We start from the raw sequence: 288358 nt of genomic DNA, 5'->3' as shown, positions 1-288358 counted from the left end.
ATGTGCTTAGAGACATATATTTTCAGTGGTCACATGGCAAATGTCAGCATGATCAGGAAAAACTTGTCAGCAATATCCACACCTAAAACAGAAGCGTGGAAGACAACATCACTGACACGAGGTGAGACTCAACAACTGCAGCCATCAAAACCAATGTCTGGATGTAAGCTGACACACTGGGTGATGGGAGGGGACGTGTGGACTAAGCCCAGTGCAGTCTGCAAATATTTAAGCATACCTAAGGAAGTAAAATGCAACCTATATTTAGATGTTTATGTAAAACATATTTTTAAAATGTTACCATTTTATGGTGTATAACATTCACTTTGGCAATTTAGCAAATCTGTTGGGTTTTTAGGGAGGAAGACAGATCTTTGCAGTCAATACAGAATGCATTGTCCTACCACACATCATTTTCTCATCCTGATTTGCTGCTCTTTTATTAGAAAAAAACCCATCTTTATATTAACTATTATTTATAGACCTATAAGGGACAGGAAATGACCTCTTCTATAAATGTCCTACTACTAATAATTCTAGATTTAGTTTTAAGATTTGCTTCCCTGGCAGATATGGCTCAATGCAGTTGAAAAAAGAGGGAAATTGAAAATCAGTCCTAAATAAGGAGTGACAAAGCAGAGTTGTAAGAAATACAGACTGAACATGAACCTGGAAATGACACTGGCAAATGAAACGGGTTTGCCAGGTCTCCTCACTGAAATATCACCTTTGTTAAGGACTAGTTATGACAAATTCATGTTTGCTGAAACCCTCCTTTACAACATAAAGCCAAGAAGGACAATTTAGTCAGACACAGCAATCTGTAGTACATTCAATGCTGGAATATTTCTGTATTCTGAATTTACTTTATTCTGCCATATGTAAATCTTGGCTCATGCAAATTAACAAATAGAAGATTTTTCATTTGATTTATATGATAAACAAGTGATTTCTTATATTAAGCAGTTGTGCTTTTTTATTTTTTTCCCCTTGTCTTTAAGAAACAAACTCTACTCTACTTTTTCTATTTTTAAATCTTTCCACAAAAGAAAGGGGATTTTTGAGAAACTTTGCTTGGAGATTATAACAATCTAGGAAGTATTTCTGTCTGTGCTGAAAAGAAGAGCTACATGTATCAGTCCTTCTTCCTTCTGTGGTTGCACATAGGATAAAGTAATATTAGTCTAGCCTTTTGAACACAGGTTTTTATTACTTATTCCTGATGCTTTACATCACCACACCTTCTTCAGTGCTGCTCCATCTCACTGGCCCAGGAGGGGATTAAACAGATTCCACCAGGGATGAAAAGCAAAAGGAAAAAATCTGCCCCAGATGATGTTAATGGCAAAATCCCTGCAATCTTCCAGAGGGAGCCAAAATCTCACTGGCATTATTTTTCCAAGCTCCCCTGAGTTGTCCAGTGGAATTCATCTGTTTTGAGTTGGTCTAAACCAACACACAGGTTGGTCTAAACTCTCACAGTCCTCAGGAAAATAAAGAGTTACCACCTCAAGGCATAATATGTAACCATAAATCAGGCCAAAATTTTCCCCTGATTTCTGCAAATTTAATTCAGATTTAAAACCACAAGAGTGCTGCTTGTTATTAACTGTGCTGGGAAGCCCAGCAACATTGGTCTGCTCTGCATTTGAGCTGATTGAACTAATATTGTATTTTTCTACCTAGAAAAGTATGCTGGCAATTCAAAGCAAACATTAAAAAGTGCACCAGGATTTCCAGCAAGACATATTAGTAATTCTTTTTCCACCATGAAAGGATAGTAATTGGTAGAACTTTTAAGTTAAGCCAAGATTTAAAAAAATAGACACTTCTGCTATTTTGTTTAGAGTCTGGTAACAGGCAAAGTGATGTTATACCTGAGTTATGAACCCATATAAAATTGCTAGCATGAAACAGTCTCTGTCTACCTTTGAAAAATTGCTCGTGATATTGTGGTCTTTCCTGATGCAAGTCACAGGAAATTCAGGGCTATTTTTATTTTAAGTCGACATTGTTACCTAAAATGTGCCACCAGATATTTCAGGAACTCCATACTGATGGCAGAAACAGGTCAGATTATTTGTTGGCAGTAATGCTCATTGAGTTCTATCTCCCTATAATCCAGGCTTTCAACAGCTTTGACTTGTGCATATCTGATTGTTTTATGTAACACTTGGCAAACCTAATTTAAAACCACAGACTTTTCGTAAACCCAGCATTGTTCAGATGTCACTGAGTAACCAAATGACCAAGTCTTGTATTTAACACTCTATTCTGAGGCCTGAAAAAATGTTATTGTAAAAATCAGATGAAAAATATCTGTAATTTCATTTGCATTAAAAATGAAAACATTAATGCTGCAATGCTGCCATCATTTCTCATAGTAGTTTCATCTGTGAATTGCATTTGTGTTTTCTTCCATGTGGCTCCCTTGGAAAAACCACACCACAGATTCTTGCTTAGCCTGGTTCAAGATTGTTTTTACTCCTGTAGATGCACTTAAGTCTTTGTAACTTCTGGACCAAGTGAATGCTTGGACATAGTAATGCCCACATTCATCTCTCAGTCTCATCAGATTTTGGGCAAAAGCATTTGAGTAACTCTCCTTTAAAACACCCACAATGGGAAAAAAAAAATCAAAACAAACAAAAAAAACCCTTCCAGTAGTCCAAGTTCAGAGGGTAGAAAACCATCACAACTTCCTAAATCGAAGTTGTTTGTAGTGCTGCACTGCCTGTGTACTCTGTAGCATCCCAAGCTTTGGAATGGAAGCACGTCAGGCACCTCGAGGGCAGCCAAAGGGCCACTGCCTGGGCAGTTAGAAATCAATGTCAGGTTTTCATTCCTTTTTAAACTTAATTTAGCGCGATTTTGGTCACTCAAATTACTTTTTTCCCTCATTTTTACTAAGAAATTTATATTACTTACATGTAAGTGTACATTCTATCTTTTTATGTTAATTGTGAAACAGGTACAGAAAATACTAAGACTTCATTCACGTCACTTTTCTGAGGACAACGGTAGGCACTCTACAGTCTTAGAACATCTATGTTTATGTAGGTTATAATCCAGCTGTCCTTTTTACCTTCAAATTTTGCAAAGATGTAGCCTGTTGAAAGCAATTTTCTATTGCTAGACTGTTCTGAATTAAAGTTCCCCCAAGATTTAAAAGCTTATTTTCATACTGCTTTCACATGTTCTGATTCATTAAAATACAAATTCAGGCCTCAAAATGGAAACTTGAGGTTTCCAAAGAAAATGTGTGAAGAGCCTTAAATTATGAATGTAAAAACTTATTCATAGTGCCACTGGCGTGATTCATTTTCTGTTCCCAAATGCTTTCTTTAATCCAGAACTTCGAGTTGAAAAAGTTCTGTTAGTATGAAACAAAATCTCTCCAAAACAGTATATTCCATGACTAAAACTATGAAACATCATATTTATGGAGAGCACGGGTCAAAATACACCCCCTTGTTTATTCAGTGTAACTTCTTCAATATTTAAATGAAAATGGGGAACAGGAGTGGACGTGGTCCATTGCTGTGCTGTGACCTGCTGGGAGGTTTCAGACCACACCTGGGCAGTGCATGAGGACAGTGTCAGTGCCTCAGGCTCACTCACAGCATCCTGGGAGGGTTCCTGCATCCTGCTTACATGGCACAGACATCCCTCCTCCCCACAGCACAGCTGCAAACTGCTCCGACTCACAGAGAACAAGTCGTGGTCTGCTCCAGGTGAAGCCTAAGCCTTGTGTCCTTGTTACTTTCCTAAAAACACCAAACATGATAAGAAAATGCCATCTATCCTGAACATTGCAAAGCCATCAGTTATGAAGAGTGAAATCCCTTTTTAAAAATAAAGATATTTCTTTGTTTTAGGCAGCCTTGCAGAACCCAGCATAAAAAGAAAACACACACAGAATGCAGCCATTCTCTGAGGACGCAATTAAGTGCAAATAAATTCCCGTTTGTGTTTGTGTTTACAAACATTGAGAGCCAACTTTTCAGTATGAACTTCCAGTTCTGTCTGTTGTAAATTAAAAGAGCAACAAAACCTTGCAGCCATATTTTATAATCTGTATTACTAATGTCAGTAAGAAATAGTTAAGAACAAGCTCAACTAACTGAGTATCTCAGTATGAAACTCAGGTTTACAATTCACTGAAAAAGAAAAGAACCAGACTGCCACAATAATAAATTCTTCTTATAACCCCTACCATCTTCCTGTGGATCCATAACATTTTCCTACACGTACTTTACTGCAGTAGCTAGTAGTCCATTTTACCATGTAAATCTTGACTCACAACAGGCATTAAGGCTTTTTTCCAGGGAGTTGATGCATTGTTTCCTTCCAGGGCCAGTGCTGCCTCGTAGCTGTTGCTGAATTAACTTGTCCCCAGGAGATGCTGCTTCGTGCTCTGAGCTGAACCACAGATCCTCGAGTGCTGGCATCACCAAATCTGAAACAAGAACTTTGTTCCAGACAGAGAGAGAAAGGTATCGTGTATTAGCAAAGTGCTTTGGCAGACAGATTTTGAGCCCAACCACACAAGTGACAAACCAGTGTGCTGCACCTCACAGTCCCAAAGCACAAACCATGGAGCAGTTTCCTAAAGCAGCACTGGTGCTGGAGGCAGCAGCTCCCAGACAGTGCCTGGGAAGGGGCACGGGGCTGTGAGATGGGCATTAGCCATTAGCCACTCTTGGTCTGGCACATTTATCACAGGGTAGGGAGGGAGAGACTTCACAAAGTTCAGTGCACAGTCGAAGGCAGCTCTCATAGGCTGACAGGATGATTAATGCCTGTGCTGGCCACAATAGATTCACACTTAATTTACGTCTGTGTAAACAACTGGAGACACGGCCCGAAGGATCTGATCCTACTGGAGCAAAACTTTGGCAGGTTTGCACTGATGTCAGTGGGAGCATGCAGCAGTCAGGTCCTGCCTGTTTTAATAGGTATCTCTAAGCCCCTGGAAAGTTTGCTCAAAAAAAAAAAAAAAATAATGCCCCACTCTCTATCATTTATTAACACTGTGAGGTTCTCTTAGCCATCCATACAGAGGCTAAAACTATATTTCAGCTTGGAGAGAGAGACTGCTTTTCCAAAATCCTTGCCATTTTATTCAGCATGATATAAATAGATAATCTACAGGATTCTGTTGTAATCTCACTGTTTTTAAAACAAATCCAAGGACCCAAACTTGAAGAGCATGTGGCTTGATTGACACACCCTCCAAGGTACCTGATAACCTTTGCTTCAGACCCCTCTCCTTGGTCTCTCTGGGCAATAGGAGCTCTCAGCCCTGCCCCATCCCCCTGGCTGAATTCACACCTATCATCCACCTTCAGCCTCTCACCACCAGCAATGGCAAAAGAAGTAGAAAACTTTGTGCCTCTGACTTTCAAATATTCACCTCTGTGTTTTTCCTTGAAGCTGTGGTACTGCTTTTGTGCTGCTTCTTCCCTGGCCCTCGTCTGTCAGATTGGAGCATTCATTAAGAAAAGCTTCACTGCCCAGATGATGAACAGACATCATAAAATCGTTATATTTGACAATTCTTATTACAGGTTTTATATGGTGGCTACATTTCTGCCACAAAAAAGACTCAGAAGACTTTTCCTGATGTATAACCTTTCCAAACAGAGGAGGAATGTAATTAAAATCTATTTTCTAGAAGCCTCTGCATTGTTCAAAGACGAATCCAGACCTCATTCCTCACATTCCCTTAGTTTTATGGTAATTGTGAATAAAGTGAAGGGAGCTGCAAATATCTTTACAATTGTTTTATATTACTTGGATAGATAATTATTTGGTTGTGCCAACAAATGCATACCTAGGCTTCAACCAGTGAAAGAAATTATATACATTTCTAGACAGAATTGTGTGCAGATGAAAGAGCAAGAATAAATTTTAAGAGCCAAACTGAGGTGCCTTTGAGAAATCAAGAACTTAACTCTTCTCACACCCAAAAGTTAAGATTAAATTTTAGGAGAGAAAAGCTTTATCTTTTCATTTTCAGTGTGATTCAAGGAAATTTTGAGGCTGAGAATTCTGCAGTTAGTGGGGAGGGAAAAATTTCCCCTTTCTAATGAATAACACACAGGACTGTAGCTTAGCCCCTTGGAAACACCATAGTTTGCCCTTGGCACAGTACAAAGAATATTTTGAACACAGAATATTCTGTGTTCTTCTCCACAAGGACAGGTGGGATAGTTTCTGTCTATCTCCCAGTAATCACTGACGTATTTTGGAATAAGAATTCAACACACAGTTAAATCCAAGTATTCTCATCTTGGTTTTCCATACTTTCCAACACTCATCTCTCAGGAATTCAGGGAGGGTGAAAGAGGTAAAAAATCCAGTCTCTGATGCATGAAATGCCACTATATAGTTAAAGTATTTCCCCAGGTGCTCCTAGTTTACGGATTTGGAAATATCCCCTATCCACCACAGTGGCATCTCCACAGGACAATTCTCAGTGCTGTTCATCACTGAGCTAGGGTATCAACAAATTACATCTCCCTGATTTATCTGTGAAAAACTGCTCCTCCAAGTATAAGGGACTTAAAACCGCAATTAAGTCACTAAAAAACATGTGACCCAGATGCCTTTATCATTGCAGCAAAATGCACCAAATGTCTTGAAATATCAGTGGCCAAGGGTATGCTCTCGTTTTTCTGTTTGAATAATAATCTCATATCCACATGCTCATCTATGGTATTAACCATCAATAAAAGGCAGGTTTTAGGGAGTTTCTTGCAATTTTTTTTTGTATTTCATTTCTAATGAGAAAGAAAATCATCTCCTGCATTGTCTTGACGCACCCTTGTTCTGAAAAGACAACTAAGTGAAGCAACAAAAAACAAAACTTGGCTTAAAATGTTTTCAGTGACCAAAGCAAACCTTATTGAAAAGTTCTTCTGTGTAGTGACATATGGAGTTCCCCTCAAGTGCTACTGATATTTCAATGAGCTAGGTGATATATGAACAGACAAATTAATACTAAAATCCTATTTCTTGATCTGTTGCCCCAAGAAAAAAGGTGCAATGCAAAACTTTCATTATACTCAAAATACAGTCTCCTAGGTGGAGAGAAGGATGAAAAAAAAATCCAACCCATGGCTTGTTTATGACAGTCCCCGAGCAGTGTTGGGTATTGAGTTATTCTGTGTGACTCAGCAGGGTGAGAAAAGCCAGAGCTCACTGCAAGGCAGGGCTGCTGAATTATCTCCTCTCACTGTCACAGTCACCACCTGGAGATTTGACATCCCCAAACTCATTTGCACACAATCCTCTCCCATGGCCCCTTCCAGCAGCCACGGAGCACCTGTTTCCCTGCCACCTCGGGTAAAGAGCAGATTTTCTGTGTCATTCAGTCATTTCTCCTCCCCCAAGGCCAGTGGTACATGCTTTGAAGAGAAGTGTTCCTGCTAGATACAGGGAGGATTTATGACAAAAATTGGGCTGCTGTGCTCCCAAATGGGGAAAACAACCCACCTAAGCTACAGAGCAGCAAAGACAGGTTCTAGGCAGAAGGGTAGAGATAAGAATTACATGTAGGAACACCTTTTCCAGTTTATTAAGGTCTTGCAGGATCTCTTCCCATCTTTACCTTTACCACAGAAATTATCATATACCTGTTGTTAATTTGAAGTAAAATTACTTAACACATAATTTAAGAATATCTATTTCAACCCAATATTTGTGGGTTGGGTGGGTTTTTTTGCAATGAACATCCAAAAAGCACAATCACCCAAACAGAAGGTTTCTTGCCCATCACTGTCTGCCTTCAGTTTAAACAGGATGAGATTACAGCAAACCACCAGATATTGCTCAATCCAGATGGTTCTGCTCACTCCCAAGAGTTTCACAACGTGCTAAGGCTGCAGACTGGCACATGTGTACATCCTTCACACTGCTCCAGTCACACCAGTGAATTTATGGCATGGACAAATTTAGGCTGATATGTTTAATGCAAGACAAAATCCAAAGCAGTGGAAAAAAAGAAGAATGTCCATTTTAGGAACAGTATTGTTTTACTTATTAAATTATCTCTGTTAAAGCAATATCACTGTCATAGTAAAATGTTAGAGGTCAGGAACCTCGCGAGATCTTCTAATTCCTAATCATTACCCTCAGCAACTGTGTATAATATTTCAATTTTAGCCCATGTGGAGAATCATTACCCTTTGACTCTGAATTTGCAGAAGAGAATTTAAGAGCTGCAGTCTGTTTCCCACATGATAGAAGACTAAATATTTCCATTAAGTTTGCCTAGTCTGAGTGATATTTTTTGTCACTACATTATATAAATACTAAAATATTGGGAATTTTTAATGTTTCACAGTGCTAAAACCAATCCTTCTGGGTTTACTGAGGCATCCCAGAACCTTTCATAGTCTTCCAGTCACACAACACAGAATAGCTGGTCTTCCTGTGCATATCTTGAAACATTACTCACAGCTGTGTTTGGACACACATTCTAAGACTGCTATAGACAGGGCTGGCTGTAGCTGCCTGTGGCTGCGATGTGGGTGGGAGACTGTGCAGAGAAATTTATCTCAAGAGGAAATTCTCCCCCCTTTTTTTTTTACCTCATTCCACTATTTTTCCTTAAATGTATATAGGATGCATGAAAGGTGCTGTATTTGAAGCATTTCTAGTGCTCAAAATCCCAGCAGTTACCAAGCATGTCCTACCACCTGAGAGGCTCAGAAACAGCCCCAGCTCCCCTGCTCAGGCTGTATTGTGAGGCACAACCAGTAGCAGTTCCCTTGTCCCCATGTCCTTGGGCTCTGGGGCCCAGACACCCTCCTAAATATGTAGGAAAAATAAAAAATAACAAGAGTAACAAAGTGTAAAAGATCTAACAGCAAACTAGTTTACTACTAGAGCTTTGTATTGCGAATTTTTGAAGTCTTCATGTGCTCAGTACTAAAACTTTGGAGGATGTTCTATACACCCTCTGGGAGACCCCTGTGACAAAATTTGTGTAGCATCCTGTATCTCTTTATAAAGCAAGTAAATCATAATCCAGGCTAGAATGAATTTCAAGAGAACAATTTCAAGATATCAGTCACAGCACCTTATCAAGTCCTTTCCTGTTCTACTGAGCTTCACACAGCAGTGAATTGCCTCAATTATTGTTTAGCATTTGTTCACACTGGGCATAGTTTCCCAATAGTTGTAACTTAGTTGCTGGAAGTAAACAGCTGTGTTTTTTGGATATCTTTTACAAGCACACTAAAATCATCCTTCCTCAAGAGAGATTTAGGCCATAGGTGCACTCTTGATGGCTAAATCAGAAATTCCATCTCTGACATCTCAGATGTAACTATCACACCACTTGTAACAACGGCTGAAAAAATCTCAACAAATCAAGCACCTGCAAAGAGCAGCTTTTTGTCATATACACATCATTAGAAAATAAAATATGGAGGCTGTTTGGTATCAGTTATGGCTGGCCAACCTGCTAGAATTCTTGCCTGTTTTGCTTCTATGGAGACAACTGGGAAAATACACTGTGTTCCTGGGGAACAGCTGGGTACTCTCCAGACAGGTCTGCTTATACATTTCAACCTTGATCTACAGAGAAAAAGAGCACCTGAAAATCGAGATGTTAACCAGACATTCACTGTGAGGACCTTTTCTCTACTTTTTTGTTAAATAGCTCTGGAAAAGCCCAAGCAAAGGCAGAGGAAGCAGCCCTTGCTCTCTCTGCCTGCCTGCCCAGCAGCAAATCCTTGGGGCTCTGCACCAGGAAGGTGTCCCCAGCTGCAGTGTGGCTGCTCCTGCTGACACCCTCCATCTCCCACAGCCTGTTTGCTCTCAAATACCTAGTGAAGTGATTCACAGAGTGCTAAACCTCCCTTTCCCATTAGGAAAAGCTGTGAGATGCAAAATGACCTGGAACTTGCTTGACAAAAAGGAATCAATGGCTAATTGTGCTTGCACTGAAAAGGAAGCAATTAATCGACTCCAGCATGCACATTTACTTACAGTAGTAGATTATGAAGGCAAAGCAATCTGTCAGGCTGTGCTTCCTGACTGTCTGCTGGGATTTGCCTTCAGACTTACCTGTGTGTGTTTCAAAACACTGCAGCTGTGATAATGAAAATAGCAAGTAAGCAACGGGAGAAAATGGTGTCACAGGAGCATTCTTTATGAAAGAAGCACATGGGTGAAGTTATAGTTCATCCAGCACCTAGCACGTGAGCTTTTTGTGCAAGAATTCTTCCTCTCACATTACTTCCAGCCTCCCTTGGACTCAGCACATGCTGGGCTGCAGGACCTGAGCCAAAGCAGAGGCTTGGCTCCGTGCAGAGAGCCTGGGGTCCCCAGCCCCTCACCCATTGGGCTGTGTGAGATAATCAGCATGAAGGGGTTTAAAGCCCAGAGCAGATGTGCTTTTCCACTGAAAGGCATAACTTTGTTGAGAAAGTATTTTGGGTTTTGCATAAATGCAGGCTGGTGACAAGATTCCAACGAAATGAAAGGTTATGAAATTCACATAATTTTTGTGAGTGACTTTTGTGAGTCATTACTATTAAGTAAGCAAAAAGTATTCAGTGTCTATCCAACTGACTTTCAATAGCTATGGAAAATTGTTTATCACAATTAAGGTTATCTGTGAACTTCTTCTTTCTGACAGAAGTAGACCATGCAGAGTTCAGACTTCCCAGAATTCAGATCAGCACAGAAGCTCCTTGCCAAATCCACATCTGAGACAATGAAAGATGATCTGTTCCAAAGCATCCAGATATAGCTGTGTGAAAATACAAGATACAATACAACATGAAGGCATTTTTTGATTTAAGGACAAAAATGTAGGCTATGTACAATTCTAACTGCTCTTTACATTGATTTTATGCTCTTGTAACCTCTCTCTTTCAAAGGGTAAATGCCTTTAAAACACAAAACATGTACTTGTAAGAGCAATGATTTTTTAAAGGGTAACATGACATTAACCTAATCTTTCCTGTTTAATCAGCAGACAGAGCAAATGGGATATAACATGACTGTCCACATCCTCTGTGGCTTGAGCTCAGAGAGAAAACTGATATGGAACACATTGATGGAGGGGGAAAAAAGGGAAACAGGACTTTCTATGCATAAAGCACAGCTCTGTTATCAGATGATTAAAGCCATTTACTGTAAAACAACAGCCTTCCAGATCCTCCCAACATCCTGAACTCATTCTGCTGTTCTGGGGTAATTAGATGGGTTTCAAATGTTGTAAAAGAGAAGCTTGTTTATGGAAAAAATGTTCTGCTGATCAAGATATCTCGGTAGATTTGGTACAAGTTTTCATTTCTGTTCTTTCTAACATCTGTAATATAAAGGAGCCAATAGGGTTATGCAAAAACATAACCAAAAACCTTTGCAACTCAAACTTGCTACAGCTTAAACCAAAACATCAAAGAAGAGAAAATTCTGTAAGAAACACAAAGATAGGGTGGCTGCCAGGGGTGCAAAGAAAATAAGAGTTTTGTTTGAATTCTCATTTTAGGGAGTGGGAACATTGCTCTCTGTGTGCACACGTCTGGGGTCAGGTCTTCTAGGACAAGTTTGAGGAGGAAGCAAAAACTCCTGGAGCCCTGAAAAGAGTTCTGACATTTATTAAAAAAAAGTTTGAAAAAGAGGGGATATCAGAGCTTCAAGCAGCGCTGTTTTTAGATCTCTCCATTTATTTTGTTTTCCTTACAAGTCGGAGTCTCCAAGTGAAATTTTCTGGTGGCCGTCCAGTTTCTCTTACCAGTTTTTTTTATTCAGGTTTTCCTTGTACTTTGAGGCACCGAATTGTTGGCCAATGGCTATTGATTACAGTCTAATTTTGCCTATTCCATCACTCATTTTGTTGTCACAAACCTCTTTGCAAATGCAGTCTGTGCTTCCTGTGGCACAATAAGGAGACAAGAGCTTCCCTCCACAGCCCCTGTGTGAAAGCATGGCAAGGTCATGCATCATGGAAATAATTCACCAATGGAGAAGATTTAGGAACTAGAATATATCTTTTGAAGTAGGCAAGACTTGATTAGCAGGGCTTAGAGGCAGAAACTTTGCCAGAGGGATTTTAATGACACAATTCAGATGCACCCGCGTCTGTGTACACAAGTGGAAGGAAGCGTGGATTTCTCTAAACCCAGTTAAGGGATCAATCTTTTCTCTGGTAATAACATAGTATTTTCTGCAACCCAGTAGCATGATATAACCTTCCAGGATTAAGTGACTGCCACCTGCTCTCTAAGCAAGCCTGGGTGTAGTCAGCTTCCAGGCAAAATTGAATTACTTGAATCACTAGAGCCCAATGAAACTCAAACTCGGTGCCTGCAGCAAACACAGTGCAGGCAGCTCAAACCACATCAGCTCATCACATCTCTCTCCACACCCAGCCCCTGACTGATCAGGGTAGCATCCCATCACAGACAGCTCAAGGAAGGCAGCAGGCCAATGTCACTGGAAGCTTTGAGTCCAGTTAAACTGGATATTTTATGAGTGGACATGACAGTTCAAATATCCACACTTCATCCCAGAGCTTAAAAAGTAGAATCGTTCACTGTGACCATTTCTCTCCAGACTGAGCAAATAACAGCTGCACTGTTGTAATTCCTGCCTCCTCAGAATGCTTCTAATAAATAAAATGACACAAGGGAAATAATGGGTGCAGAAGCAGCAAGAGAACTAATCAAACAACATTTTTCACACTCTAAATCAGACATACCAATAGAAGATGTTCTACATTTAGTAAATTTAGATCACAGTCTCAGGTTTTTGATTCATATGGAATTTGCTTTTAAAGTCGATTCAGTGCATATTATTAATAATTGACAATAATCATATAGGGGCTCTAGCGCCTTTTCCTACCATTATAAAAGCAAATCTTGACTGCATCTGAACATTAGAATTTTTTGGAATAGATATGCCTACCCTTAGCTATTTTCTTTTGGTAATACTGAAAATGCTGTTTCTCATTAAAAAAAAGTGAGCTAAATTCTGCAGTCTTCTAGTTTTGGTACATCTACTGGGCACTAACATGAACAAAATTTTTGTTTGCTATAATTTCAGGAAGTTACCAGCCATATTTTCAAGGCTGAAGGCTTGGTATGCTTATCTCTCTCTGCCTCCCTTATTCTTACACCTTCCTTTAAGTAATAGTTGCCATTTGCATCAAAGACTACAGGATTAGATGGACCTTTGCAGGACACATCTACTCTAGGGTTTGAGTAATTGAAGGAAACCTGAAATAGATTCATTATTCATTCAGAAGCACAGAGTTTCAAACATAATTCTGTTCAAGTAGAAAGCTCAGTTTTTTCCCACTCATCTTTCATTGACAAGATTACTTACCTTGATGCTTTTACTAGAACAAGTAGTATTAACATTTCTGCATCAATTCTTGTAAAACTTTGACTTGACACTACTTACTTTAGACTAAGTCTGAATATATTTGTCAGTCTATTAAAAGGAGCAATCTTAATAGTCATTTATCTGAGATGGAATTAAGTGGACCAGAAAAGAACATTGTAGAGGAGTGTAACAAATGTTTACCAAAAGGAAAAAAAAAAGGGGAGTGGGGGAACTGAGCTACATTACCAGGATCAACAACACTGATATTGGCAATGATTTCCCTGTATGTTCCATTGTGGAGGGAATGTCATAGGTTAAACTAACTTACAAATGGTTCCTGTTGATCTAGATAGAGAGGTTTGTTAGACTCTTGGCAAAAGCAAGAATAATTTACACCAATATTTGGTCATTAACAGAAGTTCAGTGGATGCACAGTTTGGAGTTTCAGCAGGTACACACAGGTGATATTTCACCGAGAGGGAATTCAAGCACAAGGAACAATCAGAGGGCCAGTGACATAAGGAAACAGCTCACAGCAATGCTTGCTGAATTTTGGTACCAAGACACTCTCTAACTTCACTGTGGCTCATCATTTCCTCTTTGCAATCAAAATCAGTTCAAAATGAAGGGAGACAGCCGAATCCAGGTAACACACATTAGGTCTGCACCAAGAGCATCAATAGATCCATGCCATTTACAAGTGACACAAAAGACCCTGTCTTATTTATACAAGAAGAGTCTGTCAGTTAAAAAAATCTATTTATATTTAAATGAAATTACTTCTTTATCTACAATGTTTACAAGAGATGAGCAGTGATCAGAACACTTTCTGTCTGCACAGAAATCATGAAAACTCTTCACTGTTTTGTAGATGCTCTGGTGACACCAAATGGTTAATGGAAAAGATATTAAGTTACTTTGACCTTTTGTCAGACTGATTTAGAACATCCGTAAGTCTTTTTATTTGATTAAAAAGTTTCCTTCTTTTTTTTTTTTTTTTCTTTTTCTCTTTTACCTGGTATATTGAGGTTCTGGAATGAGGAGCCTTTTATTTGTTCTATCACATCTCTCAGCTCTCTGTTCTTATATTACTTTAATTCACGCATCAGCAAAAAATGTTTGATTAAAATAGACATGGGTGGGTGTGTGGCATAAATTGCACCTAAAACAGCAATCTGAAATCAGGTTAAGGAAAATTATGTCCTTATGATTAATTGCAGTACTTTTTTCTTTGATGTGAGGTACATGCTAATGACTGCTTTTAACATATTCCTGTTGCTGCTTCTTTATTTATCTGTCCACAAAGGCATTTGATTAACTGCTGTGAGTGGGGTTTTATATAAACATGCTTTATAAAACAGAGGAATAGGATTACAATAAGTTTCTTAAAGTGGCAGATTCTGTTATTGTCAATCCAGCAAAAGAATGAAATTGGGTACATCAGCCTTTAATTGTTCTGCCCTTTCATTCAGCTGAAATTGGCACAGAACCTCCATTCTGCAGATAGTGGGAGTTTAAATTATGGAAGAAGAGGATTCAGTCCATACTGTACATGAAAATGTTGAAGCAAGCCATTAACAAGATCTTCCAACACCTCTTTCCATCCCCTGACACTTCAAACTCTTCACTCCTCTGACTGATTTGGTCACTCCCATCAATTGAAAGGCTGCCAAAACCTTCTAGGGATGCCAGGATTGTCTGCTGTTGGAAGCAAAGATCACCTACCCTCCATTGCTCCCACATGCACAAAGAAGAAAAAAACATAATTAAAACAATATGTTTTGACCCTGAAGAAAAACAAAAGTCATAGGAATAATATGTAGACAAATGAAGTTGACCCAAGTGGTTCATATGAGTAAGTCTGCAGCCTGTTTGAGCTCAGTTCAGTCCAATATCATATGGCTATATTATAAAGTTTCTGTCATCATCTGCCCTTCTGAGCAATGCCATTGTCTTTCGGGGACTCCATTGTTCAGCATCTCCTGCCACACAGAAATCACACACTTCACAAACCTTCTTGTAAGCATCTCATGGAGAGAAGTACAAGGATATCTATCCACAGTTTTAAAATCAATAAAAGCTCTTGGCCATAATCAGTCATATTATGATTCCATCTCCTCGTCTTCGTTGATTGTTAACATTGTGAAAAATATATTTACCACTCATCAGCTTTCAGGAAAATTTCCTTAGTAAAAATTTGCCATTACAATCCTCAGCTCTTGTGATCTCAACGTCACAATTATTTGCTAAAATCTGCCCTTTGCCAGCATTTTAAGCCACATTCATTATTAAATCACCTAAAAAATATCAGCAGCAAAAATTAATCTTTAGGAAACAGGAGAAATAGCTGCAAGACTCCATATGTTATCAGTCTTAATTTTATTCCCTCCCAGTCTCATAATCCTCCTTCCATTTGTTCCAGGAGTTTACTTATCAGCTCCCTGAGAGTACTTCAGACAAGTCACTTCTTATCTGTTGACCACAAATGTGACTTTACTTAAAGTACAGGTTGAACAATGATATCAGTCTCTGTGTTTTCCTCTCCCTTTCTTTGTTGGAGCATGAAACTAATGCAGCCCACTCTCTTGCACTTGATATTCACAGAATTAAACACTTAACAAATACAAGCTGTTTTCTGGTTTTTTTAATAATCGTGAGTGTATCTCAATAGATCACAATGAATTTGAAGTCATTTGACTGTGTAAGATAAGTTAATTTAAACATCTGTTTAGTGTGTTTCATGGTGAAAATGGCATTTTACCAGTAAGCTTAAGAGCAAAGGATGACAGCTGGGCTATGGAAGAGTAACTTCTTATCCTATGGGATTATTGCCAAGGCTGCTGACAAAAAAGTTAGAAAACCCTCCCACACTGAATATTTACCCCAGGATTCTAAATCAGAATACTTACTCCTGAAGATAATGCTTTCTGCTTAGATTAGACAAGATGGATTCAGCTTGCAGGGTCGGCTTTGTAAGGCATAAGCAGCAAAGGACTACAGCAGCATGACTTCAAGGACCACATGGCAAACTAGAGAAAAATATGGAATACCAGGATTATTCAACATCAAAAATTATGCATAAGCATTTATATAATGCATGCCTTTTGAAAAAAACATTTTTTCTCCATCTAGCAAGTAAAAGGAGAGGGTGGTTTGCTAAGGGCAATTGTGAATGAAGAGAAAAAAAGCCACACATCAGAGAAGGCACAAGAAAAGGTGAGGTTATCCAAGAGAAGAGTAGACCAAGAAGCACCAATGTATGATGGCTGAAAGAAAAACTGGTGAGGAACAGGAAGGAAGTTAGGAAAACTTGGATCTTTTCGCAGGCAGGAGCAGAGGAACAGGAAAATACTGGTATGGTCAAACTGCAGGGTTGGAAATTGGTTTTGCCAGCAGAGCACAGATTCCATTTATCGATTGTAATGTAATGCACCCAAAATGGAATAGCTCAGTGGGAGTGGCTTGTTGGTCGTTTTCCCCTCTCCATCCCACATAAAATGTCTTTCAGAAAATCCAAAATAATATAAATTTTAACATCTTTCTCATCCTTTGCCAGCAGTTCTCTTTACAAGTCTCATGTGTTTTGGTGGCCAGGAACTAGCAAAATTAATTTCTCTTTGCTACCAGTTCAATACTCAGCTGCTTTATCTGCAGTTCTCTAGGAAATTTAATTTGCCCAGTCTAAGTACTTTGAGTCATATGTTGAGAAGGCTAGTATAAACAGTTAATTCTTTATAAATTAGGTCTTTTCGACCTGTGACTTCACCAATGTTTGCAGAGCACCTGCAGAAAAATAATTACATTTCTTCAGAGCTCCTGGTGAAACAAGTCCCAAGTTTCTGGGAGTCAGTTTAAGTGCACTCCTGCAGCAAAGACTGGAAAACATGTGGAAATAAAGACTTTACAATTCTGTTTGCACAAGAGTACATCGCAGTTTATTGGGAATAGCAAATGTTATGTTGACACTTTGGATCCTTAGCTCCATGTGTCAGGGACAGCACCTCCTCTCTCTGTGGGTGTAGCCAGCAACAAGCAAGGTAGCTGCCATCCAAATCGGCTTTGAGAGTACTAAGGTAAATAAATACTGCCTATTATTGAGAAGCTTGGAAAATACAGCCACAAAAAAAATGCAATTACTAGGAGAACGAGGGCGAAATTGCCTGCCTGCAATCACTTCTATTACACTTCAGAAATGTTGTCCAATTTTTATTCCATTTTTAAATGCCACTTGAAAATAGTAGTGGTCAGCTCAGACCAAGGTTTCAGCGTGCCCTGGAGGTCCTTGTCCAAGGCTGGTGACCCCAGAGGTGCTGGCTGCACTCTGCTCTTACAAAGCACAGAGGAAAAAGGAAGAGGTGAGCCCAATGGTGAAAATGAAGGCCAATGACAAACCTGGGGAGGTTCTAATATTTAGAGCTGCCTAAATTGGTCTAGGAACTCTTCCAGCTCTGAATGCAACTAGAAATTAGGATATAAAACACATGGGCTGTGTTTTCCAGCATATACCTGTGGGAGGCTGAGCACAGCACTTGACCCTGGATTTAATATCTGAATGCCCTTTTCCACATTTTCCTGAGTTCCACCAGGGATTTGTGTTCCCTGTCAATGCCACGCACCTCCTTACAGCACACACTGCTTCTGACAGCTTGGTTCATGATCTGGAATGATTTCATTCCCACTGTGGAAAGCAAGAGAAGGTCTTCTCTGGCTCAGCATGTCCTGTGTGCCTCTCTCTCAAACCATGATTAGCTGTTTCAGCTCTTATTGAGACATTTTCTGCCAAATCTGTACATTAGATAACCTTAGTTCATGCCACAAAATCTCTCCAGCTGAATGAACTCTGTATTTCAGTCTAACACTTTGGGTATATTATGTAGGCTATTTAAACTTAGGTCTGTTTTGTGAATGTATGGAGCAGTATTTAGAATTTTCTTTTAATATCAATGCTAATAATTGTTAAATACAACTTTAATTTAGAGTTTAAAATTAAAGGTACACACTAAATATTATACTGAAATATTTCAAAGTATTAACTCTAAGGGGGTTTAGAATGATGCAAATTACGGGCAGCTTAGTGATTACAGAGCAAGTTACAGTTACAGAACAAGTAACTACCTAAGTTTGCTGTTTAAATTTAGTCACTAGGATTATACTGGCTCGGCTAAGCCCCACTACAATTCTCATGTGATCAAGTGAGGCGTGCATGTCACTGCAGTTTAGTGAGCTGCCTACACTTAAACCTGATTGAAGCTTAAGCAGATCAGAAAGATGGTCAGCCTGTGACATATACTCAAAGGCTAAATCTCCACAGGAGGAAGAGAATCCTTCCGATTTTAATAATTTCCTTTTAAAAATTACTTGGTTATTCAGTCCAAACCAAAGAAATAATATGTTCTAATTAAACAGTCAAAAATGCTTTCAAACTATCATCTGATAACTCAGATAAAATCACATCCTTATGTTTCTTTAGGATGGTTTAATGCCTTTAATCCTTGATTATATGGCAGTGCTTTAAGATAAATTGCAAAAGAGCAATAAGGGCCTCCAGAGTTTTGATTTTCAGATTCACTTTGGCCCAAAGGCACGTTATGCTCTTAGAATACCCCAGCAGAAAGCTTTAGATCCCAGTAGAAGCCGTGGTTGTTTTGGGATTGTTTCAGGTCCAGAAGAGATACTGGGTTTTAACTTTTATGCTCTGCACAGTTACGAAGTTTAACCAGTCTTTGCTGTGCATGCATGAGTGCTGTGAGCACAGTTCAATGTATTTTTGTTCATCAGTGGGAAATTTTTTAATCCTCTCCTGTGTCTGTAGTGTCTGCTGTCTCTTCAGAGTAGAATTCTACTCTATTTACACGGCCAAACAAAATTCTACTCTATTTACACAGCTTTTGTCAGTCAATTCTTAATTATTCATACTTCAAATACCAAATATCCCAGATGTAGTTACTCTGACTCCTACAGCTGAGATAAATAATACTTAAAACCCCAAAATCCATATCTTTAGAAAAGGGCAGAAAATATAGCTGCAGAATACTCAGTGTTTCTTTTGAAAAGTTAGTTGGATAAGGATAATTGCTGTCATGTTACAGATATAAAAACAATATAATTAAGATATATTTTATTTCCTTGATAATTTTTATGCCAGAGGGGAGAAATTACTTATTCAAATTCACAAAAATAACAATATTTGCTAAGGTTAGTGCTCTACCTAGCAGTGAGGTTTAGGCTCAAGAAAATCAAAAGTTTAAAAGCCAAAGACCTAGAGGTACCTCTGGGGCACCAGACATGCAAGTCTTGGTTGGAGGTGTCCCAGATTTGATGCATTTCCCTCAAACTGGGCCTGAAAGACAACCTCAGAAACAGAGAAAATAACTCCTTGCAATTCAGTTTCCCTCAGCTGAGAGTGCAGAAAAAATGACAAGAAAGTGTCACACATAGCAGTGTTTTTTGTCATTGCTCCTATTCAGAATAAAATGGGAGCCATCACACTCCTGCTTTGTAATGAGACCTCCAATCAATCATTTTTATGATGACAAATGTAAGGTACCATTCACCTGAGCTGAACATAAATTAGAGACTTCACATAATAAATCCTGGCTAAAATATTAAACTCAATGAAATTACATTCATTAATTAAAAAAAAAAAGATCCCCTGACATGTGAAAAGCTCTATACTGTTATGTGAGAGCAACTGAAGTCTTTGGGGATGTTTAAGGAAGAACAATAGAATTTCATTGTGGAAAGCCTGCCAAATATTTTAGAGAACATTCTTCTCTTGATACACTTAAAAATATGAATAAAAACTTTTATATTCATAATTTACTGGAAGGTCTTAAATAAAAATAGATTTTCTGAAGTTCTATCTCCCCATAAAGAGGAGAGAGGCATTTAGAGAAAAAGCATGTTGACTCCCAGGGGATATTGATGCTGTTCCCAATAAAGACCACGATCCACTGGGAGCACATCTTCAGCACAGGTTCTTCTACACAACCTCCTCCCATCTGAGAAACGGAAAAGAGATTTCTTCCGGCTTCCCATCACTTTTTGGCCTTGCAAACACTCAAGAAATGTCACACTGTTGGAACCCAGAAGCCTGGGAGTTTTGAACTTTCTGTGCTTTCTGACACTGACCCCCAGGAGAACACTGCTTTTGATCTGAGGGCTTGGAGAAGGCTTCCAAATTTGAGTGATGGAGTTAGAATCGCTGGTGTGCAGTTAGAATAGAAGTGTGTAATGTCACATGATGAAGGGTTTGGAATTTGGGGTTTTAGAATATAGTAATAGGTATGGGACAAGATGGAAATTTTGCGGCATTGTCTCTCTTCCTTTTTGTTCCTTCTTCTTTATGATTTCAGGCAGTAGTTTTTGGTTGGATCAAAAATCCCATAGTGAGGGTCACAGGGGTTTGGTTATTGCATCAAAAGTATAAATGAAATAGATGTTAACTTTTAATTGGATAGATAGGCTTCAAAAGACCTTGTAACTACCTAGATACACCTCCATTTTATCACTTTTGGCTTGATAGCTAGAAGTGCTGAAGAACTCTCTATACTTTAGATAAGATTTAATAAACAACCAAGTCTGAACAAGAAATCTGTCTCTTGAGCATTCAATCTTGACTCTGAGTGAAGGCAGAAGAAAAAAGCTAACCACTATCATCACACTAGATGAAAAACTGGTAAGCAATTCCCCTCTCCTTTGCTTAGTCTCCAGTTCCTCCCTGCAGCCCCAGGATTTGTGTCAGCTGGGCATTCCAGCAGATTATTTCAATAAACGTCTGGAGGCTACAGGGCTGCTTGCAGAAACACATCTGCTTTCCAGCTGCTGAGGTTACACATGGCAGGGTGTCCAGCTTTGATTTCCACTCCTGAAACTCACCTGTGTTTTCCATAAGGAGGCACAGACAGTGTTACATGGATGGGAATCCAGATTTACTGCTCCTCAGCAAAAGCCACTGGGCTGCTGAGCCAGGTTCAAACTTACACTCTTGAGCTCTTCTGTGCTTGAGAAGGAGACAGAGGATGGGTCTTCCACCTACCTTGCACTGGCCATTTTCTACAACCTAAGAAAAAAAATGGAAAAAAATAGGTGTGTGTGGATTCATTCCAGTCTTAATGCTTAGTGTGTGAGAACACTGCCCACACGGTTATTACTTGCCAAATTTCTTTGGATAGGTTTTTCCTACTGACCTGACCACCTGACCTGATTGCAGAGAGCCAAGAAGAATTGTGGTAAAATAAAAGAGCAGCACGACCAGCTGATAAAAGTCAAGGCAGAGGCAATAATGACATTTTGTCATTAGTTGCCATTTAGAAGGCTGTTATCAAAAGAGACAAAATAAAACCAAAAACTTGTCAGAGAGGTAGCAAGTTGAATATTAGGAAATCATTCTAATAATACAGGTGGAGAAACACAGGCACAGGTTACAAAAATGTTATTTTCACTGGGACCTTAAGCACAGCATGACTGAGCACAGAGCAGAAAAAGAGTGGCTGTAACAATCACATGCTACCACATCTTGTTTTTTCATAAAATGGTACAGTCAAGCAGCTGAATGTAACACATGTATTAAAAACATTCCAAGTTAAGGTCACTGCACCCAATTTGGCAGGTTTTAAGTACTGCATGCCCAATATTTACTACAGAGAGTGGAGCCTCTAAACATTGTGCTGCCCCCTTAAAGCTCCAGCACAAAACCTTCTTTTGCCTGTGACCCTGCCCGTCTCCAGAGCTCAGGAAGGTGTCCCAGGTGCCTCACACAGCAACCTGTAGTACACATCTCATGGAACAGATGATTTACCAGAAACCCAGAGCCGTGGGTTTCTGTGGATTTTCATTTCCTAACACTGCTAGTTATCCACACTGGAATGAATGATGAAGACATCTATACAAGCCTAGTGGAAAAAACGTACTGGGTATTATCCATTTTATACTTTTCAAAGGCTCAGAAAGTTGGCCAAATCAAAACCAATTTCCACTGAAACTCTCCAAAGTCCTTCCCAATGAAATCTGTAATCCTGGCCAAATGTCAGTTCTCAAATGAGCTATTCAAATATTAATTTTCAAATGTTTTCACAAAGGGAAAAAATATTGGATTTTTTTCTTATTTTTACATTTACAAACAGATCACAGGCATCTCATCAACATTTATTAAACAAGGGAAAAGGGCTGCCTTTCTCAAGCAATATTTTAGCCTCAGAAGAGAAAGATCGTGCCAGATTGAAAAAAGGTAAATTTGACGGCTACCTCCATCATGCAGTGTCTCTTTTTGCAAGATTGCTGCAGTAAGTTTAAAATCAATTATATTAATATAGGTTCCTTGCCAGAATGAGGACACACTGCCACATCATACCCTGTCCGGGGCATCTCCCTGGGTGGGAGAAGCAGCAGCACTGACATCCCACCTGCTCATCCCACACCTGCCCTCACACCTACCCAGCTCAAAAGGTTTTACAACTTAAAGCAATAAATTTTCAAGTCACATTAAAAAAAATTAGCATTAAATCATTCAGAAAGGAAAGTAAACCAGCAAGTACATCATTACTCATGCTCATTTATATGTTTGTTTTTGCAGACTCCCGAAAGCCTACCAATAGTTTGCTGCTTATAGAAGTGCAATAAGCTACCCCCAAAAAATATGCTCACACCAAAATATAAATAATATTTTTCAATGGTATGCTGACAAAACCTTTATTAAGGCAGCAAAATGAACTTTTCACTACATAATTTCATTTTTAAAAATTACAAGTATTTGGTATGTTTATGTTGATTTTGTTGCAGTGAGGTACAAGTGTCATGTTATCCATTTTAAATAAGCTCAGGTTTTGGATCAAAAGAGAATACACAGCTGACTAAATTTTACTTAGTAAAAGTTTATGACTATCTCAGAATAGATTTTCTTTAATATTCTGGTTCATCTCTAGCTTTCACCTGTTTTTTGAAACATCTCGTATCATTAGCCTGTGGGAGGAACAAGATTAACATCTGCTATTCTGGGGGAGGAAAGGAAAAATGATCATAATTTTGTAACTTCTTTTAAAATGCCCTGTTATTATTTGCTATTTTTACAGGCTTCATTAGAGCATACAACGAGGGAACTTCCATTCCAACTTGTTTCATGGTTTAGTGTTTTGTGCACAAGAGCAAATCCAACAAAAGGAGAGAGACAGGAGCCCCAGCAGAGAACTTGAGTCACCCCTTCCTTGGTGAGCAAGCTCCCAGCTGACCTGCTGCATTGCTGGGAGCAGCTGATTCTCTGGGATGCTGGCATCCCCAGGAGCCAAAGGCACACCATAAACCTGGCTTTGCCAGCCCTCTTCTCAGACTGGAATACCATGGGCTGGAAGGTGAAACTTCAGCCTCAGAAAGCAGTGTGGGGAAGATGAAAGCACCATGAAAGCAAGTATAGATAATTCTATTCTCAACCCCTTCAGCCTTTCCTAATTTTTTTTTCACATTATGAGTAGACAATATATTAGTGGTCAGACTCCATTGTCATCTTGTGACTGAGTTTGAAATGTGTCTGACAAAAACCCTTATATCTGTATTTTACATGGTTTCCACCCTGACATTACATTTCCAACTTTGTCCACCCTAAAAGCCAGGGAAAACTTATGCTCTATCTCAAGTACAACTATAGTCAGGAAAGTCTAACACAGCTAGCTATTTAATTATGGGATCATGGCCAATCCTTAAAATATATTTGTGTAGCTTGGGCTGGAAAGGATTAGAGCTGGCATCTGACATAGCTCACAGGTGATGCTCTCCAAAGCTGCCACAGCACTGACATCTCAGTTGGTCCATGGTCTCTGAAAGAGCTGACAAACTTGCTGGGGATGGAAGCAGCAGCTGCTGAAAGGCATCTTATAGAAGATAGATTTTATTTTTTAATTAATTCACTCCTTACAACAACGGAAAGCAAAAGCTAGGGAAGCTAGTAAATAATATCTGTACTAAGTAAACTTCCCACCAGGAGGAAGTGCCTTTAAAGAAAGCACATCCTCCTCAAATGCCTTAATACCATCCCCTTTCCTCATTCTGCTCAGCAATCTGACACCCTGGATATGAAATCCTTTAAGCTTGGACAGACAATTCTCCTTACCTGGGCCTCCAACACCCTGCAATATGTATTCCCAGCATATTAGAAATACCTCTAGCCTAGGAATTGCAGGACTAACTAGTGCTCAGTGCAGAATTTTAAAATAGTCTGTACTGTAAAGCAACAGTTGTTCTGCATTGCTCCTCTCCCAAAACCTCAGTAGATTCAGCTGTCATCCTGCTTCAAGGTATTGCCCTCCTCTATCCTTTTCACAGCAGACCAAAATCCAAGGGTTCACACTGGTCACAAAAAGCAGAGCTCTAAGACTGAATTACCATCTCGTAATAAAGATTCCTCTTTTGAACAAAAGTTTCTGCTGTTTACTGAGGCATCGGGCAGAATTCAGTTCTAATCTAATCAAGATTATTTTTGGCTACTGCAGAAAGCATCTAAATAAATCTAGAATCAATTTTAATGCTAATTTATTTAAATTAATTGGATAGACATGCATATTAATTGTATTTTCATATTCCTTCCAGATATTTTTTGGGGAACAGTTAAAGCGGGAGGGAAAACATCTGTTCCAGGTGAATGACATACATAAAAGCCATCAACTGGAATATGACACCAAGGGTAGATGAGTCACTAACATTTCTCTGCAAGCAGTGTCTTAAGCATCTCAATAGCCTGAGCCTAAAAATCGTAAGAGAGCCTTTGTTTCTGAACAGTTATGCTAGTCAGGTTTAAATATACATAATTACATATGGAAGATAGACTGAGCTAACTGAAAACCAAATGGATTAAAGATCTGAAATTCTAATATTGTACTTAAAAAAATAAAGGACAAGTTCAACGTCCAGCTCTGCTGGTGTTTCAGTGGTATCACTCCAGATTTACATAGCAAAGACCTGAACCTCCGTATAAGCTGAGAATTAAATGATATCCCAGCAAAGAAATCATGTTGCATTTGTATCTTACTTTCATGAAGGCTACCATTTTTTTTCTTCACCAGGTTGAGAATTATTACAGTCCTGTCAAAAACTTGATGTAATTAGTAAGATAATTAAATACAGAGTCAATACTATTTTTCAGAAGCATGCATGTTAGAAAGCAAAAGGAAGAAAGACAAGTATATTACTTAAAAAGCAGAGTATATTTTTAGGTATATTACTTAGAAAGCTGTTCTAGTTAGCCAGGATGACAAGATAAATGTTAAATGACTTATTAAATTAAAAAAGTTTTGTTACCCACATAAAGGTTCATTCGACCCACTCACAAGTGACATGTTCACCATCATGCTTAAAAAATTAAAGGATGCCCAAGCATCTCTTGCACACTGAAAGTCACATGATCCTTTCAAAAGGCTGCTTTATACATGCAGAGCTTTCCTAGCAGTGAAATCTTGTTAAAAGGAGAGCGTGCACAGTAAACACTTAAAGACTTATCAGCAAGCAAAGCACTTTCTTTGATTTTTTTCCATAAAGCTTTGCTTTCTATTCCAGCTTTCCCTGTTCCTATTAGGTCAGATCTAAAGGCCTGTGACAGATAGAGGAATATATGTGGAGTTAATTACAGGCCCTGGAGAGCAGCCAAGAAGATACACGGCTATGAAGCATTTACTCACATTCCATAGGTCATATGAACAATGCTAATGGGATTCCCAGTTCCAACGCTGCATGGAAATGAAAGTGGGGAGCCTCCCGCAGGAATAGGAAAAAAAAAAATGTAAGCTGAAATGGAAATTCAGACAATAGGGAAGGCAGTTTTAGGGCTTACTAATACAGGGACCTTTGCCTGTGATGAAGTGAAACACACAGGTTCTTAATGATATTAAAAAAAGCAGATTTTTAAGACCTTGCATGGGTGTTTTCAGCATTAAAATATAGGGACTAACATGCTGCCAGCAGGTGAGCCTTCCCTCTCCAGGCTTTGAGAGGAATGCTTGAGCAGTAAATAGCAAACATCAATCGGATTTGTTCTGATCTTCCTTTCTGACTCCCTTTGTGCTGATTTGATACTTAAAACTGAGCAGCCAAGACCCAGAAGGTCCTGCTTGGGATTGCCTGGGATGGAATCCTACTTGGAGAAGTCCCTCACTTCTGTACAATTGAGCTGCAGACAGCAGAGGTGCTTGGCCATGCTTCCCAAAGCTCCTGCAGGACAGACTGAGCCATGAGCCGGCATGAGGAGGCACAGCTCTCCCAAAAGAGGGAGAGAGGATAAATTGTGTGATCTGGAGTGACCTGTGCTCGTTTGAGATGTTTCTGGGATTCAAACCGAAAACGAAGTGAGTGGGATCAACCAAAAGATTTTTGTCAGGATTGTGCTCCTGACCCAGAGGGCACAATTAATTCCTTAGGTGTTAAATTCAACAGGGTGATGGGCTCCAGGAGGGCACACATTGTGCTAGTGGGCAGCAAGTCAACAGGATCAGAGTAGAGCTACCCAAAAATAGATTTCCCCTCGGCATTTGCTGCAGACATCAGACTCCCCAGAACTGTTTAACCATACAGGTCTCTCTCCGCAGAGCATTTTTTGTTAACATCAGCATTAGAGGAATAATTAGCTCATCCAAATCCATCTGAAAAGGAATCAAGTGAGAGGTGAAAAGATGTGTTCTACCTTGTTTTGTCTATTCACAGACACATTTCATTCCTAATTCACCTTCTTTTGACTATTTTTTCATGTGCAACATCCCAGCTACAAATACACCTCTCTCAAAATAAACCTCCTTTGCACCTATGAATATCTGCTGTGGTCACAGCCAGCCCCACAATTGCTGCTGGAAGAGGTGGGTCTGTCAGTCTCTGTAGGTGTACAAACTTCATCTCAGGAAATCCTTTCTATCACATGTCCTCATAAAGTTGCTGTCAAAGGCATGGGTGTGCTGCAGAATTCCCTACCAAGGCTAGTAAGGATGAAGTCACACACCTTCTTATGCTCAACACTTGTTTTGCCAAAAAACAATCAGCATATAACCAATACAGACAACTCAAAGGCTTGAGTTGTCAGCACTCTGAAAAGCCTCAGGTTTGTTGAGACAACCACAATGCACATTCCTCACAGCAACTAATAGAGAAATTGCAAATCAAAAAAGAAAAAGTCACATCCACAGCACCGACCAGCCTATGATTCCTTAATTCTTTATGGAGGTCTTGGAGAAGGATTTAGGTGCCACAAAATATTAAGTTGCTATAAAAGTTCCCATTTGAAGAGTATGTTTGGATACACATCACCTAACTTAAGCAGACTCATGCTTTTTCTAATTGTCCAGAGAAAAAGGAGGCATCATGAAGTGATGCACTATTTACACACCAAGTAAAATATGCATTCCTCTGCTCAGCAAAATTCTGATGCACAGGATCACAGTTTGCACATTCCCTTTTCCAGTTGTTTTTGCTTTATCTCTGCTTTCCAGGAAATTGTTATTTCTGCTCAAGGCATAATTGACTCTCTGCTCATTTCGCTCATGCTTCCGCTTCTACACAATAATTAAAAAAAAAATAATAAAGATAAGGAGATCCTTTATTTTTATCTCTTCTTGAAGTCCTATCAATAGCCTCTGGATAGTGGTGTTATCTTCGTTGGTATTTTCCTCAAGCCTCTTTAGGAATTAGCAGCTTTTGGAAAGATTCTCTCTTTCATCTCTGGGTTACATTTTTGCTTGTCTCTTAAAATCAGTTTTGAATTCTAGTAGTCATTATTGTGCAATCCAAGAGCATAATTTCATTTTGTGGGGCAGAAAAATTAAAATAAAATAAAATTTAAAAAAAGCCAAAGTATTTAATATAAAAATAAATTCTTCTCACTGTAGTTAAACTGGGGAAGGGAGGCAGGGAGAGAAGAGACTAATGTTTAAGCTGTGAATACTTTTGGCTGACAACCCTTTCATGCATCCCACATGCAGACATGGCCCCATTAGAGTATTTGCAAACTTCTGAGGCTTTGTACATGCAAACCACAGAGCTCTTTCTAACTGCAAATAACTCTGAAGGCAACCAGGTATCTTTTCAACAACCCCCAAAACCTGAGTGGAGGTGTATGGAAGCCTCCTCCCTTTTCCAACACCACAGACTGCAGAGCAACAATGCATTTGTCATCAGCTGCTGCAAGAATTCTGGATCAGGTGAATTCTCCTGCATGAAAACTAACAGCAGCTGGCAAGTGCCCCCTTAGGAGGTTCACAGCTCCATGTACCAAATACCAAAGTGACATAAAAGCACGGATGTGCTTCCGTTCAGATAATGAATAATGCACAATCTCTTCACGTGCATTAGAGAACAGTATCACCACTGCCTCCAGCAAAGCTGCTGCTGCTTTCCTATATGAAAAACGTGAATCTGGCCTCTGATCTTGAAAGGTCTGCATACTTCTTCTGTCATTCCAACAGCAGTACTTTAAATCTGTCCTGCTGACATCCCGTGGCCACAGTGCACATCCATGCCATATCACACTTTCCAATCAGACTTGTGCGTGCGTGGGAGACAACTACATCCCCAATGCAGGCCTCCAGGAGAAATGCAGACTATTAAAAGCATTCCTTCCAATGTTAAACAGGATTCTGCCAAAATACTTGAACGTAGCAGCTCAGCAGAGCCTGCAGGGTGGTTTCTGTGATGAAGCGAGACCCCGGCTCAAGCCCTGCCTGCACCGCGGGTGGAACGGAGCTGGGAGCAGCTTAGAGACACAGTCCCTGGGTCTGGGCTCATCTCTGGGTGCAAGGAAAACTCAGCCAGATTTGCTGCCATTGACAGAGTACCCAAACCTGTCTGTGGCCCTAGGAAGGCATTGAGTGGGTGTGCACTATTGAGAAACGAAGGAGAAGAAATTGTCTAGAGTCATTTCTCCCTTTATTGAAGGCCAAGGTTCTAAAGGTGAAAAAATGAAAAGCTGACTCCCAGCATGACTTTGCAAACTGAGACGAGGTGAGCTTTTCTTCACAGAGTTGGATGGTTTACTTTACTATCCCTGGTTACCAACCTCTCCTTTTCCTCACCGTGCTGACGCAAAAATATCACTGAAACAGCACAGAGCCAAACAACAATTAAAACTTTCCATCACATTGCACTGACATTATCAAGCTGTGGGTGGATTCACTGACACAGTAGTGGAAGCATTGGTTCCATTCTTTAGAGATGCAGTGCTGCTGGCACCCATACAGAAACGCCTACAAGTCTTGAGAGAATATGATAGTTGACCTAAAATATTTGTATACACTAGGTTATTCAAACAGTTTTCAAAATATTTCTCAGAGTGAGCCTTATTTCGGTTTGATCTCTGGCTCCGTGCTCAAGAAACATCTTGCACTTAATTGAGAATTTGCTGGGAATCTAGATTTTATCCCAGCACTGAATGCTTGGCCAAGGAGATGCAGGGTCTCTGCCAGCAGAAATATACACTGCAAGACAGGCTGCCTAGTGTGTTTTACCAGTGCTCCACCACACGTTGGACTGATTTGAAACCACCAACTGCAGTTGTATTCCTCCACAAAAAAAAACAGTTCAATGGGGCACATTTCACCATGAACCACCTCAGAAGGATTTGAATTTATAAGGAAAATTTTATCAGGTAATCTTTACGAGGAGGGAAGCAATAGCTCCCAAAAAGACTAGAGAAAAACCCTCAGCCTGCACACAAGTGTGCATGGATAGCCATTTGCTCTCATTTGGCTTTATCTTTCTTTGCACACATGCCTCTAGATAGAAACACAGAAGTCTTGATCTTTTTTATCCCTCAGAAAATAAGAAATCTACAAAATATGTCCTTTTTTGCTATTACAACAACCAAGGATGTGCTGTGGAACAAAAACGTAAGTTAGTTATTTGTAAATATTTGAAAGGGAACAAATAATAAAGGCATTCCAAAATATCAGAGCTGCCTTACAGGACAAAACAAGGGCTGGGCTAAAATTCAGGGAAAAAGAAAACAATCCAGTAAACTGACTGTTGGAAGAAAAGTTTAAGCTGATGATATGCCCAGATAGCCAAGGAAAATGGCACCAGTCACCTGGGGTGATAAGAATTGGTCTACACAGAGAGCAAGAAGAGGTATTTGGGGAGGGAGCCTTTGATTTTAGGGACAGAACCCAAACCACAAAGGTCACAGAGTAGCATTAAAAAGTCAGCGTTCACCAGCAAGAAACAGACACACAGAGAGACACACACACTTCATATCAAACACATCTGATGTTTTTGCAAAACCTGGCATTTAGAGGCACCTGAAGCCTACTCCCCCCTCCCAGGGAAATACCCAAAGCACAGAGCTGGGCCAGGCTCTCTCCCTCTTCACTCGGCCTCCCTGCAATCCTGAGCTCCTGCAGGAGTGGAAGCCCTGCAATTCCCCCAGCCAGGTGCTGCAGGTGCCCTGGAGCTCTCTGCTGGCAAACAGCAAATCCCCACATGCACCCTCACATGCCAAGGAAGAAAGACAGCCCAGGGTCCCCAGGATACCAGGCAAAGATGTCTAATACCTAAATTACTTCTGAAAAACCCCTTCTCTCCCTCTGCCAGCCTCATTTTCTAGGACAACAGGGAGTTCAGGTCAGCTTTCCCAGAAAATGCCTTCAGCTGCCTCCCTGCAGGCACGTCCTCAGTCTCTGGCTCCCAAGGGGACAGGTGCCTGCAGCAGCCTCAGACATGCTTTTAAGCTCTGCTGAGCACACAGAATTCCCCCACACACCTCAGCTTTACCAACAACTCTCTTTTCTCTGGTCAGCAGCAGAGATGCTTAGCTTAATTCTCATCACACACCAGCTGCAGAGTCTCAGGCCCCCATCTCTGCCAGCTGGAGGATGAATGAGGCTGTAGCTCATGATCCTTTGATTGAATCCATCCTTTGCATTGACAGTCACATAGGAAGTCTGGATTGTCAGACTTCGATCACCATAGCAGCAATCCCAGGGCTGGGTTTGTGTCCCAAGCCATAGATCCCCCTTCCTCAGAAGCAACCCAAAATCAGCACAAACATACCAGTGGTTGACAGTCACTTTCCAAGTCATATATTTTTCTTAACAGCATTGAGAAGCTGAGTTTTTCTAAGACTATCAATTTCTTCTGGATGAGAAAAAAATCATCATATAAGCATACATATGTATACAAATTCAATACTTTCACATACAAATATACATATGCATCCAGTACACAGCTTGGATGAACTGCAGTGCAACTCCGAGGTTTCTGGGTTATTGTTCACTCCTAGAAACTGGGTTCCAGCCCCACACCCCTTAATTCCATTTCCTCCCCTAAGGATTCACTCTGCAAACTTGTCCACATCAGTACCCAGCTCCAGAATCCTATCCTCCCCTTGGACCAAGAGCTGGTCCTACACCCCCTCAGGCAATATTTGACCCAGAAACCACCTCTCTATTAATTCTTCACACACCCCATGAATTCAGTCCATTAAAATAAATTTAAAAACCTCAGCAATCCAAACCAGTGAAAATCATGAAGAGTGCAGCTTTCCCTCTCCTGGCCTGCATGATACAAAATGTACCAAGAACAAGTGGAGCAGAACAGCTGTTCTTTTAGGAGGTGTTCCACAACACCCACGCTATTCTCTACTGACAAGGCCATGAATTATGCACCTCCACATCACTTCCTCAGAGGGAACCCCATTATTAACCCCACAAAACACTATATTGGTTCCTCAATAGCAAGTGCAGTGACTGGCACTATTAGAAGTACGTGGATCTCATTTCCACCCTGCCCTCTCATCCAGTGGACATTAGAGAGGCTTTACCATCTAGTTAAAACTCCCCTCGTTTCACAGCATGGGTGCCTATGCTGGCAACTTGCTGATTAATTTAATCTCTTTTTGTTGTTGTCATTGCTAAAATGTTTACCAGACTTCAAAGCTAAAGCAAACTAATTTAGATTATAGCAGAGTGCCACCTAGTGCTAAGCAGGTTTGATTTCAAAAGGCCTGCTCTTATCTATAAGAAAATATCGACCAGAAGTTCGTTCTTCAGTTGTACTGGCAGTTAGGACACCCTTTATTAGATTACAATGAATTATAAAACAGTCTGTACTAATTATGTTCTTTGTAAAGTTGACAAGGCTCTGCCACTAGCAACACTTTGCAGTTTCAAGTGAGTGCATTTTGTGCTCTCAATTGATTCACTTTTTGTCCCACCAAGAGAAAACCTAAACCCCCTGGCTGAAGTGAGCACATCACACAAGCCAGGAATATTTTCTGAATTGCAGATGAAAGGCATTTACTGACCCCAACAAACATCAGCCAAAATATTTATATGTCCCACAACTCCCTGAAGAGATAAGAGGTGAAAACTCTGCTTGTGGGATCTGAAAAGGGTAAAGGACATGAACAGAGATGAGAGAGACAAAGGTTTTTACTCCTCAGGTGCAATTACTGGTGTTCCAAAGGGAGATATTAGACTGGCAGAGTGTGAGAGCAGAAAGAAATTCCCTGATAACTCCAAGAGAGATTAAGCATTTCCTACTGTTAAGCTACAGAAAACATTTCCCTGGCTAGGATGATGTTCCCGTGCTGTAGATTTTCTTCTCTGAGACCAAAAAAGGAAAAATAAAAAAAAAAAATAAAAAGAACACTTATTTCCTAAACCTACAACACACCCAACAACAGGTGTTTTGTAAAATGAGATTTCCCAGAAAACGATACCCAGAGTGCAAAAACTGCAGTCCCTTCTCTGGTGAGTGCTACATGTGGTAATGAACAACTGGCTCAGACTACTGGGGTGGAGCACAGATATTCTTAGGAAAACACAGTCTGAGGTAAAGACTATTTGCTGCTCAGTTCTGCCTTCTTCCTTGGGTGTGTTTGAGAAAAAGTTGAAATTAACTCACATTTATTACCAAAAGCACAGCCTATATTTAGCTAATAGAAACGGGCAGAATGGAGCAAGAAATAATTCAATTAATTAATCTGAATTACTATTCCAGCTCTTGTCTCATCCTGTTCAGTGCTTCCCAGCTCCAGCAAAGTCACAAACACCACTGTCACTGCTGGCCTTTGGGAGCCCGTTGTCATTTACAAGTATGGACCATGGCATAAAAGTTACCAAATCCTTCTGTTTTACAGGACAAACAAGACTTGATGGATGCTTAGCAAATATTTCTAAATATGAAAAATACACCCTTGTAGAACACGACTTGACGAGGGCTTTTTGGATTTTTTTTATTTGGTTCTTTTTTGCTTTAAAGCAGTTGAGTTCATGGGGAATGAAACAACAGTGGCAATTTGAACCTTTTGTTTGCTGTGCAACTACCCTAGGAACCAGCTGAACTACTTTCCTTGTGTGGCAGCCAGAAGCCATCTGCTCTGACCCGAAAGCCTCAAAAGATGAGAGAGGTGCCACTGTGCTGAGACAATGCCCCTTTTTAACCTGTGCAAGAACTGGGTGCAAGCCCAGCAGCACATTAGCAGGGTGTGGGGATGCCTTGTGGCCAGTGGCCTTGGGCAGACTTGCTCATCAGCACATTTTTGAAGCTTTGAGCTGGTCCCACTGCCACTTTCCCACCACACAAAGCTCGGGACAGGTGGCTCCAGCCAGCAAAACTGCTGTGCACTCTCTTCCATACTGCAGTCTGTGTGGCAGAGCTCCCACCCCGTGGATAAATCAAAGTGCCCCATCTTTTACCTCTTAAAAATCACAGGTCCCCTCACTCAAAACCTAAAACAATAACTAAGACAAAAAATGAACTGTGGCTGATTCTAATTATCTAAAAAAAAATATATATATATATGTATAAAGGCAAGGATGCACTCCTCCGCAGCTTTTCAGGACTATCCCAGCATCCCATGGAGAGCCTGAATCTGCCACTAACCTCAGCAGTCCATAATCTCCAGCAGGCTGCAAGAAATGAAATCTCCACAGCTGGTTCAGCTCTCAGGTCCTGCAAACCTTGCTTGAGGCAGAGAGAGGATTAACTCCATCCTCGTTTGAGTAAAATACAAAAAGCTCCTTTTCCTCTTTTACAGAGCGCCCAGACAGAGGCAAAGTTAAGTGCTGCTGTTCCCATATTCCCAGTTTTAGTGAGAATGAACCCACATCAGCCCAAGAGCAACAGGTGCCACATGCTCTTTCACTGTCTGAGATTCTGTCCCGTGTGCTGGTTGCCATGGAGAAGTGTCTGCATCTTTGCAAGTATGCAAAGTTCACCACAAAACCTATTTTTATATGTTTTAAAACATATCAAGTAACATTTACCTTTATACCCACACACACATACATGTGCCTGGCAAGGCAGCACAGCTGTTTTACAGATGTGAGATGCCCTCATGCTGCACAGAGGGAAACACACATGGGTGAAGACTTCTGGGGAAACTTCCCCACTGAGGGAAGCTCCCCCTGGGAGCAGCACTCTGGCATCTCCAGCCTCCATCCAAGCTGCCTCCCCCCAGCCACAGAGGTGCCATTTGCACAGGGGCAGCCACCTTGTCTGAGCTGTGACTCCAGATTAACACAAGCTCAGCTGCCTACCCTGGGCTCTGGTTTAAGAAACCACCCTCCATTTGGAAGCTTCTGTTCTAACCAAGGACCTTTAAAACCAATCCAGCGATCAGCAAAGAGTCCCATATTACAAAACTGTGCAGACAAAACAAAGGGACTGAGCCCAAATTCCCTGCCTGATACCCGCCAATGGAATCCTCCTCCTTGGGATATTACATTTGAACTGCTCCGAGTGAAACGCAATGCTCAGCTGTAAAATATTTTCTTTTTGGCAGCTCACAATCTTGTTCCAAAGGCACATGTGAAATACATTCCTGGGTAATCTTGGAGTGAAGTGGGCCAGATGGTAGCAGTCAGATGTGACCCAATTCTTCTTAAGCTCTCATTTTTTCATAAATGTGTGCTTAAAACCCTCGTGCTTCTCTCCCACAACATATATGTATTTCAGACCTTTTTTTGAGACAGCTGCAGGCACCCACAGAACTGTCATCTTCTGGCAGCCTGTGCCTTGGGGGTGAAGGAGCTGTGCACATCTGTAATGGAACAAACCATCCCACTGCAGCTTTCATCCCACTTCCCATGGATCCAGGGGATATCAGGCAGCCTCCTGGTTTAAGGAGGGTGAGGGAGCGGAAATGCTTTCTTCAGACTTTACTGAAAGGAAACAGATAAAAGAGGGATGGGGGTGGGAAATGGTTCCATTTGTTATATCAGCTGGAGGGGAGGGAATGGCTGTCAAAATGGCTGAGGGAATGGCTGTAGAGCATTTTAGCTCAAGGCTTAGGCTTGTTTTTCTCAGGCTTTGAAATGCCTGATTTTTGTCCAATTAAATATGAATGCAGGCCCGACCCTCCTTCCGGAGGGCTTCCTTTTGGTTCTTATTTCATTTTCGCTTATCTAGCACAGGCATCTGAGTCATATCCCTGGTGTCCAAATGTTTCAACACTGGCTGCAGTGTGACAGAGCTCAGGGTGAGCCCACGTGGCTCTCACTAAAATCCATTGTCACGGGAGGATCACCTCCGAGGGCAGGGCAGGGAAAAGCCCCACCAGCCCAGATGGCAGCTGTCAAACAGGGCTAAGATGGTCCTGGCCCTGCTCTGTCCCCACTCACCCAACAGCAGTTTTAGCATGGCAGGTCTGATTTCACACGTCCATGCAGACAAAAAACATTTTTCCACAAAATTACAGTTTTTCAGGGCTGTTCTCCCTGACAAGAAGCTTGTTAGTACTCAGTCATTACTACCTCACATAATCATGGTCCCTAGAGAAAAATAAACCAGATAATTCACTAACAAGTCTGCCTTTCCCAGCTGAGGAGAAGCAGAGTGAGAGTTGTCTGTTAAAATGGCTTTTCTGCCCATCAGAAGAGTTCAGCAAAGGAATTAATACAAGTCTCCCTCCAAGGGCCTTGGCTAAAAGTTTTATAGAGGAGGTATATTAAGAAGAAAACAAGCTATGTTCAGCAGGTATCCATAGCCTGCCCTGGCAAGCAGGCCTGTGGAAGGTCTGTGCCTGGATTTCACATTTGATAGGAAATGGGATGGCAGCCAACAGAGCCCACACACCCTGTCCTGTGCCCTGCAGCCTCTCACCAGCACACTCCTCTCTCCTGGGACAGCCCTGCACAGCCAGCAGCACCAGCCACGCTCAGATATGGGCACATCTCACCCAATTTAGAAGGTCCAGCCTTCCTCCTTCGGTGCAAAAGCTGAATGGAGGCAACTTGCTCAGTCAAAGCATATTGCAAAAAGAAAATTCCAAAGTGACACAAGCATTTTGTCCCATATGGTGGAGGATCAGCCTGAGCAGCTGAATTTAACTTCCAAGGCAGAGCTCAGCCTCCCTGGTGGTGGCTGGGAGCAGCTGCTCGCTGTGGAAGGGCTCACACTGCACACACAGGAGCCAACTTTGGCAGTGAGAAGGACGAGCTGAGGATCCCACACCTGCATCTCACCAGTGTCAGGGGTTGCATTGTCTGCTAGGAAAAGGCAGCTGGAGTTGTTAGCTCGGAGAAAAGAAAGCTCAGTGAGGACCTTACCACCCTGTACAATCACTCTCCCCTGCCCTAAAGGAGGTTGTGGTGAGGTGGGGTTTGAGCTCTTCTCCCAGGCAAACAGTGACAGGACAAGAGGAGAAGGCCTGGAGTTGGGCCAGGGAAGGTTTAGATTGGATATTAGGAACAATTCCATCGCTGAAAGAAGTGTCAGGCACTGGAACAGGCTGCCCAGGGAATTGGGGAGTGACCATCCCTCCAGTAAACACCACTAAGGGTATGTAAAAGATGTGTAGATGAGGCTCTCAGGGACATGGTTTAGTGGTGGACTTGCAGTACTGGGTTGATGGTTGGACTCAATGATCTTAGAGGTCTTCTCCAACCTAAATGATTCCATAATTCTAGTATTTAATATATTGCTGAAGGTATTTTCTGAAATTTCTCTTGTCCTTTGCAGTTTCTTGGCAAAGCTTGTTGCAATGCAGAGATTGAGCTGGAGAGAAGTGTTTGCTCAGAAGCCAATGTGGCAAGAAAACATTGTCAGTGCTAGCAGGGTACCCATGGCATTCCTTCCCAGAAAATGAGCCGCTTAAGCCTAAGAGGCCAGCTACATCAAAACACAATTTGCTAACTTAAAAAAATCCAACAACAAAAACCCAAGCCACCACCACCACCAGCACTGCCAAAACTCCATCTCTAAATGTTCTTGAGAAGCAAAATCCTTTTTCCACACCCTCTCTGTTTACTCTGGTGAAAAAGAGAAAGAAACCTCTTTTCGGCCACTGCCCAAATTAGAGATCCTGATAACTGATACCATTCCCCACAGGGTCAAAGTTCTGGCAGGGAGATTATATAATCAGTTTCTACCTGCAGCAAGTTAAAATACCAGATGTTCTGCAAGCAAACATGAAATAGAAAATACAAAAAATACATGCAGAATACGATATATTTTTGGAACATATTTCCCAAGCTAAAAGGTAACTGTGCAGCACTGCTTAGTTTCAGTGTTAGTACAAGCCTACAGAGCCAACTTAGGTAATCACAGGTGTAACAAAGGCACTGTAAATTAATCCAAGTATTTCACCAAGAATGGGGGAAAATCTGATTTTAAAAATTTCTGAAATGTCTTTGTATAGATTTCTACAAAGCTGTAGCATTTTCCAAGCTATCCACTAGCTCCAACATGAGGAAGAAAACAGTCTTACTGCATATCCTGCTGTCATCAGCGGGCACAGGTGCTTCCCAGGTCTAAGTTGGGAGGTGTGAGCATATTTCCACCCAGGGAGATTTTCACCTTCTGGTAAACACACACAGCAACACAGCCAGTCATCAACTCAGCTCCAGCGTGTCCTGAGCTGGTGGTCAGAGATGAATTGGGGACACTGTAACACAGCTGGAAAACCAGGAGTGGCCACTGCTACAGTACAGAACGTCCAGGATCTCATGGGTGAAGGTAACGTGCATAACCTGTGTCACAGATGGGATGTTCAGGGGAACACTGGATGAACAAGTTCAGAGGCTTGAATATGTGTTTCCTTTAGGGGCAGCAGTCAAATCAAGCATTATTAGTTTCTGTGTGTTAAGGAAAGTGCTATTGCAGAGCCACAGAACACGTGAGGGAGGGAAGATATTTGAAACCTGCATGAATAGAAAAGGAAAATAATGAAATCCAAGCCTCCCACAAGGTGCAGGGAAGGCTGAGGTTATAATTTCTGAGGAACAGGCGGCTTGTCTCCACAGAATGACCACAAAGCTTTTTTTTTTTTTTAATATAACATATTCCTGGATGGATATAAGGATAATCCTTTAGGAAAGTCTGCCTTGTAACAGGTTTTGACAAAACAGTGCCCAACATTCTTCTTATTTCCTCTTCTCTACTAGAAAAGACCGTTTTGAAAGGTCGGATTCTTGTAGTTTAGAGGATGAGAATCACAAACCCTCCATGTAGCCTGCAATGCACTGTACTGGTGAGCACACTCCTTTGCCAAGAGGTGTAGGATGGCCCATCCATGCAAATCCCTCCCTTTTTACAGCTTTCTCTCTCCTTACAGTTTTCAAATTACTCAAGAAACATAAAATTATTTCCTAGAACATATTCACTGTTGAACCAACCCAACTCCCCATGCCAGTGTTTGGAAACCACTTGTCTGTTATGATTAAGAAAACCAGTGGTGCAATCCCCTCTTTCTTTGTGTCAGGCCAACTTCCTTCCCATAATCAACTCTCAATGTCTCAACTCTCAAACTTAGGTTTGTACCCATGACTACTTTTAGTGCTAGAATAGAGTTTGCCAGGTGAGAAATTTCCATATTCATGATAAGAAGGGGAGGCTCTTTTCCCAAATGAATGCCACAAAAAAGCTGCAAGTTCCCATGCAGCACTACAGGTCAGGGGGCAAGGACTGTAATTATATTAATTTATATATATGTATATATATATACATGGGCAGTGGTTGGTGCATGTGAATCAAAGAAAAACAAGCATCAACATTACTCAGCCAAAGCAAGTACTAAAGACAAATAAGTCCAATCATCACAGCTGAATACCTGCAGCAGAAATGATGTGCCTGTACCACACTGGGCTTCTAGCTGGCACTACTGTTTTGATGGGCTTTCCCTCACAACCATATCCAGTAACTGTGGAGCCTCACTCCAGCAAATCAATCCATCACCTGTAGCTGGACTGATTCTGGATCACAGGACAAAACAAGCATGTGTTTTGCTGCTGTTTAGATGGGGCTCTGCCCTGGAAATCACTCTGAACTGAAACTCCTTGAGAACTACCAGGAACAAACTTCATGAAGGGCCTTTGGAAATGTGAAAGAAGGCAAAACAAATCAGGATAAGGCTGACAAAAGGGTCGCATGTTGGGCTGATCAAAACCTTGCTTATTCCTTTGCACACATGATACTCATTCCCTCTGTTCCATGCACATTCCATTCGATTTTACATATTTTACAGCAACGTGGCACATCAGATGTGCAGCAAGGCCACGTGCACAGAGCACAGCACCCCCAGGCCAAGCTCTCTGCACACACAACTCCATGCAGATGCATCCAGCCTGAAACTCATAAGCTAATTCCCATGATTTCCAGCGAGACAAGTTTTCAATTCAGCAAAAAGCTGGACTGTCAGCTAAGCCATTTATGGCAGCTCTCCCCATCTGCTGCCCTTCCCCCTGTGCACAAACCCTCTTTTCTTTCTGCTCTTTGCTGCAGAGTTATGATCAGTTCCCACAGGGTGATTCTGGGGAGACAGTGCTTGCAGTGGGAGATATTATAATTGGCAGTAATTCAGGACCCAAAAATGGGACACAGACCATAGTTCCCCATGGTCTTTTCTTACAGCACAGCTAAGCCAGAATTTCTTTCACGCTATCTGTGACATTAAAATCTCTGACATTGGTCAGGCTCCAAAGTGATGGGGGGAACTTAAGAATTAACTTTCCAGTCAAACCTGCGTCAGTCTTTGTGTCAATGTGCTCCTTCACTCATTTCCAGTCAAGCAGATTTAAATCCGTGGAAGAATGAAGGAAAAAAAATAAAATCAAAGCAGTAAATGAGAAGGCTGCATACCAAATCCTCTCCCTTCCCTTTCTGAGAAATTTATGGATTGCAATAGCCTGCATGCTTGCGGCTAAACTGCAAATACTCCAGGGGAAAGCCATCCAAGGAAGTGGAACTGCTGCAGGAACACCACCTGGGCTGGCAATGATGATGTACCACTTGGCAAGGCTCACCAAAACACCGCGACCTTCTCAGCATTCCTGAAGTGGTGGGTGGAAGAGTCTGCACAGCCACCTCCTGCAACTCCCAAAGGGGTACGGGGAGCCCATGGACACAGCCAGTCCTTGGAGCCTCCATAAGGATACACAGCAGCCATGGACACAGCCAAGTGCAGCATCAGCACACAGAAACATCATCTGGACAGCTGAAGAAGCCTTAGTCAAAAGTTTCCAAAGATACGAGTCCTAGGAAAGCTGAAGGCATTCTTCTCTTTGCTGTTAGGGAGAATGACTCTGACTTAATTGCTAGAAATAACCTGGGAGGTTGTCCTGTTCTTAAGGGAGAAAAAACATCCTGAAACATGTATAATTGAATGAAAATCTATCGAAGCAAGAGAGATGAGAATACTCAGAGAAAGATGTTTCAGAGGTACAATCCTAAGAAGGCCACTGAGAGAGCAATTTGGAAGATAGCTATTCAAACATTTTGTGTGTTTTTGTTTTTGTCTTTTCCCCTGGAGAATTACTGAGTCTAATACAAAGTACTCCAACATAAGCAGAACTTCTATGAACACCCCCACAAAATATAATGTAAGCAGATCCATATGGTCCTGGAATGGACATCTGTCCTGAAAAATCCCTCATAGGTATGCTTTTTTGAAAGTTTAAAATGCTCCACATCTGTTTCCTTCCCAGCTGGCAGAAAACCCATGGAACTGCAAATCTCCTGATTTGTGAATCAATCTAAAAATGCATTACAACTTTTGACATAAGAAACCCAGCTTTACACGCTCAATTGACATTTTATTTTCCCTTTGCCAAACTTGGGGCAAATGGGATCCTTTCAGAAGCCCTGTCTATATAACAGCCATTTCACATTAGACAGTCATGAAAATCTCTCTTTAGCAATAGCAATGGAGGACACCTGTGTCTGGACAAGATGTTGACTCTCCCTCTGCTCTCAATTCTGTATTATCTGGTTCTTCAAGCAAAAATTCTAATCAACACAATGCTGAAAACAAGATTTTCCACAGAAATTCTACCCAGAGTAGAGTCTGTAGCAGCAGAGAGTGCCAACCCATAGAGGCATGCTGCTCATGCCCACCTCTGGATCACAGGAAATGCAGCAAGAGCAGCTTTGGCACACAGTGAGCTGCTCTTTGCACACAATTCGAAGCTCTGTTTGCTCCCTCTGCTTTTGCTGTCAGATGGAAATATTTTTGCCTGTTATGCTAAAGCCAAAAGATTTGGTTATAAATTTGTTTGTGGGGTTTTTTGGCTTGTTTTCCTGAGCTATGAGGTGAGCCCCCAGGCCTCCCTGATGCAGCAATAACACCATGTTTGTTCCAAGTTCCTTTTACTTAGGAAATACAGAGTTTTATAAGTTCCCAGTTTCATTGTCAGTGTCCCCCCAACACCAGAGACATTCATTTTCAGAGCACAAAATTCCAGGGATTTTTATACTTACATCCTAGATAGCATTTGAAGCTGTATCTGTTGTCACACAGCTTATGACTTTCCTCTTCTGTGATCTTCCTGTATGCAGCTATAGGTGCATAGCAGGGTGTGAATAGACTTAAAAAGGAAATTATTGCCAGTGCAAGGACTGATCACTGATAGAGCTGTGGAGGAGGAAGAAAAGGGGACACACACACACACACAGATGCTAAGTGGATTGACAAGAGTGCATTTAAAGGAAGCTGAGAGAACTCTAAAGCAGCACTAAAAGCAAATGCCACTTCTTGCTTGCAGCCTGGGAGAGCAGTGACGTGGGCAGGGTGAGGAGCCTTGTGTTGTATGATAGAGGATCCAGAGCAAGGTCAACTGGCAACACAAGCAATGCACAACAGAAACGTGGCACTGCTGGAACATCCACAGAGGGCAACAGAGCAGACCAAGAAATCTCTGGAGCACTTGGCTCACCAGACAAAAGCATGTTCTAGAAATAATAACCTAAAGGCACTTCTCAAAAAATAAAGCTGGGACAAGGTAACTATGATTCAGAGAGTCTCCCAGAACTTAAAGAAACCAACAAATATGTTTTTACAAGGAACCAACAAATGTGGTGGTTACCTGAGAGTAAAAATAGTATGACCCACACAGAGCTACACAGAGAGGCTGCTGACAAGGCACAGCTCTGATGGAGATCACTTGGTTGGTGAGAGCTGGGAAATGTCCAGAGGTCTCCTTCTGAAAAGGATACTGGGCTGTAAAAATCACGAGGACATACATCCCTTAAAGATGTAGGCTGGTTGTAGGTTTTGGTTCCTTAGAAGAACTTTTTGGAAGGAAGTTGTTTTCTAGAATCATTTTTTGAGAGTAAAACCCAGCCAAAATCTCCATAAACTTGCTTTCTCAAAATCACCTTTTAACCAGCCAGTACATCCAACAGAAGTGAAAGTTTTTATATGCTTTAGCACACAGACAAAAAACTAGACGAGGGAAATTTGGAGTGTGTGGTGAGGAACCAGTATAGGAAACAGCTCTGATAAAACCAGTTCCACCACAGCCCCTCCTCTCCCAATCCTCTTGCCTTGCCTTTCTGTTGGGAAGGATTAAAAAAAAAAAAAAAAAAGAAAAAGGCCTAGAGCAGCCATAGCCATTTGATGCTTGCATACGTGTATATGCACACAAAGCTACTCCATGCACGTTAAATACATTAAAATATGTACACTGGCAGGGGTTCTAAAGGGTATAATCCTACTGTAAGCAGTTTTTCATTCTCAGTTGATTAAAGTATTAGTACATAAAACATCTGTCAGAAATAAAGATTAGGCAATGGGCTTGGACTTGTTCAGGAGGAAAGCAAACATGCAGCACAAATATCACTCAAGTTAAATCCACCTCATGTAATAGTAACCCTTCCACTGCCAGGAGCCCATGTTTTATTAGCATGAGACTGTGGAAATGAGAATGTTTTGCTTGGTTGGTTTGGCCAAGCCTAAATTTCACAAGGACATTCTACTTACTTCATCCTGATTCAACTGAAGTACTGTACTGAACTGAAGGAAACCTAAGGGGATGTGACACCTTATGCAGTGAAGCACCAAGTAGAAAATACAGCATATTGTTCAATGCAGACTAATCAACATATCAAAATATATTTTTTATTCATTTTCATAGACAAAATCAGAATCACTGCTTTCTAGGGATGATTTTAAAAAAAGTAAGAAGCTAGATCTTGGCATGCCATCATATGCAAAAACTAGTACATGTTTATTCATATAAGAAATAATATATGTATATATGAGAATTCCAGCAAGATCAAACCCAAGAAACTCATTGCTCATCATTACCCATCCATATCCCCAGCCTGTTCCTCACCTATCCTGAAACTGCCACGGAAAAAAACCCCTATATGTGGTCATACCCACAAACCCCAGTATCACTTTATCTGATTCACCCATATGGATGCAGACTGCAGAACCCAAAGCATGGCACTCCATAACTTTTCAGTGCTTTACTATGAAACTATACAGACATTTTAATGCAGATTTAAGTTTACCATCATGTAAAAGGGGATGTAGTTACAGTTTTATGTCTTCAGTGGTGCTTCTGCCCTGAACTTCATCTCCACAGAACAAATGCCATCACTGCAGCTTCCTGAGCTGACAGCAGCTGCTGTCAGGTGATGAGAGTGGGCACTTGGCAGCCCTGTCCCACCTGCATCACCAAGGAGGACTCAAAGACCAACTTACCTACCCTTCAGGAAGAGTCCTGCCTTACTGAGAATCCCAGGAGAAGAGTAGCAAAAGCCTTGAGCTGGAGAGAAAGGGAGCAGAGCATAGAAAAGCACAGCACTGCACAAGTGCAGGTGTGCTGGGAACAGCACAGCATGACCTTGGCACATCTGCCTGTTGCCCATGGTAGAACATTCTCCTGGTGTCAGCATTCTCCTGACAATTTGGTGGAAGAGTTGAGGTTTCCAGTTCAACTCGGGGTGGCAATGCTGATTTTTGTTTGCTTTTCCTTCAAGCGAGGATAAACATGAGGTATTTGTCTACCTTGCAGGTTTCTTCCTTCTGTACCTCACCCTCCCCTTTTGTGAAGGCCAGAAACCAGATGCAAGAAATGAGAATGATTCAAAGCCTTCAAAAAGATGTAATCTCTCACAAGGAATATATTGAGCATATTGTGACATTCTGCACCTGCAGCTGGACAGAGACTATGAGGAACGGGGAAACATTGTGGTATTTAATACATTATAGCCAAAATAGGCTTGTACTTGTCTCATGACTTCCAGAAGAAAGCTTCTGGGCAGAACGCTGGAAGGCAGATTGCATTTTGCAACAGTACAAAAACCTATTTGCAACACTCTGCCACTAATCAATTAGCTACAGAAGGATTATGCCAGCTGTTCATGAAAAATGGAGAAGTCATAGAACTTTTGAGACGTAAACAAGAGCAATAATTACATCTGACAACAGTATACACGATGCTGAATTAACTTACTTTTAGACAGTCTGGAAGGTTATCAAAAAAGCACACATTGAGAAAGTTTTTTCAAAATCACAGACCCAGACATTGCAACTGTGATGAGAGCATCCACTCTGTACAGAAGGAACCAGAACAGATATGGAGAAAGACACTGCAATATTTTATATTGATTATTTTATTTTTTTTTAATCTTCAAAGTTTTCTGCCTCAAGACAGGAATGCATGATAGATAGAAATGGCTCAAACATCTTCACATGAAACACTCTTAACCATAATTCATTCACAATTATTTTTCTAAAACATCTACAGTTACATAATCCCATTTCCATCCATTATCACAGATTTAATTATTTGTTAAACAGTAGTTGCCAGCAATTGAAAGCTGTAAGGCTTTTTGCATATTAGTAGAGTCTTCTGAACTACACAAGAATATCACAACTCTAACTCTCACTTACATGGCAACCCCAGGTGACAGATGTTCCAAAGAGAAATATGTTGCTTATGTGGAGTTCATAAAAATGACAGAGAGCTCTCTGTGCCTCGTTAGCTCTACTATTCTTTCTCCTTTACTAAGATTATTTTCTAAACCTACAGCATATTCCTCCTTTGTAACCAAGAACTTTGATGAGCTTATGAACCTTATCTTCCACTGCTGCTATTTGGCAAATTTGCAAGTCAGGCATACTAGAGCTCTCCAGTAAAACTCTATGTACAGAGCACAGTTTAAACAGATGGGTTGCTTGGAATCCATATCTCCCTCCATCTGAAGGGAACTACTTTGAGGTTCTCTGGAACTGTTGTAAACAAGAGGATTTTTTTTCTATATATATATATGTGTGTATATATATATTTATATATTTTATATATAAATGTTCTAAATGTCCTTTGGGAGTCCATTTGTTTTTATCTTTCCAAATGATGACTAAATACCTGATCTGTAGCATTTCTCCTGAGAAGATACTAGTAAGGGAATGACAGTTTTGATGCACTTTGGAATGGCACAATCACGTAAACGTTTGCACAATTAAGACTTATGAACTCATCCAAAGTTTCTAAACATGATATTCTAACTAAGAACTAAAATACCAGCACAATGCAGCAAGTTAAAAAAGAAAGTTCTATGTAATCAAAATATAAACAAGTACATAGGAAATGGATATCTGCCAGTAAATCTATATCTCTTTTAAAGTAGGAAATGTATGCACTTAAGAAAAAACTGTAGCTATCTGACAGGCTTTGTAAAAAAAGTACTTTCCAAATGCATAACAAATGCCAAGATATCCCGTAACTGGCCAGGTATAGCCACATGAGAGCTGCATGGCTTACAGCAACCCAGGGAGGGGTGGGGTAGAAATAAAATCACAAAAACAATAGATCAGCAAGTCTAGGGAAAACAACAACAAAAAAAATCACATCATCATCATCTAAATTACTGTATGCTTATATCACAACTGCTAAAGGAGCCAGGGGAAAAAAACAGAAAGTAGAGAATGCAGTTTAATGATTTTTAAGAATTACCTCTAAAAATTCAGAAGAAAAAAATTATCAACCTACTAATTCTAAGCACCAATTTAATAATTTAAGTTAACTGTATTTATATTTTTCATACTAGGGATGGAGCAAGTTCTGCTTGAAGGCTTAAAGTTTAACTCTGGAGCCCATCTGACTTCTGTGTTCTTGTCATGCTTCCTCTGCTGTTCACATCAGCCACTGTAAAAGATTCTCCCAAGCTTCCAACTCTCTTGGCAAGCAATTCTTTGAAGAGACAATTATGTCCTATAGTTTAAGTCAACTTTCAGGTCATGAAAAGTGAAACACACCAGTATTTGGTTAGTCTGCTAGTTAAGAGTCCGTGAAAATGGAACAGCCAACACCAGTCCTTGACAGGATTTGCCTTAGAACTAGCAGCACCCAGGGCAGACCAACTTTGAGCACATCCAGACTCCACAAGGAATTAGTAGTGTTAGAAAATTGCATATGTGTTAGATCAAGAAGGCATCGCCATACATGTGGCATTGTTACATTATTTTTCCTCTATTTTTCTCAAGAAAAAACAAAGGAAAACAGCCCTACAAAGAGCTTTTTGGTTGCTTTTTTTCATTCTGTTTGTCTTTGCATCTGGAAAAAGCAGCACAGTGCTTCCCAGCTGGAACAGCTCAGCGCTTCCCATCAGCTCAGTTCTTCTAGAAAGCACTTTCACATAGTTAAGGTGGTCTACTTCAGCTAATTCTCAGAGCTAACCTTTTTTTCCAGTATGTATCTCATGCCACTTCCTGACAGCAATTTCAGAACTGAAATGGATCTATGGTAATGTCCACTACTAACTGCGACCAGATCTTGCTACAGACCATCAAGCCAGGCCCTTGGGATGGTTCCACACGTTGAACTGAAGCTCAGACTAAAAAATCTCACTGAAACTCAAAATCTGGAGAGGTCATGAATCTCAGCTACTCTTCCCTATTTGAACCCTCACCCTTGTAATGAAAGCACGCACACCACAGGGAAACAACAGCCACGTGAGCTGGGAGCATTAAGACACCGGTGAGTTATCCTGCTGCTCTTCCGTGACCGTGGACTCGCTGTGCTCCTCGCTCAGCTCGTTGGAGGGCTCCTCGTAGCTGGGCTCAGCAGGGTCCAGGCTGCTCCCCTCGCTCTGCTCCTCGCTCTGCTCCTCGCTGTGCTCCGCTGACTGCTCCAGGTTGCTCTCCAAGGAAGCGGGAGAGCTGCCAGTTACGCTTTCGTTTTGGTTCATTTCGTTAAAAGGCTGGGGGAGATGTGCAGGAGACTGCACAGCGTTCTCACTGGCAGGGACGGGCACTTTGGTGGCACCAATATCCAGGACAATGTCATTTGGTGGCAGAGTTACCTTCTCCACAAGTTTCCACTGAATAATACTCGTGTCTTTCCCTCCAGTTGAAATCAAGTGACCGTCACTGTGAGTGAAGCTGACGTTTGTCACATGACTACTGTGAGCACTGTATTTGTGACTCGGGGCCTATTGAAAACAAGCAGAAAGACAAATCACATGTTGACTTGAAGGGCACATGATATGGAAATTTAAAACTACTAGCCCTGCAAGAGAGATCTTAGTTCACGAAAGAGTAAAGAATTATATTTATATTCGATTTCCCACCACAATACTTCCTCTCCTCTTTGCAAATTGGAACAGATTTAGATCTTTATAGAAAAAATAATGGACCTAACACTAAGGCCAGCAAACACAAAGCATCAAGACTTGTCTCCAGAATTTAAGAATACCTATTGACACTTCCCTTTTAGGTACACTGTTTTATATTTATATTGTTTTACATTTTCTATTTTATATGTAAAATTAATGGGGATTCTTGAATATAAAAGAAGTATTTGCTTGCCAGGCTCCAAAACAACTATGCTGGAAGCAAGGAAAGCTTCGGGCAATGTAAACAAGAACATGGATTAGACTGGTCTAGACTTACCTTAGGCTTGGAACAGGGATACTGAAAGAGATGGACCTTACAAAAGTCATCAGCCACTGCTATCACTTTTCGGTTATGAGATCTGACAAGGGCATTTATGTCTGTCCCATCTGATCCTTCGGGCCAAACTCCTAGGAAAGAGTAGAGCAGATATTCAGCAATGGTGGTTTTGGACACAAATCAACAGACAGTACACGAACATAAATCTATAAACCTGTGAGAAAAGGCAAGATGAACAAAAGGTAAGACAAATTCAGCTGGAAAATGGAATGTGCATTGCATTAAATGCCATTAATATTTTGCTAGTCTAATGCTGCTCCCCTCACCCTGTTCTCCCAAAATCCTCAGTTTCAGTCAGGATGATATCTTGGGCTTAACATTTGTTTCCTGTTCAAAATTTCAGGCTTGTTTAAACCTTATCTTTAGATTAAGTTTGCTGCTAAAACTGGTAGCTCTTATTACTGTCATTCACGCACAGGCGTTTCAAAAGCAACACTGATGCTGAGGCACAGGGCAAACCCAGGTACTGTACATTGTGATCCCTTCTCTGGTTTAATTTGTTTGAATTCTTGTATTTTAAATCTTAGTATTTGTGTAACTCAAAGAAGACAACTGAGTGATGATACACTGCACAGAAACCCAGCCTGTGCAAGTTTCATAGATGTAAGTGCTGTCAAGTGCTTAAGTACAATTCAATATGGTTTTAAGTCAAAAGAGTGACACAGATATGTCTAGACAAAAGAAAAACAACTTTTCCTAGATGAAAAACACTGATCAAATTTGGGGTGGGGTAGACTCTAAACAAAATTATTTTAACAAAACATAAAGACATTAGAGATTCCTGTAATAAAAACAGAATTCACATCTGCATGGAAAGCTGAACAAAGGTAAGCAAGGGATTATAAGATACTAATATATGCCAAAGGTACCATGTTTTTAAGATCAGACTTAGGTTTCTGATTAGGTCTAGGAGTTAGGAGGAATTTTTCCTCCTCAAATTTCACCCACACCCCAAAAAACTGTGTCCAATTAACCAAGAGGGCTGTTGATTATCAGATATATTCTTCCTCCCTAACGGTTGCTGACTTCAATAAAATAAAAACCATGTGCTGTCTACTGTTTTATATAGCACAAAAAGCCAAATCGGAATTGCTTTATCATCTTGTTTTTAAGCAAAATGGCAAAGAGGATTTAACTTTAAAGCTGTTTTTTCCTATTCTTCAGTGGGTGGAGTAAGAACTTTATTTTCTTTGAAGAATAACAAAGGCAGCTTGTCAAACTTGTTACAATGCCAATAAGCTACATTGTAGGTAATTTACTAAATAAAGACATGAAGTGCTAAGGAAAGTATTCAGAAACATTTTAGTGTTCTCACATCGATGAAATCAAAGTGAAAAATATATACTATTTAAGAATTTTCAAGTAGTTCAACATGAATGGATTTTACCTTTCCTCATTCATTCTATATATGAAATACTGTCATCATGTGGGAGCAATAAATGCCTGAAGTTTCAGCTACCACCTTAGGCAGGCTTTGACAAAGAACTATGCAATTTCCTCTTCTTTTTAATTTCCTCTTCTTTTTAATTTAAGATTAAAAGGACTAATATCCAAAATTGAAGCTTTTATTAAACATCTTTTATGTTCGCAAAATCCTTTAGCAGTTCCAAAGGTAAGGCAACCCTTTGTCATACATAAGACAGCAGGATTTGCTCTCAATGCATCAGGCAAACATGAAAAAATCCAAGACGTTAATACAACTGAGTCTTGAATTCTTAAGATAACTGTAAAAATTCTTAACCGTAAAAATAACAAAACCCCCAAAATAATGGGACTTTATTACAAGGCATGACAGCAGCACTTTAATTATAACAAATTCAGCAACACAGCAGTAAGCCTCTCAAAAGAATCTGTTCAGACAAAACTGTGGGAAATGTGCAGCAAACCCAAGAGTGATTTCAAATGTTTGGGGTGCAGAGTGATGATACTGCTGAGCCAGTAGTAATAACAACTGCCAAAAGGAGCAATGCTATTCTCATCCAAAACACACATTTCCATCCCTTTCCTTCTGCTGACAACAGTGCCATGCCTGATCCCATGGCACACTACCCACATAGCTGAATTATAAAACACATACTCCCAATAGCCTAGACCCCATTAACTTAACCCTCTCTCCTGAACATCAGTGAGCAGCCCCTGGCTTGCTTGGATCCCCGAGACAGTTAACCCCTGGGTCAAAGCCAGATTAGCAAGTATCTGATAGGTTGGCTTAGCTGCACTGTCTGATTTAATGGGAAAATACTTGCCTTTGTTTGAGGTCAAACCATAATTTTAAGATCCTGCAATGGGTGTCAAACTAGCAGACAATATAAAATTTGGGTGTGATGAATCTTGGCTAGGAAGTTTAAATATCTTCTGTTCTGCCCTGGAATACCATCCCATTATCTGCTTTATCTACTTCATTCCCAGTTCTCTGGCACACTGAAGGTTTTGAGAGCAGTTGAAACTAATTAAACTTAATTCAGAGTGGTTGAAGTTTCTATTAATCCAAAAGAAAATGCAGACAGTATCAGGAGACTTATCCACTTCTAAAAGCACTAAGTAAAATGGTTTCTCAAAACAATGGTTATGGGAGCTGCTCATGTGCAGCCTGTCCCCAGTCACTAACAACAGTTTCTATCTAACAGCTGTTAAAAAGACAAAGCCAGTGGTCTAGATGTGAAACCAAACTCCTTCTGCACTCCCACATCTCACCTCCTTAGGTCAGGAGTAAAGGACACTTCTGGGAAAGCCCTGGGATTCAGAGAGCTGCTGCCCTCATTCTGTCTGCTCTACCAAATGTAGTGGTTAAAGTTCAGTAGTTACAGAGCCTGCTACCTCAATGTTTCTGATAGATTTAAGTACTCTGCAAAAAAATGTAAAATGTTTCAGCTCCAAGCCTATTCCATAAGGAATATGCAGTCCTTACCAAGTGATTTCCTTGTTCCTGGTGGAAGGCATTATATTATTATCAGAGTTTTGCTTTTCACTTTCTGTGGCCTCTCCTGAATCTTCTGATACTCCATTTAAAAAAGGCTTTTGTGCTGCACTATTATTGCAGTCACAGTAGCAAAGCCAGTGAGGAAACAACTACTCTGGACCAATTCCTTTTTTGCCTAGGCTTACATGGACAGAGCATCAGGAGATGCTTCTACTTCACCCGGACAGATTGAATAAAAACACCTACAAATGCACAATATATTTCACAGCTCTCAAGCTAAAAATGGAAGCCAGTATTTTCATCAAACTAGCAATAAGCAACAGTATTCAGCTCCAGAAAGAGCATGCTCCTGTTTTATCTGCTACCTACCAAGCTCAAAAAAAAAATCAGAACTATTTATTCTGTCCATCAACTTCCTTCTCTAATCTCTGTATTTTTCCTATTCTGTGTCAGATCTTTGGTATCCAAAAAGGAAATCATGCCTGGTTATTAAGCACCAAATCCCTCCACCCAATCAGTATGCCACACAAGTGTGTCGGTGTTAGCCCTCACTCCAACCTCCATCCTTTGAGGTTACTTGCTCATTAAACACATGGCAGCCCTTAAATATGCACAAGAGGTGTCAGCAGCTACAGAAAGGACTCACACTTCACTGATTTTCTTCTATCTTGCATGTAAACTGGTATTCAAAGTTGAACTCTAGCAACTGTGAAGAGAAGATTTGTAGATCTAATTCTTACCTCTAAAGAATTTCCTGATTTGCTTGCTTTTAGTATTTCCACCAACAGAGGCAGGTGCCTGATCTCAGTGGTGGAAGGGAGATGTTCAGCACCCTGCTCACACAACTGTATTGGGAAGCTGAACCCTACTTTTAAACCCCTCACAGAGGGGTTCCTCCTTTATGGCCAACAGAGCTGACTACAGCAAAAGCAATTTGAAGTGTTTTGCCACAGCCTATGACAGTTCTATTAAATGCAGATTTGTCAGCTTTTTAAATTGTACATTTTAAAAATAAACTACTAAGTAAAAATCGGTCTATTTTTTAAAGCATTTTTATTACTCAAAAATATATTACTCACCTTGGACTACAGGTATCAAAGTGCTGTCATAATTTTATGAACTATAATCTACACTCCTAACACTCTTGTTCCTGTCCCAAAACAAGGTAAAAAAAGGAGAATGCACATGTGCCATATGAGCACTTTAAAATATAAGCCTTTTGCTTCAGTGCCTCCATAACTGGCAGCCCAAAATGACAGTGGGAGAGTCCACCCCCAAACTGCAAGAACTAAACAGAAATCAATTGTGCATTTTCCACAGAACACTTGGTGCACTGTAAGACAGGCAAATACTGTGGTCAGTCACTTTGGTCTGTGACCTCAGCACCATCCCTTAATAATCATTAACAGTGTACTTTTAATGAGAAATTGAAGCAAACAAAACCACAAAAGCACCGTGTCAGTAGCTTAGAAGTGAGTTAAACAGTGCTTACCAAACACCTGGAAGCCTAGCACACAAGTGTACGTTGTCCAATCTATATCCTTACAGTCAGAACGATTCCTGATTAGCTTACAGCCACTTGGAATGTCCCCTGTAAAAAAAAAAAAGTGAATGATGAGTTATGCAATGCAAATTTATATTTCCATAGGTGTTCTTTGGAGAGATGCAGTAAGTAAATGCATCTTAAATTTCATCTGGAATTAAACTGTAGAGGCAAAGACAGACTAGCAGCTTTATCAAATTCCAGATATTTGAAGCTTTACTTTTTTTTTATGAGTAATTTTTACTTCTCATTTCCCTCCTCTGATAGCATAACCTCAAAAACACTTCCCTGCAACTTGAGTACCCTGCTACTAACTCTATAAAATACTTTAATGAAGTCTGTAACGTAATAATTTCTTATTTCTACCAGCTCCACTGATGTGCTAAAATTCAATAAATCATTCAGGAAGCTGGACTTTTAAAACAGTGAGCAACTACTGCCAAAGAAGCCTTAGACTGCTTTACAGCTTTTAACTAGAAAAGATTGTCTTGCAATACACCAAGCCAGTAATAATGGGTCACGGTTCTTTTCTTCCCTATACATGAAATTATAAACAACAACATCTCCTTTTGATAGACTGCACTATCTAGATTTGAAATCTAAGCTGTGACAGGCAGAAAAAATATGTTAAGGTTACAGACATTTAAACTGTTGGATATTCTTGCCTGTAAAGGGAAGAAACTACAATCCTCTTGGAGCCAGTTAAAGCCATAAGAATAAAAAAAAAAATTAAAACAGACTGATATGCACTACTGACGTTGAACTTCTGGAATAACCACTATGTGTTATATTCATATTTTCACATATTTAAAAAAGACAAACAAAAACATTATTACCACTAACTCATTAAAGTAGCATTACTGTTTTTCTTAGTTTTCACCATCACCAGCCAAGATAAAGTTTCAAACAAGAAACACCAGGAGAGAACTGTGGCACAGGCTCACTGATTTTATTCCTCCAAAATAACTGGTATTGTTGACACTAATTAGACAACTGTATATATTATTTTCAATCTACAGAACTTTTGGCCAACATCAAGCTTAGAGCCACTTGTTCTGTAAATTCTATGCTGTTAAACTGATTTATGATCTTGTAAAGAAGTAAGCTATATTTGGCACTGCCATTAGGTAATACATGGCTCTGAATAACATCAAGATATCAGGTTACACAAGTTCAAATCAGTCCCTTTGTCAGTTAGCATTTTGTACAGTCCTGATCAAACACACTTTTCTAAATACTCTGACAGCTAATGCATATCTCTGTTTCCAGTGTATTTAATTTCATACTTACAGTATAGTATTTCATAGTCTCCTGAGTTTGACATTATATATTTGTTGTCCGGGGACCAGTCAAGGTGTGTAATATAGCTGGAATGTCCCTGGAGAAGAATGCAGTAACAGCAGTGTGAAACACTTGATTTCAATTGAAAGTGAAACAGAAGTTGCACCCACAGATGGGAGAGCTAACAGCAAAACAAACAAAAAAAAATCACCTTCCCACCTGCCCCAGGTCGGCTGAAATTCACTTGTGCTCCTTTAAAGGCTCCTTAGTCCCATTGCCACACTTGCTAACAGCTAAACAAATGCAGGCTGGGCATCGTGCCTCTGCCACTCTCCCTTGTAAAGCCTGGCCCTCATGGACTCCAGAGTGATTTACTCCTAGAAGGCATGATGCTAAAATATGGATGAATCCCAACTTACACTGGAATTAGGAACATACATATTGCTACTAAATGCAAAAAGCAAGTAACTTGCACAGGATTGGTTTTAGATCCTAACAGAAAAGTGACAGGAATTCTTTATTTCTCTATTCATTTAAAATAACTTCCATTAAATGCACATTCATGCAAATAACCCTTGCTCATCCTAAAAATTTAGGATACATACCTTGGTTAACAACCACCATGCAGAAGTACAAGATCATGGACTGCTGTTAAAAGAATAAGCTTCTAAGCTTGTTCAAAGTCTCTGCTATGCTTTTTTGCACTGCACCATGTTAGGACCAGCTTTGAAAGGTATCTACCCTACAGGCACTGGGTCATCTTTATTAAGACTCAAAACCCTTTTGCCAGGTTGCACACTGAAGGTTGAACACTTGGCTTTGCAAGACAAATACAGATAGAGTATTTTTTCTGTGCACAAACTTCCTTTGAGGGAAATAAGAGTAATAATAACAGTAACAATAAAGCTATGAAAGGCTCCAGAGAAGCCACACATTTACATAAGATAGGAATCATGGATAGCAAATTAATAAAAGTGACATCCATGTCACTCTTCCACCCTTCCATCTCTTTTTACTGCTCCTTTTTCTTTTGTAAGACCATCTATTTTCTTCCTTTTGTCGTCATTCTGCCAGGCAACAAACTGCCACATTCTTGACTGACAGATGTCAATCCACGTCCCTTCCTCAGTGGGCATTAAGAACAAGGTGTCCCTAAGCCCCCCCAAAGGGTCTCTTGGCACAGCCTGCAGCAGCCATGCCAGGGCCATGCAGAAGTTCTGCACTGGCTGCTGTGCCATCCACCATGCCAGCTTCTTCCACAGAGATCTCCAAGAGATCCTGATTGCTTCCAGAATAGAAATACACCCGTGTCCCATCTCCCCATTCCCAGGTCCTCTGTGAGATGCTGCAAAAACATTTTGGAGAAAAGCTGGCTGGCCTTTATGATTTGTTTACTTATGCAGTAGTCTCTGCCTCAAGCAGAGGAACTGTGTACTGACGTAACTGCTTTGCAGTCATGGGTGAGATATATGATACTGACATGCAAATCTGGTATTAAAAAAAAAAAGTGCACAATTGGCTAGGATTTTTTTCTCCCCCTCCTTATTTCCCAAGTCTTCCAATTTGCAATCAAACTCCAACATGGAAAAGAACTGGTCAGCCATTTACTAAATCCTGCCAGACATTTGGCAGCTGTTAAAATTCCTAGAGGCGGTGGGGTGAGGGAACAAAGCAATTGGCCAGGGGGCTCCAGGCTGCAAAATCCCTTCAGGCAAGTGATCACCAAATGATGAACTGGAACACAACATTGTTATCATATTTGCAAGAGGAGGATCCAGTTTCTATTAAAATCTTTCTTTGGTAGCTGCTCACCAATAAGACAACATTTTACTCTCTCCTTTTCTGTACCTTTATATACTATGAATGATTCATATTATCACCAGCTAAGAGAGCCATCTGACTAAATGGAAACTCCTTCCTCCTTATCTGTTTCAGACTTCAGTGGTGCAAGGTTCAAAATGCCCACAGCCTGTAGGACAGGCACACTAATCACTTCAGGTGAAGTCCAGTGTACCAAATACTTCAGAGTGGCTGTATGTGTGGCTTTCACCCCACAGCCTTCTTAGTGAATGCCCAACACTTTCTCCTCTTTTGCTAAGGTATCCCTGATGTAAGGCAAATGGAGACAGCAGCAGCTACCTGGGATCTGCTGACATGCTGGAAGTTCAGCCCCAGCCCACACCTTCACACTGCTGACTGCATAGCTGGAGCCCTCAAAAAACAGCTGCACTCGTCAAAATGGTTGTTTTGGCTCATCTGAAGTTCTGATCACAGTCAGCACTATCCCTCACTGTGGAAACAGGCCCATAGGTCACAGACTTGCCTCTCCAGCAGCAGCAGAATGCCTGGCTGTGACTGAGAGGGGATTTAAACCTAACAGCAGGCATACAGCCCTTATGCACCAGCTAATGCTGGTTCAGTAGATAAAATCCTTCTGAAAGAATTCAAATAATGTATTCAAGCTGGAAGAAAGAACCAGAAGTTGACTACCAGAAGGACTGAGTCATACTATTTGGAGGTCACCCGTGAGGCTACTGAATGACAGAATGCCAGAAGGATGCAGTGCCAGGAGAGTGCTCTGGGTCCTGAGCATGCCTGGGTGTCTCCCTGCTTAGCATCAAGCTGGTATGGACCCGCCAGGGTGCTGGCAGGGAGCACAGGGGAGGTGCAGGGCAAGTGAAATTGGATCTGCAGCCTCACAGTGAGCTCCAGGCAGCTCCACATCGCTGCCTTTGCACTGGCTGGAAGAGTCAGAGAGCTCAGCCCTGACACAGACCATGCTGCTGATTCTGTGTTCTACACACTATCACTCACACTGAAAGAAAAAGGATAACAGAAATCTGCTTTGAAGCCTTGACACTTCTGCCTGGGTGTAACAACGCTCAATTCTCCCACACCAATGTTTACAAATCCCTTTCCTGCCAAGCCAGTGGGTTAGAGGGACAGCCAGATGTTGGTTTAAATTGCAATATGTTCTCTCCAACATACATAATACATAGCAATAAATGATCTCATGCATCTTCAAAGAGCTCAAAAAGACCCTGAAATATATAGCAAACTAAATGTTATGTAGGTTAGGATTAGCCATCTCTGAGTGATTTTATATTTTATGGTTAAAATAGAAGTGTTGAGGTGAGATGCTGTACTGAGGTGCAGACATCCAGTGCCATCCCCACCAGCTCCACTGGGGCCCTGCTCTGAGCCCCCTGTGGGCTCTGCTCTTACCCCACCATTGAGTTCAGGCAGGGATGGGGCAAACCCAGTGCTGCTGCCTGCCCTGGCAGCCCTGTGCCCCCCACAACAGCCTCACACAGGCTGCTCTGAGCCCAATGCTCTAGCACGTGTCACATTTCAAAGGTGAACCTATTCTTACGACATCATTTGCAAATCTCATCAAGTTCCACTTGTTCTTAATGTAAATATTTTCACTAACCTTGAAAGATAGCTGAACTTGAGGCCAAGATGTTAGATAACTAAACACTTATGGAAAAATTGTCTTTTTAGCACTGGGACAATCTCATCCAATGTAACAATAACAACAAACTCCACTACCCATGCTACATTTAGATCTATTTAGCCTGGGCCACATCCCTCAAACACTTAAAACTGAAAACAATGTGTATTTGCAGCCTCCAAGACTACACATTCTAATGGAATTTCACCACCCTAATATTATGTTGATTCAAGAAGTACTTTACCAATAGGAGGAAAATACCCCCAAACAAATGTAATGTTTTCTTTGAATAAGTTTCAACATTAAGGTACAAGGCATTTCTCCATCTTACTGCTAATTTCCCATTTCAGAGAAAGAAGGCAATAGTCTGATAAATTAGTCCTATCTGATGCAAAAGTGATCACTGCCCACTAAGAGATGCAGTAGCTATCAGAGACTGAAGTTTAAAAAATCAATCAAATGCTGAATAAACCCTACAAAACATAACCAGAAGGGAAAAAACATCAATCCAGAGAGTTTCACTGCTTAACACCTAAATTTATGTACAAGATGTAATAATCATGTAATGATTAGACATGCTCCAAAACTTACAGTGCATTTTCCATATCTGCTATACTTTCTTCCATTTTCTGTTACTACGTAGAGGTAAATAAAGTTGTCGTGGGATCCAACTGCAAGTAAGGTGCCATCTACAACAAAGAATATTTGATATAAATAAATAGAGTGTTTGTTCTGTGAATTTAAATTATTTCAGGTTTATTTCTAAGACAACAGTCTCAGTTAAATTACTCTTTATGAATTGTACTGAAGGATTCGTAACACTTTACATTATGTTGCTTTTCAGCTGTATCTGTTTACTTTGTGGGTATGTTTTTTGGACAAGTTCTTTCACTCCTGCTTTTTTTTTTTAGAGTAAGTGTTCAATGGACAAGATATAAACCGTGAGACTGCACTGGATTTCCAAAAGCTGTTGACAGCAGGCAGACTTGAGTTTTATGCACCATAAAAATGCAGAAGAGTACTTTATCTATGGATAGCTTAACTTTGGAAGTGTGGACTGCAAATAAATCAACACTAAATATATAAAGACATGGAATTTTCAAACATAATAAGCATTTTTCTATTCTACCTTGTCTCCTTTTTCAAAAATGCATGTGGACAAGAGCTGCCACAAATCATAATCACACACTTCCAAGCATCAATGAACATTAGTGATTTATAATAAATTGCTGTGCTTGGCACATGTGGCAGCAGCAGAGGAGCATTTTGCTTGCTGACATGGCATGTGAGCCAAAAGCAAACAAGAAAAAGATTTGCAAGTGTGTTCTTCCATCCTGTTTTAACAGAGAGGAGTCAGCCTCTGACTATTTGTCATGTCACATCTGAAGAGGAGACTCAGCACCGGTTTGGACTCCATGTAATCCCAGAGCAAACACTTCACAAATAGCTCTGACTTCCAGACAGACAGGAGCTTAGTTCTATGAGTTTACATTAATGAACTTGAAAAATAACTAAGAAGGATACTAAAATATCACTGAAATATTAAGCTTTTTACAGACTCTTCTGTTAACCTGTCAACTATATGAGAACTTTTTTTGGAGGAGCAAAGCTGGCATTTATTGTAACAGCAGAGTTCAACGTGAAGAAAAGGCTGAGAAAGGTGATGGTGATGTTTGCAGTTACAAAATTCCAGGATTTAGTACACACAAACAAATCCATAAGCAAATCCAGTTACACATTAAGCATTTGAAACAATTTTTTCGAAGCTGTGCCTTTTCTAATGCCTGGGGAGTAGTTTAGTACCATGTAACAGAACATCCATCTAGTTTATCAGAATTATTCTGACTGTACAAATCTGCCTACCTACTGAGTAGCGCATCACTGAAAGCTGTTCGTTGCCATCAGTGTGTATTGAAACCAGATCCCTCGTTTCTGCATCCAAAACAAACCACCTAGAGGGAGGAGAATTGCAGTAAGTATCACTTCCACTAAACAAAAAACACAAGTAAAACAGCCATAACCACTGCCTGCCTTCATCATCTTGTGCTAGCCCCTCAAGGGCAGCTTAGACAACATCTGTTTTTAATGGAACACTTTTCTGGTTCACAAAGCAATACAAGTTTCAGTGAACAATATATGAAAGATTCTAAATACCATTCCATTTATTCCCCTTCCCTGAACACCATAATAATCACCAAAACGTCTAGTGGACAATAAACATGCCACCAAATATAACTGCAGCTTATCATCATTAAGCCTTAAGCTGAATTTCATTCTACTTCCCTATTTTGAAGATAAGCGTTGATATAAAACCTGATATTTCAATTTTTGTAAAGCAAAGTTAAAAAAAAAATAGAAGTAGTAGATCTGGGTAGAAAACATTTCTATAGTCTTTGTAAACATAAATTACATTCTAGTTTGGTATTTTTATCTCAATCCTTTTCACTTCTATGAAAATCATCAATCCTTTTCATTTCTTTTCTATGAATAATTTTATTACAGTAAGAAGGAATAACCAACCATTCGCTAGAATTTGATGGTTCATAAACTAGCATACTATATTTCTTGCTTGGATGATTTATAACTAAGGTAATTAATTCCATTTTTTATTCTTTAGCAACAACTTTTAATCTGCAGTTTATTATTTACGAGGCACATGTGAGATGCTTACAAAAACTCACTGGTACACAGACCAAAATGGCCCCTGACAGCAAGACCTGCAAGATCAACAGTCTGAGCATTCTGCAATGGGTCTGATGCCCTCCCAACTCCTAAATACACTGAACATTAGCAATACAGAGACAATGACAATTTAATAAAAATATGTATTCATACCCACAGATCATGAAAACAAGTGTCAATATGGCTGAATACATAGGAGCTGTACTCAGAATTGAATTTCTTTGCTCCAAACTTCTCCTCTCACAGCCACGCATATATGCCACAGGCAGGTTAATATCCTAATGGCAAATGGCAAGTTCAAACACTGTGGAAACAGGCAAGGGAATTCCACCCTCTGTCTCACAGTGAACTCAGTGGAACATGGCTAAACCTGGGACAATTTACTCCATAGCAAAGCTGTAAAATGAACTCCAGGAACAACATCACACATGGGTGAGGATGAGATTGCAGTTTGTGCCTATCTGCACTCACCAGTGTCCGACAGACAGGCATCTGGAGAGCAGCCTGGTCCCAGTGGCTTAAAATCACATTGTGGTTAGAGAACCACATGAAAGAAATGAAACAAAATACACATAGAAAACCCTCAACCCCACATGGCATGGACTGCTGAATAACCTGTGTGCAAGACAGACAGAACCAGTGGAAAACAGGTAATGTGTAGCTCTACTGCCTGATTTACTTTCTTGTGGCTCTGCCTTACACTAACCTTGCCCTTCAGCCTTCAGTGTCCTTACCAATGTTAGCACTTCTGTTAGAATCTTGTTAGTCTTTTTTCCACAGTGCCTTTGAATACTCATATGCTTAGTACACAAAATATTCTACATGATTAGTCATAGAAAGCTCTACTTCTTTGCCAATAGTACCACTGGAAGCATGGCAGAAGGATCTGAAAAGTGCCTTGAAAAAGCTTTTTCTAGTTTACCAGCTGTGCCTTTTCAGCATGCAGCAGGATCCACAAGGAGAACTAGTACTCCCAAACAACTGATGATCAGGTCCACAGCAGGTATTTAAGGAAGTGGTAACAAAACCTGCAGTAGACCCTTTGCAGACAGTCGAAAAGGGGAAATTATACTGAAATATTTATCATGGGAAGTGATATGTAAAAAAAAAAACACCAAAAGCATGATACTTGGCCTGATAAAAGACACACCACTGTAAAACAACAGACAAGAATGGGAAAACAGGTAGAAAAGTCAGATTTCGTTTGATGCCACAACCTTAACCACCAAACCCAACCTACTTAGTGCTCCATTATTTGCCCCTGTCTTACCTCTGTGCTAAAAGCTGAGCAGCACTAGAATGGTAACAGACACACACACACACACAAGGTTTGAGTTTACTGAGTTCTAAACAGATTAGACTCCTTTAATATTTGCTTTAAGATTTTTAGGCTGTGAATCAAATTATTAAAATATTTGTTATGATTTGAGATTATTTTTTCCTATCTTAACTAAGATACATCATGCAGCCCCCATTCCTTGGGAAATAACTCCTTTGGACCAGATTTTCTGGCACAGAAAGTACTGCATGATGCTGCTGGGTAGGCAATAATTTTAAAACCATTTTGTTTATCTTGACTCAACTCCATTTATTTCTCATCCACTTATACACTTACCAGGTCTCATTTCAACTCAGTTTCAACTCAGATTTGTATATCTCAAACCCATCACTGAACCATACAATCTCAGAACACACTAAAATATAATGGTGAAAATATAATTGCTTAAAAACTCTTTTTTAAGGGTAAAAAAAAAAACAAACAAAAAACTCCAAGGCCATCATCAAACTTCTTGAACATAATATAAACTTGCTGCCTCAAGTAAATTAAAAATAAGAATTTAAACTGAATGTGCCAAACTTAAAACATAACAATAAGTGCTCCAGGAGAGGGGGAAAAAAGTCAACCAATAGAAAGCAACAGACTGAACGCTTTGGCCATGCAATGTGCCTTGACTGTGCTTTAACATAAGTTCAAAAATGTCTATAAACTCTGAAGATACATAGCCTGACCTTCCTTCCCTTTTCCCTGTTTCAAGTACTCTTAAGCCTGTATGTTCTGCTCTGTTTAATGCAGATAGAAACATTTGTTCAATTTAATGTTTATAATTGTAAGATAGAAAGGTTCAATGGGGTAATCAAATACACAAGAGGTCAGCAACGTTTTTACTGGAAGGTAAACTTGGTTTTGTAGGCTGATATCATACCTAATGAATTTAGAGCAGACAATCTTCATCTTGGAGAAAATTCCCTAAAAATATTTAGCATTTCATTTTGCCAAGAAATTTTAAGGGTGTTTCACATGCTCACCAGTTTCTAAAAACCAAACTTCAAATGGTTTTTAGGCATGAGGTTAGGAATAAAAAAAAATTTTAGTTGTCAAATTAAACACATAAAAAACTTTCCCAATTTTCTTACATACACCAGGCATTATTTTATTATCAAATTATCAACCATGAGGTATAACTGAAAAACAGAACAAAAATGCTAGCAGATTTAATACGTGCTCCTCTCACCTTTCTAATGCAATGAACATCCTGTTTTTTCTTTTAATTGGTGCATTGGTACTCCCTTCGTGGGAGATGATATCAAACCAGAGTTTGACTATGAAATAATGTAACTTTTTTCCCCCCACTGTAAGAAGCCCAAGTTAAAAAGATTCAGTTTGTGCTTTGACAGCTTTCAAAAGCACAATGACTTCAGGAAGAACAGGAACAGTTCAGTATCACTTCAGTGAACTCAGTCTTACACAAAAATCAAAATACCAGTGTGTTCACTTGCCTCTCCACCTCAGTTTAAAAGGTTGCAAGTGTGTTTGATTTGGGAAAGACAAAGATCTGTACTGTACCTGTATTAAAAAGAAATGTAAGGTGCAAATAACATTGAAATATATGATACCTGGAACAGCAATAAGGAGTGCTCATGGAAACCCCTGCAAAAAAAAAGCTTAAAAAACTCAAAATAAAACAAATCCTAAGATCTGGGCTATCATTTAAAGACTTGTTGAAAAACCAAACCAGCCTAACAACAATCAGACAATTCTTCTTTCTCCATCTAACTCATATAAGATGCCCTGCCCCCTTTTGCCACGCTTTTTAGGCTCCATAACCTCAAGCAAAAAAGAATAAAAAGCAAATGATCTAAAGTGTCTGCTCTACACTTTCTGTCATCACACTCAGCTGGAAGGCGTTTACCTGCCCGAGTGGGTTCCTATGGCGACCACGGCTCCGCTGGGATGGAAATCCGCACAGTGCCCGGGCTCCTGCACGGAGAGGCACAGACACATTACTGCCCCAGCCACATCCTAAAGGACCAGCACCTCTCAAACAAAGCTATCCTGAAAGTCTGAGCTGAGCTGACACACAGAAAACCAATCACTTAGAAGCATGCTGATCCTCAGACAGCTCTGCTCTCAGTGTATCAGTGACATGCACTGCAAGACCTTGGGAGCCAAAGGCCTACGTTTTTGTGCTTGGATATTAGCAGAGAACTAGCCAAACTACGAAATGAGTGACAGTAAGGAAAGGACATCTAAAGCCAAACCTTCACAACTGTATGACACCCTCTTCAGATTGTTTGAATAGCAGGGAAAAAAATAAATTGTAGCACAAATAAAGAACTAAGATTTATTAAAGTTGGCTTGTCAAAATGACATCAAGCAATGGTAACCAGATTACATCTTACACAATGTCTGATGAACCTTGCTAAGTTTATCAAAGCTTCCAGATAGCTGTTTCTAAAAGCATAACTGTAGGATTTTGCTTGCTAGCAGGTGGGACAAGAGTGTTTCAGAAATTGAGTGCTTTTTCCTGTTTTCTAGCTTTGTTTTTAAATTAAAGGGTTGACATACATCTAGCAGCCTGGTCCATTCCAGTGTGTGATCCACAGAGTTCCACATACAAACTTGCCTATCTTGGGCACATGTTAAAAATAAGTCTTTGAAAGGATGAGATGCCAGTCCCCAGAGTTCATCTGTATGTCCCTAGAAAGAAACCACATGTGATTTAACTATGAACAGAATGAAGAGTCTTAAAATAACACACCAACAGAGAAAACCCTTACATTTTGGGGTTACAGTTAAAGAAAAACAAGTTATGCTTACCTGTACCTCTACTACAAAACCATCGTTAAACGTTCCCCTCAAAACAAAGTTTCGTGAAGTGCCCACTAAAAATTGATCAGCTTTTCCTTCTGCTACTGCTCTGATTGTTCCATACTGATCAGGAACCTGGGAAAAGAAACATCTGTCAAATCACATCAGGCATCTTGATAGGTGTCTCATTTTAGAGCACAGTGAAAGTATCAGAAGTGGAGTTCTCCTAGTAGAAAGGATCAATCCAATTATTATAATCTCGATCAGGGCTTGACCTGAAACCTCCCTCATCTATTTGTTCAGTAAGGCATACAAGATCTTATTCCAAGACAATCATAGTTATATAATTCCAATAACTTCAGTAGAAAAAATTTACAACTTAAATTACATAGCTTTTAAGTGGCAAATTCACTAAACAAATGCACTCCACAGCCTTACAACGCATCTTATAAGGAAAGGAATAATTCACTGTTACTATTTACCTTCCAAAACATGTTTTGAAAACCAAGAAAAATCTTGTAGCACACAGTAAATGCTTCCTGATTTTCTAAATATTTCCTGATTAGCCTAAAGTAAATGTTCATATGCCTTATGTTAGCAATGATTCTGAATCTTAGTGACTTTGTTTATTGCAGGCTTGAATTCTAATACACTGCTTTATTTTACAGTGTGCAATTGTTTGTTTTCTAAATTATTTTATTTGAGAACATACACTAATATTAAGTGATAACATAAGATAGAAAAATCAATCTGTCAGGATTCTGGTAACATAAAAATTAGCTTTAACAAAACATTATTAACAGAAGGAAAACAGAGATGCTGATACGAAGAGTGTGTTACTCTAGCCTAAGAATTGTACATGATAGTCAGTGGTTACCTTCTCTGCCATGTTTTCTAAATGTCAGTATTAGATTCAAGGCAGTAACAAATTCCAGATTGAACACGTAAGTGTTAAGGAAAAAATGCTGCTATAAATGGACAATAGGTAACTGGAGTAAACCAATGGGTAAATAACTGTTTAAGGAGACCACATTATTTCAAGATAAGGAAGAACCCAAATTTTTAAAATCCAAAATACACTACCTTTTCAAGTTCATCCCCACTGACCTAGCACTGCCACACTGCCAAATCACAAAGAACAGACATATTCACTGAACACCTGGTTTAGGACAAGTTTGAAAGGAGCTCCTCATCATAGCTTATTAATCATTAATTGTTACAGAATTCCAATATATACTCTACCACTTGTTTACCTTATGTCAAACATTCTACTAAAACCCTCAAATGCTGGTGACATTGTCTTTCTCTGGAGGGGCAAACTTATAAAAAACACAGGCAATATTAAATAATATCCTCAAACATCTTCTCAAACAGGATGAATTAAAAAAAAAAAAAAATCAAACAACTACAGAAGGGTTTTGAAGAAAGAAAACCCTTAAAATTTCTATTCAATTTATACACAGGAGAACTGAAGCCTTATATAGGCTCATTTAGAGGCTAAAATTTAAACACTTTTATAATAAAACATTGTAATCCACTTAAAAAACAGCAATCAGAAGGCATTCTTTCATCCTGACTTCCCCCACTAAGGGTGGAGAAGGCTCAGTCTTGCTAGCCAGTACCTTGTTCAAGGCAATTTCCTTGTCACTCTTGCTTTCTTACCTCAATTTCCCTTTCAGGATTCAAATCATGATCCCACAGGATGATCTTTCGGTCTTTCCCACCTCCAGTTAGCAGCATTCCATTCCTCATTTGACAGAGTGTGAACACACTGCCATCATGAGCTTTGATTTGTCTGCTTATCTGATATACTCCTATACACACAAAAAAGAAAATAAGAAAGATTACTACTCATTTTTTCACCTAGGGTTTATGAGAAGCTTTGCCTTTAGGCAAAAGAATAAAGGAAGTATATAATAATAATTACATTTGGACTGTCAGACTCTTAGTATTGCAAACACAAGGTGGTAGTGTTTTCTTACAGGATAAAAAAAATAAAACAAAGGGTCTGACTTTCTGAAGAAAAACTTGAGATTGATTGTCCTACAAAATGTGAAGGCAAAACCAACAATTGGTAAAATGATTCCATTTCTCTGCTTTCCAAAGGAACACAGTTTTTCCAGATTCAAGAGAAACTGTCTTTTAGAGTAAAATAATATTTAGTAAGTCATTATTAGAAAAAAAAATAAAGCTACTTTATTAAAAGAAACTAAAAAACTTGTTGTCTATAGTCTTTTGGGAATAAAGGGCCAATTATTTATAGAGAAGTTTCCAGGATGTATGAACCTAATATCTAATGCTGGGTGCTGCCATACATAAAAATAGTACAACCAGCATTTGGCATCTATCAAGACAGCAGTCTACCCAAAGGAAAATGCTTGGAAGAATGAAGGAGATGAGAAAATTAAACAACAAGGGTAGAAAAAGAAGCCTTTTGCACCCTCATTGGGTCTTCACATCAAAAGAACTGCTGTTGGAAAGTAATTTTTAAAACCCTAACAAAACAAGATTCTGGTGCTGCATATTTTCAAACACCAATCACAGACAAAGTGTAACATCACCCAGCTATGAGCTTAACTTTGCTGACTCTGCCTATGGCTCAAGTCAGTATGCTCTCACACTGTGAAAGAGAGCATGAGATCAAGTCCTGTGACCAATCTCATGTGATAAGCCAACTAAAAACCCCACCTTTAGTTAAGCCAGCGTAAATATTCTATTTGATAATGCTTAGGGTTATGCCGAAAAAAAAGTTATTTTTGCACAAGAAATCAAAAATTAAACATCAGATAATATGTTGAATTACTTTTCCATTGTAGTTAGCTTGAAAGATGAGAAAAAGATTTACCTACAAAGTCAGACTTACTGCTAAAAATGTACTTTTTACATGAATGTTTTTCTGGCATACCAATTTAAACCAGAGTGTTTGAAATAGCTGCCAAGTAAAATGAATTATCATTGAATTTATGAGGGCTCAACTGTGCCAGGTCTGCATATGTTGAGTAACAAATCATTTTCCTTTCTTTTTTACAAAAAGCTTTGGTCTAAAGAGTTAGTTCAATTTCAAATTTCAATTTTTTTAAGCATATCAGGACTTGAGGGTCTACTAAAGGAGAAACTATTATTCATATAACTGCTACAACTAAGCACTGTAATTGTACTTCATATGCAAGTCTTATTAATGTCAGCTCCACCACTTATTGGTATACCTCTGAGACTAAGCATGGTGCAACATATGCCTTAAGAGGCAAAGGCAGCCTGCAGAATCCCCAAACTGATCCTTCAGCTTTTTTCAAATCACCAGATCAAAGGAAATCTGATTAACCACACTGTTTAAAAATGCAAAACATTTAGATAAAGTAGTTTTCATTCATTTAATGAACAGTCTTGTTAATTATAAAGAAACTCCAGACTGCTCATAAGTCAGCAAACTCATAGGACTTGCAGGACTTGAGTACCACCTGTTATTGATATGAAGAGCCTGTTCTCAGTCAGGCTTGTTTCTCTATTCCTTCCCCAATGCCATTCTTAACGTTTGACTTCTACAGACTATGTAAAAATCTGTGATTAACTCCAAATGTATCCTACCTTTAGCTCCTTTTCCTGGAGTAGCTTCTACAGTAGTTTTGCTCCATATAAGTATTATCCCACCTGAGTCTCCAGTCAGCACATCACCATTTCCCAAGAAAGCCAAACACTGAACAAATTTGGGTTTCTCATATTTCTGAAACAAAATAAGCAAGAGAAAGGGATAATTGCTTGTACTTGTTACATAATTAGAATAATGCATCCACACTCTTACACCTTGCATCCACATAAGCAGAATTTAGCCTTTTTTTTGTTTACCTCTCTGATCAGACAGTACATGGTAACAACGAGGCAAATGTACAGAACACGTGATTTCCATTGATCTAAAACTGTCCTGGTATCAAGATATTATTACCCCAAATATGCCTTGCTTCCTTGATAATGAATTGCCGCTCCAGGTCCAGAAAAATATATGAGATTTGCCACACGTTATTATGGTATTTGCATCAGTGGGATGGAATTCTACAGCAAGAACAACTTCATTTGTAGTCTGAAATAATAAGAGAGATAATATTTATTCAGATAGGACATTAACTACTAGAAACACATGTAAACCCCCAAGTTTTAGAACAGAGATATGTAAAACTAGATAGCTCATCGCATGCTTGGAAGTATTTCTAAGTGTTCCGTGCTAAGTCTGCTGTCTGAACAACTGCACAAATGATTTTATATATATTGATTTTTCACATACATAAGAGATCTTTATTTAAAATTCAGTACACAAGTTCGGGGTTTGCATTCCCTTTTAAATAACAAAAGCTTCTGCTCTCTCAAATAGCTAAGACGTCTGCCAAGGAAAATGAATAATGCATAAAAGGCTCTTTTTTGGATTGAAAACTCTGCTTGGTTTTTACACAGACTGGTTTGCTATTATTGATAACAAAGCTGTGACAGAGGCAAGTAAGACAACAATAATATTGTAGAATTATATCCATTATTCTCTTTCTGAAATTCTGTAAAAATTATTTTGGCTTCTTTGTTTCCCTTTCCTCCTCACAAAGAAGAAAAAGAGAAGACTTCATAACTCAAAACTTTGAAACATAGGGTCCCACCTTTGTATTTTTCCTGGCTGCATGTACTTTTACTGAATTACCAACATCTTAAAGTATTTCATCCTTTACCAATAGATTTTATAAACATAACAAACTGATTGATCATTTACTTAACTTCTAATGTATATTCAACCAAACTGTCTTTGAAGACAAATTTCCTGCAGGCAGTGAGTGACTACAAAACAAGAAAGTAAATGCATTTATTTCTACACAATTTCAAAACAGGCTGCCCAGAGAGATTGTGGAGTCTCTTCTTCTTTTCTAGGTGAACCTGCTTTGGCTTGGGGATTGGACAGATCTCCATTGGTGCCTTCCAACCCCAGCTGTTCTGTGATCTATACATAAGAGTGTTGTTAGATCAAATCTTTGAGAGTAACTTCTCCTACTTCACCACTTTTGGCTTACTTTAAAAAAACAATCTTCTTAAGTTTGGTTTTTTTTTGTTCATGGCCATATTTATTGAATTATGTTTCTCACACAGTTTTCACATCAGAAAATCTCCTATGTCAAAAAAAACCATTTGGAATTTAAGGACTGAAAACCTTAATGGAGTTCAGCTTAGAAACAGTTTGTTTTGCATCCCAGCTCAAGGGATGCAACTCTGCTCACACCATCTTCTGTGGAAGCTGCTTAAGATACTGAAAGACCAAGTCCTAGATGTGAATAAGTTCTGAAGGGCAAGCTATCCCTGCTAAATAATTCTTAGCTAATTCTGAAACACCAAGGAACTCCCCTGAGTGCAAAAACAGTCAAAAGATAATGTCAGCGAATGGGAAATACAAGGCATATGCCAAATAGTTTCACATAAAATATCAAAAAGGAAATGAAAATACTGTCATAGTATTAAAACTTGTAGGATACAGTTAGTATTGGTCAACATAATCTAGAGAAAACAGGACAAACCAATCTGATTTTGTTACCTGAAATAGTAAGTTTGTAATGATATAGACATATATGCTTATGGACCATGATTTATAAAAATAGACAAACATTCAGTTACACAGGCATGAAATATTTGCTTGATACTGGATAACACGACAAATACTGAGAATCAATAACCAGAATTTGATTCAGACAAAATTGAAATAAGGAATGTTTAAAAAGATTTTATTTTTTTAAACAACTACAGACTGAATCATCAGTTTAGTTTCTTAAAGTTCCCAGGATTTTTTTTTTTAATTAAGTAACTAATCGACAATTGCTTTATTTGCATTGGCTCTGAAGGATGAGTAAAATTTAATTACAAACCCTTCAATATTCAAACCTCTTCCAGTAATCAAGTTAAGAATACGTTTCTGTGGAACCCTTAAACAAGAAAGCAGTATTACACAGTTGCAGTTTCCAAGTAAGATCAAAAGTGTGTCTCACAAACTTGTATTTATGGGAATAAAATCATTTGTATTTCAGAATATTTGTGTGCAAAAATTACCTTTATCTCTGCTATTTTTGATTTCCTCTGCCAATCCCACACAGTAAGCATATGCTCGTTAGAGTCATCAATTACACACAAATGAGTACCAGAATCCTAAAGGAAAAAGAAAAAAAAAGAAGTACTGACAAAGTACTATCATACTCAATTTAGAAACAGGGCAGGGGTATTTTGAAAAATCCGCAGAAGTACAAATATAAATAAACCAAGTTCTTTTAAAGTAATGACAACCTCAATATATATATGGAATTTTCCTTTTTTTCTTTCATAAAAACAGACATAGATTTTTGTATAATCTCATAAAAAATTACCACGCTTCAAGTAACAGTCTAGGAAAGCTTTAAAAGTATCTTACCAAGCCTTTATTCTAGTTTTGTTTGTTGGTTTTTATAGCTTTTTTTTTTTCAGTTTTGGCTTTGTTGGTTTTTTGTTTGTTTGTTTTTGTTTGCAATTTCATGCTAGCAGCAAAATGATTTAGTTTTCTATTCTATAAATATTTTGTTTTTCCTCAGGTCACAGAGGACAGACACACAGCTCCACCTGTGTTTTTTTCCTAAATAACACCATCATGTACACACAATTACATTATCAGATTCTGTAAGCATGTCTCATTTTTTCCTTATGGGTCATAAAGTACCAGCAGTTTCATCACATAGTTGGTAAAACTGCAGCAAAGGTAACACTTCCTGAATAAAACAATGCTTACAGAGGAGGTAGAGCAGCACCTACAGTATTAAATAACTGAGACCACTTATTTTGAATAACTTTACAACAACTATATGGCTACATGTAATTAAAGGAACAGAGAACAAAAATCTTAAAACCATAAAATAGAGGTGGCTAAATTATTACTATTCCCAAGCACTATTCTAAGCAGTAATATCCAAAATACATGTGAATGATTAGGTGGGAAGAAACCCTGAAGACAGCATTGGTGATGAACACAGTTCTTGTGAGGGTTAATAAATTCTGTGATAAAAACACAGTTCTAGCAATTGCACACCAACTGTTTCAGTCTAGTGAGCAATCACGTGAGACTGTAATAAGGTATCAAATTCAGTTTCAGCTCCAAAACAGAACCAATAAAAACTAAAATCTAGTCCTCAAAAATTCCCTGGGTTTTTCAGTTTTTAAAATGATGGAATGCATTCTTACTCACATTGAAAAAGATCTCTATCCTATATGTAAATTTCACTGGTTTGTTAGAGTGACAGGAATACCAGTACTCCTTTCACATTATTTACTGAAACACAAAGCGTACTATATCTAACATAGCAACATTTCAATGCTATGAAATTTCTTTCAATTGCTTTCTTTTCTTCAATTGCTAAGTGAAACTGCAGCAAGAGAGTGCAAGAATTTATTTTCAACAGGTCACCCAGAGGCACTGTTGAGTTTCCATTCTTGGAGATTCCCAGAAGCCAGCTGGACCACAGCCTGAGCAGCCTGCTCTGTCAGAACCTGCTGTAAGCAGGACAGTGGATGAGGTGATTTCCAGACATCCCTTCCCACCTCAGCTGTCCTGTAAATCTCTTCTTCTATTAGCAAAATACTGCAGACATTGTTTTTCTGCATTTTCTGTTTTTACAGATAGTAATTTTTCTTGATGGAATGCAAGAATCCAGCCTGGGTTTTCAGGAGGTCTGATATGTATCAGTCTTTTGGCAAAAATGCAGTGGCAGCTTAAAAATGAAAATATGTCCATATTTAACAAGAAAAAAAAAAACAAACAAAAAAAACCCCAACTCATTTCCAAATTTGAAATGAGAACTTTATGAATGCCAAGTAGTGCATCTCCATGTGCTACCAATTTTTCTGATATATTCCATGGGGCCAGTAACAAAGACCTATTTTTCTACGTAAAAGAGGCAAAAAGTGAACAAGCTATTCCTCCGGAAAAAGTAGTACAAGATAATGTGAGGGTTTTTTTGTTTCTGTTTATAAGTTTCCTGTTGGTGGACAAAAACCTACTCCAGCTGTGAAAGCAAAAAAGTTAACTCTCCTATCAGAACACACTAAATTTTGTCTTCACAAACCTCACTGACATATTTGTTTCTAACATCAAAATAAAAACAACCAAGCTCCTCACAAACAAAACCAAACCACCAAAGCCAGTGTGGACTTCGATTTCTAGTTAAGGTTTTTCTTGCCTGCTATTTATTTACCGTGCTGGTTTGTTACCACAATTTTACACGTGCCATTTCCTGTTTTTCCAGCTAGTTTGCTGTCAGCTGCTTTTATAAAGTATACAGAAACTTCAGTGACACGCTTTTAATACAGAAAGAGATCAGCTAGACAACATGCACAATCTCCAGGGATCTCCTTCCTGTTTCCATAGGATTGGCCACGCTGTATGTGACGTGCCAAGGCACGGCGCCCATCTTACCGCTTTGGAGAAATCCAAGCAGCCCACTCCGCGCTCAAACGTGCCGAGGCCGATGACCTGCAGGGTTGCCAGGCTCACCGAGTCCCACACTCTAACATGGGGCTGCAGGGGCTGTGTGGGAAAGCAATGGGACAAACAGGTCAGGCAGGGAAAGCACCCTGGGCCGGGGCCGCGCTTTGAGAAGCGGCTGCTGCCTGAATTACAAATTGCAGAGCAAAAGGAAGGATGACCTGTGCTGGTGATGCTGCTGGGTACCAGCCCCAAAGTCACAAGGGGAGAGTCAAGGCAATGCTGTTCCTTAGGGCTGGGCTACCAACGTGGAAGCGGGGCCATTGAGGCAGGAAAGTGGCATTTGGTAGTTGTGAAAATAACCGATTTGAGGAATTGAACAAATAATGGAAGAATCATCTTCCCTTTCAAACCCTAGACTAGTGATTATTATACAACTGAAAATAACGATCAAATCTGGGCTTATATATGTAAATTAAGAAAAAAAGGAAAGAAACAAATGCTGGTGCACTGAGCCTCTTAACCATCACCAACCAGTCAATGAAAATGTCCATGGTTATATTTCATACAACTATTATCCCAAACTAGCTTAGAAACAATCACAAATTAACTTGGCTTAAGGACACCATTCATCATTGAAAGTGACAAATCTTTCTACTGACGGAAAAACAAACCAAACAGATCTAACAAGAGTCAGAAAATGCTCAGCGGAAATCATGTATTCAAAATCCCCCACATAAATTTCTTACAAAATATAAAAAAATTCAGTTGAACATCTGAAAAAGAGTTATATTTAACATGCTTCTACACTTCATAGCATCTGTCTTTCCCCCCCTTCCGTTTATAACTTCATGAAAAGAACCCAATTATTCAAATTCTGACAGAATTATGCCAAGAGGTGGAGAGCAGCATTTAAATATACTTGCTCTCAAATGAGCAAGTCTATAGGAAAGCTTGGCATATCTTCCATATATTCTCAAAGTTGGTTTCCTCTTCCATGAAGTCTTTTGCCTATACTGACCCACAGAACTGGGGATTTTCTCTCCCTTGGGAGAAGACATATTGAAAGTAATATGACAGAAATTATGTGGCGTTATAAATCAATTACAAGCTTCAAGTTTGTTTGCAGATAAAGGACTTTATGAGTTTCTGCTCTTTTTAATGTATGATTGAGTGTTTCATTGTTACTGTCTTTTGCTAGAGATACAGGGTGTTACCTGAGAAACTCAAAATATCTCAGTAAATGCAGTACATAATATAACTGCAGACAGAAGGTGATTAAAAAAACCCCAAACCAATTTTTCCTGATTTTCAAAACAAGATACTACTGCTCAACAGCTCTATTACTTACCCTTCCATCTTTATCCACTCCAGCTAACTGTCCTGTTGCAATTCTAATTTTGTCTGGATGAACTGCAAGACTAAGACAGACAGAAATATGACTTGCTTTTGCTGTCATAGGTCTTCAAAACTGAGAGGTGTTTTGTAAATTTTTTCATTTGTTTCTCAACAAAAGCCCATGAAGACACTTATGATCCTAAATCCCACTTCTAAGGAGACAATTTGAATGTTTCTCATCAGATATTTCATTTCACACTGTATTGACTATTGGTTGACACACAACCAGGAGGGGCAGAAGAGTCACCTTCACATGTGCTCTGACACATCTCAGGTTTGCACTACACTGGGGCTCCACTGTAACAAAATCTACATTGTCCATAATGAACTTCCTACACATAGTTATGTGCCATATTTATAAACACTACAGTGCATTTTATGCCTAAACCTAGAGATGTCATGAACCTGGGAAAAAAAAGGCAGAAAAGCTGGCTGAGGGCTTGCCTGTGCACCCAGGAGTTGGGGATTACCACCACTTGAAATGAGTTACTGATGTGATTGTACTAATGAAGAGTGCTGCACTACTAGTGAAAGTAAAAATCTGCCCTTGCTTATCACAGTTTGCTTTGGAGCTGATGCAAAAAAAGAGATTTTAGAGAATACATCCTCCCAGTTCATGGGAGTTTTTGATCTACATTCTTAATTGCTTTCTCTGTAAAATTGCAACGGTGAAGAAAGCCATTGAAAGAATAAAGGGGGCCAGGGCAAACCTGAAGAGGTCATAATGACAGAAAAGAAATTTACAATTCAGTTCAATTTTCTGAATGAAAGTGAAGAAAACAAACTGGCAGCATTCCTCCCAAAGGAAGCAATTACAAAGACAAGAGAGAAAAGAGCTTTAGATGTCAAATTTTCTCCAGTCAGGTACTGCACAGTAGAGTTTATGTTCACCATTACATTTTGTGCATTACTCTTCAGACTAACATAGCAAATTCTGTAACTGCCTTTGCAACCACGATGACACTGGCTTCAATTTTCCTTCTCTAATTTTTTTTTTGGCAAACATCTTTCTGATTTCCCTGACTCTCTTTATACTTGAATGATCCATCTTTTACAAAATGAGAGTATGACTGTTCAGTTTTTAACATGGTTTTCTAGTTCTCCTTCAAGATTGCACTTTCACCATACTGCCTGTAAACAACTGATTTAGAGTCAGGCTAATAACAATTTTTAATTTCTGGGACAACTATTTGGAATAATTTATGCAAAGATCCTTTCCTGGCACTTTTAGACTGTATACACATCTCCCTGTTTTACATTTAAACCAGACATCCTAAGCTAGCATGGACTGCTCTAACACCATTTGTTTGTGCTGTATTTACTACACTGAAATCTACTGGGACTGATTAAACAGGAAATAACTACAACTACAATGACATTAATTAGTTTGTACATAAAGCAGGAGAGGAAAAGAAGTATTTCTGCATTATTACCCACACTCACATGCAAATGTTGTATACTAACCATTTAACACAGTCCGTGTGACCCAAGTAGTGCCGCTGGGTTCTCTCCTCATAGTTAAATAGTACCACCACTGAGGCAATGAAATACACAATTTCTCCGGTAGGAAGGAGGTAAACATTGGCTCGACAGTCTCTTCCACGATACCCATATCTATATTTTTTTTAAGTCAAGGTTTTCACAGTCACTGAATGCCAGAAAAAAAAAACAACCAACTTTTTTTTCCCTTCAAGGATTCCTGGGATAATTCTCATGTCAGCAAATGGTCTTCAAGTTTTTCCCTATGGAACTACAGCACGATTTCACTCACACAGTTTAAAAAGAAAACAAAAACCCCCATACAAGTGGACTTTGGGAACCCAAATCCCCCAAGAAATGATGATCACTGATGTTAAAAACAAGATATGGTAGAAGTAAAGCAAACACAGTATTGCAGTTTTGTAAAAATTCTCCTGCGAAATTTCACTAGGTAGCAGCAGGACTTGCTATTCTAATTTAACATTTTCTACAGCAGCAGAGCTGTGTACCAGTAGGCTGGGCAGTAGAGTATTGCTTTCATTTGGCCTTTTAAAACAATTCCTCATGCCCTACAGAAAAAGGCAAGCTTCTGCACAGCAGCTGCCAAGTTCAGGAAAGATTTCTTTAGACTGTTTTAAAAGTATTTTTTAAACAAACCAAACTTAAAAGGAATTTACACAGTGAAAAATATTCTATCCAAATCTACCCAAAATACATAAAAGGCATGTTTTCTGTAGGAATATGTACAGCTCCTAATGACATTCAGAAGTTTTACGCACTGTGAAGGAGCCTTGGTTGGCACTGATCAAACGTTATTACAACTCATTATTTCTTTGGAACAGGTGCAGTTTTCTTCCTCTAGACTATTAATGTGGCTGCCTGCCTATATTTCAGCTCCCTGGGTCACCAGGAACAATTAACATCATAACTCAGACTTTAACATCTAACTATGTAGCCCCAAAAAATATTATTTTCCCGTTATGTTGTGCACTTTAGAGAGCTTTCCACTTCACTGCCAACTAATACATCTGCAATAGCAAGAAAAAGATGGGAAACACATTAAGCAACTTTAGCTAAAGGATTCCAGCTTCAGGTCCTGGCAAATAAGGTAAATAAAAGGAAGTGAAAGGCCCATGTGGAGAAAGCTGGATGGATGAAGATGGCCCTTTCTCATAAATGAAGGCAGGTGCAGTAGTTCAAGGTTGGGAATATCTAAACTGGTATTCCCTAATCTGATAGCCTGACCTCTATTCTCCATGACAAAAGGGCCACCTTTCTATCAAAAATAGCACCACACCCCCAAAAATGCCCCACTACCCTTCCTCTTCTGCAGTGCCACCACACCAGAGGAACACTTGTGAAATTAAACACATGCTGTAACTAAACAACAGTTCAAAGAAGGACACTGTATTCAGTTGTCAATTAAACCCCTTTGGAGTGTGGAAAATAAAACACATTTATATCTTGCTGTCTTCCGTTTAGTAGGGAAGAATACAATGGCTCCTCTGAAGCAGAGATTATTCACTGGCCTGCTAAGCAAATGATATCAAGAGAAATGCTCATACAACACAATGCTCATGTCAGAAAAAAAGGATGCCTCTGTTTCTCCTCCATTACTATTTACTTCCCCACTCAATTTTCCTCTTTCTTCTTCTTTTAGAAGCTCTGAGGGAACTAAAAGAAACCCCAGAATGGCCTTTTATAAAAAAATAACGAACAATAAACCAAACAACTGAACTTTCAAAAGCAATGGGCTACAAAGCAGAGAAAATATTTTTTCTACCCTGAGGCTTTAAGAACACTAATTCAAATACCTTCTCAGAGGAGAGAGGAATATTTAGCTCATCTGCTGAACACAATAGGGAATGTATTGATAAGCATTTAGTAAGACTGACACCTTTGAACATTCATCCTAGAAAAGTATTAATGACTTGCAAAAACATGTCTTTCCACAGCAGAGGTCTTCCATGTTTAGCCAAGCTAGAGCTAAATACTTTGGCACTCACCATCAAGCCCTGACATTCGTGAAGCTGCGAGAAAAAAAAAATTACATTTTCTCAGTACCTTCCTTTATTTTACCCCTCCTACAAAATAAAGTACCAAAGAGTGGCTGCATTTTCTAGAAGAACTTTTTTTAAAAAACACATGAAAGAACCATCTGTTTTGTGGGACAATATTTTTTGCTTTCTTCATTCTCTATCCCAGATTATTCTGAGTGAAAAAAAGAGGGGTTGTTGCTCCACAGCATTTCTTTCCTTCTCCACACACGCAGAACAAAGCAGCACATACAGTCCAATAAAATTAATGAAATAATTGACTGTGTCTCTTCAGAACTTTGTGACACAACTTTGATGCTTGATTTCCACTGAATTTCAATGTTAATCTTTCAGTGACATGCATTATTAAATCAAGGAAATTGAGAGATAGTTGCCTTGATATCGTGACTACTCACCAATTACAAGGACTGTTTTTTCATAACATTCAGTATGTTTAAAAACGTTAAGTTTTGGGGGTTTTTTGTTTATTTGTTTGCTTTAACTGGCTAAAAATAGCTACAGCCCTCATGAAAAGTGATCTACCATACACGAGAAGCAGTAAATTTACCACTGTCTTCGATTATTCTTAGAAAGAAGAGCACTACTGCTAAAAATAATCTCATAAAACCGAGTCTGAAATACCGTCCTGAAATTGAGCTCCTATATACTGGGAAAAATAATCTACAAAGTCACTGTCAAAAGTTGCACTGACTGTGACCTCTGAAGCTACTAAATAAGCCAATTTTGCTATTACTAGGAATATCAGATATGCTTTAACCAGTTTTGAAGTCCAGTAGCAAAGACTGCACTACAAAGCAGGGATACTCAAACTAAATTATTCAATTTAAACGACACCACTCAGGAACCAGACACAGTCAAGAGCTCAGACTCCCCCATGAGCTGCTTTATCTTGCCAAGCAGCTTAGACATTTCTTCAAATGACAATAACCTGCAAGGCAGACAAAAGCTAAGTTTCCCTAGATGAATCTACAGTACAGGGTATCAGGAGTTGAATAAACCTACAGGAAACATCTAAAAATGAGAACCCCCCGCAACCAACCAATAAACCAACAAAATCTACCCCAATAATTTGGCCATTGTTTCTTTGCAATTGGTCATAGTTGACTAGCATTTTCCAAAAAAATAATAAAAAATGAAAACTCAGTTACAAAAAATCGTCTGGGAGGCAGGAGAATTAGAAGAATTAAAAACAAAGCCTATAAATGGAACTATTCAACACTCAGTTGAGCTTTCAGGTGCAAAACACTGACATTAGTAAAATACTCAGTGAATCATTGTCCCCATGCCTTTTTAATAAGGTGTACAGGGTTCAGTTTGCCATCATATTTGCAAGATACAGCTGCCTTGCAGATTTGTTCCCCTTGCTAAACCTAAGCAAAAAGCAGGTCTGCTGCTGCTGCATTTTCCAAACTGAAGAGTAATTTTGTTCAGAAGTAATATAGAGACCATTATTAGTTCTCATAAATTTTACTGCCTTTTCCTCATTTTCTTCACCTTTGCATCCAAAAGATATCCTACACTCATAAATATACTGGTCTGATTTGGGATGACATTTCCTTAAACAGATTCTAAAACATATGGACAGTCTCTTTCAACTAGATTTATTTCACTTTAATTAGACCTCAGCAGCCAACTGGTTTAACCCAACTTAAGGTTCTTGGACATTAAATGTGTCCACACTGGGATTTGCACCTACTTAACTGAGGGTGTGATTTCATGATCAGTTTTCATCAGTCCAAACTGCTCACTGATGCTGGAAAAGTGGAGCTGACGTTCCTCCAGTATGCCAGTTCCAGTCCTTGCATGTTTGTGAGGCGAATCAAAGTAATGTGTCGGTCCTGCTTGAAAATTAACTTCACAAAAAGAGATTACATTTCACCCAGATCACTGACTGACCCAATTCATTCCATAGTCATGAGTGCTAGCATCAGCAACCAAGAGCTGGGATGGTTGGAAAATTGGGTACCACAGTTTTACAAAGCATGAATAAGAGCTCTGTTTCCCTTCCAGTCAGACTTTAATCTGCAACTTTCTCCTCGACATACGACAGTGTTATCATCAACATTCCTAAAAAATCTTCCTGCTTTTAGCAACACCAGAGCATCAAACCTCAGATTATTACAACTCAAGTGCTGTGTAGTCATTTTACTGAAGTACTAAGAAACACAATCACAGCTTACTGCAAAAATCTGCAGAGATGGGGGACTGACAGGAAGTCTCAAACGTGTGCAAAACCACATCTCTTAAAATGACCTTAATGTCTGATCTAGTGAACTTGGAGAATTGTCATTAGCCACACACCTACTCAGTTTTTCAAATGATAAATTCAGTGCATTTAATACAAAGTAGTTTCCAAGAAATTAACCGCTTCACTTTGGAGCTGAAGTACAGAAGCAGTGCAAAGGATGGCTGCTTCTCCAATCCTTACTCCGTAGGAAAGGACAACAAACTCAACATCTTCCATAGTTCTAAGACTTCCTAAAAAGGATCAGAGATTGAAAACTAACTGTTACTGAAGCAAAGCCTACACTAATACAGTGGGAGGCAGAGGGGGACATTATTCAAACTCTCTAACTCTCCAAAGATGCTTTCTTTTGCACTAAAAATAAATCAGTTAATAAATTAGAATTAGTCAACAGCAAAACAAAGAAAAAGTACAGGATATCTGCACCTATGTAGTCTGCCATGTAAAGTTGTACTATACAGGAATTACAAACCATTTCCACTGTCATATTAATTTGAACATTTTCCCCTCACCTCTTAGTTTTTACATCTTAATAGACAAGAGGCAAGACTGGATTCTAAAAGACAAGACAAAAAGGGACCAGTGAATAGTTATTGATATTAAGGATACACCCACTCCAGTTTTAACTTTTCAGGAGGCAGCTCTGTCCTAATATCATCATAGTTTTCTACGTCAGAAGGAATGAACATTGTGATTGGTCGACCTCGCATGAACATCTTGATATATTCTCCCTCTGTTGAAACAAAAAGGCAAATTAATCATGTGGCAAGTTTACACAAGAAGTAAGTACAAAAGAAACCAGTAATAAGTACAGAGATGCAAATCACACTGGTTATATAAAAATTATTTTTGAGATGCGAGCTTGGTAAAAGCCGAGATTTGATTTTTTTTAAATAGAACATTAAACACACAGAACAAGCGTTAGTTGAATTTGTGATAGAATAGACTAAGCATGTAACATTTTAGACATGCAAGTTAAGTTATAAAGGCAAAATTCAAATTCAAATCTGAAACTGAATAAATAATTAGTCACAGAATTACAGGATAAGGTATTTCAGGTTGAAAGGATCTGGGAGGTGTCTAAATCCAACCTCTGCCTGGCCATGAGGCCAGACTAGGTTCCTCAGGCTTTTGCCTAATTCAGATTTGAAAAACTCCTATGTTGGAGATTGCACAACCTCTCCTGGCACCTGACAGCACCTCGGGGGCCTTTCCTACACAGCTTGCTTCCTGCAGCCCCTCTGTCCCTAGACTGTGCTCCTGCCAGAGACTCTTCTTTCCCATAGGTGCAGGACTTGGTTTTTGTCTCTGCTTAATTCTGTGAGGTTCCTGCAAGCCCATCTCTCCAGCACAGCCACTGAGCCCCCAATCTGCTGTCCCTGCAAACCTGAGAGGGCACAGTGTCACCTACCTCAGGCCATTGCTAGAGATGATGAGCAGGGCAGGGCCAGGCCAGCATCCTGCAGACTCCACGTGTCACCTACTGGCCACCAGGTACAGTATGACCCATTAACCACAGGCCCCCAAGGCCAACTAGCCAAGTGGTTCTTTCCCCCACCCAGCTGCCCACCTTTCCAAATCCTAGCAGCCAAGCTAAGACATGAGGACGCTGCAGGAAAAAGCATCAAGAGCTTTGCTGATTAATGTAATCAAGAATTATATATCATCACAACCTGAGTTATTAAGCATTGTATCCTGAAGAATGGAAAAAAGTAAGAGCTCAGAATGACTCCAGCTGTGACAAAACACGTGTCTAACATCTCTGTGGGAATCTGAGCACTTCACAAGCCTTTAGGAGTCCCTTTTCAAGGAAAGCGAGCTTACCTACCACCAGGGAAAATTACAGTCCCATTTCAAAAAGCACTGATGACAAAGAGCCAAATATTCACTAAGTTTGCATCAATGAAGAAACCTTTTATTGCTCTTCAACTTCATTAGTAATTAATATCTATTTTCAGTATAAATATTAACCAATGTAATAAAATATTCCGCTGTGAATTTGGAACACTGACACTTTTTTATGAGTGGAGATTTTGAAAATCGTAGCAGACACAGGGAACTCAGAGTTCAAGCCAAAATCTGGATAGCTGAGTAGATGTGGAGTAGAAGAATAGCTGTAAATTAGCAATAGGGTATTAAGAAATCTCTAATCACGTTTGATGCAACAAACACTGAGCTCTAAAATTAAGATTTTTAAACAATTACTTTAATACTTGTTTAAGAAACAAACATGAAACATACTTCCCTACAATCCTCAAGGAATACTTGGAAAGATTTCCCAATTAAGCATAAGATTAATACTCAGACTGCATGATTGTGCAATCTATGTTTGGCCTTCCCTAAAATATCTGAAGTCGAAATTATGAGAAACTCAAACTTATTTCCTCAGAATCATAGCTTAACAGCTCAAGTCAAACTTGGAGACCTAAAGATCTAAAAAGGCAAAAGAAACCAGGTCAATAATCGTAATAACTGAACAATTTAAAACTAACATATACATAAAGCTTTTTCTTATTTAGCATATTTGTACAAGAAAAGTTGAGCTCTGGAAGTCTAGTATGAAAGGAACAAATATAAGAAAAGGATGAAAAACAGTTGTCTTTCTTCTTTCCAAGAACAAACATGGATGCTTTGAACAAAAAGCCCATGAGTCTCTCCACTGTAGAAACAGTAGAAAACCTGTCTCAGATAAAATAAGAAAGAACAAAGAAAATCACTCCCTGGTAGCTAAACTGGACACGACAGGTATTTTACCATATGTGCATTGCTTAACTGCATTGCTAAGAAAACCTAAGGGTTGGAGCTGTCACTAGTTTGACATAAATGTTTAGATAATCATTCCAAACTAGTACCATGTCTCATTTATCCACCAATATATTTTTTATAGTATGTATATTCAGAGATAAAGTAACACTGGCCAAACCCAACAGTAATGTATTAACAATGACCTTTCTATTAAAATCTGGCACCCACAGTCTTATAAATTAAAGCCTGAGGGTATTTACAAAAGACAGACTATTGTTAAACCATAAATTCTTGATTTAACACCGAGCTTGACACTGCTGGTTCCACTAGATCCATGCAAAATGACACCACAAATTTAGGATCAAATTTCTCATTGTTGCTTAGAACAGTGGAGACAACCTGCAACTGAAATTCTTATGGATGGAGGCAGTTGCACCTGTTGGACTCTGCAGATGAGAGACATGAAGAGTCCAAGAGGAATTCAGTCAAGTCTCTGAGTCAAGAGCAGAAGAGGCTCTCCTGGAGCTCAGGGAAAAGAATATCTATAGGGCTTTCAGACACAACTTAGCTCTCTGAAGTTTCCCATTAAAGAAAGAACTTTTTTTTTACCTTTATTAACCAGCTATATTTACTCAAGATTACCTTTGAAGATACATACTTAAAACACTTAACAGTTTTACCTAGCCTGTTAGAAAGACATGGACTAGGTAAAACTTGATTAAGCCTCTCCCTAAAGAAGACGGATTAGAAAAAGAGACAACCCACTGAAAGTTTGATTTTTTTTTTGTCTAAGACTGTAAATTTCCTTTTGTTAGAATAACCAGTAGGGCAGATATAACATTAATGTAAAAATCTTTTGAAATACTAGAGGGGATGACAGCGTACCAACACCATTCCCAAACAGCAATTAATTGCCTGAGGCCAAATTCTTGTATTGCAACTTAAGAAAATCAGTGATTTAACTCTTTGATATCATACTTCTCAACTGAATGATCAAAAGCATGATCAAGAAGACTACATTCCTTTCCTGCATCCTCACTATTTTCTAATACAAAGGAGCATGTCTAAACTTTTATTTCCTTCTTTTGGGAATAAAGAACCTTGGTCACATTTTAACAGATATGTATGTAATGGATGATAAGGGAGAACAAGTCAAAACTTCTAAAGATAGTACATAAAAAACTCACCAAACCCAACCAACAAAAAATGCTTGATTTTTTGATTACAATTCTGGTATCTACCAGCCTGAAAACACAAGGTGTGAAAGTAAAAATCTTTTTTTCCATATAAAGAGATGTTCAGATCCCACTATCCACTGAGCAGAAGCATCTGGGGAAGGTGGGGCTGGGGCACGTGTGTGGAAAGGGCCAGGAAGGAATACCATAAGAACCCTTGGCACTTGCTAAATTAATTAATCTGCAACTGCAGACATCCTACAAATCCTTACAAATATGAATCAAACCAACTGAAAAGCACAGTTGAAGCTCTGCAGGAGCACACCCAGGTGCCATGGATTATCCACACCACACAAAAAGTAACAGTTCAGAGTTGCTACAAAAGGTAGCATCAAGTGGCTGTGGCACTCTGGGCTTCAAGGGCCAGCTCTTCACTGGGAACAGCTGTAGCTGCTTTTTTGTGCAGCTTTGAGCTCAAATTCACAGCCCTTGCCAAACTCTGCTTGGCTCTGTGATATTTCACCTCTGCAGCCTCAACAATCTCTTTACACAAGTGCCAGGGAACACAGGATCAGCACTCCCAATTTATGCTCCCAGGACTGGCTCAGGCTTATTAGCCTCACAAGGCAAACCCTCCGGGTGTGCTGGACCTAAGCAGACTCCGTGCAGGTCTTGGCTCTCCGTGGGTTCCCCAGAGGTTTGGTGAAATTGCTGACTTGGCCCCTAAGATGCAGAAACACTTAACTGGAGTAAAATGTGACCCCAGTCTGCTGAAGTGACAGGAAACACTGCTCAGAAGGAGAGACCAAGAGAGAAGCCAGGACATGGTGAGGGTGCATGTAAAGGTAGTCTTGAACACTGTTCAGGCATGTGGCTTTGCAAATTAATGCAAATTAACGTGATGAGCTGGTGCAACATCATGGCTTGGCTCAGCTCAGCCTAGTCCAGCCTGACAGATACCCAACATGTCCCCCCAGTGCCCTCTCACTGCTTGCATTGATGTTTTTTACTGTGCAGAGCACTGTAGCACCTGCATTGGAGAGCAGAGCCTTGGCTGTCACTGAGAGAGACACAAGCACACTCTGCTGATTTCAGAACAGCATCCAAAAGCCTCCTCCTGTTACTAGTTGTGAACTTCTCAACTTCCAGATGACACTAACACAAGGCCAGGTTGTTTTCTTTGTGTGTGTGTGACAGCATGGCTGCTCATTTCAGCACAGGTCTGCCCATCTGCTGTCAGAAAATGAACTGAGTGAGCATGAAAACAGCAAACCTCCCAGTGTTCATATTCTGAAAAAATAAAAATATCCAACTATTTAAATCTCTATTTACATAATAGGGGTTTAGTCTGTCTCTACAGCACAACAAAACTTACCCTTTATAGTTATGAGTGCATGTAGTATTACAGAGGAGAACCTACTAGGGTTTTGATGCATTAACACTTTCTGCAAGGCCTCTATCTCCATTAGAATTACTTCTGATACATCCTGGGACTGCATATGTGTTTTCAAAATGAGTGAGTGGTTCAATCTTCATACAATTAAATGCCATATTATAGCCTTTTCCCCTACCATTTAATTCTGGCAAACACCTGTTTATAGCTAGAATATTGCTAGCAACTCCTGAATGAATAATTTTTTTTTTTCATACTATTCCAGCCTCGGGAACACCTAGGTCTTACTGTATTAAAATCTCAGCTTCCAACTCTATCAGTTTGGCTTCCCAGCTTTGTGTCATCAGTGAAATTTCAGTGCTTCTACTTTCCTGTGTTAAGTTCATTAGTGTAAACACTAAGCCAAATAGGTCCCAGCAGGCTGGAGGCAACCACAGTATCTACAGCATGTTCTTTGGAAGTTTACAGCCTGAGAGAGAAGAAAGGAATAAATATGGTGGTGAAAACAAGGTGCTGCTAGTGAGAGGGAGCTCCAGAAACCTGGCTGACCAGCAAGGGAATGAGTGCATCTTCTCTGACAGTCACTGTAAGCCAGCACAATTACCTTGCATACAAGGAACCTGTTGACAAGGAATGGCAATCCAGGACTGACTAAAACTAGGGGCAAATACAATTTGTAGACAAATAGTGGACTGACAAAGTTTTCTACAAAGCCTCCTTGTGCCAAGAGCAGATTCCCATTAGTATGAATATGCTTCTAAACAGGCCTTGTTAAAAAAAAAATAAAAGTTGAAGAAATAAGAAAAAAGCAGCTCAGTAATATTAAAATTCAACTCGCAACAATTTCTATTAATTCACCTTTGGAAGAAAGTTTAAAACCCAGCAAATCAGGGAAAGTAAGCTGGAAGGTAAGGCCAATGAAAAACCCTGCAGGTGATAAGAGAGAACAAAGATATTGCAATACAAACCATCTGAAAGGCTGAAAATAGTGTTTCATGAAGCCAGCACAGAAAGACTCATGCAATGGCACTTATGCAATTTATTACTTTCCCTTAATCATATTCTTAGGGAAATATGAAAGGCTTGCAAAGGAAAATAAAAAAAAAAATAGGAAAGGAGGAGAAAAAAAGATCAAAGAACTCTTTGTAGATTAACTCAGAATTATCTAGAGAGAAAAGCAATTCAGAAGACATGAAAGCTACTATTCAGATACTTGAGAAGTTTGCAGACAGCGACACTACAAAATCCTCCTGTTTTCCAAAAAACATGCCACAAAAAGAAATCATCAAGTAGTTTTGCAGAAGCACGTGAGAAACCTTCACCCTCAATTAACGACTTCTTCAACAAAATTGGGCATAATATTAGAAGAGTGTATTTTATATTACACTAGTCCTCATTAGACAAGACACTGAGGTAGCCCTGCAAGTCTGTGCTGTAATTAACTGCCCTTCAGCTGGCAAGTGTGTACATAATGGGATGTCTAATGAGTAATTATATATATATATACACGCACCCACACAAGTTTAGTTCTAAAAGAAATTATTACAATAATTTTGCAAATTATCACTGACTATTTTTCAGCAGGTACCACCCCACTTAGTTTGAAAATTCATCATAAGCCAATGCATTAAAACCCCAGCTCAGTTTTACTTGTGTGTAGCAGCACCCTAAAGTGATTTACAAGCAAATGAAAAACCCCAAAGACTCCAACTAGCTTGGCCACGCAGAATAGTCTAGTAAGATACAATAAACTACCACATCCAGGGTACATTAATTAATCTGTCTTCACCTTCTAGTTGCTTGACCAGTGAAGTTATGGTTTTTAAATTTACAAATAGCTTCTTACCCACAAGCCTTCTGCTTTCAGGCCTGTGTCCAAGAACTCTGCAGGACCACTAACCTGAGGGACAAGAGCCTGTTTCTAATTTAAACCAGTGCTAACAGCAAAGAGATGAATGACCAAATTCAGCCACCAAGCCCAAATCGTTACACTCAACCTTACAGTGGAATTAAAATGTGGCTGCAGGTCTGTCATCTCTCACCCCAAGCTATTATGTGCCAATGTCTGCTGAACCTGACAGACAGACATGCACTGCTGTTACTGAGCCCTGGTGCAACGCCAGCCAAACAGTCAAACACAAGAGGTGAGACGAGAGACTTGCCCTGATTTGGAATGATTTTACAGCTTTGCCTTGAAATTTCTTAAAGACCTTTGCTTATTAATTTTACATAACCTGAAAAGTAAACTTTGCTCGTTCATTTATTGGGTGACATTATGAATCTAGGTATTAACAACAGTTACCATTAGCACTGAAATAATTGAAGTTTAACATTAAACTCTAGCTTTTTATTAAAAAAAAAAGAAAAAGACTGAAAAATGAATAGTGGACACAAAAAAGCTCAATAAGACTATCTAAATGCTTCCTACTTAAATAATAAAATCCTGACTTCACCAAGAATCAGTGATAAAAACTCCCAAGTACACGATTTGGTTTTGTGACAGTATTGACGGTTTTCAATGATATGCAATGTGCCTGAACAAGAGCAAGAAGCCCAGTAATGATACATAGGGTCTCCATTTGCTCTCAGGTCCTGGAGCACCTTCAACAACCATCTGATACAAAATCACTGTCTGATGAAAAAGCAATTAGGGTAGCCACTGAATTTTGCACTCTCAGCAGACAGCACACATTGTCAGCAGGGCACTTTTTCCTCCATTGTGTGCCTCATGACTGCTCTGTCCATGAAGAGAAAACTGTAGCACAGTTAAACTAACAGAAGAAAAAGTACTGGAAACTAAAAAAGCACAATTAAATAAAACAAACCAAAACCAAACCCAAAAAACTTAGGAATGCAGTGCATGTTTTTCATTAATTCTTTCACATATGTTTTTTATTGGCATCCAAAAAGTTTAAGTGTCTCCTATTACTTTATAATAAGTGAACAAGTGATTCATATATGGAGCTGCTATCACTGAAAGCCAGACTCAAACACACTACCTCAGAGAAATAAATTACCTTTTATCTTAAAATAAGACAGGTCTTTAACTTCTGGGTATAAAAATATGAATGTCTTATGATTAATACTTTAAAAATGTTTCTGCTGAAGTGAGAAGCAAGATGACTTTTCTAGGCAATTATAAACACCTGCTGGTAAAGAATTTAGAAGAATAGCTTTAGTTAGGGTCTTTTTAAGGCTGTAGTAAGCACCTGTTCATTTCATCCATAGCTGCATTGGATTTTCACAGAATTTTAGTACTGGATTTTACTGTCAAAAGACTGGTGTGGTTTACAAGCACAAACAAACAAACTGACCCTATGGCTCTGTTGCAGCACATACCCAGAAGCATAAAGCTCTGGACTAACCTTATGTGAAGTATGTACAATTCAACCTGAGTGGGAGAGATAAAGGCACCCAGGGAACAAGATTGGGTACTGAGAAGACACGAGATAACACTGCAACATTTGTGGCTTAGGCATGGAGATAAACAGAAGAAAATCAAGTGGCTGCCCACAAGGTAGCTGCAGGATGTGGCTCCCCATGCTGCTGGCTGCTCCTGGCAGGAGAAGAGAATTGCCTAGGTCTTGCTGACATTCACATGCAGCACTCTCTGGGGGACTCCACACCAAACCAAAGCCAATTCTGACACCACAGCTAATGCCTTTCACTGCTGAAGCTCATCTAAGACTCTCACTTGCTCCCCAAGTCTTTCACTTTAACAGCCAATACCAACACCAACAGAAACCACAATGAATCTACACAGAGTATCAGAAGACATGTAATTGCAGTAACTTCTGCTGCTAGAAAAATTAGATTCCAAGAACTAAGCATGCAAAAATGTATTCATCTATATTTTGTGGTACTATACTACACCAGCATTTTCAAAGCTGTTTTTTAATTAGCTGAATCAAAATAAGGAAACAAAGTGATTCCAGGATGTTCAAAGCAACATAAAACTGTCATCTTCCATCCCATTATCCTATGCAAACACCTTCTGCTATGAAAATCTGCAATTTCAGTGATTCCAAACTTATTTTATGTGTGTATAAAGACAGTGATGTATTTTTACCGTAGATTTGCTTTGAAGCTTGACAGTTTGCACATCAGCAGTCTTCCCAAGAGCCTCCTTCACAGAATTTCTAGGTCTAGGAAGGACATGGATGCAATCCTTATGGGAGATGAGTGCTGGGAGCATACACAGTGTTTTACACACAGCTCAGTGAAATGAGCAGCTCAGGGGAACTGCTGTAACTTAATTAACACTGTGTTAAAGACTGCTCACCCCCAGAGGCAAAGGCTGGCAAGCCACAAAGGAGCATTAAAACAGCTGTAACTTTTTGTGCTCTCGCATTCCAGAACAGGAAGGCTCTGTACAAACACCATGAGCAAGGGCAACTCTTCATCCCACCTTATCCAAGACAACATTGTCCAAGTCCACAGGATTTACCTCAGAAACATTATGCTAACTGTCTGTGCAACTCTTCAGCTTCCTGACCAGCTGGGTCCAGGTGTCAACTGGAAATTGGTTTACTTATGTGGTAATGGTCAAGTACAAAACAGGCTAAAGTCACCTGCCCCGACAGGGAAGTGACAGAGTGTTGCTAAGCTTATACTGGAAAGGATGGGAAAACCTGCTGCAACAATAATAACCCACAGAGGCTTTTTCCTTGGCAGTAACCACAACATAAAAGCTAACAAGACGCACTAAAATCTACCAAAAATACATTCTATGATCCATATTAAAAAAAAAACAAACAAAAAAAACCCTAAAAACCAAAACTTTAACTTCTCTAATTGCATCTACATCCATACTAGAGACAGAATTACATTTTGCCACTCCATGTGTTTAAAATGGAGCATTTTCTATGAGAAGACTTTCCTTCCACCTCCCATATGTGTGGGGCCCTGTTATCTGCCCCATGTTTCTCTTTAGATTCCTGTTAGGCTCAGGACAGACTAGGGCACGACACATTTGGAGGGCACCCATGCATCACATCCTCTGCACAGTAACACAGAAGATAGCAGGGAACACATCGAGGCCACTGAAGTTACAGCTATCAGAATGAGAGAACTTCAGGATGGTCCATCTTGGACAGAACATGCAGAGTTGTAGAAGCACATTGTAAGGAAATAATTAGTACTGAAAGTATTTAAGCTATACACAACTTGGTTTTGTGAAAAGCTGTTTTTACTAGGAAAGATATTTTTAATGTAATAATTTTATTCAAAAACTTGCAAAGATAAACAGCTGGTCTGATTAGCTTTCCTTTTACAGTAGCCAGTGCTGCACATATGCACTGTTCCACAGCTAGTGTTATGCATTGTGGCATAATGCAACATGTCTTCTTTGTTCTTGATACTTATTCAATTCTCTTTCACACATCTTGTCTCTGAAGATGCTTTTCATAAGCATCAATTCAGAATATTAATTTCTCTGTGAACTAGAAAAAGAAAGCTATTGGATCCAAGTTGATTTTTGCTTTCATTCCAACATTTTGTGTATTAACTTTCAAAAAATAAGAGGGTATTTTTTTTTCTTTTTTGAAGGAGACCAAAAGCAATCAAACTGTGAATAACGTAAACTTGTTGACAGCACAGAATCTGAGGACTACAGATTTGTTAATTAGCAGCAAAAAAGCACAAGACAAAACCCCTGTACATAGATCTGTTGTGTACAGCATGCACTTGGGTTACATGCTTTAGTTTTGAAACTGCATGCTTCAGTACAGTTTGCAGGACATCAAAGCAGAGTAATTTTGCAGCAGCAGAAGGGGAGTTCTTTTGTTGTCACATCCCACCATGTTCAGATAGATGGCTCCTTTTCTTGACTGAACAAGCCAGCAGCAGCAGGTAGCCACAGAATGCAAGATTCATTGGTGCAAACACATACACTTCAGAAGAGACTCATTTTTCATTTCAGGAGACTATTAAAACCTTCAGTCTCTGTTCTTGTCTAATCAGCATTTATATGTTGTAATATTGGCAAGACAGAAAGCTGAGATAAAACAAATCTTTTAGTTGGCAGTTCTTAATACTCTGATATCTTAGGCAACAATGCAAGACTTCTATTTGAACATGTATTCCTCTCCCATGAAATTATGTGTGATGTAATTTATTTTAACTATTCCCAAATAGACCCCATATAGATGGCAATGTGCATATGCATATAAATTTCCATAAGAAGAGAGTTGAAATATTAAGACAATAGGCACTGATGCTCTTTGATGGTGAAAAGCCAAATAAAAGATTTGTGAGAGTGCTAAATTAGAAGAAAGCGACCAAAGGGCGTAGCTTAATTCTTACCTTGGCTGTTTTTTTCACGAGTTGACATTTTGGCTAGTTATGGGACAGAAATAAAATATCTTAAAACTATTTCTAAAGTCTCACTCACACCTGCTTGGATGAAGACTGGCACATAGGTCAAAACTTTAGATTTTTGTTTTCATAACCTCTCTCTATGCACATATGCATAGAGAAAATAATTTTTAGAAAGGGTTGGTTTTTTTTCCACAAAAGTAAATCCTCCCACCACCCACCCACCAAAAACTTCTGTACTAAAAATCCAGTCTGATGAGGTATTTCTCCATAATTTCAAAGATTCATATAAATCTCTGGAGTAACTTTTTGCCAAATGAATTCTTGAAGTTGATTAATGCCATTTTACCTCTAAATCCCTGTTTCATAAGCATACGTCCCAATGTATTAATTTACAGGAAATACTATTCAGTCAAAAGCAAATATATTCAACTTAATCCAGTATTTAAAAATAAATGTTTTTATTTACCTTGGCTGACAATGACATCTTTGTGCCTGTGGAAAAATTCAAAATATTATCATTAATAACATGCAAAAATTGATTGCTTATCAAGGCAATACCATCTAGTTTTTATCCATTACTGCATTTGGCAATCTCATCAGATTCTGTATACAGTGTAACTGTAGTATACAATGCCCAATAGCTCATCTTGATCATTGTAGTGCATTTTTATTCATAAATTATTCTATGCAGTTCACTGTATCTTGCAAGTAACTTAGTCTTTGGCCCTATGGGAAGGGGTTCTAAGAATTACTCTGATAATTACAAAATACAAAAGGTTTTTAAAAATATAGAGGGCACGTTCCTTGTGCAGAGAAAACTCCATTTTGAGAGGGAGAACTTGTAATAACCAAACGTTTTAAGCTGCCAAACATCCTCAGGCCTGCATGCAAAGCATTTAACACCTGTCAAAATAAGCTGTCAGCACACAACAGCACAAATTTTTCTAGGAATTAACTCTATTGGACACATGGATTAAATGTAAGCAAGTCGCAGTTTCATTTAAACCAGATTCCTGCAGCATTATTGGATGTGCAACACGAAGTCTTCAACAGAGTGTAGTTGAGACATTTCTCCTTACCAGAGCCAGAAATGAGTTACTCATAAAAAAACTCAGGTTGTTTTGGTTTTTTTTTTGTGAAGAGGGAAGAAATACTAATTTCCAGCATAAAATCTACTTCTCAATAGAATAACACTCCTTGATAGGAGAATGTATTGCATACAACACCCTCTTGAATTCATTTGAAATTCAGCAGAAAGGTATGAGTGGCATCCAGTATTTTTAGCTGGATGGAGGTCAAATTTTTGTAACAGTGACAAAGGGTCAAGCATATGCATGAGCAAAGTCATCTCTGGCTGTTGGTGGAATCACCCTTTACCACACTGCCAAATGAAAAATTTGAAGTGGATTCCCAGTCTTGCCTGAAAATCACTGAATGATGGGCTGCTGTGGGAACCCTCTCACTTCTTAGGGCTTTATCAGACTGATTTACAGCTCAGTGCTGACTTAAAGACTGAGCTGCATAAACAAAGTTCATATCCTGGGCTGATAGTGCAAAGCATATGTAAAACATTTCTGTCCTGGGGCCCACATTAGGGGCTGAATTCTATTCCCTTGCACAAGACTCCCCTCGCTTCAAGCAGATGAGGCCAACGTTTCTAATTAGGAACAATAAATTAAATATAACAATACGTCTTTGCACAATACCAACCAGTTCTTATGGAAATGTGGCACAAAGAATGTAAGAAATTATAATTAATATGTGTCTTTGTATGCAAAGAGTGTCTCTATAACAAATCTGAGCATAAAAACAAGGGACACAACAATGCAACACCAACTCTTCAAAACAGGTGATGGTCGACAATTCATGTTTGAAGCTTTGTTTTTGCCAAATATAGCTAAGATACAACAGCTTCAACTTATGAACAGACAATTTTCTCTAACAATAATTAAAACTAATCTTTTCTTGCCCACGCTTTTGTTAGATACCTGACTTTTTTTCTACATTAGAGACTGCAGAAGGGCAATATTTAAGGTCTCTCAGAAATAAGTAGAATCATGGAAAAATACAATAAAATACCTCTATTTTAACCATGTCTGAACCAATATATAAATTTGTTTTTTACTTTTAGCAAATTTGAAACACGTATTACACTGCAAAAGGTATTTTAGCAGCATAGCAAAAAAATCAAGGCAGAGGGTTTTGTCATTCCAACATGCTATCCAGCAGTACCACGCTATAATCTAAATTGCCAAAGGGCTTTTAAATTCCAACAGTGAAAACCAATTATAAAAGGAAAGGAAATACTTGCAAAATATGCAATGCATAATCCCCTCACGCACAGCACTCCACTGCTCTGCAGAACTCTTCAGGCTAAGGATAAAGCTTTTACTAAATGTGCCGAGATCCACACCCAAGATTAGTTTGCTTTTGTTCTTCCCATTCCTAGGAATGCACTTGCACCACACTTGACTATGTATTTGACAGTCCTATGTGCAAGCTAAGGAGGGCACTACAGCCATAATCATAAAAAACTGGCAATTACTCTGAAAGGTCTGAAGTGCTTTATTTGTCAGCATGGGAGGAGTTTTCAGGTAGTTCTGCCTTGGGCCAGTTAAGGGCTATTTGAAGATTAATGAGCAGATCTAGGAGTCTGCAGATAACACCAGGCTGGAAGAAGCTGCTACCACACTGGGGGGATATTGGCAAATAGGAAAGGGGTCATTCAAAAAAATCAACACAACAATTTCCACAAAGTCAAAAAGAGAAAATAGGTATGTGAATACAAAGTGGTAAACCCACCTGGCAGAGAATAGTGAGGACAAGAGTGGGTCACAACAGGGGTCAGCAAGGTGGGGTTACAGTAAAAAGCAAATCCTTGCCCCTGTGCTGACAGGAGCAGGAGTAACTACTCGGTGCTTTTCACCCACAGAGGCCTTGACTGGAGACCACAAACCTGCTGCTGAGGAAGCAGGAGAGGAATGGCTGGCTACAGTACATCACCTGCTGAAGGTGACACTGGAAAGAGCCCTGCCTATAGTCTTGAATCTGCAACCAGGAACCTGCTAAACATTTAAATTGAGAAACCTATCTGAAATCATAAAAGTATATTCCTACTATTACAGTCTGCTTTGGAAAATATCCTATGTGAAATCAGGAAACTGACTCCAAGGAAATACACTTGCATTTTCAAATCATCTTTAAAAGTTTCACATCACTGGCATTAAACCCATAAAATGTCATAATCCTGCTAATCCAAACAGGCAATATTAAAACATATTTACACAATAATTACTTTATAATAATCTTAAAATTCCATGGCCACCTGGAGCACCAAACTGGCAGGTTATGCAAGTACTCACGGTAAAAACAAAGATGCAATAAAGGTCTTAGCATATACACCAGTAAGTTCACTAGAATTGTGTGATTTCATGATATTTTGACTCTCAAGTTCTCTTGCTTTTATGTACCAAACCAATACATACTTGTCTGCATTCTTTGCCACTTTTGATATTAATTTAGATGTTGATGCTACTCTCATCAGCTTGTTACGACTGTCATCTGAACTCTCCCAAGCACCGTGGGCTTTTTCAACAGTCAAGGATTTCTTTATGCTAGAAGAAACAAAAAAAATATTTTACATTTCCGGGATAATAATGTAACAATAACTGGAACTTGTATGCAAATGGACAGATCAAGCAGCAGGAGACAAAAGCAGAGCTAGATCTTCCTTCAAGCTGCAGCATGAAACAGGGAAAAAAGATTAGTCAAAAAGTTCTAACTGGATGAATGAAAACAATTGAGCAAGACAATTGCCACTTTTTATCTATTCTTTTCCATTTCCAAATGCACTTAAATAAAGACTTGAACAAAATAACTCTATACTTCGTTATTGCATCACTAACAAATTACAATAGTGGAAAAAATGAGGCTAAGTATATAAGCCTTAAAGAATAAACTATTTTTAAAAAATCAATTAAGTAGATAACAATGTAATTTTTTTCCATGATTAAGTGTTCACCAGCTTTAGCACATTGATTTCTGAGGCAGAACAGTTCTATCAGATTAGAGTTTCATATGGAAGCTTTGCAGTTAGCACATACTTAATCACATTAAAGGATTTAATCTTTTTGAAACAAATGTCTGAAAACCTCTTGCATGAGTAAGGCAAGCTAGGTTTGGCCAGATACTACAGACAATTAAATCCATGAATTCTGATGTCATTTTTCAGCAATCTTATTGCAGTCAATTTACACTAATGGGAACTTGCAAATTTTGCACTCACTAGTTCAAGAATTTCACATATGCCCTAATCAAAGAATAGATGTTCAAAAAGTAACCTAGCCCAAATTATCCTTCAACCAGCTGATTTAAAGTTTGCACATGTCCTGCTAATAGTATCACACTTCATCCCGTCAGAAATGCTTTTTGCAGGAGTTAAGTCCTGAAATGCAACCTTAGAAATGGCAAGCTCCTTCCACAGCACCTCAAGAGGCTCAAAGGTCCTGTGACAAACAAGTTAATCAAATCAAGTTAAACCCCTAGGAGACTAAAAAAGGCATTTATTTTTCCCCCACGCTGCAAAAGATTAGTAAGCAAGACTTCAGACATTTTTACAGGGAAATACCAGGCAAGAGAACAACAGGCTGCAAGTTCAGCTTCAGACAACTTACAGGTTTGTGCAAGACATGGAGACAGAGCCTTTATGGAGTGTTATAACATGCACCAGTCAAGTGGAAGTTTAAATATTTATAAGAGCTGTGAATTCAAGCAATGCAAGACAACAATCTTGTGAACCAAGGTAAATTTCAGCGTAATAAATTTAATTTTCATTTTGTTTCAGTCCCTTAGTGCCAGAGAGTAAAAAAAGAAATTTACACCTTCCAAAACACTAAGGTGACAATGAATTTAAAAAAAAAAAAAAAAGAAACCATGCGAAGTGATCTGCATAGTTTTGAAACTCTGAAACTACCATCCAAATCTTAAAATCCATTTTCTTGATGTCAAAAAGTAATCTAGTATCTTCAAAACGTACCTTTTTTTTCTGCCCCCCCATGCCTAATTCCCACAAAACTGAGTGGGAACTTCAGAGGCGATCTTAAATAAATTTCTGCATTTACTCAAGTAGTTCTATGATGTGGGTATAAAACCAGAACTTCACTCATGTAAAGAATCAAAGTAATCCATCCTGCAACCTAGCAGGAATTTAAAAGGGAAGGGCCATGAAATAAAAAACACCAACAAAAAACAAAACTGCAGTCACTTTATAGAATAATTTGAGAGTAATTTCTCAACCAAGGGTTGCAATGATTTTAAAAATACTGTTATAAGAGATAATATATGGCCACGTGGAAAATACACTCCATAATTCAGCTATGTCAGACAAAATCTATGAAGTGTATTTGAGAAAAATCGAGTCAGAGTGATCATTAAATATTTTAGAATCATGGCTAATTAGAGGTCATCTACTGTATTAGGATTTGAATCTGAGAATAAAAACCCTCTGTAATCTTAAAATGTATTCAAAGAAAACATGCATTTTTATGTCTTTTTTCTGCTGCAATGCACATTGAATGCATCTTCTCTAGCAGAAAAAATACCAAACCTTAACTTGATCATGAGATTAGAACTATTTCACATGACTTGTTGTCAAATATGAACTGAGTATCATTACAGTCATTTTCTAGTTCTGTACTGTGGTACTGTGAAAACCTTTTAGCTGGAGTAGAACTCTTGCTTTCTGGAGTTTGCCTGTGTGTTTGGAGAGTCTGTGAGGAGGGCTGGGGAGAAGGTGATGCTTGATTTTGTGCACTTTGATCATTAGAATGAGTGTCCTCTTTTTTTTCTTTTTGTCCTGGAGGTTTTTCCTTCTTTTTTTCTGTACCGCTGTAAAATAAAGTGTAACACAGGGAGGGAAAAAAGAGAACAAGCAAATAAATTAGCAAGGTGGGAGAAAATATCCTCTGTGAAAAGATGGAAGATTTAACAACTTACTATAAACAACCACCAAAAGAACACTTTGATTATTCAGTCAATCTCTTCATGTCAGCATTTTGCTGAAATAAGGTTTATCCACTAACTCCAACAATAAAAAACCATCAGAGAGACATGGAAAATTATTTATATATTTCAGCTGTACTACATTAACTATGATTTTAAAATTAGTACATCTTTGATTTGAGAGTGCCTTTCCTTCTCAGGTTCTCCTACAGCACCTAAAGCTGACACAAATCGATGCTCCACAAGTCTGCTGCCCCTCAGGAAGGAACCATCCTCTGGTTCAGAGCTCACTGATCACCTTGTCGTGCTGCCAGCCAAGGTTCAGTACAAGTCAAGGCAGCACTGTGACTCCTGCTGTCTCCCATTCGTGTAAGCCCACCGTGGAATTTTATTTGTTGATATTTATGAGCTGGTACCAAAGACCTGAAATGCTGGTGCTGGTCCCTGGGCTCTCCTTGGCTGCACCAGAGTTCAAACAAGATCATCCCTGAAAACTCACAGCTGTTTTCATCTGTAGCTGACTCATGTCAGATTGTCTCACCACTTCTTTAATGTCGTCAGCCAGGACAGCTAAGAATACATCTTTATTTTCAAAGTGCTGTACTTATTATTTCAATATTTGAAACAGATTTAAATACATTTTATTACCAACTTCGAATCTATTAAGAACCAAACCAAAGGTCTGCTAGGTAAACAGAAAGATTAATTAAAAGGCTCTTCTATGAAGTTACATATTTTGTAACATATTGAATCACACAAACAATACTGGGACCTGAAAGAGAAGAGTACTGTCGAGTATATGGATTATTTATTTTTTTAAGGTAAAAAAATTACATCTTTTAAGATAGATTTCTCAGTGAAGAAATAAAGCAAGATACAAACACCAGCTAAAAATGTAATAGAAAGATTTATCTCTTAGGGTCAAAATAACCTGCAAAGTAAAAAAGAAAGAGTATCTTTCTGAACATGAGTATCCAAATTTTTTTCCCCCACAACAATTTCCTCCCCCCTCAAATTCTTGCATTACCATAATTATTTGTACTTCCATTTATCTTTTCCCAAAACACAAATAAACAGTGAAGCAACATTCAAAATAAATTAATAAAAAATGGGCACCCGATTTTAACATATTATACTTAAGATCTTATTTTTGCTTCTTTTGTTATTTCAGTTGAAGTGCATCACCTACCACTGAGACAAAGCCCTCAAGACTTACAGGAGTTCAACTTTTCCAACTGCTTTCAGAGAAGAGAAGCATTGAAAAACAGGTCAAAACATGAATATGAAATCCAGACACATCTGTAAGGATCACTCAGGATTTCTACTGTAAAACATACTAACTAGTTTAAAATGTCAATATAATCCATCAGAGTGACATTTTCTTTTCAAAAAAAAACAGATGAAAACAAAACAAAGAGCTTTCATATTTCCTGAGGGCATATATGTGATCATAGAGAACAAAGCTTGGAGAACTGTGGTATTTTGATTAATAATTTATAGCCAAAGTCCTTAATTAACTGGTAGCATAGAAATTTATTATTATTTCTGAATCAGAAGACTTAGCTTGGATTGCTAGATGCAAAGCACATTACACTTAACCTTTTTGCAGTCTGTTGCAAGAAATGCAGTAGAGTGAAATAAATTATTGGAATCTTTTTTCACTGAAGAAAACGGAAGTCCTCTCTATTCCTGCTATGACAGGTACACTCACCACTTTTTGTAATGTCCTGTTTAACAATGACATCTCAGCAATTCTGCAGTTCAGCTCTGCACTCTCCCAGCAGGCTCAGGTGAATGCCACCTACTGAGAGCAGCATATCATCTAATTCATCAGTTCAGTCTCATATTTTCTGTGTTCCTACCCAAACTCATCTTATCTGATCCATCTCCTAGAAACCACAGGTTCAGTGTGGGATCTCTTCACTTAGCTTGTCACTGTGGATTATCCATTTCACTTCTTTGCCATAAGGTGTGTGCCTTAACTTTTGGGCCATGAGAATCGTTGGAACCACTCTGGTTTCACTCTGGATTGTAGCACAAGGTACACCTGGATTCCAACAACATGCTTTTATCTACCACCAGGTTGCAAAGTAGGATTCTTTTTTGACTGCCATCTCAATTTGGAAGGAAATCATGTAGATAAGTGGTAGTCTGAGTACTGAATATTATTTTTCTGAATTTATTTGGTTTGCTCACTCCTGCTAAAATCTTCAGAATAATTGTATTATGACTGGCTAGTACAGAGTGGCTCTCCCACTAATATCTCTTCTAGTAGGTCTTGTGCAACTGCTGAAACCAAACCAAACCAGCATCTTTTCCTGTGGGTTTCTAAAGACTAGTTGTTCTGGGAAGCAGTCATTTAATGCATCCAAAAATTCTTTCCAAAACCCAATTTGATGAGGCATTTCTTCAGTCTACAAGTGAGTAATTGAGAGCTATTACTATCTGTCCTAATTTTGCAGCTTCTCTAATTTCACTTAGTACAGTGTTTCATCCTTTGGACCACAACACACTGGCATCTACTATGGATGGTGGTCACTCAGAAACATCAAGGCTATTGTTATCAGATGCTGGTTTCAGGAGAATGTTTAGCCTTAAGGAAAATGATCAAACAGGTCTATGACAGTCATTGTTTGGTTGGTTTTTGTCTGTTTGTACAAAGTATAAACCTGTTTCCAGTCCAAACTATAGGGTTGAAATTTTCTCAACACATCCATGACTTCATCTCTGTTAATGGGAGATCATCTATCTACCTGCTGTTCAGGGAACATTCCTGGGCTCTAATTTTAGTGATTGCTGGTATTTTAGCAGACCATTGTTGAAAAGAGACATCCTGCTGCTGTGGAGCTACTGATTATATCCAGCAGCTGATTCTATCCACGATCTCAATGTTCAAAGTTTCTAGCACAAGACTTAACAGTCCAGGAAATTAATTCAAGCTCATTCATAGAAGAAATTCACACAATAAACTTCAACACCAGTAACAGTTTGGACACAAGTAGGCCTTCTGTTATTTTGACTAAATGTATGGCTGCATACAGTTAGAACATGAAAAGTCCTAGGCAGGCTATGGGGTCTGTTTAGAACCTAAAGGTTAATTCCCTATCAACAGATAATCTTGTCCACCTGCTGCAGCAATTCAAGCTTCAGCCTGAAGAAAAGCCTGGATAAGGTGGGGTGAAACATTCTGGTCTCCTTTGGCCTCCCCCCTTTTCAACACAACAAGTGTTAGAAATAAACACAGTTACTCTACCTTCGTAAGGAGATGGGGCTACTATTGACATTTACTTGCCTTTCCTTTCCCTTTTCATGAGCTGGTAATTTTACAAAAGGGCACACTTGTTTCTTCCAAATACAAACCAAATTTAATTAATAAAGACATGACAGTGAAAGGAACTCCTGGAAACAGAGCCTTCCTAGGCCTTTCTAAAACATGTCTTGACAAAGAGAGACACGTGCCTTCAGCTGCACTGGAACCACCAACACCTCCCTGGACAGTTACTGAGGGGCCCAGGGAGAGCTGCCCTGTGCATAGGAAGGTTTTGTCTTCTGGCCTATCCAGGTCTCCTTTTAAAGACCTTAACTCAGATGAAAGGGATGCCGGCCACTCCACTCTGCTCCTCTTCTGTAGTCAAGTGTTGAGCAGCCAATGAATCAAGCAGGTGATTCAGCACAAATGCAAGCTGAACACCACGGGAACTGGACTGGCTCTCATCAAAGTGCCAAGAGCCACAGGGGTAAGATTAATGGAAAAGTGCTAACTAAGAAATACCTTCCTGCAGGAATGTCTTCTGTGCCTGTCACACTAGCAGATACAGACACACACTGATCACTGTCCAATTTATTCTTGAAAAGTAAATGCAAGAATTCAATAAAAAGAAAGATATGCAATGCTACACAGTGAAGAAGAGTGGGGCACTACTCTTGCTTTCCAAATTCCAAAGGGCACTAAAGCTTCTTCTGGTTTGTTCTCATACAGTTTCTATTTGCTTACAGCATTTCTACTCCCTGAAGTATATAATTTCCCTGTCTTGCTTTACAGCACAGTATTTACATCCACACTAGAAGATAAACCAGCCACTGGAGCTACCAGAGTACTCTACAGAGGCCAAGAATTTGTTCACATGACTTACCACAGTTACACATTAGAGTATTCTCTGCCCCGTGGCTATATCTGGCAGCTTGGTCTTCACAACAAACAAGAATAGGTACAAAACCTACTGCTGAAGAAGCCATGCAATCACTGTCTGACAGACCCACAGAAAAAAAGCAGTTAAGCAAACACTTTGTTTACTGTGTGAAGCTGTATTACATGGAGAAAAAACACTAGTTTGGTTCCTAGCTCATTTAACTTCCAAATTACTCAAGAAATGTTATTTATTCACATTTGAGATCTGATACAGATATTTTTCATAAGGACTAAGCAGTCACATTTTGGGTTAGATTTTCTACCCAAAAATGTAAACCTTTATCTTAAACAATTTACTATTGTCTCATAGTTATTTTGCTATTGCCTACTATTTACACTCCAGACAATGAAGTCAGTTTTGCCCTTTAATTTCCTTGAGGGAAGGAAGGAGGGGGGACAAAAAAAACAACAACAACAAAAAAAGCATATGAATACCAGAAGGAAAAATTTTCCATTTGTACTGGAAATACATTTTCCTATTCCCTTAGTGAGAATTCATTTTGGACACTACACACCACAGAAATACTCTCCATTTTTGAATTGTTTTTAGAACTCTTCTGCACACAGCCTGATAGCATGGTAAATCTCCAAATTTTATTTGTGATTTACTGGTCTTCAGGCTGCTCTGCTGAGTGTCGTGCAGAGACAAAAATCAGACTCTTGCTCTGTTTGGTTTTGGGGTTTCTTAATATATAAAAATTGGAGTATTAATAATAATTTGGTACCTTTTTGCAGCAGATGAAAGTGTTTCTTTTCTGGCAACAGAAACAGATGAACCGTGGCTTGTTTTCCTGCTTCCTGTACTCCCATTAGTTATACATGACATCGAGATAGCTTCTCGGAGGCTTGGCTGACCTAGAGAAAAGCAATATTGAAGAATGTAAGGTTTTATAACTACATCCAGAGATCCACATGAACACCAAAAAGCTCTCAGTTGTGGACCTGGTATCACACAGCAGCAGCCTGAGCATTCAGGAGAAACATCCAGTGACATATACTCATGAAACCTTAACCTAAGCAGCTGGGCCAGGAAACCTGGGACACTAAGGCAGGCAAGAATATGCTGTGATAGAGGTAAGCTGCTATGACGTCATGAAAAACTTATTAAGTTATTTAAGGGTTGTGATTCTAAGGATTTAAAAAAAAATTTTTTTAAAAATCAGTATTTCCAGTTTCATTTCAGCTGCCCCTTCCATCTTAAAATACCTTTCAGTATATGCCCTATGGTACAGCTATTAAATTTCTGATAGCGCTCGCTTCTGTAGAACATCTGCCACATCCAGTGAACATTACAGACTCTCTCCAGGGATGAATCAAGAGTGTATATGTGAAGAAGGCCGTTGTCTGTCAGATGCCCACTTCACTCATTGCAGAAGTTTAAAACTATGCAATGAATGTGGGAGGGATTGCAAGGAAGACAAGGGGGAGCAAAGGCTCTTCTATTTTCAGAGCTGAACACTAGTCTGGCAATTAGCTCCCAGACCTGCCTCTTCCACAGAATGCCAGTGAAATACAAGGCATTTTACTTGACCCTGACGTTTCATCCTCTCCCACTAACTGTGTCCCTTTTTTTGTGTGCCTATTTTATTTCCAAGGTCTTACTCAGAGAATTTTGCCCCTTCCTCTAAATTTTAAAGTGCTAGACTTGTACTTTTCCCTTCAGAAGTATAACATTCCCTGAGAAAGATCCCCAGGTTAATCTCACATTAAGCATCCAAAAACCAGTGGTCACTTTTGAGCCCTTCTGTGTCACGCGCCCATTTCAGAGACAGCAAACTTCGATTGCATCTCCTAGGGTTGTGGTGGCCAGTCACTCTGACTTCAGCAACAAACACAGAGGACACGACTGACAGAAAAATAACAGGTCTGTGCTTGTGGCAGGCTTTGAATAGTGTGAGATAGATAAGGCATGAGGCCACACATTGAAGATAAAAGTGAGGAGTAAAACAGCAGCTGGGGGGAATCGACAGCTCTGTGTACAGAGGACAAACTCACACAGATGCTTCATTTGAAAACTACCAGCCATGTGTCACAGCACAGCTCTTTCAAGCAGGTTGAGAGGCAAATTGATTCTTACTTTAAACTACCACATTATATACAAGAGATAACCATCGAGGGAATATTAGATGTCAGAACTATTTGGATGAATGCAGAAATGGGCTGGCCTACACAAACCAAACACTGCTTCAAATGCACCAAGCAGTATGTGATCACATCTGAAATTTAGATCAGGAAAGTCAAATGTGGAATATCCCAGGCAAAAATGAGAATAAAGGAAGTCTGAAGAAAGTAAAGACACACCTAAAATCCAAAAACACTTCAAAGATCATAGTTCTTCCTAAATTCTGTATAAATAAATTTGGTATGAATCCTTCCAATTGGTACTTTTTAGAGACTGTTTTATTTGCAACATAAAGATTTGGAATAGAAAATTTGTTTTAGAATTTGTTTCAATATACTGCACAAAACCTCTGAAGCTCAAGAGATTTTTTTACCCCATGTAACTCAGATGCAAGAACAAAAGCGTGTGACTTTAGAAAGCACATTTACTATAGAAACTTATAAATTAGCTTCTTTTCTTTTCAGTGACAAAGTCAGTCATCTTCTTTGTGGAGATGCATAATATCAAGGCCTATGATTCACTCTTGAACTGTATATGACCTTAACATCTCTGTCTGCTCATTGTAACAGATGAATGTCTCTCCAACCAGCTCTAGCATGGCTTTCCAGACATGCGAATCAGGAGATGTAACAGCAGTAACTCTCAGCGTGGTGGGTAAAGCATTCTGTGGGATGTGTAAAGGACAGGAACTTATTAAGATGGGGAACACACTGTCAGTGTGCAAGGAGCACACTGCTATTTTGTTTACTGACTATATCTAGAATAATTCCCCCTGCTAGGTATGGAAAGAGTTAGTTCTTGCTCATGTCCAGGGACAAAACTGATTACAGATAAAACTCTACATCAGTGTAAAACCACGACAGGAATATGCACTGCTTCATGCAATGATGAATACAATTACAATAAAAAAGGGATCCAGACAGCAGCTTTGGGATTGTTTTACAGCATTGATGGTAGATCGGCAAAGTACTTCCTAATGTCAACGAGTGACATGCAAAATCACATTTGAGATTAAGATTTTTGAATTGAAGTAAAAATTATTTTTGCAAAATGACTAACAATTAGACATAATCAAGATTAAAAACTGCAGTGACATTTTTTTTCTCAAGTTTCAAAAATATACCAGGCTTTCTTACACCCCAGAACAAAATCTTGACCAGTGTGCCACACTCAATGTGCAATAAAATTTAAGAAAGCAAAAAAAGCAAAAAAAAAAAAAAAACAAAACCCAACAAACAAAAACCCCCAAACCCCACACTCAAGACTCTGAAGAAACAAGACCTTTCTAAATTCTCTATACACTGCATGTTAATTAGATAGTCAAAAGTGACTTTAGAATACCTATTTTTAAAAGGAAGAAAAAAATTCAATTAATCATCCACAATTATATGTAAAGGACATGCATTTATATTTTAAACCATGAATAGGAAAGGTGAGTTTAAGTCCTATGCACATCCAAGGCAGTGAAGCCTGGCTACACCAGGGAGATCTTCCCAGCTGGGTCAGAAGTCCAAGGCAGCTGAAGCACCAGTCCAAACCATACATCTCTCTTAATGATTTTTAACCAGGGCATCTCTGCAGTCAAAAGATGCCAAAAGTTAACAACTCTATAACCTTCTTCACTGCAGAGACAGCCCTTCATGGTAGTCAAGTGCTTTTGCTTGAGAGACCTGGAAACAATGAAGCAGCATAGGAGAACACAAATTCCAGATCAATACACTGAAACAATAGAGTTCTCCCAGCGCTGGGCTGCACATCTCTGCCAATATCACGTCGTACACCACCTCCTAGCATAAACAGTCTGAAATTTTTCAGACTGAATAGCACTTAGCTTTATCTGCTAGATTGGAACAAAAGCCAGACATAAACTGAACGTAGAATGAAAAGGCTGTGTATGGTGACCAGGATTAAGGCCAAATTGTCAGAGATCAAAGTGGTAAAAAATGTCTTTTATGGAACGGATTCATCTCTGTTCTGATAATTTTCATAGAATAGTATCTGTAGAGTTCAAAAGAAACATTTTATTAACATCTGTCAAGTATACAAATGTGTGAATGAAAGATAAGTAGGATTAGAAAAAACAGACCACAATAAACCAAAAATCTATTTCCAATTCTTTATCAGTCTTGATTAGTTAACTGGGGAAAAAATGAAGCCAAGCTGTTAGAAAGAGTGGTAAGTTCGAAAATGTGTGTCCTGTGATAACATGATAGCTTTTCCCTCCAAACATACTTACAAGGTGCTAGAGCTGAGAATTAGTAATTCACTTTGCTTCCCAAACCCAAAACTTAGAGTATTTTACATTAAAATGTAGTTTATTCTACAAATCAAATTATCAAATATGTTTATTGAAACAATTTCTTCAATATCTTTGCATTTGCTAATTTCCTGACAGGTAAACTGCCTTTCTTACAAGGAAAAACCAAACACTTGTTTCTCTTCTTCAGGTAATTTCAATTTAAAATAAGTAGCTGCAACTATATCAAAGTTTCTTCTATGGGCACTTAATTCAAGTGGATTTAAAAGAAAAAGCTCAAGAAATGACATCTTACAAAACTAAAAAAGTTGATTTTTTTTTAAAGGTAGGTTTTCCTTTTTTTTCCCCCATTAAGGCATACAATATCCAAATCCTTCAACAACCTTAAACTATTTAACTTTCAGCAAAATGTGACAGACCTCTAGATTATAAATACATTACATGCCATGGGGTTTTCTGCCTGGAAGGACAGAAAACCAATTTAGTACTCTTACTAAACAAGTATACAGTATGTGTAACTCTCCAGAGAACCCACAGAGTGAGCTGTGGAAAAACAGACAGAAATAGTTATATGTATAGCAGAACATAAGATCTTATCTGCACTTCCTTCCTAATAGAACAACATCAAAATCAATAGAAATTATGACAAATCTTAAGACTTACTTCAAGGTATTACAATGAATGGTATAAAAGCAGCTAACTCTAATCATGGCTCTGCTTCCAGACTTTCAAAGGATGTCAAGTCCCTCAGCCCGTAGAAGATGCTGGCAAAGAAACAGCTTGGGAGCACCAAAACTCTTTTCAAAGAGAGTACTGTATTCTGAAGGGTAAGGAAATTTTTTCTTCAGCATTCTGTTTCATTCAACTACTTCACTTATATACTAGACAAATCTACATACTAAATTTGACAAGAGTCAAATTTTGATTAAAACTTCTTAGGTTGAAAAAGTGTCCTCTTCTTCTATCACACGAAGACAGGTCAGGGTGAGACACAAGGTCTCAAATAATGAACAAAACAAATCAGGATAAATAGTTCAGTTCACCACCTATAGGTTATGCTTCTGCTTGTTTAATAATCAAATTTTAAGACAACTAAGTTTCAACAACCTTTATTATTCTTATAGCAATTACAACTAGCTGAAAAAATAAACATTTTTATATTTTTTAATGGAAGCCAAATTTCACAAATTTCAACAGACAGCTATAAAGCATACATTATTTGTCATTTCCTATTAAAAGGAAAAGAACTATCCAAATAGAGGCATGTTAACAAGCAACAGTTTGAGAGTGTATGCATAAACAACTTGAGCTCCAAGGGCATCTCTCCTAGTAGGCAGATAAACTAACTTAGATGTTAAAAGTAATTAAATATTTATTTTTAGATTTCCTACAGGATTTTTATAAATATTGACTTAACCCATATATTTCTAACTTTAAATGATCCTCATAGGGATACAAAACTAATTTTTCAGGTGTTAGGGGAGCCATGTCTCTGTTCTTTGGGCAGGCATTTTAAAACATGCTACAGGAAACTGAAGACTTGTTTGGCCAATTGCTTATTCAAATCACACAGCTCTTCTCCTCCCCCCTTATATCTTATTTTGCTATACTTTCCCAGAAGCACCACCTACATGTTCAACTAATTGCCAAATGGACTAATTCTAAGCAGAGGAAATAAAATTTTAACTATAGTAATTTGAAACAATTTGATATACTCTGGCAAACAAGTGATGAGAAAGCTACTCAAGTGTTATAAATAAGGAGTTTTCATTTGAAAAAAGTTAGTAACAACATTGGACTCTTTCAACATTAAAATTCTTAGTTTGAGAAGCATCACGGAGAACAGCAGAGTACCACTCAAGAAAATTTGCTCATGCTACTCTAAGAGAAGTACACAAATGCACAAAACATACCCCAAACTGTAAGAAACACATGGAAACAGAATAAGGATATTTATCACCACAACCAAAAATATTCCTCTGCAATGAACAAGATTATTAGGTTACAGAACTTTAAAAAATACCTCTGAACTTTGTCCTTCACTTCTCCTTCCTAGACTTGGTTTAGCTGGCTAGTGACCCTAAGCTCATTAAAGCCCTCTAGATCCAAGTTCTTTAAATAAAGGAAAAATATATGAATCAAGAACAGTAAGCATAACAGAAGAAAAAGAAAATATTCAGTAAGTCAGAGCAGAAGATAGGAAAAAAATGGGAAGAAATGCAGAAAGAACAGATGGCACTAAAAACAGTACCTGGGAAATGCATTAAGACCTCAAGAGTATCATTATTTGTTATGTGAGCATGCAGCCTGCAGACTTCAATAGGACTTTTCCCATGAGTAAAATGATCCACAGACAAGCTTGCCAGGTTAGTTCTAATATGGTGGATAAGAACCTATATCCTACCACTACCACAAGCATTTTCCTATTTACACTTCTATTTCCTGTTTCTTTAACATTTACTGATTAGACAACATATACTCAGTTATTAGAACAGCTCTGCTTGTTGAATACTGTAAAGACTAAAAAAAACAAAACTCAAATCTGTCTTATGCTTTCATTAACGAAGCTTGCTGAACACCTGAACTCAATTTTTGTTAACATAAAACAAAATGGCTTAAAGAAATTAATGTACTTTGCTTACATGAGTGCAATGAGATGGAATTTGATGAGACATAATATTTCATACAAGAGAAGGGAGCAAGAAAACAAGGAAAATTCAATGGGCACCTCTTATAAAAGCTCACTGCACAAAGGAAAGAAAAAAAAAAGTAAAAAAACTCCTACCAATTGCATTTCCAGTACATACCTGCTTTTGCAGGTCCCCAAGATCACTGCTTTAAGTAAAATAAAATACCTCTCAGTTTGCCACTCTTCATTATCATGGGAAACCCTCTCTGCAAATTGCCATTCACTATTGCAACTTCACTTTGTGAGTTGAATTTGCAAATGAGTTATTTAATACCAATTCCTGTCCAAGCAATAGGAAATGTTCCTCCAAAGTTTTAACCTTTGTCAACTCTCCTAATTATTTCTGTGTCCAGAAGAAGGACATGAACTCTTTGTTTCTCTACAGGTAGACATCAGATGTAGTTTTTCAGGCACAAGCTCATACTCCAGTGAAATGATTAGTCTGAGATATTTCACTGGTGCCATAGTGTGCCACAAACTTGTCTGCACACCCAGAGCCTGAGGGATGAAATCTCCTGTTCTGTTACACATATTTTGACACCCTGGAAGGTTTTAATAGGTTTACCAGGCACTAGCTGTGAGCCAATCTATCTTGCTGGCAGCCACGAGTACCAGACTGCTTTATGCTTTCCTTTTCTTCAGTGTCCAGGTAATCTTTGTTATTGGAACTTTTTGTGAATGCTAACAGCATCAATCATGCATCAACTGCAGAGGCATGTGGCAACAAGAGTGCAGAGCTGCCAAATGCAAATAATTTCCCACTGAAGAAATTTTTCTTACCAAGTCATGTATTTAAAAAGAAAAGAAAGAGAAAGAAAAGAAATGAAACCCATAAACTCACCCCCACATTATGATCCCTACAAGCCCCGTAGCTGCTGGGGACAGGATTCCTTACCAAGCCCTTTCACATTTCTAATCCTGAACACTGTCTTTGGACCCAGTAATTTCTTCTTGGTGTAGCTATTCTCAGCTGCATGCAGAAATGGAGAAGCAGTATCACAGTCCTTTTACATTGAAAAGATTTGCTCTATTTAATAACTTTGATTGGGAAGTTACGTGCAAACACTCCCAGCCTGCTTCTCACTGTGAAATACAGACAAGTGCTAATCCTGTTGCAATCCCTACTAGAGGTATTTTCCTTATACAGTATCTCCACTTCGTGCTTTACTAGGAGACACTGAGGTGCCTAAAAAATCTTGCCCTTTATCTTATCTTCTACAGTTCACAAATCCCTGATGACGAGCCGTCTGCTTCTGAGACACAGCTTTACAAGATCATAGGTAGTAGCAACCTCCTGACTGAGAGCCCATGAGTTAGAAGTATAAATCTACCCCAACCATGTGATTTTTTTCATTGGAGACTGGACTAAGCTCAAAATAAGCATGTGACAGAACTGCAGGGGAAAGAAGAAAAACAAAGATTTAAAGGATAATGCAAAAACTTTATCTTCAGCTACTGTTTCAATCTGTCAATCTAAAATAAAGGAAATTAAGAACAGAATTAGATCACCAGATGTGCCATGCAGACAAACTAGACAAAGGATGAAGAGATCACTTTGTTCACTAAGTCGAGCCATCAACTTCAGAATAAGAAAAATCAGTGAAAAAGCGATCAGGATGGATTTGTCCCTTTCAGTGTGATTCACTGTCTGCTCACAACACTTATTTTTAGCCCATGAAAAATCTCTCTTCTAAGACACTGCTGAGGTGGCAACAAGAAAAAAAAATTGAGAGGTTTTAGAAAACTCATTTCAGCAAACAGTAGAAAAGCCACCCTTCAAACTAGGTTAGCCTTGTATTAAAACTCCATTGTTTGATGGAAAGACTCAGGATGGCTTTTTCTGGTACTATTACTCTTGTTAAGTTCAGTTTGTTTTAAAAGTATTTATTTCACTTCAGATTAAACACATCTCTCCCCATGTATTCAGAAGTATATATACACATCTATTCTCTTAACTCATTATTTATGTCAGTATGTATTTAAAGGCTGCTGCAGAGAAAAATACTACTGTGACTGAAAGCCTCAGCATTTTTTAAAATGAAAATTTACCTATAATATTTTACATGAAAGTGCATTATTGTAATGCAGAAATCCAGATTCTTGACAGGATCAGAAACACCAAAATGAGTTTTGGAGGAACATAGTTACCTTTGCAGCAAGCATGTCTTGACTAGTAAGAATCTGTTATATGCATACATAATACTTCAAAGAAAATGTAACAATTACTTGTTTGACTATTATTTTTGTATGGCAATTGGGATCATCTTCTAATTCTACTTCATAAAAAAAAGTAACACTTTTATCTCTGTTATGACATTACAAGAGTTTTTTGGCTATTGAAAGAATTTAAAATATAGAAATCAAAAGTAGAACCTAGGGTATTGCAAAGAGCAATGTGTGAACTTGTTTTAATCCCAAGTTTACTCTTGAAGTCTATTTTTAGTCTCTTAAAATTCCAGTCTCTGCATGTAAAAATTTTCTTCTGTGAATTCTGTATACTGATTTCATGATTAGCATTGAAGCTAATGGGTTGTCTGGTGGTATTGGGTAACTGAACACAATGGGAACACATCCATCATCAATCAAATACAGTGCCAATTAGTCATAATTCAGTTCAGTGAATTAGATCATACATGTCTTCTGTCCCTGTTTCCATCTCTTTCTTCACAGTTCCATGCTGTTGCCATTCATTTGTAGAGATATAATATGACCAAACTGAAGATATTCCACTCTCCCTCTGCTCTTCTTCCTCCAAATAATTAGTTTACTTTGCACCAAATAAATGGATTTAGAGAATTCAGTATGGTCCCAAGACCCCCAGAAAGCAGATAGCCCCAAGGCATTTTGCAGAACACGGGAAGTTTGCCCCGCTCTACACAAAGTTTGCTGGGTGTTAGACAGCTTCAAGCCAAAGGGTTTTAGCCATGTTTGCACACACCCCAGCCTCTCTGCATTATAGGAAGAATAAGGCACTATGGTGCACACGTTTTGCCCACAGTTTTTCACTTGGACATTTTCTTTTTCTCATACTGGACAGCAGACACCAGAGTGATCTAGTCAAAATAGCTGCTAAAGCTATATTTAAAAAGAGTTTGAAAAAGAAGTTTCAATCTTGATGAGACCAGACATATAAACCGGGTAGATAAAGCTGCACTTATAAGCAGAGATGACAACAGTCTACTACAGAGAATGGCAGGATTCAGAGCCCAAGCCAATTAAGCATCATGACTTCCTTCCATCTGGCAGAGAGACTGCAAAAACAATTAAGAAATTCGATCCCTCTGTCACATCTGAAATAGTCCAAACTTTCAGCATTTTCAGCCTATATAAAAGGGTCACCCAAACAAGCAAGAGGCTACATATCAGTTCAGCACTTTACTGGCACTGGGGTAATAGGGGCACTGCAAGACTCACACAGGGATTGATCTCAGAGATGTCTGTGCTGCATGGCTTGATGTGGTTACTTGCAATTATGGTGAATTAAATCCGTGATTTATTTGAAATATGACCTAATCTTTTATATAATCAGAGACCTGATATATGCCAGAAACATACACAGCCATAATTCACTTCAAATACACAACTTTAAGTTGGAGTAAGTTCAAAACGCTATTCAAATACTTCTCCAGAACACAAAATGAAATGTATGGGGGCTGGGGGCCAGGGAGAAGCATACAAAAATTAGTGCAAGAAGCATCTCCTTTCTTTACTTTTAAACAATCCTACATATTTCAGTGCTGCAATATAAAAGAAGAGATATTGCTGTTACATGGCCATTTCTTACATTACATCTACTGGTGGTGAGTTATCTCTGCACTGGAACAAAAATTAACTACATTCAGAAAGTCTTCTTACTTGGTGGCAAAGTACTTTAGTTTTTGTTTTGGTTGTAATTTAGGAGCAAGAGAAAATGTAATCTCTAATATGCCCTTTCAGTTGAGTAATTTCCAGGCAAAGTCAAAGCTGAGACTCAAAACCGTCCATGGGCCCCAGAACCTGCAGTGGCAGGTTAACATTCCACCTTTGAAATTAAAACAGGAATCTTTTATCAAGAAGTAAGGAAAATTTTCAGGGGTATCAAGAACATAAAAATGTTAGCAAACAGCCTGATTAATAAGCATATTTCAGATATTTGTTGGCCGTATATATTTAAGCCATTGTTATAAACCTAACCCCTCCAGCTCAAAATAGATCTGTCTTCCCACAGGAGACAGAAGAGGGAAAAAACAAGTGACCAATGGAGAACACTGTGACATGATAACACAGTGTGACTCTAGAAAGAGTTTACCAAATTTGGGCTTACCTTTACTTGGTGCTGATTTTCTCACAGAAGCTACATGGTCTTCAGAGATAGCAAGACGCCTCAGCACATCAGCCAAGGCTGCTTTTAGCACGGTGATTTCATCTTCTTGTTGCTGCACTCTCAGCTCCAGGGCTGAAAGACGGTCCTGGACATCGGAGGTGCTCGCAGCTGAGATGCTGTCATCTGTACAGAGGCAAAGCAGAGAAGAAAGAGGCATTGAAATGCTTTGTTCTGAACCAGAAGACACAGAAAGAGGCATATACAGCACAAGTACATCTGTTCCATCATTCTGAAATACTGAAGACAATTCTAACAAACGTGTTCAGGCAAACATCAAATTAATGCTTCAAGACAGAAATCATTACTAATCATTAGCTAAGAGAGAAGGCTTAAAGAGCGTGGCTCTATTAAAATCAAGAGAGGCAATGTGCTTCCTGTGAAAAACATGCTTACAAATAGAAGAAAGACTGAAAATTCATCTTATTTAAACACCCATTTGAATTAACAAAAATGTATAAAACTGCAGTAAAATTCTGCAATGTATTCGTGTGGAATTGTTTAAGAATTTTAACTATGACCCTTAAGTAAAGCAAGTTTCAAAGTTAAAAAAAAAGTCCACAGTTGAACCTACAAGTACTGTTAACAATGACCTAATTGCATCAAGTGGCAATCTCAATTTAAATGGTCTAGATCAGAGTTCTTAATTTCAATTCCCTCTCTTTCACTTTTTTCACATCACTACCCTGGATGTGCCAAAAAACATACAACCTTATAACACTTGGCCTGGAGAGCAGAGAAAATAAATGCACTACAAAAAGGTTCCAAAAATCTGTTTGGCCACACAGAGATAGATTAGCATTGAAGGCCTAACCCAGCCAAATCTATTCTTCAGTGGTAAAAAGGAAATTATAGCTTCTGCTTACTCTTTGCTTTTGACAGTTCTTTGCATTATTTTTGCCAAGCCAAAATAACACGCAACAGATTTTTGTATTTGGCTGTTGTAATAAATCATAGGCCAATCACTTAAAAAAAAGCCAACTCTGTAAAAGACTATGTAGCTCAATCACAAGGTATTGAATTCCTTATCCATCCTGTTTAAGGCTTCCTAAAAATTCAGTAAGGAACTTCTAGTATAGCGATACAAAAAATCACCTGTATTATATAGTTCGCTTAAGTGCATATTCTGCAAAATAAATACAGCAAATTTAAATGTAAGGTAAATAGCTGGTATCATTACTGTGATTCTATTCAGTCTAAACTACAGTTTTCACTAATCTTAGAAATACATATCAAGGAGAAAAAAGTTAATATAAGCCACAGTCCTAATACTTGGATTTTCCCTAAAAAAAAACAACAAAACACATTAATCTTTGCAATACTTGCGGTAGGGGCACTTTCAAAATACGTGTAAACAAAAGAAATACTGTGCCAAATTCCTCCACTGAATTCACTATGAAAGAGATTAAGGAATTTAATGCCAACTTCCACACAGTTAAAACATGATACTCACTACTGAAAGACCAAGAATTGAACCAACCAAAGTAAAGCATAATAATTAATAGTTTCACAACACAAACTAAGTTCCTACAATGAATTAGTAAAAAAACCCTAAAAGTTCTTTAGTAATGAAATGTATCCACAATTATTATTGAACTGAAAGGAACAGTTAAGGTTACAATAATAAACCAGCCCCTAGATGACAGTTTTGCATATTGTTTTAATTCACAGTTTGGTTACAGCAAAAGCAGAAGTGTACACTTCATAGTTACTACTATATTCCTTCTAGCTGATAGAAAGGACTGCATTAATTAATTAATAAGGTACATAATCAAATCGAGATCCAGAGAGAACAGATTAGGACTCAACAAAAATACTTTTTTTACCACCATTCATAACTGTACCTCCCTATATGCAGAAAATTGATTTTAATGACTCCACAGCCCAGCACATCCAATGCTCTTTCAGCAGGACTTTACAAACCCAGACCTGTGACACCTACCCCAGGTTGGGAAGGACTGTGTTAAGATTCTTTTATTAAAACCCTCATGGTCAAAACATAAACTCCCATCTGGTTTTAAGGAGTTGGGAAAAGTTCCTACATCCATACATGCCTATGCAGCATACAAAAAGGAAACAAGGTAAATGCACATTAATCCATGAAGAAAAGCTTTTACTCAGGAAACCAAATGAATTTAAAACACCATATAACTCATATTTCTACTATCCTGCAAGTATTAGCCTTTAAATAGATGCAGTGGACCAGACAGAATGAATACTCCAGAAAACAATTACTTTCAAAATATTATCAACTTTTAAACTTCTCTTACACTGAGTAGCAGTCCAAACAGAAGATAGAAGTTTGACATTTCCTTAAAAAAAGGAGGGAAAAAAAAGGGGGAAGCCCCCCATAAGTTAATTTTTTTCTTTTATTGTTGGCCAAAGTCTTCAATTAATAGGCATTATCCATTATAATGGATAAGTTATGGATATGTTCCCAGGCTGCATAAATATACAGGAGATCACTATAAAACACTTGTAAAAGGAATAAGTAGCTATGTCAAATCATCATTTTGGAAGCCAAATCTTACTGAGCTCCCTGTGTAGAGTCCAAACAAGAGTAATTACCAAACCAGGAAAGGCTCCACTGCTGATGGGTCTCTCTGATGAGCACAGAAGCAAACGCTCTGCACATCTCTGGACATCTTTATTTCCCATTAGCTACTAACATTGACCAGACTGTTGCTGTTGAACCCCAAAACTGGGGTGGATTAGCTGGCTGCTGCAGCTCCCAAAGGCACAGTTATGTCACTAATTAGAACTCAGAAGAACAACAGGAGAGCAAATCTTCCTGCCCTGTGGGGGTGACCACCTCATCTCACCCGGTGAGATGGCAGAGGAGGTGACCAATGCACTCCTCTGTGAGCTGTGAGGCTCAAGCCTTGGCACAGCACAGAGAGGCAGAAGGATCCTCTCAACACAAGAGCTTGTCAGAAGGCACAGCTACAGAAACGGGGCATGAGGAGAAGGCCGAGGAGGTTGAGCCATTCAGCTGATTTCAAACCAGGCAAAGCAATGTGCCCTGCTGCACAACAGGAGGTTCCAAACCACCAGTGGCTGCTTTGCATTACATTGCAGAGAGGGCACAGGAGACACAGCGACTGAAAGAAGCTGGAGGACAAGGATATCACTGGGAAATCAGAAGTAATTTGGTTGATCAAGGAATACAGTAGCACACTTGGAAGACATTTCATAGTTCTTTCTACAGAAAGCATTCTACAGAAGCAGCATCTGTTTCAAGTGATGACAACCATATATTACCCCGGCAACTATTAGAGAATTAAAACTAATAATCCCCAATCCAAATATCTCACCCATTACAGCAAATATTCAACTGAATTCCAACATGCCCTTCTTGGCAGTGTCTTGAAAATAACTCAACAGGGATTATCTTAAAAGAAGATGCCCTAAAAGTAAACAAAGCTGGAATCCATGAGATCATTCTGACAAATATTCAAAATTACACTTTCTCGTCACAGAAGCTTTCAAAATCTCTTCCAGATTTCTTCTTTCATTTAAAACATATTTTATAATCTAAAGTACTACTTCAAAAGACGTTAAAAAAAAAAAAATCCCTTCCTTCAAGGACATGCCCTCCCCATTCAGAGAGGAAACAGCTCTTGTGCAAGAACAAAGTCAGTCAATGGCAAGCAAAATTCCATCTCCTCCCTTCCTCTTCTCCCACTCCTAAACATCTGTCCTTTCCCCTGTGCTGACACAGACATGCATCTATTCAGGTCATCCATAAGCTGCCTTCTTTTATTAAACCAGAGAGAAATTTATTTAAGAGGGAAACCAGTTAAGCAAATAGGGCAAGTAATTTGTAAGTGCAGTCAACTACTGATTCATTAATTAAATTCATTTTTAAAATACCTTTTTAGTTATCTGCTTATTCTTATTATAACCAAACATCACCATTTCTGATGGGCTGGTCGTGCTTTTTAAGCTGTTGATGACCTATGCCTTTAAGGGACACACTGGGAACAAGATCAAGTGTGGAAAAAAAGCACCATCCACAGTGCTCACTGCAAGTAGTGAGGAGACATCCACACAGATGTCAATCTAAGGCATTTCAGTCTTAAAAACTGGTTTAAGGTAAGAGTACTGGCATTCAAATGACAGCAAAAACCATATAGCACTATAACTTTCAAAATAAAATGTTTCGGTTTTTTTCATAGTTCATCAGTTTGATTTTTAATTTTAGCCAGGAACACATCAGTTCTTCCCTTGCTTTTGAAGCAAGAAGAGATATACATGGGATGCTAGTATTCTGTACTCATGAGACACAAGGACAACCCTAAAAATGAGGGTCATTTCTCCTAGTCAGTGAGCAGCACGGAACAGACAGGTTTCTCTGTGTGGGACTCCTCACAGCCACAGGCATCAAACCACTCATACCAGATCAAACAAGGCAGCAATTCAAAATGCCCCTTAGATCTGGGCCAGGAACTCCAAAAAGAGTATCCAGGACACAATGATGGTACTTAACAAACCTTCCAAGCCAGGTATCACTCCTCACATGTCATCTAGCAGGCATGTGAGGGTACTGGCATTTGAAAAGCATTACCCTTCATCATTTGCTGCTTAGAGTGTTGAACTGGCTACATTTGAAAGAAAAAAATATCTTACTACTGAACCGTCTATTCTGGGCCCCCTCAACAAACCCAAAGCATCCATTATTATCCCTCTGAGTCAATTCCTCCTAGCTTTGACTAAATCTAAGTAAGGAATCCATTTTAGACATAAGCAGCATTTCAGAAAAACAAATTCTACAAACTCCAGCACATGGAAATTTAAACCACGGAATGGAAAATCCTGTGTTTTACCCAATAAAGCCACATAAACCACAGGTAATTTTAAACCCCTGGCTGTTAAGGTACCCACACCATTTTCTACATTTTGCCCAGAATGGTAAGAGCCTTTTATTAGGGAAAAGGAGCAGAAATTACTGGGACTGGTATAAAGACCTGGCTGACAATTGCAGGAGATAACTGCCCCCAAAGAATCTTTTCTCATGAGGACCATGATCTGCTCTTATGTGAGGGAAAGTATGTATTTGCATAACTTCCAATTTTTGTTCTAAAGAGCACTGAAAAATCTGACTCTGGATGAGGTTTATATTTCGAGAGTGACACCTGACAAATTTACTTTTCCTACATTCTATGAGAAAGGTGATCTGCAGAAAACTGCAGAGAATTTTCTGCTTAAAAGTAGCTTATAAAACGTGCAAAGATCAAGAATTATGTTCCATATCTGTAACTCATAATTTTCAACAACAAAGAAAAAAGTAGAATTAAGACTCCATACTTTTGCTCACAATATCTCCTCCGAATGCCAGCACATGCACAAATTTGTAAAGGATCTGAGTCATGGGAAGAATACAAGAATGGGAATCAAAGCACCCACCACGAACACAGAGGATTCAAAGAGCTCTGCTGCAATCCAAATAATACTGTATTATCCTAGAGCTTATGGCATGGAAGTGGAGTGGGAAGTTCTTCTCAAGCTCTCCCTTCCTGCAAGCACAAGACTCTGGCTTTTAACTCTCTCAATTATCTCACACAACTTTGGCTTCCTTTGCCAGCTTTTCACTCTTTTCCCTAATCTTCCAGTTTTTCTACATCAAATTAAAACCAATGCACTCCTTGATCTCATGCTTGTTACTGGTCACATAAGTGTAAGTTCTTTCTTTATTTTCTTTTTAGAATAATAATGCAAATGTTCTGAGATAGGTACAGGTAAGTCACTGACTGCAGACAGTGTGACAATGTGCAGACATTAACATTTCCAACACTAGCTAAACCTCAAATTTGTCTCCTTCAAAGACATTTCTTCAGGTTTTCAGGAAGAACACATTGTCTCACACCACTCATTTGCTCAGGACTGATGCTGCACTAGGACCATCACATCAAACAGACTGTCTTCCTTGCACAACTCATGAGATTTGTTTAATGTTTCATAGACCCATCTAATTTTACCCCCTACAAGTAGTTAATAATAATTTAAAAATTATCCATTACACTAGCCATTCCACAAACCATTTCAATCACAAGTCCATAGCAAGCATTATTTAATTATCTGTAGATGATCCATAAGATGATTTTGCTGAAGCCCATGAATATTCTGCATTGCAACAGTTGCTACTGGCCTTTGATATTGTGGATTGCTTTATGGTCAGTTTGAAGCATGTTCATGTCTCTGAGCCTGCACCATTACATTATAAAGAACATGACCCATGTTTTGAACCAACTTGATTTGAAAGGGTTGTTCTGACATGTAAGATGATTTACCACTTCATGCCTAACAATTAGTAGCTCTATTTGTATATGCTAGATAGATTTGTGCACATAGACTTTCATATATTTTTATTTTCCTGACAAGAAGAAGCAAAGGAAGGAGAAAAATTAAAAGATTACATAAAAACATCCTGACAAAAAATAATCCAGTAATAACCACAAATTACAGAAAATAAAAATATTTTTTGTAATAAGCTTGTGTATCTGCTGCTGTCAACATTACCTTTTAATACAGATAATCTAGAAATACATCAGCATGAGATTCACAGGGCACAGCCCTGCCCACACCATATTTGATCAACTTGAGTGTTCTGCTTGCCTAAGTTTCCAGTAACTATATAACTTACTGGGCACAAAAGTTTTATATTTCATACTTGCTGATACCAGCTTTGATAGGCAGACTGCAAAAACAGAACAAACACTTAGGGACACTTCTCGTATTTGACACTGGTATCTGTTTGATTACTTGAAGAGGCAGATAATTCTGCAGGCACTGCCTCACATTCTTCCCATCAGCTCCACCTCCACTGAGGTGCACCTCAAGAGCAAGACCATTCAAGGGTTTTTCCCCACCCACTGCTTAAAAAGCCTTGTGGTTTTTAAGTACTTTTCTTCCCCTAACATTGCTTGGCTCCTGATGCTCCAGATATTGTTTCCGATATTGCTCTTCAACGCTTGGCCTTCAGCCTGGTAAGACTAGCCCTTCCCCTTCTAAAATACTATTTCTGATACAAATCAGTGACCTCTACACTCCATAGACAGAATTCATGGTGGCTATGGGCACCTACCTGGGATCCCCCATATAAATGGCTCAGCAGCTATCCCAGCCACCCCAAGCTCTTATCAATATTTGGTAGCACTCCATTTTCATGTCACAGTAAGGAGAAGGGCAGGGGGCATCTTTTCCGACACAGAGGCTTGGAAATTCACACAGCAACCAGAGACAGCTGCAATAAGCTGCTCTGCTCTAAGTTGCACATGCATTAACACTTTAGCACACATAGATTAGTATTCCTTCACTGGAAATATTGTGCTAGAAGTGTTAGAACATTTCCATGCTAAAATACTGATTTAAAAGTAACAAATTAAGTGAGCATGAACCGATGTAGGTTAATCCCCATCCTCCCTAATGCCCAAACTGATCTAGCTAAAGTTTTCTAAGAAAACAACTTTTCATATGCTAAAGAGGGACCACATCCCTGAAGTTTTTCCCTCCACTGAGGGCTCAGCCACCACTCAGCTCCCTGCAGCAAAAGCAGATGGCACCCAGGCCAGTCTATGGAGAAACTCAACAGGCTTTAGCTCTGCAGGACAGACACAAAGCCAGCCACTGCCTGGGGCTCCAGGGTGGCAACAGCAGGACACAGAGCAGGAAAGCATCTCTCCTGCACTCCCAAAGCCTCACTGCAGAGGAGCCTGCATGCTGTGCCTAACCCAAAACACCTGACATCACTGTGGAAAAGTGCTCAGCCCTCACAGGTAAACCCACCAGAAGCAATCAGGCTTTTGACATGTACAGGGCAGTCCTTTCTATGCATTTTGACAATCAAGCCTTTCTAGTTTCAATTAGGCAAGTACTTAATTAGAAAAGCAGGTAATTAGCAGATGCTTTTGACCTTAATCTCTTTTTAACTTCACTCTTCATCTGTTAAATGAAATTAAATTCATCATCCCACACTGCCTAAAGGTTAATTAACACTTGTGGGCTACCCATGAACTACCCTAAGTACTGCAGCAAGGTCAGTGTTTAAATGCACGCCATTTTTCAAGAAGCAAGATTAGGAGCTTTCCTATAAGAGACATAAAAATAAGAAAGAAAATAAAGGTAACTCAAACTACCAACCGCTTTTATAGGAAGAATGACTATTTCAGAGCTCTAACTTGGAGGAGACTATGACCGAGTGACTAAAAGCTGCATAGCTGCATCTTACTACCTATATAATCTCAATATAGTCTTGAAGAACCCGAGTTCTGACTTTTAAGTTCAGTCTGACTTTCCAGTTAGAACACTCTTCTTTAACCTTATGTCTTTAATGAACAAATCTACAAGAAGATGCCACCATTAATTGTCACTGATCTGCTCAACACAATGAATAACCACAGTCAGACTCAGACAAAAGTACTGCTATCCAAAACATCACAAAGTCCAGCGAATGCAGAGTTCACAGAGAAACACTGGACCATCTGAAATACTGGTTTTCCTGGAGTACTGTGCAAACTCATTTGCACAGACAGGTACCAGCAGTCACGTGGCAGGCAAGGAAGTTGGTGTGGAAGTTTGTAAATGGAAGAGTGGAGGAGAAGAAGAAGGGAAGAAGAGAGGAAAAAAAAAAAAAAGCACTCACAGTAATCTCAGATTCTCCATCACTGTACATCCCTCCCTCCACCCAGGACCACTTATTTTTTAACTGCTCTTGCCAGAGTGATGGTGCTAACTCATGCTCAAAGAAGCGTCCATATATTTAGAAAAAAATTTTCAGAACTTAAGTCCCAATTCATAAAGCTTACCTCTGATTATCCAATCTTTATTTCCAAAACTTTTCTAGTAGCACGTGAATAAAATCCAAATTTGCAAAATCTTTAGATTTGCACAATGCAGGCAAAGTCCAACATTCCCCATTACTGGCAGTGCATCTCCTCTGCTGCAAAGCATTTTAATTCAGTAGTACCAACATACTTTCAACCTGACACTTCAGGAGATCTTCCAATATCTTAAATATTTATTGCTTATTTGGGCAACTAAGTTAACCAGGTTTTTGTTTGTGGTACGCTTTTAACAAGTACATTTTTGCCCCAGAGGAAAGAAGCTTCTACTCTAAGATTGTTATATTCTCATTAATTCTAGAGTACCACTTCAGCAGCAAAACAGAAAAGCACTGAAATCATTAAGTGAGATAACATCAGGCAAAGCAAGATAACCTCTTCTTTTATGGATACATTTCATTTTGTACCATGCAATGTTTACTTACAAAATTCTACTCATCTGAAATTCTGGCACACAAATGAATAATCTGCAGTTTTTGTTATCTAGAAATCAAGTTAGACATTATCCCTGCAAATAAGTGTTGGAACATTTCTGAAAGTTTTTGTACTGGCTGCTTCATTGTGCTGTGCATTTCTTTCCCCCAGGACTCATAAATATCTAATTCATAACATCAAAAATACCACTGTACAAACCGTTTCTTTGATCTCATTCTGTGCTACTCTAAGCCAATCTATCCTAAGTGCCACTATGCAAAACTCCATCAAGAAAAATAGAATCCTGGCCTGTAGTGTTAATTTCCTTTCCCAAAGAAATACAGACTGCCTTCTCCCAAAACACTCATCTACCCTGCAGGGAAAGCCTTTCCTTTCAGCACTGCTGGAAAAAGCAGGATCTGAGCATTTTTGTTCTCAGCAGAAACATGCTTACACCAGAGCAGGGGGAGGCAAAGCTCTGGTGTACACAGTGCTATTTCACAGCTCGTATAGTGCCAAGTCACAGGACACGGAGATTTCAGATAAAGAGAAAACCTGTTTTGAAACAGACTCACCAACTCACTGCCTTATCTTAGTTTTCTGGTATTTCAGGTATAGGAATTCCTTCCACTTACTCACAGCCCTACGTGGCTGTTGCTTTATTACCTCTCCATAACAGAGCCCATTCAGTAAAATGTCAACTTTGAACTTCCACTCCGACAAGCTAAAGTGACCATGAAGAGTTATTGTCCTTCTTTGTATCTTATCCAAAACCTAAGGATGAAAATCCGCTCCCTCCCTCGAAAGAAACAGCCTCTAAGAGACAACCCTTCAGGTGGGAGTATTCATTCCAGTGTTAGTTTTTCTCTTCTGACCATCCATCCGCAGCTCTGTGCTTGTGCTTGCGAGGCTGTCATGCTTCGTCCATCCTGCTGGGCAGCATCTCCTGCAGAAGGCATCCCTCATCCCAGCTCTGTGATACAAATGTTACCCTCACTGCTGCACGGGACACCATCTCACAGCCATTCAACCTCTCCTGCGTCTTATAAGCAAGAACCGACACAAGGTTTGGTTTTGATATTTTTAAAAGTCCACTGTTTCTTAGGAATGTGACACTAAAGTTCTTTAATCACAAACTTGATCCAACTCAACATTTGCAACAGCAGAAGTCAAAGCCCTGCTTTTCTTTACCTCCACCAAGAAGCTTCCATAGCTTCTGCAACTGCTTGCAGCTTTGGTATTACAAGAATATCTCTACAACAACTTGTGTTTGCTCCAGGTGGGACCAAATCCACAGCAGTTTGGTTTGGTTGGGGGCTTTTTGCATAGAAAAGAACTAACCCATCTCCACAAAGACCAGTTATACTACAGACACAGCTAAGCTATCTGCTTGATTTCAAGGATAAAGCACATGGTTCCCACACAGCCAACCTGGAAGGTGGTATCTGCAACTACTCATCACACATTAGTCACAATCTCCAATTCGGTTACTACACAGGAGGAACTACTGAGAAATAAATGGAATATCTGCACGTCGTGTGTCAGAGAAAACACAGGCCAGAGAACAATAAGAAGTATCTATGTTGGTGAAAGTCATCAGCCACCCTCAAAAAGGGGGACTGAGTATAAATACGATTAAACGGACTGGTTCTTTAGTTAAGCTCTTTTCGTTTTGTTATGTTAGCAGTTAAACAGCCCTGGTGAAGTAACAGCTGTAAACAAGGTGTGGGTGGAAAGCATTGCTCACACCTTTCCTGCTGCTGTGGCTGCTGCTGCCTGACAGGAGACTGACTGTCCTGCAACACACTGCCCCTCAAGAGCTGCAGAAACATTAACATTGGTTATTTTGTAAAGGTAGTCTTTTAAACAATTCAGACTGCACTCTCCTTAGCAAGGACACTATCAACAAGTTCCCACAAATGCTCATAAACAAATGAGGTAATTGTGAAATGAAACAGATTTAATTCATGACAAGGAAGAACTCTTGAACAGCATGGCAGACATCTCTATGTGTGACTGTATATGTATTTTATAAAACTGCAGTTAGGCTGTTTGTGCAGAAATAAATACATAAAAATGAAGCCAGTTTCAATCATAATTTCAGTTGCTAATTCTGGCACTACTACACCTAAAATGGAAAGCTCCTCAGAAAAGGGAGGAATTAAGTCTCACCTTTATTTAGGCCAAACCACAAAGCAGATTTCAGAACTGAAGCAAAGCAAACACAAACATTTGGAAACAGTGTTACATGATGCTACAACTTCCCAGAGAAAAATCAATCACTGAACAGAACACTTGGATTGACATAGGCAGGCTAAGACGTTCAAAAATTTCACCTTGAAGGTATTTTATGTAGAAGTCCTACACAAAATTGAACTATCACAATCACTGTTGATAAATCACATGCATGTGTGCACGGAATTTGCTTACATAGGAAAAATTCTTTCCCTCGGGATACTTTTTCCTTTCTTCTCAAAGGATCCTGTAGGGAAACACACTTCTGTGTGGAATGTTTGCCAAATTTTGTACACTCAAAAGGGATATATCTATCAACGTTGCTTAAATACATTACATTTCGTATCATAAACAGATTACTTGTCTGGTTTTCCTACAGATGGGGTCTCTGAAGCATAAAAAATCTTCAGGTTTCTTTTCCCACTATTTGCTGCAAAGCAGCAGCTTTTAGGTAAAAAATACAGCCCTGCAAATAGCAATTGTGACTGATCATGGATATGCCCAGTATTACAAATACTGCAAGTACTACAAATATTTGACAGGAAAACATGTCTTGAATATGGTAGGGACTAAGTAACAGCAGCCTCACAAATTACAAGTACATTGCATTTTTTCCCATTTACTTCCTTCCTCCTCGATATTAAGAAATTAATTAAGAACTGATAACAATCAAAGCCACCTCTGAAAGAGAAATTTTTATTTCCTACAGGACACAATTTCAAGAAAAGCAGGAACATTTTTCTACAGAAGTACATGAGCACAAACACAACCAGAGAGCCTCTGAATTGTCAATCAACCCATCAGTCGGTCCCTTGCAGACCTATATCAATGCTCTTCTCTGGTTATCACTGGGTAACACTTCCAGCTTTTCATAACAGATCAGGAACTGCAATGCTAGGTTAGGCCTGCCTGAACCCACAGAAATAAAATTTATGGATTTTTTACTAATACGCTCCAACTCATAGACTGATAAGTACTCTGGAAAAAGCTATATATTGTAGGTCTCCAGTGTTTGCAATTCAGTTTTATTCTCTTTTTTAAACCCTGGAGATTCGTATTTGTTTGATAACTGTGGGGAGAACATTCTAAAGCCAAAAAGACAATAGTTACTCTGAAAGCAGCTATTATCCTAAACCACTGAATTATCTAGTTTATTCCACTAATGCTTATGTTTTAGGACCGATTAATTCCCCATATACTTACTAAGCATTAGCTATGCTAATTCAGCTATTTATACATATAAAAGAACCATCCAGGAGGATACTATTTCCACATAATACTGCCAACTAAAATAACAGGATCCTTCATGCATGAAAAATATTCCTCCCACCACAACAGAATACGTCAACAGGAATAAAATTATTTTGTAACTTTTCAGCATCTTCTAACCTTTCCAATAATCTAATTTGACGAGTTTTATTTTATTTTTAAACAAAATACGGGTTTTTGGGCTGCAACCTTGGGTATGGCCACATAAACCAGCAAGCCCAAGAGAGAGTTAACAGCATCACACTACTCCTACTCAAGACTAAATGCCAGCTTGTTTAACCTACTAATCCACATTTACTAACCTACTGTGTCAACATGCTCCAAGCTTCCGCCTTCGCTCAGCCCTCTGCAACTCCCGTGCAAGCCCACGCTCCAACTAGGTGTGACCATCCTTGCAGCCTGCAAGTTGCACAGCACGAAGTTCTCATGCCAGAGCGCTCCGTGACACGCAACAGGAATACCTGGGGGAGCTGGGAAACACCTCCCACAAAGGTGGAGGGAACAAGTGACCCTGCCACAGCAGGGCCAGATGCACAGCCCTGCTCTACCGAACAAAATTATAACAAAACTGTGAGAATTATTTATAGCACTGAGTGATATTTTTTAAAAGTTTGAACTGCATCTTTTAAAGAAAGAAAGTTTGTCAGAATGTTTTTCCTTCTCAGCAGTTTTTGATTTCATTACTAAAGGTTTTCTTGATTGCAAAAAATGCATAGAATATTGTAAAGATGGGCTATTAGAAGATTTCTTCAGTTCAATGTTGTTCATAAATAATCATTCAAGACTCTGAAGCTGAAAGCAAACAGAAACACTGGGAGACAAAGAGTTTGTTTCTTTACATGAAGATCACATCAAAAGTCAAAACAACAGATCATTCTAATTTCAGTATTGATTCAGTCTGTAGTGCTACTGTCTTGGGCATGGTTTCATTTGTTCTTAAGCCAGTCAAACTGTGGGCTGCTGCTATAAGGGGTGATTTTCCTTGAAGGATCAGGCTGCTTTTTCTGCCACAGTATCTGCAGCAGGACATAATTTTTGGTGACTACCTGATAGAAAACTTTTTCCACTCCCAGTTAGTTTTCAGTTGGATCAGCTCACTGGCCAGGTCCTGCCAAACCCCTGCCCAACAGCCCCCAGGGCCACTCTGCCAGCAGGCACCCAACATAACCCCAGCACAGAAACTGCACACCATCAGTGCAAACTGCTCAGGGTGACACTTGCAGCTCTGACTTTTTCGCCTCTATCATCTAAGAAAAGCAACTTCAAAAAAATACCTTAATGCTTAAGACATTGTGGCACTTATTTATCAAGTAAGTCAAATCATGCAAAAAACTGAAGAGTCAACTCAAACCAGATTCTCATGGAAATGAACGCTCTCTTTGATGCATTTCATAGGTATCAGAAAGTCAGACCGTGGGTATTACCATCATGTTTAATGCTTCTGAAGAGCTTCACAGGCAAACAAGAGCAAACCCCAACAAATTCATGCATATTTAAATCATACAAAGAGCAAAAACGGTGCTGGAAGAGAAGAGCAAAGCAAGAAGACACGTCACTTAAATCCTGTTTTTATGATGATTAAGGACATCTTCTCATCACACAATGAAGAAGTGTGACTAATGGCTGTCATATCTGGTTATTCCTTCTTCCCTGCTCACAGGGCAGGATCTGCATGTCCAGCACTTTTTCCTCTATTTCTTTGCAAGTTCTGCTCTCAAAGGTGCCCTGGCTCCATGCAGAAGGAGCAGGTTGAAGAAGCCTGCTGCAAGAGGGAAGTAGTTTCCAATGCCACCTCCTTCCTGATGAACTTACTTCTCTGTGTGAAGCAGGGGTGTGATATAGGGTTCATAAAGATACTTTTTAAATTGGGGCATTACTCAAAATTTGAGAGCAAAGACTCGGTGCTGAGAAAGTGCGTGCAGTCTGAACCTTTCTAGCTGACCTTTAATGACAAGTTTGCTGTGTCAACTGCACCTCTGACATTTCACCAATTTCGATACTTCAGCAACTTCCAAGTGTGGCTTGCAGTTACTTCAACTTGCAATTACTTTCTGCAACTGCTAAAAAATGCTAACCATTACCCTGCACAAGTCACTATTATCTCCTCAAGCTCTTTCTGATGACTAATACATGTTCCTAGAACCGTTAGGAGCCAGCTAGAGATCTGAACCGGCAAAACAGAAAAAATGTTACCCAAAAATCATCGTACAGTTTTAAAAGGTAACTATGAAGTTAAAGAAATGAGACTGCTATTGAGGCATGACACTGGCCTTTTAAATAGTTGTGAGCTGAAAACCCCTCCCGACCTTTATAGTATTTGCAATTTTGTGTTGTGTACATATAGCACTACACACACTAGAAAGAAAAAGGCTCTTATAACACCCAAATACTTACAGCACAGTACTTTATGTCAGACACTAATTCAAATTAAATACTTTTGCACTTAGCACCTGTGCAGGGAAGCAAGGCAGCAGTAACAGCAATATGTGCCAGCCACTGTCACTGCCTTCCAGCGAGGCAGGTGGCAGAGCCACTGCCAGCCGAGGTGCCCTGCAGGGCACAGTGACAGCCCCTTGCCAGAGGCACCAAGCCCGAGGCAGACTCACTTCACCCCTGAGAAACCCTGCAGAGCCACGGACACAACCCCACCTTTGCCATCAATGCCTCCAGCCACTGGCCAACCCCACTGTGAAAAAACCCTAAGCAAATTCTCTACTAGTCTTAACATTAGGACAAATGCATACAGATCAAGAGTCTGAAAGCAATCAAGCTTAAAAACACAGTATGTTGGAGTTCTTTTGGTTTCTTCCCCACTTATAAATACCAATTTCAATGCCAAGTGTCACTGGAGTGAATATTTAATCTAGAAGCATGCCAACTGAAGATTTGTTTGCAGGTAAATATTTCCCTTGGTTAAACTGAACATTTCTACTCTAATCTGTATTGTCTGAGATAAATTCCAGCTCATATCCAATTTGATAGCTATGCTCTTCCTAAGGGACAAGACTTTGCCTCAGCTTTAATTATAAAAGGCTAATTAGAAAAAGGAGGAAAAAAAGAAAGTCTTTCCTACTGACACCAGACAAGCTTTTTAAAAAATCTGATTAAGCTGCCTATCAGCACTTGGACCCCATATGTTAGAAGGAAATGCTAGTTCTTTGCTGCTGAATTAGGAATTAATATTTAGCTTTGGCAAGAAATGGGCAATTAGAGGTAGGTACAATGATACCCGTGCACAAAACAAATCACAATTAAAGGTAGAAAAGTTCCTATAGAAAAGTGTATCACTAGAGGATATACCCAAAACCCTCACCTGAAATACCTTACTCATAGTATAAAGCCCTAAGCTCCTTTAAATAAAGCAAGAATGAGCATGTACAGCCCAACAAAAAAAACTTTCTATAACTTAATCTCAGGCTTTCCCATACTTGTTACCAGTGCAAAGTTGCTAAAAGCCCTCAAGGGTGAAGTTAGAAATTTCAGAGGAACAAAGCATTTGTTGATTCTCTATCATACCAGTTTCTTATCACTTTAACTGTACACTCAAGCCAACACACAGGCATTGGAAAACTTGATATAAAGGTATATTGTGTTTAACCCGACAAGTAGGAATCAAGTTTTAAACCAACAAAACATGCTACCCTGCTAAGAATATCTAAAGTCACATTTTCTTTTAATTACAAATGCTAACTCTTATCCAGTAAAATGCCCGGTCTTATATCAAGACTGATCTTTTAGTAAAAATAATTTCCTAAGACAGAAAAAAATTAAAATAGAACACATGCATTCAGAAAATAATAGATTTCTTGCACCTTATTTTGCTGGATTTCTATACAAACCTCAAAGGTAAGTCCATTATGTCACACTCACTTTGGAACTTCAAGATATGCCTCAAGCTGAAGTTTGAGACACTGCTACATTTTTTACAGACAACCACAGAAGCTGTTTTTAAAAGTCATTAAAGTCCGTGGAAACGCTGGTCACAAAAACTTCTACATTTGTTACTTCTATTGGTAACAAATCTCCAAGCTCTAGCCATAAAAAACGCTGTTTCTTTTGGATTTTGTCTGAAGAAAAACAGCTAAACATTAGCCTTGCTTTTCTATAGTAAAAATCCTTGCAAGCCTGCAAAAATTCATACAAAGCACTTAAAATGTTAACATTTCCAATTTATCCTCCCATCTTTCTCGAGGGTTGCGACATCTTGAATTCTAAACCAAATGCTTTGAATTCTGAAGCAGATAAAGTACAGTGCACGTTGCTCACTTTAACAAAGTACACTATAGCAAGGTCATTCCTTTCTTCTACTAAATGCCCATGGAAATCTATGCCTTAAGCACTTGCTCTTCTTTTCTTTTTTTTTTTAAGGAACTTTTTAGTGGCCCATTACACTTTCTGTCGCAAGTGTAAGGTTTTACATTCGAGATGCTGCGTTTGTATCCAAATTGCACGGCATGAATCAGCAAACAAAGAACGGGCGCTCACTGATGTCTGTTTCATTCGAAGTAAAACACTTGCACTCCGTGTACAAGGGGAACACGCTTTATCTCCGAGAGGATTTCTTGGTTAGGGTTATTTGGTTGGTTGGTCTTTTTAAGACCGTACAGTTTAGGTAGCTACAGTCAGAACGCTACAATTAATTACCTACTTTGCACTCAAGAGAGACTGCTTTGATAGCAGCCGTTTAAAGAAAGGAAATACGCATTGAAATATTCCGTTTTTACTACGACGCTGGTAAAAATAAAGGGAGAAGGGGAAAAGCCCTTAGTTCTGAAGGGCAAATAGAGGCTCCCCAGACAGAGCAAGCCGCAGCAGGCGCAGCTCTGCTCTCCCCACGCTGAACGAGCCTTTGCTGCCGCCTGCCTGAGGCCCCGCAGTCCCACCGGGGCTTCCTCCCGCTTTTCCTTCGGAGAGCGTCAAACCGAGCGCTCCAGAGAGAGGAAAGGCTGGACACGCCGGAGCCGCCCTTTCACCGGGGCTGCGAGAGGTCCCTCGCACCAAACTCTTCCCTGGCCCGGACCCGGCCGTCGGGACCCACGCTGCTCCACGCCTCCCGTCCAGTGCACATTAACTTTATCGCCCCCTCCGCTATCCACGCGCGTCCCGGTTTTATTTACTTCTCTTTTTTTTTTTTTGGTCAATTTTCTAGCGGCGCGGATGCCGCACGGCAGCGAGCCCCTCAGCCCCCGGGCAGGCACACCTTGCGGGCTGTGTCGGGGACGGGGACCAGCCCTCGCACCTCGCAGGGCAGAGCCTGCCCCGGTGCTGAGAGGCTTCCCTGTGTCCCCTCCGGGGCTGGGAACGGCGGAGCGGAGCGCGCTGGGATGGCTCGGAGCAGCCCTCCCGGCGCGGGGCAGCGCGGTACTTTACCCGTGCAGAAGGCGGCCAGCGCCGCGGGGTCGCAGGCTGCGGCCAGGCAGGACAAGCCTTCCTCCATCCCTCCGGCCGACAGCGGCCCCGCCGCGACTCAGCGACAGCTCCCGCGCCCCGGCACGGTCCCGGGCCACCGAGCCCTGCTGGCGGCGGCCGGTCCCGCCGCCCGAGCCCCTGCCCCGCAGCGAGCGGGGGGCGGGCCGGGCCGGGGCCCGGGGAGGGGCCGCCCGCAGGCGGCGGCCACGCGCTCGCTGCGGCGGCGGCCGGGCCGAGGCCCCCCGGGGCCTGCTCGGCCGGGAAGCGGAGCCGCCGAGGCGCTCCCGAGCGGGAGAGCGGCGGCTGCTCGCACACGGGCAGCGTTCCGCAGCCTCCCCGCACGGAGCGCGGCCAGAGCGAACCGGCACCACCGGCCCGGGGCCACAGCGGTGCCGGACCCACGAACAGCCCACAGCCATGGCCCTGTCCGCGCTCAGCGCACGAAGAAACACCAACACGGACTATCGACAGTGCCCTCGGCACATGCAGATAAACCATTACTGCTCCAAAGCCTGTCTGTCTGTCAGAAAGGGCACACGTCTATCGACACGAGGAGTGACAGGAGCAGCGACACGGGGAGTTCACACGGGGGGGAAGAAGGGGGCAGCACTTTGCTCGGTATAATATTGGAATATTTTTCACATGACGTCGTTTCGAGACAAAAAAGCAATGACGTCACTGGCAACATACTCATATCTATTATATGAAAACTAAGCAAAATATCATGGCTTAAAAGCAGCAGCTTTGCAAAGCTCTAATTCTGTTCAGCAGAAGGGAACTCGTATTACAGATGCATTACAATCTATTTAATGTGATCATGATTTTGTCTGTCTTGCGAGACGAAGCACAGCCAGATGAGAACTAATGAATGCAACATGTGTTCATTCTTTTGGTAGCCGTGCCTGAAGCCAATTGGCAGAATGACTACAGCAAGATAAATGTCAAAACAAAACTATTTGTGAATATGTACTGCGTGTATTTTGACTCTTCTATCATACTTGAAATAGTTTATTATTTTCGAGATTTGCAAGCATATTAAATAACTCTGGATTAAAGTGTAGATTTCCAGACAACAGTGGGAGAGTAAAAAAAAAAGGGGGGAGGGGAAGTCCATGTCTCCATTCAAAAAACAAGGAGGGGTAGCACTTTTTTTCCATCATCAGAAATAGTTGATGAGGAGGTTAATGGGTTCATAAGAACACATATCATTAGGACAGCACACTGTTGGTTTTGTGTGTTTTTTCCCCAGGATTAACATTCGACATAACTACAGTAGTATATTTCTTTTCCAGCAGCTCCTGATCGACTGGAGGAATCGACCTCTGCAGTGATCTAAAAAAAGAGATGGCAGTCAGCTGAACACAGCTCTGCAGTATGAAGTCAGCCAGACAACTACTGATTAATAAAAGGGGAGTGGACTAGGAAACTGCCTAGCGGAAGATGACATAGTGTAAAAGGCAAGGACACCCAATTAAGGACCCTAATGAAGCCGTGGGGCCTCAGCATAGGGCTGTGGCACTGGGATTGACCAAGAACCCATGCTCCCAACTTGTCCCAACCCCTATGTTGTATCAAGTCATTAAACTATTTTAATTGCAAGACGAAACACTGAGTCTTATCTTGGGTGGGATGGGCAGATAGAATAATTTAACACACACACACTTTGGTATCCTCTCAAACTCAACATGGCTCCCAGTACAACTATGATGCCTTGGGAAAAATGACAGACAAAATGCCCCATGAGGCCAAACAGACATTGTATCTACTGGTTAGAACAGTGCCAAGAGCAGAAAGAGACTTGATTTGTGGCCATTAATGCTCTGAACAATGACACATTACATGCAACTGGCAAAAGGCATCCAATGTAGTTCACACAGATACATTTCTTTTAGAATACATCAATTTTGAAGTAAGTAAAGCACATCATATTAAAAAAAATTAGGCTCTCTTACTGTAAATGAGTATGAAACACTGCTACTTCTGGGTATCTTAACCAGAGCTTAGTGCCTGCTCCACCAAGAGCATACAGGATGAGGCAGAAGGAACCAAAGCAAATGCCAGAGCACTATGGAAATGATCCTCAGAACTCTAACTTTGGAAAAAAGATTTCAGAAGGCTCACCCTGAAAATGGCAGAAGCACTCTCAACCCACCCATCTCCTGCTCTGCTGAAGACATGATCAATGTTCTTCAAGTTGTCTTTAAATCTCTCATGATAAGCTTACCTCCTCACCAGGATTTTTCATTCTTCTGTCTCCGGCCCTTCTATTGTATCTCTCCTTCTAAGCCACCTATCTTCAACAGCTGTCTATCTCTACACTTTTCAAGCCTGAACACCATCTCAGGTCCCTCTTCCCTGCTGTTATTTAACATGAGTGGTGGGTGATGAGGAAGTGTTCTTTTTAAGTATTTTAGATAGGCATAAATAATGAAAAAAACCTTTAAAACATGGCACACGCCAAAATAAAACACATACACAATGTAAGTCTTTGCTTAGGAAAACCTCACAGATTATTAGCAGTGCAAAGTGCATTGCCACACCATGAAGAAAACTAACAAACACTCTTCAATCTAATGAAGCCTGTTAAAGATCAGGAATGGAGCTCTTCACACTGTACAAGTACAGATTAGTTCATTGCTTGTTTATCCCCAACATACAGATATTTAAGAACACCACACACCTGGTGTTGTTCAGAACAGTGAATGTCTCAGACTGCAGTACTGACAGTGCAAAAGGAATTATTTTATGCATACTTCAGATTTTCATTAATGAAAAAACACTCCAATGTGCCTTTTCTTCAGAAGAGGGAGCAAACGGCTCCTCCAGCTTTTGAAGACAGCCATAGGAAGGCATAAACTCTTGGGTGTCACAACTTCCATGTGACGAGGAGGACAAAGCAGGTCCCTGTGGGTCCATACCTGAAAAATTACCTTCCAGTCACTCAGAGCTAACTAAGGAAACCAGAGGTGCCCCACCAAAGTTACCATGTCCCAGCTGCAGAACAGAAACTTGTCCCCAGGACATCTTTAGTACTTAAAGAAAAAAAAGACTATCTATTGAGCTTCCTTGGCAAGTGGCACTGTCCCTAAGAAAGTACCTGCCTAGTGAAATTTGCAAAATGGTTTTCACAGAACAAGGGTTTGTTAATTTCCTTCAGATTTCAGATCCAAGAGCTGCTGCATGAGGCAATAATAGTGATATATTCCATCCAGAAGATTACTGGAAACGCTCCCTATCTGTTATTCATAAAACCTGTAACTGTACCGAACCATCACAAAGAGGTAACTGTACTGACACTAGATTAATGCCTGTCTTGCTGTTGAGCTGCAAGAGGGCAGCACTAGTTAATTTTGTTTCCTCATAAGTATGAAATCAATCACGTTTCCACTAGCAAATGATGCTTCAAATATTTTGCTTTCTTCTTTTGAAAAGAAACTGCAGCAATGTTTCAGTGGGCAATTAACCTCACTGCCAAACAGTAATCACCCTTCAGCAGCTGCATTCATTAGCTTTACCCCATAGAAAAGAGAATAAAAGTAATTTCTTTAATAATCTACCCAATTCCTAAAGCTTTTTAGTTGCTTTATCTTTAGGCGGAAAAATTTATTTCAGTTTGTTTTTAAACCCATGTTATATCTGCTATTGTCTAGCAAGCACAGCAGACCAAAACCATCTCATCAGGTGAGACAAAATGATTAAACAGTTTTACAAGACACACTTTGGTTAAGGATGCTCATTGCATCAAGCCTGTTTCCAGCAGTACTTGTGAGGTGTGCAGAGCTGGTTAGTGAGCTAAAAAGGACAAGGATATCTAGCAGGATCCAGTGCTCCCACACTAACACCTGTGTATGTGGCAGCCTCTGCTGGCTCCTCTTCACTCCAGGTGCTGGGCACCATAATAAACCCTAATAAAGTTCCATTCTCTGGAGTATTAATTCCAAGAGTGATGAAAAGCAGGACCTTTGACTAGGATTAAGTTCACTTAGAGTTGGCATACAGCAGCACTACTGCTAAAATAAGCATCTGTGCCCTTCTCCTGCATCTTTCCCGTTCTCATCCTGCTCTTGCCAGCAGAACTCTGGACTGCACAAGGAAGCACACCAGGAGACTGAACAGCATGAAATTTAACTCATTTCCACCAAAACAGGGAAATTCACCAGCCCACTCATATGGTGTATGGCACAATAAGCCACGCTGCAGCAGCAGGGAGGTGACAGCACCCTCTGGAAAGAGTGGTGGGAATTGTGTCTGTCAACAGCAGCTCTGCCCATGGATGACTTAAGGAGATTGTGAAACAGCTACACTTGTAAATCACATTTCATTGCCAGAAAACTGAGCAAAATAGGAACTGATACAAAAGAGAGTGAAGTCCCGAGGCAAGCAGTGCTAGGGCAGGATGCAGTAGAGAGCACACAGCAGTGCCTGAGGCCCTTCCCTTATCACCCCTCTCCTAGACTCTGAGTTCCTTCATTCTATGGCATTTTTCTCAAATGGAGATAGCATGCAGAAAACATGAGAAACAAGAGGTGTACATTGGATCTTAAAAATTGTCCTGAGGCTGTCCTCCACAACTAAACCATACCCAGCTTTAAACTAAACCATAACTAAACCTTGGTCAATCAGCCTAGGAAAGTGATCTGAATGGGAAAACTTATTTTATATTTGTTGTCCAAAAACACACTGCCTAATTTGAAAAGGAACATCTGCAAACAATACAGAGCCCTGCAAATGCAAACGCACATTTTAAGAATAACCACAGGAATGCCTATTTTTGTCAGGGGGGCTTGCTGCTGCTGCAGCAGCTGTACCAACACGACGGAGGTGGCAGCAGGCTGATGTGGAGTGTAGGAAGGGTGGCAATGTGTGAGGCTGGTATTTCACTGAGCATAACATCAAACCACAGCTGTAGCACGCCTTCCGCTGCCTGCCTGGAGCACTTGCATGCAGGCTGCTTGCAGCTGCCTTCCTGCCCATCCAGCCGACAAAATGAAAAAGTGTTAAATCTAAAATACAGACACAAAGGTGTTTCTTCTGCAAATTTTATGTTAGGCATATGTTCCAGACCACAGTTCAGACCACATAACCTAGGTGGTGGCCCATGAAAATGTGCAACCCTGTCCAAGAGGAAACAAAGAGTCTGAACAGTAGCATCCTTGTTATATATAGTCTGTATCTTTATGGAGATAATCACAGTTTCATCTCCGGTCAAGAACTGAGCTTGAAATACACAAGATTTGCATAAGTGGTATTTTTAAAAGTACAGGTAAATTGTACAAGGTTGTTCAATATGACTTTGAATGACTATGAATATTTCCACTCTCTGAAAGTGATCAGTAAAAGTTTGATTAATAATCATAACTAACTGGTGGTCTTAGCCATATCAAAGCTATGGTTATGACAAGCTATGGTGAAACGACTGCTGTCTAATTTTTTAGCTTATACCAACAGAAAGAAAAACATTGCTTCTGCCATGCAGAATTGGGCAAACAGCAGTGCAGAGACAATCCACAAATTGCTTTCTAATAAAGCACTTTCAAAATAAAAAAATACAACACTGCTTAAGAGCTGTGCATCCCTTCAGAAAATGATTAGATGTCATTCTTGCATGTCAAGACATCTCCAGATGTTGGCTGTTTCCACTAACATGTTGCTGCAATGGTGACTATTATTATTTTTACTACTTTTAAAAGTAGCAACTAAGTGTTTAAAAACCCAAGAGAATTTGAAAGAGCACACCATTTATGACAGAGACCTACAAGCTTCTCATTTACTATCCACTCTGAAGTGCTGAGGAGGTAGAAAAGCCTTTGTGAACCCCTCTCCCACACCCAAAAAGCACGATCCTTCCCACAAAACTAGTTCTGATTAAGGATGCACAGAGGGCTTGGACAGTGGGTGACCAACTCAGCTGTGCACTAGGGTGACATGTGACTGCACTGCCATCACCCCACCCCAGCCCAAAGGGTGGCTCAGACATATGGCAAGCCATGGAGATAAGGGACAAACCCCTCACAGGTGCCAGTCTGGCTTCATCTAGACCGACAGGAACATCTTTTGGCTCCCAGACTTCTGCATATGCCAGCATAGCCCAAATCTTCCACCTGAGGGGTGGGGTGATCATCTCCATTTGTGACCATGCAGCAGAAACACAGCATCTCTTATTTAAGGATTACCTAGTACATGCAAATGTGATGTAGGTGTCAGACCTTAAGCTATTACTCCACTTCAGAGTCTGACCTTATCAAAAGATCATTTACAGCCACACAGTTTTGACATATAACAGCTGTACAGTCCATAAATTAATTACCCTTCCGATGGCACAGATGACCAAACAAAATGGTTTAAAGGGAATCTGTAGAAATAGTTTTATATCCATGTAATTCCTTTAAATTTAGTTGACAACAGATTTTTGTACTCTTAAGGAAAATGGGTCACAATAATAAATATCATGTTTTATTTACAAATATAGGATTGAACTACTGTGAAATCCCCAGGCAGGGTTTTGGACCTGTGCTATTGGAAAAAACACACAAGATATACATTTGTGTTTTTTCAAAAAGGCAAGTATGGAAATTCCTGTTTACTTCTTTTGTTTTTCAGTAGTGTTCTCAGTATCCTAAAACTTGGTGAATATACTATGGAAGAACAAGCCATACTATTTCCACAGATGGCTTGATAAAAAATTGTCTTTAGAAGGAATCACATTGATCCACACACACAAGTCAAAAGAGACCTTTCAAACAAGTTAAAAATAAAATGTCAAACTAGAAGTCATGCTTATTTGAAAGGCTGAACAACACTATGGACATCAGTATTTTTTTCTTCCTGTAAGAATAGTAGTATTACAAAAAACCTGGTACAACTGATCTTTGCCAGCCTCTCTCTTTGGAGAGTAAACAAAGGAGACAAGCACCACACCATTTTAACTGGTAGCTCTTTAACGGGAGTTGAAACCAAGGTCAACTTTTGACTACAAAAGTGTGTTGGTATTGCCAGAAATAAACATTCAATAGGTCAGAAAAAACAATTTCTTCCTCTGGATAACCAATCCTGTTATGACAGCTAAAGGTCAAAGCAAGGAACAAAGAAAGAGGGAGAAGTAGATATGCAGCAGAGATCGAACAGAACTGACAGACTAAACAGCTGTGTTAAGACAAGGACACACCATTCTACAGGGGAAAAACCACACAAGAAAAAAATGGAAAAGGTCCTCGATGGCTTTAAGAAATGCAGTTGTATTTTTCAAGAATCCAGCTAACCAAAGATTCAGAGACTGACTAAAGGTCAGAAGCAGCAGGAGTTTGGTGGTATCATATTACCTAAGAGGCATTTCCACACACTGTGGAACCACCAGCCCTAAGAGGTGGGGATGGTTATGGGAACATATGCTCAAGCTCATTATGTCCTTATTTCACCACAAGAAATTCCTGCACTCCAGATCTGCCTAGTTATTGTTCTCTTGTTTTTCAGCTCTTATTGCTTGACAATCTAGAACACACTGAAATCACAAGTTTTAAAAGCATTTAATAGAGCCTCAAATGAAGTGTTTACCCATCTGTTCCTTGAGAAGAATAAAGTTCATGAGCTAATAAAACACTAGGGGTGACAGGGATACAACTAAAAGCAACTTTGTTGCTAGCAAAATGACACATCAGCACTGACTGCTCTAAGTTCCCAGCATCTTAGGATAAGGAATAAACTCCATATATTTGCACACAAAGTAAACTACAATAATAAAAACTATTTTCATGCCCTGTCTTTTTTATTTTTTTTTTTTTTAAGACAGACTACAGAAGCATTTGTAATTTTTTTTCATATGCAGGAGTATGAAGTTCACAGGTTTCATCTAACTAGCTGCTAACATGCAGGGTAACACAATGAATCACAGAATGGGCTGGTCTGGAAGGGACTTAGAAGTTCATTTAGTTCCAACCCTCTGCCATGGCCAGGGACACCTTTCACCAGAGCAGGTGGCTCAGAGTCCCATCCAGCCTGGCCTTGAACACTTCCAGGGATGGGGCATCCACAACTTCTCTGGGCAACCTGTGCCTCATCATCCCACAGCAAAAAATTTCTTCCTAATACCAAGTCTACACCTATTCTCAATTTGAATCCATTTCCCCTTGTCCTGCCACTACTGGCTCTTGTACAAAGTCCCTCTCCATTGTTCTTGTAGGTTCCCTTCAGTTACTGGAAGGCTACAATTATGCCACCCCAAAAATTTCTCATTTCCATGCTGAACAATCCCAAATCACTTAGCCTTTCTTCATAGGGGAGTAATGAGCACAATTTATCACAAATTTTTTAGGCAGAAACTTGACAAACACACATAGCTTATTTTAATCCAAGTTTCAGGGATTGTATGTGTTTCTTTTTAAACACTAAGTTCTGAACATACAACTTCCATTTGAAATACATATAAGCTATAAAATGGACTGTCAATACTTTCATATCAGCTTGCACCATGTTTAAAGCATTCAACAAAACCAAATGGAGAACCACAGAACTCTTGAATGCACATGGCTACACAGATTTTAAATTATGGACATAATAAAGCATCATTACATTTACAGTCTATGATGCTCTCTAATATTCCAAATTTTTAAAGCAAGTGACACTCAACCTCAAGACAGTCTTAGGATATAAAAGATTTCCAAATCTCAGTAAAGTGATCTAAATTAGTTAACAGTTGGTTTGTTTGTTTTTTTTTTTACTCATACACAGCAGAGGTTACATTTGACCATTGAATTATTTAGTCCAATATACCAGTTCCCAAAAAAATCCACATTCCTCTTTTTTCTATCCTCAGGCCAAAAGAATTTCTAGCATGTTCAAGAAGTTTTAGTCAAAACAAGAGAAGACAAACAGTAACAGTGACTTATTTATCTGTAAGTCTGTAATCACTACAGAAGCCTATAGGACACTGAGCACCATACAATGTTACAATTTCAGTCTAAGTTTCATTTAGTAGTAATGTTCTTGCCTACTATCTCTAGAAACAAGAAGACTCAGCTATTCCCATCAACAACTGCTAGTGACTTACTATCTTAACACAGCCCACAGGAAAATTTGCTTGAAAGTAACAAACTTGCAATGCCGGACATTTATTCTTTTTCTCCATGGCCTGTATTAGCAGCATGAGTATGTGCTGGTTTGTTGGGTTGTTTGTTTTTGAGGGTTTTCCCAACATAAATGAAGGCTTCTACAGGAAAGCACACACTACCACATTATATTGAAGGACATCAGAACAGAAGGAATGGTATTAGATTGCAATGAGAAGATTGGCTTAAATACCAAGAAAATTCCAGTCCCCGTTTGTGAAGTTTTCACTAAATGTTGCATGTTTCTTTAGGCATCATTTGAGGATGCATCCCACTGGCAATGTAACAGATTTGAAGCACATTCTTGCCCATCAAATAGTTTTTCACTATTCTGTCAAAATGCTCAATATTCTGCTACTCCATATGAAAATAAAGTGTACAATTTTACTACAGCAATCAGGAATTAATGAATTGTTGCAAGTCACTTGTGGAGCTTCCCTACACTTACACAGCTCAGATATTAACAAATTTACATAGACACATTTGTATTGCAAAACTAACCCTCAAAACCACCTTGTTGAAAGTCTGTCACTCTGCAAGGTGGCTCGCAAGGAGGCAGCTCCTCCCAGCTCCTTTAAAACAAAGTTAAGGGAGAGCACTTGAGGACTGCAAACGACTATACTTCACATCTTTCAAGATTTTCTTAACACAAGATTTATACCTCAGTATTTTTCTTTGCTATGCTCTTGACAGAATTCAAATCACCCATTTTGTCTCACCACAGGAAAGTTACTTGATTTAATGAGTAACTCATTTGATGGGTAATCAGGCAACTGATTTTATCTGCTTCATTGCTATCAAGAAGTCAGCACTACCTTCCATTAAGGAAAATTACAGGTTTTCAAGCATACCTGCAATCAGATGAAATCAAGTCTGTTCTTGCAGCATCCTCAAAGCCCATAGAGGATATGTATATTGGAGGAACATGGGGAGAAGTGGAAAGAGGAGAATTAAATTAAGCAATTTGGAGGAAGTATCTTACTGCTTTCACTGATGAAATCAGATCCATGGCATTAAAAAGGACATGAGAGGACACGGCTTATTCCATTGTCTCCTTCCTTTTCTCATTTATAAACCAATTGTTATTCTTAGGCAGGCTAGGAAGGAACATTGGAAAGAATGTACTAGCAAATAGTAAACTGAGTTTACAATCCAACTTAATCACCTATCTGAAGAGCCATACAAAGTGGTCTGCAATTATGTTACATCTGAGACTACAGAGCAAGGGTATCACATGCAAGTATCAACATATGATGAGCATTTAGTCTACTTAAAAGAAACATTTTAAAATAAGAATTGCATTCATCTATACTCACGATAATGTTTATATGTTAAAGAGATATTTATTTCCACGAGGCCCTCCAGCCTACAAGGACACAACTCAAAGCAAAACCTTGGGCTGTCTGTACCCCATGCACACACACGTGGTGTGAAGCACCTTGATGCAGGTGGGGACTTAGAGTGGCTTTCCAGCACAGGTCCTCTCCTGCAGGCAGAATGGAGTCAGGCAGCAGCTGCAGGAACGGAGCCAACCATTCCTAAAAACATGCCAGAAAACACTTGCAGATAACTGCTTGCAAGGTACCACTCTCCACTAAAAGGATTAAGAGTGGAAACAGCACGTACTTGGCACAACCCTCTGAGTCAGGAGTTTGGTTCAGAGCATTAGCAAATCAGCAGTTTAAACTGGATTCACAGTTGGAAGATTTGATTTGGTAAGAAAGTTTTAGATCCTACTGCACAATTTAGCTGGGAGGACCCTGGCTGGCAATTGTGCACCTTGTAAGCAAAGTGAAGGATGGGCTAAAAAACCTGGGAGAAGCTCCAGCCGACTGAAAAGGGAACCAGGACTCACCTCCAGACTACTATACCCTAGGCTCTGAGACAATTTAACATAACATGGCAAATTTTAACAAGTTATTAAGGTAGGCATCCTCACAGATACAAAAGTCTTTGTAAAAACAACATTTTATTCAAAAATGCACCTTAATAGCATATGGACAACTTGGCCTATATTAAATATTAAGTGATGCTTTCACTGCTTCATATAAGGCATCTTGTTCCCAGTGACTGAGTATCAGAGCCACTTTTGTAAAAATAATGGCTATTAATACTGTTACCCCTCAGTTAAAAAAATTGGTTTTGCAAATTATTCAAGTACTTTGGTTTACCATACTGCTTTGCTAGGAAAAAAAATGTTTAATACATTCATAAAGATAACAAAACCAGTAGTATGCTGCTGACTTAATTGAATTACAGAAAAAAAAAATCTGCTTTAGAGTACAGTACTGGATTTGCTTTTGAAATGATTTGTTAAAAGAGAAGGGGTAGCAGAAGAATCTCAGCCTCCTGTTGAGAGGAGTATATTCTACAGCTGCAGGAGTATATTTCAATATTTGGTGTAGCTGGAGGAGAGTGAAGTTTCCCATAGATGAGTGAGGCTGTCTGCTGGGCAGAGCCACTAGGTAGCAGGATCTGCTCACAGAGATGCAGTTTACACAGGACAGCCGGACAGTGTCAGGTTAAATTAACTACCTTTGTTTAAACGGTGTTCTGAAGCCAACCTCAGAATCCAGCTTACTGGGGAAAGGGCAATTTTTTTGACCTTGATGTCTTGATTTTCATGCTTTTTCCTTTTGCAGATTTGATGGCTACTAAATTTCCAATTTTGCTAAACAAACACACAAATTCTCTTCCTTACACTTCACAGTTTCATCAAGCACGGTTTTAAAGAAAACCAAACTCTTAAAACATTTCCAATGAAATCATATCCATTAGCAGTAGAGCTGATGATGTAAAAAAACCCAAAACACCCAAAACCAAAAACTCCACCAACACATCTGGAGCTGCACAAAGCCTTCTCTGCCAAGAGGTTCAATCCCTGCATATGCATCTCTTGGTAATGTTCACTTCATTTTGGCTTACTTGAGCATTCATGACAAAAATGAACAAAAGCCTCTTATTTTTAATGGGCCATATCGAGCATTCCAATGCATGCTGATCCTATCTTCTACAAACAAAGCCAGGATTTAATTGCACTGGAGCATTAAGCAGAAAGCCTTTAAAACTCTGTTTAACCTGTCTGAATTGCAAGTGGCTCTATCAGAAAGGACTGAAGCATGTGCCATTCTGAAAAATAACCTGCAGTGATATATATGTGCAGGTGCAGTACCAAAGTCACTTCAAAACACATAAATGATAAAAAAGAATTATGAGTTTGCCTTTCTAACCTTCACAGAGATTAACACAATTTTAGGTTCATAACAAAATAACCACATACTTTGCTCTAGGCATTGCTGACATTGCTGGATTATTCCCAGCACATTTAGAAGGGACTGCACAATGACAGTAAATCCACACATCTGAATCATCAATGCAAAATTCCTAAAGTTCCAGTTTAAGCCAGACAAGACTGTGTATTTTTTTCTTCTATTCATTCTTCTAGATGTAAGCTGAAATTTTGTGCCCATTACAGTTTTGGAACTCCTTTGTAGATTATAAAAACAAAGAAGCAAAGCATATCAATGAAAAGAAACTCATGGGGGTTTCTTTCCACAGTAAGAGTCAAATTTCCAGTCCACTGGAAAATCCAACATGATAGCATTTTATTAGCCATGCTGAACAAATCAGAGGTCCACAACAGGATTCCAGACACAAAGTGAAAAAGTAAACAAGCCACATGAACACAGACCACCCTGGAAACCCTCCTAGTGATGGGATGGATTTCCTTATTTCAGGAAGCACTTTATTTCCCAAAGCTCACACTGACCAAGGCCCTCCTAAGGAACCCTTGGCTGTTGTGATTTTCCTGCCAGAACAAGACAAGAGCTGCTTCCAGCTCTGTGCCAGACATGAGTGACACACACCAGCCCCATGGTGTCTCCAGAGCAAGGACAACCTCCTGGGGGAGCCATGGAAGGAAAAGCCACACATTCCTTGCACTAAGGGTCTATTTCCAAATTCCTCCAGGGACTGCCTTTAAATAATGACATTAAAACTGTTTACTCCTTTTTGACAACATGCACAAAGTTGAAAATTCCACAGCTTTGGGAATAGAGAAGGTGTCACATTGGCATGTTTGACATTAAGGACCAAGCAGGAAATAAAATTTAGGGGATGTGCACACAGAGGGGAAAACAGATGGCCAACAAAATACCTTTATTTCCTTTAAATATTTCCTTTTATCCTGTTTTTGCTTTTCTTGCCTATTTAAAGCATGAATTGTTGATGACGGGAACTGTTCGAAGGCTCATATTATGCTAAAAGAGGTGCTTACATGAAAATATTTTTTCACTTTTTAATCCAGCATATTACTCCTAGTATTTCTGCCTAGAAATAAAATCTTAGTCCAGGATTTTTCACAACATACACAATTCCAGTCCCATCTGCACATCAAAAAGACTGAAAAAACCAGATTTAAAGTTTACACTTCAGTCCACTTTCCAAAACAAGCTTGACAAAAATGAAACCTACTCTTGGAACAGCAAAAATTAAAAACATTTATTTCAAATCCTTATTTCTTGTTTTTCTCTCTCTTCCTTAGTCTAAAAACAGAGTTGAAAGATGTGACAACTGATACTTCTTTTGTCAAGTGGCAAATAATAGAACTCAAGATTTGCACTCGTCCAAAGGCTAAAGGCTCCCTTTCTTGATGAAACAGGACCTGATTACAACACTCCCTAGATCTCAACGTGAATTAATCCTAAAAACAATCTGCTTGTGGAGCAAGCAGGCTCCTTAGTGATAGGAGCAAACAAGATCCCAGCTGCCCAGAGGACCAAAAAGTGGCTTTGAGGCTTGATGTGTCTGTATGCAAATACATCTGTCCATGTCCCACAGAGCCAGGCACTGACCTGGCCCCTCTGAGCTGCTCACTGAGGGTCACAAAGGACAAAGCAGCACCAAGACAGGAGGGGATCACTGCAACTTTCAACTGAGTTACAACATGGGCCACACCTGCTCAGTGACCACAAAGGAATACTCTGTCAAGTGAGATGACAAAATGATATTTATTAATGAGTTGGTTTGAGGTTCAAAACTTTTGAGATCCTTTCTCTGGCATGGGGAGACTACATTAATATTAAAAACATGCTCACCTGTTAAGGAAGCAGCAGCAACAATATGCCTGGAGCTACTTGAATACCAAGGTCTACAGACAACATTAGGCAGAAGTCTCAACAGTTGACAGTACTGAACATTTTTCACATAGCTAATAATCTGAGCAGTCTTACTGCACATGCTGCAAAGATAAATCGTGGAGCATTAAAAGAAGTTGTTAGACAGGATGTGTCCCACTTCCTCTTCCTTCTCATTGAAAACTAAACAATATAAATCACAATCAGTTATTTCAAATGTAATAAACCCCTGCCAGGCATCACTACTTGCTAATGCTTTCCCTCTGCCCATCTCTCCTAACCATTAACTCATCAGAACAAAACAAAAAAAATTAAGGAAAAAAATCCCCCACCTTCTGCACACCCTCGCCTACAGACACATAAGCAGCAGACTTCAGGAGCCTGAGTGAAGTTAAACAAAAACAAAAACCAACAACAAAACCAGTCAAAAATTAGAGGGGGGGAGGGGAAAAGTTAGGGGAAAAAAGCAAGAAGAAAGGGGAAAAGAAAGCAAACACATAGAACTAAGGCACAAAACCCCAGCAAGCATAGAAGAGAGTCTGGGCAATTAAATGAAAGGAGCAACCTCAACAGTACAACAATACAATAATATATGTAGCAGATCCAGACATACAATTAAAATTTAACCATTCAAAGCTTACACGGTTTCACATCACCATTAACAGCTATCATCCCTCTTTTAGAGAGAGGAACCATCCACAGCTTACACAGTTTCACATCACCATTAACATCTGCCATCCCACCTCCACAGGGAGGAACCATGAACACTTGCCTACACAGCACAAGCACCTTCAAGCAGATGCATTACTATGCACATGGAATTAGAAAACAACCTGAATCCATAATTGGTGTCATCAGACATTTTACATCAGTCTTTCCATTCCTAAACCTTCTCATATCCTAAAATTGCAATTAAAGGTAAAGGGATCACATCTGGAAAAAGAATCATACAACTTCTTGTTTTTAGACAGCCACATTCCTCGTATGGCAGTTATAAACCTGCCAGAATTTCCCCTATAAACATGTTTCCAGCAATTTCAGCTCTCCCACGCAGTCTTCAGTCCTAACGTAACAGTCTCCTGCAGAAAAGGTTGTTTTTCATAAACACACACACACACACAAATAATTTGGCCACACATTTCTCTTGCATGATGCATTGTTTTCCACATGCTAACACCAGAGTGTCCTACCACAGCTGACAATTCAGAGATTCAAAAGAAAAAGCATTAGCCTCACAAGAAAACAAAGTCTTTACCACATTATGAAGCACAAGAAGTAGGCTAAGAAAAACATAACCTTTGAGAGGCAGCCAATATTTATACACAAAGGCCAAAATTGCCAGGTAGGGTAGCAGATGAGGGAGGAGAAAGAAAGGAAGAGAAATACTGAAACAAAAGACTTCTGACAATTATCACTTTGAAGAAAAACTGGGATCCTACAGAAATTTACACATGTGGTCCACAGATTGTCTCTCATAAAACGTCAATGAGCAGGGTGAACTCTTGAGAAACTAACATATTATATATTTTTTTAAAACCCAAACAAACATGAATGATAGCAGTGGTACAGACATAAGAGCTGAAGGATTCCTTGGGTCAGTGGTCATGACCAGTCACAGGACAGCAGGGATGCTGTCCCAGTCACTTGATGCTGGTGGGGAAGAGAGATGAGTGGCAGCTCCAACAATCACAACCCAATCCTGACCATTCCTGATCACTTCCTAGAGACAAATTCCAACAGTCTGACAGAGGGTATTCCGTTTCTTTTCCAAGCTAAGGAACAAATCTGTTGAGGAACCCAGACTACCTGGATGAATAAAAACCCAGCCCATGATACTAAAAAAAAAGCAGGAAACATATTTTTTTTTTCTTTTCATAAGTGAAAAAACTTAAAGAAAAGCACGTTTGAGAGGTTACAGGGCATCAACAGAAGAGTAAAACCAACTGGGAGCCTGCTTGAGCTGAACCATGCAGAAAAAAATCCTGGAGCATTGCTGTTCCTATGCACTGCAGCTTCAAAAGAGGGGGAGAAAAAACAGCTACTACACACTGAGGTGTAAGAGATCACTCAGGAAAAAAAAAATAACAAAACCAAGCAGGAACAAACCCCAAAGAAAATGTCTTGCCTTCCATTTCAATAAAGGTAACAAAATGACACACTGAAAATGAGGAGAGTGTAATGGTTATTGCCACATACAGTGTGGAAACAAAATGGGACCTCTGTTCTACAGATAAAGAAATAAAGGGATATGGATAATCTCCATTCCACAATACTGAAATAACTGGCACTCAAAACAGCAACAGATATGCCAAAAATCACTACAAGAGGGAGGGGGAAAGGAAGTCATTTGGAAGAGAAACCTTGGTGCTACAAGTGCAGAAGCATGACCTTGATAAGACAAGATCTGAACAAAAGAAATCAGAGAAATGTAATTGAGCAGTGAAATGAAGCCAAGGCAAATTTTATTTTACCCGAGTAATTTATTCCTCAAAAAGAGGAACACAAGGGCTTACACCAGGGAACTTAATCCAGAATTAAAGCAAGAATTGATTTGATAAACAGTAGTATTTGAGGTATAGACACATAACATTTTAAAGATGAACAAAGCACTTGGTTTATAGACAGGTTTAAAGGTTTGCCTGTGGCTTAAAGACAAGAACAGAAAGATAAGATATCCAAAGAGAAGATGTGTGCCCCTTAGGTTTTGTGACATCAGGGCTATATGTAAGTTACATGGTAACCACACAAAAAAAGCAGGTATACAATAATGCCTTCTGGGAGACCAAAGTTTGGCGAATTAGCTGTTCCCAAAAGCATCTCTCAGAAGCTGGACAGTCCTTTGGGCTAGCTGGAGCAACACTAGTGCAATGAAATTTAAACATACAAAGTGAAAGGCAGCTCTGAGCAGTAACTTCTGCTATGATCCAGTGAAAGGAGATGAGGGGAGCAGGGAGCCATCAGAGCAGCAACTGCTGTTTGATGCTTTGCAGTACTTCTACACACACACAATAAATGGGCATTTTCAACAGAAAACCAGAATGATCCATTATATAAGGTGTTGGCCAACCACTATTTGTAGTTTTATGCATATAGTCGTGGCTACCAAGTCAGAAGCAAAACAAAACCAAACCACCTGCATTTCCCAAAACCAATTTACCTGAAACAGCTGCAGAGAAGACAACTCAGAAGAGAGAACACAGAAGAAAAAAAAAAAAAGTCTGTTTTATAAGAGAAGCTAAAGCACATGGGATCCTCTAGCTTAGCAATCAAGAGCTGAAAGCAACAGAGCTCTGTAGGTGTGTTTATGTAAGGCAGCATGGATCTCAGGAAAAGGAAGAAAAGGAAGGGAATGAGAGGGAAGCACAGGCTGGTGGAAGGACTCCCACTGCCCCAAGGCCTGAGGTATTATCCCATCTGGACTGGCAAGCTGTACTTCAACAAACTTGAAAACTAACTTCAGCAGGGTCTGCACAGCACCTCATTTATATATTCACTACTGTTTGAATTAATTTTTCCTGGGTGGGACTTCTGTAACTTAGGTATGGTGTGTTCCCCCACTCAGCCAGGCATTTACATTTAGTACATTCCCTGCTATAACAGAGATGTAGAAAAAATGTCTCTGAACTTTTCTGCTGCGTCCCTAGGGCACACTATGCTTTAGGCATGCTTTGTCATTTTGTAAAGGTTTTAAATGTGTTAGAACACATGGGGAATGGGAGCAACAGGCTCATCTAAATTTAAACTTTTCTTTTTTACACGACTGTTTGGGGAAATTATCCCCTGCAGCCCTCCATTCCCAAGTCAGCTGTACTTTAATAGTCCATTACAAGAGAAGAAACAAATCTCAATATTTACTTTTTGTTGAACTATCAGATAAACGCTGGGTCTATTTCTGTTCTATTCACATTCTCCCACAATTTCCATTACAAGGTATGCACTAAGCATTTTGACAAGAAGTTCCCCACTGCTAAAAATCTCAGTGCTAAAAGAAAAAACGGAAATGTTTATTTAGGTTTTGGTTCAAACTCAAATTTGCAAAATTTAAATGAAATTCTCTCCAGCTTACCCCCCTGCAAAACAGGCTCACAATCTAAGAGCTCACAGACACAAAATCTAATGTTGGAAAGTGAACTTCAATCCCATTTTACAGGCAATATCTTTTGGTTTGTTTAACTGTCCTGGAATACCAGAAAAAATGCATACATCTTTTGTATTTCTTCGGTTAGAAATGCCTTATGATGCCTTTTGTTCTTTTCCCAGGTTTGCAAGGCACCCAGCAAAGCATCCACCTGCACTGAGTGTAATGCAGAATGCAGTACCATTTAAAATTCATTTTTAATCATTAAATTGTTAAGATATGAATATATGCTCTTACTTACTTGAATATTCTGGATAAAGCAGGCATTAAAACCTAAATAGGATATCTGTATGATACTTCAACAGCAATCATATGCATGTCCAAAATTATTTGTTTTCAGCAAATTTGCATATTACTTTGCATGTTTCATACTCAAGTATTTTCCTTGAAAGCATGACAATATTCTGGCAAACCAGCCATCTTTCCCCTACCCCCCTTCTGCAGCCTTTCTTGGCTTTTCTTGTTTTTAAACACAAGTTCAGCTTGCCATATCCTATAATGTTTTGGAGTAATTACCTCTGAAAAAAGTTGCCTTGTCCAACTGGCAAACACGCCCCATTTGAAAAGCAGCAGCCTACTCCCAAAATGTATAGCAGCAAGATGAGCTATGAAAGGAGGAAAGGGCTCTTGCTTTGAACAACTGATTATCACTTTGACTTTTATCCCTGCTACATGGCAGGTTCACAGTCAATTAAAAACAAAACAAAAACAAAACAAAAAAAAACCCCAACAAAAATAAACATCTAACTGGAAGAGCGAAAGTTATATTAAGACTTCTTCAGCTTTTGAAAACATTTTCTTATTCTTTCCTGTGTATGAATTATGTAGTCTAAATCTCACTGAAAAGTTCTGGCAAGACTAGTATATAAGAAAAAATAGCATGTGTAAGAACCTGAAATTACAGTCTTAGCTAACATCCTGTTATATTTCGGTTTATGTTCAAGTGTTGCTGTTTGCAGGTCATCTGCCTCTATATCACATTTCTACTGTTCAAAACGTGATAAAGTAAGCAATCATACAAAGAAAAGTACAAGGTGTACGACACACAGCTTAAAAAAAAACCCATTACTTTCTTACTGCAGGAATTAGTTTTTCCTTTGCCCTTTAGTAGAAGCACTAGAAATATTTCACAGAACTTTACCTGCAGAACAGTGGTGTTACTTTGCTGATTTTTTATTAGGAAAAGCATAAGTAAGGACAATATACAACCGAATCAAAAATCTTCACAGTATTTAATATTTTTCTCTAACCAGCTTTCTCTGCCTTATAAGAAAGCAGTCCTGCTAACAAGAACTTGTCTTTTACTTTCCTTTCTTTCTTCAAAGGAACACGTGGTTATTTTGGAGAACATGTCAACATGTTCTTGTCTGCTATAAACCACCTTTGAAATTATGGGACAATAAGTTAGTTTTGTTTGTAAATTGCATGTAGGCAAAAGCAAATGTGAGAATTACACAAACAAAAAAAGACTTGTCCTGAACAAAGCTGTTAGTTTCACATAGAAATAGGAAGAGAAAACAACTTCATTTGATACTCTGAAAGTTTTTACAAAAAACTGACACGTAAATTATTTTATTGGAAAGCAAGGGGCTTAATATGGGGTTTATTACCACCACTGTTTAAGTATCAATGACATCTAAAACTCACTCCACTCTATTCCCACCATTTCTTCCACCAACATAATGAAGCATCCTTCAACTGCTGGATTTGGCAGACTAGTTAAGGAAAACTGAGGTTCAAAAAGCTCCACCTCAAATCCAGAAACCTCAGTGAGGACCCTCTGCCTTCCAGGCTGAACCCTGGGGGATGCACAGGTCCTTGGCTCCTGGCAAACACAGCCAGCCCAGAAACAAAGCTCAGACAGAGCTCTCATGTGCCACCTAGCAAAGCCAAGGAACACCAGGAAGCTCCCACTTAGTGGATTTGGGAGACAGTATTGACAAGAGCCAACATCCTATTAGTGAAGCTGCTGAGCATCTCCCTCTCAGCCTGATTAGTGTCATTGTTTTAACTAAATTATTCTCTCCAAGGTTTCCTGGAGCCAGGCCCATAAACCAATGACCCCATAGCCCATTAGGATTATTTCCTTTTCACAAATTATGTATGCAAGAGATTCAATCAGTCAGGACTGGAAAGAAAAATACCAAGATGTTTTTCCTTCCTTTTATTCACCTTTCCCCTTCTTAAATACTTAAGTCCTCAATAACTGAGAGCAGTTTTCTTGCTTTTGTGTATTTGGCACATAGTAGTCTTATACTATGTTAAAGAGCGTGCTTCCTCATGCACAAAGCATCAATTCTCTCCTCCTCAAGCTTGTGCAAGCACAGTCCAAACAACCCAAAGAGACAGGATGTTTAAATTCAAAAATCACTCCCTGGAAGGCACAGAAAAAGGAGCTTTTTCAAGAGCATCATCTGTGTCTGAAAAACAACCTAAAGCATTATGCTAGCTTTGTCTGCCTTCCATGACCCTGTGTAGCATTTCAGTTTAACACTCATTCTAAGCAACTTTCACTTAGGGCAATCCCTCAGAAAACTTCTAGCAAATACTTCTGACAGCAACAAAATATTAAGACATAATTATTCTAGGAGTTCCCCCATTCTCCTCCCTAGAAATCAAGAATAAAACTCCAAAAGGAGCAGGACTTCTCATTTTTCAGCCTCAAATCAAACACTATTATTAAAATTGAAGCAGATTTGACCACTGGCACTACAACAACCTGGTGAAACAAATGGCACCTTGTGTTTGATGATGGTGTTTCCTTCTTCCCTGTGTCCTGCTCAGACACAGCACCTCTGCTCCCTACCATGGCTTCCTCCAAGCTAGAGGCAACCCTAACACTTCCTCTCTTCAAATTTTACAGAAATGGTTTAACACCAACAAAAAGCATTCTTATTTGTTATTGAAGTAAGCTGGCAAAAATACCATGTATATAAATATTTCTCTTTTTAAATAAATATATACACTTATATATATCTATATATAATATATACATATTTTACATGTGTATTATTGATATTTTATAAGTATTATCATAAAGAACAAAGTAAGGTCTCACTTGAAAATACTATGTTCCTATTCCTGCCTCACCTTATGGGTTTTTGGAAGTTTAAGATTTTCAAATGAAAGGTTACATCATGGGATGCAACAGTTAAAAGCATAAAAGCTCTTGTAAAAGGGAAGCATATTATTCTTGTTAAAGCACAGAACCTATAGCAAGTAATAAATTATCTCCTCCCAAATCTTTAAAAATTTATTTTGCAAGTAAAGGAGAATTTTCCAGAAGTCCTACAGTAAACAGGTAGGCATCTACTACATGAATTCATAAAAGCTGGGCATTTGTTTCTTTAAGCCTTCAAAAAACTCAGACCACAGATAGAGTAAATAAAAAAGTTGAAGAAGTGGGGACAAAACGGTACTTGCTGCCCTTTGACTCATGACCTATACAGGTCAGCTTAGCATGGCCAAGGCTTTCCTCCCTCCCATTCTCACCTTCCAGCTGAAAAAATATGATAAAAAGGTGATGTTCCTCCAAATAGTGAATTCGACCCACAGTCAGTTTCTTTTTAATTTTACTAAAGAACATTTTGCATCTTGACACATGGAATGCCAGCAGACCAAGAGCCCTGAACAGGTATATTGATCTAAACAGATCTTCCTGTTGAGCAGTCCTGGACGTGACAAACTACAGCCATTTCAGAACTGTGCACTAAGTCTTTAATGAAAGCCCAATTTTATACTGACATGGACACAAACTGAAGATGTCCAAAGTGTTTTTCAAGCCTCATAAACACAGACTTACATGCTATTAACAAAAATGTCAAGAATTCCCAAAATAGAGCCTATATAAAGCATTTCCTTAGCGTTGTCTTTTGTGTGCCCAAGCACCAAGCCCCAGTACATCACAAGTAGCAGAACAATGTGTCACAGTCTCAGTGCCACAGAGTACATTTTTCTCCTTGTGCACACGCTGTAAAACGACCCACTTCTTTTGACCATGATGAAAAGGTGACTACTTAAATTATTAGATGTCTAACATTGCCCTATCAGCTCAAATAAACACCAGCATAATTTTAATCTAGACACTCACAACAATATTAATTTATGGAAATGTTCACTTGGTAGAAGCAGCAGACATATGTTCACATAGATTCTCCAAATGTATACACACACACATATGCTCTCAAGCAACCTGGCCTCCCCACCAGAGGAGCTGACAAGATGCTCCAAGAAATGTTGTCTCTTTGTCATTTTACACATTAAAATGTACGTGCTGAAGTAAATGCTTCTGTCCCTGGAAAAACAGAATAGTTGTTCTAATTAACTCAGTACCTCAGAAATCCGCTCCTAGCAGCAAAACAGAATAAAATTAGCTCTTAATCCATGATCAGGCAGTGAAAAAAAAGATTTATTTAAAAGACAGGTATATTGTTCCAGCTAAGCGCAAGCCAATGACTTCAAGTGACATTTACTTTGGCAACCTCACACAAATCAAGATCACCCATTTTGCCTTCAAGAAGGGATTTTGGGTCGACCACATTAATGGGACATTGTTCATGCCAAGTATGCCAGTTCACACGAATCTGGTTTTCAATAGAAAAAGTCACAGACTAAAACTATTTCAATTCTCCTTGGAAGAAAATAAGCTTTTTTGTGAAACTTGGCAGTGTCTCTTGCCTTTTCTTCAGTTAAGTGAACCAAGTCAATGTAGGAGAGGTGGAACTCGCCATGCAAGAAATACCGTGAGAGCACAGAACAAACTGTGTTTTGCAGAGATCTATAACTGCATGGACACAAGCACCTTTTTTAACTAAAGCACAATGAAGTGGGAAAATTGCAAACAAAAGGCCAGGGCGTCTGAAGGCTGTTCAGAGAAGACATAATAAAACAGAACTAAGAAACTCTCAATTCCCTCAGTCCAGAGATTAAACAGGGGAAGGCTGTATGCAGAGTGCACAGAAAACTGCTGCTAAAGAGGAAAAACAACAACCAGCACAATTGCCAGGAGAGCAGAGCAACTGGGGTGAGCAGGGCAGCATCCTGCCTTTCCATCACCCCACCTGATCCAACTCATACCACACTGGCTCTCTCAAATCCTCCTGCCTTCCAAGCCCAAAATGTTTTGGGCTGCACTTCTCCATTTCTGAGGAGCTGTTCCACAACCCAGGACAACTCTGAACCTCAGGATTCAAAACATTTCAAAGGTAGTTGAGTTAAATTTTCTATTTAAAGATCCCCTCCTATTTAAACATCAGCCTTAATCATTACTTACACACAGTAAGCTTTTGTAATCTTCATGCAAATATATTTGGGTGCTAATTCCTGGGGCAGGTAATAGAGATGGATGTTCTCTCTGTAACTAGAGAATTTTCCTTGAGCTAATTGAAAACAGGCATATTTTGAGAAATGCATTCTACTGCCAATAGTCTAGCAGGGAGGCAATGGAAGAATGATTTATGAGCTGTGAATATCACGTAAATCTGTCTTCAAGTAAAAGGTTCATCTCTGCATAGAATAACTTTAAGTACTTAATTATCAACACTCCTAATTTTACATATTTCATACCAAAGCACAAAAATCCCACTGCACATCCCAGCCCTTTCTCAGAGGTTATCACATACCAAATGAATGGGTATCATTTATATCTAAATGCAGCCAGAAAAATCAAGCCTTAATTAAAACATTCTTAAATTCGATTATTTCATGTTTTTTCCAAGTCTTTACCATCCCATTTTCACATTACTTTAGCATTCACCACTTACTTCGTGGCCCAAGGAGAAGGCAAGATAGTCAATCCTGGAAGCTCAAAGACCTTTTCCATCTATAACAGCTGTTGTATACCTCTTGCCTTTTCCAGCAAGCTTTTTAAAATTCATTTCAATTTGAAGCCTGCATATTACAGAGACAAGCAAAAAAATTTGTTCCAGGAAACTCTCAATAAATGTCAAACACTTGAACAACTATCCCAATTCTTGATGGAATTCCATTTCCCAACTTCTGAGACATGCACAGTTTTCTTTATCATTAAGGAGAAACTGCTCTTGAGCATCTGGATCTCTCAAGTATCTTGTGTCTATCATAACTTTACTTCAAGTAAGGCTGAAGTTATTCTCTCTGCAGATACTCAGTCTCCTAGTCAGACCACACTGAACACAGATGACGTTTATTTGTATTACAGCAGGCAAGTCTGCATACATCAATGGCTGAAAACGCATTCAGTGAGGAAATGTATTTTTTCCCCCCTAACAAAAAACCACACTGAATACTCTAGTAGCCATATTAGAATCTTTAATTAAAAAAAAAAAGTGTTTTAGTATTTGGTGACCACTGCATTGGTTGGAAAGTGCTGCCCATGAAAAGAAACAAAAACTGGGCTTCCAAGTTCATTTTCCTAGTCTTTCCCGAGTGGAAAATACAGTTTAGTTTCTCAAGGTACAGAATATGCCTGAATCCTTCACCAGCACCTCCAAGAGACTTAGGAAAGGAGTGGTGCTGATTAGCTGTAGAAGCCCTGTCAGAAAGGAGGCACAGAAGAGCAAGAAGTATCAGCGAGTTAGAAGGGAGGAAAAAAATTTGTCTGTTTCTGTAAGTGACAAGTTTTGCATGCCCATTTTAACTCAAACAGTGGGCTCTGATAATTACAAACTGTTTTCAGTGAGGGTCTTTGGGAGTCCCATAATTTGGCAATAAATCTGGCAGGACCAAGATGAGGCATGGCTGAATGCAGCAACAAAAGGACTAGAGAGGCTCCACACGCCACTACTATCATTTCTTCACAAGTAATTTGTAAAATGACTGCTTCATTTACTTCTGCTGTAAACAAAGATTTGACCCCTGGCATCACATCTGACTTGAGAGCAGTATTAACAAAGCTCTGAATGCTCTCCAAGACCATGACTCTTGATTTCAGCCCTCTACGCTCAGAAAACATTCAAACACGATGCTTAAAGCACTTTGGAGCTTGACAAAAATTAGAATTTGCCTCCAAGGGTCAAATTTCAGAAATCTCAGTACGAAACTTTGGTATTTGATAATTAAAAGCCACATGTGTATGCACACACATAAATGTGGATTGCTCCAGGCAGAAATGGACAGATCTGCTTTTGAAATGCTGATCCTTCAAGATTTAATTTCAAAACTCTGTTGGGTTTTTTTTTTTTTCCCCAAAGCAGTTAAAACAGATAACTTGCAATTAAATGCTTGCTTGCAGTTTGATAATGGTGAGAAGCTGCACTCACCAGAGACTCGGTCCTGAGTAGAGGTCAGAATACCCAGCCAGTACAGCACAGGGACCAACCCAGCACATGAACAGCAATATACACTTCTGAACTGTAATTGCTGTCCAAAACCTATTAATTTTGCAGGGATTCTTACAAATCCATAATTACAGAAAGGCAAATCCTCATCATAAAGCAGTGAAAACTATATTCACACAGTCCTAGAGGGAGCACTTTCAGCAGCTTGGCTCATTAGAAACATATTCTTGCATTAAACACCAATATCAAAGACAAATGCTAATGCACTACCTCAGAGCCACGCTGAAAACTGCATTACAGCAATGAAGAAGTACTTATTTAATTGGATCCACTATCCCTTCACAACTGGAACTCAGTGATGGCATTCTGCATTGCTTTTCAGATATCAAGCATAGCTAACTCACTATAAAATCCTATTCTCCAAAACCCACACCATCCAACACACGAGAATATTGTGTGTCAACCTTACCACAATGATTGGGAAGAGAATCCATTTATTCTGCTACCATCCAGTTGCCTTAGCACAAAAGGGCTGGAAACCTCAACAGTACTTGCTGCTGCTTTTCCTTCTAACTTGGCATTTCTTTAGCACAGCTCCAGTGCAAAAGGAAGAGAGCAAACCACTCAGATGTTTTGCTGGAAAAGGAATATGGCTATGAACAAAGGTTAAAACTGAATACTTGAAACTGCTTAGCAGAGGTGTGGCTGCTGAAACCTGACATGGTTGCGTCACCAAGATTTTACTTTGGCAAACACGGCTTCCTGAATTCAAACAAACCATAGACAGAACTATCTTTTGTTCCAGCAATAAGCAATTATTGCACAGACATGCTTTCAAGGTCACTAGCGGGAAGAGCAAACTACACCAGGATGTGTCAGTCATAAGTAATGCTTTAAAAAAGTTAGCACCGAGTAAAACATATTTAAAGCCTTCCACACTTAGTAGGAGACAAAGTGCTTACTTCCTTCCAACTGACCACAAATAAATATGAACAAAAATACCCTTTTTTAAAAAAAAAAACAATTAATATTTCATAGGTTCATATTCTTCTCTATGACACCTAATTTTTAACATTCATTACAACCAAAATTAAGTTTTTATTACTTAGGCAAAATAAAACAAAATTAAGTATCTTGTTTTAATGACTTCGGTAGGAGAAAATGTTGCCTTCAAAACCATTTTGAGAAGAGAAAAATATTAAACAGGGACTTAGTTTCCTTCAGAATTCTATTGCAAAAGAAGCATTTTTGTATTTGTTAACGTAACACCATATAACTTATATCAATATTCTTAAAAACACAACAGCACTTTAATTACAAGTATTGTTGTATTTATGTTAATAAAAACATTTACTTTTAAAAAATGTAATGTCAAAGGTTTCAACCATCCCTAAAAAATGTCACTTATTCTTTTCAGGAAGACAATAAATGCATTTAGATTTCCACTGACAAAAACAGGCATAAAGAAAAAAAAAATCCCACAAAGAAAAGCCAGTTAAAAAAAAAAAAGACATGGCACGCAAAGAGCATAAAGAAAATGAACACAAGCTTTAGAAGAGATACAAAGCACCTTTCCTTAGGATGATAAAACAACTTCATTGAGAATGAGGAGGAAGACCATCCTCCATTTGTCTGGCAGAGAGGTTTTACACCCTTTTTGAAATAGGCTGCTGATGCCTGAAGTTAGATAAAGACACTGGGCTAGACAGACAACAGCATGTTCTCATACTGAAGGTCACCAGGTGTGTGGAAACTCTTACTATAGGCTTTACCACATAATGGTTAAAAACAACACTCTTATAACTCACCTGCCTTTGCATCCTTCGGCTGTGACAAGCTGAATATTGTCAACCGAAGACTAAGTGAAAATGAAGAAAATTATGTGATTCCTGGGGGTATTTTGCCTTTGACCAATGTATGAGTTGTCATGTCTAAAGCTTTGATAGATGTATTTCAGAATGTACAACCATACATCAGCTTTACTGCACTTCAGACTATACACCAATTACCCAAACATTGCAAGAGCATATTGTGTATATTTGTAAGGCGCTGTTCACCTGTGATTAATGTATTTAAAAATGCTTTCAAAGCACCTAACACGGAAAAATCATTATTGAACACTGAGTGCACCGAGCAGAAGAAAACACCTTGAACTGTTAGATTTACTGCCTTTGGTGAACACGTTCTCTCTCAATGCACACACACGTGAACAATGATTAACTCCTGTAACTCAGCACAAACAGTAATAAAAGACAGGTGTCTTCCCCGGAGCAGGAAAGTCCAAGTTAAAGCACCTTCCTTTTGCAAGCCTCACAAATGTACTGAGATAACACTTTGACACAGAGCCTTGTCTTGCCCCATCCGTAACATTCAGACTTTGAAGTGTGGGGTTTCTAATTGAACACATCTGCAGAAGCAATTCACACATCAAGGATTTACACATACCCCTCTAGGTAAAAAACCAGAGCTAATCCACTATAAATGTAATAGGCATGTAAATTGCTTTGCAGATGTGCTTGGTAACACACAGTGAATGAGGGGATACTTGTTAAGTGATTATAAAGTTTAAAGCCCCTCTGAAAAAGTATTTCATTGTATTTGAGGCTTACTAATAGGATTTGATCTGACCATCAAAAAATTTAAAAATGGTTTATTTCAGAAGCATGAATTAGGGAGCTCCCTGTGCCACAGGAGGGAGACATGACCACCAGCCACCATCTGCACTACATCAGATGGAAATCTCAAGGAATGACAAGGAGATCCAACGTGCCCAACCTGATTACAAATGACTTGCATTTCACTTTAATAAAAAAAGTAAGTAAATCAACAGTTGTATTTGACAGCTTCAGGACTGACTCTTACACCAGACTGTGCCCAGCCCTCAGACTTTTATTTGCATACTTGAGATGGAAATTCTCATGCTATGGGGCAGAACTCAACTCCTCAAGTCTTTTTCCTGGTGACAGCAGTGGCTGCAAAGCAGGTGGAATGGGGCAGATGAAGGCATTGTGGCTGCAACAGCCACCAGTGCATGGAAGCACTTGAACTGCTAAGGGAGTTCAGTTTCCAGACAGAGCAATTCCTTTTTAATTCTGTTTATATTCACTGAGATAACAGCCCACATCATCTCCATTGATGCTACAGCCTCCTAGCAGCTTCTTAAACACTGGAGAGAAGTACTCGTATGTTCATAAGACAAACAGTTCCTAATGACTTCCCAAGTACAAGTCAAACAAGATAAAAACCAAAGCATCTGATTTGAGGCTTTTGTCTGTTTGTTGCAAGTGGGAAGGTTGCTTGTTTTTATTGTTTCTTTCTTTAAAAAGAAGTAAACGAATGCTCATTCCATCACCCCTGACAGACACTGAAATCAGAAGTTGCCCATGTGGTAGGGCTGTACTTCAGAAAAACATTCAGTCTGGTGAGAGTACTGGTAAATCTATCCTACAGCATGTATCAGAAAAGGGAAAAGCATTTGCTTCTCCATTTATGCTGATAACACATTCAGATATACTTTATTCTGGAGGGGGATGAGAAGGAAGAAGCACAAAAACTAAAAACCACACCTCTGAAATTGGCTGATGCCCAAAACCACGGTAATTCTATACTTTGCTAAAAACAAAATGTTTACTGTAAAACCGTCTACTTGCCACTCATACAAACGTCTAAATCATCTGAATTCAGAGTTGTCAGCTTCAGTGGCCTCTGCAAAAGATGTGTTACTCAATGTAAACACTGATTCTGTGAGAACAAGGATAAGGAAAAAAGAGTGGGTGGGAGTATTTCCTTTTCCTTAGATTTAGTTTCACTGAGTGTTCATTGTTCACAGGAGATGTTCTACCTTTCCATTGTCTCATATGTTTTCCCCACCCCTTTTTTTTTTATACCTTGGAGACGAGCACTACGATAAAGCATTCTAATTTCTTCCATGCACTTAAAATTTGGCTGCCCAAATCTGGATTTAGAATCTACATCAAGGTCCTCTTTCATCTGTAAATTCATGTTTGTCCTGCCCCCTTGCTTTATAAGCTAAGACAATAATCAAGCCTCTGTAAATCCGCTTGGCCCAGCATGCTGTCCTTGTCTTCTCGTCACGCACTCAGGCTGCTTCATCAGGTCACTCTGTATTGTCTCAAAGCTTGTTTAGTTTTAGCCAAATAAATAACTTTTCTTATTCTTTTTGTCCTTTCACCATGCTCACACTGACAGCAAAATGCATGTTTGCAACAGAACGGGCTCCTCGCTCCTGACTTCTTCCAGAATTCTTTGGCATATCCAACTGGTCACATCAGCTCCCTGTGTTTCAATGCACCGGCCTGAGCATCACTTTATTCAACATCCTAAAGTGTGACAGTGACTCCCTCTCACTGACACAAAAACCACCACGCCACCAAACAAACAAAACAAGACACCCCCACAGAATTAGGGTATTTATCTCCACAGCCCCACATTTTTTTTCCTTTAATTATCTATTGGAGAAGGAACTATTTCACTTCCTATTTTTGTCAAGTGACAGTTTACAAAGTAGACCATCTGCTTCATAGACTTTTCACCCTTCTGATTTCCTTCCCATACATTTGCCTGGTGTATTTTATGGCTTTCTATATTGGTTTCCTTAGGGTTGAATTCCCCTTTTCTGAAGGGCCTCTGTTGACTCAGCCTTGGTGTACTTCTCTCTCTTCCTGCTTCCCTTTTGTCTTTTTTTTTTTCCTACCCTCTCCAGACATATGCATTCCCGTTCTGAGACCGGATGTTACTTAAACTTTTATAACCTAAATTTAATTATTCAAGGTTCTTTGCTTCCCAAGTCAAACTGTTGATTGCACACTCCTGTCTGAAGGGGTAGGCAGACAGGAATTAAGCTCCTTCCCCCACAGATTCACTGGGCTTGTTTGGGCAGGGTTACCAGCTCAGGGTGAGCATTTCAGCAAACCTCCTTTAGCTTATATTTAGGAAAATAGCTAGAAAAGTCTCTCACAGGTAAAAAACACAAACATCGTGGCTTAGTTTCCTCTATCACAAAGATTTTAAAAACATTTTTGACTCAGAGGTAATCTGCTTTTACTTTAAATAAGGGACAGAAGATAGAAGAGGAAGAACTACTTAATTTTTTTCTCATCACAGCTGGCATGTCTAAGTTTAGGTAATTGCAATTGAACTTGGCCAACCCCAATCAGCTGCCTCTGTATTACTGCATAAGAAAGGCAGGCATTCAAAACTGCAGAAACCTGTTAAAGCAGGTTGTGCAGTTTAGCTCATCTTTCCAGATAGGTACATACTGCTGAAATTCCCTAAATACCTTTTAATGCAGGATTGTATAAAACAGTTCTAATACTGGCAAAAAATACTGCTCCTTCATACTCAGTGTGATAAGAAGCACAAAGCAGCAGAACATAAAAAAGGAAAAGCATCATATTAAATTAAGAGTTCTAAAACTCTATGGCTAACCAGAATTAAGTATGGTTATAACCAGAACTAAGTATGGGAAAATGGCATATCCATAAACAAAACACAATAAAAACAAAAAGAACCACAAACTCTAAGATACACAGTTCTAATTATACCTCTGATAGACTATGTTTCAGTAACTAGTTAAGGCTGAGAGCATTAATTTCGTAGATTAAGGTTATTTATCTATTTTTAAAAGACCCTACACCACACACTAAAAAATTGAGGTAAAGAGCAACAGGCTTGTGATTAAGCCCCTTGTAATATAATTTGATATAAAATTCAAACCACAAAAAAAGAACTAAATAAATATGAATCAACATTTGATTATTGGTAGACTAGTAAAGTTCATAAGACTATCCAAAGCCAATTAGATGCAGTATCATTCCTACTCTGTACATTTATACGTGGATTTGGTTTTAATACAGTTTAACAGAATACTAATGGTAATTTCAGGGTCCTGTGCATGGCAGTATCTGGACACTTTTAATTATTTAGAGACAAAAATCTATTCGGTGGACTACACTCAAGTTGAAATTTTGATTCAATTAAGGAAAATAATTACCATCAAATACTCTCAATTCATTCTGGCAGATGCACCAGACTTTTACAAATGCTCAGACAGAAATGTCAGCTCTCTATGCAACTATTGAAAGCATACACACATATTCCTTAAACAAATAAAAATCCCACCCCCCCAAAAAAGAAAAAAAATAAAAAACACCACACAAAAAACCCCCAAACTTATTCAGAATTAGTTTCTTTTTAACATTTTAGAGGGTGAACTCTACCTGCTTCATGGCTACCTATTCCCTGATTCCAAGGCAGAATAAACCACCTGAGTAAAACTGCAACTGTGCCTCTTCTGTAGTATTAAAACCATACACTAAAGCATTTCATTCAGCTGCTCCTACTTTTTCTTCCAAATTAAATGTAATCTTGTTTATTCAATCACACATATTCCACAGTTCAGTACCTTCCCAAAGTAACATACAGTACAACCTACCACTACTATACACTGATGCTTTTAAAAGTAATCCTACTCTGCAACTCGTGTCTGCACTGTATTTCCAACAGCTGGGTCACTCAAGTCACAGTTCAGATATTTGTACACATTTCTAAATGCACTCTGTCATCCCAAGAAATGCCAGATGAAGACCACAGCATTAAGTACTGGACGGACAAAAGGACACTGGGACTTCACAGATATGGTTTAGAGCCAGTTGCCACCTGTTTTAGGTGAAATGAGAGAAGCACTGGAATGAGCAGTGATGTTCCACACCAGCCTTGGGGATGAATGCCTCAAAGGAAATACATGCATAGAAACAGCCCGAGCAAACTTGAGACTATATTAACAGACATGAATGACATTTTCATTGCTTTCTCTTCTTAATGATGCCATTGCTTTTAATTTACACCTAAAAAAAATCCCAAACCCACAGTGAGAAACTGAGCAGAAAATAAACAGAAGTCTCAAACACTGAAGCTGACAATTCATTGGTGGAAGTTATGGGGATCACATCCCCAAAATATGCTTCATACATTTAGGTCAATAGCAACTTAGCTACTCCAAAAACTATTCATGCTCTTTCTTTAAGTCTTAACTATATGGACACAACATACAAAACTCACCAAAGCAGAGAACAAAAATATTATTCTACAGCTAAAGTGAAAGAGAAAAAGAGGAATGCACAGATATTTCTAAGCACCTCTGTGATAGAAATACACCTCTGTTTTACAAGATATTACATACATTATTGCAGTCATTTGGTCAACTCATGGGCAAGTACAAGCAGTAAGGCATAATTGGTATTTGAGATGCATTTACTGCTGGTTCTCCAAGAGTTGCAATCAAGAGATTGCCTCTAGTATACAGAATTAAAGAGATTTACGATTTTGGATTAGTCCTGTTATAGTGAGTCAAAATGAAAAATATCTCAGTGAGTCATTCTATGAAATAGGCTCACTCTGCTCCACTGCCAATATAAAAAAATATTAGAAGCTTTATCTCAGCATTGACTCAAACACCAACAAGTGCAATCACCCGTTCAATTCAGGAAAGTTATAATAACACCTTTTTTACATGGTCTCTCCTCCCTAAACAGCAAACTTCAGTGTCACAGTGATCTCTCCCCCACCCTGTACCAAATTCCTTAACTTGTTTTTTGTCCTGCCCAGTAAACAGGTAGTAAGACTGTATAATTTCCAAAGTAACCAATAAAATAAGCTTTGACTTTCCAAAACATCTATATATGATTTCACTTGTTAAAAAAATCCAAATAAACAAACAAAACGCATGAACGCACACCTATTTAAAAAAAAAGTTTCACATGACACATTCATCCTCCAATTCCCTTACCTGAGGAAACAGAAACTCAAGAAAGTAAATGGACACACAGACAACCTTTTCAGAAAGCACTTAATTAGACCAGCATTCATGCCAAATCAATCAAATTCAGAGTACTATATTTTAGTTAAAGCTAATGCTACTTCTTCTCTTCCACACAAGCAATCCTAATTCCTCCTGAATTTAGATCAATGCATAAAAATTGATGAGCTTTTTAATAAACTGAATGGGTTATTTTATAAGCTGAATTATATTATTTCTGTGCCCATACATGGCAGAGGGGGTGTGTGTGTGTGTCTGGCTCAAAGAAGTTAAACTTGTCAATAGTCTTTAGGGAATCAGCTGAAGGACATCTTCTTGCACAATACATTATTTTAAGCTTGCTGAAAGCTGATGCAATACACAAAATGCACATCTTTCTTTCTTATTTTTAGCATGAGGATCCAACTGCTGCCCCACTCTACACCAAGGGAATAATAAAATAATCTTCCAGAAAGGAAGAATTCTGCATGCTTACTAGACAGGATAATTACACTGCCCGTACAGTACATGCTAATTGTACTTGGCTACAGACAATTAAACAAATATACTCAGAGACTCTCCATCTGACTTTCGAGCCACATACAGTGAAATTCACGTTTTATAAATATTTATCTGGAAGTAAAAATAGTAAGGCTTATCACAGCTGTCACAGCTTCATGCAACTGAATCAATTAACAACAGAAACCCTAAAGACAATACAGATAAGGGAAGCTTGCAATTACTCACAAAAGCCTAACTGGAACAGACTGCAATGCAATTTCCCAGCTCCTGGAGCAAGTGCCCGCATGACTTCACCAAATCCTGCCAACAAAGAGGAAAAAGCTGCTAGTCCCTGCCAGGAGCCTGTTTCAAATACCTGCCTGCACCTGGGGAAATTCAAAAATGCAGCAGCCAAGCCAGAGGAGCAGAGGGATGGAAAAGAGCAAGAGATGATGGTGGAGAAAATGCCAGTGCATCACAGAAGGACATTTCCAACTCTTCATTTCTGATGCTACAAAATATTACTTGCAGTCTGAACTTTATTTAGAGGTAGTCACACAGAGCTGCTCAAACTTCAATCAGAACTTAAATCTGCAAGGGGAAAAACACTGAAGAAAGGAGTAGAAACTCCTGTATTTCTCTTTTGCTTTGTGATAGAAGTGACTGCAATGTCAGTTGGATGAATCTTGGGACTGAAGCTGAATTGCTCTGTCTCTACTCAACTCCACTAACAAACTCACAGACCACGATCAGATTTTCATCACAAGCTTTTAGCGTGTATTTCTAACAGCACAAAATGCAAATTAACCAAAAGCTCAGTATGAGTGCTCCTCAAACTGATGCAGCTGCACAGCAATGACTACATTACTAGTAATTATTAGAAAAGAAATTCTGTTGATTGTTGAGTTTCAATCAGACTGACAGGCCAAGAAACGCCTTTATAACTGCAAATATACAGTTATATAAAGTACAGCTACAAATAAGGTTGTACCCAGGAGCAGAGATGAACACCAGGAGTGCCTACAAGTTAGTGGTTCTCTCTGAACTCAAGTTACCGACTTGTGTCAGAAACTCACAGATTGCACATGATCTGGATTGGGTCACCATAAAGACCAAGATCTCCAGTGATTGCATGCAGTGAAAACAGAACACATGATCCTTCCCTGCTGCACCATAAGGGAAATTCCCAGATGCACATGAGCTTTTCCCTCTCCAAACCCTGCCCCAATTTTCCCCAACACCCAAGTTCCTCTCTCACTGAAACAGCAATTTAAGGTGAACCTGCAGCTCTTTCCAGCAGATATGCCTTGCTGCTCTATTCCATATCCAACTACTGCAAGGTGAGTTTCAGGTAACATGTAGAGAGAGGGGGGGAAAAAGAGTCCCCCCAAAAAGCACCAAAAATATATAAAATAAAGAGTAAAAAAACAAAACCCAACAAAACAAACCAAAAAAATAAAAAAAACCCTCAAAAATCACCCACTTGCCACTGTCAACAATGAAAAGAAAATGAAAAGTTAAACCTCTTCCTTTAGGTTAAACGAGATTGCAAGTTTTTCCCTGTATTTGACAGCAGATTATTTTCAGACGAGTGACTACTCCTCAAGGTCTGGTGAACATAGGTATGAATTCTACTCTAAACTGAAGGTATTTTCTTTTTTGTAAGCAATTCTGCTGGCATCAATTTATTCATCCAGCGCCTTGAACAACTGATCATTATTTTCTGTGCTTTCAGCAAACTCAAGTGTTTAAGAATAAAAGGGCAATGCACCTCCATTTATATTTTTATTCCTTTACATTTGACATGTCAGTGTCTCGAGTACCACGCACAGCTGTATAAATTCATACCTGAAATTATTTCCACGTTCATTCCAATGATTCTTAGGCTTTTAGTTTGCTTACACAATTGAAAAAGAAGAAAAATAAAAGGCTATTTTTAAATATAGCCTCCAAAAAGATTGAATCAACACTTAGGACAAAAACAAGCACATGCAAATTTTCAAGAACAATTTTTTTGCTTACTTCCAGAACTCCGGTTCTGATCTCTGCCACCACGTTATCTTTCACAGGTGACGTTCTGACCACTGCATTTGCTAATAAAAATCACTTATGGCATACTAAAAATGTATGTTCATTCATCAAGGTGCCTCAGAGAAGATACTTTTCTTTGCATAGATTTTGTGGAATTTAAGTCATCTACCAAACACTTGTCCACTAGCAAAGTCAACACACTTGTGTATTTCTTGACAATCAAAGCTGCTTGACTTAATTAAAAGGCAAGCAAACGCACCTTTGGTTGTGCAAACCTTCTCAAGTTCAAAACAAACAAGAAATGGAAAGAACGTGCAAGTAAATAATGGAGTGAGATTAGCAAAATTAATGCACAATGTAAGGTTAACCTGACTAATGCAGAGCCGTGGGTATATGTTTTAAATACAATATACCTGTTTGAACACGCCTGTCAATGCAGCAGATTGTGGTGGGTGCTGGGTGAGTTTGACAAGGGGAAGGGGATGGAGAGGGAGGTGTCAGGGAGGAATAGCAGGAAAAGAGGTGTAAAATCTGTGCAATCACCACAACACACAGCTATCTGCCCTATTTGCAACTCCACTCCTCACAATGACATGGGGGGAAAATTCTCCAGGGCTCACAAATATCCCTTGCTCCTGAGCAGGAAACACACTCTCCCATCCCCATTTTCTCCCTAGGAAGTTCATAGCTCCGTGGTGCTCAGCTGTGACTTCCCAAAACTCACTCAAGTTGTCTCACTGCCCTACAAAATAGGGCTCCTGTCCCTGGTCTCCACCAAACCCTGCCCAGAGCTGCATCTCAAGGCTCAGATGAGCCCAAGCGTTTCAGGATGGTTGTGTTTACAGACCCTGGGCTCATCCAAGCCAAACACAAGCTCCTTTTCAGAGGAAGAACAGTTTACAAAACAAATTCTGAATAACAAACAATTTGCCATTGCATCCAGGAAAGTCTCACAAAGTGCAAAGAAAAGATGTAAAACTTTTTTTATTTTTAACTGTCTTAAAACTTCAGTGACTCTAAAGCAAAAATGATCCAAAAATAATTCCATTATGATGAATCCCCCTGATACTTTGTGGTTTTACTGCCATGCATTCTCCTTAAAACCTCTCCCGCTCAGCTGCTTTTCCTATAAACAGCCTCCAAACACAGCCACTGAAATAAAGCTAACACAACGTAAATTAGCACTGAAAAAATTAACTCAAACCAATTGCAGTTCTCCCTCTAGTTTCTTTTCAAACCATGTTGATTGTGACACTTTCACAAATCTATACTGGTTGAAAAAAACAAAGAAAAAGATTTCTCTGCTGGACTGTCTGCTTTTTGCAAACAATTCCCAATTCCTTCTTAAATGCAATGATGCCTTTTTAGAAGTCCATAGTATTAACAATTTCTATTCTACTCATCTGTTTATTAGATCTGCATTGCTTAAATGTAAGGATTGGGTGAGAGAAGGAGATATATGATTATTTTTAGGCAGGGGATGAAAAACTGGCTGGGTCATCAGGCTTCAAATGCAGAGGTTGTGGTCTAATGGTCCTGCTGGTGGCTGACCCCAATGGTGCCCCCTCATAGGTCAGTACCCAGGGCAATACTGCTTCATCTGGCCGATGGGATGGACACACCCCCATCCTATTTAAGGGTAATCAATACCCCACTCCTAATGCAGTGTAAGGGGAAAATTCATGTCACATTACATAAATAATTTCTGGGTTGAGTCACCACCCCTGGAGATATTTAAATGCCATGCAGATGTGGCACTAAGGGACACAGTCTAGTGGTGGACCTGGCAGTGCTGGATCAATGACTGGACTTGATCTCGGAGGTCCTTTCCATCCTCAACAATTCTATGCATCCATGACATTAACCCTGGGGAGGACTGAAATGGTAGGGGGTGCAGGGCTGCTGCTCCCCAGCGTCAGGACAAACTAGAAAACTGGTCTGACAGAAGTTTCACAATATTCAGCAAAGACAAACACAGTCTTGCAGCAGTGCAGGAAAATCCCACACAGCCATTCAGGCTGGCATGACCAGCACAAAGAAAATGAAGATTCAGATGAAGGAACCAGGAAGGGTCAGCAAGGGACCCTTGCAGAAGCCAAGGCCAACCACACACTGGGCTGTCTGAGCACAATTGCAGCCAACACGTTGGCAGAAATCATTATTCCCATCTGGATGTCAGCTAGACACATGTCCAGTTTGGTATCTTCCAGTACAGAGGAAACTGGCCAGCTGGAGAGAGTCAATGGTAAGGAGGCTGCAGCACATCGTGAAAAACCAGAGGCTGGGAGAAAAGTCAAAGCAGGAGCCAGCTCAATTCTTCACTACCTTGGGGAGTGCAGACTACAGAAAAAAGGTGAATCAAGCTCTCTTCAGAGGTGCAAAAGGAAGAGGCAACTAAAACTCCATCTCAGCCACCTGTTTTAAACACCCTCAGCTCAATTTTTTTTTTTTGCTTTGTACCCAGAGTTATAACTTTTTTTTTTTTTCTTCTAGATATTCAAAACTCGGCTGGTGCAAGACCCTGAGTAACACTATCTGTTTCTGAAGCCATCACTGCTGGAGCCAGAGGGTGTTGGACCAGATGACCTCCAGTGGTTCCAACCTACATTTTTCAGTGATTCTATGATCTATTCTAGGACAGCATGCATGGTATAGGATTACAAATGTAATATACCAGTAAGCCAAAAGACACTGCCAGCCAAAATGCAAGAATAGAAGATACTGCTCTACACTCTTTTGACATACTCTTGTCAACAGATGCTCCAAAATGCTGTGTCAAAATTCATGGGAAAAGAGGAAAAAAGGAAAAAAAAATCCAGAAATGCAAATGCACAGTTGCTTTGACATATCCGTACATAAGGATTTCTATGTGAAATATGAAAGATCATACCTTTCTGTGGCTCACCTTTGAGCAACTCAGGTAGTACAGATACTGGTGGCACTGATCTGGTGTGAAGGGGGGAAAAAACATCTGGGACAAAAGGTAAGTGTCTTGAAAAGGGAAATTTGTAGGGATTCTGGTTGCTGTTTTATTGCCACTAGAACAACCTACTCCAAAGTCACAATTCAATGACTGCTTTATCGATGTGTTTGAACAAATTCTGATGCCACTTACTGAATACAAATGTATCACTCATTTTGTCTCAGTGAGAGGTACTTCACTGCAGGACATCTTGAGCAAAACTAGGAGAAGGCATTTGTTTGTTTAAATAGAAGCATCTGATAGCCAGCCAAAGTCACAATGAACAGTCTGTAACAAACAGCCCGGGGAAAACAGATTTTCTGTAACACAGCTGATACAACAAACTTTCCTCCAATATAAATGTGGCACTGGTGTCTTGCAGAGCCAGTAGGGCTGTGTTTGGGAATTGAGACCACTGGACATGCTGGGCCAGAAATTCAGCTGATGGCAATCAACAAAACCCCATCAAGGAGGGGGATCTGGCCTGCTGTGCTTTGGTTGCATATGTTGAAAAACTTAAGTAGAGTCAGATGTGATAACTTTGATTTATGTTGATGGACAGTCCTCCCAACAAAGTTTGTTGAGAATAGGGCAAGGGATTACTCCTTTCAATATCTGATCATTTAAGCCAGAAGTTGACAGAATTTGTTCCCTCTCTGAAGAATGTGAAGCCAGTCTACTCTACACACATAGAACACAGAAGAAAAAATTTACTTTTTGCTAATAAATATAATAAAGATACTGTGTGTCTAAAGCTCAAGTTAGCTTTAGAAGTCTAACTGAACTTTACTATGAAGGCTGGAACATGGCCATAATTTAGGTGAAATGAGAGGAACCTACACTGGTTGAAAGCATAGGTTCCAGTAGAGCCCAACAAGAAGATAAAAGGCAGTAATAAGCTGTGTCTTACACACACACTGATCTCCCTTTTCCTGTAGTCACAAAAACATTTCTCATCTAATCACTGAAAAATCTGTTTTCATTTGAAAAACTAATATTTTGAAGAATTTAATTTTCACTGATGGCCTGTGGGGAAGAATTAAGAGAGACAAAAGAAAACAAGCCCATCCAGCACTATACCTCCAAAAAAATTCACTCACTCCATGTTGATTAAAGTTCCGGGCATTTACAAAAAAGCCCACAAACAAATCATGAAGACTGAGGTGAATGGACTTGGGTGAAAATAACTTCAGAAGTTAAAATACTGGAGAATTTAGGCACTAAAATATAATTTAAAAATAGAGGCTGAGATGTTGCAATATAAAAGTTGAGACACCCAATCATTACTAAGAATGCATTTCTGATATTTGGAAAACATAGCCTGTATTGTAACAGTTTCTGCATGAGCTGTACAAGTACTTACTGAATTGAGTGCAATTTATACAATCATACATGTGAAAAGAAGGAAAAGAAAAAAAATCCTAAAGAGAATGGAAAAGAAGGCAGAAATTATTTCAGTAGATGGTACCCTGTTTTGCTGGCCCAAACATTAAGTTTTCTGGAGACTTCTGATGAAAGTACATTCAAACATGTTCATTCAAACTAAAACCATGGCAAAGATGTTAAAATGCTGAACTCCTCACCAGTCTTGCCAAGCTGCAAATTAACATTTTGAGTATGCATTACATTGCTGCAAAGCAAAGCCACCTACACTGATAGCTTCAGCTATGTGCAAATACACATTCACTGCAACAATTTTTGTTAGCTCCCCGACTGCAAAGAAATACAACACAAAAATAACTCAACTAACATGTGTCAGCAAATCAGCCAACAAGCAAAGAACAAGCCCTGCATGAACAGATGCAAGGGGAGGAAACAAAAGCCCCATACCTAAAAACCCTTTGTGAGGGCATGTGTGGCAGAATGTGATCAGTAACTAAAGATGCCAGCACTTACCAATTTCTAAATTGCTGTCTGCTGGCTTGTCAAGTGTCATTTACAAAAATGCAGCCTGAGCAAATGAGACTCCATGACTCAAGATAGTGTAGCATCAGAAATGTAGAGTTTAAATAGATACATCTGGGAAATTAATTTATAAAATAGAGGAAAAACTGAATAACCACTCAGACAATTGAACAAAGTATGCATGGCATCTAATACCAGTACTATAGTTCATTAAATTAGGTTATACAAATGTGGAATTTAGACATGTTTGCTATAAATAACATGAAAACTTAATTGTATAGTTGCATTTTCTTGACCCACAGTCATCTCCATGTCACTTTAGACTTGCTTATTTAGACAAAGTAAGCAGATTAGACCACCAAAGAGAGCTGGAGAAACCATTATCTATCCAGTCACAGAAACATAAACCTGAAACATTTATATTTAAGCATTTTAACCAGAGAACACCTGTACAGGGAATTTTTAAACAGTTACAACCTCTAGCTAGTGGTTTTACTAGGGAGCATCAATGTTTTGCAGAAGCAAGAACATATAATCTTCTTCTTCACTCACACTAAAAACTTCAAACATACTCAGACAAAGAGCAAAGTGATTAAAAGGTGACTTTCAGACCAAAAAGTATCCATTTATAAAGACATCCATGCCAAAGCATGTTTTTTTGAGTAATGCAGAGGAACTTCTCTATGAAGAAATTAACTGTATCACTGAGCTTTAGCACTCAATAATCCTCTAGTTTTTTATGCAATGCATCACTTTATCTTTCAACATATTTTGCTAATTGCAATTGCCTGTGTTCCTAAGGCATCCTCTCCCCTCTACACCTGCTTTTAATTAAATATTTAAGTGCTTATTTCAAGATATAATGCTGTCTCCTGTCTTGTGCCAGCCCACACTTCACCTGAGATAACACCAGGAGCCTGTGTGAAAGGATGTGCTGGGGGAGGCAAGCACACCTCTATTTACAGCATCCCTCTCCTTTTTTCACATCTTTCATCTTCACACTCACAGAAAATCACTTCCAGGTGGGCCTGTGCTCTTCATGTCTGATTTCTACTCAAAGGCAACTCAGCCATGATTTAAGCTGATTATGCACCCACCCCACAGCATCTTCCTCATGCTCCACACAGAAAATTGGTGCTGATCTAACTGAGTGATCCACACATTTCTGCTCCAAAATATGGTTTCTGTCATAATTAACTCCAAAATATCACACACACACACCTCCCCCAGCCTTTCATCCCTTCCAAGGGTACAGGTGGGCAGGTTTTCCCAGCCTGGAATGGTTCTTCTCATGGGCTTCCTGGTAAATCTGGTCACCTGGTAAAACAAATCAAATTCTGAATGGCTGAAACTCACAGGCCCATAGGAAATACCAGGAAAAGGAGTCCCCAGAGAAGAGGGAGCTGCTGGTGGGTGTGGTGACAGTGTCTTCCTGAAATCCTAACGCAGAGGAGCCGTCACAAACCATAAGAAATGTCAGATGGTGCATCACTGCTGCTACATCAGCTCTTAAAAAGATTTAAAAATGAGTGCAAAGAGCACCATACCATGCAAGCTAATTGCCCTTACATGTCAAGGCAAGTTTTCCAGGTTAAATGCTCACCAAATAGAATTAATGTTAGAATTAAAAATAATTAACAGTATGTAGGGTGTCATTTACAAAGCAGCAGTTCTCGGGGGGTTGTTATTGTTGTAACAGCAACTGAGCAAACAAGCTTGGTATTGCAAAAGCTCCTTCACTCCCCTGCTTTCTCAAAGCAACTGCAAGGAAACACCTTCCTCTTTATACACAAGGGCTTGTGAATAGGTTTAAACTTCCTCTGTGTGAGGAACAAGCCAGGTAATGGGAATTTCTAGCTGCAAAGTATGGTTTTCATCTAAAATGCTCAAGGATCAGGGCAAAGGTTTCTTTCATGGAAAAGTGATAAAATCTTTTAACGTATAGAATTTGAACCAAAAAAAAAAAAAAGCCTAAACCACAGATAAAGATGACCACAGAAACACTTGAGAGTAGGAGAAATATCACAATTTCCCTCTTTAAAAGACCATAAAAATGGTACAGTCACAAGCATGAGAAAAAGCTTACCATTAGCAATCCCAGTCCTCCATACTGCTAAATTTTGCTCCTCTTCTAATCCTGGCCTCTTTCCTAGCAGTATTTCAGAAATAGCACTGTACAGGAGGTTCTGTACTCCAGAAACTATTTTACTCGAATTGCACTTTTCAACAAAGAGGATGCTTTTTGAGAAATCTTCTCTTAAGCTGTACATATTTGTAACATTGTAGAAACTAATCTGATTTTTTTTTTTAATTACACACATTTACACTTATTGTAAAAAGCACGTATCACAGAACTCACTTTTCCTGCATTAAAAAAGAAAATCCCCATTTTGCAGACACTAACAGTTAATACCTCAGCAAAGCCTATAAAGAACCTCTTTATTTATATGGCCCACTGAAAGGCATTGGGGAAAGTCCCTAAAGGCTTAAAACCACAAGGCTCTGAAACATTTTACATTTCACATGACTCCTAAATAATCAATAATTGAATCAATATTTAGCCCCAAGAAGTAGTAAAAGAAGGATAAAGTTTCCAGACATGGAAATAAGTTTTCAGATATTCTGACTTTGTGATTGTCATTGCCAAAACTAAACCCATTCCTTCCTCTGCAATGAAATAAACACAGTAAATAGCCTTTCTTGAAGCCCTGAAATTTCACTGTGGCAGCAGAAATAAAACAAGGGAGGATGTAGATGAAAAAACAACTTGGAACAGGCACTTTTTATGCCAAGCTCATAATCTGTGTTATTAATGCATTGCACATGAACCCCACATGATGTTTTTGAGTGAAGTTAAACATAAAGAATTTATTAAGAAAGGTACAGTTATTATTTCCTACAACAGCGACTTATAAAATACTGTTGAAACTCCGTGAGCAATTAATTAACAAAAAGATGTAAGGAAAATGCTACAAATAGACACAAATGGTAAGAATTGAAATTATCATCCTGAATGAACATGATAGTGCTCTATCATAAAGAGTGAGCAAGCAAGGACTGATAAGGAGCAGAACAGCAATTCAGGCATTCCATGTGGGAATTACTACACTACCTAAAATTACACTTTTCTCACCTGGCCATGAAAGTGTAGCTGCAATTACTGAGATGAAATATTTAACCACTGCCTTTGACAAGGTGAACCAAGCTTATGCCTGTTTCTAAGGTTCTTTTTGTAACACAAGGCTATTTTAAAAGAGGACTCATGAAAGAGAATAAGCTGACAAGCTCTCAAGAGTGTTTCTCTCAAAAGAAGTTGCATGCTGCGCTACTGCTGGCAAACAGAACCAAGGTTGCAAAACCACTTTTATTATATTATTTTTTGCATGTTTTCAGAGGTCTGTAACTTTCTCAAGTTTTTCCCTTTTTATTTGAAAGGTTTTACATTCATTCTGGGAACTTTGTCAATAAGCATCTGAATATGCTTCTGAAAATACATATGAAAAAAGACTTGTACTCTAAACACTTAGGAACTACATAATAGTGTATGAAAGAGTCTGTATGGCCAATCCAAACCTGACACCCCTGCTAGCTCAACCAAAATGTTGGGGAATGGGATTTACATACCTAGCATGCAAAATAAAATCATTAGGGTTGGAAATGACCTTTAAGATCACCAAGTCTGACCATCAACCCACCACCATGTTCACCACTAAACCATGTCCCCAAGTGCCACACTGTTGGCTGAACACTTCCATGGATGGTGACTCCACCACTCCCCTGGGCAGCAGCTTATTCCAATACTTTACAACCCTTTCTGTGAAGAAATTTTTCATAATGTCCAACCTAAAACTCTGCTGGCATAAACTATTATTTTGCACTCTTTATTTTTTTTCTGCTTGTAATATATCTTTGGATTCACAACCAATGCTCACGACAACAAAAGGAAAAAAAAAAAAGAAGCAAAGAATTCTGAAGAAATGTAATATAAAATAACAAATTATAAACCAGCAGCCTTCCATCTGGAATTATTCAGAGGCACATATGGTCATATTTTTAATACAGAAAAGTTTTGTAATCTGATACTTATTTGACTTTGCTATGATTAGCTGCTCCACAACACACTAGCTTTAGAATATGAAGCTCAAAATCAAGTCTTATAAATGAAGTATTAAGTTAAAATTATTGACTCCTTAATCTCAGATATTTCCATAACATCTACATTCTAAGGGAATATACATTTTCCACAAAATATACATTGTAAGGGAATTAAGTTGGCTTATTTTTTCATTTAGCATACAGCAATAGTAAAACAAAATTAAAACACATTTTCTCATCGGGAACATATGCATAACTGCCTTAATAAGGACAGCAAGACAAACAATGATAATTACATGGTACATCATTAGCTGATTTCAAGTTTGGGGTTGGTTTGGTTATGAAAACAGCACCATGTTTGTTTATGTTTGATTTTTGAGAAGACACAGTGACATAGGTGGATGTGTAACATTAGGCTTTCTCAGAAGGCTTTGAAAAGGAAAATCCATTCTATCTTTTCACTCATCCTTTTAGAGCATGGCAGGAGAAGGACAGGAAGAAGTGGAGGAAAAGCAGCAGAGGGAGAAGAAATTTGCTGGGACGTGGAGAGTTCTGGGATGTTCAACAGCATCCAACTGCTCTCCTACCACACCAAGCTGTTCCTCCTCCCCCACAGCATCTGTCCTGCAAGGCACACATCAAGGAGATATTTCCACCTCTGTGTGTGCAGGAACCACCTCCACCCACCACGCTGGCAGACAGGAGCTGCACATCAGAGACAGACAGGTCTTTATAAAGGGGAATGACCACAGGCTGGCCATACTGGGCAGCACACACCAGCCAGGCACCTTCTTTCATTTCCTTACACAGTGTTATCTCCAGCTTCCAAACCAAGTTGTCAGCCCACTGTCTGCCCACTCACTCCCCCACATCTTCCATCCTCCAGAGATATGGTGACAAATTGATGCTCCCTCTCACTAGCAGGGACCCACCAAAGGCAAAGGCAGACGTGGCACTGGTGCAGCCCCCTGCCCCTGGGCTCCTTGGGGAGAGAAAAGCTGAGCCTACAACACTCAGCATCTCAGAACTCCTCAGAAAGACTCAAGGGTTTCTCCAAGCTGACTAAAATAACAGGTTACTGCTGTCACCCTGGACATGTGAGAGAGGGGTTACCATGAGATAAACCATCTAGCCTGGCAACTCAGATCAGGAATGAGCTGATATTCTGCAGAAGCACACTCATTATCATGCTGATGTGCACACAGCTAATCCTAAACATCTTATACAAGAAATCATTTGGGGTTCAAGTGCTCACCTTTTGTTTTCCTCACCCTATTATCGTCAAATACAGCCAGTACTCAGTATTCACCTGAAGAGGGGTGCTTATAAAAGCAGGCTAAAAAAAAATAAGTAAAAATTCTTTACTTCCTAAGACAGAAGAGTCACATTCAAGAGCCTGCTGTCCTCTACTGCTAGAGCTATCTGTCACCAGCCCCCTGCAGTCCTCCAACACAGCTTCATGCACCACATGCTTTGAGCCGTGGGATGGGTGCAGCTCTTCCCCCAGCACAGTACGGTACCATGCTGATGAGCTCACACACACAGAGCAAAGCACACTCCCAAAGGCAGCAGTGCATTGTCCATCCTCCAAGCAGGGAACGCAGTGAAACACCACCAGAGCTCGACTCCATCTGGTTTGCTCTTGCTGACACTTTCAGAAATGTTTTTACACAAACAGGAACACTGACCTACTAAAGGACTACAAATTACTGCCTCAAAACGCAAACCGAGGGGTTTTTATGGTAGGTAGAAACTAGATGACTGCTCAATATGCAGCTTACTCAAAAGAAGTAGAAAAGTAAAATGCAAAATGAGAGCAGAACATCACACAAGCAATAAAAAGACTACAATATGTAGCAGAAGAGCTGAAATACATCCTGGTAATTATAACTACTCTATATGGCTGCTACAAGTCACCTGCTAGATTAACAAAAGAGGCAGTACTAGACAGTACCTCAAAACAACTGTGTTCAATTACAAAACCAAAGATAAGTTTCCTACTAATTACATTGACACATGTGGGTTCAAAAAAATACTCTCAGTAATAAAGCACATACAATATACACTGTGCATGTGAAACAGTGTGCACAGCAAGAAATCATTAACTTTAACAACACAAAGCATAAAAATTAGCTGTAAAAGCAGCAGATGCTTCAGTGATCTGATGTTGCACTTCGTTCTAAGTTTCATGTTGTACATGTGTAATTGGTGCAATAAAAATGGAAATGGTTTTCTTGGAAAAATGAGTTACGTCAAACAAGACAATCAAACCAACAATGATTAAAAAATAAGTAGAAAGTATCTCACAGTATAAAAAACTATTATAAATGCCTTTATGATGATTTGTTATACGTTAAAAAAAGTGTAGCTCTAACAAGTTTCTAAACAAGCAGAAACTTACCTACTTTCAGTTTTTTAGTAGCATGGAAGATGCTTCCCCCAAAGCTTTCAGTACATAAGCACACACGAAAAATTAGAAGAGGATAATGAAGAAAACCATATGGCAGCCATTATCTTATTAAATAAGAAAGATGGTTCTTGTTAGAAGAGAACTGAGGAGGAGAACCTTGCTGGACTGAACAGCCACTATATCACAACAGCACCCTCTTGCTCCAAGATCTCTGGAAGTGGCCCAGAAAGACAACAAGTCATCAGAGCATCAATGTGATTGAGTTTCCCATTTTGAGAATACAAATGGTTCATGTAGCACAAGAGGTAAATGACTAAAATCTTTCCTGTTGCCAAGAGACCGAAAATTGTTTCTATAATGCTGAAACTGCTGGAAGTCAGCAATCGAGAAGAGCAAAGATTAGAAAAAGGGTGACATGACAAAGTAGCCCATGATGAACATAGAGAACATGGCAAATATGCTGTTCACCACCTCAAGAGCTTGAGGTTAAACGGCATTCAGTGAAAAACAGAAAATAATATTCCACACGGAATCAAAGTTTTTAAAAAACTCCAAACAATCACAACAAGGCATCCACAGAGGTACTGGAGAGGGGATGGGTGGTTCTACAAAGTTCCACGGCATTGAACAATCTAGGTATTCATGGTGAGGAGCACATGTCACAGCAGTCTAACACAACAGGAAAAAACACAAGTTGCTCTGCAGAGCCTCCCTCTAGCAGCTGCAGCATGTCAGCATCCCTATGAAACCCCCCAGAGACTTCACCAGAGTGGCTCCTGCAGTCTCCAATTAAAGGCCTTCCTTCCAGGGGCAGGCATTTTCCTTTCCCTTCCCTGCTACAAAACTGCTTGTTCACACAAAGCCAAAAGTGTATGTGATAGGTAATTATTAGCATTACCCCTACTTTTGTATAACCACATGGAAGTCTCTGCTGTCACACCACCCAGCATCACTTAGGACCACCTCTGTAGGGCAATCAGCAAAGAGAAGCAGAGATGGTTTCCATCTCAAGAGTCCTGTCCCAGAGAGGAGGGGTCACCCCAAATCCCAGTGGGGATCTGGCTCTGCTCCCCAGCATGACAGTGCCCATGGGCAGCACGTGGCTCAACCAAGCAGCTGCTCTTCCTGGAGCTTGGAGGAAAACATAGGACACATGTCCTGTGCACGACAGGGAAGGGGGAATGTTAGCACACACACATTAAAGCTGATGAGGCAGGTGAAAATCACTATGAAATGGCTACTTCTGCATCCCTATTTCTCAACAAAGAAAGATGCAGATCAAAGGCAGGAGCCAGTACCCGAGGCTGTTAAGCCAGAACTGCAACTCAAAGGTTGGTAAAATCCCGGAGTAATTAAGCAGATAAGAAAAGCTGGAGTTAAGAGTCAACAGGCAACTCTTAGATGACATCAACCCTACCCATTTTTCTTCTAAAAATACACAGGCAAAGATCACAGATACTACAGAAGAGCTGTTTGCCAAAATGCAGCTTCTTGTTCATCTTAGGCAAGTCACTTCTTTCTAGTAAAGATTTCTATCTTCTTCTGCCTGCTAATTAGTTTAATTTTGAAGGTATTTTGAGTTTTAACCCATATGCTGTATGCAAAAGACTCCGTAAATAGCAAGATGGCAAAGACTAAAAAAAAAGCCTGTTTCGAAGTTAGCATAAAGCTTTTCAAAACCAAAATACATATTCTGATGCCTAAGATAATCAAGATCCAGTAAAACTGACAGGAAACCAAAAGGTACTTTTTGTATGTGTGATTAATGTAAGTCAAGAAAGGGCTATATTACATAAAATACATGTTATATATAAGGTAGGAGGTCAGTCTCCCATGAAGCAAGTGATACAACACAGGAAATTGCATCAGGACAGGTTTGGATCTGATATTGGGAAAAGTTCCTTCACTGAACGGGTGGCCAGACTTCGAATCCTTTAAATAAAACTGAGGGAGAGGGTAGGGGGATGTCAGTGGGTGTGTCACTATATATATACACACCAGAGTCTGGAAATTTCCCAATTAGTTCTGGAAACTAAAATAAGGACTATTCAAAATTTATCTGCTTAAATTAACCACAATTAAAGGCTGAAAGGCAGATGTAAGAGATTTTATCAAACACAAATCTGCACAAACTGACAAATACAATTTAGGCTGCAAATACTCTATGCAAGATTTCTTGTCAATTCTCTTTCACTTTCCTGCAATTCTGTCATTTTATCTATAGCTTTGGAAAAAACCATCCCTTTGTGATCTATAGAAAACAGACAGCAAATGCTGCCATTGATTCACAAAAACCAGCAGCCAAGTTAGAGCCCTTGGCAAAGCTGCTGTAGTTACAAGAGCAGGAAATTGAAATTTCTGCTGCAAATAATAATTAAGTAAATGCAGGTAATTAAAAGCATGTTAGAAAGAACCTCTACATATAAACCTGTATTATTTAGCTAGGCAATAACTCAGCTGATAGGCAGAGAGGTAAAATCTCCACTCTAACAATGCTTCAAATACCTTAATCCAGTAGTAAACACCTTACACTCTTTGTTTCTGAGGTGGATGATGACTTCAACATTTGACTACTAAAAGTCAAATTAAATGCTCTCCCAACCTCATATTTCTCTACAAGCAGAGTACTATACACACATACAAACATTCCTGCAGCAGAGCCACAAGCCTGGAACACATACACAAAATGAATGATCAAAAATCTCTTCAAAACTCAGATGAGTTGCTATAAAGAAAATTGGTCTTCTCTCTCCAGTTCAGTGAGTAGATGCCAGATTAGAGACCCACACAATACCACACCAGCTCACTGACAAGTTCTCCCAATGAAAAAGCAATATAAGATTCCTCCAAATCACTATTCCCTGCATTTGCTAATGCACACCATGACATTTAACCCATAATAATTCTGCAATACACTAAGATCAAAGGTTGGTAACATCCACCAGCCTGATGCCCACAGCTTGAATCCCTCCAAAGTTTAAATAACTAACTATTAACACCTAAAGGTTTAGCATCCAAAAATGACAAATTGAAGCCTATTTCAGAATTAAATTTGTCATCAGATGAGGCTTGGAGAAACCTGGTCCAATGGAAGGCATTCCTGCACACAGCAGGGGGGTTGGAACCAGATGATCTTTTAGGTCCCTTCCAAGCCGAATCATTCTGTGAATAAACAACAACTTCTAGCCTGTATTTGTCCACATCATGATTAAAGTGGGATTGCTTTTCAGTTCTTGGCTGGGGTGGTTCTAAACTTCAGTTTACAAATTTGATGATTGCCAGCTTCTCTCTGTTTTCTTTGCACCTAAACCAGCTAGCACACAAAAGCTTGAGGCATGATATTAATCTCACACAGAAATTATCTCCATACTGACAATTTTCCAATTGAATCATAAAAATGTGTATCAGTTTGCAATACCATTACTACCTAATATGCTGGATAGACTTTGGAAACACACCACCTAAAGCTCTCCAGCACTTGGGGGCCAGCAATTGTTTCTTCCTAGAGTTTGTACCAACACTTCAGATTAGTTATTCTAGCCAACAGCACAGGAGTAGAGCCATACTGGAATATTTCTAATGAACCACTAATAAGCCAAACAAAGTGTTCAGGAAGGAAAAAAAAGTGTTTTACAAGAATCGGAATTGTTTACTGTTTTCTACAACTATGCCTAAGACCCACTTTTCTCTATGTTTAAGAGAAAGACAAGCAATTTCTATTTTTAAAGCTCCTTTGAAAGCATCTCAAATCACCCAACTCTTTGCTTATAACCAACACTTCATTCCTTCAAGCATCTTGCAGAAAATGCTACAGTGACAGATTACAGAAAACACAGAAAAAATTCCAGCTCTGGAGAATGGCACTGCCAAATGTCATCTTTCTTAAATACGTCATATAATTTTTCACGGAAAATGCCATCATTAAATGCTTAGAGAATAGACATGCAGATGGACTCAGTGCTGCTTCATGCTTATTCTATGAAAAAAATATAAAAATTAAAATTATTTTCCAAAAAAAAAAAAAAGAAACAGAAATGGAGTTTGTACTGCCTGTTATTATCCCTCTTGCCTCATGGTTTTAATGGACATGTTTAGAATTCAGAAAGCAAGAACCACAGCCACACAAACCGCTGATTTCCTGCCAGGTCCCTCTGATGGCATTTCCACAGCACATGCTGGGAGAGGAGGGGATAGCAGTTCAATGCAGAATTTCAGAGTTAAACAAAGTTGTAATTACCTCCTTGTTAGAGCTCTTGTTTAAAGAAGCTAAGTGATACTACGCAGACATGAGTATTGCCATGTCTCTGAATCTTGCAGCTGAAAGAGTTTAATTTATGGTTCTTACGTCCTTTCCACACCTCTCTTTGGAAATACCAAAAAGCACATTTTTAGAAATGCTCTTCTGGAAGTCCATTCAATCAAAATGCATCCAACAACTCCCAAACCATGCCAACTGCAATGCATGTTCACATATCTGAAGTGGACTCTGCTCCAAGAGAATCCCAGATGGATGTGTGTAGCAGTCACCTTGGAACTGCTCCTACTCAAATAGTGATTTCACCACATCTACATCAAACCAGAGATGCACAAAAAAAAAAATCTTTGACAGCAGCCCCTTTTCCTTCCATTCCATGTGGCCAGGTCCCCAACATCTACTGCTCCTCAAAAGGAATTAAAGTCAGTTGTGCCCTACCTGAAGGATTATGTCTACAATATCTACAATTTTGTCTACAATTAAGCCACTCTCCAAAGTTTGCCTAGTTACAGAAGCCAGAAGTACTGGAAAATATATAATAAAGACTAAAAAAAATTAGTCTGGGGACTAAAATTAGTCTGAGGATTCTTCCTGAAAAACTGAACCTGCAAGATTGGGGAGGTGACATCCTTCCTCAAAAACTGAACCTGCAAGACTGGGCTCTACTCTGCCACCTTTAAATAGAGTTTGCCAATGCAAATCTTGAGTTCTAATGAAGGAAAGATTCATATAATGCACATCAGGAAACATCTTAAGGAAATGGCATGGTCTGCTTGTGTCCAAGAATAAGGGGGACAGAAACAAACTGGAGCCCACCCTCCTGCTGTTCTTTTCTACAGTGATGGGCACAAAGCTCTTCAGAACCCTGAAGTAAAACTAATATTTTTCTTCTGTTCTCAAAAGAGAAAAAATGTAGCATACAGTAAACTGCAAGGAAACTAATAGTTCTACCATTCATCTTATGTATATTTGGGATTGTTAAATTTGTTATGCAAATTTAACTTGCTTACCTCGGCCACTGACTGAATTTAAACATTTTAAAACAATTTTTGATACTTTATGTCATCATTTCATTAAAAACCATAAAAAGTGGTGAAATCATTAGCTCTTTGTTTGGCCGGCAAATATAAATTTCTTGTCAACAGCCATTTTCTCGCTTTCCTGTCTCAACTCAGAATAAAGAAATCCTTTTGTCTTTAAAATTATAAGGTTCTCATGAAAACACATTTTCATTTACTTTAACTAAACCACATTTCTAGATCTAACTAATTTACAGAATCCCTTTAGGGAGCCAAATCTGGGGCTTAGAACCATTTTTTTTTCCATTTATCCTCTGGGTTTCAAACTCCCAATTTTCCCAAAGGATTATGAAAGCTTGCCAATTTAGCTTGATGCATTAAGACTGTTTACACAAATCCAAAATACAATCAAACATAAACCAGTCCGGTTTCAGCCTCCCCCTGCCGTATCCTTTAAGCTCAAAAATGGCCAAAGAAATGGGAACCAACTCCAGGCTGGGACACTGCATTTACAGCTATGAGTGGAGCTTCAGCAAAACAAGAGAACCAGGAGACAGATTTGTTGTACAAAATTGTACAAAATATATCACATCCACAATATAGCATATCCATTTACAGTGCATAGCTGTTGTTCCTGCTCTTGTCCCTCACGCTGCATTTCTATAGTGCATAAGAGTCACTCACAAGTATAAGCAGCTCCAGAAAGAAGAGGTATTAAATACAAAGAGTAAGCCTATTTCTACAATAAGGCAGATTTGCACTCAAAAATATCTTGCTTAAGAAGCTACAAAGGCATGCAATCCACATCACTAGATGGGGCAGAAAGGCACTGAACACCACTGACCAAAGAAAGAAACTGGTTCTCCAAACACTCAGTTGTCCTTCCCTATCAACAGCACTGTATGCAAAGCAGAGCAGTGCAGCCATTAAAGAGTCAGGAAAGGAATCAAGAAACCAGCAGTCAAAGAGCAACAAGACACAGCTATATTTAGTAAACAAGTTAGGCTGAAACTATTGAGGATAAGCAAAAGAGGCAACCCACTGAGAGGCAAAACAATCAAAAAACTAATTTAAAAAAACCCAGTTCATTCAACTCAATAAGAAGTCTTCGGGTGGGATGCTTAAGAATATCGTAGCACTCACTGATGGTTTGTAGCATGAATACTTGCATAGTGGAGCAAAAAAATAAAGCTAAACAAAAATAAGAAAGGGAGCAGGAAGGAGAAGGAAAAGAAAAATGAAAAATGAGAAGAGAAAAAACTTTTTGTATGTTCCAGGACTTAGCAATAAACTCATGTTTTTAATGATGATGGTGTTGCTCTCCACATCCCACGCTTCCATTAGCATCACTCATCCACTCAATGACTGAATGATCAGCTCAGACTCCAAGCTTCTCTATGGACAAAGGCTTCTGCAACATGAATGTCCATATGTGTACTTCCTAAAGAGCACTCACACTCTCAGAATAAATTGCACATCACCATGTGGTATGGTCCAGTTATCCATCCTTCAGTATTTAATTAAAGTCCAGAAAACTAGAATTATGCATCAATTTAAACAAGCAGATGAAGAAAAAGAGGCAAGTAATTCTTCTTTAAACTCCTGGGGTTCACTTGCTTACAGAGAGGAAAAGCGAGGTGAGCAGTGGTTCCACCTGAGCTCATAAGTAACAGCAGACAGATTTCTTGAAAAGGAAGTTAGTGAAGCTTATGAAAAGTTCTTTATCCGGTGATTTTTACCTCCTAAACAGAAGAATGTCCCTACTAGAAAGGTTCAACACCAGCAAGAGCAGAGAGACTTGCACTGTCATCATACATGCCATGTGCTATAAAATTAATTATCCTCTAACATCCTTCCCGTTACATTATGTGTGGGTAAAACAGGAACAACATTCTTGGCCTTACGATTGCATTCATTAAGGATTAGGTTTAGCAAGGACCTAAAGAGAGAAGGGAAAAATAAACCTCAGTAATTGATACAAACTACACCAAGAAGGGAAGCAGCTCTGAAGAGCAAGGAGTGACATGCAGATCACCCTGTACTTACTAACAATACAATAATAATAATAACAACAATAATGCTTACAAAACAAAATACTGCTTCAAAGAACTTCTAAGAACACTGTTCCTGACCAATTTTTCCCTCTTACATACTTCATGATATAAAGCATAGAAGGAAAAAAACCCTTTCAGAGTAGGTTCTTCAGGCAAGATACAATCCTGTCAGATAACTGTACCACCATATCAAAAGTATTCAGTTAAAGAATATGAAAAACACACTGTAAGGCCAGAAATTATCCTAAGCATCTCAAGCATTAAAAGTCTTTCCAAAGGAGAGAGAAATTCTAAGTGAAGGAGTTCTAAGAGGCTCCTGTGTTGAGATACTACTCACAACGAGAGCAAATATTGCCAATTACTCTGTGCAAAAATAGGATTGTTTTTTAAACACACAATCCTTTGCTTTTCAGCTGGCTAGAGAGCAAAGGGTTCCTCCTCACCGCACATGAACCAAAGCCCTCTTTAGCAAAAGGTGAGCCGCTGCCACCAAGTTTCTAAAGCAAACAGCTTGTTCCCTCCTTGCTGCTGGAGTTTAATCTCCCCTGGCACCAGCCAAGGCCATCTTTCTCAGGCAGGGGAGAGTGATGTGCTGCCAAAGTTTTTATTTTTAAGAAGACCAGCGCAGCGACAATAGCACACAGCAATCCCAGGAGCAGAGCCTGTGAATTAGGCTGAGCTCGCCGTTGCTATGAGCAATTGCATTGCAGCACCACGGCCACTTCTGCAGTCTAGACGGGCAACGATAAAACTTAATATTCTAGCCCAAATAAATGACAAATACCCCACACACTCATTTTTCTCGGTAGTGAGCCCAGCCAGAGATGAATCATCATGCACACACGCTTTCCAGGCTCACAGAACCAGCGACCACAAGATCCTCTTTGCCTGAGCCACCCTGAGCCCTGGACCAGCTCTGCCCCCACAGACTGGGGGCTTTGGACTGGGTTTTAGCAAAGCCAGAGGTTCAACAGACACTGCTGGTTCCTCCAGGGCTGAGGAACAGCACATACTCATAACACTGCCTCAGGAACTACCTGGCACAGACAGCTTCTGCACCATACCTTAGTCTCCACTTAGTAATTTCAGCTCTCCTTTACTTTCTATTTCTCTGAAAACAAAATGCACAGGCTCAAAGAATCTTTTAAAAAAATTCTAAATTATTCGGCTTGCCTGAGACTTCAAGACAAGTGCAACTTTAATTTCTCTGTGAAAGTTATTTTCAACTATAGAGAATTCTTCAGAAAGACTCCTTCTAACCTTCAGGGCACCCTGCACAGCTGCACATGGTTTGAAATCAGAAGTTGAGACTTCTCCATTGTTTTATGAGTTACTATACTGCCACAGACCTCGATAATGGAGAGAGTCCTTTTGAAATGCTTTCTTCCTCGTTGTTATCACACGCTGGTGACAAACTTGGAAAAGGCTACAGTGATTTTTTTCTAATATAATATGATGAATGTTTCCGTATCTTTGTTTACCATGAGTTATTGTTACAGAGTTCAATTAGCAGAAGATTTCTCAGAAGGGAAAACAATGCAGCTGCTAAAAGCAATGGAAAACTGTCCAGCAAAGAGCACTCACTCCTCACCAGCGCCAGGCAGCCTGTCACAGCTGGCTCTTCCCAAGTCTAAATCCAGCACATCTCACACCTCAGACACGACTCAGCAAAGTCACTCTCAGAGCTGACAGCTCTGCACAGCGCCACCTGGTCCCACCTACCCTCAGCTGAAGGCTCCCCCTGCTTCCCTCCCACCACCTGCCACGCTTCTCCTACCCCTAACAAGCCAATTTAGGCAAAAAAACACCAAAACAGCAGGGGCAAGCAGCAAGGCAGCAAAATAAGAGAATCCCTGATGATACCTAAAAATCAAAATTATTATTGGCAAAACTGTCAGTCTTCTGCAGTCCTGCAGCCCTCTGAAGGGCAGGTCTGAGCCAGCTCAGCCGGGGCTCACAGGCACCAGTGTGAGCATGGAAGAGACACTGGGCAGCAGTGCAGAACGAACAGGAGGAGGGGTGAAGCAGGACAACACTTACTGACAGCCTTAGCTGCACTATTTCCCACATGGACTTTTTTGCCTTTTTTTTTTCCTTTTGCTAGAACTCTCTGCTTGACTCCTTTGGCAGAATCAGCAGCGCTTTCTCTGCCCTGATGCGAATGTTTTGATGAGGACCCTGAGAGGCAGGAGACCTTGGCAGCATCAGAGCCAGACGCCCATGCTGAGCTCGTGTCTCAGCCAGGGCACAAGGCAAGAGCCCAGATGCCCAGTCCAGGTTCACAGACTTCTTGTTCCCATTCAGAAACACAGTCTTGGACTTAGAGGGATGCATCTGAAAAAGCAGATGGCCAGAATGCATTGAGCCCTCTGACAACCATCACGTTGGCAACGCCAAATTGTGAGATACGATATTGCTTGAGACAATAAATGGGATTCAATTATCACTGTGATAGTCTAAAGGTACTGAAGCCACAGCACACAGGAAATAACTCAGTGCTTTATCAAAATAATCAATGCCTATTTCAACTGTATGAGTTAACTCATAACATATAGATTTATTTTTTTTACTGTACACATAGTAATTGTATACTTGTGAGCAGAGCGCTACATAAGAGCTTAGTAAGCCAATAACCAAAACAATTTTCTAAATTACATATAAAATTATTTCTTTCATCTGTTTATTCTCATAAAAATTTCAATGTGGAAGCCAAAAGAAAACAGCTGCGTAAAGTATTTTGAACTGCAAGAGACACGCAAGAAGGTATTTCTGCCTGTGCTAGAGGGCACAATCTGTAATAACATTTTGCCTTCCAGATAATGACAAGAGGCATTAAAAGGACAACTTGCTCTCTAATAACCTTGCTTGACTGGTTGAGCATGCACATACATAGACAGCACAGTTTTGCCAACAATAATTTTAATTAATTTTTACATTTTATTCTAAATTACATTAATTTATGGCCTTCCGAAAAGACATTTAGCAGAGAGCTAATTAAAATCAAGCCATTAGATTTTAATTAGGGACGTTTAAAAAAAAAAAAAAGAGGTCTCAGAACAATTCACACATCTTTGTGAACACTATGTGCTCATTAGCAGCTAGAACAGCCAACAAGTGATTATAAATACAGGAGAGGACTAAGCAGCATGATTCAAACCTGGAAACAAAAAAGTCACGTAAAGTTTCATACTTCAAAGCAAAAGATTCTGGGAATGCCCTCTCCTCAGCCCAGCTCCAGAAAACCTCTGCACATCAATGCTTGCCACAAAAGCAAAATCAAAGGCCAACTAGCAGTGAATATCATAATGCACATTTTAAAAGGCTGAGCTGAGCTTAATCCTCATTAAATTCACATAAAATCACAGTGCCTTCCTGAACAAACAAGGAAACAAATTAAAGGTCCAGATGGAGCCCCCCCTTAATAAGACACACGGGATGCCCCAATGGGCCCATCACGGCTCCAGCACAAGGTGCTGAGCCATCCGAAATCCCATGCCACTGCTCACTGAGAACCTCCACGCAAGAAAGCAAAGCTTTATTATTTCATAATAATTGAGTTTTTTTTCTACTTCCAACAAAAACCAGTTATTTCTAAATATCGACCTCACGGGACCAATATTGCACGAGTTAAAAGCAACATCGGTGTGCTTTGATATGGTGATCAGTTCTTCTGCTGGGTTAAGAGGTTCATAAATATTAACCATGGAACATTTGCATATGTCACCCACAGGCACAATCTTCCCTCAGAAAACTGGGAGCAGAACCCGTACAATTCCTCCATGTGTCGCTTTCTGATCGCCAGATCTAAAATGGCCATGGCAGTTACTTGAGCAAGGACAGTATACCTGGCAGAGAGCCAAACTACCAAAGCATACTGTTAATTATGGTGCACCAGTTTGGTTTGGAGAGATGCCCAAAATGCTGGAGCTGACATTTCAAAAACCTGAAAGGTTAGGATCACACTCAGAAGTATTTAAATGAGTCAATTTTTCCAGAAAATTGAGAACTATTCACTGCTACTACAGATTTTACGGGAGTGACGTAAAAATTAATTAATCTTATTTTTAAGAGTCACAGATTTATTATTCTACAAAAGGTGGGGTGAATTTGAGCACGAAATGCCTGCAATAGATGCAGCGGCACTGAATACGATGAGAGCAGCAGGTAGGCAGCACGGCAAAGCCAATGGCCTTATAATTTGCAGAAGTGGAAACTTACACTGTTTTATAACTTACATTTGGATACACGTTCAGTTCACACTTGTAACCAGCAAAACCTGGTAGCACATGCAATCTCTCCCTCAAGCAGGTCAAAAACTGGGCTGGCGGAGTATATTTGCTTCAAGAAACTGGTGAGAATTTGCCGCAGCCTCCATAGAACCGAAGGCAGCGCAGCCTGTCAGTTTTCTGGCAACATCTACGTGAGCAAGCAGTAAATGTTTTGGATCACGCCGGGGCTCCGGCAGAGGAACCTGCCGCCCAGGCAGCCAGGAGGGCTCCTCGGGCGCACGGACGGATGCTCGGACACCGGGAAGGCGCCGACTGCCCCGCTGACATTCCCGCGGATGCCGCCAGCGCCCCCAAGTTTCCAGGGGTGCTGCGCTCCCCTTGGAGCCGCTCTGAGCCGGGACACGGCAGAGCCGCCCGCGGCTCCCGCTGTGACACCGGGCCCGCTGCGCCCGGACCGACGACGTCCCTCCCGCCGCGGAGCAAAACGGAGAGACAAAAAACGAAGTAACATTTCAAAAAAAACCCAAACCGCCTAAGCCAAACCATCAGCCCAAAGCCAAGCAACTAGCTCAGGAGAAGCGCAAACCCACGGCGAGGGAAGAACAAAGAAGGCAAGTGCAGCCGGAGCTCTCGCAACAGATGGTTTGAAGCTGACCAGATTTCGCGCTGGCATCCCCTCCCCTCCCGCCGCGGGCGGTGTTCGCACGCACCGGCCCGGCCGGCCCCGGGCGGTCCCAGCCCGCGGCTCCGGCATCCCCGCCAGCCGCAGGTGCGCGCCCCGGGCCCCGCCGCACGGCGGGCTGCCCGCACCTCGTCCCGTCCCGTCCCGTCCCGCCGCCACTCACCCAAACTCCCGGCGAAGCCGTCCATCTTGTACGGGGGGAGGCTGGTGCCGGAGCCCGAGGCGAAGCCGCCGTCGTGCTCGGCCGGGACAGGTTCATTCACCCGCGGAGCGGCGGCAGGCAGCGGCGGCGCCGCAGCCCGGCGCTCGCAAGCCGCCCGGGGCAGCGGCTCCGGCGGCTCCCCGCGCTCGGCGGCGGGAGGCGGCTCCGGCGGCTCCTGCTCCTCCTGCCGCTGCTGCTCCTGGTGCTGCTGCGGGGCCGCCGCTGCCCGGCTCCGTCTCTGCGCCGCGACCCCAGCACGGCAGCGAGTGCCGAGCTGCTCCCGCCCCCGCCACCAGCGCCGCCCCAGCGCCCCGTGCTGTCGTGCTTCCGACTCCGCCCGCCCTGGCAGCCGCCGCTTCCCCTGCGGGCGGGCCGGCCCCGCAGCCCCCGCCGGCGGGCGGGCAGCGCCCAGCGCCTCGAGTCGCGGCTCCCGCGAGAGCTGTGGCTGCTGCCCCGAGCGCTGGGGGAACGGGACGGGACGGGACAGGCTGCAGGGAGCTGCGGTGCCGGGGCAGCGCACCTTCCCCGGTGTGGGTCGGATAGGAGCGGCGCCTCGGTTTACCTTTAAAAGCTTGTGTTATCAGGTGGGGTGTGGGTGGGTTAATTGGGCGACGTAGTGTGATCGCCCCAGCAGTCAAAACAGATCTTAGATGACTCTGAAAACGTTCGTTCATACTAGTTTGGGGAAGTTTTTGCTCACTGGTGTTAAGCCAGGGAAACCGTCGCTTCTGTACCCTTGCATTTCTTATAGCTGGGTTCAGCAGTCGCTCCCGCCGCTCTCAGCCAGCCGGGATCCTGACCGTCTCCTGTAACTTCCAGCCATGTGCTTGATGCCGAGGCAAAAGAGAAAGTAGGACCAGAAATTCAAATCAGCCTTGCTGCGTACTATCTAATCGCTCAGCCAAGGCGATTTCGTATGTTAAGCAACATCACCAAGTTGCATGACGCACTTTCTCCTTGGTCAGGAAAAGCTCCGTACCCATCGCAACATCCTGTTTTGCTATAAGTGTTTCCCTGTAATGCACTCCAGGCGAGTGCCGCAGTTACACAGAGACGTGGGTAATTGCCTCACGATCGGCCCTGGCATTAGCAGCTGGGCCCTCTAATGACAGGCTGTGCATGTTGTTGAACAGGACTGGGGAGAACGCGGAGCTGGAGAGCAGCACAGACCTGCTGGGAGCAGCCCACATTTCCCAGCACCTTCCATCCGCGTAGGCAAAAGCATCGTTATCTTGGCGATCTGCAATATTCAATAAACTCAGGAGGTTTGCCCTTGCTCACGTTAGAGAAAAGCGCCTTGAAATTTTTCATCAAAACCTAATCTCCACTGGATTTTCCAGCAAATTTTACTGAACAGCTGCCACAGCAATGAATTTGAGTGCAGCTGCCTGCCAACTACATTAATAACCCACCATCATACATCCTGTAGTCTTGTCAACAAAGATGCTCTGTAGTCAATCTGCTATAAATGAGCCACCATTAGCCTCTAAGGTCTGGTCTTAATTACTACCAGGTGTTAGAGTTCCTACCTTCACTTGGAGTATGTTGTAGAACAGCTCTATATAGGCTACTTTCATAGTCTTTTAGCTATGAGAAATGGGCCCTGCAGTCAGTATAGTCCAGTCAAAATTCCCTTTGAAATGCTTCATTTTACAAACAAAAGCAAGAAGAGCCAGGCACTACAGCTCCAGTCCTATCTCCCCACCCCCCATTTATTGCTTGCCTTAGGGCAGGTTTCCAAGATGCTCACAGCATTGGGAGTAGACAGAGAGAAATCTCCTCTAGCTAGGAAAGGAAAAGCGCCCTGGGAATTCAGAACCTGTGCACAGTTTTCTTGAGAAAAAAAAGTCCCTTTCCCGGAGCCAGAGCCTTATGCAAATTCTTCATGTGGGACTTGCGTGCATCAGGTGTGCTGTTTTGTTAAACAAAAAACCCAACCAAACAAAGCAAGCCCAGCTGCCTTCTTCAGCCCTTCAAAACCATCCTTCAGATACATCCATGAGTGAAGTATTGCAAACATCCTTATGTTTTTAAATGTTTCCTCTATTTTGTAGACTGGAAACTGAGGTTCAGAAGTGAAGATGGCATCATAGATCCTTGTCTAAATGTTTAATCCCTACTGGAATTGGTTAGGAGCATGAATGAATACCTTTGATTAGCTGGGTTATGCAGAGCTTGAATGGAAATATACAAAAAGCTTAAAGAGCTGCAAAGAAAACCAGTTCTCCATAATCTTATACTGAACGTGAGCATGGTACTGGAGTAGTTGAAAGCCCAGGATTTGGTTCCAGTATTTTAAAAGTAAAGCTGCAGAGTTAAGGAACTGAGCAGAACTGAGACATTTGGAAAGGAAGTTTAGTTTCTATGTGTCTTGATATAGGAATTTCTGAAGAGCAAACATTATGCAGAACTTAATAATATATGGCAAACTCTTAACTTTTAAATTCTTATGTCTAAGCCAAGTTCTGTATGCTGTGTAAATTTAGGTGGGGTTTTGACTGAAGCATTAATTTATTTATTGATTGTCTTTGTGGTGTACACAACGGATGTAATTGCAGTATAGATAATACACAAGCAGAACTTCAGCAAAAAAAACCCTGTAGTAAGTACATATATGGCCATGTGTATGTAATCTTTAACAATTTTAGTTGGCTGTTGAGTGGAGGAACTTACAATTAGAGAAAAAAAGATTCTTATTTGTGTTGGTTTCAGACAGGTACTGGCAAATTATTTAACATAGCTGTAAGCAGTTTAACAGTATGACTGTTCCAGGTGCAAACTCTAAGGAAAAGGTGATTTCTTACCTCCGTTGTAGTACTAATGTTTGACTTGGAGGAGGGAGGAATTGTATAGCGCTTTAAGGGGTTTAGCTCCTGTTTCTTTGTTGATAGTGTTTCAAAAACATGACCGAGAGAGTTATTACAAAGTTTTAACAAGCTCAGTTATTGTCTCCCTCTAGTTTATGTTTTGATGCTAAGGAAAGATAATGCTATTCAAGATTGGAGTAAAATTGGAATTTCCCATCTCGGCTTTCAAATCAGCTAAACATGCAGTGCTTTATTGCACATATAGATAGCAAATACAGAAAGATAAATGTGATACCACAGGGCAGGAGTTTTACATCAGTTTGACAGAGATCAGTTTGGGAGATCTAAATTCTTTTCTACTGCTCTCCCTCCCCCTGCATTGCAGCCCGACCCCTTGTGACTCCCACTGGTTCAGGAGGCAGCTGGACCTATGCTGGGACAGGCAAAGCCTAAGCTGTGCTTCTCAGAATAGCTGGTGAGCAATGAGCCAGTGCCTCAGCTGCACTAAATCTGTTTGGTGTTGCTGACTGCAGCAGGCAAGGCTGACAGATCCTGGCTGGGGACCTGGACGTGCACACCGAGTCTCCCTCTTCCCAGAGAGAAGTTATGGAAAATGCAAACCCCAGAAGGAGGTCACCCTGAAATACACAGTGGAGGCTACACACATTCCAGAGATATTTACACAGCCTTTGAAGGAAATAGGCTGGTTTTTGCCCATTGTTTAATTTCTCTGGCACATTTTCCTCGGACTGCAGGTTTGTGAACAGTACTTCTTGCAAGAATAGCTATGTTTGTCTTGGTGGATTTTTGAATTGACATAGTTTAGCAACCTTCAGCCTGGGAATTGTTTATAACCTTATGGTGGCTTTGAATGTAAATTACATTTAAGTATTTTTCCACTGAGGAAACATAAAAATTATTAACAACTGAAAATGAAATTGCTGAGATTCTTGTACATGAAATTGGGAGTCTGAACCTGAGCCATTTCATCTTGCTGTTTAAAGAGAAATGTGCTTCCCACAGGACTCATCTTCTCCCTCCTGCAGTTTTTCTGGTGCACCTCTTCAGATGGCAACAAGTAGTCAGAAAGTCTGAAGTCTGATCCTGCCTCTCTCCTGTTCTATCTGCAGACCTAGGAAAAGGAGAATCGGTGATGCTATTTGTAACCAGCTGTGCCCCACAGCTGGTGGTGTAATCAGTGTAGGATCTCTCCTCATGATCGTTTGAGATTCTTTGCAGTTAGGTGGATTCTTTATGATGCCTTTTTTTGAAAATCAACTTTGAGAGCAACCATGTTGGCTTGCCATAAGGCATGGGATATTGTTAATTCTCCTAAGTGAGTCTCAAGTACCCAGGGGTCACTGATGTAAGGGAAAAGATTTGATGCCTGACCTAGAGGAAAATTAAATTACTTCTTCCTGATTTATAGAAGTTACTTCTCTTACCTTCATCACAGAGTCTCTGGAGGTTTTCTTTCTGGTTGGGATTTTGCCTCCCCCAAGAAGCAGCCTAAGGTTCAGTCCCTCTAAATTACCCAGGAGCATGAATCAGCACCTGTAATGCTGAATGAGCTGGAAGGCACTAACAGTCTTGTCAGGAACTTGAGGAGAACTAAGAGAACTTCCTTAAAGGCTTCCAATTATGTGTTTAACAAAAATATGACCTAGGATTTTTAAAATGAGGATAAATTACCTGCTGTATTTATCCTCATTCACATTGTTAAAGACACCAAGCCACTCCTGTAGAATGCATTTTAGAAGCCAAGTCTTTTTGATATTGTTTACGTGCTTCCTGCAGTTTTTATAAAGTATTCCTAGAGGTCTGATGTTAGCACATGCCTAAGCATCCCCATTGTCGTAAAAAGTAACAACAGAAATTGTCCTCCCAAACAAAAATATTAGAGTTTACCAAAAGCTTTCCAGTGGCTAAGTTCTGTTTAGGCAGACTTTTTTTTTTTTTTGTAGTAGGATGGATCATAATCTTTTTTCTATAGTGCTACTGCTTTTTTGCTGATTAACATAAAATCTCAGAGAGGTTGGCTTTTGCAGCTATATAGAGATGATCTTTGTTTCACTTCTGCACATTTAGTTTTTAATTTCATTGCAAATAGATTTTCAGCACAGTGTGCAAAGTTGTTTCCAAATGTTTGAAGATGTCTTCATTTAATTGCACAAATACGATTTACTGTCAGTCAAAAAAGCCAAAAATTTTTAGAAGATAGTAATGATTTGTTAGAGTCTCCATAATGGAGACTCAATAGAGATGGCTTAATTCTGAGGATATGCTAAGCATCCATATCTGAAAAATCCAGCCTACAAGTTGCTTCTTTGTGTTGATTATCCCAAAAAAGCCATTAATGACACTTTGGCAAGGACTGTATCATATCCTGGGGTCCTCATTAAATGCGCATTTTGGTTCAGGTGTAGAATCTACAAATCTCTGTTAGTTTATGCTAAATTTCCCATCATTACATTAATGTGTTTAAAAAATAATAGTCTCCTACAAATGTGACTACTGAGTAAGAGAAAAATAGCAGAGCTCTAGTGCTAATTCATTTACCAGCCCTGGTGGGGTATGAGCAGATTCAGTGTGATTCCTAAGCATTCAAAAAAATTGGCAGAATTTGAGCAGAGATAGTTAAAACCTTTCATGCACAATAGCTTTTTTACTCATGAGGGGAAAGGCTTAGCATTTTCACTAGAGAGCAGCTTAAAAATTTTATTCTGTAGCTTTGTATCGAGCTTGTATGAAATGAGAAAATCTGAAAAACATTTCAGAAAATTGGCAAAATAGAATTTATCTTCCTTCATCTCTCCCTAATTGGATAAGTGGTCTGGTTTGTCATACTGAAAAGCACACTCAAGTTGTTTTCTCAAATTAGTGAGCTCCTCATGAATTCCTACCTTGGTCCAAGTGCTATAAAAGTCTAATGTCTTACATAAGTGCTAAGTTAAGGATTTAGCTGAGGCATAAATTGGTGTATTGGCTTTGTATCAGCCGTTTACATTAGGGTGCAGTTTATTCTCTGCCTCAGGAAAAAATGTGCTTCAGCTTGTACTCAGGAGCACTATGATGAGCTGTCAAACAATCCCTTTTCTGTTCTCCTTTCTTAGAAAAATTAGGAAAATGTAAGCCTAGCAGGTTAGTGATGTTAACAAAGAGTGCTAACTAGTAAGTTTTAAAACTGCTGGAAGAGAAGCTGATTTTTCGACTGAGAAGTTTATGGAGATCCCCCTTGGGGACAGAATAAATTAGCGTAACATGTGGAATTTATTTTTTTTTTCCCTGAGTGTTAAAACATCTCCTGTAGCTTTGCATTTTATACAGCTCGTTTTCCACAATAAGAAGCTGCTCTGCACAATAAGCTGTGTGCCTGTGTATGTGTCTGTAAATAAATACAGATTTATTTCCTATAGATCTTCCTCCCTCAGTGTTGGTCGCCCCTCGGTGCAGTTCTGGTTAAGCTATTACTGTGCCTGAACCATTTGTCAGGGGAAGGAAGTGCCTGCAGAGAAGTGATACATTGCTGTGTAGTTTCTTGCTGTGAAGTGTTGATTTTAAAACAGGCTGGCAGGCTGTAGCCCACCCCATCATAAAAAATGAATAGACGTGGTTTAGGAGGTTGGTTTTTTTTTTCTTCTTTTGTTCTGTTTTTCTGCCCAGTTTAAGGAATCTTTTCTTATCTTTCAGCTATGCCTTACCCATGAAAAGATTTCTCTGTCATGTTTGGCCTTGTCCCCTGTGGGAGCTCAGGATTCTTTCCCATTTCCATTTCTACCTCTTTAAGCTGTGGCAACCATTCTATTGCCTGGTTATTAGCCAGCAGGGCAGGTGTGTGATGCTTTCCTTTAGAAAGGATAATGTTAGCACCCTAATTCAGTGAGCAGCACAGTGATCATCCTCTGTTCCACAGTCTGAGAGCACCAACAGGGGTGTTAATGTAAGACATAGGCTGGAGAGTGAAGACCAAAAACAGGTCAGCATGGGCTAAACTGAAATAAAATGGAAAAAAACTCTATTGCCGTTCAAAAAATACTAATTTTGTGATAATAGCTATCTATAGATAACTAGGATTAAGGGCAAGGCTGCTCTCTGGATACCAAAAATGTACAACTGAGCTTTTAGTCATTGGTATTTTCCTATCTGCAGGATTAGACATTTACTTTACTGCCCCAGGAGAAGATGGAGCTCTAGGAAGGAGCTTCTGCCAGACTCAGGGACACACAGCGTTCAGATGGGTCACACAGAAACCATGTGTCACTTGCAAAGTCTGATGAGGCAACTGATTGTGTCTTTGTGAATTAATAATATAAGTATCATCACAATTAACCAAGAAAATAAAATTCTAATCTTGATTCCCTAATGGTCATCAAAACCATTCATATTAATGTCTCCTGCTTTGAGAAGACCTTCAAGGTCATTCAGGCTCGTAGTGGAATAGGGCCAGGGTTAACTGATCTTTCTGTGGGTCTAAATTTTCAAGGCTGAAAGAGAAAACTTCAAACCTGCCTTGCACTTTGATTCCTAGTCATGGATCCCTAACAAATGTGACCAGGGGAGTTAGCTATTCTGTAGTCAAAGGCAGGAGATTATTACTTTATTCCTAATAAGGCTGTCTCAGGCATGCAGGGCACAGTTGCAGTGAATGAACTCATATTTACCTGTGCCTGAAGAATAGTTAATGAAGCACTTTTGTTTTCATTTCCTTTACCTACCCTACATTTACTAATTATAGTTCCTAATTAATGACATCAGCAGTTGAACTTTGGCTTTTAAAGCACCAAAACCGTGCTGTGCTGTAGACAAATTTGCATTCCATTTATGCAAGTCATCCAATTAAAATTTACTCATTGAAAGTATATAATATACCCAAATGAATACAATATTTCCCCTATTTATCTGTTTTCTTTGGGCTTTTTAGAAGTGGACAACCTGTTCCTTTATCCCAAATGGGAATTCATGTAAAAAAAACCAAACCAAAAAACAAACAAACAAAAAAACCCTAACCCAATACAACCAGAACAAAAATCTCCAAACTCAGCCCTGAAATAGGCAGTAAAACTAAATTAAAGGAAAATTTCTCAGGTCAAATTCGTCAACCATAATTTTTAAATCAAGAATGGTGAAAAAGAAAGCTCTCCCTCTAATCATCCTTACATGATTTCATTTAAAAATTGAAAAAAATATGGTCGGGGGGAAAAGTAATTTGAAATTTTCCATTCCACGTGAAAACAGCAGATGGCAGCAACACTGACCTTGCATCCAAATCTGGGGTTTGCCCTCTTCACTTGGGTGAGTCGGCTTTGAATCATTTCTTGGCTAATATCTCTTCAAGTTGCTCCTGAAAATACAAGAAAGTCAAAATTCTACCTTCTTTCAGGCATGATCTCAATGTCTGTGATCTTCCTCCTGGAAAGGTATTTTTTGGCTCAGGTCTCTCTGGACTGGCACTGAAGTGTCCTTTTATATGGTTTGTAATGCTTGGGAAATGGTGCTGGAGGCAAAGGTGAGTGCCCAGAGCAACATGATCTTTTTGTTTTGTTTAAAATATAGTATTGGTGAATTAGGACATTTGTCCTTCAAAAACATGGTTCTCTGACAAAATTCTTAATGTGTCAGGGCCACAACTCCTAGGGTTTACTCTGCATATAGACAATGTTTTAGGCTGGAAACAAGATACGAGAAAATTTCTTCCTGAGCATCCTGTGGTGCATAAATGGTGCCACAGGCAAAGGCAGTGCTTCTCAAAGGAGGGGAAAAAAAGCCATTCAAAAACTAATATTGTTGAAGTTGTGAGACAGGCATTGAAGACAAAAGTTTCATTTAATATCCAGATGCTCATAAATTCATCCTTTGAACAGCAACCAGTGGAGGTAGGATTCCCACAGGTAGTTCAAGCATTGGCATTGGGTTCTGTGGCTCCATGTTTTCAGAGGTATAACATGTTTTAAGGAAATAAACCTTGAACTGTGAAGGGCAAGTTTCCTTTAGGACCTCATAGCTGAGGAAAACAGGGACAGTACAGAGTCGAATTTGGCAAAAAAGTCTCAACCATTCCCTTAACATTATGAATGGTGTTTCATGTTCTTTACACTCCTTTACCACATTTTAGAACAGGCAACTCAGTCCCCTTCAGGGCGCATTTCTAAATGTTTCTAAATGTTTCTTTTCCTCTCTACTCTGACAATCCTTTCACAATCTTCCCTTCTACTGTGAGATATAGGAGGCTGTTTGGCTCAGATGGCCCTGCTAGGTTGGCTGCCTATTCCAGTCCCACATCTGTGATATTCGGAAGGTCCTTTGTTGCAAAATTAAAAGAGTAAAATTTCTAATGGTTTCATAGTGACCTCGAAGTTCCAGTGCTCTCCATTTCTGTGTAAGCCTTGTAAAGGTTTCCTCTCTCATTCTGTATCTCTGCATGCTTTGGTTGAAATATGCATGATACAGAATAACATTTTGGTTTTGAATAAAATATGCACCAGACAGATGATATTTGCTATATATACTATTTTCCTCTGCCAAATCTAAGGATTTAGAGATGTCACCAGCATTTTTTTCACATGGAAAACCATTGTGAGTAGTTCCAGTGTCAGAATTTATGAAGATCAAAATGTACTTTAAGTGTTCTTTCTACAAAGTCTGTCAAACCAGAATCTTGCTGGAAGAGGACAGGTGACATCATAGGAAAGGTGGAATTGACTCATCACTCATATTTTTCTCATTTTAGTGATTGCTACTGTATTTTGTACTTCAGGTTATATTCTGCAGCCCAGGAGATTGCAACTGAATGGTTTTCTTGTCATGTCCCTCCCTACCTATGTCAGCCTTCCAGCATCCTTCAGAGCAGGGAGTGCCAATTACCTGCACTGACCACAGAACTGTGAAAAGCCATTTTCATGGCACACCACACCAGCAGAGTAGATGAAACAATGGAGTCTGCCCAAATCTTTTACCAACATGGAGGAAAGGGATGAGCATCCAGTCCTCTGATTTAAGGGGACACTGTAAAGGTACCAGAAAAGTGGAAAATGCAGAAAGCATAGGGCAGTAGTAGACCTTAGTTAGTAGTTCAAATGAAAACACCACTACATAGGCTATAAGGGTTTCAGGTAAATGAAGCAGTAGAAGTTTGATTGTGATGGCAATTGTTTTGAAGAGCTATTAAATTATTCCAGCTGGTTCCACATCAGTAAAAAAATTGATTGATTTTGAAGACTGCAAAAGCTTTATTGTAAAGCTAATAAGCATTAATAAGATGGTAGGAAAAATACAGGACTGCAGGAACAGGGAGGAAAAAAATGTGGAGGAAAACTTATTAATTATGCTTGACAACTAGAGGAATAGACCAGCCTCTCTTTAACAGACATGGAATCAATTTAGTAATCTTTTTCATTATTTCTGTGTCTCATAGGTTTATGTACATAGGAGGAATTCTGCTGAAAATATGCTGTTTTCAGCAGAAAGTGAAGGGCTGCATTTGAATCATCTTTGTATGTAGCCAAAAAAATGACAAAAGCATTTTGAGTGTTACTGTCTTTCCTCAAGGTCCAGAGAGGAGTGGGAGGGCAGACATCAGTTTCATACTCTGCTCATCCCTCCCTTGCATGGACAATTGCACCAAGAAAAATCAAAATACTGCCCTACTCCAGCAGCAGTGCTTTATGCTCATTCCTACTACACTATCTCTCTCTTATATAAATGTGGGGTAGTAAAAATCCTGCTCAATAATATGTGTCTCACAAATGGAGGAAAACTACGTGATGTATAAAGGGACTTCCACAAAGAGAATGGCATTTCTCATGCAAATTCATTGCCTTTTAATAAAACAACCCTGGGCTTTTCAAATACAAACAGTTGTCTGTAAATGTCACTGGAACCACATTACAGCTGGAGTGTGAGAGTATGGAATAAGCACATGAATGTGCTTATTGAATGTAATGTGAATACACAATATGAATAAAATACTTTTGGTGTACATGGAATTGGCTGTGATTTATTTTTTCTCGGCATTATTCCTGCATTTAGTTCCTGTATTGTCTTTACTGACTATTTAAATAAATTTGGTCTGGATTTCATCTGAAATAAGCCAAGGAGGGCCATATATATATATTTTAAAATAAAATTACCTTTTTAGGATTCCTACTGCTTGCTATATGATTGCAAGTACAGTTTATCCTCTCATTTCAGCAGAAAAATTTGAATCATGAGAGAAACTCTACCAGCAGTGAAGCCCCTCATCAAACTCATCCTACTAGTTTTAAGAGTGCATTAAGGCTTGGATTGATTTTGTGGTGACTTTGGTTTGGTTTCTTGCCATTATTCCAGAAAATACAAAGATCAAAGAAAGAAAGACTTAGTGATTGGCTTGGATCTGGTCGAAAACTAGATTTGTGTCTTCTAATGTAACTAACATTTTACAGATGGCTTGGTTCATGTTAAAGCTAGGGATACATGTAGATTGAATTATCAGAGGATTAGAACCAGCTGCATTTAGTTTGAAAATATTTTTGTGCATATTCTTTCCAGCAAAGTACACAGAGCAGACTCTTCTTGTAAGAATTCCAGCAAATGCCTAAAAAAAACCCCATGGAGAATAATTGAGAGTGTGCCCCTGTTTACCACTGGTTGCATTTTATTCAAAGAACCATGATGTACATGGCTGAACTCTTGAGTTCTGGTCCGTATATCTCATCCTTGACTGTGAATTAACAATAAAAAGGATCAGTTTTGAAGAATTTAGTTGAAAATTAGAATCTAGCCCAGTATCCAAAGGAGATCCAGAAGACACTGGAAGTGACTTTCCAGTTTCCTGCCTTACATTTTGAGCACCTTCATAAAGGGATTTGGAAAAATCTGATTCTAATTTAGTAATGTTTTGCACTGACTCTGTGCATCTCTAAATGACTACTCCAGATGCAAAACAATGAAGTATCAACACCAGTGAATAGTGAATTCATCTGGTAGAAAAATTATACTTAATGATTTACTTCTTCATATTCTGAATATTAAAATATTTTCATAATATCTCAGGACACACAGAAATAGCAATTGTACTAAAATAGTCAAGATTTTCAGTTGAACTAGATTTACACCATTTTATTCAAACTATTTAAAGCTCTTTGAAGGTACTGCTAAAAGAAATCTTAAATTATAAAATTTATAATGTAAATATAATTTATTGATCATATCAAAGACATGTATCATTAAAATGCTGGCATCCACATTTGCAGAAATATTACTACCGTTAACTAGATAGAACTAGTTTTTCTAGTGTTAGTGCTATGCAGTTTATTCTATTCCAAGTTCTTAAGATCATTACTTTTGAAATATTATGAAAAACAAGGATAAATTCTTGCTTAGTACCCTTGAAGTCTTTTTTATTGATACCCACTCACTGAAATTATTCTGGATGCTCATCTGCAAGGAAAATAATTGGCTGCAAAATTCAGAATTTGTTTGTTAAGTTAAGCTCTCTTTCTTTACATGTATGTGTTAGATTTTAAAATTAATTATTAGTGATGCTTAGTAAGACCAGTATATTTTTAAGAGTGATTCTTTCCATATTTATTGCATGGGATAATCCCAACTAAAAAAGTTCAGGCTTGCTAGGAAGAAATGCTTCATATTTTTATTGAGTTGAGCGGATATTTCTTTGCAGAACTTTCTTCCTGAAGCAGATCACTTGTGGTAAAACCAGTATGCTTCTACAATGCATGTTTTTCCCATAAACTACAAGTCCCTTTACAGCTTATGCTGATGCTTCTGAGAAATAAGGCTTTGTCTTCAATACAGAGCCAAATCAATTACTAACTTCTCATCCATGAAGTTTATGATGTGGGCCAGGCTCCTAAAGTCGAGTGCAATTTTGCATCAGGTATTATAGCTATAGGACTTTATTAAAAATGTAGCTTTAATCTTGTGTGCCTGTATTTGTATATCCAAGGAAAATACAAAGCAGAGTCTTAGGTCTGTCTTCATCTTGTCTTGGCAGACTTTTTGGATTGCATATGATTTGTACAGATCCAATCCAGTTCATCCAGTTAAGCATCTCTGCTTGGTTTTTGCTAATTACCTTTTTAATTCTCAGCAGTAGCAAGTAAAGTCTGACTTGCTGCAGCAAACTCAAATGAAAAGCATTATTCAACTCCCAGGAAATTCTATTCTGAAGTCCTATTTTATTTTTATTTTTGAGTATTATTTTAAAAGGAAAATACGGCTCTTAAAATTTCTCAGCCATAGCAGAAAAAGCTATAAGGCATTTGGGCCTAGGGTTCAGTAAAAGCTTCCATACTTGTGCGAAGATTTATTTCAGTTTTTGCCTGCTAGCAGTTCTTATTATTTTTAATCAGGTATGTCATCAACTATTACCAGGCTTCTACTCTCAGAAAGAAATCAGCTTGCAGAAGTCTTTCACAAATATGTGTGCTTTTATTCCCTTCTGGTCTGTTCAGTTTGCATTCAGCTTAGGTTTCTGAGCTTTCTTTACATCGGGATATGGAAATTGTTTTAACTGTTACATGAGATCCTCTTGTAATTTGATGTCTTATTTTCAGGACTTTGGAAAATACTTTTTAATTTAGTAATCAATATTACAGGATTAATAGTTAATACCAAGAATAATTATATGATACGTATACAATGCATTGAGCCTCGTGTTTTAATATTTAATATTCTATTACATACATGTTTTTTTAATACAATATCTTCCAATAAAAATCTTTATACCTAGGGTATATAGTCTTTTCTAAAATGCTGATGTCTCAAAAAAAGTGAGGAAATAATTAGACATCCACAGAACTGCAGCAATTTTCAGAAGCTAAAACTGCTGCACAGTTTATGCTGAAATTAGCACACTTTCTAATTTAAAACAATACCTCTATCAGGACAATAGATCTGATCAAAGGTCTGGTTGCAGAGCACTTAGAAAGAGAGAGCTGGGATCAGTTAAGTGAACATCAGCCTGGACCCTCAAGAGCTCGTCTCTCCTCAGCCTCTCCTGGGGCACCCTCAGCAAGCAGCCCTACTCCACATCCAGATCCAGTGGGGGATCTTATTCTTCAAACAATCATGGCTGTCCTGCATGAAAAGTGGTCAGCAGCAAGGAAATACATCTTGGCTCACCAGTGTTTTCTTAAGAGCAGATATTTCAAACTTTGAGTTCCAGTCTTTAAAAAGGAAATCAATGTGCAGAAATAATTTTCCTGATTGGTTTGGAGGGTTTTTTTCCCATTTCCAAGCCACTGACTGTTACTAATGGGTCACACAGATAGTTCTAACTAACAGTAATGTAAATTAAAATACTGAAGAAAGGAAAACTACTCATTATATTTTAGCTTAGTCTGCTAATGTAAGTATAAAGTAGTAATGAAGAAATTTAAATAACAACTAAAGAGGTATTTAGTTATTTATTTTCTTGTATAAGAAAAAAGTCTAGGCCAGCTCTTCCTCTATTTACTTGTCAAGACTGGAAGACTGATTTCTTTTTGTTTTGTACACACTAGCCTCTTGGGACAGCGTCACTTAATCATGTCTGTGAACCTCCCAAAACCTGGCTGACAAACATCTCCATCCCAAATGACTCACACCAGAACCTAATTGTGCAGAAGTGTCAGTGAACATGCAAACTACGCTTCTACTGCCTCAGTTTCTGGACTAGCCAACATCTTCAATGTAATAAACAAAGTAATAAAAAAAAAGATTAGTCTGATGTTGATTAACTAGAGGTTTTGTTATAAAGTAAGGATAATGATTCAGAATAACCATGTTCAAGAACTTGCTTCACTGTTTGTTTCACTAAGAAGGAAAATGGAGAATAGAGAAAACCAGGTTGCACAACATAATGGCTTACATAATTGAATGTATTATTAAATAATAGTATATTATGTGATGCAACTCTAGATTTATTAAATGGGTCCCAAAACTAATTGGAAACTGGTAATACTTGATAGCTTGTACATCTGATTATCTACAGAGCTGTTCAGTTCTGCCCATGAGAACTCTCTAGGTACTCCTTTGATGTTGCTGTTTTATGGTTTGGTTTATTTTGTTTGTTAAATTGTGATGCTACACTTTCTGGAGTATTCACAGATTACAGGTATTATCCTGATAAGGTTATGTTTCTGAGGTCTGTGATTCCACCTGTGGATTTCCTGATGAACTATGTCTTCAGGATACCCTATGGCCTTACCTGGGGACCAAGGCAATAGAAATGAAATTTTCAGACATAAATGGGTAAGATCATAGTCAAAGAGAACAGGTAGGAAGCAAGAAGCATCAGGATTGTTACTGGGGAGCAGAGAGGTGGTCTGGAGAAGGAAGTGTGCTCATTTCTGTGGCAGCAGCACTTCATCTGCTTTATGGGCAGTATCGTGCTGCAGCTGAATCAACTCTGGAGGGAGCCTTAAAGTTGACTTGGGAAGGTCTGGAGACTGAATTGACCTGGGAGCCATCAGCAGAGCAACATCCATCTCTGCTCACTGATGCCACAGCTCTGAACCCTCCACTGATCTTGTGGTCCTGCAACAATATTTGTTGGAATAATTTAACAGGAGCACAGATTTATTTTCAAAAACTACCTGGAAATAAGAACAGCACAGAATGTTTAAGTCTTTTGCAAAAAGACTAAATGTAAGGTCAAAAATGAGAATCTGTAATATAAATACGGCAGTGAAACTGTTCCATATGGCTTGATCCCTGCTCCCCGCGATCACTGACAACTTCTTTTGTGTTGACTGAAATGGACTTTGGATGGGACCTGGTAATAATTAGAGTTCAAAATGTCTGGCACTCTTAGGAAAACAGGTGGATGAATCCATAACTAAGCAAAAAATGAACTTATGCATATTTATTGTGGACAGCTGCAAGCAAAATCCCAATGTTTTAACCCTGTACAGCCTTTGTAATGTGCATACATTCCTTTGCACTGACCACCTGTTATTTATCAGTTGCACCCTACCAGCATTGCCTTATGAGGAAGAATTGGCTGTGATTGATATGGATACCATCCGTGGCCTTGCCTGAGGGACTCCCAGGGAGGTCAGGGACATCTGGTGTGAGAAGGGACTACTGGCTGGCTGAAGGAGTGTAGCCCCTGAGTCGGGATCTTATTTGGAATAAATTCATGTGGCTCTTCATCACCTCTTTGGAAAGGACAAATTTGCATAGTAAGAGGAAGAAAAGCAAAGACACCAAATCTGGTACCACACCATGAATGTGTTTTTCCAGTTTCTCTTGAACCAATTAAAACTACCAGGTGAGCATTTAATGGAATGTGGCTTAATATTGTTTATCAGTAATTGTTTGAGATAAGCATATTCTGCAATAAACTAAATAAAAAAGAAGCAAGAACTAGCACACATGAATAATTTTCATGAAAAAACTTGCCTTAGCATTACAGTTTTACCAAATATTCCATTATTTTCTCTGCTTTGCTGCTTTATAAAGGACTAGGGCTGCTTCCAATAAAATGGGAGGCAAAACTTCATTTGCTCCAGAAGCAGAAGGCTAGAACTTGAAAACACTCTTTTCACACACACTTACTGATATATGTCTCAATAGCCAATATACCATACAGAACTTAAAACATTATAGAAGATTTGGAAAATATCCTTGTGTATTTTCTGTAGCTCCTTTATGCATTGTTAAATTGCCACCTACTCCCACTAAATCCACTGACATCAACAACAGTCTTTTGTTGTTCCCTTCAGAAGGTTCTGCATTAGGCCCCAAAATTGAAATTGAAAAATATAATTAAGGATAATATCCTTATTTCTTTGAAGTCAATAACAAAACTTCAATTTTATGTAAGCATTAATTCCGATGATTGCAAAGAAATGGAATTTAATTAAATTCATATAATTATATGTTTTTGTATGAAATTACTAATATTTCCCTATTAGTTTCTAAAAGAGATTATTTTTTTCCTTTTTCTCAGTCTGGCAAGACTATGCTGGGATGGCAATCAATTGTCAAGATGATCTAAATCTGAGTCTTAGTAAATACAAATGGAGTTTCACATTTCAGGCACTGAGTGATTCGGCCTATGCCCTTTCATTGTTTGAATAAATGTCTTGGTAGAACACATTTATTCACTCTCTTCAAATTTCCAAGCTTCAATTTATCATTACAATTCTACCTGTTGTTGGTAGGATAAGTATTTTAGGATTAAAACGATACAATGGAAGTTTAAAGTTTCTTTTCCTTCCTTCCTTCCTTCCTTCCTTGAACTCACAAATAAATATCAGGTATAAATTTCCAGTACCTGTGGGACAATTTTTTTTTAGTAGTGTTGAATTAGAACAGGATTTGAATGAAGAAGACATGTATGATCACTGAAAACTATTGCTGAGTGAATTCTGCATTGAATTAAGGAGTTTTGAAGTTTTACTGCTCTCTGGAAAAATTCATATCCTAGAGCTCTGTGCTCCCCCAGTTCACATGACCCACATTCACATTCACATTCGTCTTACCTCTTCACAGCATCATACTGAACCTTCCTCAGGACCTGCTACGACCCCTTGCTTTCTTCTAGGACACAGGGTTTGATAACAGCTTAGAAACAGGTATTTCTCTGCAAACTGCCTCCTCCCTCCCCACCCCATCATGCTGCCATGGAGGGAAAAGACTTGGATTTATGTACTCGTAGGAAAGCTATCACTTTTACTTTAAAAAGTGGAATAAGGTATGTCATATCCATTGTGCATTACGGGTGTCTGGGCAGAGAGTTAGTGTTGGATAATTGGTGCTCTATAAATTCTCATTCTCCATTACTGTCCATATTCTCCCTTTGTAGCCAGGCTACAAGTATGAAATCTCCGTAAACATTTTTTGGAATCTTCTGTCTAGATATAATAACAGCTATTTGCTTGGTCATATCTTAACTATTTAACATTTTCCTAAAGCTCCCATTCCCAAAGTTTTCTTTTTAAATATAATGACTCCCAAATCCTCCTAAGTATAGATGTTGTTCATATGCTCAGATCAAGGCAGGTCTATTTGTGATTAAAAAGTAATAAAGAAAGAAACATATAATGTTACCTGGCATATACAAAATGTTACCTAGCAGAAAAAAAATGTTACCTGGCAGAAAAAACTGTTTCCTGGCAGAAAAAGCTGCGGAGATAATGGGTAGATAAAAATCTCTTTTCCTCTTTTGCCATTGTAATGCCTTAATCATGGCAATGGATTCCCTGCAACAGCCACCCTGACAGCAACCTGAGCTTTATTCCTAAATCACTGCAGGAAGCGTGGCTGAACAATAGATCCCTTGTGCTTACTCCAGATAGTCAAATAGATGGGAACAGCACCATCAGATCTGCTTTGCCAGTTAGCTCCAAGTAGCATTAAAAATTACTGGAATCTGGATCCACCTCTGGTGCACACAAACCTGACTATTTCAGCAGCACATAGTGCCAAACCAAAGCTATGTGTTTATTTGTACTTCCAATGTAATTCTCATTCCCCTCATAGACTATGAATGTATGGATTGATCTATTTATCTATGAAGAAAATATTTTGCAAGAACTATTTCTATGCTAGCAGAGTAACCACAGCTATTATTTAAATAGTGTGATCTGGAGTTTACATCTGGATGAACCAGTCACACCATTAATTTGTGTTTTCTGATTAAATGGATAAAATTCTTGGAATGATTTCTTTCTTTTTGTGGTCTTTAAATTGTCCATTTATTATTTTGTAAAGTCTAATGTTTGAATTTGAAGAACTTCCTAAAAAATAAACTTCAGTCCTGCTCACTCCATGCTGGCATCCTTTGGAGTTTTCAGTGTTCTCTCCTGCAAACCCTCAGAGAGCTGTATAATGTGTTTAGCACAACAGAGTGTTTTCTTTTTCCTGTGCTCTGCTTGTCAACTGCCCATTACCTTTGACTTTCCATGTCTCCAAGCAGATTGCAGACATAATTTAGTGCTCTCTGCTTCTTATAGTTTTCCATTTGTTACACAGAGGAAGCAACAAATCCTTCCCTCACCATGAGATTCTTCCCTTGTCAGTCATGTTCTTTAACGGTGTTAGTTGCAGCCCAAAAGGGCTGCTGGTCTCCCTGAGAGGCAGCAGAGTTTATTTCTGGCTCAGCCACTCTTCCTTTTCCATGCAGTCGTGCTGTCAGTTCACTGCAGGTGCAGGAGGTGGATTTCTGCACAGGCAGACCCTGAGTAAGACACCCCGGAGAGACACCCAAGCACCAGCTCCTGGTAACCTTTTAGTAATGCCAGCCTGGGACCTGGCTCCTGGCCCAGCAATCCCTGCTTGGGACACTTTTGTCTCAGCCTACCCTTAATCTCTGCAATTCTTTGATTACAAACCCCCACATTGTCCCTTTATGAATTTCTACAAGACAAGCAATTTTGAAAAGAAGCTTTTTAGATGGATTTTTTCAGAAAGATCCAAAAAGCATGTGAATATAAACAAGGCAAATTTGATTACTGTTTGGAAAGAACATCTTGGTACAGTGTGTGGCTGTACTTATCCAGCAGTGTCGTGCACAGACAGAGGGAAATCATATGTATTTACAGATGGAGAAAAGTATTTGGCTGCCTCCAATGCCTTCAGCAGACTTTTAGGTATATTAGCTAAGAGTGTGCTATATTTCTTTCCAATGTTCTGTGGACCATAATGGCCACTTCCTTGCTGTTTCATGGGTGAATTGTGCTGCAGAGAGGAGACCCACATTCCTGTAGCTGCCTATGGAAGTGCTGCTGGCATCAGGGGTCCCCAGGCACCTGGGGAGTTGGGAGGTTGGTGAGGAGCCCACGATGCCACGACTCTCCTCTGCCTGAGTCCCCGCAGTGCCAGGGCTCTCCTGAACTTCCCTGGCAGCCCACGCACTGCTCAGCTGTGGTGAGGCTGTCCCAGATCTCTGCCAGCACTGTCTCCATTGCCTCTGGAGTGCTTGGCTCTGGAGCTAAAATGTGCTTCTGAGGATCCTGACACACATATACTTGTGATGTGAGAAAGACACTTCCTACTTCTCCAACTCAGAGTTTTTAGAATCTGATTTTGTTCACACAAAAGTGGGTGGTTTTTTTCCCTGCTTTTTCTCCACCCTCACCCCCAACCCTGACGTCCATCAGAACTGAAGCATGAACAGAGACTCTGCACAGTCCCAGGCTTGCAGGGCTGAATCTCAGGACATGGACCCTGCAGCCTCTCGACCCCACCATTTTGCAGAGACATAATTTCATTCACGAGACACACAAACAGAGGAAATGGACCTTATTCCTCCTCTCTGCAGTGTACACAAGCTCCAGAACAGCCAGACTATGGCCTTCTGGTTTTCATTATGACTAAATGTTGGAAATGTAGTGTGCACTTTCCAAAAGGGGCATATTGTGTATTTAATTTAGGAAAGTAAAGAAGAGAGGAAGACTCTTTTTCGTTCTAAATGCAAGAAATGGGGTAGTGTTGTGCCATGTCTTCCAATCATTATTTAAACTATATTATAAAAAGAAGCGTGATAACATTTTGTTTGTAATGTGGGTGTGTACAGAGTCTTATTAACATATCCTGATAAGAAGGACATATACCTCGTGGGAAAAAAGCTGTAGTATGTGGTTGCTATTTCAGTTCTGAAGTCTTGATATTTTTAGCACCTTCATTTTTGGAATAACTTCTACCAGAGCTGTATGAAACAGAGATACAAAATACGTGCAGAGAATGCACGAAAAGACTTATTTTACTTCAACTGTGCATATGTACTGGACTGCATAGTACAGTGTGTGTATTGGGAACTGGCTTAGAGCTGAGACTTGGCAGTGCAGGGGTGTCCACAGGACAGATGAAACAGCAGTTTGTGCTGACAGACCCTGGGCTCTGCCTACAGAGCTGTAATGAGACCTTACAGATCAAAAAAAGAAACAAAACCAAACTCAGAAGAAACATAGGCTGTCATAAACCCAATTCATTCCTACTTTGTAAAGATTTAAATCAGGAGTAAGTTCCTTTTTGATCCAGTAAGGTTAGAATCTAAATTGCAGAAATGGATTATCCCTGTGTAATAAGTGAAAACTCATGTCTGCTCTGTGTAAGCCTTTTGTAGTGCAAAGGCAGGGAGGTAATGTTGAGGGAGCAAAAACAACAGGCAGACAAGTGACAAACAAAAATCTAACTGCAATTATTGGGGGAAAAAAAGAACACATCTCTTCCTTCAGCTGGATCTTCTGTTGCCCAGTAGCATTTGTTCCTTTCTTTACATGGGCAGCATTCTGAATTACAGGCAGAGCTGCCTCTGGAGAAAAGGTTTCTTCCCTAGGAAGTGCCAGAATTGCAAATTTGAAAAGCATGTCCCCTCAACTCAACAGGGACTGAAGCTCAGGCACCAGCCCTATGCATTCAAAAGTCCAAAAATCATTAGGCAGGTCTAAAAATCACAAGACAGAAAAAATACCAGTTGTGCAATTCTTTCCATTTGCTTTGTATTGTTGGAAGTTTTCAATTTTTCTTCTACTTTTCTCTGTAATCCTGAGGGCAAATTAATTTTCAAATGAAACCTATAGGACTCTAGAAACCAGAATTAAAGAAAAAACACCAAAACAAACAAACAAAAAACCAACAAAACACAAAACTTTCAAATTGTAAGAATTAGAAATATTATACCCAAAATATTACAAAAATAGCTGAGAAGGATTAGTTTATTACAATATGAATGGAAAAAGAGGACATCAAATTAATTCCAGAAGTTGATACTGCTGATGTGATGAGGGAAGGTAAAGGACAATATGAGTTTCTAATACGACACGTATGTGTGTCAATATATTGTAGGGATGGGAGGTTGCCAAAGACTTTAAAAAGCTTACGCAAAGGCACAAAGCATTTCTATGAGAGCAGAGCTGAACGTTTCTCTGCAAATTCTGGAACTAATCATGCAGATTGTATTTCTTTCTTCCTTAATCTCGTGGTAAAGCAGATTGGGTGTTAGCTTGGGAAAGCAAGCCTTGCTGCCACCATGAAATAGTCTTGGGCTTTCTTTGCTACTTTACCTCTCTCTTTCCCTTTCATTGCAGCAAACGTAGATACAGACAATATTTTTTCTTTCTCATTCTTTTTTCCCACTTCTTTGTTCTTAAGATTTTGTGTGCACATTCAGAGATGTTGAAGGTATGTTTTGTAACTAGGGGTGCAAGTTCTTGAATGTTGAGGAGATAATGGGAGTTTGTAATCTCTGTTCTGTTTTGGAGAGAGGATCAATTGTTGTGCCCAGGTGGGCATACCTCTAGTCTATGCTCCTATGAATTTTATCTGCTTTTCACTTCAGTGACTAAAGCAATTATATAAATTCAAGTCAGAGCACCGATGTCCTTTGAAATGAAGGGATCATGTACATGCAGAGCCAGGGGGTTCCCCTGTGCCAGCCAACACCTGAGCACAACACAGACCTGCCCCAGTGATGCCAAAGCCTGAGCCACGACACAGTGAGCTAATCTACTGGACATCACAAGGATACACCGGAGCGGGAAGTGCTGGCTTTGAGGAGTAGAAGCCATATACCCACTCCTAGGGGAATAACCAGTGATGCTGCTCAGCTAGCAGGGCTTTGCTAGGCTAACCTGGGAAGGTACTGCCCCAGGCAGCCAGCAGAACCTGTAGATGTTGTTTTCCCCTTTATGAGCAGCCTGTGGATGGTTCTGTAGGAGCCCAGATCTGCTCAGGCAAGAGGAACTTTAGAGAGAGCAGAAAAGAAACATACTTTCACAGCAGGGAGGAAAAGAAAAAGATAAGGATTGTGGAGCTAAACCAGGAAGAAAATCTGTTGGGGAAAAAAGAAAAATTGGCAGTGGGGAAAGCCAAGTCCAAGTACTAGCCTGTGGGTTGCACAAATTATCTGTGTAATTAGGGTAATAGCTTCCATGGCAGTTATGGTGGAAGAAATACCATAAGACTCCAAGACACCCAGCAGAGACTCAGCTACAGAAAAGAAAAACAAAATTATACACAGATGAGAGATCCCATCCTCTATTCTTCAACAGACCCTATATCAGATTACGTGGTGATTTCTTATGTCTCCCTTATTTTTCTTTGCCTTTCTAGTCAAGAGTTTTCTCTCAACTAATTTTTCCCCTTTTTGTTCTGTGTGCATAAATCATTAAGGCTGGCACTGCCCTGTTGACTTCATCTGCACTAAGAAATCTTGTGCAAAGTAGTACATGATATAGTGGCAACATCTGGACCATATTTCACATGAATGCTCATATATCATTGTTTGTAATACTGCAAGTACACAGTTGCTGAAGACAATTACAAATAACCCTGCTGGAAGGATAGTGAGACTTATATTGTGTTGTTGCCTGTTGTTCTAACTGGAAGTTTTCTTCATTGGTGCAAGTATGACTCCTTCCCTGAGCACTATACTGCATGGCCAGACATATGGATTCTATCCTTTCTGTCTTTATGGTGCAATACCAAAATATGCTACAATACCTGACATAACTCCAACTGAACCAGCTCCAGAACTGGGAACAGTTCAGCTGCATCAGCACAGTGGTATGCCCAGGCTAATTAAAATAGGGCAGAGGCTGCACTGATACAGCTATATTGTTCCTGAAACTAAGATATTATCTCAGCCAAGAGCTGCACTGTGCAATACAGATACACTCTCTTAGGCCTGATGAGAGATATATGGATATGTTCTTTAAGATTCAGAGACAAGGGCCCATGTAATAACTTTCACCTTACCTGCCTGTTTTAAATATTGGCACAATCCTAAAAGATTTTCATCTTTCCTCCCAGGTTTTCCCCTACATTCCAACAGCTGCTGAAGAAAAACAAAAACTCAGAACGAAAAGTGACTCAAGGAGGGAGTTCAGAAAAGCTCTCAGCCAGTTCTTGTAAAGCTCCTGAACAGAAATTGTCCAAATTTTCCCACTAATATGAGACATGCTCCCTTGTTCATTACTGTCAAAAGCTTGGCCATCATCTCAAAGCTGCCCCATTTGCTTCAAGATATACATTAATATGACCATTTGTTCCAACATATGCCACTTAGTTCTTTTAGTCTATTAAAGATCTCACTGTTCTCATCTCTGCTGGCCCTAATTTTTTTTGCTCTGCTTTTCAAGGTTTTACAATGTTTTGTGAGATGTATTTCTTATGCATAGTTTTATAATAAACTTCCTTTTTTCTTGCACTTGGTGTTTTTTAAAATGTAAAGGCTACTTTCTACATACTGATGTTACTGGAGCCTTTCAGCTATGCAGAATTTTACTAAGTTCTTTTCCCTTTCATGATCATGGCTTGCTGGCTGTTTTCTGCCTTCCACCCTATGAAAACCTGGCTTATCCTCTTCCATGTACTAGATGTAAATGTAAATAGTTGAGATTCCCAGCTCTTTCCACATTGAACTGAGGCAAGTGATGCTCCCCGAATATGTTTGTTCAAGACTCCTCCAGTTTTTTGTAAGTCTCAGACAGCTGGAGCTTTTAGTGGATCCAGGCTCAGCAGATTCAGCAGAACTAACAGAACTGGCTGCAGGAAAGAAAATATGACAGACCAAAAGCACTGTTACTGGCTGCTGTGTGACTGCCTGTAGAAGTCACTTGGGAAATTTAAAGCAAATTAAAAAACTGCAGAAACTCTCCAATTGGTGAACGGTTTGGTTCAACCATTAAATGAGACATCAGAGTGCCTATCCAAAAAGGTGATATTTCTGACAAATCTAATTAGGATCAATAACTTTAGTCTCACAGGAGAGTTGTCATTAAGGACTGCCAGGAGATGGTACACCAGAAAAATCAAAAGTAAACCCATTTCCCATCCATTCCAAATTTGTTTATCTGTACCAAAAATCCTTTCCTATTTTTCTCACTCAGGAAGAACAAACCCCAAGAAATTCTGTTCTCAGATTTGCTCTTTGCAACAGACTAGCAGTGAAGATGTACCAATGTTAAGATGTGCACTTTTCAAAGGACTCAGCTTGTTTCTAGAACCTGACCTAATAATACTCATCTGGCAGCAACTCTGCACTGTCTCACACGATGTGGGCAGTTCCACAGGCATGGCACCAAGTATGAGTTAAGATCTACTGAGAAAATTGATCAATAAAACACAGTTGGAAAAACTGATAGTTGGAAATGGATAGTATACAGGCAAAACAAACAGGAAGTGTATTCAATAAGGTAGGGTTTAATTTATTCATCTTCACCCACAATACAATAGGCAAAATAGGCAAAAATTTTGCAAGTGTGGTCTCTCAACACAACAACATGGAGAGAAGGAAGGGAAATACATTTCTGACTCAGGTGGAGAATGTATCTTATAATCATTAGGCTATTTCAGGGGAGCAGTTATGTAATTGCTTAATCAAGGAACCCCTTCAAATATGCAGCATTACCCTGGCAGCAGCCCAGGTCTCCTGGCCCATGCATTGCTTGCACGTGTGTTTGCATGCTTCCAAATTTAAAAGTAGCACAGGGAATTGCATCTGCCTGTACTTTAACTTTCTTGAGAAAGGTTAGATAGTCACACCATGTGCATGAGAAGGTAGAGGCAGAAATGAATCCTTTTCATGTCAGTCACAATATCAGATTCTCCTGGCACATCCTGGATGTCATCTGCACCCAGGGGAGCAGGAAGAGCCAGACCAGTGCTGGAGGTCTGCTCTCACAGCTTGTCAGCTGAGATGCCATGTAGGACCTCCCCTTAGATGATCCCACCATACAAGTCTCCTGGGGTAAGGCCTCGGGAAGTAACATGAACCAGTATTCCCAGGGTAAAACATTCATATGTGTCGCTTCATGAGAAGGAATTTCCTGTTGCTTGACTTGTCTCATCCCCACCACCAGTCCAGGCAGAAAGCCATCTATTCTACTGCATTATAGCTGAAACAGTAATTGTTGCCTTACCTCTTCCTGAATGATCCTTTATAGAATTACTCGTGTCCTCATCATTTACTTCATTGCAAATGTAATAAAATCAGGCGTTTTCATTTCTTCTTGTAAGGAAGGCCCATAGATCTGTAAAAAAATTCATTGCCCTAGTCTGAACATTTCCCTTTTGTGTCCTTTGATTGTATTAAAAATACTTTATTAACAACAATAACACACCAGGATGTAAAGTGATATCTCCCATCATGCACAATAAGTCTTGTGTTCATTTCCAAGAAGTAGTTTTTCCTTCCCTTCTTTAGTTTTTTCTTTTATTGCTTATTTTGTTTTGAAATTTAGGTGAATTTTTTTGGTGTGTTTTTTGTTGTTGTTGTTTTTTGTTGTTGTTGGTTTTTGTTTGTTTGGTTTGGGGTTTTTTTGTTTTTTTTTTTTTTGTTTTGCTTCTTAATAATTATTTTTTTTAACTTAGTTGGATTTTTGAGGAGACGACATTTTTTGGTGACATTTTTCCAATACAGGTCTTCATTAAGTGAAAGACAAACAAAAAAAGGCTGCCTAAAACCAGCTTTGCAGCTATCTTTGACCTGTTTTGGGTAGCCACTGCTAAAAGTAACTTCTGCTGTGCAGCTCAGTAATCAGCCAAGTGCTGCAGCACGTTTAAATTGATCTGCAGATGACGGGTAGGAATAAGTGAATTAGACATAAACACAGAGGGTGAGTGAAAGAACAGGCAAAAGAGAGATGTCCTCAAATAGATTATACAGGTCAAGTCATGCAAATGCTTTTATTACTGCTGATTAATTCTGTCAGCTGTTATGTTAATGTGCTGCATGGCATGAGCAGGCACCAAGCAAAAGTACAAGGAAGCTGAGACTATTTTCTAAATAAGGATGTGGCCCAGACTGCTTGAAATTGTGTGTGTCTGTGCCCGGCAGAGTGATGATGGATGATAACAGGATGAGAATGAAATCTCTATTGCTGTGCTTTGGCAGTGCAGATGCATCTCTCTCCAGACTCAAAGAATGAGAGGCAGGTTGTTGTTGTTTTTTACTGCAACCCCAAGCCTTTAGAAATTTTGAGACCATCTGACACCATGTATTTTTTATAATAATAACTACGGATTCTGGTTTTAGTTGCCCTTTATTTTCTGGACTGACAGCACTTCTTTTTCAATTATCCCATTTCCATAAGGGCTAGAACTATACTTAATAAAACAGAAAGCCAAAACTTTGCTGTGTGCCAAGAACTGGGATCTTGGGAAAATTACAAACTGCACAGGTTTTTGATAACATTATGCATTATGTAACTTATCTATAAAGTCAGACCTCAGAATAGGAAGCACAGAGTTGTGTGCAAGCTGGGACAAGCTTCACTTCACAGATTCGGCAGGCAGGAAAAGAGCACCTGAAAGGCTTTGGGAGGTAGCTGCAACACTAGCCTGGCATTTCAGCCAAGGAGATATTTAAGACAAGATAAGGACTGTCAAAGGCATAAGCAGAGTAGTGCACGGGCTGCTGGAAGCAGTTGCCAGCTCCTCAGTGAGAAAATCTCCCACAGACAGTGGTGTGAGAACTCACCAGAGTGGCTTCTTCCCCAGCACGCTGGGAAAGCAGCAGCTTTGTTCCCTGGGAGCTGCGCCCCTCTCTGCGAGCCAGGCTGGGAGTGGGGCTGCGTTCTCCTGGCACTGTAACAACTGCCCTGGGCTGTCTGTCACCCACAGCCATCCTCACACACTCCTGTCCTCTCCTGAAAAACAAGGCGTGTATATTGCTGCAGTGACAGGAGCTTTGCCACAGCTCTAAGGGAAGGGGGTTTTATTCTTAAGAAAGCACTTTTCCTCACCACGGCTCTGGCACAGCTCGAGCCAGCACAGCCCACCTGGCTTTCCTGCCATGCGAGATTCCCTTGCAGCCGAAAAATTCCTCACTTCAGATTGTGATGGAGACTTGAAGTGCTGCCTGCAGGGCTCTGAAGGAGCAGAATCTGGTGGGAGTTATGGTGTGCTGAGGCGGGGACAGCCCCTTAGGGCTAGGACAGTGTCAGGGTGGGTTTCCCTGGGAGCCAGAAGGAGGGTGGTGCTCTCTCTGCTTCTGCTTTGAAGCGCTGCGAGAGGGAGGCACACAGGAAACTCCCCACTGTGCTGGACCACCGTGCACATCTGTCCCCCAGGAGCCCTAGAGAAAGTCCTGAAGGTAACAGCAGGGGAGAGCCATAGGATGTGGCTTTGCTGTGGGTTCCTGAGCCAGGGAACCCTCTTGTCATTCCAGCATTGCCCATCTCCTGCTCCATGGGTTCTTCCCTCCTGCTGCAGCCTCCAAGTTGCTACACCGCCACAGCAAGGCCACAGTTCCAGCAGCCCAAGGCTGGGGACACAGGTGTGGCAATAGCCCAGCTGGGAGTCTGCCCTAAAAGTGGTTTCAGAAAGCTTGTTCACTTCTTCCAAGCACACCAAGTAGTCTAGTAAAATGATTTGTCTTTCCCTAGAAGCCTTGCCTTCCTCATAGCCATAGTGGTACCCATCTGCTATTGAGAGACACTCTTGCAATGAGTATTGTGGCATTGTTTGGGTGTCTGTTACTAGGAGCACCTTGTTGCCACAGGAGACTTCTCTCTTGCTTTTAGTAGTAATTTGCATGGGCTCATAGTTTCTGCAGGAAACTCAACACTGACTAATGCCTTGCTACCTTTTCAGTTGCCATTTGCTTTGTAAAAGCTGCCCCATGCCCAGTAGGCTGCATTTCAGCCCCAAGCAAATATGTTTGGTCAAGTGGTGCAGCCAGATGAACATCAGGTCACTGGAACCTGTTTTCATCAATGCTGGTGCAGTTTAATAGGCAATCCTTTTTTTCATTTCCCTGTGGCAGTTAGGAAATTTTCTCCTTTTTTAAAGGAAAGAATGAGTATACAGCTGTAAGTGCAGATGTTGCAAAAGGCTCCCTTCAACCTGAATTTTTCTGAGATATTATACATTGCTGCTCAGTGTCCAAGTAAAAGTGTGTCTTAGATGTGGGTAGTTTTGGTGCCTGACACTTGGTAGATAAATTTATTCTTTGTAAATTGTGAAAGGATATTCTGATAGTTTTGTTTTCTCTTTTTCCTTCTCAGAAAGGGGGCTAGAGACTGGATTTGAGTGGCAGGAAATGAAAAGCAGACTTGAGGAGAGAAGGCTTGAGCAGCTGAGAATATGACCAGAAGGCTGAATGCTGACAAAAATGGGAAGTAACCCCATGCTCTGGCAGATGTTTGATTTAGCAGCTTTCAGTGCAGCTAGAAGTGGTGTTAGTTTTTCTAAGTTGTTCAACAGGCTGGAGCTGTTCAATAGGCTGTGGGGGAAGGCAACTCCAAATTGCTGGAGCAGGAGCATGTAGCACTGATGGGACACAGCCCAAAAGAACAGGACTGAAGAATTACAGGGTGAGAGATTGCATTGTGTAATGGAGAGGCTGGGTGTTATCAGGAAACTGAGTGAATGAATTACTTAGAGGGTGGTCTTCTCCTCCACCTCATCTCTTCTGTGTCTGTGATTTTTTCCACATTCAGCTTCACACACTTTCAGCCTTTTCATACCCAATGAAGGGTCAGTGAGTAGGCTGAAGATGGAGCACATCCCCTCAGAAGCTGGGGAAAGGCAAGCTGGAATGTTTCCCCCATGCTATCCTGTCATTTGGTCCTCTCATCCCTTCCAGAAGAGGGGTAGCCATGAACTTGCTGTGAATACCAAGGATCTTGGCACTGCCAAACCCTATATCAGCAGCAAGTGACCACTTGCTTCTGACCACTTGACTTCCCTTGGATTTGGCAGAAGATAGTCAGAAGTAGCTCAAAGTAAAAGGAAGTTGAAAGATATTTTGCTTCTGACAACAAAAACCCATCTCATTGCCAATCACTTTTGCAACTAGAAATAGGCTCTGAGTATGTGATAGCATGAAAACTCTTTTCAATAGATACCATGCCCTCTCTGGGTACTTGACCCTTTTCTTCTGTTTTTTTTATGCCCCCTTTATAGCCCCATTTTAAAGAGAATAAAGCTTAACTAACCTCAGATCTCACAAGTTTAGGAGAAAATCTGAAATCTGATCTGCCAAAAGAAAACATACCCTAACTCTTAGAATTCATTTCAGAATATGGACTTCTTGGCCTGCCAGTGACAGAAGCAGAAGGGAAAATGCATGTTTTAAACTGACAAGCTGTATATTTTATTCCTAATGCAAAAAGACAAATTGCTACATGAGTGAGCATGCACCAGAATGTGATTAAATCTAAATCCAGAGCACTCACCTTCTTCACAGCAGGGGCTTGAATAGAGTTCTACTCTGAGTGTTTCTGTCTTTTTGTGGAAAAAATAGTTGGTACCTTGTCAAAAAGCCAGGTCAGGCAACACATGCAAAACCTTTTACCCAGATATCTATTTGTGTCAATCCTCCACAACACAAAATTTGAATTTGTAATGAAAGAGCCTCAAAAGCATCTGGAAAATATTTGGAGCCAAAATCAGCTCTTTCACTCAGCTTCAGAAACATCAAGCATAGTGCCACAGTGCAGTTTTATTAGCTTGAAAACATGTACAAGGGCTCTGGCACTTTATCTTCTCAAGGAAAGGCTCTTACAAGTTGAACGAAATGAGATTTGTTATCTCATGCAAAGGGAAATAAGACTTTGGAATCACCAATGAAAATTGTGAAAGAGAATTCTGAAAGAGAACCTGCTAAATGCAGCGAATTAATACAAGGATTCATTTTTGGTACATAGTCATGTAACAAGGTACAATTTGGCCCACCAGCTGTCAAAAAAAGGCTTCCAATTTCTGCTGTGAGCACAGATAAAGTAAATAGAGCTGTTAAAAATTAACACTAATGTAAGAGCAGAATCAGGCACTAAAAGAGAGATCTAGTAATTTGCCTCTGCAGACGAAGATGTAAAAGAACAGCATCATTAATAAAAACATTTTTAGAGCAATTTCAGTATTCATCACTAATGGCTGTTTAGCGATGTAAAGCTCTATAGTACATATGGAAGGAAGCTGACTCTTGACAATCACAAATCTGGGGAAGAAGTCTACTGAGGCCAATGGATACTTATCACAGAGGTTCTATTTGTGGCAATGGCCATTAGAAGGATGACCCCACAAACCTCAGACTAAGATTATTTCAGTGAAAAACTGAAGTTTGGTTTGCAAAGTAATTCAGAGCAGCACCAAATGATTCACAGGCAAATTTTGCTTTGATATCGACAGTAGTTTGACTGAGTAAAAACTGAAGTGTAAATCAAAGACAGAAAGTCCAGTAAGCAGATCTCATTTCTCGTTTTGTGTGATGACACTTGTCTTTCTTGATTCTTTACCCGTAATTTGGTGGAGCTCCACCTGAATTTTTGAATGGGAGTTTTCAGGGAAAATCCCCAGCGCTGCAAGAATAAGTAGGTGCATGTTTCTCCCTGAGTCAGCCCTCAGTCTTAGCTCCAAAAAGTCTGGAGGCATTTCTGATGGCCCCATCTTTCAATCAGTGGTGTCCCAAAGCCTGATCACTGCAAGCAGAGGGACCAGGCTCTAGGTCACCTGGTCATGCTGGTAGGCACCTTTTCCATGTCAGTGTCCCCGGTGGCAGCGAGTGGCGAGGCTCCGGCCCCCTGCCAGGTTTAGACATTTCCCTGCCTGAACAGGGGTGGCAGTGCTGGTACCCTGGCGGAAACTCTGATTCACCCGCTGTGGTTTTGCTTGTGGAAAGTTTCAGATCAAGCTGTAAATTACAGTCCAGTGATCGCTGTATTTGTATTTAGTGCCTTCAGCTGCCCTTTCAAGAGTAAGGTTGTGCCTTCTTCACCTAAAACAGGTTATGGCTGAACTGGATTTTAAACAAACAATTGTAAGGCAAGAATTTCCTTCTATTATTTTGCTGCATCCTTCAAGTTTCCTTAGTATTAGCAGAAGCAAAGGTTTTAGCCAAAGTTGAAAGAACTAATGTGAGATTTCATCACCCGTGAGTTTTGGTATCTTGAAATAGTTTCTTTCCTTTTATATCTCTGCTTGCATGTATTTCAGAAACAGAATTTGAGAAGTCATTCTTGCTTACAGATTGCTCCAAATCAAGAATCAAAATATTTCACATTTGTGATTGCAATTCTGATTTTCTATAGTTATAATGCTTTGGAGAATAGGTCTTTACCATGATTTAAACAGTAGCATAAGATGTGTTGGGGAAAAATAGCACAAGCAGAAAAGAATGTGCTTTCTACATGCCTGGCACAAATAGAAGGGCTGGAAAGCAGCTTTTGGGCTACTTAGTTTTCACAAAAAATCAAAGTGATAAGTCAAAAATATGGACTGGGCCATAATTCAGATGTTAAGACCTAAGGTGGATTAAACAGACCATTCTTGAATCCAGGTTCTTACTTAATATCTTAACACTTGACAAATGGTGTATCATCTATATCTATATATATATCTACATTTATATCTATATCTATGTATATGTATATATATGTTTTATTTTTTATGGAACCTACTTCTTCCTCTGATTTTTGCCTATTGTTTGTTTAACCTACCTCTATTACGAAAGATGTAAGAAGGACATGGTTAGTAGAGAAGGAAAGGTAAACAAAAGATGTTTAGATGTTCAGTGCACACCAGGCCACAGTTTATTTGTTTCTTCCTGTAGCAGCAGCAAGACTAATAAAATTTATTTCTTCTGCTTACAGACCTCCTCTCAACTGCTGCATTGCATAATTCTGCTCTCTAAATGCCACATTCTGTGCTCTGTTAACATTATGGCCTTTTGATGCTGTAATCGTTAAAAATAAGAGATAAGCATTGAGATAAGCTATCTCAAAAGTAGGAGAAATACATGTATTCTTCAGATCACACACAGTTTTTTCTCAGGCTGGTCTTGGCATATGTATGTGTTTTTGAAATACTTAATGCCAGACAGAAGCTGGATGAATCTGATTTTTGTCAAGGTGCCATGGAGGAATCAGTAAAGCGAGATGCTGAAATCAATACCACCCAGAAAGAGACAGTTTCCCATCTCACAGATACTACCGAGGCAGGTCAAGTTCTCTCCTGCACACCTCCGCACTGGCACACAAGTCACCTCCTGCTGAGAACAACCAACCCAATTAATAGTCCTGGAGGATAAAAAGGAATTAGGCTACAAGTGCTACAGCATTGTCTGAGATGGTGGGATTTGATGGTCTCATGCTTAAAAGTAAATTGGGCTCTGATCTACCCATTTATGTTTTGTTATTAGTCTGGATCAGGTGTCATGTAAAGTTTGGCTGAAGGGGCCGTTCCACCTTGTTCAGTTTCTTAGTTCATGCTTGGGTGTTGAATGTGAAACAGTTACAGTGCTGCTAGGTTGGTAAATCAGCAGGAAAACTGGCTGGATGGTGTTTGGGGCGACTGTGAACCAAAGCTGGGATAGCTGTGGAAAGTGGTGGCTGCTGATGCCCACTTTCCCTCCTTCTGACTCAAAAGGCTGAACAAGACCTTTGGAGGACAGTGTCTGCTGCTATCCCTTCTCTCCTTACAGAGAGGAAATCCACTTGATGCTTGCCATAACTGCTTCATAAACGTGTTGTCACTAGACAGGGATTTTTTAAAAAGTAGCAGTAATCAATTTGCTGTGTTTAAGTTTGACAGACTTTTGTGGTCAGTGTGCTCTTATGGGAGCTGATGTTTCCAGGATGTTGTTACTGGAATGCTGCAGCTGTGCTTTTAACTCTTTGAGGACTGGAATCTCTTCCCTGTTCCTCACCCAGCAGCTTTCACATGGGATGTCATAACCAAGGTGCTGGAGAGCCCTCTGGCTTAAAGGTGCAGCAGAGCTTTTAAGCTTGGTGCTAAAGTGCTGCACTGGTTGAAGATAATGTCTAATAACCCCTTAAGGAATCATATTTTAGCTGTCCAAAGTTTCTCAGATAATAAACAGCAATTCAAGAAAGTGAAGATTTGAATTCAACATCTGCCTTTTAACAAGTTTGGAAGGTTGCTGTGCACAAATGTGTTTATGCATCCTGCAAATACCACAGGTTGGGGGTTCAAACCATAAGCATAAATACCATAGTGTACCATAAATGAACTAGTCATTAGTCACTCTGTCTTATCAGTTTATTTTACTTCTTCCTAGAAGCTGCAGTCATCCGGTTGTCCAACAGACCTTGGATCTCACTGCATTTTCTGCTCACTGAACCAAAAGTACTGGTGTTTCTTTGTGTGAAAATGAATATAATACTTTCTGCCCATTCTTGTTACCTGGGATGGAACCTTGGGAACCTTGGCTCCAGTTGAAACACATTTCTCTAAGAGAATGTGCTTGCTCTTGTTTTTGATAAGTTTAAAGTCATTACAGATCTACTGAAACTGAATGATTCCTCACCAAATAGAGACATTCTTATCATTTAATTGCATCTTGAATTCTTCCTTAGAAACCTGAGGCAGGAATTGAAAAATTAAAGTAAAAGTCATAGAAAGTCTTGCAATTTAAAGCAAAGCCAAGCACTCTCTTGTACTAGCTCCTTGTAATGCTCCTTCCCCTTAAGCAACACCAGTGTTCTAGAATTATTTTTCCCATTCTCAAGTTAGCAAAAAAAACCAAAACCCTGTTAGGAGAGCTATTCATTTAGGGCTTTTCAACAGATCATATATTTTAAAAATGAGCTTGAATTTAATTAAAGATTGAATTCTGAAACTGATTAATTAAATTGAATTAAACTGTTCTGTGAATACTGTTAGAGACACTTCTGTGGCTGCCACTGCTTAATCCCTTCAGAAGAGAAAAAGCATCTATGTGAGATTTTAATTTAGTTTAACCAATCCACTTTAAACCTGGGTCTCCTCATTTGTACATTTTTCCTTCCTTGTTGTTTACTGCCTTCACTTGAGGCATACTCCCCTGTTGTGGGACAGCTCTTATGCTGTTTAGATCCAGCCCCTTACAATAGGAAGAAAGCCTGTTTTGCAGTTCCATATAAACATTGCAAAATGTGAACATTGCTGGATTTTTTTTTTTTTTGCATGTGCAAAGCTTAACATTGAAAGCCATTCTCTCTGGCTATTGTTGTATTCAGCATGGGGAAGAGTGGCAAATTCCCTGAGCAGCCCATGAATAATGAAGGTTAAGCTCTCAAGGCCACTTCAGCCTTCCCAAAATGAGTTTCAATAATCCGTGAGATATCATGGAAGAATGAAAGGGAATTTCAAAACAGCCTTACTTTAAATAAAAAACATACTTTGGCAATGCTACATTAAATGAAAACTGACATGCTTGACCACCATATTGACATGTTCATCACAGTCTCAACAGACTGCAAATATCCATGCAGACTCAGTGCCAAAAGCTGGAGCAGACAACCAGATGTGGAGCAGACTGTGGCTGAGTCTGTGCACCCAGCAGGGATGAGGAGAAGCTTCTTTGTTGGGGCTACCATCCATCAGTTCCTCTCTGGACAGCCCCAGTAACAGAGACAGCAGCATCCCTTTACCTTGTGGAATGTTTTGGAGGAAAGGTTTTCTTCTGTTGGCTGATGGAAAGCCTACTAGGGGGAGTTTTGTAGCAGGAGCACAAGGAATTTTAGGATGGGGAGTGACACTACAAAATATCAATTCTCTGCAATTATTCAATGTCATACAAATATGAGAAGCTGAGTTTGTGCTTATGAATGCAAGTGTTCCAGCACATTCCTTGATCAGATGTCTGTACCTCAGGGAACTGCGATTCTACTGAGATTTTGCATTAAACCAATTTAATATAGACTTCTATTAGAGCCACTTCTGACTTGTTTTAATTAATGACTATCTGTGCCAATAAATTTCCTTGCTAAGGTAATGCCAGGAAGCAACAATTAATCCAGTTCTGAGCAGCTTTAAATCTGATATATATATGTAGACACAGACACAGGAATAAGGATTATAAGGATTACTGAAAACACACTGCAAGCAAACATGCTTAAAAACCTCAGAGAAGAGTTTTTTTGAAATCTATATTACAAAGGTCCCATTCTGCACAATGTTTTCTGAATCTAGTGGGAAATGTGAATGTTGGGAAATCGGTGCAACCATGCAGATTACCAGGTATTCATGACCCACAACGAATGTGCCATTACTCATTGGCAGCACTTGTTCAGCTCTGAGTAATGATGAAATGATACAAGAAATATTTCAATCACCCAGTTACAGTAAAATAGAGGCTACTGTTGAAACAAAGGAATTGACAAGAATGTAGTGATAGAGCCAGCTTAAGTTTTGGGCAGCTAATGATGTGTAAGGATGTAATTTAGTTCTGCAAACAATGTACAGCCCAAACCGAAGTTGCGGGAAAACTGCACCCTCAGCCAGGGAGCCAGACTCCTCCGCCTTCCCCCTTCCTTAAAGCCTACAGTTCTGTCAAGACAGTTTATACAAGAGTTGAACAGTGGAAGGTCACTGACTTTCTTTGTAAATCACCTGAGAGGAAATAGGATGGGTTTGGAAAGTAAAGGGAATGCAAACAAGCCAGGGAGAAAGAAACAAAAGAACTCAGAATGATGACTCTGAGGGAAAAATGAACATTCTGAGCAACAACAATTTTGTGATTGTCAAGAGACACGTAAATAGTGTTCTGTAAATATTAGTAAACACTGAAATAAGGCTTCAGTCCTGAAGCACACAGTGCACATATGAACATGTTGTTTTTAATGAATCAGAAATACCTATCTTAACACACACTTAAGGAGGAGGAAGTTTGACCCAAACCATAAAAACTAAGTTGAAAAATTGCAAACTGAAATGTGAGTTGAAGGTTCACTCCTGAACCACTGAAGAGTGGCATAGGGGACTGTGCCACATGGGTTTAGGGAAATGAGTGACATTCCAGTTTTGCTTAGGAAAGCTGTACCACTCCCCCAACTCCCTGCTGAATGAGGTATGTGCTCTCCTTCATCTCACTGTCTCACCCTTCTCGTTTGCTTACAGTGAAAACTCTTTCAAGAGTTTATCTTTCCATGTACTTTATATTAACATCTTCCTTAACTTCATTTAGCTGCTGCTTGGAATAATTTTGTTTTGGATACTCTGCAAATTGCATGAGAACAGAAAATATCCCAATAGAAACAGGAGAGAACTTTTTGGGCCAGAGCTGCTGTTGTGCTTTGGTCTTTTTCTAAGCACAGAAGCACTTTGCTATGTCTCAGACCAAAAGCCACCTTGCCCACATTAATGCATCCTGCCAATGTAAAACCCATTTTATTTATTTGCTCCACAGGCAGCAAGCTGAATCAAGAGTCACCACGGGGACAGTGATGCTAAAATATTTAATTGCAAATATAACACTGTTCTGTAGTGGGTCTCCACACTGACAGCCTGGGTTGAAGCTGATGTGGAGCACAGGGAGCTGCCACGGGGAGCCGTGTCTCCCTCCCCACCACGGGTGACACATCCCTGCTTATCCAGGACCAAAGAATGTGCACTGGCTCCTTGGAGGAGTTGGGTTTTACAGCTCAGCCACTTCCAGAGCCTTCTCATCACTCCCAGGAAATGCTGTCATGGGTAAATGAACCCCACCAGGAACTGAAATTTGATTCTTGGTAATTCATGGGTGAATAGGAGGTTGCCCCAGCCCTGCAGACAGCTTGGGACTGAGGTCCAGACGCAGAGAGCAAACATCACTCTTTCAGAAAACTGCAGGCTTTCTTCTTGCCCTAAAATCACAGGCTCAGCCCAGCTGTGCAGGAACCCGACATAATGGAGGTATTTTCTTGCACTGTGCAATAAAGGGACAGCTGAGGGTGCAGATTTAATAGTGATGCCCTGCTGTACTGTGGCACCCCTACTGCACTCTGTTCTCTGCCATGAGACATGATCACTGCTTGAAGGGTTATGGAAGAACATGTTAATGAGGAAATGCTACTCCTTCATATTATTCTGCACATGGAGGTGAGGGTTGATTTTTAAAGTTAAAACGGGTTGCTCACCTCATGATTCTCAAAGGGAGTTGGATGACAGATAATATATTTTCCCTCTCCGCACCCAAATTGCCTTATCTACATCCTTTGTGTTTTAAAAAATCTGACCCCAGGCTCTCCTGTGCTATTTAGACTTACTTTGCAAAAGACAAAAATAGACACAAGATCTATTTCTGCCTTTTACAAAGCAATTCTAGCATTTCTTAGCTTGAATCTTGAGACACCTATATCCTTTTCTGCTTCCCTGCTCCCTCTCTCTGCACAGGATCCACACCATTAACTCTGTGGTTTAAAACTGCATTTTTCTTCCACTCAGATTATTCTTATCCATTGTCCAGAAAAATCCCTAAAACTGCTCCCCAGTCTTTCAGGCTCATCTCGGAGGCATATTTGCATAAATATCACTGTGGTGGTGCAGGAATCCTTTCAAATGAATTGGATTGCAGAAGCCAGATGCTTAGTTTCAAAATTTAAAGAAGATTTTGCATTTCTATGCAAATATAGCAGCTATATCATTCACAAAGCATCATTTTCAATATAGTATAGTTAAGAAAATCTGCCTTTAGAATTCTTTTCCACCCTTTGTATTACAGCATGCTGTATTAAATTGATTAAAAATGAAAATACAGAGGCATGTACCTTTGCATATGTATGTTTGCATGGTCTGCTCTATTATTCTTTCAAGTGATTTTAATACCATCTTTCAAAAAATTGCAGCTAAGATGTAAAATGTCAGGTATTGAATATAAAAATTTTGCTAAACATAATGACAACTGTAACAGGAAAAATAATAAAAATAAAGTCAACCCAGACCTATAAATTTTTAAGAAATACACATTTCTGCCTTGCAAAATGAAAAATGTACTCTCCCCTTCTTCAGTTTTATATCCTACTTTATCCTACCATATCCTATAATTTCTCCATAAATTATAAGTGACAAAAGGTACTGCCTGCATTTCCCATAATACATTATATCATCATCTATTTTCCAAGAGGGAATATTCTAACACCTTCTTGGGTCATCTTTTTCTGAGCAGAGCATAATAAAGATTATGAGATGAGCTGTTTTCATTGCAGATTAAAGTCAGGCTGGGGAGTAGAAGAGATCAGAATGCCCCTTCTTTTCTTTCTGCTAAGACATCCCTTGGGACACCTCCTTCAAAAAAAATCCAGAAAAAGGAAAATTGAATTATTTATAACACTTATTAAGCAGAAATTCTTGTTATGATGAGACAATATCCAAACTTATGTCCATTTTAAAAATGGACATAAAGACTGAAAGAAAAACTGAAATAAAATATCTGTTTTTACTTAATGCCACTGAATTTTGGCATTTAAAAATGTAAAGATTTTGACTTTTGAATTCACATGTTTTTTAGAAAAACAGGCCTCTCCTCTTTCTCCCTCCACCTTGAAACGTCAAATCTGGAAAATATTTGAAGCAGCAGGTAAATAGTCTCTTTTTCCCCTGCTTCCTTCCCAACCTCACTTTCCTGCTGTTTTCTAACAATTTCCAGTTGTAAGGAAGATGTGCTGGTTAAACAGAATGGGAAAAAAAGTCATTATATACAAAAAAGCCCAAAGAACATACAGGTGTTTGCACTTGTGAGAAAGATCTCTAATCTTCAATTGTCCTCTAGAGATAGAGGTTTTGAAATAAAATGCCTCAAGCCATATATTCATCTCACTTGTGTGTCTTGGTCCAAATGCATCACTGGGATAATTCTCCTTATGCTTAGAGCTACACTGAGGAAGCATTTCTGCTGTCTGAGGGGAACCTGTGGTGTGGTAACTACATCTGTGAAATAGGAACCATCCACTTTGAATAGGAATAGCAATACTTCCCTTCTACATTGCTTTGAGACTCATGGAGGAAACAGAGCTGTAGGATAGGATTGCATGACATGTTTGCTTTGCAATTACTGATGCCCACAGTACAGAAGTTTTTAGCACACACAGTAAAGTGTAAAGAAAGAATGAGTGAAAAAATATGGGATTTTTTCTAAGTAAGGCTGTTTCTGAAGAATTGCCATAGCTGCTCTTCATATGTGCCTTGTTAACCTGTTGCCCTGTGTCTGAAAATCAGATGACTCCATTTGAAACACTGTTGGTTTGGGATGACCCAACGTCCCTAGGAACAAGCAATGGTGACCTGGAAAGTAGGGCTTGAAATTGAGGCTTGAATTGCTTCACTTTCTCTTTCCTGGCTTGAGCATGCTCACCTGAGTATTTTTTGCTTTCCTTAAAAGAAAACACTCCTGGCTGTTGTGTGTGTGTGTGGGTACAAAGAAGTCAGTAGACTTTGGATCTTTCTAACACCACTGAGTTACACAGGCAGAGTTCATGCGAGATGGTAGGAGCTAGAGCTGCTCTTCATGCCATGTCGACATCTGAAATGGTCTGACAGAACTTCTAAAATAAGAGTCTGGTCAAAAACCATGACCAGAGTACAGTAAAAGGTAACTTTTCCATGATCGTCTCATTCCATAAGTGACTATATACAGATTTATATATTTATGTATTGCTTGTAATTTTTCATTGTTCTCTGGTTCTTACTCTCTCTAGACTGACTCCTCTTTCCAGTTTCCTAGGCTGGTATCAGAGCTCAGAAGGCATGCTTTGTGCTGGATCTGGAAAGGCACTCACCCCATCATCCCTAGTGAAGCCTGTTTTGGGTAACACTATAAGTGGGAGGATTGGTAGGTCCATGGGAGTCACTGTGCCATTTGTAATGCCTGAAGAAAATTCCTGCCATGTGTCCTTTGGCCAAAGAAACTCACAGTGCCTTCTTCCAGGAGAGAGATCACTCTTGCTAGCATCAGAATAGTAAATGCAAATGTGCTGCACTAAATATTTCCTACAGCACAAAGAGCTGGAAGGGTGAATTTCATACTTAGCTTCCTGGCCAATACCACAGGGGTCTTCATACTGTGTATAACTAATTTCAGAACAGCAGAGTGCCACGTGCCCCCCGTGGAGGAGCATTTTAGCTCTTAGTTAGTCTTGAACTATTTGTGGGTATATTGATTGCATATTTTGTTTTGAATGCAAAATTATTCCTCTGTGTTGCAAAATCTCTGAACTTTTCTTGACTAAGCTGGCAGGGCCAGCAGATGATGAGCAGAGATAGCAGAGACTGTAGCTTTCCTTCCTCAAGTGGGATTGTTCTTTTTCTTTCATTACAGCTGAGATAATTCTGTTCCAGCCTATGCTAGCAACTAACAGGCACAGACAGACGATCCACTACCTAGAGACTGGTGGACTGCAGAGGGGAATTAACCATGTTTTGTTTCTTTTTCATGGATTCATGAGGCTTGTAGAGAGGAAAATATGTGGCATGGCTTGCTGTGATAGCCTAAGCTCCTTCCCAGTAGGTTCTATTTGTTTGCTCTACTATTATGTGGACTTCATGGTTAGTTTTGGCTGGAATGTTTGGAAGTTAATTGGTTTTTATTCAAAGCAATTTTATTGTGCCATGACAAGCATTCACAAGCTGTCTAAGATGCATTGGTATACTCATGGATATTCTGTTCCAGTGAAGTTCATATTTTACAGTTCAATTCAATGAGTCAATCTTCAATCCACTACTACATGAGTTTTCATAACAGTATGGACTGCAAAAGCTCCACAAGGAAAACATCCACATAATCTAAGGGCAGCAGAATACATAATAATGTGGAAATGGCCAGTTTCTCTGCAAATTAGTGGCAGGCAGTAGTGATTTTCACTGGCTGTAACTTTCCTTTGAAAGTTAAAATGCTGCCTGTCAAGTGTCAAACTATGTTGCCATTTAATATTCTGAAATGTAATTATTTTCCCAAAAAAGGCAGTTCAGTTCTAATCATCTTTCAACCCTTGTCCACTGGAGTCAATGGCATTATAGAGAGAGAGAGACTAAGATCAGGATTTTCCCCACAATCATCTACTTTAAAAGAGTTATCTATAATGATCTACCTTAAAATGTCACTTGCTGCTGGTGAGTGTCAGTAAAGGCTGCCACTGAACTAGCTCTATATTTAATATGACTTGCTACAGTAGACAAGGACAAATCATTCCAGAAAGAGTGGCTGAAACATGCTCCTGGGGTTTTTATGGCTGCATGGTGTAATCCAGCCCTTGGCAAATCTGTTGCCCCATCAGTATTTTTCCAGTTGGCAGTTCTTATATAGACTTGTTCCAGCTCCAAACAGAGGTGAATTAAGCTGGAAAGAGTATATTGAATATATATTTCTAAATCTGAAAAGGTAATTCTGCTGGATGAATAGCCTGATGTAGAAAAAGGTACAATGTTTTCTGTAATGTTCTAGGTGATGATGAATGCAGTAGAACTGCTGTGTAGAAATTAATTTTTAAGGCCATTATAATGAACAGAAATTGGGAAAAAAACCCTCAGTCTAATTTTAGATTGCAGAACATGGAATTACATATTTAACACTCCAAAACCGTGCTGCAGACAGATACATTTGTGGAAATGCAGACAGGTGTATGGTGTAGGGCCCATGGCATATCTTTTCAATTAACCAACAATTGTGCATGCCAATCTTTCACAGCATTTGAGTGTCTCTTTGGCAAGAGCCAGAAGCAGGTATTGAGGATGTGGAGAGCTTATACTTTCTATTCATAAAGCTTTCTAAAGTTGAGTGCTTGAAAATCTTGTAAAGGCAAGGCTTGGAACCTCAGGTATGTCTTTTTGTGCCTCTGAAGATTTTGAAAATACCAGCTCCCAAGCTATGCAAGCAGCCGGATTTTTCTTAGATTCCCTCATTATGAATCAAACTTTGTGTATTAATTAAAATTTGTGAACTGACTAATCAAATATTCATGTTATTTTTTGAAAAATAAAACATCATAGTGTAATTCTAGATACTTTATAATACTTTTTAAGACTTGTAGCAAGCATCTGCTGAATCGCTGTTGCAATGAAAAAACTGAAAATTGAACTGTCATTAAAATAAAGGTAGTTTAAACTGTTGAATACCTTTCAATATACCAACTTTTAAGCCATGGAATACCAATCTAGCAAACATGGATTAGTTTGCTTTATTCTCATTATTCTCTGTGTGTCCATGCCAAAATAGAACTACTCCTTGTGGTAAAGTTAGGCAGTCCTATAGGGGGCTCGTAGGAGTCTGTAAGATCAATGTCTTAAATTTGAGGTATTTTGTTTCATTTCAGCTAAGTGGATAAATTGTAAGAACTTAGTTAATTTGCTTGGCTGGTAAGCAAGAACCTAGATATTTCACATTTCTTTATTACTAATAGTTACTATAAGTTTAGGGAGAGGTGGATGGTCTAAGAAGCATGAAGATTTGCATCTGGTGGTGAGACCTTGGGGTGGAAACAGCAGTAGCCACAGCTGCTGAAATGCATTTAGAAATATTCAGGTGTTTATTAACATTTCCTATATTCCTGATACTCGGGTGTATCTTTTGTATTAACCAGATATTGATCCTGAATCTGTGATCATGAGCTAACTGTGGGCCATTAGTAAGTCCACTAAGCATTTCAATACTGATTTGGTTTAAACCGTGTGGGGTGACTCATTCTTTCATGTGATGTGATGCACTTGTTCGTGATCAACAAATGGCATGGTATGGTCTGCACTTGATTGAAAACACAAGATTTTGGCTGTGTATTACTTGTCATATAAAGTTTAAATTAATTGTATCCCATAATTCTTAAATTTATTATCAAAACCTGATTGCTCCCGCATAGAATAAAAAAAGTAGAAGATACCAAAATTAACTTTCTCCATGTATGGCTCCATTTTGTATTTCACGCACATGAAAGGTGCTCAGCACTGAAGAGAGCAGCAGATGACCAAAAGGAGGAAAAAACAACCATGGTAGGTTTTCTCAGGAATTATACAAAAATTCTCGCTGATTACTACTAAGACTTCACAAGTGAACATTGACTTAGAATACCTGTGCACTTATTCTTTCAGCCCCTTTGAACTCGTTATTAGTGCTTTCATTAATACATAGCATACCAGAGAATAAAATCTCTTTTGAGAGCAATTTGTGGAGTTTCATGCATGTCAGTGATTAAGATCTTTGCTGTTCCTGTGTTAATCTAAAAAAATTTACATCAGCGATATTTGAATAGAAACAAAACAGGAAATTAATAAAACCCTACGAAAATATTTTCAGGGTATGTTACTTAAGCTGTGAATCAGATGAGGAACTTGTCTAAACAGATTAATTTCAACAGTGCATAGCTTGTACAAAGTCATAATGATATACACATACCTTACCCCAGCCAAAGTACTTTTGTTCTTTGAAAAGCTCTATTAAAGGTAAAAATCTGTAGAGACAAGTTGGTGAGCAGCCCCTGACCTCCAGGATACTGTAAACACCACAAAAGTGCAAACTTTTGGTGCCACACATGGCCACACTAGCTGGACAAAGGCATAGCCTTTCCTCAAAACATCCCATCTGAAAGGAGAGAGTGCTTGCTTGCTGCCTTTTGTTTTTGTTGGTTTTTTTTTTGGTGGAGATTGGATGATTCAAACTCCAGACATTTGAAGAAAATAAAAATGTTTGAATGCCTTATGAATGAGTCACAATGCAATTTTAGATCCGTCTTTTGGCATGACAAAGTATCCATTGTAGAGAAAGGATTTCCTGATCTCAAAAATGCTACTGAATCATTTGCTTATAAGAGCAAATTTTTTTTGTAAAATCTCTGCCACTAAAAAATATCTTTTTAAGCTTTCCATTTGAGAAACAACTTGCAGGTTTTTTGGTCAAGCACTCTTAGTAGTATTTACTCTGCATTTTCACTGTTGTAAATTCCTGTTGTCAGACTGGAAAGGAGAAAGAAGCAGCAACTGACTTTTCACAGGGGGCAGGCAGAAAGATTTGGAATTTGCTACCTGGGGACCATTACTCTAACTTTCTTGAGTTTCTGACTTAAAACAGCCTGTATTTCTTCTCTAGTAATCTTATTTTTTAATTATCTTGCCTAGCTTAAAAAATGCCTAGCGTGAAAGAAATGTAGAATGCTTACTTATTAACAAATGAAATGAGAATGAAGTAAAAGGAAAAAAATCTAATAAAAAAATAAACAAGTAAACAGAAAAAATAATGAAATCTTGTTTGTATACTTTAGAATGTTTGTATACTTTACAATAAGTGGAAAAACATCAGAGATCTTGATTTCCCTTCTAAAATTGCCCAGAGATTGAACAGTGTTTCATGCAACAATTTGGCATGCTATTTTTACACTTAAAATATACATGTATGTAATGCATGCATTCATTTTAATTCGAATATTCAGAAGTTCAGCATGTTCAAAACATTAGCACTGGATAGTTTTAAAAATGTCATCCTTTTTGTCTGTTGTTCATTCTCAAGCTAGGATATGAGAAAAACAATAGAGTGATTTTACCACTCTGGGAAACACTGTCGATATATTTGCTTAGTAACAGGCTGGCCAGTCCTCTCTCAAGATAGGATTTCTGGGTTTTATTAATACATTTATGCTACTTAATTGCATTTTTTGCCTTTTGCCTTTATACATTTAACAGGAAATAATGACTTGACTTACTGGTGATATAGGAAATCAGTCTTGTGGAGTCAAGACCTGGACTTCAGGGAAATCTGTGCTGCAGGTGTATTCACAGTTGTCAACAGCAATTTGCTACCTCATTTCAAGAGCTGAGATGGCTGAACATTGCTTCTTGAATGAGAAAATACTGAGCAGTATGTGAACCTTAACAGGTCATTACAGAGCTCTGCTTGCTACCTGTGTACGTGCTGTATCCAAGTGTTTCCTAGTTTAGACTAATTTCCAGATTCTAGACTATGGGAGAAATAGTTTTGAGTGATCCATGGATCATTGCGTATTTTTGGTTCAGTGACTACCTTCATACATTACCTTTTCAAATATATAGGAGATAGCAGTCAAGTCAAGATTTGCTTATTTTTAGCTCACACTTTCAGATGTAAAAGTCACTCACGCTTTTAGTTGTGCCACAAGCACAGAAATTTTAATAAGGCAAATGCTGTCATTTCATGCAAAATTAATTGCTGAGGCAAGAAAGAAGGATAGGAAAGTTTGTTCCTGACACAGATTCAGTATCTATTACATTCATCCATGCAAAGATTTCAAGTATGACGTTACCTTTCTTTCCTACATCAAAGAAAGAATATTCAAGGCATAGCGAGGACATGTAAAGTTTTCTTTAAATGAATGGAAACATGATATAAAAGCATTTCATATTTTCCTCCCCAAATACCTACAATTCTGATTGTCTTAAGGGTATAAAGGACCCATAGCAATTCTTCAGAAAAAGAAAGGAATGTGTCTTTTATCCAGGCTCAGTAATAGTCTAAACTTAAAACAACCTTATATTTGCCTGATTTTGTCCCAATAGTACTGGTAAGCATGGACTGGCTCATGGGCAGATCCCAGCCTCAGGAAGGTTTGCTTGAGGACCTGATCTCAGTCTGGATCTTCTTTGGCTACAATGCCATGATCTCACTCATATATCAAGGTGAGGGCAAATAAACTGATGTCAGCAACAAATAATTCCAGCCCCAGGAAGAACAAATATGTGGAATGCCAGGCATATTGTGGAATGCCAGGCATATTGTGGAATGCCAGGTTATGGACTCTATGCAAAATCTGAACCATAAGAACTGCTTGATGACCAAAAAACCCTTCAGAAAAGTTGACGTGGTTTCCACTCCCAAGTGACAAGTAATAGGACAAGAGGAAACACACTGAAGTTGTACTAGGACAAGTTTAGATTGGATATTGGGAAAAAATCCTTCACCAAGAGTAGTGCACTAGGCTTTGGAAAAGGCTACCCAGGGGAGAAGATGAGTAACCATCCCTGGAGTTATTCAAATGACACATAGATGTGGCACCTAGGGACATGGTTTAGTGATGGACTTGGAAGTGCTGGATTAAGGGTTGGACTTGATGGTCTTAAAGATCTTTTCCAACCTTAACAATTCTATGATTCTATGTCCACCTTCAGCAGATGCTGGCAGCTGTGCCCCAGTGGGCAGGTTTTACATGTAGTCTATCACATCTGACAACCCTGTAACTTCTAACTGACCTGAGAAAGATCTGCTTAAAGTCCTCAAATTTTTCTGTGGTTCTCATACTTCCAGTATTTTATCACACACTTATCAGTAGGGAAGCTTGATCACAGACAATTTGTTTTATCCATGTGTGGATGGATGGGTTCTGGGGAAACAAGGCAGGCATCTAATACAGATTTGAGAGAAGTTTCCAGTTCTTAAGTGTGCAGCTATGAGACTCTCCTTAGCTGTGGAAACACTGGTGTAAAATATGATGCAGCTGTAGGTTTTCTGCATTTCTGAGGTGAAATGCCAAGTTTGAAAGATACCCTGTATAAACAGCTTAAGGGAGCAGACAAGAGGGAGCCTGTGGGTTTGTGGCCGCTGCCCCAGAGGGCACCACGGAGAGCTCACAGCTCACGTAGCCCTCTCTGCTGAGCAGCCCTGCACACACCCCGAGCCTGCCCCAGCGGCATTTGGGTTAATGCCCGTTGTTCAGGTGTAGCGTTAACCAATAACCTGCACAGTTTTGTGCCTGTGGAAGTCAGAACAACAGAATTAACTGCAGGGCAAATGCAAGGGACAGCTTGTGTTTCCTGGCAGTTTATTTATGTTGGCAATGCTTTTGGAAGCCAGCGTGTTTCAGCCAGTGTTTACCCTTCTGCACATAAAAGAAATAGACACTGTGTTTTCAATGAAGGGGGAATATGATATTTCAAGCTCTGTTTTGTTTTTGGTTTTTGTTTTGTTAAACTTCGTTTTTCTTGTTTATTTTTTCTTTCCCATTTGTTTTATCCATATCCCTTTACGGCATTTTCCCTGAACTTTTCTTTCCCATATTCTTTTCCACTGCATACTTTCACTAAAACTTCATTTACTTTTGAGCATTTTAGTTTGCTCTTCTTACCTTAGTCATAGTATTTTGCTGTGTCAATCCCTGTAATTTTTTCACAAAATAAGTTTTATATTTTGTTCACATAGTAACTACCTGCCTCTAGTTTATTTTTCATTTAATTGTACATAACTAGATAACCATGGAATTGAATAGAGGAATATTGGAACTAAGAGTGAAGTGTTACAATGTGAAATTAATAGTTTTTCATGAACATTTCTTTCACTAACTATTTCGTATTTACAGCTATTTGTTATTGTAACCACAAAACTGTGGTTATAATTTCTTTTTAGGCTGATTGATAAATCCTGAAGGAGCAGTAAAAGATACTGGAGTTGTTCTCAGTTGGTATTTCAAATTCATAAATGTGATGAAAACAATTCCTCCATTTTTAGCTATTTTATCCTTTTATTGATGAACAGAAAGTACCTGACATACACAGGCCATTGAGAGTACTTGAAATACTTGATTTTATGATACCATATTGACAAAGCTGAAGCTAACATTCATGTTTGTCATTGGGGTCCAAGTTTCTTCCTTTCTAAACAGCAGTATTACCCTGATATGTTCAGCCTGGCTCCTGAGATAGATCTATGAGTACCTTCCACCCTTTAAAAGTACAGTTTTCCTCCTGTATCAAGCTCACAGAGCTCACATCTCTGAGCTGATCACCATATATTAGAGTATTTCAGTGATGATGAAATAGAAATGCTCCTAATGAACATGCTGCAATGAATGCTTGTAATTCCATAGTAATTATTACAAGATAATAGGCTTCTGGGCCTTCCAATTTTTCATGTGATATAGACTCTATTCTATGTCCCTTGGGGTTTCATTAATCAAGACATTCAGTGCTGCATATTATAGAAGCCATGCAAAGACGTCTTTTTTTTTTTTTCCACAGGAGAGAAAATATACTTCCAGTGTGTTGTCATTTGAAGAAACAATTTTAAATTATGTATAGCCAAGTTCTTCAGACTTATTAATAAATTTTGTATAAGATGCTATGGAAAACAAACTTACAGGAGACCTTGTTGAATCATGTTATCACTGTTTTTCTGTAAAATGGCTAAAAACCCAAAACAGCATTAGGAAGGTATAAAATTCTGAATTTTGCAGGTGTCCTGTTCCTCACTGAGCTGTGTCACAGGGGTAGGTTTTCAAGGGTGCTTTCACCTTCCAACCATTCATACTATTCCTTGATCAAGCTTTTTTCCCCCACTTCAGTTGGGTTGGTTCCAAGTGATGCTCATTGGTTTAGTAATCTGTCTTCACAAATATTTTCTTTCTCCTTACTGGTATTCGCCAGTGTTATGACAGAAAAAGACCTGGTGTTTTCTGAACATTCCCTGTTCTTTGTGTGTCAGAAATTTTATTAGCACTGGTGAATAGGGGGAATGATTGTTTTAGTACTGGCACAATCACTGCAGTTTATTTTGGAAATAAATTGCTGGGAAGAAAGCTTTAAGGGAAACGTTTGCTGATGCTGCACATAGCTCCTAAAGAACCTGACCTTGTAGCCCCTGCAAAATTTGACCTTTCCCTATGTTTTTTATCACCCTTATAAAGTCAGCTCACATTATCTGGTGGCAAATTCCAGACTCAAGAAATCATACATAAAAGGCAAACAAATTTGGGGGTTTGCTCTAGTCTCTGTCAGGGTCTGCACAATATTTCACATGAACCAGACACTTTACAGAAGACTGAAGTGCACGCTTTGTTCCAAGAGCTCTGTCAAACTGCTACTGACCCTGGCTCTAAGCCTGCCTGGGCAGCCCTGGGGTCTGCACTGTCCACTCTGATGGGGAAATGAAACATTGGACAGAGAGAGGGGAAGGGTAGATGAAGCCACATGGAAGTTTTTAACACAAATTATTGAGCAATATGGGGTGAGCTAAAGTACTGATTAATGCCTCAGAATGAAGTACTTCTAAGTATTGCATCTTTTTCTTGACCTTGAGGGAGCACAGAATGCTCTTAAGCCTGATTTCCAAGCCTTTATTAATCAAGGGAAAAGAAACTGTGTTCCTTGGACTGTATCCTTTGCTGTGATGTACTTAGGCTAAATTATGCATCAAGTTTACAATGAGTATTTTGACAGTCCAAACAGATACATTAGTCATTCTGCATTAACTCAGTTTCTAGGGGAGTGGGAAAGTGCACTATCTGTTCTTATGGTATTAGAAAATATGCCTACACAGAGTCCACATGATACAAGAAGAATCATGAACTTCCTTTTCCAAGGCACTGTTTCAAAACACTGAATGGATTTGATGTGGAAAAATCACTGTGAGATTTGCAAAGATATTGTCCAGGTGGATCACCTGAATCTTTGCATTATTAAATCCACAATGTGGTGAGTATTACTCCTCCGAATGTTTGTCTCCAGATTATATGGTGATCTTTACTTTAGCCAGATCCCTTAACTAAACTTGAGAAAAGGGATTTGTGAACTAATTCCCACAGTGACCTGTAAGGATCACGTCATGGCACAGAGCATGAGGTTCTGTTCTGCCCTGATATGTTGGCTCAGTACTCAGGCTGTTGTAGAGGATCCATGACTATCTCTTTTCCATTTTACTGAGTGCAAAATGGAGAGATTTTGCAACCATGTGAGTATCTTGGGGAATCTATCACCATAGTGAAGGGATATGACTGAGGTGGGATTGAACAACACACAGTAAGGATGGATTCTGCCTTGGTCTTGTTCATGTTTGCCCTTGTAACAGTTCACAGGAAAGAAAGTGGCAGAGTTTAAAATAAATCAAAGTATACTCCAAATAATTGCAAAGTTGTCTATTAATTAAAGATATTTATGCTTATGATCCCAGACAGCCAAGGCTGCAATGCTGCTGACCTCAGATTTGCTGTAGAATTGTAATGTAGATGACATCATCTGGAGCGCCACATCAGGTGTATCTTCACTGAGTAATAAAAACATTGCACTATAGAATGTGACTTTATGAATGCATATTTTAAATATGCTGTCTCTGTATGGTGATGTGCTGCTGAGGGAGTCACTGACATGCTGCTTTACTCTAGAGATCTATGCAAAGCCACAGCTATCTGAAACAGACTTGAGTTGTAAGATTGAGCTAATACCAAAGTGGTTCATGTTTACGAAAAACAAGTCTGGGGTGTTTTTTTTCTCTGCCTGAAATGAAACCTAGAAACTTGTTGCATGCTTCAGCTCACAGTACTGTAGTTAAACTGTCACTGTGAAGCATATTTTCCAGATATGAGAACATACAGGGAACTGTAAAACATACAAGAGGATAACTTTACATAACTGTGGTCTGTTTCCTTACAGGATATACTGTTCATCTTTATCAGCCATGTTGCTAAAGATCTCATTTACATTGGTCCAATTAGAAAAAGTAAAGCCCCCCACTCAAAAACTTATTTTGATGACCCTTTACAAAACCCAGGTAAGAAAGAATGAAATTTAAATCATCCATTAGCTTAGACAGATTGAGCTGTACAATTCTGGTTTTTATTTGACTTCTTTAGGGACCATGTTGCAGTTTGGAGCTTTGAACGTAGTCAGGATTTTGCACTGTAATGGATTCACCATAGTATAGAACCAGCTTTAGTAATGCATTTTCTATTCACCAATCAGAGCTAAATATTCAAAATCCTATTGATATTAGTGAACTCTGTGAAATATTTTGCCTTTTTGTGATAATCAGCAGCAAATCTAAGCCTACCCTAATCAGTCATTACACATACACTACACTCCCACAGTATTTCCCACAGGCTGCAGTCCAATCTTCACCTGGTGCCTGGGGATGCCATTCTTTGTGTGACATTCACTGAGGCTGGACCCTGATGGGCAGATGTCTTAAGTTCTTCTACAGTTACTTAGCAGGTGAACCAACACAAAAACCAATTAATTTTTCCTCAATTCTAATGCAGTGTTCTGTGCATGTCTAATAATAGTAAACCATAAACAAGAACAGTGTTACCTTTTCAGTTATGAAGAAAAATTGTGTGTCTAAGTGTTGTGTTTAGGAATAATACAGGATTTTCCCAGTTTTCTTATGGTGACTGATCTGTATTTTTGCTCATATAAGCTAAAGGCTGAACCCAGCAACACTATGAATGGGAGAGACAAGACTCATCCCAGTTTCTTCACTGTCCCTTATTGGTGAAGGCACATTTACCCAGACCGTGAAAATGGGAGACAGAGGAAAGAGATTAGTACAGTTTACTTAGTCTACCCTTCACTGTCTTAAGAAAATCCATAAAAGGTAAAGTGAAATTTAGGCATAACTCCTGGAGAGGGCTTTGCTAAATCATTTTTATCTTTCAATCACTAATTTTTCTACAAAAGAAATTCAACAGCACTAACATCCAGCTGAACTTTCATAAGAGCCAAAGAATTCATATTCCTTCAAGTTTGTTGCTGGTAAGTGCTGTAGAAATAGAAAGTGGTAATATTTAGAACTGATCAAAACTAATATTAGTTCTGTAGCTGAATTCAATGTTTTGTTTGAAATGGGCCCCACACTGCCATCAAAAAATTTAAAATTTACAGAATATTTTATTTAGGTTTATCTGAATATTTCCCCTTCAATAAGATCGAAATACTTGGGTTTGACTCAATCATAAGGAAGGTTGAAATTAATATTTTGATAACACTATTCACACAGAAAAAAAAAGTGAAGAAATTAAGACACCTCTGTGAAATGTTTCCTGTAATCCTCTCATCCATGTGGATTACAGATCATTTAACAATTTTGACTGTCACAAAAGAAATAAAAATATAAACGTCAAAAGAGTCACCCCCAAACGAAGTTCTTTTTTTTATAAAAGAAACCCTACTATATAAGAGACTTGATGTCTTTGACCTACCAATTTCTTTGGTGAACTAAACAAATTTCAGCCATCTGTTTTCAGTTATCTGGCACAAGTACGTATTTCTTGTAGCTTAATCTTTGATTAAGTTGAGAAGGGAAATGAATAATTTAATTGAATTGCATTTCTATTTGGAAGATTTATTCCCAGGATTAGAAGCTGTCTCCTCTCCCAGGTCACAAGAGCATATGAACCCTGTGTCCTTAAGTCCACTCCTCTGTGGATATTTGCCTGCATCATGAAGGACGTACATAATCTGATATCACTGATGGAATTACATCAGAAGAAGGATCAGGGCTGGAAAAGCTTAGAGAGTAAAATGTACTCAGAGCTGCATGGGATACTCATAGATAACTTGCTTCCTTGTAGTTCAGCCTGGTTCTAGCCAGCATGATTAGTTGTCTTTTTTAATCTTGCTACATTTTTTGCTAGATTTAAGAAAAAAAAAAATTTCCCCCTTGTAACCTTTCTAAAGCTGTTAGAAGAGTGCAGAGTTGTCTCAGATAACCAAGTACACATGAGAAATTTTGGGCAAGCCAAAATCCACCTACTAGAGGAAATTATTTGAGATTTCTCTAGAGATAACACTGAAAATTCAAAATGTGGTTGGATTTACTCACTATTGCTGCAAGGTAATTGAAAATGGTCTCTAGGCCTTTAGGCCTTACAGCTTTTTCTTCTTCATAGCACACGGTGGAAGAATTTATCTGGAAACCATCCAGATCACTCAAAGACATGTCATTTCCTCCGTTTCTAGGGCAAGAACAGCAAGAAAGTCGTTTTAATCTTTCCAAGTAACGTAGTTATGCAACTTTAGATTTTGTGAACCTGCATTCCTTCCAATTAAAGTACTATTTAATTAAACATAGGAGAAGACTGATAATGTTAATCAAGGGAACACGAAAATAACTCATTTGTCTCAGCAATATTGAAATTCCTTCAGCAATGACTCAGATGAACAGCTGAAGAATGCCACCTACAGTTAAGTTCAGGAATCTTGGTCTCTCCTAGGGTACCTGTTTCAGGCTTCTACACTGTAATCAAAACACAAAAGAACATTTAATAAATCACAGCAATACCAAGCAAGGTAATTAACTGCTGAAGCTGGGTGATACTGCTATAAACAAAACAAAAAACTTAAGAAAGTGATTTTCCTGTAGGCTTGGACATTCAACTCATTTCTTTCTTCAAGAGCATATGCAACTTCTTCCATGAGACTGTATGATATTTTTAAAAACACAGTAGTCAGTGTGCTGGCATCTAGGCTGTCTATGTGTAAATTTACAGCAAGGATGGTTGGAAATCGAAATAGCAAGAGGTGCTTTACAGCCTTTTCCACCATTATGCTAAAATTCAGAGAGAGTTCAGAGGACTGTGATTTAAGCTGAATGCACTATGCTAGAAATGGAGGTTTCTCTCTTTAACAGCCAGAGTTATTAGATATGCAAAATGCCTCAGTACAAAGCATTCACTACTTTGAGATACTCTGCAGTACTGACAATAGCTGAAGGCACAGTTTTGAGTGCTGACCAGGTTCTTACAATAGGCAATGTTAGAGCTAAAAGAAATCTAGGGTAAAGTATTTCATTCATCTCTCTCATCTGTTATGAAGAACTCCCAGTAGGACAGCAGCATCACTGGCTATTTCAACCTAATTACCCCAGTACAGTGAATGTGATTCAATTGCTCAGATACTGATTTCTTGCCCTTCTGATACTGTCCAGCTCTGAGCCCTCTGTGACTCCGCTTTGCTTTCCAGGCAGAATGATGCATATGCTGCTTCAAAGAGGTGGGTCACACAAAGAGTATCCAACACTGTGCTCTGGGCAAATGAACACAGTGTCTGAGGTTTTGGTCTGTGGGATGTTTTCCAACTTTTGACAGCAGAACACTTCTGAGCAGAGTTTGCACAAACAACAGTCTCTTAAATTCTAAACCTGGCCAAGCTACGAATTCTTTGGGCATTATTAAACTTGTGTTATACACCAGCACCAGGTTGATGTTATTTTTTTAGAAACAGCTGAGAACAATGAAACTGCAGTTTTACTCTTTGTTTTGGTTATAACTTTGACTTTATTTTAACTGTTGGTTTTCTAAAACCCTTCTGCAAATTGTGTAGAGAGCTGCACCTTCCCTGCAACCTCAGGCTGAAGTTCACACTGCTGCCCTGCCATGATGGACCCCTGTCCACCACAGACTGTCCCTGACTATGGTTGAATGACAGGCTGAGGTCCGTGGTCCTAATCATGACTCAGACATCAACTCCTGGCCTTGACTGCAGTGACCTGCTTGCTTTCTCTTTCTCTAAAACAGAGATAAAGCCTGCTTTGAGAACACCACGAGATTTCAAGTTTATAAAAGGTTAAATATACGAACAAGGAAGTGCAGTGTAATGATTTAATAGACTTCCCCAGAGCATATAAAAGTCTTTGAAAGTAAATATCCCAAATAATAAAAACAAGATATAATGCAAAAATAATTTAAAAATGTAGCACTTCACTAACTGGGTGTTGAACAGGGCTTTACCAATGGTTCCATTGCCATGAGTCAGGTAACTGGCACAGAGATCTGGCTTCCTGTTTTGCTTTGGAAGGTTAGCTTTTTGTAATCTGGGTGTTGCTAAACCAAATCTTTTCTTCTGTGAGTCTTTACACGATAACTCAGCAGAGATTGCAAGGCTATCGCAAGATATGCAGCTTTCTCAGTGTTATCAAGGGTATTGTGAACATTGTGACCTTTTTGGTTTTAGCTTAAGGCTCCATTTTCTGGAATTCTAGCAGTAAATCTCTTTAAAAATGAAAATAATACCAACTGTTTCAAGATCAAGCACAAACAGAGCCCAGGATATTTATACTTTGACAAAATGCTGCTGAGCAGAGCCTGGACAAACCATGAGTTTGTAATACTTATTTGACTACTGGTTCCACAGAGAAACAGAGAAGTCTTTCACTTGCATTTACTTCCTTCAGAGTATGAGGGAAGAGGATAGGTTGAACTATTATGTTGCCAGTATACAAATAACCAAAGAAATAAGTTTATGCTGGAAATTATGGGTGCCTCTTGCTGGCTGGTATCAGCTACCAGGTGTATGTACTTGCTGCCTGCCAGGCTGGAGTTGGATGGACAGCTCTAGCTGTCAGTTCTCTCTGTCCTTCCATTATTTCTTTTTTCTCCCAAAGCAATATACCAGTTTCACACAAGGTCAAGTGCTTTGTGTCTATAATTTTCTTTAGGTCACTGGGAGCTCTGTCAGAGGCTTGAACTCAAAGAATTACTTCATTGCCAGTGAAGATATTCCTCTAAATTCGTGTGGTTTCTGTTTCCTTCAGTGCAACAATCAGGAAGAAAAAAGGTAACATCAGCTGAGGTCTCAGTGTTCCTCTGCAGAACTGCAGCTGCGGTTTTGGCTGCGACTGTGTCCCCTCTGAGGCAAGGTCATTTCCTTCCTCAAAACGCCAAGCACACCAACGCCTGCACGCAGCAGATGGGCTTTGGGAAGGAGCTGGGTGCTGTGCTGGGCAGTGCTCTGGGACACTGTGGAGGCTCTGCTCAGGAGCTCGAGGTTCAGAGCGTTTCCTACCGCGCTGGCAGCATGGCCAAAGCTGCATTATCTTGATAAGAACTGAGTCATTTTTCAATGGGCAGTTATCGTGCTAAGCTATCAGGAGTTCTCTTTTTCCTACTTCTTTTAGCAGGTTTTCTAGAGCTTAAAATTTATGTTTTGATTTGAGCCAGGCAAAAATTCTGAGGAAAGGTAACAATATCTTGGGGACTTTTTCTCTCATTGCAAGGCACCAGTAAAACACCCACACATTGAAAGTCAGTCTGAGAGGAAGAACTAAAGGCTGCTTCATCATTCTCAAGAATGGGAGTGTGATAAACGTTGCTAAAAGCCAGGAAAGTCAACACTACCTTTTGGCAAAAATTGAAGTTGTCATCACAGATGTGTGTTTCTGATTGAAGTTTTTGGAGATGGTGAAAAAAAGAGTATAAATTTATCTGTATCGACATAGGAAATGCAGGTTGACATTTCTTATACTGATTTTTACCCTATGTCAGTTTTCATTTAGTCAGGGTTGTGGTCTAACACATATTAGAAGGTAACTTCAAGGGATACTTCTGAAAGTGAAATTCCTTTTTTTTTTTTGCTTTTTTGGGAGGGGTTTTCAGTTTGTGTGTTTGGTTTTTTTAGAATCAATGCCTATTATTCCATAACCTTTGATTTGATGAATAAGTGCATTCAGTGTGGATAGCCATAAACTTCCTAGAAAAAACAGGGAGCTTATAGAGAGAAAAATAAGAGCTAAATGTGGAAGTGATTAGTATAAGACCATGAGGAGCCCTCATGTCTTCAGAAAACCATGTGGCCATTTGCATTTACATCCCCTCTAACACATTCATTGTTGAAGCCTAGAATCTGTCAACAGCATAAATCAATCCCCTGCACATAACACTAAGTTCAAGTTTATTATATGATCAAGGTGGAGCTCAGTTAGCCCTGCTGTCATGCTGCTTTAAATAAGCAAATAGATGAAGCTAATTTAAATATCATCTGGTTTTTGAGAGGACAGAGCTGTGTGCTTATATTGCAAAGAATTTGTGTTGGATCGGATTGGAAATAACAGCTCTGAGTGTGGAATTTTTTAAGTGAGGCAGAAGTGAAGGGGAGTGAAAACTGATACAGAGTTTTTATATAATGCATCAAAGCTTTGGCATGGTTATTGGCTTTGTGAGTGTGCATCTCCTAATGTGAATTAATTTCATCCTCATGACAGCATAGTGAGAATTGTGCTGCAGAGCTGGGCATTATCTTTTGGGCCCTGGTGCAATGAGCCCAAAATGGTATGACAGTCATATCCGGGCTGTTGGGTTTGCTTGTTCTTTCCCTAGAAGAATGAACCAGCCATTTATGTCGTGGTGTGAATATATGAAAAGAATTACACAACTCAAGTGGGGATAAAACTAGTGACGTTCTATGGTTACAATTTTAATACAGTTCATAATTTCCTCTATGCCTGCTAGAAACTTCTGTAATTCCTCCCCACATTTTATAACAATTTCACCTACAAGTTGCTGCACTTCTGAACCCATGAATAGTTTTAATTTTTTTCCATTTTCTTCAGATCAGTTTCTCGACATCCCTGCTAGGCAGATGGAAAAGTTTCCATTCCTTTTTAGACACTATGAAGCAATAGAACTCAGAAAAAGATAAATTGCATTATTATATTTTACAAATTCAACATTAATTTACATGGCAGACCTGCTTTAAATGATCCAAAAACTCTGTGTCTACAGTTAAGTGTAGTTCTGTTTGTCTGGGCTTTTTTTTTTTTATAATATTGAATTGAAAAATGCTTTTAATCAGCTTAATTGCATTGTTCTTGGGCTATTATGAAAAATTCACTCCCTCTTGGCTGCTTACCTATCTCAGATACTCATTGTAGCCTGATGGTAGATCCTCAGTATAATTAACTATTTATATTGAAGAGCAATAAGCACATAGCCCCATGTCCAGGACATGTAGCTGTATGACCTCAATCCCTCCCCATTCTCTGGTTTGTGTCTTAAAAACTTCTACAAACAAAAAAAACAAATGAAAAATATCCAGCAAAGACTCCAGCACCAGTTCACCACAGACTTGATGACAAGAAGGAAAGGCAAGATTAAAGTTTGATGTCCTGTTCTTAAAGAGCTGGTGGGAGAAAGATTTTTAGCTGAGATTTCCCACTATTTTAGCTGGTTATTGCAGTCTTCAATAACTGATGGTTGGAGACGGAGGAATGGGGAAAACACCCTCTACTTCTTTCCCTGTGTTCACTGACTATAATTAGAACATGAATAATAAGGAAACGGGCACAATCATCCAGCTGTGAAAACTGCAAAGTATTTGGATGTTTCAACGAGCTGTGGGCTCAGGTCTTGAGTGCTTGTGTTGGACACTGCAGGCAGAAAGCTGATGCTGAGAGAATATGAGTATTTGTAAGGTTTGGGAAGCAGGAGAATCAGCACTGTGGGGCTTTGGCACCTGAGCTCAAAGCCACCTGTCTGCGGCAATGACACACACAATCCTCACCATTAACAAAACTGCGTGCGCTGTGCTCGGCGTCCACTTCCCAAACTCTATAATAGAAGAAAGAGCTTCACTTTCGTTTTCACTGCACAGCTCTAGCCTTGGCCTCTGTCACTAGCAACAGAAAGTTTTCTCTTTTAGCATGTGAGCATTTGCTGCTGCAGACCTGTGTGCTCACCAGAGCTTCCCATCAGGAGCAGCGTTGATCAGCGCTTTGGCAGCTCCACAGAGGACACCAGTGCGGAGTGAGCAGCCAGAAGCACTTGCAGCTGGGCACTGTAGGGCTATCCCATGGCTGATGTTGGGATGGAACTTTCCTGGGAGCAGGAGCCCACACCAGGCTGCCACTGCCAGCCCCAAGCTGCTTGTGTTAGGAGTGGGATGTGGGACGGGCTCCAGCTGCACCTCCTCATGGACACAGGGAGCGATGTCCATTGGGCACTGCCTGCCTATGCCATTAATCACTTGCTAATGTGGTGCGTGTGCTTAAACTAGTGCCAAAAATAAAGACGAGACAATGACGGATTGGAAAAGGATTTTCTTTATCCCTAATGAGCCACATGGAGGAAAATCTCCTGAATAATTTATCAGCTGGCTAATGACCGAATACAGCTTTTATAATGCTGACGAAATGGTGCTAAATTCATCCCTGATATACTCTATGGAATTGCACCAGGGAGCAAGTTGGCCCAGTCAAGAAATTGCAGACATTTTAACTGTTTCAGTGTCAAAGAGGCAGTGAGTAGATAGCAGCAATAGCTGGTATCTGAAGGAACCTTCAGATTGTTTGAAATGAGTGGGATTTTTGATTTGCTCACTTGTGACGTTAGATCTACAAACAATATCAGAAAAACTAATGAAGACTCTAATTTAGAAAAGATTGCATGTAGCCTTTCATTCCAGATAAACTATAGTCACAGGAAATAATAACCAACAAATCTAAAAAAAATTACACATGATGTTGAAGTATAGATCTTTCCTGTTGATTTACCTTCTGAAAGTAATTATTTTTTGTCATTTCCCTTTCAAGCACAGAGAACACATCATCTATCAGAAACTATTCATTAAAAGGAACTATTTTGGTGGTTATAAACTTGTGATATAATAAACTTTATTGATATAATAAACTTTAGTGATATAATACAAGAAAATTAAATAAGAAGCAAAACCTCTTCTTGTTCCTTATCCCTTCAAGATCTGGGTTCAAATTTTGTGAAATTAATGTATTTGAAAAAGTAAGGAACCCTAAGATAAAATAATTGAGTCAGTTCTCCTGCCATTTCTTATCAATGAAGGGAAAAGCCAAACAGGATTTAGGGAGGAAGGTGTGGATATGGACTGCTCAGGAAAAGTGGCAATGGCAAAGACAGTGCACTTTGGCTAACTGGGAACAGTGAGAAGTCCTGATGGTTGGGCTTTTATGTAACAGGCATTGAGTGCATAGTAATTTTAAATTTAAAATCAATTTCCCGGTAGTTTGTTCTAATAAATACCAAAGTCACAGCATGGAGGAAAAGAAAAAGAGGCCAAGCTTCATCTTCTGAGCAATTAGGATGTTTCCACCCCTACTGTGTCACACCACTGTGTCTTAAAAGTGTTGCCATATATCAAGGACAAATTCTGGAAATTTGCTGAGTGCTTTGGGAGATGATGGATATTTCTGCTGCAATCTTCCATTGCCTCTGTATTTCTGACACAATTATCAGTGTGTGCTAAACGTAAAGCCAAACATAAAATTTGATGTTATAGTAAAATCGCACATTTTCTGGGTTCAGAGTGAGTGGAGCAAAACCGCTGTCGTGTAGCAAGTTCTGCAAGCCCTTTGGAGCTGGCATTTATGGGCTCAGAAATGACGCTTAGCACATAAATCCGGCGTGACACAGACAGCAGGTCTGGCTCACCGCACAGCTGTTTTACGAAAGCTCCAAATCCTCCAAGTTTACAAGGATAGTAAATTCCTAAAACATACCAGTTACTAAGCCGAAGAATTAGACATTTACAACTTGTGTTTCCCCGCGGATATTCCCTGCGAACATAAATCCGGGCGTGCGTCACAGCTGCTCCCCTCGTGGGAGACTTTCCTCGCCTCTGCGGGCAAAGACAAGGCAACAACGGCAAATGCTCGCTGAGCTTCATGGCATGTCTTCCAAACGCCACGGCCGGGCTGTGACCGGAGCCACCTCGCTGCGTTCTGCTCCTGTTTTGGGTGAAAAGTCCCGGCTTTCGGCGCCTCCGCGGTCCCGGCGCCTCCGCTGTCCCGGCGCCTCAGGCGGCGCGGGCCCGGCGCGGTGCTGCCCCCTGGCGGCCGCGCGGCGCCGCCGCGGCCCTGAAGGCGCCGAGGGGCGAAGTGAACACCGGGGACAGAGCCGGGGATGTGCGCTCACAGACACGGCTGTGACACGGGCTGGGCCCCGCGCCCCGTGGCCGTGCCTTCGAGGTCAGCTTGGGGCCCTTCACGTGTGTATTTGCCGTGTATTTCACCCAGCGAACCCGCTCGGGGAAGAGGATTAGCGGCTGGAGGTGGGCCGTGTGTCCCCACGGAGCCGCGTGTGCTCATGGATCCGTGTGTCCCCACGGAGCCGTGTGTGCTCATGGATCCGTGTGTCCCCACGGAGCCGTGTCCCCACGTGTGTGCTTGGGAAGGGCTGCGAGTAGCGCTGAGGTGGCTGACACAGCCCTGCGTGCAGAGTGAGAGCCCCCGGGGTTTTTGGGGCTGAGGCTCTTGGCAGCGGCGCTGGAGTTCTCCTCCTGTCCGTGCTCAGAATTGAGCAAAGGGGTTCACAAACCCGCAGACAGATTTTTGAGGCCAAAAGGGACCATCAGGCGATCTTGCCTCATTTTTTGCGCAGCGAGGGCTGCGGAGTTTGGCTCAGATGTGCACTGAGCTTCTAATTTGCTTGCTGAAATCATCTTCCCCAGAAAAACATGTACCCTTGATATGACAAGCAGCAAGACTTGGGGAACTCACCACATCCTTTGAAGTTTTGCCACAGTAGTTTATCACTGTCGCAATTAAAATGTGCTCCTGCAATATAATTTGATTTTTTTTGTCTGGCTCCTGTGGCTGCACACAGGTCTCAGTCATTCTGTCCTTAAAGTGAAGAGCCCTTGAATCCTTGTTTTTGTCTTTTCTGAAAGTTGTTATGTGACAATCAGCTCATCTTTCACTTTTTTGATAACATGCACAGATTGAACTTGCCAACTCTCACTATATTGTGCTTTCTCCAGCACTCAAATCACATTTGCAGCCTCTTCAATTTATCAACATGCTTTTGAAATTACTCTGCTAAGCAATGAGTATACAGAGAGGAATGTGTGGTGCCACTAGTGTTATCAAATACCATTAAGAAGCTGGAATTTGTTTACCAGATGCTGCACTTTGTGGTAGAATTTACTATAACTAGGCTGGTAGTAGTTTTTTTGCCTTGAATTATAAATCTTGCACGTTTAAAAAGCAATATATAGGATAAAAGCTTCCTGCCTAGGCTCAGACTGCTATGTCAGAGAGCCCTGCAGGTGTCTGATCGAGAGGCTTTGCAGACAAAGAGTTGTTCCCAAGGGACCAGAGGCTTTGGACAGTGCTTCAGTGCCTGAAATAGCTGAATGCAGATGTTTGATATGCTCAGCAAGGGCTTTTTAGGACTAAACAGAACTAATAAACTGTGGTCTTGGAGTTAAGAGATTTCCACCGCTGTCTGATCTAGGGGAGCTGCTCTGTTTGGTTTTGTGGGGTAGTGTTCAAGTGCCAGAAGCATTCAGATACAAGGTTTGCCTTACGGTTCATAGGAGTACAAGACCACAGTTTGCTGTATAAGCTTTAAAGTTTTAATTTCCTTGTTTTACCCCACTCCCGCTGAACAACCTTTTCCTGCAGATTTTCCCTGTCCTTTCTGGGGCTAGGTTTTGTCTTGTCAGTGGTGTTCTGGGAACATATTGGCCACCTCTTGTCCAGATTTAACTTCCTTCTGTATGTTGCGCTTTCCGTTTTGCCCTCCTTACTCATCCACGTGTGTTCCCCTTGTTTCACACATGAATGTATGTTAAGTGTATGTTGTTCTTTCTCCTCACCAACCTGTTTCCCATTCAGCTGTGGCACTTACTTGGCTGAGCCTGAGATGTCTGTTCAGGCCTATTAATCCTTCTTATTCAAGGAATATACTTAGCTTGCTCTTGTTTGAAAGTTTGCTCATTCCTTTGAGGCAGAAGCTCCAGATATTCCCTAGCTCCAAGACATTAACCAGACAGGGGTTCAGGCACCCGAATGCCAATAGCAGAATTGATATCCACAAGCCATCAGGAATAGAAAGGCATGTATGCAAAAGTCTGGGCAGATGACCTGTTGCAGAACTTTGCTGAAAATCTTAAGAGGCTGAGTAGCAATTTCAAAACATATTTTTTGAGCCCTCTGCTGTTGAAAATTCCCACTTGAACTTCTCTCTGTGGCCAGATCAATGAAAGCAGCACGGGGGGTGGTATTTGATGGACTAGAAGGAGTGATTTGTCTCCAAGCTGTTCCTGCTGGTTTGGGTCTGTATATTAAGTGTGAAACGTTTGAGAATCTGCTCATTTCTGGGTTTTATTCAGTCACATCTGAAGATTTGCAAAAGAAGGGCAATCAACCCCCTCCCTTCTTCAGCATAGAAATCAGATGATAATGTGATTCCAGTTAAATACCTGGCCAGATAACTGCCTGATAACACCGAACTGGCTGGTGGTTCCAGCCAGAGCTGACTTGTTGTTTTCAGCAGTGCTTTCTGACACGATGCTATTTGTGCCTAATTGCACCTTTGGTTCATGGCTTGAGTCCAGGCTCTCCCACCATCCTCACTTCCTGTTATTGGCTCATGTTTCAGCTTGGCTGCAGGCAAATCAACTGTGTTTTCTCAGGCAGGAAAAATCAACCCCCACATGGGGACGAGCTTGACCCTGAACTGTGCCCTGCCAAGCACTCGGACCTCCAGGCAGTTTGGGCCGGTGACTTGGGGCCACATTTGGCCATGGCTAACAAAGACACTCTGGGATACAGCTCGTGCAACTTCAGTGTGTGGCCACTCCCAGCTAACCAATTTCCTGAGCTGCTTCTTGTCTACTTACCAGAGTTATCTCTTTCCCTAAGATTTTCCAAACTTTAAATGCTCCTTTCTGCACTGATAAAAGGCAGTGGAGCAAGACAGAAAAGTTGTACTTACATAGCTTTTTATGCTTTCATAACTGCTACTTTTTATATCATTTCAGAAAATTGTCTCGTTCTGACAATTCAGTGAAACACAGAAGATCAAATTGAATAACATCACATCCTAATGATTTTGAGTGATAAATAAGCTGAGGCATCATTTTTTGTGATTTACAAGGTCAGCAGCCAGCTGATATTTGTAATGTACCTGTGATTAACATCAGTATCTGAATATCCAGGTAACCCATACCCTAATATATATAATCTGTAGATTGCTCTTATGTCAGCTGACTTGCAGTACTGTATGCCTACCAGTTATTAATACCTCCTCAGTCTCTCCATAAAAATAAATGTAACAAATAGAATTGCAAGTTCAGCTTCTGATTATGTGAAAAGCATGGACAAAATCTAAAGATCTTATATGGGCTCTTCCATGGGGCACAATCAGAAGAGATGCTAGAGGGCTGCTGTGCAGCAGCCATGCAGAGATGGATAGGAGAGGGTTTGCTGCTTACAATGCATCCTGCCACTGGGGATCGGATATGGAACAGGACAGGAGCCTGGTGCTTGGCCTTCCTCTTTTAGCCCTGCTCCATCACTAAGGAGACACAGGTGTTGTGATGGAAGTATTGCCAGCATAACAAATGAGGTGTGCCATAGCTAGAAGCACAGACTCAGTTAATAAATAATGGTAAACTTATTTTACTAGGGCTCACTACACTTTTAGGGCATCACCAGGTCCCATGGGGTTACAGGGTTGAGAAGGGTAAGGACAGTGGCAGAAGTCTGGAGATGGAGGAAAAAGGATGAGGTGCAGATCCAGCCTTCTGCCTGCCAGCTTGCCTACACCTCTGTGCCAGTAAGATCACCTCTGTACCTGTAAGAGAAACAGCAAGGTGAAGGTTTATTTAGTGTGAGCAAAAATCAGATGTCAAATGGAAGGAGTACTTAAAAGCCTTGTGCTTTCACCTGCCTACCTGGTGAACTGATTGTATCCTGAGCAGATCTATGGCTTTTTTCTCCCCCACCCTCTCCGTGCACTTCCACTTGCATGCAATGACTATAAAATCTTCCAGGTGGGTACCTCTTTGTACTGAACACTGTGAGTCCTGGTCTGTGCTTTGGGCTGCTGTGTTATCAGCTTTAGAAAGCTGTTGATAGTTTTGGTGACTTGGTTTTGATTGAATCAAGAATAAATGAGCCAGACAAATTTATGCAAAACATTATTTGAATTTGTAGGACACAAAAGAATTCTTCAATAAGGTCAAGCAATCCAATGCCGTATTTCCAGCTAAATGTAGAACCAGTGATTTTTTGAACAAAAAATAAATCCTTTTAAAAGGAGACTGATAGTAGTGCCAGATCACTCAAATCCCAACAACAACAACAAATATATTACAAAATCCAAAAAAGAGCTGGCCGAGGGAGCTGGGGCTCAAGGCAAGCTGCCATTGTTTCGCCTTTTCTGGAGATAGAAATACCTTTGTCTCAGAGGAAATAGAGCAGACATTCTTTGTAGCTGATTTCCTTCTGACTTCCTCTGTGCTAGAGATGCATGTTTTCCTAGAGCTTTTTGAGAAACTAAAGCTTTCTGCTGTGATTTCGCACTTCAGCAGCTTAAGTCCAGCTAGTTCTCAATGATATCAAATTTTGCTGATGTTAACAAAAAAAAAAAAAAAAACAAAATCAAAAACAAAAACCCGACCTAAACTTCTCTTTACTTTCACTAACAGACCATTTCACCCACTTCAGAATATTCATGCACTCCAGCTTGTGCTTTCCTTTATGACCAAGCTGAATACTTAAGTTGCTGGTGGCAAAGTTCATGTTTGCATTGTTTTTTTCACTGTTTAGTCTGGCATCTGTTTCAGTATCACTGCTTTGTGTTAGAATTAGCAAGGAAAGAAAGAAGCATATTTATGCAGTACAATAGGTTTTCATAATAATTTCCAGATGGCAGATCCCAACCTTCCTTTTCTTATGATTCACTGAAACTCAAAACACTGTATGGAGTGGTCTGGAGGTAAAGAAATAGGAATGAAAATCTCCACAGGGAAAGGTTGGTATGACTTATTTTTCATGAAAAATCTTTCAAAGGAAAAATAAACTTTTAAAAATAGGATCTGAATTGATAATCACTAAGGCAGGAATTTATTAATCACATTGAATGCAGAAAATGGACTAGTAAACCATGTGATGATAAGGTCATCATCACAATCTTATGAAAATGGACTAGGTCTTTTCTTCAGACCTTGCCCATTTAAAATGAGATGTCTTAACACACTTGTTCAATATAATTTTCTCTCTCTTTCAAGGAACATACCGAATTTTTTGAGGTCACAGCAAAACATTTACCCAGGCTGAGTTAGCCAGGCCAGGCAGCAGCAGCTTCTGCTGTGAGATCCAGAGAGAAGTGTAAGGATTCATCCAGAGAGTGCTGTTGTTGTTTGGATGACATCTTTCCACTATGCTCCAAACTGCCTTACTAAGGAGTTAGTCAGAATCTCTTCCAGGCAGTGGAGATGCAGAGGTTCCCAGCATGTAAGGAAGCAGATTATAAAGCTGTACAATACCAGAGGCATTCGGCAGAGTGAGGTGTCTGGGGGCAAAGAGGGACACAAGCTCCTCTTTACAGTTCTGTTTGATAAAAGCCATTTAAGAAAATGTGTAGTTCCTTACTTCCAGATGTTAAAGAAATACTATCTCTTGACTGCTCTTGTAGCTCTTGGCCTCTGACTTTCAAGCATTGCTACCATACATGAATTTGTATTGGCTGGTATAGTGCCAAGAAATCAAACTGAAAGAGACTTTGTGACAAAGTTGATTTATTTTTGCAATGAAAGTTATCTCCATGAGCTTCAGACGATAAAATGACACTCAGTTGCCATCCTACTTTTCAGGGTTTGGGAAGAACTATTTTCCTGATGTTATGAAGATGAAAATGTATTTATTTCTACATGTGAGATTTATTTATTTATTCCCTTTCACATCCATCTCCTGTTCATTTATCAGTCCAGGAAAAGAGCATGTCAGTTTAAAACAAACAAAGTACTTGATATGTGGGTGGCTCCACATTCACTGCAGATCCTGCATATTCATTGTGAAATACCCCTGTTTGGATGTGGTGAAAGCTGAGAATTTCATGGACTCCTGCTGCCCTCCATTTGGGTGACAGTGCTGTAGTTTTTAATTGACCAACATGATTCAGTATGTTTTGGTTTCTGTCTTGTTTCTTTTCGTGCCTCTCATATCCTCAGTAGCACTATCCTCTTCAAATGCCTCCCATTTAGCCTGCAGATGTATTCTACTTTGCTGTCAGTGGGATATCCAGGCCTCAGTGCTTAACTCTTTCATAATCTCATTTTTGCACAGGGAACATGATGCTTGATGGACAACATAATAGAAAAATAATCTCAGTTAGTAAGGCCTGATTTGGTGACCCTGCAGCTGCTTGTGAACTGGCCATTTGAAGGGTACAGAACTACAAGCCTGAAAGAAAAAATAAAAAGAAATGTGAATTCTGAACCATCTTTAGTAGTGGAAGAGGTGATTTACAACATAGGCACAGTTGTCGCCCAAGAAAGACTCACTGGTTCTAACTTCTGGAAAGATACTTCCTTGATAAATTTGTGGCCTGTGTGTGGGCTTTCTTCTTTTCCTGGCACAGATCCTGTTAAATACACAGAGGGTCAAATGCTTATTTTGGCCTTCCTGCATGGAGTCCAGCTGGAGAGCACAAAGCACACTTCTCCCTGCTGCCAGTTACCTCTGCAGAAGCTCACTGGGGGCACTGGAGACCTGCTCTGCTCTTGCTGACTACCAGCCCAGCCCATCTCTCTCTCCCTCAACACACTGCCCAAGGGAGCAGGCAGAGCAGATCTAGTTTTGAACAGGTCTGTCTGTGCCACAGCAATCTTCATCTCCATTATAAAAGGCACTGGTGTGTTTCGATGTTGTTTCAAGTCAGGTTACTTTTGGGTATTTCAAGTAGATGAGCTCATAATTTAGTAAAAGGAAGCACTTCCTGAAAACAGAAGGGGAAAAGACATCCAGCAGTTACCAATTCTTGGATGTTGTGGAGTATATCCAGGGATATCACAAAGTAAAAAGAAAAACTAAGGGAGAAGAAAGGAGCACTTTTGTGAGAGTCTGGGTCAACTGGGAAGATGCTGCTGAATGGTTTGGCAGGAGCTACTGTCACCAGACAAATTACCCAAGTGTAATTTGAGGGTATAGCTGATATTTTTTTGGCATTCAATGTTACAATTGCTATAAGAAGCACATCTTTCTGCAAATGCACCCTGCTACCAAAGTGAATTTGCCTCAGAAGTAAAAAGCATGTATCAAAATGAGGGCAAGGAGGAATTTAGTTTATATGGTAAAAAAAAATTATTCACACGGATATCAAGACTTCTGTTGTATGTTCTTGAGTGTGCACCTTCCTACTTCAGATGTCAGTGTTGTGGATTTCTTTTTTAAAGAATGGCTGGCCATTGGCAGTTTCCCAGTTTCTCAGTATCTACCTTTCAAATTTAAAATGGCATGAGCAATTAAAGAAGGATCCCTAGAACATATTTGTTGCAGCTCACACTAGTTTTAACAACTTCCACAAGGAAAGGGGATCATCTTTTCCCAGTGCATGTATAGACACATCCAAAATGCAGTTGTTCAGGTACATTTGCTCCTCAGGGTATGCCAGGGTGAAGTGTGTTGGTACAGGAGAATCTGAGATCTTGCTGCAGCAGATTGTTGTTACTTCTTTTAGCAGAAAATCTCTGAACCCCAGATTTAAAACTTTAGTGACGGAAGGCAGAAGAAATAGAAATGTTCTCTATTAAATAAAGAATTCCCTGAAGTCTGCTGTGCATAACAATTGTGTATCAGGAGACAATCAGAGCATGAGAGGGATAAGTGCTTCTGAGGGAATGGGAGGCTTTACGATCTGAGATTCCTCCAACAATAAATACGCAATCAGTTCAAATTATATGGCAAACTCTTAAATAGCGTTGGTGTATTTTGGCATGAGGGCTGAGTTTAAATGCATTAAGCTTTTCAGTGAGTACTAATAATATGGCATTAGAGCATTAAGAACAGGATGAGCTTTGCCAAACCTTTGCTGTAGCTCTTTGCCTAAGGGCATGTTTAAAAGGTAATTTAAATGTGGTTTTAACTGGCTGCAGTGCTAACCCAGGAAGGGCGAGGGAAAATCTGGCAAGAGCTCTTGAAGTTTTGAGGTCTTAGATTTTTTGGATTACTGTCATAGTGGGATGCAGCTGGATTATTATGTGAGCAGAGCTTTGTTGCAGCTTGCATGGCTGTAAAGTGAAAGGAGTTTCCCAAAGAAAGGAGAAGAAACAAAATAATATCTATAGTACTGGTGTGCATATGCATGAGCCAGAACCTATTAGAGAGCAAAAGAGAGCCCTTGTGCTCAGTACCTGCTAATGCTCCAGACTCTGTGACTCTACCACATGAAGCCCTCTTCAGTTTTACAAAATACCCTTTAAGTCATTAGTTGCAGGCAGGGTCCCAGTAACCTCTGGATCTGGTAGTGGATAAAAGCTATGATTCATCAGATGGTTAAACACATGAAATCTCTAATGAACAGAGTCAGAAAGAGACAGAAAAGGGGGTTATGAGAAGGAAGGATGTCTGGTCTTCACAGCACTGTGAGGGTTGAAGAGAAGCAGTCTCTACAGGGCATTTTGTAGCCAGAGCCTACATAGCCTTAGGCTTGAGGCTGTGATTTAGAATGGCTGGTGCTAACCTTGGGAATATCACTCCAGAAAATTCCTAAAATTCCTAAATTGGAAAACCAAACCTCCAGCTGAGAACATGTTTTGACCTTTTCTTTTTTTCAAGTATTCCTGTTTGAGAGCACAGAAAACAGGCTTTCCATCAGGTTCTGCTGTCAATAATCATCTAAGGGCGATCACATCTGCTGTTGTGCAAAATTTCAAATTTATGTTCTACATTTTAAAATTTAATCAGGTTCAGATTGTGATTTGGTTTATTTTCAGAGTGAACTGTCTTGTCACCAGTGCAATTGTTGACTGCTTTTGAATCATGATATTGGTGGATGTAGTAGTACTGATATCATTCAAAGTAATTTCCATGGTCTAGTCACCTCAAAACTACGTTCAAAACAACAACATCCAAGAAACATTTTCAGAAAATCCAAGTTAATATTTTTTTCTGGCTTAATGTAAATACTCTGAACTTCTTAGTTAATGGTCCCGCATGGAATCACTGCACCCAGCATTTTCAGCTGGCTGTACCACAGCTTGAACTGTTTGCACTGATTTGCAACTTCTTTGAGTGTTGGCTTTTAGCTGACTTGAATAAACTACTCTACCAAGGCTTGGAAATGTTAGAGAGGGACCTAAAAGCCACCTCAATAGTATCAAATCAGACTTCCAGCCTGCACACTCAGGAAAGGGAGTACCAACATCACCAGGTTTTATCAATTTAGATAAATTAATTTAGATTTAATTTAATTTCGTTTTTAAAAAATTAATTACTTTAATATTTAAAGAAGCAATTCCATTGCAGCATTAGTTTATTTATTGCTATGGGCTGCTGTATTCTGAGTATTGTATTCATCCTAGTTATTCAAGAAGATGAAATATTTTTGTGTTGTCTTGAGGAGTTTTCCTATGCATGTCACCACACAAATGGGCAGCCTTCACCTGGGGTTCCTTTAGACAAATTAAATAAAATGCTCAATAACATTGGTAGAGTGGTCCTCGGGACATAGAGAGTCAAGAATATCTCATAATTTCGAAAATTATTCTGGGCCCTTCCAGGATGTAAAACTCCATGGAAGTATATACATACCACTTTGGAACTGCTGAGGCCATGTTGTACATAGAATTGATTTTCAGGTCCCTTGGACTTTTTAGAAAATTTTCCATTATATGAAGGTGAATTCATGTAGAATTCTTGCATTAAATACTGGATGGATATTTTTATAAAGTCTAGATTAATTCCAATTACTTTTTTTAAACAAGCTGTTTTACCTGAGAGACCTCAAGCCTTAGCCAATGCCTCTGCAATCTACAGATATCATATATTTCCTTTGAATTTTAATCCAGAGAATAAAATGCCTGTGACTTTTGCAGCGTTCTCCTATGGTGTCATTTTGAACTACTGCTTCTATATTGAGGAGTCCCTTGAAATATGTCCCTATAGCCCCAGAGCATGAGAGTAAAATGATAATGAAAAACACAGATTAAATTATGTTGCTCTTCAAGCCTTAGCTTTTCATTTCTCCACTTTGAAGGTAGTGGTTTAAAATTGCTTTTTTAGTGATATCTATTAAAGATCATATTTCTACATCTATCTATCTATCTATCTATCTATCTATCTATCTATCTATCTATCTACCATGATTGGTAAATCAGGTATGCAAGTACTTGATCTGAAAAGAGAATACTTAGATATTTCATGGCCTATTCAGTACATACATAAGAACGTTTCCTATGAGAACATATTGTTCAAAGCTGTAAAAAGAATAACATATTGCAGAAAATGACAGAATAGGGGCATTACTGCAGAATCGACATAAAGAATGAGGAGAAGAACATGCCAGAAATGATGTACAGATACCAGAACTCTGCTGTAATGGAATTTTTTTTTTTTTGCCGGATGAGCACTTTACAGAATTTTCTTCCATAAGGCCTGGATTACATTCCTTTTTAATTTTTTTTAACACCACATCTGGGTAGACAGGATGTTTTTTGAGAAAAAATGCTTATTTTTGTTAGGAAAACATCTGATGCCTTATGCTGCGAGACTTCTGTAGCTATACATCTTTTGTGACTGTGACCTCATGTGACCTCATGTCTCATCTCTTTCAATATGTAAGCTATACCTTACAAATGAGGCTTTGTTCATTGCTCATCTTTTGCTTTGTCTACGTATAGCCTTTTAATGAAACACGGAGACTGCTTGTTTGGTGTGCTGTGCAAAGAGCTGAGGCAGCCTGTTCCAAAAGAAATGTGTGAAACTAACTCCCTCTTGGGGCCTCTGAGGTTTGTTCTTTCTCACATGCTTCCATTTTATCTGAAATAAATTCTTTCTTCCTTAAGAACAATGGTTCTTTGTGCATGAAGAAATCGGTAGCTTTCTGGATTTTAACTTCAGTGAACAAAGATTTTTTCACCCTTTTTTGTCTTGCAAATGATGCCAAAGCAATTGTCATGTATTTCTTAGAACTCACTGTAGAGCACCCACACCTTACCCTGTAATGACCTGGAAAGGATTCTACAGGTGAAAGAACCCATCTGATAAGCCTGAGAGTTTCATAAGGATGGCCAAAACAGAAATTCATGTGTTTCATAAGTATGTGGCCTATCTGTGAAAAACAGCAAATTCCAGATTTTTCATGGTATTTTGTCTTTACAAAAAAAGCATTTTAAAAATGCTCTTTAAATCAACTCTTCTCTGTTTTTGTTCTTAGATGCTCATCAGCAATTATGTTCCACTTTCCCTCAATTAACCTGAATTCATTGAAGGCAGTTCCTTTCTAGGCTGTCTGCATCTGTACTCTCTTCTTAGGAAGAAAACCCTTTTCACAGCTCACCACCCAAGATTTGGCAAAAAGTGAAATTGCAGCCTTGAAAGATTTTTGACCTTTTTGTCCTCCAATTTTGTTTCAGCTACATGCATTCTGCTTTTGGACACTTGCAGAAATTACTGAACAGAAAATGGTGCATCAGTTAATTCAAACCTGGAGATAAAATAAGCAAGACCACAGTTTTTGGGAGTGTGAGAGATATGAAATCAAGCAGACATTAAGAGGTTTCATCAACACTCAGACTCAACCAGGTGGAACAGTGGATGCAGCAAGCAGCCAAATTCAAGACAAGGGACAAAGATAAGCAGTGACCTAGTGGAGATGGGTGAGCTCTGGTGAAGTTGGTTTGATGCCTATTTACAATCGTCTGCTATTGGAACGATTTGAATAAATAAGGAAACAAACTCTAAAAGCAGAGACCACTACGAGGTGTTGAAACCCTCCCTGCAAATGCCCCATTTCTGTTCCCGGAGCTGCAGTGCTCCCAGTGTAGGTGCTGACAGTGATGGCAAAAGGCAGAAGAGCAAGGAAGCCTTGACTTCTGGTCAGCATTGCTCTGCTCTGCTTTATCTTCGTGCCATTTCCAATGCTAGTGAGCCTAATTCCCCTTCTGAAGGTGCTGGAAGAATTTTTTTGCTCCCATTTCTTCCAATTTGAATCTTCTCTGAAGACAAAAGGCATAATTTCTGGAGGAAGGGAGAGAGAAATGAAAACACACATTTGGAAAATCTTTCATAATATTCATGGATTTTTTTTTTAAGAGAAGACAAAGTGATGAAAGACAAAAGAGTGAGAACCTGGTGTGAACTTAAAGTGAACAGTACTCAGATATAATCCTGGGAGGAATGTCCAGGTGGATGATGAATCACTGCATGAAATAAAGGATATCTGCAAATGATTTGCTATCTAATATGCAGGATCGAGCTTTATTCCACTCAGTGGTGTATGGGTAAGGACACCTGGCGAGTGGAAAAATTTAAAACAGGAGAGGTTCCAGTGCATTCTTTCAGATACTTTTTGCTTATTACTAATTCCCCAGAAATTGTTTCCTGTGTGTGCTTTGTTATTAAATGCATAGAAATAACAATTCACTTTCCAGATCTCCATTTTGGTGGTTCAGAGAGAAGAAGAAGGTGTACAAGGTTAAAAGAGTCAAGTCTGAATCTGCTCTTTAGAGCTTCTCAAGTGCCAAGCAAAACACAATTACACGAACTAATAAGAGGGCATGAATGAAATAGGAATGTTTGCACTCACAAATCCAGGCTATCTGTCCCATTAAGATTAGAGGAAGTTGTCTTAACTGGTGGTATCAGTGTGTCCTACTTACAGCAAAATGGCAGATGCAAGTTTGGAGACTTCCATCTATAGCAAGATAGTAATATTCCTACAGGAGAAACATAAAGCAGCTTAGGAAGGCCATTGTGTATGCAGTTGGGGCAGGTTTTTAAAGAGTCTTAGTAACTTAGATTCAGTTAATGTAATATAACCCTGCAGAGAGTGGGAAGGAAACAAATCCTTCCAGGTGTTATCCAGGAGAGATTGTTCCTGGTGACATTACTGCTCCTGACCTAGGAGCTGCCATGACAGTTGAAGGGCAGGGTGGTGAAAATCTAATAGAAAAAGCACAGTTTGTCCAGAGAAAGAGTCTTCAGCATTGAGATTTTCAAGGCATGATGCTTTTCCATTCTTCATTGACCAAACTGGGCACAGGACACATGCAGCACTTTGTCTAAAAACTCTCCTGAGACACAGAGGTGGCTTTTATGTTAGTTCTAATTGTGTTGGCAGTACATGGTGTTTATGAGCAACAAAGTTGCTGTTGGGCAAGAAATGTTTTTAATGAAAGTATTTAGTCCCTGAAGCAATTGTTTTGTGATTGCCTGGCAAGGACATCTCTGCCCCAGAGCTTTCCACTGGAAAGCAGAAACAATTCTGATGTGAGTGGTAAATACCTTGCTGTAAAAGACTTGACTTTTGCTCCGTTTTTAGGGATCTTGTGCTTTTAAAGTAAGCAGTGTGTCTTTAATAATGTTATGATACACAGAAGAACTGGGAACAAAATGATCTTTATTTTCTGGCTGCAGTAACATGACATGGACTGAGGTTACAGCCAGTTACACTTTATCCAGTGGCTCTTACAGTTATTGTTATAAAGCTTTATCCTTGCTTTCATCGGGATGGTGCTGAATTAATTTTTTCCTGTTCTCACAGTGCTGCAGCCAGCAAGGCCCCTATCATTCTGCCAGACACACTGGAATTGTATCATATGGTTTAAAGCAGATTCTGTTAGAACCTTTAACCCACACAGAATATTTTGCTTAGGTTTATTCCAGTCTAAACCAATACCACAGTTCAAAAAAACAAGAGTATGCAGCTGCATACTCTTGCATGTTTGCAAATGTGAGCACAATGTGTATGTGTTTACAAAGTATATAAAAAAAATCCTATCATTTTACTGAGTCTATATTTACCAGCCACCAGGCACTTTCCTCTCTCCTGAGAGTCTGAAGATAGCCTTCAAATGATCCTTAGCTTTACAAGGCATAAAAATAAATTTGGAACTAATACAGGCAGATTCCTGGCAGGATTTTTCTTCACTCTGCCCTACGTAACTATGAGTGCAAAGCAGGGCCAATGTTTTTGGCTGTGAAAAGGAGAGCTTATGAAAACAGTACCACATTGCTTTGTTCAGGGTGTGTGGCCATAGTCAAGTTAAAAGAATTGCACCAATATTATTACAATAATCTGTCTATACAAAGAATTTGCTGAAGTAAAATGGTCATGTTTTTAGGAGTTAACATTTGCAGTAGGACTGGTCCATATGTTCAAGAGCAGTTATTGCACTAGAGGAGAAAATGAAGGATCAACCACTGTTACGGATTTCTGAATGTTACAGTCAAATTCCCATCCCTGTTTGTGTATGAACTTGTTCTGACAGAAGAGAGCAAGGCAGGATTGCTCCTTTTGCAGTTCCAGGTAACATCACAGCAGCTTGCTGAAGACCAAGGCATTTTCCAGCCTGCAGATGTCCAAACGAGGATCTGTGTCCCCCAGGATGCAGCAAGCACATCCTTGCAGCCACCTGCCATAACAGTCCTCTTCTTCAGGGGTCTGATGCAGTATGCTAAGCAATGCCCAAGTTGCACCTTTATTGAAAATAGCAAAGAAACAAATAGGAAAGGAAAGGTCCATACTGCTTCAGAGGAACAGCAGCAGCTCATGTATCTCCAGGGCCTTCTTCAAATGTTGGTATTATAAGTAAAGAGTGTGTTCTTTCACAATTAATCCAACCCTATAAAATACCAATATCCAAATCTGGTGGATAATTCTTATTCTACAACACAGGAGAATTCAGGAACACAGGAAAAAAGACAAATTGGGTAAAAAGATTAACCATAATGGTACTGTTCAGGGAGAACGAATAACTGAAACATGGCCCAAAAAATCCTATACTGATTAGAAGTGAGAAACAGTTAATTTTCTATCACAATGATATCCTGCACCAAGAAACTCTGTTTTCTGATGTGGCAATTAGTTACAGTGGAATAAAAGTTGCACATACATCTAAAGAGTTCTCTCAGTGGTTTTCAGTGAATTATTTGCTGGTCTCATCCTGCCCAAACATTTCTTGTCCTGTTTGAAACTGTGTTTCTATTTTTCTTAGAAATATCTCAATTTTATTCAATATGAACTCTTTGCTCTCTACCATAAGACCTTTTTGTAGCCAGGGGGGGCTTTGGTAGACCCTAAACTGACAGTTTGAGCCAGAGTCAGTTATCCCACAAGGGACAGCCTTTCCTGGAGTCCCAGGCAGTTCTCGGCTACAAGGTACAAATGCAAGAAATGCCTGGAGTTAGGCTTCCAGCTGTTTTGTGAAATCAGGCTTGCATGTACCTTCTTAGCCAGCAGCGAGAGAGACCAAGAGGTGCTGTTGAGGAGATTCCATAGAATCTTTATTTCTTCTTCGAAGGGGGTCCTGTCCAGAAAATCCAATGGGTGGGGTTCTAAGGGGACTTTTATAGGGTTAAGGGGTATTTCAAATAACCAATAACATAAAGGATTGAAAAGTTAACCAACTACAACAGCTTCTAGACTAAATGAACCAATCATTTGGAGAATCAGAAAAAGGACCAATTAAATTGCTAATAGATAAAAGTGAAGGTTAGCAAAGAGGGGACTATTTCTAGTATTAGTTCTTATCTAAGGTATCATGTTCCACAGGGGCCTCTCTTAGGGGTTTGCCTTTTCTTCAGAGGTGATCTCTACTCCCTCTACACCTTCTGGCACTAGAACATTATTTTACTGAATGATTAATAAGGTTGAAAGTCCCAGTTTTTCCACATAGCAAAAAGCAATACCCGAATTTGCTTCAAGTTACACAGGATCACATGGTGTGTAATTTCTACAGAGTCTTCTCTGGCTGCTGCTAGACCAGCAAGGGAACTGGCTAACATTGATTACACATTTTTCATCTGCCTGCCTGAGGATAGACACATCAATACTTTCCTAGAACTGATGACATTTGGATATCTGACAGATAGAAATGTTTTGAAGATATGTGGCAAACTGCCCATCAAAGAGGCAGCAAAGTTTTACTGATATCAGGCTTTAAGACCCCTTGGACTTTTGCAGCAGCCCCAAAATGCTGCAGTTGCAGAAACACAGCAAGAAGCAGCACATCAGGCTGAGAGCAAGGATGGGAAGCAGCAGAGCTCCTGGGCACTTGGAGGCAGAAAGAAAATGAGGGAATAGTGGGCACTTGGAGGTCTGGACATGCTGACTCGAGCCCAGAGTGATCTTCTCTTCCCCAGGACTGTCCTCAGCTTCCTTCAGCAATGGCAGCTTTCAGAAGGGCACTGCACAAAACATCCTTGGATCAGGTTAACTTTTCTCATTGCTACCTATAGCAGTAAAGCAGTAGGAAGATCTTGGGGTACAAAAGTCATGAGATCCCACTCCTGAAGGAGTGTAACAAACATGTCTCAGCTCGTGGAGCAGCCACAGGAATCCTGGTAGCAGTGGCCACATGCTTGGGAGAAAAACTGATTAAAACATTGCTACTTTTAAAATAAACCAAGAATTTACATCTCTTTCCAACTAAGCCAAAGCTCTTTGAAACACAAAAAAGTCAAAATAAGTTTTTCTACTATTTCCTCTGTTCTCTCATTTGAAGAAAAGGTTTCAGTTAGCTTAACTGTACTTGTATGGATAGGACCCAGCTGCCAAGAATCTCTAAGGACTGACAGCAACTGGAGAGAAAACTGGGAGAGGAAAATGAGGACGATGCTTCCTCAACATTTTTAATGAAGTGCAGCAAATTTAGGATGGTAAATGCATGTAGAGACTTGTTATTCAAAAGCCTACATTGACTAGTTAATGGGAAAATCATGATTTATTTAGTGAAAATTATCTTGTGCAATCATTTAGGTCCTGCTTTATTCAGACAACCCAAGATGGGTTTGGCATCTGCAGGTGCTCTTGGCACAGAACCACCATGGCCTGGTTCATATCTCCCATTGCCCTCCTAGCAGATGTCTTTTATGGAAGCAGCAACATCCTCGAGGGAATTTCATGGCCCGAGGAGCAGCCAATAAATGCTCCAATTCACACGTGCATGAGTGAATTGAATAGTGTGCTGCCCTCTCCAAAGTAACCACAGTGCCATGAGCAGTGAATGTCCTGAGGTATAAATTAATTCAAGATGGTCTTGCAAATGTGTGGTGCCCTTCAAATGGTTATACACACCAGCAGCAGTTGCTCTAAAGCAGTTTAGCACCAGCAGCTACTAAAAACTTGTGTTTTGTTGTACATTCAGCTCCTGTGGACAAAAAAGAAATCATTTACTCCCTCTCTCAATGGAATTGGTTTTGCAGACTTTAATTATGGAAGAGCCTTCTTGGAACAGGTTTCAATCTCATAGAGGCTGCAACATGACAAGGGAGCTGCATTCATTACATTGAGGATGTCACCCCTTATGTTTGGTGTGGTGAAGGTGTCCCTTTGAGTGGTCCATGCTGCTTGGCTGGAAAAGGACTGCACCACATCTGTGGCTTCTCATATGTTCTTGTCTACAAGTGGTACAAAATGCAAAGAGAAAATACAAAGTGTCTAAAATTACCTCTAAGTGTCAAAGTGAGCAACTGTCCCTCAATCAGGAGACAGTTTATTTGTGTGCTTGGGGCTTTCGGTGTCTGTGTTGCTTTGTGCTTTAAGGGCTTGAGTCCATTTCCAAAAGAAGCAGAGGGATGCAGCCACTTTTACAGTTTCAGAGTAATTGGTACAACTGGGAGTATTAACAAAAGGAAAGTGGGAAGGAAAGTAAATCCAGGAAAATACTATAACAAACTGCTCACTCCCCTCTACCTGGACTGTTTGTGTTTGAGCCTAAAAAAGCTCACCAAGCCACATTTTCAAAAGGAAGCAATGAAGTTATTCTATTGACATTCAGACCATATCAAAAGAGCTTTTTCTGCATTTTCATGAGGGTTTGTTTTTTAAAGGAAATATTAATGAAATGTATTGCAAACATAAGGCCTGCTTCTGCTTGAACTTTTTCTGCTAGCATGGATGTGTTCCAACACTGTTAAAGTAAATGGGAGGAGTATCACGGTGACAGGAATGGTCTGGACCCACAGGAAAATCCAGCAAATGCTGGCAAGTTGACAGGGGAACTGTGCTTAGTAAGGTCATTTGTAACCACTCCATGATGTGGGCAGCTGTGCAGTAGCTCTGTTGCAGAATCAGATCTATAAACCAGACATTATAAATATAGTGTACTTTTAGGCCACTGCTAGGAGAAGAGGGTTTTGAACTTTTTGGATTTGATAATTTATAACACTTAAAATGGTTGTGTGTTATTTCCCCAAACTGTAAAATTGTAAATTATATTATTTTATAGTTATTATCATGTTTATTTAGAGGTATTATCATGTTTCCTGTGATCCTTCTTATGGTTTCTTATTGCAGCCATGATACGAAGGAGCATTTAGAAGATGTACTTTAGTGCCTGCCATTCCAGAGTGTTATTTAGACTTAGTTTTCAATGGGTTTTTTTGCTAATTAGAGATGCAGATACGAATTAGGGCATATGGGCTGTGTTCAATACTTTTGAGTTCAAGCGTGACACTCTGACTTCAGGGGATGTTAAATGAGTTGCTTTGGCCAAATGCTGAAATCTCAGCGCTTTCTTCTGAAGTGTTGAAATGCAGGAATCAGTCCCAGATCAGATCCAGTTCTCTTGACTGCTTTTCATCCTCAGCTAAGACTTTGAACAGCTTCTGTTGAACATACAAGGTGTGCTACCATCTCCATCATGAACAGAATTAGCTAATTTCTGAGTAGTTGTAGTATGAACAGTCTTGAAAATTAAATTCAGAAGTGAAAATTCTTTTTGTGTTGACAGTCTGCTCACAAAAACACAGCCTTGTGTGAAAAAGTGGTGTTCCATAAAAGTAAGCACATACACTATGAACTGTGGTTGGCAATATTTAAGAAATGCTGGGGTTTAGGCAAGGAACATATGTTTTGTGTGAGAGATTTTCCTTTAGTCCTAAATTAAATGATGTTATTTCTTGTGGACTTTCAATAAGAAATCCCCTCAGGGTTAAAACTTTCTACTGTTTGCTATCTTTTTCCCCCTCCATTTTCCCTGATTTTCCCTGAAGAATGAGCTTCAGAGTGCCTAGTTCTCACTTCCAGACAAATTAAGAAAGGAAAAAAATGCTCTTTTTAATTACAGATATCTCGTAGCCCAACAAATATTCATACAATAGAGTTGTTGGCTCAGAAAATTCAGAAATTTGACCAAAATATCTGCTAAGATTTGAGCAACAGTAATCAACTAGCACATTATCTGAAAAAGTAAATTAAGAGTCCAGCCAGACTAACTATGTTAAAATGAGTGGCAGGAGAAGATGTCAAGATTTTTTCTTTATGACCTTCATTGGTATGTGTTGATTTTTTTTGGCATTGCCCCAGGCCCCAAGTGTATGCAGTTGAACAAGGGGAAAAGGCAGCAGATTTTATTGACTCATAATATGGCTTGCTGTAGTGTTCTGAGGGAAAACAAAAGGCTTATGTTAGCTATAAGGTACTGTAATATATATTTAACTGGTATAAATTATAAGGTTGTCTCTCCTTAAGAGTATAACATATAAGGTTGTTTCAGAGAGAGTCTGAAGTGAAAAATGATCAAAGTACTGTCCAAAGTAGACAAATTCATCAAACAGACCCAGTTATTAAAAGAACACAAACTTATGTATGAATTATTTGCTCCTTTTCAGTTTGAACAAAGGCTGCTAACCATTCCCAGTCTGAGATGAAGGGTAATTTTGTGCTGAAGACAAGCACCATGGCACATGATGGATTGCAGAATCGATCAGGTAACTTGACTCAGTTTTTCTCCTTGATGCTGTTTCCAGCCAAGCTTTCTGAGGCTGGGAAGCATCATTTTCTATAAAAGTTGGATTCCTTTTTACATAATATACTGTGGGATTTGTATAGGTCCAGATAAATTCCAGAAATCCCTGTCTCTCCCTCTTTCTCTCTTCTGTCCTGAAACTTCTCTCTTGATGTCCTTGAGCATCAGCAGAGCTTGATACAGCAGATACACTGAACTGTCACGGTGCAGGATGGGGTTTGTGCACGGACAGGTCATTGTGTCAAGTCTATCTCTGACATTGACCAAAACAGAAAGATCTTCTGTCAGAGGGAAGTTGCAGCATCACTCCTGGGCTTTGATGGGTCTTTACAGAGACTTCAGAAGGAGGCAGCAAAGGCTGAAGACTGAAGCTGAGCTGCCATGTAGCAAACAGGATCTCAGTGTGTCAGGGATCCTCTGCATGGGGACAACAGTGCTTACTCTGGGACAGGCAAAGGGCAAACAACTCCATGAGACCAGACAGAAGCCCTTGATTGTGTAGTGATGACTCTGGGATACCAACATTTAGATCCTTTGGAAACATCCTAAAACCTACACTACCTCTTCCAAGCACCAATAGTACTTCTTAGGAAAACCTGTAATTTGTCCCATGCACTAATAATTTTTAGACTGGAATTGATACATGACCAAAGTAAAAGGGTTCAAACATAATGAGTTGAATAAAAATCTTGAAGTTATACACTGGCATGAAGTGTAATAGAATTTGCCAAGCTATCTAAAATGCAGCTTAAATGGGTTATGAATACCTAGGGTGAAATTTTGGCTCACTGAAAAGAATTCTGCCATTGATCTCAACAAGGCTAGAATTTCTCCCTCTTTAGACACCCTCCACTTCTTCTCATTTTATTAGCCATTCTGCTTGCTGATTGCATGCATTCTATTTTACATGGAGAGGTTGCATAAAAGCCGAATATAATATTTCACAATTGGCAAGACACCTTCCATCCTGCAACTGCAGTTGTAGTTGCCTGTGGGGAATCAGTGAGTGGCTCAGGGCCAGCACACTGCAGTATCGAGGAGGGGTTTCAAGGGAAGCAGAGCAGCCATGGAGCAGAGAAGGAAAGGGGCCCCTGCCTTGCATTCTTCTATATGAGAGCCAGAAAGAAGCTGCAGCCATCTGTACTCCTAGATGCTTCCTCTATGTAATCTGAAATGTTAAGCTGGCTGCTGCAGGGGTGATTCAGGCTTTTTTTTTTCCCCCAGTCGTTATCTAGCGTGGACTGCCACTGTTTGAATCTTCCTCCAGCCCACGCATTGCATGTGTTGACTGTGGAGCTAAAGCTGAGAGTGAGATGATCTGTGCTCCTTCTGCTGCCATCTTTTACAAGGGGGGTTCCATGCACAGTGTGCGATGCTTTGCTGGTGCCTGGGGAAACACAGCCAATAGCTGAACACAAAACTGCTTCTCTGGACAAAGATCCGCCTTCCAGCTTACTGGAGCAAGGCTCCATCACTTCCTTCAGCAAATCTTCCAATCTAATAATCCTAATTTCTTTCTAGGGAAAAGAAATCTTGTCAAAAACACACTTGGTATGTTTGTGGCTCATGTTCCTCTGCTAGCTTTAGTTAACCATTTCAAGTAAGCTTTCTCTGAAGACAGAAGGCTTTTAGGGGGCAGGCCAGCCCCTTAAAGGCAGTGTCTGGAATGCTTTGTGTGCCCTTTTGCTCACAGCTCTGGTCCCAACAAAGCTGCAGTCCTCAGTGGCATTGCACTGTATCATGTTATATTTGCAGTCCTTCTGGAATGCTTTTTTTCTATATACATTATTCAGATTTTGGTCATATATTATCTGCCTGACAACTCGACACCTATAAAAATTTATGAATTTGTATTAAAACCAATACTTGATTATGCCAGTGTTTATGAGGCTTCCCATGAGTCCTATATTCTTCAGTTGAATCTAGCTCTAGCCCCTCATAATAATAATAAAACAGACCATATTTCACCATTTCTCAGTTAACATGACTCACTGCTCGCAATTACAGTAGCTACCAACTCACACTTTTGTTGACTTTAAGGATTTGCTGCCTTGCTGATCTAAACACACATAGACATTTATTCAGTGGGCCTCCTTAACCGGGCTAGAAATAGCTGTGGGTGCATTTTTTCGTTTTCAGAGAACAATGTCTAACTACATTCGTTCACGAAGAAGTGTGTAGTGACTCATAATGAATGTGTAATTGTGGGTTTATGTACTGATAATAAGAAAAAATTGACACCACTAGGGCCTTTGTGTTTGCAAATGCTCTGGAAATGGAGACCAACTGAAAAAACAATAAAGAAAATAAAGTAAATATGCTTCTTCCTCCCACAGTTAGGCTCTTCTTATTTCCGTCCCTTACTTGTCTGGATCAGCCTTAAGTACTTAATTCTGGGGCTTGATGGAGAATTTGTGTGGAGTGCCAGCTGCAGCAGTCATCTGCTGGGTTTTGCCAGGGAGGGTGTTTCACCTGAAGTTAATGTTTTAGAGTCTAGTTTTGGCATTATGCAGTTCTTCTATCTTCATTATCCAGTTTTAAAAGCCAAACCAATGTATACAGTAATCATAAAGACTAGTAAGACTCCAGCAATTTAAACTGGACATCAGTGAGTGTGGGGGATGTCTAAGCTTTATTACTAGCAATGGTAATTCTATTGCTGCCAAGATAACAGCAAGCTGTATAACATACTTGCAATATAAAGATTCTTGCATCCTAGGAACGGTAAAGATGTTTTAAAAAATGAACCAGGGAAATAACTTTTTGTATAGATAACTATATGCATAAAATATAAACCACACATCCATGTGTTCCTAATTCTGGATAGCATAATTACAACAGAGGAAAGACTCGGAGATACACAAATAGTGTATGTGAAACACAGGAGCAAATTTCTTTTAATTCCCATTTTTTACTTCCCATAACATAGCTATAATATTTCTGTAACATGAGAACTCCACAGGGGTATTTTCTGCTGGTTTGAAGGATGTGCTTGATAGAAGTTGGTTCCAGAAGTTACAGCTACACATAAATTTAAATGAATATGTAACATATACACAAGTTTTAGCCAGCAGTTATATAGCATTGTAATATGTTTTATGAAGACATAAAATTGTTATGATTCTTGAACTTTTTAGTTCCTTCTGTATCAGATTGTATCTCCAGGAAAAGAACAGATGACTTATGCCTAAGTTTAAATGATTTCGAAGTTATAAATTTAACAGATGTAGATAACACCAGTACTACTCCCCAGAGATGTTCTTCATGTCTCAAAATACCTTGAATGACTTAATTGTCTCAAGATAGTGATGTAAAAACCGTTCAGGCTGATAGGTTATGCTTTTTCCAAGTCAAATTAAGTTCCACTTCTACAGAAAGCATTTATTGCATTCACAAACCTTGAGACTGTTGGCAACAGCAGTATGTTGCATTTTGGCAAAAAAGCGGGGATTTAGAAAATGGACCAAGAGGGGAAAGAAATTGGTAATTTCTATAAGCTCTAGTGCATTAGACCAATCTCAAAATCCTCTTCTGGCATTTGTCCTGCCAAAAATGTGGGCAATGAAAGATCAATGTTTTTGAAAATGAGTCTCTGAATCATATAAAAGTTGAGATACACAAGAGTGATTAAAAATCATGTAGGTCAGGAAAAGGTTACACCTCTTGCAGTAGAATAATTAGACCATCTTGTTCTTTTATTCAAAGCAGGATTTGGAATCTGTAGATTCCATTTTAAAAGGATATTTCCTAAGTGTCAGATGGGCAGGATGTTGTAGCCAAATTTCTACTTTTAAGATATCAGGAAAGGAGCTGAATGCACATTTTCCTTGCCTGCACAGCGTTCTGACTACTGGGTATACAGAATATAAAAAAGCCAGGATTACTTATTTCTCTTCCCTATCCTTGCAAATGTCATAAATTGTGAAACTTGTCTGTTAGTTCTTTTGCAGTGAGTTCTTCTGATGAGGATATGGCAAGATCTGGTGGGATTCCCTCTTACAGATATGTACATCAGAGCTAAAATGCAACTTACCCCAGCTCTCTGTCTCTGCTAGTCTCCTACAGTTAAAGAGTTTCTGTATGTATGTGCAAAGGCTTTAAGAGATATGTGGATGACTGTGCAAAACTGACTTTCAGTCTAGATATATAATTATCAAATACACAATTTATTTCATGAACATAAGTCATGTTCCTTTATGGAGAGAAATAATCTAGTTAGTGTCATTAAATTTTATAAAATATAAGGAACTCATTTCAAGGTCAAGATACAAATGGTCTTCCTTTTAATTATTTTGCTATTACAGACTTCCTTTTATTTCACTATAATTGTTAACTGGAGACAATTTTAATTTAAAATACGATCCTATTTCCCCAGACAAAAACGAGAAAAATCACTGTTAGGCACTATGCTTCGTATTTGCCAGTAAGAGCTTGTAACATCTCCACCTTGTGGCTGTTCATCTGAGTGATGAGCTTAGGCTGCCACATCTCACACCATGGGTATTTCGGCTCAGGGACTCCAGGTCCTCTGAACATACATTTCTTACATTGAGGAGTTCTAGCTAAGACATCCTGGTATTAAAAGATACATAGATTTACATAATTTAGATAAAAATCAGTTATTGTTTCATAATTTTTATCAGACGCTGTCAAAATTTTGTATTTTTGTCAACATCAATAATTAAATTCAGGGATAAGCAGCTACAGAAGCAATAAACATATAGGATAACTAAAACTGTTCAATTTCAAAAGAAGTATTCCTTACATAAAAAATACCATCAAATAAGATCACCCAAGGGCTCTGTCAAGAAGATGATTTTTTACTCATCAAAATATTTGCAGATATCCTCATATTTGATGAAAAGAATGCACATTACACACAGAAATTCTCACTCTGTGGAATGGGAGAATGTTCCCTGTTTCAAGGGGAAAGTGAACTGAAGAGGCAATGTATCCTTTCACAAAGTCATAGAGAGAGATTATGATGGAAAAGAAGACTTTCTTTTTTTTGGTTCATGGCTTTTTACTGTTAGAACTTCCATCTCTCATCCTGATTTTCTTTATTAATAATATCAGGAAATTGTCTACTCAACTCTAAGAAACCTCAGATCATGGGTATTAACTCAGCACTACTTGCAGAAGTTGAGCTGTGGTTTTGTTTTGGGTTTTTTTTTACCGTTTACTTTTTTACTTGCAAATGTAAGAAGAAGGTCCTTCGATATTTCTGGTATTTCCCCAGTCAAAGTCAGCTGGAAGAATTAAGATATAAGCTCTTCCTGCATACCCCAGAATTTTAAAATGCAAATAAGGCAAATAAGTAAGTGTAATTGTTTTATCCAGGATTTCTAAAATGTCTCAAATATTTTGGCTTGATATTCTAATTGAAGGTGTCCCAACCTCTTATTTCCAAGAGGGAGACTTCTTTTATTTTACTTTTATTTTTTCTGACAGAGATAATTTTTTCCTGTCCTATTGTATATTTATGCATAGAACATTCAATTTAGGAGGACTCAAAGGCTCAAATAAATCTCTTTTAGCTCCAGTCACCACAGGTAGCAACAAAACTGCCTCTAATCATAAACCTAGAAATTCGATTTTTTTTTCCTAAGGCACCAAAACTTGGATGGTGCGATTCTTGGTGGCAGCCTTGCAAAAGCATCAGTTTGGCTAAAACTGTGGTTCAACACTTTGAGAGCTGATAACAAAAACATAAATAGGGTTGAATTGTCCCAGTGAGTGTGTTAGCAAGATTTTGAATAGCTGAAAATGCTCATTAATGACAGTCCAAGCTGTTCCAAAGTGTTATTTGAAATGGCACTTCATGGGTAAGAGACTGACAAGAGATGAAGTCTTGGAGAGCTTTTGTGGAATTCAGAGATCACCAGAGATATAAACCTGATAGAGGAGGAAAGGAAGAGGTTTTGTCAACAATAGCAGCTGTATAACATGCATATGTAATCTGTGCTTCCTAAGCAGGAGAAGGAGTTTTGAGCAGGGGAAAAAAGACTGGAAGGAAGAGCTGTGAGGATGGTGGTAGATGAGGAAAAATGGTGAATGTGGCCAAAATGGAACAGGCTAACCTAGCTAAGTCTAATGTCTTCACTAGAGGTGTCAACATCTGAGCTGGTCATCCCAGCCTCCTCAACAGGGCATTCTCAATAGATCACTCAGAAAGGGCATATAGGGAATATTCCTCACATTACTGCTTCCTATTTATTTTTCTACTCTGTTCTTTTAAAAAAACTTATTTTAGAAAAATATTATTTTTGAAAGAAAATGCTTTTCTTGCCAGCATGTGAACTAATTATGGACTTTATAGACAATACAGAAGAAGAGGCACTCTGAGATCACGGTTAATAACCACATGAACTAGTAGTATAAAGAGTATAAAGTAAATCTTTTTCTCTATTGATTACTAAATGAATACATAATGATATCTCAGCTACAATATCTGAAGAATCCTAATTTCCAGAGGATCCAAATTATGGTCTCTTTTCAGCAGCAAAGACCTAGAACTTACTGAGGAGCTTTAGCCCCAGAGGTGCAGTTGCACTCGCCCTGGCTGACCTTGTCCCCAGGTGCCGGCTGCATGGCATGGTGTGAACCCAGCTCTGCTGCTCAGAGCTGTCCAGACCGTTTCACTCTTCTTAAAGATTAGGTACTTATGATAGGAGACTGTGCATTATGGCACAGGTAGATTTCAGAAACAGAATACCCCAAACAGAAAATGTGGTTCTGGTGTGTGTTCCTTCATGCTCAGTAAGGTTTTGATCACCATGTGGTGACTAATCTGCCCTGCTTTGCCAGCATGATTTCAGAATGCCACTGGATTAAATAACCATGGAGCTTTGAAGAGTAGAGCTGCTGAGGGATGGGTGGGAAAACTTTAAAAACCTAAAAGAGTTTGTTCAAATAACACATTCAGATCCTTATTGGGAAATAATTGGTCTGGAAGTCAAACTTCAGTGCCTCCTTGTCTCAGACATTTGCAATTCTGAAGGAAAACCACACCTTTTAAACGTCTGATCTGCCAAAATTCAGTGAGGCTCCAAAGACTTTTTGAAATGTTAAACTTCTCAGCATTTTTTTCCAGGAGGGAAACTTTCACCCCGTTCTGTTTGAAGAACTCTGCCTGTGACTAATTAAAAGCAGCGTGTGGCACGCGTTGCGGCGCTGCCGTTGTTGCCAAGCCCCCCTTGGTGGTCCTGGAGACCACAGGCATTTGCCTGCTGTGGGCATGGGCTGGGCAGGGCTGGTGGCTGCAGTCCCACCAACAAGGACACTCTGGCAGCCCTGACTCAGGCAATGCTGTCCCATTAGCCAGCTGGAGCCATGCCTGGGCACTTCCAAACGGGACAGATGCTTCAACCCAGGAAAAGCTCTGTGCAACAGGCTGTCATTCCCAGGTCAACTTGATATTACTGGGATGAGGATAGTGTGTTAATCTGCTTCCACAGGGCAGAATAAAGTTGATGTTAGTGCCAACTGTAGTTTCTTAGCCAAACCCTGCTAAAGTTTCACTCATCCTGTAGACTGAGAAATGGTTACAATGGTAAAAACTTAAAATGTTTATTTTTATCAGCAAAAGCATCTTAATTAGGTTTTGGGGGCTTGTGGGCTGTGTGCACATGCATACAAAATTCTATTATGCAGAGAATGAGTTAAGGAAATAAGAAAAGTCAACTCTGTGGTTGCAGGATGATCTGATGGAGAGCATAAAAGGATATAGCTCATTCTCTGACTCTCTTCAGGCATCTGTAAAGTAGCAGCAACTGCATTTCCTTTCCAAGCTGCTCTGAGCTGCTGGTCGCCTTCTATAGCACAGCCTGCAGTATTTAGGGTCTGCAGTATTAACTGAGGGATACCAACACAGCAACTAAAATTTGAAAGCAGGCTCTTTCTTTGGAGCTGAAGGGAAGTTCCACTTAAAACAATTGCTAGCATGACATGCAACTGTGCTGATTATGGGTATTTAGATCTATTATCTCAGTTTTTACTGAAAGCCACTTCCTGCAGCAAAGAAAACACAAATACTGGGGTTTTTTATGTTTATCCTAAATTCATGCTACTTCTACTAGAATAGATATCTGGAAGTATTTAAATGAGCAGTTAAAGTTCAGAATTTGAAATTTAACGAAACAAGATTTTTATACTGATGATGCAAGGACTCCAGTAGAAAACAATGTTCCTTTTGTAATTAAGCAGAGCAGCTATTTATACTGTCGGCTGCATTCCAGTACAAAGTGCACTCATGGCATCAATTTAAAGGGCATATGTTGAAGGCAAACACACAAAAGTGGTTTGGAAAGAGGCATGGAGTAAAAGTTTCTGAATTGCCTAAGTCTCTTCAAGGAGTGAGACTTCAAGGACACTCATTTGATTTTGAAAGTTTTACCCAGGCTTACCAGAAACAACATGTAATTGGCCGTGATCCTCTGTAGCCACAGAAAATTCCTTTTGGAATAGGTTTTATTCTAGTAACTCCAGATGTACTCGCCCTATTCCTGTGTTAGAAGGAGGTCCAATTTGATTTAAATAATTTACTTTGACTTCAACCACAGTAGGATTAAGTCCTGAGTCTTTTGTTGGTAGAAGACTCAGAAATTTCTTTCCCCCTTTTAGCATAATTATTTTTCTTTCTTCTTGCAACTTTTAGTTTCCATACTTGCTTCTCTTTAGACATGTAAGGTGCATTGCTAAAAAAGCCTATTTTGCGATGAGCAAAGCATCTTTTTTTTTAACATTTCCAGTTTCCATCAGCCTGAAGAAGAAAAAGCCTAAGCATGTACATTTTACTGCATAGCTGAAACCAAATTCTGCATGGAAACATTTTATCAAGTACCTTATTTTTCTACACATTCCTGGAGGACCTGCAAAGGAGGAGCTTGTCAGCTAAATTGAAAACATACTAATAAAGTTAAAAAGTTAATGGGAGACATTTGCAATTTGCCAATAATTTTCCTAGTGACTTAAACTCGAAATAACTGTGTATACTTCTGCTACTGTTTTCCTTACATCTTTGTATCAAATGACAAGCAGAAGAATTAGTGCCGGATATCTACCATTTGTCGCACACCTATCAAATTATAGTTTTCCTAGGCAAACTTACAGTTCAGGTGGCCAGATCTCTGTTTGTCTGGGAGGCTATTTTCAATTACTTTTAAGTAATAATGTGTGTTTTATAACTCAAACCACTTGTATAAATAGAGCTTAAAATCTTGTGACTGAGGCAATAAAATAGAAGCAAAGGTTTAGCTGTTGTAACCTACTATGCAGTCCATTAGGGGCAGTGGCTGAAATACAATTCCAGACGCTGGGCCACTTTTGTGTTAACTAGAAAATATAAAAATACCTTTTATTTTTCCCTCTAATTAGGATGATTATTATCTTAGTAAAGCACAACTAATGATTGCTGCTTCTTTCAGTGAGCCTTAGCTGTTTTTTTTGAACCAAGACATTTCTACATGCCCTGCTAAAGGGTTCGGGCTCACAGTGTAACGTTTGCCTTATATCTCCAGACCTGCAAAAGGGACCCATTAAAAAATAAGGTTTTCATTTAAGGATACACAGAAGGGTAAGTCTGGGGGGCTTGGTTAATTCTGTCCTACTCTTCTGCGTGTTCTTTCCACCTCTCCATTTACTCGGACTAGACTATAATATCAGAATATCAAATGGCTGGTCTTGTATTTATACCCACTAATGCTGCATGTCACTGGCATCCTGACTAAAAGGTCAAGAGAGAAATAGCTTTGATAGACTGATGAGCTATTTCAAGGGATATATTTTGTTTTTCATTCCCTTCAGAATAAAATTTTCCGTTCAGGCACCTATTATATAAAATTTGTGTATTTGATAGATCTTTTTTACTTCAGAAAAGAAAAATATTAAGTGATATATTATTTCTTTCTTTTATCTGCCTTAAGCCTCCAAGAACATTCCTCTGCATTCTTGCCTCTACTGATAACATCTTTTCTAGCTGCTAAAGAGCTGACAGCATATTACAGGGGTTGTGCGGTGCTGAACCCTTCTCATTTAGATTTGGCCTGAATGCCAAAAATGTTGACCTTTTCTGTACTTAATATGGCTCAGAAGAGGCATCTTTCCAAGTCTTAATATAATCTACTGCTGAACCTTCTCATCCTCCTCCACTTCCCCTCCCCTTCAGTCTTGCAGCACTCCTAATTCAATGTATGGGATATGCACACCCTACATTGCCTAGCATATCCTCTTTCATATATCCAGGGAATTCAGGAATTCTTTTGAATTGCTTGAGTGCTGCTATATTTGTGAGAATCTCTTATCAGTTTATGATATCAGTCTCTGTTTATCTTAAGGATTTAATAGCATGTGAGTGGCTCATTTCTTTCCCACGCAACCATATTTTACCTGTCAAATTTTGTTCATCAGTTCTTTTGGAAGAATTCTTTTGACTGAGGACTTGATCTTTTCATAAGTAATACAAATAGAAATATAAATGTAATTTAAAATTTTTACTTCACTCCATTATGAATGGGTTCATCTAATAATATCCCAGGCCAGCTACCTTAATTTTGCTATGTCTATTTAAATATTTTTAATACAAGAGTGATCAAAATAGCAAAATTTTAACTAAGTTTTATGATCTGGGCTGTTTCTGAAACATAGAGGTGATCCATGAAAAGGCAAACATTTTGAATAGCTGCCTTTGGATTTTCTCATATTTTGCAGTGATACTGGTGATCATTTTAGGTTCCTTCCAGCTGAAATATTCTATTCTATTCTATTCTATTCTATTCTATTCTATTCTATTCTATTCTATTCTATTCTATTCTATTCTATTCTATTCTATTCTATTCTATTCTATTCTATTCTATTCTATTCTATTCCATTCCACTCCATAACATGACAAGACACGACACGACACAACACGACACGACATGACACGACACGACATAACGTAACGTAACGTAACGTAACGTAACGTAACGTAACGTAACGTAACGTAACATAACATAACATAACATAACATAACATAACATACTAATTAACTTGTGAAGCCTTTTTTTCTAAGCTATAAAATAAAATTATGATAAAGTTATAGATCAGTTTTGAAAAATGGCATGTAGTACAGCAAATTTTGTAGATAATCTCTATCATTCAGCATGTGAGTTCAATTGTCTTCACAGTTACAGTATATTCACAAGGATTTTGCTTCTCACTTGAATGCTAAATTGACATCTGTTTTGAAAGCAGAATCTATTTTTTAGCATAAAGAAAAATTCCTATAATATTCCTTCATAAAATTCTAGCTCACAGTGGACAAGATGGTATAATTGTTACAGCTTTTATCCCACAATCTTCTACCTGATGTGCCACCCATACTGGGTACTGAGGAAAGTGGTTTTGTAAGCCAACAAAAGAGAATTCTGTCCTGGCCCAAATGGCTTCCAACAGCTGTATCCCATGAGAAAAAGTAATGCCTCCAGATACACTTTTCCAGCCATAAACATGCAGTTCTCAAAATTCAGCCCCATTAAAACTTATTCCTTTGAGCCAAGCCCAAACCATGGCCTTGCTGGCTGTGCACTTTTAGGCAACCGGCACCAAGCCTATTCTTATTCTCCACAGGGTTGTGGAAAACTCCCCAATAAGGGCAATAACAAAGCCCCATGGGCAAACTATGCCAAGCAGATGTTCACATATAATTTCTGATGAGAAGTCTTAATGGTCCCCAGGGATCATTTCCTCATTCACTCATCAGATTCAATTCTGCTGATGGAACAAGAAAATACAGTACAATGGAAGGGGTCTGCCCTTTCCTTTGTACTCAGTGCAAGTTTGCTCTATTAAATCCTTAAGAAGAAACTCCTTTTCAGGCACAAAAATATTAAAAGGGAAGACGTCCCTTATTCTAAATTACTGTGATATGCTTTAACTTAAAATGGCAGAGATTTCAGATTTCAAACTAGCTGAAAGTGGGAAATGTAACACAGTAGAGCTTCACTCTTTCAAATTTTCTTTTTGTTACGTATCATACCTACCTATCATTACCTTTGCATATCTTCATCTCTTCTCTGCCCTCATTTTCTTATTTCACCTACTTTCTTTGTTGTAATGCTGAATAAAAAATCTCTTTCTGGCTAAAATGGAGTGATATGCCATGTCAGCCTTTTGCCAGCATTGTACCAATAAGGTTTACGACAGCAAGGGATAAACTTCCCCAAGAAGATTACAAAATTAATTTAGCAGATGGAGAATCCAGCCTTGTGTGTTCCACTGACCATGTGCTACTTTAAGGTCAGAAGTTCCCCTTAGATTGACAAATAAGATATATCTAAGTACTGGTGGATTCAGAATTCATGTTAGGCATTACCAACACATTTCAGGGGTATTTCTCCATCAGCTGGCATCAGGGTCTGGTCCTTATAAACACAGAGAGCAGGAGCTAGAAAGGGAAAGCTCACTTCTAGCTATAACTCTATCTTTCTAATCCCACTAACCCATGATTATTCTTTCATGCTGGGTAGACACATTTCTTTGACTTGTGTTCATCACATGATTAAAAGGTATGGAAAGGCTGTTGCAGTCTAAAGACACTGAAAAAAAAAGACAAAAAAACCAATTGCCACTGTCTTCACACGAAAAAGCCAAGTCTTGTACTAGTTAAACTCTGATGTAACATTTGGATTTAATTACCGTAGGCCAAATTCTGCCCTCAGATGCACCAGTCAACTTGGGTAAGACTTGGCAAGAAGGGGACATTTTCAAATCTAATACGATGGTATTTTTATAATACCATGCCAAATAGGGCATAATGTATTTTTAGAAACTTTCTCATTTATAATAATAAAATGCTCTTCAAGATGATTCATATTAAAAGAAACAATTATTTTGGCTTGCAGGACATATTTGTAGCTATGTGTAGACACTTATTTGGATGCAATTCAACATCAAATAAATTCAAAATATGGATGTGTGCCAGAGATGGGAATGAAAAAGACTCAACCAAGTGAGCTGTTACTCAGTAGCTTTTGCAGTTTTCTTTGCCTGCTAGCTCTGTTGCTTCACAGAGGTGAAGAACTGGAAAGGACCTCTAGAGGTCATCTGGTCTATACTTCTGCAGAAGGATAAATTCAAACTTAAAAGTGCAGAGATCTGTCAGTGATAGTTTAGTATCTATTGAAAACATTTTAAAATGGGAAAATCTATGCCCTCTCATGCTCTCCAGTATTTTTGCAGATAGACAAACCTTTTTTATGGCTAATTTGAATGGATTTTGATGAAATTAAGATTTTTTTTTTTCCCCTCACTGTGGTCAGGACAAACAGCCGAGCATGTTGTACTCCTCACTGGAAAGTTGTCAGCTTACAACCTTTCAGTTTCCTCTTTTAGAACAGACATGGTTGGGAGCCTTCAGTTTTTCCATCTCATTTACATGTATGTTAAACCCTCCCATATTGCTGTTCTCCTTGAGGTCCTTACCCCAAATTGAGGTAAGCTCCCCTGCAAACCACCCAAGAGGCGAAGTCATTTCCACCTCTTTAGACTGGAGTGCCAAAAGCAGCAGCTCAGGTCTGACCAGCAGAGAGGACACTACAATAATCACGTCCCATATGTTGCACACTTTTCCCAGTAGCCTCTCATTGCTGACTCACATTTAATGCAGAATCCACCACGAGTTGCCTTCAGATTTTTAACTATTTCCCCCACTGGTCAAGAGCCTTTGAGTTCTAATTTAGTCCTTCATAAGGGTTCGTGACACCTTTCCAATTATAATGCTGCAGTCCTTTGTCCAAAACAATGACTTTTTTTAGAAAACTGAGTAGATACTGGTGCATTTCTATACTTTTAAGAGTGAACAAGGGCTAATTGCTATTTAAAAGTAGGATTTCACTCATCTACTCACCTCCAATTTGACAATATCCCTATAATCTATTTTAATTTATTTAATACAGCATCAAAAGCTATTCTAAGGACAGATTCATTCTGTGGGTTTTTTTAATAGACAGCTAAAAATCAGTTTATTTCTTTCCCTGGGTAGATGTGTCATTGGCAAGGCAAAATTTAAAAAGCTTTAAAGTTAAGGTTCATGCTGCTATGAAATAACACTGTTAAATCAAAGCTATTACTGCGTGTTCTTTGTTAACTTAAATACAGGCAGCCTATTTATTAGTATGGATGAAAAATTATTACAGTTATTAACCTGCAAATGACTGTGGTAATAGTTATGTTATTCCAATCATTCTCTGGGAGGGAAAGGGAATGTGAATGGTGTTTTGGAACTTATTTGTAATGCAGCTTGCCATCTGTCTGTTAAAGTCAAGAAGAGTTTGTCAGATGTATCACTTTTTATCCCTTTTTCACCAACTTGAAAGCAGGGAGCACTCACTAGACTGAGCAGAAAAAGTAGTTCTGTCTCAGGATATTTATCTCCCTTCTCCCCCTCTGCTTTCTCACATCATTCAGAACAAAAGAAGCATTTTTAAGCCATGTTTTAAGGCAAGCTGCTACAGTATTATCCTGTGGAGAACATGGCTTGATGTAGCCCAGAAGGTCACAGAGCTACCAAATCAGCAAATGGTCTCTGTTTGATACTACAAAGCTTCTGTCTGAAGTTGTCTGACTTCTCCCTACCCCCTCCAGTTCATGCATTCAGCTTAAAAATGTATTTGATGATGGTTTGGGATCAGGGTTTGGGTTTGGATTTCTTATGACTATCTAGCAGATTAATCTGCTGACAGGAGTGGATAAGATGGTCCTGAAGTTGAAAATGAAAGGACATCCCCTTGTGTGATAGGTATGCCCCGTTTGCCAACTATGCCTTGCATTTTGGACATTAAATTAACTTTCCCAAACCTGTAGGCTTTGGGGACAGAAATCATCACTTTGACTAATTTAGAGAAATACCTAGCATGTTTTGACTGCTTTTGTAATATAAAAACTAATCCCACGGGCAGATCATATTATCTGGAGTTAGAAAATTTCACAAGAAAGATTGAGTAAATGTCTCAACGTATAGAAGTGAACCAGACAAACAGAGAAAAATGAGAGATAGACACAATGCTTTTTATGCAAGTGGAATGCTGTTTAGAGTACAAAAGAGTATCTATTGAGCACAACTGAATGGGATTCAGCAAGATTAATTTTTGATACCTTTCAGATTAGATAAGAGTAAATTATGAAATAATAGCAATGGAGATATAACATCCATGGATGTCACTTTAGAATAAATTCCATCTTAGGTTGTTGCATGAAAAAGAGCTATACCCAGCAGGGGTTATTATCAAAAGTGTAATTCAAGATAGGGAAGAATCGCAAAAAAAATTTTAAAAAAACCCCAACATGATGACATCTAATGAAAAACATTTTTAAATGGCCTAAAAGATAATTTTCTTCAGAACACTGTATGTTCTTTACATATTTTATTCCCTCTATACTTTCAAGTATACCAGTGGTCTGGATAAAAGAACGTCATCTCACTAAATTTATGTTGCCTTTTCTGTTTGAACTCAGCAGGTCTTTGCCATAAAGTGAAAGTTCTAAAAACCTTTTCTGCTTCTCCTGAAGAGAAAGAAAAGAGAACTTTATAGTTGGATCAAATCATACAATGTGGTTAGTATTCCCTGTCTCCCATGTGTTGTCATGTAGCCAACCAAAACAAACATCCCGGGTCACTCAGAGGACGTAGTATTTGTCACAATAACTCTATGATCTCAAGCGAGCTGAGGTGGTTTCATAGGATTCCTGATTTGCAAATAGCCCAAAACAAAACATGCAGACAGTTTACAGTTTATATATTGGTATGTATAGCACAGTTATGTGGGTTTGCTGACACAGCTTTCCCTCAAAGATTTATAGAAAAGAGGAAACACAGATGAAAGTCCAGATTGTTACCTGTCTTGAGGTACTGGCTTTTGAAATGAACACTGGAAGGATCCTCCTACAGATTTCCAGCATCCAGGTTTTTAAGGGATTTCTCCATTCCTGGGCAGTTTCTCTCCCTGCATCCCTGCCAGGGGTGCACACAGGCCAAGGAGGGTGGCTGCATAAACACGGTGCCACCTACTACTTCTGCCCTACCATAATCCTTCACTGCTACACTTCCAAAGTCAGCTCCTGGTGGCCACAGGCTGAGGGGGGAGGTACAGTCCAACTTCAGCTTTCTCTGGACCCATCAGTCTCAGAGAAAGAAGGCCTCAAACCCGAAATCCAAAGGAAAGGATTTTTCCTGGAATGTGTCAGTATTGATAACCGCAATGCAATAACAGAGCCCCGGAGTTTCCCCGTGTTTGTGCTTTTCAAGATCCCACAGGGTGTGTGTGGTGGTGTAATCCCAGCGATGCCTTGCTGGAGCCACTGGCTGGCGTGACTTGGCACTCATTGCTCAGGACTCAGAGCCCCAGGTTTAGAGTTACTCTATGAAAATGCTGCATGCTACAGTCTGCCAGTGCCTTGCATAATCCTAACAAATTCCAGCATTACTGT

The 288358-nt window shown here is 39.5% G+C and overlaps 1 protein-coding gene across 5 annotated transcripts; it reads right to left on the bottom strand.

Annotated features, from left to right (window-relative positions):
• Positions 1–45129: 45129 nt before the first annotated feature.
• EML4 (EMAP like 4) lies at positions 45130–191385 on the bottom strand. Of its 5 annotated transcripts, none has more exons than XM_088161221.1 (24): positions 191265–191385; positions 113289–113471; positions 102643–102772; positions 97441–97614; positions 95214–95342; positions 92195–92220; positions 91714–91746; positions 80707–80830; positions 75781–75930; positions 74270–74339; positions 72910–73020; positions 70524–70619; positions 68398–68532; positions 68043–68178; positions 66120–66271; positions 64467–64592; positions 64215–64346; positions 63559–63626; positions 59549–59637; positions 58277–58374; positions 54241–54328; positions 52900–52998; positions 48428–48558; positions 45130–47967 (listed from the first exon to the last, which is right to left on the bottom strand). In XM_088161221.1, the coding sequence occupies exons 1-24, from the start codon at positions 191287–191289 to the stop codon at positions 47503–47505; spliced, it is 2970 nt and encodes a 989-aa protein (XP_088017347.1). In that variant the 5' UTR covers positions 191290–191385; the 3' UTR covers positions 45130–47502. The 5 variants fall into 5 exon arrangements, with proteins under 5 accessions (XP_088017347.1, XP_088017345.1, XP_088017346.1 ...); XM_088161219.1 differs by lacking the exon at positions 191265–191385 and adding an exon at positions 131474–131555; XM_088161220.1 differs by lacking the exons at positions 91714–91746; positions 191265–191385 and having other exon boundaries at positions 113289–114869.
• Positions 191386–288358: the final 96973 nt, after the last annotated feature.

The sequence above is a fragment of the Sturnus vulgaris genome, chromosome 3 (assembly GCF_052056855.1).
Source record: "Sturnus vulgaris isolate bStuVul1 chromosome 3, bStuVul1.hap1, whole genome shotgun sequence".
Taxonomy (NCBI): Eukaryota; Metazoa; Chordata; class Aves; order Passeriformes; family Sturnidae; genus Sturnus; species Sturnus vulgaris.
The sequence above is the reverse complement of the archived record's forward strand: the minus strand, read 5'-3'. Positions and strand labels throughout refer to the sequence as shown.

Coding starts and splice junctions, on each gene's coding strand:
- EML4 (XM_088161219.1), bottom strand. CDS start 131,540: ATGGAGGAAGGCTTGTCCTGCCTGGCCGCAGCCTGCGACCCCGCGGCG. Junction 80,831..91,713: donor TCGTGAAAAAAACAGCCAAG/GTAAGAATTAAG, acceptor TTGTTTCAACAG/AGGGAGAATATATCAAGATG. Junction 48,559..52,899: donor GCTAGGCTTCCAGGTGTTTG/GTAAGCACTGTT, acceptor ACTCTTTCCTAG/GAGTTTGGCCCGAAGGATCA.